Genomic DNA, 232,987 nt, shown 5'->3' on the forward strand with positions numbered 1-232,987 from the left:
AATATTCCCAACACCATTTATTAAATAGACGGTCTTTACTCCATTGTATGTTCTTACCGCCTTTGTCAAATATTAATTGATCATGTAGGCCTGGGTTTACTTCTGGGTTCTCTATTCTGTTCCATTGATCTACATGTCTGTTCTTGTGCCAGTACCATGCTGTTTTGATTACTATAGCCTTGTAGTATAGTTTGATATCAGGTAGAGTAATGCTTCCAACTTTGTTCTTCTTTCTCAGGATAGCTGAGGCTATTGGAGGTCTTTTGTGGTTCCATATGAATTTTTGGATTAATTGTTCTAGTGCCATTGGTATTTTGATAGGAATTGCATTGAATCTAAAGATTGCTTTGGATAGTATGGACATTTTAATTGTGTTAAGTCTTCCTATGTATGAACATAGTAAATGTTTTCATTTATTTGTATCTTCTTTAATTTCTCTCTTCAGTATCTTATAATTTTTTGAGTACAGGTTTTAGCTTCCTTAGTTAAATTTATTCCTAGGTACCTTTTAAAAATATACATTATTTTTAAAATATATATATTTATTTCAGAGAGAAAGGGAGAGGGAGAGATAGAAACATCAATGACGAGAATCATTAATTGGCTCCCTCCTGCATGCCCCCTACTGGGGATCGAGCCCACAACCTGGGCATGTGTCCTTGACCGGAATCAAACCTGGGACCCTTCAGTACACAGGCTGACAGTCTATCCACTGAGCCAAACCAGCTAGGGTAAGCATGTCAAACTCATGGCTCACGGGCCGCATGTGGCCCACATGAATATTTTTGCGGCCCAGCCAATATAACGGTATCTAAGAAACATTTTAATAAAAATTTTGTAACTTCATTTTTACAATATCCTGTTATACATAATTATTTATAACTCTCTACAACGAACTACAACGTTCGCTAATGACTGATTACTATAATCGTGTTGCATTCATTTCCCTTACGCACCTTACACGCAGGTGCACCATTTCTCTCCACTAATACTAGCAGCGAATATTTTAGCAGCAGATTGCCACCTCATTTGCCTTGGACTGACTTGTTTGGAGAGCAAGAAAAATAGGTTTATTTGCATTACGCTTATTAATTTGTGCAGTTATTTAGTGTCTGCGAAGTTAATGTTCAAGAAAAATATTAATTTTTATTAAAACGTTCTATTATTTTATGTTAACGATTACTGATTTATTTCAGCCCTTTGTATTCAGCATGTCTCTATCAAAATAAACCTACTTTTCTATGAAAATTGAAGCTTTTTTTTTTGCGGCCACATGAACTTACACCTTGTTTACTTGGTCCGTCTTAGCCTTTAAGTTTGACACGCTTGGGCTAGGGCCTAGCTACCATATTTTTTGATGCAATTGTAAATGGGATTGTTTTCTTAGTTTCTCTTTATGATATTTCATTATTGATGTATAAAATGCCACCAATTTCTGAATATTAATTTTGTGTCCTGCTACCTTACTGAATTCATTTATTAGTTCTAGTAGGTTTTTGGTGGATGATATTTAGTTTTCTTATTCTGTCTTTTTTTGATTTGTTATTAGGGTCATATCAGCTTCATAAAAGGAGTTGTTCTTTCACTTCTACTTTTTTGGAAAATCTTGTAAGTATTTGGTGTTAATGCTTTGTTGGTAGTATTCAATGGTAAAGACTTCCAGGCCTGGGCTTTTCTTAATGGTAGTATTTTTATTTCTGATTTGATCTTTTCATTTGCTATGGGTCTAGTCACATTGTCAATTTCTCCCTAAGTAAGTTTTGGTATTTTGTATTTTTCTAGGAATTTTCTCATTTATCCTAAATCATATAATTTGTTAGCATATAGTTGTTCATAGTATTGCCTTATAATCATTTTTATTTTTGTAAAATAGGAACTGATATCCTCTTGAATTCCTGATCTTAGTCATTTGAGTCTTCTCTCCATCCCCTTCCCTTATTCTATCTCTCTCTTTCTCTCATTATTGTAGCTAAAGGTTTCTTAATTGTGCTGATCAAAGACCAACTTTTGATTTCATTGATTATTCTCTATTTATTTTTACCCTTTATTTCATTCATTTCTACTTTGATTTTTATTTATTTCCTGTTAGTTTTCTCATTGTATGTTAGTGTCTTCAGGTGAAGTGTAGGTGATATATTTGAGATCTTTCTTCATCTTCAATATAGATGAATGCATATATAAAATTCCCTCTAAGTAGTGCTTATAAGGTTTGGGATGATGTATCATTTTCATTCAACTCAAAGTATTCATTATCTTCCCTTGTCATTTCTTCTTTGACCTACTGATAATTTAGGAATGTATTATTTAAGTTACACATGTTTATAAGTTATCTAAATTTCTTTCTCTTATTGATTTCTAATTTTATTTTATTGTAGTTAGAGAATATTTTATTGTTAGTTAGATAAGTTTTTATCTGTTTACATTTCTTAGGCTTGATTTGTAGCCTAGTGTGTGGTTTATCTTGGGGAATGTCCGATATGCTTTTGAGAAAAATATGCGCGCTGCTGCTGTTGGGTGGGCTTTCTTATGGACAGAGGGGTGTGTGTTAGGTCTAGTTGTTTTATACTATTTTTCAAATACCCTATATCCTTGTTTACTTATTACCTAGTGTTCTATCCATTATTGAAAGTAGGGTATTAAAATATCCAAATTGAACTATTGAATTTGTCTATCCCTCCATTTAATTCTTTTAATTTCTGCTTTATGTATTGATCCCCAGTGGGAGATATGCAGGATGTAGTCAATCAATGATTTTCTTTCATCATTGACATTTCTCACTCTCCCTCTCCCTTCCTCTCTCTGAAGTCAGTAAAGAATATATTAAAAAAAAGAATAGAATTCATATGTTCATGTCAGTAGATGCAGAAAAAACATTTGATAATATCATCTATATATAAAAAAGGCTAATATGCTAAGTGTCCCTCTGCCCGTCTGACTATCACTATAATATGCAGTGACCACCTGGGGGCAGATGCTCAACATAGGAGCTGCTGTGATGCGCACTGGCCATTTACAGAGAACGGCAGCATGGACCTGGCACCGACACTCGGCTTCCCCTGAGTGAGACACAGGCCCCGCCATCACCCCAGAGCGACGGCCCGCCGAATCGCAGCCTACGCTGCCATGGCACAAAATGCAGCCCACAGCCCAGCCCAGCCCGGGAACCGGAAACCATGGCTGTGGGCGCCAGGTAATGACACACGTAGCAACGCCTGGCTTCCTCTCCCTAAGTGACCAGCCTCCTTGCAGTTTCTTCAGCCCAGGAACACGACTTGCTTTATAGCCAGGTGAAAACATTTCACACTTTAACCAAATGTCTGTGAAGTGTTTTCCTGTGCCTCATCTCACTTGATCCTCACAGAAGTCCTGGAGTAGGTAGATAGGAGACTCGGTGGAATCTTATTTTCTTTTCATTAGCCAGAAAACAGAGATTTTGAAAGCTTAGAAACTGAAAAGAAGTAAGAAATGGTGGATCCTGAAAATGACTTCAGGTTTTCTCACTGCGCAGAATATAGTCAAACACTGCTGCAGTTAAATATTTTACCCTTTGTTCTTCCTGCGTGATCTACAATAATAATCTGCTTTGTGTTGATATTTACTCCTGTTTTGCTGACAATTACCTGAAAGAGAAGTTGGGATGCTTCACTGGGCTGGAAAAAGTTTAGCTACATCAGAAAGCAGGTCTAATTAAGCAGGTTTATTCTATATATATGAAAGTCTAAATCGACTCGCACATGTGCAATACATATAAAGCTCTTGCTGGCGCCAATTGCACGCATGTGTTTTGATTTGTCATTGTCAATTGTGAATTTGGTTCACATTTCTATTATAGAGAAAGGGTACATAGCAATATTAAAATATTTCTTCTAATTAATTTCCTTTCAATTTGCACGAATTCGTGCACTGGGACACTAGTTTATTATAAAAAGTCTAAGCAAAGTGGTAATAGAAAAAACATATCTCAACACAATAAGAGCCATATATGACAAACCCATAGCCAACATCATACTCAATTGGGGGAAAAGTGTTTTTCTTAAGATCAGGGACAAATATCAAAGTGCTAGAGGCCTGGTGCATGACATTCATGCCCTTGGGGGCAGAGTCCCTCAGCCCAGCCTGCACCCTCTCACAGTCTGGGACCCCTCAGGGGATGTCCGACTGCCAGCTTAGGCCCACTCCCCCTGCCTAAGCTGGCAGTTAGACATCCCCCAAGGGGTCCTTAACGCTGCCGTGGTGGCAGGAGAGGCTCCTGCCCCTGCCCCTGTGCTCACCAGCCATGAGCATCCTACATTGAGCATCTGCCCCCTGGTGGTCAGTGCGTGTCATAGTGACCTGTTGTTCTGCCATTCGGTCGATTTGAATATTAGGGTTTTATTATATAGGACTAGTGGTCCAGTGCACAAAAATTTGTGCACTGGTGGGGGGTGTCCCTCAGTCCGACCTGTGTCCTCTCACAGTCTGGGACCCCTCGGGAGATAACCACCTGCTAGCTTATGCCCGCTCCCCAGGTGGCAGATGGCAGGCCCGATCCCGTGGTGCCTGCCCCGCCTCCCCAGGTCACAGATGGCAGGCCTGGATTGGGGCTGGGTGGGCGGCAGATCGTGCTGTCCCACCCCACCTGCAGTATGCAAATTTAAAAGCCATCTTTGTTGGGTTAATTTGCATACTCTTCTGATTGGCTGATGGGCTTGGCAAAGGTACGGTCAATTAGCATCTCTGTCTTTTATTAGTGTAGATACTACAAGACCATAGTATTAAAACAACATGGTACTGGCATAAAAACAGACATATAGATCAATGGAACAGAATAGAGAGCCCAGAAATAAACCCACAGCCATGAGGTCAATTAAGATACAGCACAGATGTGGAACAGCATAGCCAGGAGGCAGCCCTGGGGCTAGACAGCTCTGCTCGGCCTGCTCTGCTCTGTCTATTGTGCTCTGGTCTGGCAAGACACCTTCTGAGAGGCCTTCTGTGTTTGAGCTTCAGCTGGGGAAATTCCATTTTCAGTCTTTGGTGGAAAGACTGCCAGAGGGGAGCTGACTTATACAGACAGAAGCCCCTGTCCCTGGTCTCTGATCCGTCCTCATGCAAATGAAGACTCCAAATCCTTGCAGTGTGGTCAGAATCCAGCTGCTCTGATTTGTCAGTGAAGATGCTGATGGGGATATAGTGCACAGTCCCGACCAGACAGGGAAAGCCTCAGTCTTCTTGGCTGACGTACAATTTCAGGATCTCCGTTACAAGGGCTGGCTCAGGCAGCAGGAATACAGTGCCGGCCAGCAGTTCAGGGCTGGAGGCAGAAAGCTTAGTGCAGGCTTCTCCCGAAGTACAGTTTGTGTAAGAGGCCTCTGTTTAGAACTGGCTGCTAGGCTCTGTTTATAATTTTAGCCCAGGAGCTAGTCTTGGCAGGTGTCTTTTTTCTCAGGGTGCTCTTCCTGAACCACTACCTTTTCTCACACCCGTGAAATCCTGGCCTATCTCCTCCCCTTGATCCTTCTTATCATTTTCCCTTCGTCTCCCAACCTCCTCTTCTCAGAACCCGCACAAGTGACGCTTTTTCCATGGAGCCGTCCTTGAATCCCTCAGACAGAATCGGGCGCACCTCTTCTGAGCTCCCACACGTTTGTTCTTGCCCATGTATGGGGGTTTGCCACTCTGTCTCCCTCTCTCCCAGCACATTCTGAAAGTCTGAGAACAGGGAGCAGACCTTACTTGGCCCTCCGTCTCCAGCATGATGCCAGGCACAGAGAAGCTGTGAATAGATCCTAGGTATGTTGCGTTACTGGAGAGCTTGCAGCTTGCTGAGAAGATATGGTTTTTGAGGTTGGCAAGGCAGATAGGCAGATGAGCCTAAGCTCAAGAGAGCAGTTCTAACTTCCCCAGCAACTGGTCGCATGATCCCTGACTCACAGAGTGGAACTTGTGGCTTGTCTACAGAAAGCCCTAACTGCAGCCACCGCTTTCGTAACTGCGGCAGGACTGGTGTGACTCTCCCGCAGGACAGCACGGCCCTGGTGCCCTGGGTGGCCAAGGGCGTGACTAGGGACAGGTCTATCTGATTAGTCATTTTCCTCTGGTTTTGTAGGACCACACCTTCTTTTGGTCAGTTTCTAACATTTATAGCCTTTTGCAGTTTCTCGTGCATAATTAAACACTGACTACCACTGACTATTAAAGAGAAAACATTCATCAGAGATTTAGAGAAAGAAAAACAAATCGATTGTCCAGAGGCCCCATCTCCCCACCCTGCCCTGCGATAGCCGGACCTCTCAGTTTTGGCTGACTCCCGCTCAGGGTGGATGTTACCAGCTCCTCCCAGCCCATTGCTTGTTTAGCTGCCATTTGCCCTGTTCCAGGAAGAATAAGAGGATACAGACTAAGTCTTAGGAAGCTCCTGTATATCCTAAAGTGTCCCGCTGGAAGGATAATGAGGACAGCTTAGGGCAGCTGCTTCAGCCTGTGGCCAGCCTGCGGTGGGGACCTTGTTCTCACCCGCTCCCTTTGTGTGCCCCGGGCGTCTCTGCTCCCAAGGCTGTAACATGAGAGTGGGGTGAGGCACCCGCACCACTTTCCCTAGGTGTATGCTCTCCTAAAGGCTGCACAGGTTACCCTCTGGGGCTCAGCGTAAGGCCTCTGTTTTACTTAGGAAGACAAGCTGATGGACGTCTTGATTAAGTCCAAGGATACATTTTAATCCATGGAGGACAGGATCCAGATAGACGTGTTATATTTGTTATTGGTGCTCTTTTTTCCAAAAGGGAGAACAATTCTCACTCAGGCCGACATTTTTCATCCCAAGATTATTAATCACAAGAGTGAACTCTATGAGCTCCGACTGAACAATTCACTCCCAGGGGTCTGAGCGTCATCATCTTCCTCAGGAAGGCCTGTCCTCGGCCCCATCTGTAAGGGTCCCCTGTCACCCCCTCTTCCTTCACCCGCATGAGCTTTCTTCAAGGCACTTACCACCATCCGGCATTAGCTTCTGTCTTTCCTCCTTCCTGGTTTATTGTCTGTGTCTCGCACTGCAGGTGGCGCATTGCGAGATTTTGCCAGTTTTGTTCACTTTCACATGTGTGATTCCTACAAGGATTTGTGTTAACACAGAGTTGGGGAGAGAGGGAACTAATAATTTCTAGGTACTCTGTGCTAAGAAATTTTACATATTCTACCTCATTTATTCTTACAACAGCCCCATGAAATATATATTGTTGCTAAATTTTACAGAGAAGAAAGCCCAATTTCAAATGTCTCCTACATGGAATTGTCTCTCCTCTCCTCTCCTCCCCTCCCCTCCCCTCCCCCTGCCCTCCCCTCCCCACCCCTCTCCTCTCTCCTCTCTCTCTCTCTCTCTCTCTCTCTCTCTCTCTCTCTCTCTCTCAAAATGTATGTGAGAACTGCAATCAATATTCAAGAAAGTGCCTCTAAGAGTTAAAAGATTTTAAGCAGGGAAAATGCCCTGGTATGCTGGAAGCCCAATACCAGAAAATGTTAATTACTTATGCACGTGGTGTTAGCTCACATTTACTGGGGGCCTCATGCTGCCAGGTGCTATAATGAGTGTCTTAATGGGCAGGTGCTAGTCTCACCCTCATTTTACAAAGGGGAAGACTGAGATAGAGAGGGACCGTGTAATCCACACAGCCAGCAAGTAGTGGAGTTGGAATTTGAACCTTGGCAATCTAACTACAGGGCCCCAAACTTTAACCAAAGATGTGGGGGAGCAGAGGGGTATGATTTGTAAAATGAATGAAAAAGAAACATCACACACACTCCCCACCCGCCGCCCCCCAAGGCTTAGATTTAGAGTGTAGGCCTCTTTGTTCCATGAGAATCATGATAACAGTATCAACTAACCGTTGCACAGCACTTTCACATCACAAAGCATCTCCTCTCTGTGACTTCACTGTGCTTCCCACAAAGACGCTGAGAGGCAGGCGAGGTGTGTGTTAGCTGCCACTGGCGGCTGACGGCTGGGAAGAGGAGCTTGGGAAGGGAAATGACTTGCTCAGTGAGTCTATTCCACGAGGCGGCCACGCTGGCTCTCATTCAGCTTCTTGCCGCTGCAGAAGGGCAGGCTGGTGGGGTTTGACACCAGGTGCCAGGTTCCTGGGTGGGAGGCAAGTCTGGAACAAAAGACCCTGCTTGGGAGGGGGAAGTGGAAGCCGGAGGTGGATTAGGAAGGGTGCACGCTTTCCGCATCCGGCTTTGTGGCCAAGCACTTTACATTTTTGGTCTTTGAGGGCTGGTGTGGCCAACCGTGCAGTACTGGGCTGGTGGCAGAGTTAAGAGCTGCTCCAGAGTGAGTAGGGAGCTGGGGGGGGGGGCGGGGGGGGGGGGGCGGGGAGCATAATTTAAGAGACTAATACTCCTGTTTTTTCTCTCAATAGTAGACTCCCAAGTGGTGGTAGCAAAGGGCCCGAGGATGAATTGATGGCGTATGGGCCACAAGGTTTCCTCACTAAGCCAGGTCCTTCTTGGAGGTTTTAGAAATGTCTGAGGCTTTCTGTCTTTGAGAAGGGGCTTACTCCGTCACCAACCACTTGGTGCTCAGCACTGGGATTTGCATTTAGTAGGTGCTTAATAAATGTTGAGTCAATGCGTTTGCTTCTCCTTTAAATCTTGAGTTTTGTAACCAGGCAAACCACTCTGTGCTTTGATTCTTTTGCACTTTGTCACATCCCATTTAACCTTGTCTGATAAGCCCTGATGTTTTACTTATGGGCTTGTGAGCTGACAACAGTACATGCTAAGTCACTGTGACAGTTTTGTGATTCAGTTTGTAGGTGGTCAATGCACCATCCAGGTATGAGCTGTCTGAATCCAGATTTTTTAATATGAAGGACACCTTTTCTCACTAAAAGGCCACAGAGGTCTTTGGAGAAGTGGTTAATTTCACGTCCGGGTCAGGGAATCTTCAAGATAAACCTGGAGCAGTTGTGGGGTCAGAATGAAAGAAAGCTATCTAGCCACTGGGATTGTATCAGAGATCCGTAGCCCAACTTCAAGACAGTCATTCAGGGTCATTTGGGCATAAAAAAGTAACTGAAAGGAATGATACAAAATAAAGGCAACTGGTTGCTAGGGCACCTAGTTATTATTCTGAAAACAAGTGATTAAGGAAAAATAATAAAGTGAGCTACACTAGTTTTTATAGTGATTTAAAATAAAACATAACTGCCTACATACACTACACCAGTCCAGAACTGTCTCTATCGCCTGCAACCAGCAGCAGGAATTTGGGTCCTAGGACGGAAGTAACTGTAAGGATCATTTAATTTCACCATCTTCACCAATTTCAATGTCTTCTATAAAATCTCCAATAAAAGTCTGCCTACACCATGCTCGAACACTTCTGGGAATTTGAAATTCAGGCAGCCCATTCCATCTCAGATACACTGTGAGTGTTTGAAAGCCCAATCTGGTTGGTGTTAAATGGTATCATGGTTTGGCCTTATATTTTATTTCACCAATTACTAATGAAATTGAGAAATTCCATGTGTTTAGTAGTAATCTTCATTTCCTTGTTGAAGATATATCTATTCAACTTTTTGCCCATTTTTTCAACTATATTTTTTTTTCTGTTGATCTCTTACCCCGCCCCCCCACCCCAACCCTCCACAGCCTTCCTGCTATAGTTTGACAATCTATTTAATGCTGCTCTGCCTCTGTATCTATTTTTGTTCATAAGTTTATAATGGTCTTTATTATCCATAAATGAGTGAGATCATGTGGTATTTTTCCTTCATTGACTGGCTTATTTCACTTAGCATAATGCTCTCCAGTTCCATCCATGCCGTTGCAAATGGTAAGAATTCCTTCTTTTTTACAGCAGCATAGTATTCCATCGTGTAGATGTACCACAGTTTTCTAATCCATCCATCCGTTGATGGGCACTTAGGTTGTTTCCAAATCTTAGCTATGGTGAATTGTGCTGCTATGAACATAGGGATACATATATCCTTTTTGATTGGTGTTTCTGGTTTCTTGGGATATATTCCTAGCAGTGGGATCAGTGGGTCAAATGGGAGTTCCATTTTTAACTTTTCTTTAAAATTAAATCTTTATTGTTCAGATTATTACAGTTGTTTCTCTTTTTTCCCCCCTTAACTCCCCTCCACCCGGTTCCCACCCCACTCTCCGCCCTCACCGCTCCCCTCCCCCCACTGTCCTCATCCATAGGTGCACGATTTTTGTCCAGTCTCTTCCCGAATCCCTCAAACTGACAAGTGAATTGTCAGTTCACTTCCTTTCTATGCCCCTGATTCTATTATAATCACCAGTTTATTCTGTTCATCAGATTATTTATTCACTTGATTCTTAGATTCACTTGTTGATAGATGCATATTTGTTGTTCATAATTTGTATCTTTACCTTTTTCTTCTTCTTCCTCTTCTTAAAGGATACCTTTCAGCATTTCATATAATACTGGTTTGGTGATGATGAACTCCTTTAGCTTTTCCTTATCTGTGAAGCTCTTTATCTGACCTTCAATTCTGAATGATAGCTTTGCTGGATAAAGTAATCTTGGTTGTAGGTTCTTGGTATTCATCACTTTGAATATTTCTTGCCACTCCCTTCTGGCCTGCAAAGTTTCTGTTGAGAAATCAGCTGACAGTCGTATGGGTACTCCCTTGTAGGTAACTGACTGTCTTCTCTTGCTGCTTTTAGGATTCTCTCTTTGTCTTTTGCTCTTGGCATTTTAATTATGATGTGTCTTGGTGTGGTCCTCTTTGGATTCCTTTTGTTTGGGGTTCTCTGCGCTTCCTGGACCTGTAAGTCTATTTCTTTCACCAGGTAGGGAAGTTTTCTGTCATTATTTCTTCAAATAGGTTTTCAATATCTTGCTCTCTCTCATCTTCTGGCACCCCTATAATTCTGATGTTGGTACGCTTGAAGCTGTCCCAGAGGCTCCTTACACTATATACATATTTTTGGATTCTTTTTTCATTTTGCTTTTCTGGTTGGGTGTTTTTTGCTTCTTCGTATTTCAAATCTTTGATTTGATTCTTGCAATCCTCTAGTCTGCTGTTGGAACTCTGCATAATATCCTTTATTTCAGTCAGTGTATGCTTAATTTCTAGTTGGTCCTTTTTCATAACCTCGAGGGTCTCACTAGATTTCTTGAGGGTGTCACTACATTTATTGGCGGTCTCACCAGACTTTTTGAGGGTCTTACTAAATTTATTGGCGGTTTCTAGAAAGTTCTTGAAAAACCTTAAAAGTGTGGTCTTGAACTCTGTATCCAGTCATTTGCTTTCCTCCATTTCTGTCATTTGTGACCTGTTTCTTTGTCTCCACATTTTTTATGCTTCCCTGTGTTGGTAGAGTGGCTTTGTGTGCTAGGTGTCCTATAGGGCCCAGTGGCTCAGCCTCCTCAATTACCTGAGGTGGACACTCTTGGTGCACCCCTTTGTGGGCTTTGTGCACAGTCTTGTTGTAGTTAAGCCTTGATTGTTGTAGGTATCACTGGGAGGAATTGACCTTCAGGCCAATTGGCTGTGAGAGTCAGCTGTGTCTACAGTGGGAGAACGTCTGTGCTGGAGACACCCTTCTGGGGCAAGACTTGCTTCAGTGGGGCTTTGGTGCTCACTGAGTCTGCCCTCTGAGTGTGTCCCTTATAGATCTGAGGAGTTGTAATTGGATGGTCCCACTCTGACCTCTGGGTACACTGGCTCTTGGATCTAAGGAGGTGCTAATTTAGCCTCTGCCTGAGGCTACCCAGCAGGAGCTATGAGGAGATCTGCAGGTTCCCCTTCCTTGTTTGGGGTTTGGAGGTGCCCAAATGAGGCCCAGCTGTGAAGCAATGCAAGCTGCTGTGGGGCCTTGGGCCTTCTCTTGGAAGTTCTGAGTCTGTCTGGCCCAGCTGCAGTTTGTTAGGTAATTTTCAGATTGCAAAGGGCCAGGGCATTCATATGCAAAAGCCTCTGCGCACAGCTTTGGTGGGGTGGGGTCTCAGGGGATCAACAGGGCAGAGCAAGCAGCTATGGCTGAGCCTCAGCCCTGCCCTAAGGGGCCCTGCATCTCAGTGTCCCGGTAATTGCCCTCGAGTTCCGAGTTCTGCCCTCTGCCAAACAGTCCAGTTTCTCCCCATATGAGTCTGGGTCCCCAGAGACTCACCCGGAACTGGAGTTCAGAGCAGTCGGGGGCTTGTGACTCACCCTCCCCCCCGCCCCTCCGATTCAAAAAGACAGCCTCGTCCTCAGTCGCCAGCCCCTGGTGCGTGCGCCTCCGTACCTCTGCACTTCCGCACATCCTCTGAGTCTCAGTGTGCTTTTCTCTTTCCTTCTAGTTGTAGAATTTCCACTCAGCCAGCCTTCCTGTCCGTTTTGTCTTTTAGTTGTATTTTTGAATTTGTTGTGGGAGGCAGCAATTTCCAGTGTTTACCTATGCCGCCATCTTGGTTTCTCCTCAATTATATTTTTTTAAATTTAATTCTAGGATTGTCTTAGTCCAGTGATGGCAAACCTTTTGAGCTTGGCATGTCAGCATTTTGAAAACCGTAACTTAACTCTGGTGCCATGTATCATATAGAAATTTTTTGATATTTGCAACCATAGTAAAACAAAGACTTACATTTTTGATATTTATTTTATATATTTAAATGCCACTTAACAAAGAAAAATCAACCAAAAAAATGAGTTCGCGTGTCACCTCTGACACGTGTCATAGGTTCGCCATCACTGTCTTAGTCTGTTGGCCCTGTTATAACAAAAATACCATAGACCAGTGGCTTATAAACCACAGGTGTTCATTTCTCACCGTTCTGGAGGCTGGGAAGTCCAAGATCATGGCACCACTTCCTGGTTCATAGATGGCCATCTTTTAGCTGTGTGTTTACAGGAGGGGGAGAGCACTAATCCCACCCATGAGCACCCCCATGACCCAATTATCTCCCAAGACTCTACCTCCAAATACCATCACATTGGGGATTTGGTTTCAACATATGAATTTTGAGGGGACATAGTCTATAGTTAAGCATCGTCAGTTATATTATACTAGAGGCCCAATGCACGAAATTCGTGCAAGGGGCTCAGTCCCTGCCGCTTCGGCTTCGTCTGGAAGGGCGTCCGGTCTAATTAGCATATTACGCTTTTATTATTATAGATGCTTTGTTGGCAATATGTACTATAAAAAGCTTCTTCCTGTTGAGGCTTTAAATTTTTACTTTCTATGTGGTATTTGTTTTTTTGAGAAGTATAATTTCCCAGTTTTAATGTAATCAGATCCATCAATCTCTTTCTCTGTGGTTTTTAGTCTTAACATGCCCTCTCCTGCCCAAAGACATAAATTTATTATCTTATAAAAGGTTATAATTTGATTATTTAAATTTTTAAAATTAGAATTCACTTTAGCATTTGGTGTGAGATAGGAATGCAGTTCATTTCTATCCATATTGGTGCCAATTGTCTCAGAACAAGATGTATGATAGTCTTCCTTTTCCACTGATATGTACATCATGCCAGATCTGTAATTACATAGTCTCTTCTTGCAAAAGAAAAATTCTTGGTGCCTCTTGATTAGGCAAATATTTTTTAGCTGTAATACCCATAAGAGAATAAAAGTTGTATATACTGTATTTCACCAAAATGAAAAACATCTGCTAATTAAAAAAATAATTACTAGTAATAGAATGAAAAGGCCAAGTTCCAGACTGGAAGAAAATATTTGCAAAATCGTATCTGAAAAGGACTTGTATTTAGAATATATACATTTATTAATGAGAAAACAAACAAAAAAATTTTAAAAACAGGCAAAATCTTGAGCAGACACTTCGCCAAACACAAAATATGGATGTAAAATAAGCACATGAAATAATACTCAATATCATAACTTAATAGGGAAATTCATTAAAACTACAGTGAGGTACCATTACAGAATGGGTTAAGTGTTGCCTATTAATTTTAAAACTTACTTGCAATCCTGTAAAAAAAATCACTTTTATTTGCTAATGTTATTGAGGGTTTGCATTCATATTAATTAGTGGGTTTTGTTTGTGGTGTGTGTGTGTGTGTGTGTGTGTGTGTGTGTGTGTGTGTGACATTTTTGTCATTTTTTCCTGGATGCTTGTCAGGCATTTCAAATTCTACATGTTAAAATTATACTCATGATCTTCATTGCAAAGTCAACTCTGTTTTCCTCCATCTCAATACAAGACACCAACACTTACACAGGTGCACAAATTCTACCTGTCTCATCCCACCCCACTACATTAAATCAATCACCAATGATGATTCTACTTTCTAAATAGTGCTCCAAATTGGCCATTTCTTGTAACCCTATGGGTCAAACTCCACTGTTTTAACATGACCACTCTGATTCTATTTAATCCCTTCCAATCCCTTCTCCAACTACAACCAGATTGATCTTCTAAACACAAAAATTTCATTATATAACCTCACCATCACCATCACCAATGCTGCCCAATTAAAATGTTTCAAAGTTTTCACCATTCATTTGTATAAAGTTCAAAATCACTGATTGATTTGTCTTTGCCTGCTAGTGTAATGTAATGCTTTAAATTATAAAGCATTTGCCAAGAATTATTACAATTGCAATTTGAATTACATTTAAATGTAAGTTCATATCTAAATGAATTCATGCTCATGGCCGTTTATGACACTTTAAAATTTATTTATATTTAGCCTGTTATGTATGCAATCATACATTGTGTAAAAGGGTACTTGGATGGCATTTTCAGTTTTTGAACAATGGAGACTGTTTTTATATTGCTTTATCTTTGGACAATAACTTGGCCATGTATTAAACTATGGAGTCAAATCTCTTCAACTTTAAGACTTTGTGGAGACTGCTCCACTATCTTCTCTAGCATCTGAAGTGTTTGGGGAAATACCTACCATCCACTTTGAACACAATGAATGTTTTTATCCTGTTCTTTTGGTTACTGAAAGTTTTCTTCAATAATATTTTTAATTTTGTTTTATTCCACTTCTTGGTTCTTTTCTTCAGGAACACCAATTATTTATATACTAGAGGCCGAGTACACAGATTCATGCACTGGTGGGGGCCCTCGGCCTGGCCTTAGGGATCAGGCCGAAACCAGCTCTCTGACATCCGGTCAGCTGGTCACTTAGGCTTTTATATATATAGGTTGGGTCTTTATTGTTTCTTCCCTGAGACGATCACTTTTCTACTAATTTAATTGCTCTGATAATCACCACATTCTCAAGATTGTTCTCCATGTCACTCACCCAATTTCCTATCATGCCAATTCTTCTCCTTACTGCTTCTTAATCAAGATCTGTATGATTTTTGTTTTTCTTTAAATAAAATTTCCTTATTTTTTCAGTTCCTTTTTTCTCTTCCAACATTGTTTATTTCTTCTTTGATGTCTTGACTATATTCTCTGATGTGTGATATCATAGAGTTCATTTCCTTTGATTTTTTTTTTTTTTGGTCAAAATTTTTCTTTTTGCCTAGAATGAGACTTCTTTCAAAATATATTAAATATGTCTTTTGTACACTATGCTCTTTTTTCCCTTATTATTCTAAGTGGAATGTTTGCATTAGTCTTACGCTGTTCTCCCTGGAAAATTTATTGATTTGAATTTGCGATTTTTACTTTACAGCAATTATTGTATTTAATTCTAATAATAGCAGTACTATTATTATTTCCATACAGAAAATTTTAAAAACATGGGAAAAACATAAAATTGGAATATTATGACATTTGGATTATAAGGAGTACCATCAGCAATGGAGATCTAACATTTTTCATCTTGATGTATGCAATGGACTGAAATGTATCCCCTTAAACTTCTGTGTTGAAGCCCTAACTCACTCACAATGTGGAGTGTATGGAGATAGGGTCTTCAGGAGCTAATTAAAGTTAAATATTATAATAACTATGTGCAATGAGAGTGGGTACTTGAAAGATTGGGGGGGGTCACTTTGTAATGTATATGATTGTCTAACCACTAACCTGTGCACTGAAAATTATATAAAATAATATTAGATGTCAACTGTAATTGAAAAATAAAATTTAGGAAAAGGTTAAGTAGGTTACAATAGTAGGACCCTAATCTGATATGACTGCGAGCTTATAGTCATTATTAAATCTCTTTCCCTTTCCTGCCTGGTGAGGACACAATGAGAAGGTGGCCATATACAAGCCAGGAAGAGAGTCCTCACTAGAGACAGAGAGAACTGGCACCTTGACCTTGGACTTCCCAGCCTCCTGAACTGTGAGAAAATAAGTTTCAGTTGTTAAACCACCAATCTGTGGCATTTTGTATGGCAGCCCGACCTGACTAATAAAATGTACTAATACACAGCAAATTTCACAAGGCAAAAATTACAAGAAACATAAACATAAATAAACAGATAAATTTAACTCATTTATTAGAAATTATATTGGAATTATTAAGTGTAATGTTTACAAAATTAAATAAGGATGGTGGTAGAGAAAAGACCTATTTATAACAGTCACAAAAAAGATAAAATAACTAGAAACGTACCTGGTAATATATGTGCAAGATTTATATGTAAAACAACCTTTATTCTTTTACTAAGAAATATAAAACAAGACACTAAACTGCAAGGCCAGCTCATCCTTAGAGAGGAGGATAAATGTTGTAAAGATGTCAAATGATCCTAAATTAATCCATAAGCCAATAAAATATCAATTTTATATTTTGGAATATATCAAGAGTGTTTTTGGAACTGTACAAGCTGATTTTAAAATGTGCCTGGGTTAAAGTTTAGGTAATAATAAAAACATTTTGGAAACTAGAGTAAAACATATTATTATGCTACAATAATTAAAAGTTTGATAATGAAGCAGAGATAAGCAGACATGAATTAAAAGTATAAATATAGACCCAAATAATGGCGGCAATTTGAAGTAAGATAAATACTGCCTATGTTCCCATACATAGGCTCTGTGATATAATTCAGCCTTTGGACGTAGCGAAAAGAAAGACACCTGGAGGAGGACAGAGGAATAAGTACCAGATGAGACAGCACGTTTATGAAATGCAAGGCTAGCAGGACTTCTCACTGACAGGAAAGGGGCAAAGCACCGGCCATTGCTGTGGAGCCCCATCTCCTGCTTCCCGGACTCCCGGGTCTCCGTCTTGCTGAGGAATATAACTGGCCTTCAATTTATATCTTAATTATAAATATAACGCATACACATGATAAAAAGTTCAAAGTATGGAAAGCAAACTGTTCTCACACTGGAAGGCTCCAGCCTTAGCCTCCACAACTGCTTCTTTTTTAAATATATATTTAAATATTTACTCACAGACCCATTGCGTTAAATGTATATTTATGAACTGTCCAGAGACAGTTTTGGTCTTCCTCAGACTCTTGAAAATTTTAAATGATCCGGGCAACCCTTGTGAAGATCAAGTTTTCAAATTCTTTTTTTTTTTTTTACTGTAATTTTATTTTATTTTTAATTTCTTTATTGATTAAGGTATTACATATGTGTCCTTATCCCCCCATTTCTCCCCCCCCCATACCCTCACCCCCCTGTTGTCTGTGTCCATTGCTTATATGCATGCATACAAGTCCTTTGGTTGATCTCTCCCCCTTACCCCCACCCTCCCCTACCTTCCCTCTGAGGTTTGATGGTCTGATCGATGCCTCTCTGTCTCTGGATCTGTTTTTCTTCACCGAAGGCGTCCTAGGTCACTTGTGCGCCCAGGCAGTATTCAGGTAGCAGCAGTCCGGGCCGCCAGCATCCATCTCTCCCTGCCAAGTCGGCTCCGCGGAGATACTCATTCGGTTTCCGCCGGGTTCTGCACCTGGACACGACGGGCAGGATCTAAACCTTAACTGGCACTCCACGTGGACTGATTTCACGCGTGACATGGGTGGACTTACACGAGGCCGTTCCCTTTCACAAAAACTCCTCGCTTATGTAAACACTCTCGGCATGCAGTCGATGGCCAGTAAACTCAAATGCACTCCCACCAATCTCCCCATTTCCCGGCGTGAGGCCTCCTGGGGTTCCGCGAGCAACGTGGCTGAGGTCAGGCCCAGGCGCGGCCGCCTGCGCATTCGGGGCCCGACCCCGCCGGCGACAGAGGCCAGGGGGCCGCACACGCCGACCCCCCGAGCCCACGCCACGCAGGAGCCGCAGGCGCAGCCTACCTCCCGAGCGCGGAGCCCAGAAAGCCCCACCGCGGCTTCAGCCTCCTCCGAGCCGCTGTGCGCACTGTTCCCGGGGCCATGTTCCCAGGGGTGCAGCGAGCGTGCATGGGAATGGACTGAGCGGACAACGCCAGGCAAGGAGAGAAATCTTTCAAGGAGTTGGCTGTAGAGAGCAAACTAAGAGGGAAGCAGAGAAAATAACTCGTTTGTTTTAATAAAAAAATTGATATCTTTTCGTTTTCTAGCAGGAAGGGGCTAGCTACCTGGTAGAAAAAAGACTTATCTTCCTGTGCCTTGTAAGTGGTTAGTATCCTAAGTTACAGTGGGACTGGAAGAATATTCAGGTAATTTGACTAAATGTGCTCACTTTTAAAAATGATGCTTGCACCTTCACAGACATTTTTCTGAGTCCCATCTGACTGTAGAGGGTGGCCTCAACTTCCCCACATTTTGAGGATGGTGTTTTCAAAGGAAGATACAAGCTGAACGCACATAAGACAGGCATGTCCCCATTACATCCCCTTTGCTGCCACCTGGTGACAGTTCTAAGGAACGTAAAGAAGTGTGAGAAGCCCAGGTCCAGAACAAGACTTGCATGAGAGTCCTTTGTCCATGCAGTGCCCTCCTCAAGCTGGGGTGCTTCCAGCTGAGCCAGAGAAACACCCCAGATATTTACTTCTCCAACAACATGAAATTACTTTGTCTCCCGAACATGGGGAATACATATAATGGCCATGTGCTTCTATTTAGAAGAGGTACTCCTACTACCTGTCAAAAAATTCATATAGGTGTTTATTTATTTACTTATTTATATTGGTTTTAGAGAGGAAGGGAAAGATTAATGTGAGAGAAATATCGATCTGTTGCCTCCCACACACAACCCTGATGGGGATCAAACCCGCAACCTGGGTATGTGCCCTGATCAGGAATAAAACCTGCCAGCTTTGGTGTATGGAACAACACTCCGATCAACTGAGCCACACTGGCCAGGGCCGTACAGGTTCTTAAATTTCCCTTAGGAACTTATTAGATGGTTCTGGGGGAAAATAGAACTCACCTTTAAATTTATGGAAAGTATTATTTTTGCCGACAATTTCAGATTTGGTTCAGTAGCTTCTCTGCCTCTCATGATCTAAGTCAAACAGTAAATTCTAAACAATGTCCCAGACTCTATGCTAAGCTCTCTACCTGCATTATTTCATACTAGAGGCCCGGTGCGTGAATTCGTGCATGGATGGGGTCCCTCGGGGTGGCCTGTGGGAATCAGGCTCCAGCTCGCACCCTCACAGCCCTGCAGCTCTGCCTGGCACCCTGCCTTGGCCTGGCACCGCCCCCTCACCTGTTCCACCATCCTGACTGCAGGGCAATAGGTCGGGTCTGGGCCCCCCCATACTCCCCCCCCCCCCGCCTGGCTCCCTCAGCGCCTGGGAGCCAGGCGGTGGCCCCACCCCCTGCAGCTGCCACTGGTCACCATCTGCCCAGCGATCAGGCCCCCACTCGCACCAGCCTTGGCCTGGAGCCGTCCACTAACTTGCTCCACCATCCCATCGCGGTCCCGCTCTCATCAGGGCCCATCGTGGCTACCAGCACCATGTCACCCGCCATGTTCCCCGCCACCCCCTGATGGTCAGTGCACATCATAGCAAGCAATCAAACTCCCAGTCGAACTCTTGAGGGGACAATTTGCATATTAGGCTTTTATTATATAGGATAACTCCCCCTACAACTCAATCACAAGTATCTTATCCAACTTAAGAACAAAATTCAAATTGACCAGTTGCTAAGTGACCAAGATGCAAACCCAAGTATGTTGCCCTAAGGCCCAAAGTCTTCATCATTAAATCCTGCCTATCCTTATCAAAGATTAGTATTATGTATGCATCTTAGACACCGTCTCACATAGCACACACTGCCCCCAGTAAATGGGTTATAGCAGTGGTCCTCCAAGGGGGTCCTGGACCAGCATATCACCATCACCTGAGAGCTGGTTAGAAATAGCAATTTGGCTACAGCCCAGACCTACTGGAAAGCAATTCTGGGAGTGGGCCCAGAAATCAGCGTTTTAACAAGCCTTCCAGGTGATTCTGATGCACCTGAAATTGAGAATCACCGGGTCTGTCACAGTACCCTTTGCTTTACTCATTTACATTCCAATTCCTCTTCTTGACTACCCACTTACACTTAGTTCCTTCAAGCTAAGGCTGTCTTGTCCATTTTATTTCTACTGCACTTATTAGACTGAATAAATTAATAAAGAATGTGGAAGCCAAAGGTTTTAAACATCTTACTCATTGGTGTAGGGCAGAAGAAGTTTCAACAGTATTAAAAAACAAACTTGGAGCTCCCCTTTCCCTAAATAAAAAATCCAGAGATTGTGTAAGGAGCCAGAGGAATAAAAGGATTCAGCTTGATAAACCTGAGTTATCGTGGAAATTCAGCAGAACACTGAGGGCAGCGTATTTTCATACAGGAGTGTAGTCAGAGGCAGTGCTTAGGGGTGGGCAAACTTTTTGACTCGAGGGCCACAATGGGTTCTTAAACTGGACCGGAGGGCCGGAACAAAAGCATGGATGGAGTGTTTGTGTGAACTAATACAAATTCAAAGTAAACATCATTACATAAAAGGGTACGGTCTTTTTTTTTTTGTTTGTTTTATTCATTTCAAACGGGTGGATCCGGCCCGCGGGCTGTACTTTGCCCACGACTTAGTCCATTTCTAATAGTGGGACATTTCCATCCACAAATCAATGTAAAGCAGTTGTCATTTCTTCTCTCCTTAGGGGCTCCTAAAAGGAGGAAAAGGTTGGTTACCACAGGCTACCAAATGTACTGGCCTATTTGCTCCCGGTTTTAGGGCTCTAAGAAGAAACGCAAACCACAAACTGAGAATATATCACACTCTGGAGTATCTGCTTTATTTTTACAGAGAACAGAGTTTATTCAGGATAAAAATGTAAACTATGAAATCTAACAATTTACAAAGGTCTTTCTGTTGCAGGACCCCGTGGTTGCTGTCAAAACTGCAAATCTCATTACATTTAAGAAAGTGGTGTTGGTCCAGCCAGAAGTTACTCCAGACACAGAACTGCTACACGCTAATGGTAGGTCCTCAACATGGCCCTGCTTCCAAGTGACTTGGCCGATTAACAGGACACCTGCTAAGCGAAGATCAAGTCTTTTGTGAAAGATGACTGCAATCACCGCATAGTCACACAACACTCTGGGATATCCCGTGGATGAAACTATTGCCAGCAAGGCCATCTTCTAAGACCCTACACTAAGTACAAGGCCAGGAGGAAGACAAAGTTCAAGTTTGAGGAAATAAAAAACAGGCAAAACAAGTGATTCTTCCAAAGCTGTGCTTTTAGATGTTGCTTCAATCCTTAAAATAATTTCCTGGGAGAAAAATAAACAAAAGGTGGTACTATGCAAAATATTCCTTTTTTATGAATAATTGTCATTAATAACACTAGAAACTGACATGATTATAAAAGATACCAAAAAAATCAGAATGTTAACATTTAATAGAATTAAAACCTGAGCTGAAGGCTGAACAGAATGTTGGACACAGCACTGTTCTGATGGTAGTTGAGATGTTTGCTAGACTGTAAATAATTAATTTCACTCAGAAAAGTTTAACTTAGATTTCAAAATCTACACACTGAACTACATTTGGATTAAGTAACTTTTGCTTTAGGTAATTTGCTATTATTTAAAGTTTTCCAAAGGAAAGGCAGGAAGGTGTGTACACTGTAGATTTTTATTAGCAAGTTGAGATTGTTTTGGTTAAATATGGTTTATTTATTCATGTAGGTCTAAAATGCTATCTCAGTTTGTCAGAGCACAAGAGAACATCAAAACTTCTGGAAAACAACTGACATAGTGTAACACCATCACAAAAAACTTGTGGCTTAATTCAGTTTTCATTTTGACTTTTAGAGTATCTTTTAATAAGAATTTGGTGAAAAACAGGAAAATTCTACTGATTTAACAGCTGTTCATAAGAAGGAAAGAAATAAAAGAAAGTTAATAGAAAGTGATGGGCCTTAAGAATCGGTGAAAAATCAATACATTTTAATATAGTGAGTCATACTTACAAACCGATGATTAATATACTACAAAACTTTACAAACATAAAACTTCATGTTACAGAAGTCCAAAACCAATGGAATTCACTTCTTTTCCTTTTTAATTATTCCTTCAACAGAAAGTCTTAAAACCAAAGTTAATGAAATTCCTACATTTTTATACATGTCATTAAAACATGATTGTTCTTGTCAAAATTACGCAGGGAACACTTTCAAATAAGGTCAAGAATTTTATATTCTCGAAAAAAATGTTTTTAGTTCTCTGTACTGCAGGTTACAGAAATGAGAACAGTGGGACCCAGGTAATTTCTTTCCACCCGCCCATGTCATTAAACCCCGTGTTTCAGTGTCTCCATGCTAGGGACGGACACACAGTCTTTAAGGGCTCTATTACAAAGTATCTCCAGTTCTGAGGCAGCTTTTCCTTTTCCTTTTGTTTTTCAGACAGGGCTGCAATAGTGCCCTTACTTAGCGGAGGCGAGCCACCGACTTCCTTTTTGTGCCAGTTTTCCAAGATACTACGTGAGTTTTTGCCCTAATGTTTTTGCCTGGAGTTTTGCGCGGCTTCTCTTTGTGCACCTTCGTGTGCTGCCTGAGGTGAGAGCTCTGGCTGAAGCATTTGCCACATTCACTGCACTGGTAGGGCTTCTCCCCCGTGTGGGTTCTCTGATGCTGAATAAGGTGGGAGCTCTGGCTGAAACATCGGCCGCACTGATCGCACTGATAGGGTTTTTCTCCGGTGTGAATTCTCTGGTGCTGAATGAGATTTGAGCTCTGTTTAAACCTTTCTCCACACTCATCACATCTATAGGGCTTTTCCCCAGTATGGATCCGTCGATGCTGTATGAGATTAGAACTCTGGAAGAAACTTTTCCCACAATCAGCACATTTATGGGATTTCTTTCCAGTATGGATCTTCTGGTGTTGAAAAAGGGTCGAGCTCTGACTGAAACTTTTTTCACACTCTGTACATTTATAGGGCTTCTCATCCAAGTTTCTCCTCCGTCTACTCAAGCTTGAGTCAAACCGAATAGTCATTCCCCGTTTCTGCCGCTGCCAGCCTCTCTTGCGCTGGTTCTCAGAGGTCTTTCCTTGGCTTGCGCTCCGAGAAATACCTCCCTTCACTTTTCCTAACCGCATTGTGAGAGCCAAATGTATTCTTAACAGAGTCCACTTGCTTCTTCTGAATTAATATTTCTCTTCTTAGAGCTACAGAGCTCAGAATTTTCTGGGTGTAGAAGAAAAAACAAAAATAAATTACAGATGATTTGTTAATTATTTAACTTGATACCTCTTTAGATCCATCAAAATTGCTTCCATTTTTTAAATTTAAAAAGTAATTCAATATATATGAAAACAAAAACAATTCTGGGGAAAAATACTTGCAAGGTAATTTTAGTAATTCCAGAGTTTAAACTTAGTATTAGCAAATAAGTATCATTATGTTTTAATATTTACTCCCATGTTAAATGTCTCACTGGTGGCTATCTACTTAAGGAGTCCAAATTAAAGAAAGAAATGACAAATCATGCTTTTATTAACTACACAATGCCTCAAAAATGTATACACACTTTAACAGCTAATAGCTCAATTTTGAAAATGAAATGTATTTTAATAAACACTGTCTTTATATTTATTCAAAGTACGTGTGTACATTTTTGGGGACACCTATATTTGTCCTATTCATTTAGCCATTCTACTTTCACAGCTATAGATAACAACTTTGCTCTAGCTTTTAGTGTAAACTGTTTTGAAAGTAGGAACTACTCTATAAGGAGTAGTAAGTTTCTGTGAGTTAATTTAACAAATGCTGGATGAGAAAAATGTCAAGAAAGAGATGCTTTTTTTTTCTAGATTTGAATGATCAAAGAGGACAATTCTTTGAAAACTTGAGGATTGTGTTTTGAAAGAGAAAGATTTTTAAAGAACTTTTACAGGATAGTGAAAGAAACGGTAGAAAAAAGGGTGCAGAGAAGAAAGTTTACATATAAAAATAGGATTGGAATTTAAAAAATACCCAAATGCCAAATAAACTCAAAATTTCAAATAAATCAATTTATTTACATATAAAGTTATGTAAACTCCAAGTAGGTAAAAATGTACAAGAAGCTAGGCTGCAAAAATATTAAAATTATTGGAACTATTTTCCACATCAGATGTCAGGAAGTAGACTTTGAAAAATTAAGCTGGGTCCTTGCAAACAGGCTTCTAAAGCAAATAATGAAAACACAAATGACATCAGTATTCCGCCGTCCCTTCATCTTATTGTATAACTGAGAGTTCAGGTTTGATAGCGCTGGGGAATTTATCTGGATATTTAATAATAATATCTGCTGTAAGTATGGTAAGTATCAGAGAGAGCAAACTGCATTCAAAACAAAATCACGGCGATATGGCTACTCATTCTTTAACTGTAGTAAATATAGTATAGAACATCCATTACAAGGAGACATTTGTTAGGTCCATGGTACTGGAGTTCAAAAAACAGCTATAATCGTAATTATACACTGGAAAAACACACCTTTACTTTTTAATACCATATTAGTGAGATCTGGCAGGAAACTCAGCCCACCTAATGCACCTCCGACACTGTAGGTGAGGAAATGATACTCCAGGTGCCTGCAGGCCAGACAGGGGCCGTGTATTCAGCTCTCATGGCAGCTCCAGGCGGCCGCCCCGCGGGGCAGGGGCAGGGGCAGGGCCCGGGCGGCACAGCACAACAGGTGTGCGTGCGGCCAGCTCTCGGCCTCAGGTGGGCATCGCTGCAGCGGGTGGCCGGGGAGCCTGAGGGCAGCGCCCGCAGCTCTGGGAACCGCTAACAGGACTGCGCCCGTTTTCATGCCTGGACCGGGAGGACACCGCAGCAGCCAGGCCACCAGCGCTTAGCCTCTGTGGTTCCCAACCTTCCTGATGCCGCGACCCTTTCATACAGTTCCTCATGTTGTGGTGACCCCCAACCATAACATTATTTTCGTTGCTACTTCGTAACTGTAATGTTGCTACAGTTATGAATCGTAATGTAAATATCTGATATGCAGGATGTATTTTCATGGTTACAAATTGAACATAATTAAAGCATAGTGATTAATCACAAAAACAATGTAATTATGTATGTTTTCCGGTGGTCTTAGGCGACCCCTGTGAAAAGGTCGTTCGGCCCCCAAAGGGGTCGCGACCCACAGGTTGAGAACCGCTGGGTCAGAGGCTGAGCGTCCATGGCGGTCGGGGCTCCTCAGAGCAGCGCGGTGCTGCCCGGACATCAGTCCCCAACAGGCGGGCGACCGAGGCACAGGAAGCAGCCCGGCCCCGGCCCCGCTGCAGGCCCCTTAGGGCCTCTCGCTCCCCGGGCCTCCGCCGGCCGCCGCCTGCCCAGGCCCTCTCACCCCCACCTCCCCCGCCCCCGGGCCTGCCGCCCGCTCCCCGCGCCCCCGGGCCCTCATGCCCCGCGCCCCGCGGGCCCCACGCAGCGCGCCTACCGGACCCGGCCGATCCCCCGCCGCCCCGCTCACTGCGCCTCTCGGACCCCCGCCGACCCCCTGGCTCCCCGGCTCGGCGCCCTCCAGACACCGGAAGTACAGGCGCCGCAGCGGCTCTAGGAACGCGGCGGAGCGACTCTATGGTCGCGGCCCCTCTCCCAGGGGCTCCCTCCTCCCGCTGCTCCCGCTGCTCCCGCTGCTCCCGCTGCTCCCGCTGCTCCCGCTGCTCCCGCTGCTCCCGCTGCTCCCGCTGCTCCCGCTGCTCCTTGTGGCGGAGGAGGAGCCCCGTGCCTTCCGTCAGGGCCGAGGGGCCGCCACCCAGACCCCCGCTCCAGACTTTTTTCTGCACATCTGCGGGGACTGTTTGCTCTATGTACATTAAAATGAGATAAAATTTATTTAAAAACCTGTTATTAGTAAGACAGTCATTAATTAAGACTAACTCCTCCCATGTCCCACATAAAGGTGACTTGCCTCTTTAGTTACCTGAAAACAGTTTGGCCACCCACAGAAGGCCCAGCTGTGTAGATCAGAGAAGTAGAGAATTAGATAAAGAAAAATGAATTTTGAAAAGGAGCGAGATGAAAGTCATGCAACAAAGGTGCGTAGGTAGCCAAGAATGGACAGAGTAGGAGGTAAGGATGGACAAAGGCAAGAAACAGAAAAGGATATGGGGTGGGGAGGAGGAAGATGAAAAGAAAAAGGAGAAAGAGAGGGAGAGGAAACAAGCAGGTTTTATGCCTTCTTATTAGTATAATTATAGTCAATCCTTACTGAACGCTTATCATGTGCCAGGCCCTGTTTGAAGCAGCTCAGTCCATATTCCTGTGATAGGATTGTTTCCAAGCATTTACACTGCCCTTTTTGTATTTTACATCCCTGCCTATTGCCGTGCGACTTTCACTGCCTCCTAGGGAACCACAGCCCATCCCACTAATGTTGACTTTAGGTGTGAATAGCATTGGCCAACTGCGTGTGAGTGAGAGGACATGAAGTGTATCATGTCCCAGAAGAAGCTTTAAAGCATTGTTTCTGCCTCCACTCTTCTTGCCTCTGCCTTGAGAATACTGTGTGCCAAGTGGGGGCTGCTCCTCCAGTAGGACCTGAGAGAAGACATGTGGAGCGGAGATACAGATGCCCACCTGCAGCCACCTACAGTCCCGTGTAACATGACAAATAAATGCTCTGTTTGTCATTGAGATTTTGGTGTTATTTGCTACTGTAAAAAAGTTGACTAAAAAACCTCCCATAACTTTAAGAGATAGGAACTGTTATTATCCTTATTTTACAAATGAGAAAATGGGCACAAGTAACTGGCTTTTTTTTTTTTTTGTAAAAAAAAATTATCTTTATTGTTGAAAGTATTAGAGATGTCCCCCTTTTCCCCCCATTGACCCACTCCACCCCACAGCAGCCACCCCCCTACCCCCGGCCTTCACCATACTACTAGAAGTGTCCATGGGTTATGCATATCTATCTATCTATCTATCTATCTATCTATCTATCTATCTATCTATCTATCTAAAGCCAGTGTCCCTGACAACCAAAATGACCAGAGACAGGAACACCATGGCCCCTTGCCCAGGCTGGCCCCACCCCCCAGGGAGCAGTTAGGGGTGCCCCTAGGCAATGTGATAGGGTGCGAGTTCGATGGGGGAAGGTCTTAAGGGTCTGCGGGGTTGAAGTGGTCGGCCCGGAATAGGTCTGGAGTGTGCTCAGTTTCACCAGTTGTTATCAGCCTATCCAGGTTTTCTGACTTTTTCCGATTCATTTTTGGAAGATTGTATTTTTCTAGAAACTGGCCCATTTCATCCACACTGTCCAGCTGTTTTTACACTGGGAACGGGTTGGCTCTGATCGCATCTCCTGGCTGATCGTGGCTGTGGGACTGAGGTGGGGCTGCTGCCCACCAGGACACCTGCTCAGGACAACCTGCTCCTGTTCTGCAGCTGCAGGGCACCTGTCCCGCCCCACGGGCACAGTGGGCATTGCCAGGTCCTCCACCTGGCCTGGCCTGTGCTTTGTGTCCCTGGGACCAAGGGACCAGATGTTCCCGGGTGAAAGGCCCGTTTTATTTTGACAGTGGGAAGGTCTTGAATCCATTTTCTGGTAAACATCCCAAGCAGGTAGCGTATGGTTGTCACCAGGGGAAAAACAAGCTGTTTTTCGATGCCTTTCTATTTGTTCTGGCCAAACCACCGTTTTTCCTGAGTCCACTGGCTATTTTGCAATCATGTTGATTTCATCCTGTTTATTATTTTCTCTGGTTCCTGAGCCCGGGCCCGGGAAGACAGTCCTGCTGTAGGAGAGGGCATGCTCTCCCGGAATCTTCAGTCAATCTTTGGATACACTTATTGCCTGAGACACTAGTTAGTGAAGGGGCATCTGAGAAATACGTGAGGCCTGTGGAGAGAGGAACATGGAGGAAACCACAGAGCCCACGGGGGAGGGTCTGAAACGGAGGTGTCACAGGGAGCTAATGAGCAGGTTTCAAACGGCCTCTGAAGAGTAGATGTAGGGCCGATAAAAAGGCTCGTGAAACCCGCAGGTGATCATGGAAGTGCCCCTTTCCCCTTTCCTGTGCTGGTGGCTTTTGTTAGCCATGATATGCAGAAGTTAGTTTTGATAATGTCTATTTTAAAAGTGACACTTATCTAGACCAGCACTAAATTAAATAACATTGTAAGAACTGCAAAAAACACCCTCAATCTCTTGTCGGTGGAATGGGGTTCTTTGACGGACTTGCAAGTGAAGCATTCTGGAAACCCAGTTTGGGGGGTTGTGATGTGCAAGATGTAGTGTGGCGCCAGATGCAAAATCAAAGGACTGCCCCTGGGATCCCAATGTCTCATCTCGGTCTGTCCTGCCATAAAAAAATCCAACCTTGCTCTTCAGGCCCAGAACTAGGGCCAATGTCCAGAGATTTTGTGGCATCCTGCTACTGTAGTGAGCGGCGGCTAGGGCCGCATGGTTACTATGGAGAGAGAACGCAGGAACCAACAGGCCAGCTCTGTTACCCAGCAAGAGAGAGAGCTTTGTTAAGCTTGGATTATACTGTCTCGGCCTTGGGGAAGGACCATGCGTCCTTTCAAACTAACCAGTCAACTTCCCAAACTTTGCTGGGCTTGTATGGGATCCTCCCCCTAACCAATCCATTTCCTAGGATTGTGTTCTGGGATTGTGTCCCTTATCCAATCCAATCCTTATCCCAAGCTAGACTGACAGGCCTCTAAGTGTCATCTTGGGTCCTACTGCGCATGCCTCACAGTAGAAGCCCCTCTCCAGCCTCATCCACCCTCACCTTGGCTTCTGCTGTGCGTGTGCCCAGCAGGGGAATTTCTCCTGCTGCTTTTACGCCTCCCTTGGTGATGACCAGTAACAACCGTTCTGCTTCCTTTGGGGATTAGAGGTCCCCGGGCGAGTGTGAAGCTGTGGCTGCCCAGTGGAGCAAGCAGGCTCAGTGTCCGATTCAGCTTCCCAGCATACTATGCTCAATAAGTCTGCTTCCCTGTGCTCCCTTCCTTCATTAATATCTAGCTATGGCCCTGGCCGGCTGGCTCAGTTGGTTAGAGCATTTGCACGTACACCAAAAAGGTTATGGGTTCGATTCCTGGTCAGAGCACTTATGGCGTGACCGATCGATGTTTCTCTCTCACATCCATGTTTCTCCCTGTCTCCCTTCTTCTCTTTAAAAATCAATAAAGCATATCCTCTGGTAAGGATTAAAAATATATCTATATATCTAGGTGCCTACATGAACAAACCCACAAACAGGTGAGTACTTACAGAGGGCTCCTGACCCTATGGCTCCCTGTGTGCCAGGCCTGGCCTGCCCCGGGCTGGCAGGTGTCTCTCGGGCTGGCATGCCACACACAGTCGTAACCACCCAGGCTCAGCCGTGGGCCTCCTCCCAGGGCCCTTCACTGGCTCTCTGCTCTCAGGGTGCCTCCCGATGAGGGAGCCCCGAACTGCGGTGGCTCTGTCCTTGTTCCTCCAGGGCGGAGCAGAGGCTGGTACAGGAAGTCACTCAGTTACTGCTGAGCACTGGCTGGCAGCTGTGCAACACCTGAGGTTGTAAATAGCGGCTGGGGAGTAAAATGACCTGTTGGATTTCTTCCCTACCCTCGCCTTGGCCTTGCCGCCGCCCACCTGAGCCCGTGCCTGGAAGATTCCTGATGCTGAGAATCTGTGATTCGGGATGACCCTATGTTCCCCAGCCAGGCCACCCACAGACCCCCACAGTGATGACCCCTCCTCCATGTCCGGCAGCCACCTCTGTCCTCAGGCCCCACACCCATCCCCAGGATATGCACAAAAATGAGGGAGTTATGTCTGTGCACGGGCAGCGATGGGGCTCAGCTCTGGCGCATCTGCCAAATTCAGCCACACACTCTCCAGGGTAAGAGTCTCAGAAATACAGCAGGGGGTCAGGTGACACACATAAGCGAAAGGAAGGCGTGGTCCTGCCTCCTCCAGCTCAGTGGAGCACACCTTTATTGAGCACCTAGGAAACCACGCTGCCAAGGGGCGCAGGCAGCAAACCGCGCAGCCTGGCTGCTCCCCAGCTCTGCTCCTGGGGGCGCTCCGAGGAGCCGCTGCTGAGGCGGAGGGCGAATCTCCCCGCCTGCATTTGGAGGCCTCGCTGGTTCTCCCCTTTAAGTCTGCCCCCCACCGGCAGTGGGAAAAGAATTTGGTCTTTAGCTTGCTGACACACACCACGACTGACATAAATTGTTGCATAGTTTTGCAGGAGACTTCTTATTCCTTCCAGAAATTCTCCATCAGCTGACCAACCCACATGGTTCAGTGTCTGGTCCCAATGAATTCAAAGCCCTTTCTCCGCAGGCTGACATTTCTCCTCATCGCACGCCTTTGCGGGAAGTACTTTGCATGGAGGCTGCAGCCCAGAGAGGGAAGTGTGGCGGGGCCTGGGCACTGCCTTCTCGAGCCGCTGACCACAGCCCCTGGACCCCGGACTCTCCCACAAGGTGTCGTACATCCAATACCATGTGGGCCACCTCCTCAGTGAGTTCCTTATAAGAATTCCTTCAGGTCTTGCGGAGGGAGTTTAGAGTTAGTGCTGCAGAGAGAAGAGGTGCTTGTGGTCTTATTCCTGTCCGGCCTCTGCCTCCGGCGCACTGGGCTGTGTGAGGCTCACGGAGCGACATCAGATGTTTGGAGGCCAGGAGCCTGGGACGCCACGGTGAAGTGATGCTGGGAGTAGGCACATTCCATCCCTGCAGGCAGCCCTGCCTTCCCGGCAGAGCTCCTGAGCGCAGCACAAGGTGGCTCACGTGGACGCAGAGGACGGGGCTGGGCCCTGAGGGGCTGAGCCAGCTCCCGGGGCACGGGTAGGCACTGCTCTCCTAAGCAGGAGGTGTGGCGTGAACAGGACTAGCCACGCCATCCAGTGGCAGGTGTCAGCGCCAGGGCTGTTCAATGCCCAGAGCAGCCTTTCACGCAGCTCCCACTGAACCAGCAGGAAACCCCACCAGCAAGTTCCTGCTACTCAGGCCAGCGTCTGGGTCCTGCGAGTGCTCACCTTGGAGATAAGAACCAGGGATGTGGGATTCGTGGTACTTAGGCAGGTAGACAGGTGCTGATTCCTCAGGTGGGGATGCCAGTCAGGGCCCGCTCACAGGCACTGGGTGTGCATTGGCTGCTGGTGGCTTCGGAAGAGGCGGGCTCTGGCTGGCTACTTGGCCTCCACCAGCTGCTCCAGGCGCTGCAGCATCGTCAGACGCAGGGCTTGGAACCTGGAGGGAGACACAGCCAAACAGACTCACTGACACTGCAAGGGACGGGGAGGGCGGGGAGGGGAGCAGAGCAGGGGAGCTGCAGATGCCTGGGCCAGGAGGGTTCCTGACTGGCTGATTAGTGCCACCGCCTGCCTTCTGCCAGGAGGGAAGAGCCAGGCGTACACCCTGTGAGACCATGGGCTGCCAGAGGCAGGCAAACAGGGCTGCACACACTGCCAGCCTCACAGCTACATGCTGCCATTTCCATTCCAAAGACTGTCCGGTATGGACAGGCGCGTGCTGGAGTGGACAGAGCACAGAGCCAGGATCGGAGCCCTGGGTTCAAGCCGGGGCTCTGCAGTCACCTGTGCTGCAAGCTTCCTCACCTTGGGCCTGTTTCCTCTCTGCACCCTGAAAAGACTGACCGGGTGGCCCCAGGGCCTTTTCAGGTCCTAAATCCTTCAGTGACCCTGCTGACTGCCCACATGGGGCTCAGCTGCACAGATGGAAGTGTGGGGGAGAGAGGCGGGGGCGGGGGTAGCTTCCCCAGGAGCTGCCAGGTGACACCTGCTCACCTTTCCACTAAACTGGTCCCTGCACCTGAGTTATAACAACCGCCCCTTTCGCAGCCTCAGACTCCCACTGGCATGAAAGCCCCGAGCAGGCTGACCGTGAGTAGAGCTGGATCAGCGGCAGAACTCCCAGCCCTGGTCCAGGGTCCAGCCATGCTCCTGCCTGATTCTGCTGCCTGGTTTTCAGCAGCTTGTGTCCCTCCCATCTGGTAAGGTGCTGGATGGGGGTGTGGGCTGCCTCCTGCTATTTTGGCAAGTTGCCACCCAACTTGGTATCAATGCCAAGCAGGGGCCCAGAGGGCCTGGCTGGAACGCCAGGGTTGGCAGGCTTCCCTGAGCCGTGCGAGGGCACTTGGCACGTCTGGAGGAGAGAGCTCTCCCAGCCTGGTCCTGCTGCTCTACCCTGCAGGCTGGCCTGATGGACAGGGCCCAGGACTGGCCCTTTAAGCACTGGCCCTGGATGCTCTACCCTGCAGGCTTGCCTGATGATTAGGACCCACGACTGGCCCTTTAAGTGCTGCTTACTTCATGGTCAGTTTGATTATTTCTCTTTGCTCCTCTTCTTTTAATTTTTCAATAAAACTGTCCAGCACCGGCATTTCAAACTTAATGTACTGAGCAACCTAGAAAATCCAAGAACATTTTATTGTGCTTTAAATTAGAAGCCAGAAACGTTTTCTTTCCCTCAGGTTTCCATAGGTCCAATTCAGCAACGTCTTACGCCCATGGAGGTGGCTGCCCTCCTCCCACCCCCAGCACTACTCTGTGTGCTCCAGGGCGGGCGGGGGACCCTTTCCTCAAAGGCAGCTACTCTCCCTGGGAGGAAAGACTAAGCCAAGTATTGGGAAAAGCATTAGACAGTGATCAGAGGCGCACGGGGTGCTGTCTGGGGTGCAGGTGGGGACACACTGTTTCATACAGTGGCGTGAAACTGTGCTGGCCTGTGGACTTAGATGCCTGTGGACTTAGCAGCCTGTCCACAGGACCAGCCAGGCCCTCGCTCAGAAACCCTGTGTGGACCTTTAGTGCAGTGACAACGGGACACTGCAGTGAAGGAAAAGGTTCTGCCTGCCGGGAAAGCACAGGCAGGGGCTTCCTGGAACCAACGTCTCCCTCTGAGGCAGCCCATGGCGCTGGTGGTGGCACAGAGGGGTGGGGGTGGGGCTGGAGCCATCATCACCCTCACATGGGGCCCTTCGGGACAGCCATGCGGTCCCTAGAGACCACGTCCGAGAGGGCTGCGGCCAAGGACACCTTTGGAGCCCTGAGAGCCCCCACGCTGTCCGCCAGCCCCCCCTCAGGAGCAGGCCTCCCAAGCCGCGGCCCCACTCACGTCATGGGGCACCTCCTCGCCCAGGTCGGCTTCCATCAGGAATATCCTGGCAATTTTCTCACTGGGCCCGTGCAGGACTCTGGAAATCAGCGGGTACTCACAGTCTTTTAATTTTGTCCGCTCTGAAAAGAAAGGTGGTTTACAAAATTCAGGGGGCATGAGGAGCGCCTTGTTCCCGGATGGACAACAGCCGTCAGGGGCCGCAGGGGCCCTCCTCCAGGCCTGGCTGAGATGATGGCCCTGAGTGTGTGTGACCATGTCATTCACAAAGACCCACTTGGGCAGGGACCGTCCAGGGAGGGGAGTGGGGAGGAAAGTGGACCCGGGAGGCTGGGCCCACAGTCGCCTTCCGGTGCTGGGCAGGGGCTGCCGAGAGGACGCAGGCTCGGCCACTGCACTGCTCAGGGCTGAGGGCTTCACCCCAGCTCACAGATCCCGGTGACCCTCCCCAGCCCTCCCAGTAAGTGAGCCAGGATGGAAGCTTCCCACGGGGGGAAGTGGGGGTTCTCAAAGGGACACGTGTACCCTGGTCGGGTTGGGAGAGGCTTCGGGGTGCAGGCACAGTGGGTCCCAAGGCCAGGAGGGCAGGTTGCCCTGTGCCTGCCACACAAGCCAGCACAGCCCCCGGAGAGAAACGTGGTGGGAGCCTGCCTTTTGTTTTTATGATCTGGGCAAAGGCCGGCACTCACCCCCCGACTCGTGAACAACGTAGAGTGCGAACTCACTGGGGCCGTTCTCCACCTGCAGCGGCAGAGACTGAAGTCAGACCCGGCTTCCAAGACCAGAGACAGGGGGACTCCTGGCAACAACCACACCCCCGGGGCCACACACATAGATCCCACACACCCGCCCCACCCGCCCCACCCGCCCCACCCATCTCTGCTTCCAACCCCAGAGCCCAGCTCAGCGGAGAAAACCTTGCTAGACCTTCTACCAGGGCCACAGACAACTCCCCCCGTCGCCAACCCCTGGCATAACAACCCCTGGAAGACCACCCGCTCGGGGACCAGGCGCTCGCGCCAGACTTACCCGGAACTTGCTGAGCAGCAGGCTGAGCACCTGCAGGGTGGTCATGGTGCTGTTGACCCTCACGTTGGTCACGGACCCATACGCAGGCGTAAACACGGAGGTCTGCACAGGGAGGGGGAGGTCAAGGCAGGGCCGGGGACCGGGCTGGCACGCTCAGGGCCTGGGCGCACTGTCAGCCACGGGCTGAGGAGCACGGAGCAGCAGGCGGACGGGGCTCTGGGAACACCGGCGCCCGATCTCACACAGACCCACGTACCAGCCGTGCCCATGCCTGGGCACACGCGGGAGGCTGGGACAGTTCACGTCTGACTGAGAAAGACGCCTGCAGAGCTACCAGGGCAGCCTCTGCTCCCCGGAACCAGTGGGCTGAGGTAACTCACAAGGGACGGGGGTCGGCCTCTCCCTCCCCGTTCTGTCCATCAGTGCACCAGGTGTTTGCTGATTCTAAGGCAGAGAGTCCTCGAGTCCACGCCGCTCCACTCCCCCAGGGGTGCCCCAGCTTCCCACTTTCCCCTTCCAGGCTCGGCCCTTTCCATTATTCCACATACCGGTGCCCGGAATAACCTTTCAAAAACGCTGCCTCACAAAGTGCTCTGAGCTAGCCCCATGCTTCACCCCCTTGGCACCAGGGCCTCCCGTGACCCCACTCCTGGGCACCCCACCCCCAGATTCAGAGGCGCACGTCCTGTCTGGCCCTCGCTCAGCTTTCCTCGGGAGGTAACTGGGACTTGCGGTGTCCCCAGCTGGTCCCAGTACCAGAGCCAGGCTCAGCCTGGACTTGCCTTCTCCACAGAGAAGATGTGGAATGACTCTGGGCTACAGAAGCAGCCTAGGCCTTTGGTCCCCAGGAGGCATGGGATACAGAGAGCAGCCCGGCCACTGCGAGGGGAAGAGACGTAAAGAACACCCGAGTCCTTAGAAGGCTTTGCTGCGTGCAGTGCCTTGGCAGCTAACCCATTCTTAATCTCTCCTTCAGCTCAGTCCGGGTCCGCTCACCCCTCCAGGAAGCGGCACCCTCAAGCCGTCCTGGGTCTTCCTGGGCGGAGCAAAGCTAGCCCGCTGCCCCTCAACCCTCGCTGCACCCTAGCGGGAGGGCGGGGGGCGCTGAGAGGTCCCGACAGCAGAGCAGGGTCCTGTTGGCTTGCCTTGCTGACGTCCTCACCCTGAAGGCCAGGCCACCCCCGGTGTGGCCTGAATGGCTCAGGGCAGGCCTCACCCGAGCTGCTGCTCTGACCCCGGGACCTCCCTCCCCTCCCACTGGTTCCTGGGCTGCTGCTCGAACTGGAAGCCCCTGCTCCATTCCCAGGGTGTGCCCGTCACAGGAGACTCCATCCAGGCCTCACCCAAGCCGCCACTCGTGCCCTTTGCAGTAACGGCCGGCTTCTCCTCTGGCCGTTCAGTGTGTTTGATGATGTCACTCCCTGAGCTTGCTACAATACACGCTGGGACAAAGGCTGCGTGCCGGGAACCAGGGGCAGCGCGCGTTCTCTGACGCAGCCGCATGTGCCCGGCACACCTCGGCCTCGCCAGCTCACTCGCCCTGCAAAGTGCCAGCAGGGTGCATGGTCCCCCGGACACTGAGCCCCGATGAACCTCAGGGAACACTGCCCAACGAAGACCTGCACAGACCAAAGCCAGATGCAGCGTGTGAGAGTGGGTGGACAGTGAGTCTGTGGTGAAGTACAGGCTTTGGGGTCAGGAACCGGGACGTTATTTTGACGGGACGCTGGGCTTGCCCTGACCCCGCTTCTCCACCTGCACGGCCACCTGCACACAGGGAGGTGGGGCGGGTACTGACGTGGCCATCCTGCCTGGCGTGTGGCGGGCCCAGGGGTTTTGCCTGTGCTTGGGGCTGGTTGTGGTCAGCGTCAGGGCCCTGGGCAGCGGCGAGGCCGGGGCGTCACCTTGTGGTTGTAAAAGTGCCCGTTGATGGAGAAGCGGTGTCGCCGGGTCCTCTGGGTGTCGCCGGGGGTGCGGCACCTGGGCCTCCTCTGGATCACACAGGCCGCGTCGCTCCTGGTGCGCATCAGCTGTGGGGTCTCCTCGTCCTCCTCCGGGGGCCCTGCAGCGGGAAGGGAGGCGGGGTCAGGCCCCGGCGGAGCACCGGTGACATGCTGTGACGCTGTCCCTGTGTGGAGGCGGGTCCCGGCAGGAAAGGTGACCCCCAGATAGGACCACCTGTGCGACCACATCACCGCGCCGCAGCCGTGGGCCTCGTCTCCGGGCACCCAGGGCAGGTCGTTGGCAGCTCAGCCCCTGCTCTGAACAGGCCCCTCACTGGGTATGGGGGGCACGGAGGCCAGGGGGGCAGTTATGGACCCCAAGTGTGAGGATGAGGCCCCGGCCTGCGCGGCCAGGAGGGCGCCAGGCCCTCTGCGAACTGTTCCCTCTTCCTATAACACTGCACGCGAGGGGGCCGGTCACTAAGGAACCACGTCACCCCTGCTCCCTTCCTGTTGCATGAGGCGTCGACGAGGACCCTGTGCTGCTCCTGAGGACAAGTGGGGCTCCTCGCTACTCCCCGGAGCTGCTCCCAGAGGCGGGGCCCCGGGCCAAGCCCCCTCCCACCAGGCTGAGCGCAGGCCCCGGCCGCTGGGCCGCTTACCTGAGCTGTCGCTGGCACGCTCAGGCCTGTGCTCGGAGGGCTGAGGGCCTGGCTGCTGGGCGGTGCCACCCTGCAGGAGCGGCTCCTTTCTGGAAAGACATGAGCACGATGCGGCAGAGTAGCCTAGAGGGCCAGCTGCCTGTGTGGACGGCACACAGGCCAGACGCCGGACAGGCCGAGGGGAGGCTGGGATTTCACACCAGAGTCAGCGTAAATATTGAAAGAAAGACACAGTATGGCCAAGTGTCTGCTGGGCAAAGAGGGGGTCTGCTCCGGGGACCCCGAGGCTCTGCTCTGCCACTGCAGGACACGGGGCCACCAGGCGGAGGCGGGCCGAGTCCTCTGCCCCGGGCCACGTGGGCTCCGGCATCCCTCAGGCCTGGGGAGAGCCGGGCAGGGCAACCTTCAGGGGGCCGACCCCTGGGCCTCTGGGCTGGGGAAGGAATAGGCGCGGTGGGAACTAGCCCCCTAACTGCGCACGTGAATGAGCTTCGTGCCAAGCCTGTGCTGCTTGGAATTGGCTACGCGTGACTGGGCACACCTGTGGGTGCGCCAGTGGGTCAGGGTGCTGAGGGTCCTCGCAGCAGCGACTTGATTTGAATATTTGAAGGGGGAAATGATGATATTAAATGTTGATAAATTTATAAACATAAATTCTGATATTAAAATAAAAGCAGAGCAGTAGCAGGTGAAATCTACAGCCCTCTCTTTGCAGACCAGGTGGCTCATGTGGATGTTTGAGAAACACAACTGGCGGGATGGACCCTGGGACAGTCTCAGGAGGGCAGCGCCTCGGCTGCCATCTAGAGAGACCCTCCTGGGGCGAGGCTGCCGCGGGCAGGGGAGGCTGTGGGCTGACGCTGTCATGAGGGGACAGGGCTGAGCCGGACTATTGTCCCCCTACAGGAGCGGGCTTTGCCCTGAGGCCCAGGACCCCCCACCAACACCCCAAACAGTAAGCTCAGGTTGACCAGGTGCCACGGGGGCCACCCAGCCACCCGAGCCCAGCACTCACAGGCGGCAGCTGGGCTGCCCGGCGTCCAGGCGGCTGATGAGAGGCGCCGGCTCCCGGTCGTCCTGCATCTGGAGGCGGATGGGCCGCCTCAGCCCCCAGGCGATGTTGAGGAGCCCCTCGACGACCAGAGCTCCTTCCTCCTGTGGGGCCTGCACAGTCAGCCTCTGCCCCGGCCCGGGCCTCGGAGTCACTGCCCGCCTCCCGCAGTCCCCCAGGACCCAGCCCTTCGGACATGGGACTCCCCGGACACTCAAACCCCCCGACACGCAACCTCCTCCTGGGGGACCTCCCTGGGGAAACCTGGGTGCAAGGCCAGGCCAGCCAGATGAGCCTGCTTGGCCCACACCTGGCAGGGGCACGGCGGGGGGCGTGGCTGGAACGGTGTCCCACGGGAACCCAGCCGCTGTCCACACAGCAGCCAGGAAACTCGGTCTGGGAGCCGCGGCCGCACCAACATCAGCGCAGTACAGGGCGCCCTCCACCCGCACAGCGCCGGGTGCAGCCCCATCACCACTGGAAAGTACTACATCTGGGAAGTAGTGAAACCAGGACCCTGGGCACTGCCTTGGTCCCAGGCCAGGGTGGGCACTGTCACCTTGGCGCAGGCTTAGGCAGCAGGCCTCCAGGGCAGGGCCTCCTGGGGTGGGGGAGGTGGGGCTGGGCAGGCTCCGGCTCCGGCCGCTCTGGCTCTAGGCTGGAGTGTCTGGGGCTCAGGGGCTGGTGTAACCCACAGTGGGGACGCTTCTAGGTGGTGGTAGCAGCCCTAGGGCAGCCTCTCCCGGCCTGGGTTGAGGTGACCGGCAGCGGTGCCCGCCCCGCCCCTGCCCTGCAGAGTAAACACTTCCAGCGCCTCCCACGGCACTAACACTTGCTCCTGGTGGGCGCTGGGCCAGGCCCGCCCCCGAGCTGTTTTCCTGAGAGCCTCCCTGACGGCTATTTTGGGCCTCGTGACAGTAGCTGACTAGTGGGAAGGTATAAAAGCCCCGGTGGGGCCTCTGGGTTTGCCAGTCAGTCGGGGAGGGTTCTGCTCTGGACAGTGGCACATCGGACAGAGGGTGGCACACTGTCCTTACCCTCATCCCGACCGTCTGTCACCGGACACAGGGCTCCGACCGCTGGGCCCGCATCCGCTGCCCCCAACTTCGTGGGGCTTCCCGAGCCCGGCACTGCTCCTGCGCATCCCTGCTATCCCCAGGGCCCCTCGGCCACAGGTAAGAGAGAGCCCTGCCCCCTGGTTTGAGATAAAACAAATGGCTCTGTGTGTCTTCCCGGGTGGGTAGTCCTCAGCCGGGGACCTGCCCAGCCTCAGGGAGGGTGAGAGACTGGGGAGCAGCCAGTGGCAGTGACTGGCTGTAGAGGGCTCTACACCACAAAGGGTTTCACAGGAGCTGCCACTCATGTGATTGTCACGCCACACGCCCCTGTGAAGCAGGTACCTCCAACCCCGTTTTATGGATGAGTAAGTAGAGGCTTGGAGAGGTGACACTGCCAAAGGTCCCCGAGTCAGGAAGGGGCAGAGTCTGGTTGTAAACCTAGTTCCCTCCGCCTGCAGTCCGAGGCTGGGTTCTCTTATTCGCATGGGCTTTAACGCTAGCAGAGAAGGGGGGCTCTGCAAACTCACACAGGCAGCCTCAGCAGGGGCAGGGGTGGGGGGGGGCTGGGGGCAGGAGGGGCATGGCAGACCCTCACCCCAGTTCTCTGTCACCCCACAGGTGGCTGCTTCCCAGCCGTCGGCAGCCATGAGGTCCCGGCTTCTGCTTTCTGTGGCCCGTCTGCCCACAATCCGGGAGAGCTGGGAGGAGGTGCTGCCTGGGGGGCCCAGGCAGGACCCCCTGGCTTCCCCGAGCCTGGATGACTACCGGAGGTCCATTTGTCAGCTGGCGCAGCCCACCTCAGCGCTGACCGAGGCTGCAGCCAGGGCCCGGCCCAGCAGACGCCCCTGGCAAGCCCGGGCTGGCGAGCAGAGCGGCTCCCCCGGGTCCCTCCAGGACTTCACCACTCACTTCAGCGGCCTGCAGCCCCCAAACACTGCTGGCCCCCGGGGCTGGCTCTCCGGGCAGTCCCAGGAAAAGCAGCCACGATGCAGGGACCTGCCAAGGAGGACGGCTCCCTCTGCGGACCCCTGGGGTCCTCACAGAGAGATGGAGAGCAGCAAGGCTGTGGGGTGCCCCAGAGGGGAGCTCTATGATGCCAGGGCACCGGGGCGCTGTCCGGTGGGACCGTCAAGGGACTGGCACCAGGGCTCCCGCGCTTCCCGGCAACCCATCCGGGCCGCAGCCTCCCCGCCAAGCTCGCGCCCCAGCAGCATTCTCAGGACTCTCTATTTGCACCTCCCGGTGATCCATGAACTCTGACCCCTCCCCAGTAAAGGCTTCTGTACAGAGCAAGCTGGCCGCGTCACCTCTCCACTTTGCCCGCCCCGCGGTGGGCACTGCCCCTGGCAGGCCTCGGAGGGAATGAGGCTCTGAGGGCTGCCTGCTCTGGGGCCCTACACATGTCATGGGGCACATGTTGAGCCCATACACGTAGCTGCTGCCTGTGTGGGAAACAGGTTGGGGGCGAGGAGAAGCGAGATCTCACCCCCCAGTGGTTCCTGAGCGAGGCCCTGGGCGCTCCCAAGTCAGCTCCTTGGCCCAGCTTCAGAGCCCAGGTTCCATGAGCCCCAAGGAAAAACGTGTCTCAGCAAGTAGCCCCACTGTTTCAGGGGCGCTGTCACGGCGGCATTGGGGGTACCTCAGTGGCTCCAGCTCACAAGTCCTGTTGTATTATCAGGAGAGCTTTCCCCAGACTGAGGGCCAGGACAGAACCTGCACCAGCTCAGCCTGGGATGCCAGGTAACTGCACCAGCTGATCCTGCCCCCACCCATCCCTACCCCTGCCTGCCTCCACCCAGGGGACCTCAACTGTGGGGGGTGAAGTGCAGGGTGTTGTCTGGCTACCCTGTTCTCAGACAAGTCCAGGGGGCAGGGCTCACTCCTCATATCCTCAGGCCCAGGTCAGCCTGGCCATTCCTGGGGCCCCAGAGACAGGCAAAACCCCGTTTCCTCGAGGCATCGGGCAAGCAAGGTGAGGTGAAGACTAGGGGAGAGGAAGGATTTCCCTCTCAGAGAGGCAGGTGAGGCAAAAGGATCAGGCCTGAGAAACGGCCACCTGCTCCCTGGGCTGGCAGCGCTGGCTGGCCGGGCAGGGGCGGGGGCAGAGAGGAGAGAAGGACGAGCCCTCAGCCTGCTTCACCTCCCCCACCTCCTCGCTCTGTGGACCATCACACGTTCTTTTCTTTCTTTCTTTAAAAACAATTTGTTGTTGTTGTTAATCCTCACCCGAGGATATTTTCCCACTGATTTTTAGGGAGCGTGGAAGAGAGAGGGAAGACAGAGAGAAGCATCGATGTGTGAGAAACACATTGATTGGTTGCCTCCTGCAGGAGCCCTGACCAGGGCCCAGGCCTGGGAGGAGCCTGCAACGAGGCCCGAGAGCGGCCTCGAACCCGGGACCCTTTGGTCCACAGGGCGAGGCTCTATCCACTGAGCTAAGCCAGCTGGGGCTCTTCCCTTTTTTAAAGCTCCTTTTAAATTGGTTTGGACTTTTAAATTTTTTTGTCTTCTTTTATGCGTTCTGTGGGGCGGCAGAATGTAAACCATACATTCAAAAGAGGAAGTTTCAGACCAGCAATTTCTCAGGTTCCCCATCTTTTCAGCGGGGTCACCAACGCCTGCCCTCACACCTGAGAGGAGGGGGGACTGGACAGCCGCTTGGAGATGGAGGCACAAGCACCGCATACACATGTCTGCATCGGTCACACCGTGCGGCTCCAGCTGGCGGGTCCTGACTGTCCGGCCAGAGCGCCGGTGGGAGGGGCGCGAGGGCTGCCCGGCCCAGGGGGTGCCCGGGGCGCACCCCCTTCGGGAAGCGGCAGGAACGCGGGTCAGAGGATGACCTGGCCAGTGCCCCCGGCTCAGGAGCCACGCTGCTGTGTGGGGGGTCAGGCAGCGGTGAGGGGACCCAGGGCTCTGGTCTCCTCTGCGAACACCTCTCAATGTGAAAGAAATTCATCGCACTTTCAAAGGTGCCAAAATAACAGCCAGAGGGAAGGGCTGGGCAGGCAGCGTCCACCCTCCTGCACAGACAGCCTCGGGGGAGGGAAGGACCTGGAGGGGGAGGGCCGGTAGAGCCTCACTCTCCTCCCACCCACCGTCGGAGCAGGGAGGACACACTGTCCCACCCAGGGCGGCGGCAGGAGGGAACTCGTCCCTGCGCTCACCTGCCGGGGCCAGGGGTCAGTCAGAGCCCCTCGGCCTTTCTCAGGCCCAGCAGGCGGCTGGGGGTGGAGGGTGGGGACTGGGCTCACTGCCTGGTCAGGCCACCAGGGGGAGCCTTGAGCCCACGAGAGCTGAGCACAAGGTTGGGTGGGAGGCCAGCTCCTGGAGGGGCCACACAGGCACCCACCGGGACACGGGGTCCCGCTGCCTCCGGCTCACACACTAATTAGTGAAGACTTTCCCCACGGGTGGTGCCCGTTTTCCTCTGGAGATGCCAGCGAATGCTCTGCTGCCTTAAAGGCAGACTGCTCCCAGCTGCTCCCGCTCTTCACTGTCGCACAAGCACAATGACCCCGAAGGCCAGGCTCCCCACACAGGAAGCTGGTGCGTTGGCCTTCTCAGTGGGCGTCCCGCACACCCAGCTCTCCAACACGTGCCCCATCCATGGCCCCCGGCCCCTGGCCACTGACACCTTCCTCTCTCCATGTTCTATGCACCCGGTGGGCCGGTGGAGGAGAAGGTGCCCCCAACAGTAGCGCTGGGGCCGCCAGGGCGCCAGGAGAGGCCGGGTGACAAAAGGGAGGGGTCTCTTCAGGGCCCCCATGGCCCCGGGAGGCACACCTGGTGCTGAGCCCTCGGCGGCCGGAGGGCAGCTCAGGTGGGTGTCCCTGCTCGATGCTGGCGAAGGTGTTGCTGTATTAACACCTGTGCTCAGGCCTCGAAGCCACACCAGCACCTTGCGCTCTGCAGGTAGCCTGCCTTGGAGGCTTACGCGTGGGAGCCTCCATCCCTTTGTCTGGAAAATGGTGGCTCCTTTGTTACAAAGCTCTGTGTTACAGAAAATAAAAAGAGGCAAAGTGCCTGGCACCTGGCTACCCGACCTCAGGGCCTACAGTGCCCACGGAGAGGCTGGCCTGAACCACGAGTAGCCTGAGCACCCCAAACTGCAGAGGCCCGGGCGCTGGGTGGCGGGGGGACGTGGCGTCCCGGGAACCAGCCACGCGTTCCAGTGTCGGAACCCCGGGCCTCCCACACCTGCAGCCTCACATTTGGTGGCTGTCACCTCCCACGGAGGCGCACCCCCTCGGGCTGGCACCCCTTGGTTTAGGCTGCAGAAGGTTCCTGAAAAGTACGCTCTGGCTCCAGGGAGATCAAGGCAGACCCTCACACGAGTTTTAGGGCTGGAACATGAAAACCCCCACTGCGGGATGTAAACTTCCCACCGCCGGGGCTGCCGCCACTGCGAGTCCCCCATGTCTCCATGTGGACGTGGTCACACATAAGCACGGGGCACGGGTTCCCAGCCCCCCAGCTCCCCAGCCCTGCTCCCCACACGGCTGTTCCTATGGTGGGGTTTGTCCTGGGGAATCCCACGTGCCAACACCAAGCGCCCAGACCAGTGGTCTCAGAATGGCCTTCCTCAGGACCCCCGGGGGCCCTGTCCACACACGGGGGATGCAGGGCTTCTCCCACAGCGGGCCTGGGGAGGACGGAGGTAAGAACTGCAGTTCTAACTAGTTCCCAGGTGAGGCTGCAGGTGTGGGAACCCCGGGACCTTAGCTTAATCCCTGAATGGCCCAGAGCTGAGGACCAGGGCTCAGCCAGAGACTGCGCTCCGGCCACCAGCACCAGAACCGAAGAGGCCCCGCTCCTCACTTACAGCGCAGGTCCACACTGCCCAGCACACGGGCTCAGCCCCACCCACCCCGGCCTGAGGCTACGCATCCAACCCCTGTGCCCAGGATCACACTGCCTGGCCCGGGGGCTGCAGAGCCAGGCAGGCATCGGGGCGCCCACTAGAGCAGCGGTGCTCAACCTATGGGTCACGACCCTTTGGGGATTGAACAACCCTTTCAGAGGGGTCGCCTAAGACCATCGGAAAACACATATATAATTACATACTGTTTTTGTGATTAATCACTATGCTTTAATTATGTTCAATTTGTAACAATGAAAATACATCCTGCATATCAGATATTTACATTATGATTCATAACAGTAGCAACATTACAGTTATGAAGTAGCAAGGAAAATAATTTTATGGTCGGGGGTTACCACAACATGAGGAACTGTATGAAAGGGTCGCGGCGTTAGGAAGGTTGAGAACCACTGCACTAGAGTAAGGACAAGACAGTGAAGCCAGACTTTGCAGGCCGTGGGATCAGAGCCCCTCGCAGTAAGGAGCTGGGGCAGGTGGCTGGTGGGACAGGTGCTAGAGGCCACTCTGCAGAGGGAGAGCGTGAGGGAAAGAGCCCTCGGCAGAGCGGGGTGGGGAACAAGGTGTCAGGGGTGGCCCAGGCCCCAAGTGTGTGCCATCATCGGCCATCACAGGCAGCCTGGCACTGCCTGACCGGTATCCAGGTGGCCCAGCAATTCGGTCTGGCAGGCGGGTTTTAGTTGGCCCTCCTTTGTGGCACTGACAGAGGACCCCCAACAGCCCACAGCTGCCCGGACACTGGGCTCACCCTCTGGTCTGGGACCTGCAGGAGGATGCGTGGCTGTTTGAACAGCTAAAGGGAATGAAGATGGACGAGCAGTGGCCGCCCCCTGGGGAAGGGGTCTGTAGGGGGATGGGGTGTGAACTGCCCGTCCTGTGCTCAGCAACAGAAGGGGACTCGGAGGCTGCTGGCTCTTACAGACACGGACCGGCCAGGAGTCCAGGAGTGACCCGGTCTCAACCGTGGAAACCCCCAATAAAACCTTACACAGTCAGTCTCCCCAGTGGCTTTACAAGGGAATTGAGTGAGACCGAGGTGGGGCCAGCGCCCCAGCCTGGGTCCCAGGTGAACAGGCTGAGGGTTCGGAGGGCGGGAGGGCCAGGCCTCTGCTTGATCTGCTCAGTGAGTGCCCCCGAGCCTGGGCCCTGCTGGCCATTCCCCGGAGTCCGCTGGTGCCACAGCCACTGTATGGCCTACAGACACGCTCTGCTGAGCTCACATGGGGCTTCGAGGTTTGGGAAATTCCACATGGGATCCCAGTGTCTAGCTTCCGTGGAAATACCAGGAAGGGTCTGAGCGGGCCAGTCCCCCCTCCTGCACAGCCCGTGGGCCTGACGGGTGGGCAGCAGCAGCTGCAGGTGGGACCGGTGCTCTCTGCCCTGCACGCCCTCCGCCAGCCCCGCCTTTCACTTTCCGACCTGCCGGGCCCAGGGAGCACCTTTCCCTTTAAGCCCTTCCCTCTGCTGATTCTGACTGACAATCTCCTTTCACGTCTCGATTGCCCTGTGCCAGAGCCCTGTGCTGAGCCCAGTTGTGCTGTGGGATGGCTGGTCTCAAAGATTTCAAACTCCCATGTCCTGCAATTCACCGGGACAAGAGGCCCACAGGAGGACTCCCGCCGGCTCTGAATTCTCACGGGGACAGTCTGACCCTCTGCACCCCCGACAGGGGCCTCAAGGAGAGATCCTGGCTGCTGTCACCTGGTGCCCCACTCAGAGGATGGGTGACCTTATAATCAGTGGTTCTCAGCCTTCTGGCCCTTTAAATACAGTTCTTCATGTTGTGACCCAACCATAAAATTATTTTCCTTGCTACTTCATAACTGTAATGTTGCTACTGTTATGAATCGTAATGTAAATATCTGATATGCAGGATGGTCTTAGGCGACCCCTGTGAAAGGATCATTCGGCCGCCAAAGGGGGTCGTGACCCACAGGTTGAGAACCGCTGTTATAATCCTTTATCCAAGTGGGGACACTTCCGAGAGTGAGGGACACCGGCTTAATCATTACCCTGGAAAATAGGTGTAAACTGGGGCTGTCTTCTGCAAATGGCGGATAAATGGTGACTCTGCATAAAGAGGAGAACCAGGCCTTACCTCTCGGTGTCTCAGCTGAAAGCTCTTGCCCTCATGGTAGCAGTTGTAGGTTTTCAGCAGGTTTAAGAGCTCCGACCTGAGAAGGAAAGGACATGTGCATCCTGAGTGGGCAGACCTCGGACAAGGTGTTTGTCCTCCTGGGCCTCAGTTTCCTCATCTGTAGAATGGGCATAACAGCACACATCTTTCCGGCCACGCATAATTGGTTAAGAGGCCAGACTGCTATTGGACACGCGCCCTTCAGTCTTCTTGAGGGTTTCACATACCAGCCCTCATGGCAGGCGTAGGGGTGGGACTTAGAGGGAAGTGAAAACTCACAGATGGACCCCATCACTGTATAGTGAGGGTGTTTGCACACGTTTACTACTGTGGACAAAAGTTCCTGACGGCCTCCCGATACTTTACTTCTGAGTCACTTCCTCAAGTAAATCGCTGGGGCTCAGACTATTGACATTTTGAAGACTCCAGCTTCCCCCCCCACATTACTTCCTACCAGGGCCCGGCATGGCTGCTGTGTAGGCACCAGGAGGGCGACCTGCCTCTTTCCCATCCTGACCTCCTGGAGGCATGACCGAGGGATGAAGGTGACAGCAGGTGAGTAAGACCCCGAAGGCCCAGGGAGGGCACTGGGCCCACATGTTTTCTCCCCAGAATAGAAGGGAAACCACACTGTGCTGGGCTGGCGTGGCAGAGAGAAGACAATGACAGCTGCCTGTGCCCGAGCTGGGCTCTGCAGGGCAGCACCCTCCAACAGATACAACATGCGAGTCACATTTAGGCGAGTCCAATCTGCAGTAGCCACAATACAAGAGAAGAATGAAACAGGTGAAATTAGTTGTAAACATACTGTGGACCAGTAGTTTTATTGCTAACTTTAGCCAGTGGCCAGATAGGTTTCTATGGAATGAGTACAAAAAACATTTTACATAAATGTTAAAGACACACTTTAAAACTAAATACTCATTGCATTTTGAAGTTATTTATTACATGTTCTTACAAGCTATTATCTTTTTAAAATGTGATATTTTGCAAAACACTGTGAATAACAGGAAACACGAGAATTCTCATGATCTGTTGGCAATGTGTTAATAACACCCTTTATTGAACCCAGTATATCTAAAATGTTATCATGTCAGCATGTAACCTATATAAAAATATTAATGAGACCTTGCTCATTATTTTATTTTGTAAGAAGTGTTTGCCACCTGGAGCATCTTTTACATTAACTTTGCCCCTCCAGCCACATGGCCGTGCCGGGCGGCCACAGGGCCGTGCTGGGCGGCCACACTTGCTGGCGGCTCCCTCCTGGACTGGCTGCCCTATATCTTCTTCAGGCGGCGCCAGCGGTGGCACTGCAACAACCTGAGCTGTGGGTGAGCAGCACCCACTCTGCAACATGGGGATGGCGGTAACTGACAGGGGAAGTGATTTACAGCTTCATGGCATCAACGAAGCAGCATTCAATGTTGCATGTTCACTGGGCTTATAAGTGTGTAAATGATAAACACAAAATTATCAGGATAGACACCCCCCCCACACACATATATGAAATTAATCATGTTATGGCGATTATGACTTTTCCCAAAATGATATCTAATATTGTTCTTATTATAAAATGTAAATAAGGAAATAATGGTATGGGTAGCAATGGGAGTGATACAAGGGAATGCTATCTGTTCTCAGGGTCTGTAGCAGGAGGGCCCAGGGCGCTGTCTCTACAAAAGCTAGCCCACCCCATGGACGGCAGGTAGGAGCTGCCCAAAGTAGACAATGTTTAGACTCAGAACTCAAAGAGCAAGATAAAATCACAACTATACTTTTCTTTAGTTCAGAAATAAATTTTAAAAAGTATCCTAAACATTTAAAGAGTATCCTAAAATAAAAATAAGCAAAGCTAAAAATCATCTATGATGTATATATATAAAAGGCTAATATAGAAAGTGACCCCTTGGGAGTTCAACCAAGAGACCGGGAGTTCGATCACTCGCTATGATGTGCACTGGCCACCAGGAGGCAGCATGGAATGAAGGAAGGCCCCCCGCCAGGAGCTGGAAGGCCCCGATTGGTCCTGATCACCGGCCAGGCCTAGGGACCCTACCTATGCACAAATTTCGTGCACCAGGCCTCTAGTTATGTCAATAAAATACACTTTCTTCGGTAAAAACTCAAAACCAATTTCGAGGGTTTTTTCCTTAACTGTTTAACACAACAATAAGAGTGTTAGTATTGCTCTAGTTATTTTTGTTTGTTTGTTTTTCAGCATTGCTCTAGCTTTTATTTTATTTTTTATTTTTTAATATATTTTATTGATTTTTTACAGAGAGGAAGGGAGAGGCATAGAGTTAGAATCATCGATGAGAGAGAAACACTGATCAGCTGCCTCCTGCACACCCTCTACTGGGAATGTGCCCGCAACCAAGGTACATGCCCTTGACTGGAATTGAACCTGGGACCCTTTAGTCCGCAGGCCGACGCTCTATCCACTGAGCCAAACTGGTCAGGGCTGTTCTAGCTTTTAAATAAATACCATTTCTGCAGAGTCACAGTGGGCACTCTGGGGCTTTCCTGCTTTTGTGGGCCAGAGGGGGCAGATGTCAAACCCACACCCTGAAGAGATCCTCCATCTCCAAAGACAACCAAGACCATGACAGGCCCCCATCACTGTCCCTGGGGCAGGCACACCTCCTATCTAGGAACCCTTCCACCCAAAGGCTGCCCATGGAGGAGACCTCAGGCATGCACCCCTCCCCGCACAGACAGACTTACTTCAGAATGGATTTGCTGTCACTGATGGGCACGTGAGAACTGGGTGCACAATCTTCCTTCATCTTCTCCTCCTGTCTGCAGACCCGGAAGCTACCTGCCAACAGGACCAGGAAAGGGCACACACACAGGTGAGCGGGAAGAGCTGGCCAGTGTGGCACCCAGTGCTGGTTGCCTGGCCTCACCTCCCACCTCCATCCTCCCAATCCTGCATCCCCAGTCCCCTCCTCCCTCCCACTCCCTGGCACAGGACTTCGAGCAGAAGGTCAGGCCCAGAGGACTTAAGGGGGTTCCACACCTACACGTGTCAGCCAAGCGCCCCCTAGTGGGCCAAGCTCAGAACTGCCGAGTCAGCAGTTGCCAGCTCTATCAGCCCGGCTCCCCAACCTCTCCACAATCCCTAGGAGTCAGGATCAACCTCCTAAATGTTTCAGGACAGGTGCTTCCTTCCCTCCCTGGGACACCCTGAATAATGCTTCTGTCCCGATTGATTACTCCTCCAAACTTCCGAAGTGGCCTGGGCCTGTCTCCTCCGTTCCCGCTGAGCCCAGGGCGGGACTGGGCTGCCCCTGGAGTCCGCGCCCCGGCCAGCTCACCGAGGGATGGGCTGACAGGGACCATGCTCACTACTTGCCACAGACTGCGGTGAGCATTTTCTATGAATTGCAGCTGTGTTGTCACCACGTTGCTGAGATGCTGCGGGAAGTTAACTCGCGCATATCATTCAGCCTATTGTAAAACCGGTTTCTTTAGATGTCATTTCACTTAAAGTCACAGAACCTATTGCCAGCCTTGTGAGGGCTTACTGTAATTCATTTACTCTTCACAACACTATGAGGTAAATGTTCCCATTTTGTGGGTGAGAAAACGGGTCAGAAGGCAAGCACTTTGCCCCAGATTCCCAGCGAAGAAACAGCAAGGCCACTGTGAACACGGCACTTAGCGCCCAGATTCTGTCCTTTAGCCCTTCCTGCGTTGATCTTGAGCAGTGACTCCACCCCAGAGGAAAGGGTGAAGAAGGGACTATATAAGCTGCTAAAACTGTTCACATTAGGCAGCTGAGGCACAGGAAAGACTCCATCCCCCTCCTACCTCGCCTGGGAACTGAAACTTCTTGAACTTTCCAGTCTTGCATCAGTGCCTGGATATACATCTGGGCCTCAGGGTGAGCCTCTAATTACCCCCTGAGGACTCGGATCCACCCACCTGAGAGCTGTTATCCAGACCCCTGGACGTGACCAGACCTCCCTGCACCCTGTTCCCGATCACCTGACATACCTCCGACCAGGTGACCCTCCTGGAGCGACCCTGGGGCAAGAACGCAGGGCTGATAATGGCCAAGAATGCACTTTTTCTACAAGAACTTTTAACTTTTCACTTTTCTTCCTTCTTTGAAACACTCCTGGGTTTTGCCTTGCTGTGTTTCCAGTTTGCAAACTCCAAGACCCTGGAATGAATCTATGCTTTTGTCTAGCACAGCCTCCAGACCCTGGGAGTGTGTCTGGCACCTCTGACCATCCTTTCTCATCTATATAGCGGGGTAACCCGCCCTCCAGGGGAAAGTGGGTTCACACAGGAAACTACCTATCTCTCTCCCCATTCAGCCCGGAGGGGTCTGTGGAGCTTCTCGCAGTCCTGGCCTCTGTGGGAGGGTCACCCCACTGGGGCATTCTCTGTTGAACTGGCATCTCCCACATGGTTCCCACTTCAACTCTCTCCATGCCACCCTGGGGCAGACTCTCCTATCAAGGGCCTCTGTGTGTTAAGCAGTGAGCCACACCTCAAAATACACTCCCACCCTTGACCCTGCCTCCTCCTCCCTTTTCTCACGTTGCAGCCAGGAGTCCAAGGGGTTAAGCTATCCTGGGAGGTGGCACAGACACCTCTGCTGTTCAGTTAATCCTGGGAGTGGAGTGCTCTGTCCCTTGGGCAAGACTGACCTTTCGCGCACTCCCTCCCTGCTCGCTGGACACCATCACAGCTCGCGGGGCCTCTGTGTTGGCAGGAGCGCTTGATTTGGGGGGCAGGGAAACATGGTAGGTATGGAGAAAGGGAAATATTTGAAGGAGGGAGGTGGGCCTCCCAGCGACCCCAGAATTGTCCTATAAATACCTCCTCTGCCTGTGCAGGGAGGCAAGTCTCCGCTGGGAGAGGTCCGGCTCCCGAGGGCAGCCCCCGCTGTAACCAGCACAGGCCCTGCCCCTGGGCACCGGGTGAGGGACCTCCTGCTGCACTCTAGGCCCATTTCCAAAGAGGGTTTCAGTTCCTCAGCCCCTCAGCTCTCCCGCGGAAAAAGTGACCGCCAGGCTCCGCCTCAGGGTCCTTCCTCAAATCCTGCCCACACAGAAGCTGGCACAGCTGAGCGGGTCAGGCTGGTGGCTGGCTCTCCCTCACACTGTCCTGTGGCTCACGGCACAGGGATGCCTTGCAGCCACATGACCGGAAGGGTGGTGTTCACCCAGAGCTAACAGGGCGGCTCTTCTCCCGCCTTCCTCTTTGTCCCCCCCCTGCCCGCCCCACCTCTCCCACTCTCCCGCTCCCTGCTGAGCTCCAGCCTCCGGAGCTGCCCACAGCCCCCTGAAGGGCTCGGTGCCCTTCCTCCGTTTGGGCTTTCGCGGTGCTGTCCTCTACTCAGAGCATGGCCTTCTCCCCATTCTGTACCCCGATGTTAGCTCCCCTGGGCCTGGGCCTGCTCCTACTCCAGGCTCCCGCTCTGCTCCCCTGCAGGAGCCCCCCTGCACGCCCCCCCCACCCCCCCGAGGAGGAGTGCACTGCCTCAGGGACTCTGTCGCGCTGCCTCACCACCTGTTTCCCCGCAGGGAGCACCAGCCTGGCGCATTGCAGGAGGTTCCAGAGGTGGTAAATGACCACAAGAAGCCACACGGGGACCCAAAGCCAACTGCCCCAGAGCCACGCATATGCAGCTGGAATGAAACCCGTGGAAGGCCGAGTCAGGGAGGGGACTCAGCAGACACTGGTCCCTGGGCCCACAGGGAGCTGGGACGCCTTCCTTCTCTAGAGGGGCAGCTCTTCTGGTGTTTCATGGGACGCCAGAAACCTGGATTTTTAAAAAAAATCCTCACCTGGGTATCTATTTATTGATTTTGGAGACAGAGAAAGGGATGGAAGGAGGGAGAGAAGGGGGGAGGGAGGGGGACAGAGAGAGAGACTGATATGAGAGAAACACCAACTGTTTGCCTCCTGTACATGCCCTGACCAGGGATGGAACCCACAACCTAGGTATGTGCCCTGACTGGGATTTAACGTCCCTGGTGTACGGGACGATGCTCCAGCCAACTGAGCCACCAGCCAGGGCAGAGACCCGGACTTTCATTGGCTGCATCTTCCTGTTTAAACACAGAGGCTGGGAAGACAGTGCCTGCCCTGCGGCCATGTGACGGCTCCTATTCTCAGCTGTGGGGCCCAGGTGACTAACTCTGCAGACAGAAGTGTGTGTGTCACTCCTAGGCCAGCTCATGTGACCACTGCAGCCTTGCAGCTCTCCTGTCCCAACTGGTGCATCTCCCTGAAGGGCAGCCTGGGTCTGTGAGAGCCTCTGTGGGCCAGAATCCTCTGCAGCCCACAGTGGACACGGGCTGGCAAAGAGAACCCACCTCTGCTGTGAGAGCCCTGGAATGCCAAGGATCTGTGGGTGCCGTGTGAGGCGGACCAGCCTGACTGTACCAGCCTGTGCAGTACCTATTCCCACGGGCGAGTGCACACCAAGGCAACAATAAAACAGCCAACAAAACACGCTGCCAGACAGGCCCTTGGTGGGGCCCCAGCCTGGGACTTCTGATTCAGGGTACAATGCTTTCCCTTTCCCGCAGCATGTGGGGAATACGCCCATTTTATGGGAATACTCTATGCAGTAGGAACACTTACAAGTGGGTTTCTCTGTAAGGCAAGCAGCGACCAGCTATTAGCAGGTGTTTTCTACTGAGCGCCGGGCTGGGAGCTGCTAAAGACCCAGGTGCCTGCAGCTGCATGTCCTTTTCTCTGAGCCTTTATTTTCCCATCTGTACAATGGAAACACTGACCTTTGATGGGTAGGGATGATCTCAATGAAGAACTCTGTCTAAATGGAACATGTAGACCAAATCAGGTGAAGGGGCTGCTGTTATTGACAGCGAGGTGGGTGGCGGGGAGCCCCGTCCAGGGGCATGCCTTGTGCAGGACGGCGGCTGGCCTGTCACTCGGGCACAGCCTAGAAACCAGAGTGACAGATGCAGCTGGGAAGGCCACCCCCAGCTCTGGAGTCTAGTCTTCTTTGTCAGGTCTTCCCACACTGGCCTTCAGGGGTGTTTCGCCCCCGAGAGCCTAATTCAAAGGATGTGACTAAGGTGCTGAGGGTCTCGGGGTGGAGGCGGGAGCATCAGCGGGGGAGCTGCGAGGGGAGGGAGTCCGAGGGAGGGAGAAGGAGGGCCCTGGATTGCAGTGGAGAAGTGAAGGGGAAAAGGGGCAAAGGGTACACCACTGAGCTTGGTGGGGCAGGATGAGGTGCCATCTCAGGTGAGGGCGGGAGGCGAGCGAGGCTGGGGAGGCAATGAAGGGCCAACGCCAGCAAAGGGGGCTCTTCCAACGCGCCCGGCTGGGCCTCCAGCCCTCGGGGCGGGCACCGTGCCCCACGGAGAAGCGACCTCTCCTCTGAGAGAGCTCCCATTTCCCTGTCCCCTGGCGCTCACCCGCTGTGTGGCCCCAAGCAAATCACATGGTCTCTCTGGTTCCACCTGTCCCAACCCTCCACCCCCAGCAGGCCACATCCCTGCTCCAAGTTCCAGCCCTGAGCTCTGGGGCCGCTCCCAAGTTCCACCTCGAATCCGCGCACTGTGCGTTTGTGTCGCTCACCAGGCTGCAGGGTGGGAGCTTTTCATTCACTGTAATGATCCCAGTGTGCTGAGTGGTACGTAGACCTCAGGGGTGTCCCAGAGATCCCTGAATGCGAGCTTCTGGGAGAGAGAGCGAACACGCACCCCAGCAAGAAAGCGAATGGGATTTTCCTCCCTCTGGACATGTTCTGGAAACTGCCCCTTGAACTCTCCCTCTCCTGGCGCAGTTGGCTGGCCCTAGAGCAGTGACGGCGAACCTTTTGAGCTCGGTGTTTCAGCATTTTGAAAAACCCTAACTTAACTCTGGTGCTGTGTCACATAGAGAAATTTTTTGATATTTGCAACCATAGTAAAACAAAGACTTATATTTTTGATATTTATTTTATATATTTAAATGCCATTTAACAAAGAAAAATCAACCAAAAAAATGAGTTCGCGTGTCACCTCTGACACACGTGTCATAGGTTCGTCATCACTGCCCTAGAGAGTCTCTAGAGTGTTGTTCAATCTTTTATATATAAAAAAAAGCACAATTGTATCTTTAAATAAAACCAAGGCAGAAACCCAGTATACAGATGGATCAAGCATGTCAAACTCGCAGGTGGCGGGCCGTATGCTTCCTCCGCCGGCCACCAGTTTGACATGCTTGAATGATTAAAGTGCCTTGGTTGAAGCAGGACTGGGGCCCTGCGCTGGGGCTGGCCTGCCTCTCCCTCTGGCACAGCCTGGAAGCTGCAGAGTGACAGATGCAGCTGGGAAGGCCAACCCCAGCTCTGGAGCCCAGCCTTCTTTGTCCCCGTCGGCTCCCCTCCCCCAGCCCCAGGGCATGGAGGCCTCTGGGCTGGCTTCCCGGTTAGAGGCTCCCATCCTCAACCAAAGGCCCAGCTTCAGCCAGGGTTCCCTGCCCCCAGGAGGGGCGGGAGTGTGCCACTCGGTCACCTGCTCTGGGCACAGGCAGGGAATTGTTTCAGCTTTCCACTTCAGGGGCTGCTGGCGGCAGCGGCACCGGCACCACAGCCCGCCCTGCTATTGTCCCCAGCCTCTGGTTTGGGACAAAGGGCACTGAAGCCTTTCCAACTGCTAGGCTTGGCCCATCTTTCCTCTTTGGGGGCCGTGAGCTCTGTGGCTCTTCAGGTCCCACTACAGCCCAGTGGCGGAGGAGCAAAAGAAGGCTAATGCAAGGGCAGTATCATAAAGCCAAACGAATGCACTTGGAGGCCTTTTCCTCCAGGCTGCGAGCTGCCTGCTCCTCGGTCTGACAATGCCCCCTCTCGTAAAATAACGGCACAAAAGCTGGTCACTGCGGTCCTTACCTGGCAAAACGGAAAATGTGTCAGAATCCACATTAAACTGTCTCGAGGACGTCTGGGCAATCTGAAAGCTTGGTAGCCTCTGTTCTAACATCGAAAACATTACGATTCTTATCTTCTTATTTAGGCCTGATTAAAATCAAATGTGCAACAGAAGTGACGGGGACAGGAAGGACAGAGCACGTGGGGCCCGGGCTGCTCTCACGAGGAGGGAAGGAGGCTCCAAGGCAGGGCAGGTGCGGGGACACTGCTGGGCATTCCCGGGAGCTGTGTCCGGGCCACAGCTTCCAGCTGCCAGGCAGGGCCAGCGGGAAGGCACGGAGAACAATGCCCTGAAAACGGGCCTCCCTGGCACCTGCTGGCCGGCAAGTGGCAGGAGCTAGGCCAGGAAGGTGCTGGCACCAGCTGCCTACAGAGGGCCTGGCTGGACGGAGGCTGCTCCTCAGAGACACAGTTTGGCCGAGAAAGCCAGCTGCTGGGAGGTGGACGGCAGGCAACGGCTCAGCAGCTGCAGATCCCACCCGCTTCCAAGCTGCTCTTCTCCCCCCTCCCCCCAGGGCTACCCCTCCCCCTCCCTGTGGCTCAGCCACAGACCTCCCTGCCCCAGTGCTGATGGCTAGGAAGGCCTGGGAGGACACTGCCCAGCAGGAGAGGTGGCCGCAGAGCCACCAGCACCTCCATCCCCACCTTCCCCGGGCTGACCTTTACTCTACACCCTCCCCACTGTGCAGTTCGGGGTCCCACTGACAGGTCTCCCTGAGCCCATTCTGGCCTGGCTTCCAAGGCATGGCAGGCTGGGCCACACAGCTGCCTACAGGCCTTCTGCTCTCCCTCCCATCTGCCCCCCTCCCTCCCCCCCCCCCCCCCCGGCCCCTGGGACCCTCCCCCAACCTGGGCTCTCCTCTCCTGTGAAGGGGGACAGGGGAACAGGAATCCTCTCAGCTGTGCTTTTTGGGCCAAAGAGATGCTCAGAAGGACCACTGAGGCCTGGAGCAGGAGTGCGGCCTCTTTGCGGGCTCAGTGCCCCCTGTGCCAGGCTGTACTGGGTGCTCTCCACAGCTGCCTGCGCCCGTGCCACCCACTATGCCAGGCCTGAGGGCCATTGCAGCTCCGGGCTGGCTCCCTGTAAGGCATGGCATGTTTTAAAACTTCTGGGTCACGGAACCCTTTGGAGTCTGGAGAGTTTAACACGCGATCCCCGGGAAGATGTGTGTGTGCGCATGTGAGTGTGCGCACGCGCCTGTGCACACACTGAATTTGCACACCACTGCAGGGGTTCAAGGAGCTCCTCAGATCCCGGTTAAGAACTTCTGCTGAAAAGTGTCGCAGCAAAAGACAGGAAGCAGGGGTGTCGTGGAGGAGTCTGGGTGGGAGTTTTGCTGGAGAATCAGCTAGTGGGTGACTTCAGCGTGTTGTGCCATCTCTTGGGCCTTGGGTTAGCTGGGACTGTCCCGGCAGCTGGTCTAGAGTGTCCTCAGGGCTCTTTCCACTTCGGGGGCCACAGGTCTCATGACACTCCACCCACCCGCAAGGTCAGGCAGGACAAAGAGAGGGGCTGTCCACCTCCCCCTCAGCAGTACATCCTGGGAAGGAGGTCAGACGGTTAGGAGACTGAGCAATCTGCAAGTTCCCCTTCAACAAGAGTGAGAACACTGCAGAGGCTTGGGGAAGTGCAGCCACTCCCTATTTGACTTTATTTTACTTTAAAGCAACTTCAAAGTATTTTCTTCAGAGCACCGTGCGCTGGGATAACCCCCAGCCTTCCCAAGGATCTGGGTTTCAAGCTCTGCTCCGTGACTGGAGCTGCGTGACCTTAGGCGAGTCCCTCCCCTCCTCAGCCTTAGGTTCCTCATTAGCTGAATCACTGGCTGTGAAGGTGAGTGAGGAGACATGTGAGCTGCGCCTCACATGAGCTCACATGTGATCAACAGAAGCTCCCGTTATAGGTCGTAAGGGCCAGGGCCTCTGGAGAGACCGCGAGGCTCTGGAGATGGGAATGTGGGACCGAGAGAGGATGGCGGTCCTCCCGGGAGGAGCGGCTGGGAGTGAGCGCACATGACCAAGTTTACTCTCAAAACCTGTCCTGGCCCCCAGAGGTACACTCAGAGGGCTTTCTGGTCGACCCCATAGCCAGGGTCTCCCCTGTGGGGCTTTGCCTGTACAGGATCTGAGCTGCGATGGTGCTGCTCCATTCATGTTCTTTGTTATGAGTCGTCTAACTGCCCTGACCCAGGAGGACCCTGGCCCTTCACGATTCTTGACCTCTAGGCTACCAGCTGGAGTCTCAGGGTGGAACTACAACCCCACCTCCCACCTTTCACACTGACACTGTAATCTGTGGCCTCCCCCTCATTTTCATTGTCAAGTCGAACCACCAGCACTACACACGGAGAGAACCACAACGAGAATGAATGAAAACAGACGTAAACACTGACAAAGTGCTGAAACACACCCATTACTACTCCCAGCAGGCAGTATTTTGGCCTCAGTTTAACATGTTCCCTTTTCTCTTCTCTCCCTTTCCCTTCTTTCCTTCCCCTTCCTCTTCCCTCTAGCCCCCTCCGTCCTCCCTCCTTCTCCCTAGTATCGGCCGTCCTGGTGCCAGCAGCGGCTCAGGAATGACACAGGGGAGTAGGAGGCAGGCAGACCTCCATGTACCTGTTAGTTCTACCAATTCATTTACCTTTCTTTCTTTCTTTGTCTTTTTTTTTAAACCAGGGCTCTGGCAGCACATCTTGATTGTGCTGTGCACAGTGAAACTATAAAGTAGTCAATGAGGGTCCATTCTGCAAGCACAAGTGCCTGGCTGTGTAGTCTAACCTGCTTGGATTCAAAGGAGAGAACTGCAGCTTTGTTTGCTGTGACCTGATTTAACTCTTTTGTGAAGCTCTCCTTACAGTGTTTTCAGGTCGCACTGGCCCTGCCTGGTATTCATGCCCAGCGGGACAGGTAAACTGGGCTGTGCAGAGTGAAAACACGGAGGCATCTCACAGGCGGAAGCACAGACCTGAGAGTCGGGAGCAGGGGGAGAGCAGAGTGAGCTCTGACATTAGTGGGCGAAACGAATGGGACCTGGCACAATAAAGTCTGGGTTCGAATCCTGACTCCACTACCGACTCATCTGGGTAAAACTGGATAATTCCACAAGTTTTGAACATCAGTTTTCTCATCTGGAAATGGGTTTAATGAAAGTACTGGGGCTGTAAGACGTAGAGGGCATACTATGCTAAACCCCTTACTTAGCACAGGTCAGGGAACAAGGCAAATCCTCTATCAATAGCGATTGTGGGACAAGCCCCTCCTTCTGCTATTATCTTGGCGATGGATGGGTTTCCATGTGTGAAACCAGAGGCTTGTGCCAGAGGCGCCTGGAGCCTCTCCCCCAACTCTAAGATCAATGCGTCTAGGAAACTGGCTAAGGAGAGCGCCAGCGCGGCAGGTGTAGCTGCGGTTGCGTCACCTGTCGTGCTCAGACTTTAGCCCCTACAGTGCCCTCCCCGTGGAGGATGCGCCTGGCGCAATGCCCACTCCCAACTCCGCTCGGGGCCACGGGCTCTGGAGGAGCCAGGCTGGCAGAGGGAGGGGACCCTGCTTGCGGCAGCCGCGGGCATCAGTGCCCAGGCGCCGGCGCTCACGGCTGGGGGCAGCCTCGGGGGCGGGGGGTGTCAGTGCGAGCCGGACGCCCCGAACTCTCTTGCCCACGTGTCACTCACCGTCCTCCCGCGGCGCAGACCGGAGATCGCTGGCAGAGCTGTGCCCTCGCCGGCACCGCGCCGCGTCCTGGGCGCCACTGCCCAGGCCTCCCGGGCTCGGTGCGTCCGGCCGCCTCTCCCCGCCCCTCGCCGCTCTGGCCAATGGTGAGGCCCGTCCGCCCCGCCCGCCCCGCCCCGCCCTGCGCGGGCCAATGGCACCAGCTCGTCCCGCCCGCCGCGCCCGGGCGCACTGGGAAGGGTCGGCTTTAGGCGGCACCCTAGGTGCAGCCGAGCAGGTTGGGGCGTCGGGCTGCGGGGTGTCCTCGGGCCACCACCAGGGCGCCCGGATGCTCACGGAGGAAGCAGCCTGCGAGTTATTGGCTGGGAGGGTCCAAATTCCTTGGGTTTCCAACCGAGGCCGCTGCGTGGGTGCCGCGGTCACTAGTGCGCTCCGGGGGGTGGGGGGGGGGAGGGGGAGGCGGGGGGAATGTAAGGCCCGAGCATTGTTAATTTTTGCTCCAGGGGCGCCCTTTGTACTGGGGTGGGTGTTTGAGGTGGCCTCTCAGGGCTCCACTGAGTTTAAGAAATCGGATCCGATGATAAAGAGGAAAAGATAAACTTCTCTCCCCCTCACCGCCACCGCCTGCTTCAGTATTAGTTGCCTGCGCGGAGGCAGAGGGGACAGAGACCACAGGCCTATTGGGGAACTCGGAACATCTCGGTCTTTCCGGGCCCTGTGAGTGGCCGGGCAGGGAAGGGTTAATGGAAACATTTGCGATTTCTGTTTTATCTCCCGATTCCCAATCCTGACTTCTGGATGGACCTCCTCTTTCCTATCCCCAGCATAAATCCCTTTAGTTTCATTCTGTCTGTGGCTCAATCTACAAAGATTAAGAGTCACATGGCCATTTTAGAATCTGGACCTTCTGGAAAATTTAGGCACCCACGTAGGCAAAAATCAGGTCAGTGAAGTCTCCGGGCCTGCACCCCACTTTGGAGGGGCTGCGCTAGTCATTGCTTGGACAGCTGGGTTTGGGATAAACAGACTGGGCTCTACCATCTACTTCCTGTACGCCATTGCCATGATGCAACGCCTCTGGGCCTCAGTTTCCCCACCTCAAAGACGAGGGGGTAAGGATGACCAGCCCGGGGTCCTTCAGCTCTACCTTTGTGTGAATTCATGGAGAATGGCTCAGCTCAGGGCATCCCTGTGGTTCCGGACCTCCTCTTGCATAGTCCAAAGATGTGGTCATCAAGGCTGAGGCCAATCATTGGGTGCTTCTAAAAGGACTTTTAAAACAGTGGGTAAATGCAACTCAGCTCTCCACCTGTGAGCATTTACCCCCACCCAGTAGGGTAATTAATCAGCACCAAGCTGACATACAATTCCCTGAGGCTTTCCAGCTCTTGAAAGTGAATCAGTCTTTCATGTAGTTGGTGCTGCCCCATGGCCAGGCCTAGTCTGGAGTGAGGAATGGATTTGAGGAAGCGACCCAATATGTCCTGCAAGCCTCGGGTGTCTGCACTGTGCCACGTGCCTTCCATCAGGGACACCAAGCAGTCTCCTCCACAGTCCTGGGGAGGGGGTGTATCTACCTGAGTTTTACATGGAACACAGTGCCCATCACCAGGGTCCTCATTCCTTCAAAAAGAGGATCACCTTTTCCTTCAATTTTCATGGAACTCCAGCTCATTTATGGTGCATGTTGTGGATACTGTTAGTTGCAAACGCAATATCTATTTCCTTCTTTGGGAAAAGGAAGAGAGGGAGGAAAGAAGAAAGGGAAAGGAAAGGAAAAGAAGAGATAAGAAAGGAGAGAGAGAGAGAGAGAGAGAGAGAGAGAGAGAGAGAGAGAGAAGAAGAAGAAGAAGGAGGAGGAGGAGGAGGAGGAGGAGGAGGAGGAGGAGAAGAAGAAGAAGAAGGAGGAGGAGGAGGAGGAGGAGAAGAAGAAGAAGAAGAAGAAGAGGAGGAGGAGGAAGAAGAGAAGAGGGGAGAAAGAGAGGAGAGAGAGAAGCTTGTTGGAGCAGCAACGTGTCGGCCCCTCCTGACAGATGATCACTCGTATTTTTCATGCTGTGCTCACAACTCAATAGTGAGTCATGAAATTAAGTTAGTATTACGCTGTGATAGAAAATGTGTTTCTCACTGTGGACCACAGTCAGAAACATTTGAAGGCCATTCTCTGTCGATCTCGACAATTGTTTTCAGGGCTTTCCCAGCTTCCTTTGAAACTAGAGGTGGCCATCTGACCCACTTCTGGGCAAAGAAATAGGGAAGAATGTGGGGGCTGAGGGGAGACTCCAGGGAGAGAATACAACTTCTGCTTTCCCGGGAGGAGGAACAGATGCTCCCTTCTCTTGCCTTCTGTCTCAGAGGTGGATACAGCGTGTAATGTCTGATGCACTGGCCGTCATTTCAGAGCACAGGCTGAAAGCACACAGATTTTAACACCATGGGCTGCTGCGCCACGTCTGTGTACCCTAGACGTTTTGCCACGGAGAAAAGCCCCTATTGTTTGAGCCAGAGGTTGATAAGTCTTCTCTACTTAGCTTGTTGCTGTGATTTGAAAGCTTCCATAGACAACGTGTAAACCAAAGTCATGGCTGTGGTGCCACATGTAACCCATGGACTGTTTGCTGGCTCTTTCCCTGGGTGATCTTTCTGCCTTTATTGCCTCTCTTCAAGGCCTTCCCTGGTCTCCTAACTAAATTGCCCCCCACTGGCCCACAGGCACTATTCCATGGTGTGCTGTATATTTCACTTCTTTACTCTGAGCTTCTTGAGGGAGGAAACTGTGTCTGTTCCTTGGATTTGGGATATAGATTCCGCCTGCAATGTCGTAGTGTTTAATCAATATTTGGTATATAATTGACTTTTTCCCTTTCTGCCAGATTCAGGTAAGAAAACAGACTCAGGGAGGCTCATTACCCCATCCAAGGGGACACAGGGGGTAACTCGGTGGAATCTGGGTTTGCACCCTAGAGGCCCTGTGCGGTTGTGTTTGTGGCACCAGGGAGAGAGGGAGAACAGCCACCCCCATTGGAGGAGCAGGCATTAGGGGCCTGAAGCCACATAGAGATTCCTGCATGACTCCTTGCCCTGGGGCATCGCCCAGTAAAGGAGGCCCCGGGGAGTCCATTAAGGGAACCAGGCGCTATCCAGTTCATCTAGGGCAGGCTCAATCTTACAGCATTCTCACATCAGAGAGTCTTTAGAAAAGTCATTATTTGGTGAACAGCCCAGACTGACTTGCAAGATCATAAAAAGCCAAATGGAAACACTTACGATTCAACATTTTTAGTCAAGAAAACCCACCAAGAGTGAATTTATATTTGATTTACAGGTGGGGGAACCTAAAGGAGCCTAATGGGCATAAAACACACTGACATCTTGTGTCAGGAAACAGGACGAGGTGTCCTGATGGCTTTCGCTCGAGGCTTGCCGGCACCAGGCGCTGCTCCAAGAGAGCCTGAGAAATTACCTTCTTCGCTGCGGCTTTGAGAGGCGAGCCCCGAAAATGCCGGGTATAATCATTTGGTGAGGTGCAATTTGGATCTCACTGCGCCTTCAAAAATTATGTATTTTAACATAAATAATATTATTTATGAGGGTCATTTCCAAGGCCATTTCTTTACACAGCAAAGGGGAGTTTGAGTTAAAATTACTGGTTACTTGCCTAAGGCCTTTAATGGGTAACTTTGTATGATTTTTTCCCTTCATCGTCTGACATCAGATTTAGAACAAATGACTTTTTAAAGCATTTTTTTAAAAAAAAGTCTGCATGATTCTAAATGAAATTCTTTAGAAAACAATGGAATGATTGAATTGGATTGCGATCTGTAAGATCCAGTTTAAACCAAACAGCGTTTCTTTGCTTTTAATGGGCTCCGTTGTAGGAAACTGACCACAGGAAGAGGCCACTTACAGAAGCTTCCTTGGTGGAATCCCTGAGTAGTGAGGTCACCCCACTGCGTGATCTTTGCATGTAGACATATTTGCCATCGGTTTTCAGATGCTTTCTCAAATAATCTGCATACCATCGATTCTTCTTTCCTATGTGAAATGGTTGGCATGAACTCCATTTGTTGGCATATAAATAATAACTTGTTAATATATGGAACTCTTTAACCCACACCAGAGGAGAGTCTATCTCCAAATGGGCATACATTCCAATGATGTATGCCACAGAGGTGCTTTTTTATTACACACACACACACACACACACACACACACGCACACGCGCACACACACACACACACACACACACGCCTGCTGTATGTATTATTTGTTCTTTATGATTGTGCTTTGGAAAAGCTTTTGTATCCTACCTTGTAGAACTAATACGTGCTTAGGCACAGGGTTTCCTAGAGGGGAGAGAACTTGCTTTAAAAGGTGACAGAGCGCCTGGTCAGTGTGGCTCAGTGGTTGAGCATCGACCCATGAACCAGGAGGTCACCGTTTGATTCCTGGTTGGGGCTCATGCCCAGACCTGTTTGGCTCATCCCCAGTAGGGGCCATGCAGAAGGCAGCTGGTTAATAGTTCCCTCTCTCCTTCTCCTTCCTCCTTCTGAAATCAATAAATACATTTTTAAAAAAAGTGATATTGCTAAAAATTGCTGCTGAAATTTCCTTTGGGGGAAAAAATAACTGTTTAGCTCAAGGGCTACCCCCCCCCCCCCACCCTTGTCATTGAGAAAGGGTGTGACTGTCCCGAGGTCTGCTCCGAAAGCCTGAGTGAGCATGCGGACGGCAATGACATCTACGGGCAGAGAGCAGAAACAGGCCTGGTTGGCTGATGAGTCCCAGGCCTTTCTCTTCACCCTCCCCTCTTATCTTCCTGGCGCTGGACATAGGTAATTTTTGGGAAGGTTTTATTCCAACACTACAAATCAAAACGCCAGGGGAAAGACATCTGCCACGTCCGCGGGCGTTCCTGCCTTCTCAGCCTCCCCCAGACCCGACCCCCACCCAGCCACGCTTCACGCATCCTTCCCCTTCTACTTGGCCGTGCTCCCGGAGGATGCGGACAACGGGGGCTGCTAGAAAGTCCATTATTAAAAATAATATGAAAATAATGATGGCGAGACAAGATTCCTGAACAAACTGCGTTTTCAATGTAACTATAATTTTAATAATAGAAAATGATGTTGTTTGTTATTTTGATTAATTTAACAAATAGCAGGACTGTTTACTGGGTACAGGGAGCTAAGCACGGAACAGTACAAGGGCAGGAGAATTGACAGGACGATGCTTCCCAAAGGAGAATGTAAGGATTTATCTGCACAAAGAGTCTGGTCTGGCCTGGGAGCCAGAATTTCTATGAATAGCAAGAGACGAAGATTCAAGGCTGAGAACTCATAAGCCATTAGGACCTTCCCTCAAGCCAGATGTTAAACACCCGAAAGAAGTGGAAACCTTCCAGATGGAAAATAGAGGAACTCTGAGAATGCAGAGCATTTGCAAGACAAGGGCCATTTGTCCAGCTTCTGGGCTGTGTATTTCAGAACAGGTCAGCCTCAGAGAATGTGGCTGCGGCTGTGTCCTGGAGGGAAGAGCAGTCCCTCCACCTCTTCTTCCACCGGCAGCTTCCGGAGGAAAGCAAGGCATGCCCAGCGGGAAAGGGCAAGCCGCCCAGACTTGACCTGTTAACCCTGTGACCTGTTGACCCTGTGTTTGAAACGATGTTTCAGCTGAGCCGACCTCACCTCTGAACCTGACATCAGAGCTGCCTCTATTCAGCCCCTGGTGCCACAGGGGCTGCCATCCCCAAGTTGCCTTCCAACCTTTGTAACTGAGGGCCTGTGTGTTTAAGGAAGGACAGTCTCATATAATTGCTAAACTTAAATTTTGTGTCCATTTAGGAAACAGTTTTCAAAGTGAAGCTGGGACAGAATTAGAATAACCAGTGTATTAGGGTTCTCCAGCTAAACAGAATCAATAGGCTATGATAGAGAGAGAGAGAGAGAGAGAGAGATTGAGATTTTAAGAAACTGGCTCATGTGACTGTGGGGGCTGACAGGTCTGGATTCCTTTGGACGACCCAGCAGTCTGAAGATTCAGGTAGCAGTGGATGTTGCAATCCTGTCTGGAACCTTCAAGCCAGTTTAGCTGGAAACAGGCAGGGTTCTCTGTAGAATATTGGGGCAGAATTGCTTCTTCTTTGGGAAATCTCAGTCTGCTCTTTTAAGGCCTCCCACTGATTAAAGGAGGCCCACCCACCACATTATGGAGGGAAAATTGCTTTGCTCAAAGCCTACTGAACGTGGGGATCTGGGTACAGACTTCTCATGGGTTCTTGTCTGACAAAGATGAAGAATAAATTCATGGACTAACAAATTTCTTTAATAAAAACATAGAAGTTTATTGGAAGCAGATACAAACTTCATCTGGGCAGAGGTGTCCCCAAAGGGGAAAAGCCTGCTTTCTCTCTCTCTTTCTCTCTCTCTCAAAAAAGTCCTCCTCATGTCCCCTTGTCTCCAGGTTATTTATGCTGCAGTTCTTTGTTTGAACCTGACCCTTTCATTAATTTAGGGCCCCCATCCTCTCCTCATTGGTTATTTGTTATATAGTATCAGTTTCAAAGGCCAGTGCCCTCTTCTTTCTCTCCCCTTATCTTGAAACATGCCTCTATTTTCTGTAAAAATGTCTCCGTTTCCCATCATTCTGTGACTTTTCTTTATCCTCTGTGAATGTGTGTCTTCCTCCCCCCTTATCCTGTGTCCTTTTTCTATCCTTTGCAACTACTCAGGCCAGAGATACCTCGTCCTTCACATAGGCGTTCCTCCCCCCTGGGCTCTCTTTATTCCCTAAACCTGACTATTTTGTCCTTAGAATTCCTTTCACTACTGATTTAAATGAGTAGTCACAGCTAAAAAATACCTGCCCGCAACCTCTGGACTGGTATTTGGTCAAACAGCTGGGCACCATGGCTTAGCCAAGGCACTCATAACATGAACCATCACAACCAGCGAGTTTGACCAACAGCTTGCCCGTGGCATGCCCCTCTCAGGAGAGACTCCATGGCAGGGAATGGCCTGGCACTAGGCATTCAGAGATTTCATGTTTGCAGGTACCTATATAATCTGTGGCAATTTCTGAGGAACTTCTGTTGTCTATCAGCCTATTGGGTCTAAATTGGGGGTTGGCCAGATAGTATATATTTTCATCTCTCTTGCTACCACTCAAGCAAAAGCAGCCATAGGCAATCTGGCTGACATTGCTGTGTTCCGATAAAACTTTATTTATGCAAACAGACAAAGGGCCTGATTTGGTCCATGGGTAAAGGGAGAATTTGGGGTGATATCAGACCTTTTCTCCCTGCCAAACCTGGCAAAGGGGGTGGCTAAGCTATACTCTGGGTGGGGATACTTCCATCCGTGGGGGATGAAAAGCCCAAAGGGAGCTTTGTTACCTCACACAGGAAAAACCTGGGGCTGGGTACGTCCAGGTTGGGTAAGTCAATGTCTCAAAGACATTTTCAAGGACTGGTGCTCTCCAGGTCTGCGCTCTGGCATCTTCAGCACGTTGGTTTAGGGCACCCAGGTACTTAAAAAGAGTTCCTGTATTTCTTCCACATTCAGTAGAAGAAGAGGAAGAGTGTGCCCCAGTCAGACTCATTTTAGTAGCAAGAAATCCCTTCCCAGAAGGCACTGGGCCATCTCCCCTCACTTCTTGGCCAGAACTAGGGTGTGGGTGCTGCAGAGGACGGACTCTCTGTGACTGGCTGGGAGAAGTGTTTGGCTGGCCGAGTGGAAGATGGTAGATCAGCCATGAAAACTCAGGCTGTGACAGCAAGCAAAGCTCAGTGTGCCCTGGGAAGAAGCCCCAGCAATGCCGCCCTAACTGCAGAGCCCTCGCAGCTGAGGTGGCTCATTCCAGGTGGCCCACACCGGGGATGTGAGCAGGTCTGCAGGCAGAGGAGGGCAGCAGGAGGGCGAGAGTTCAGGAGAGCAATGTCCCCTGTTGAGTGCCAGGTAGGAGGCTCTGGGCAACTGAGAACACCCGGGACAGAGGAAAGTTAGTGAGACCCTGAGCACGGAGAGCGGCCCAGCCACCAGACACATGGGAACTGCAAATGCCCAGAAGAAACGCAGAGCAGCTGCAGGGGCCTGAGGCCAGAAAGGCCCTCGCCCCCAGCTGCTGGGCCTGGGCTTTAGTCACGGAGCTGTTAACGCAAACATTCAAACCTGTAAAGAATTTCTGTGAGTTTATTTGAGCCAAACTGACAACAATTGCTGGGAAGCAGAATCCCAACGGATTGAGAAAATGCTCCAGAGAATGGCGGCTTTTTTCCATCTATTTTTATACGTTGCAGTAAAAGGAGGGGACATAATCCGTTGGTGATAGATGAGAGAGGCGGGAGAAAGCAAAGCGGGGAAACATCTGGGACTGGATAAAAAGTAAAATGATAGACACATAACAGTCAATAATTAATATGATAATAATAACAATAAAGGAATTTATGGTCTCCTGTCCTGGAGCCCAGGCAATTAGGTTGTGCCCCAAGGGGTCTGGAAAACGGGAAGTTATAAGTTACCCAGACATTTCAAGGATATGTTATCATAGATGCAAAAAGACAGATAGGCTCAGTTAAGGTAAAGGTTGATCTTGTCAGTGAAGATACCGGCCTAGGATGTAACTACTCACCATAACTGCTTTTAGTTAAAGTTTAATTGCAGACCATCCTTTGTGGTGACTTTAGGTCTCTGAGTTTGTAAGACTGCCATGCAGGCCTCCCCTGAGCTTGTCAGGTCAGCATGTGGCCCCTTTCGTCCACAGAGCTCTGGCTGGGCTCTCTGCTAACCTTCCAAGAGCTCCAGGGCCTGGAGCACAGCAAGTAGGAGCCGCAGGAGACCTGGGCCCGAGAATGAAACTTACCTGCATTGGCGCAGGGAAGACCCTGCTGAGGCTGGGATTTTTGTCCTGGGCTTGGAGGCTGGCCATGTGGGAGGGCCGGGCTCGATTCCCAGGCTCCACTGGGTCCAGCTCTGCTCAGGCCCATCAGCAACCCAGGGGGAACTCAAAGGCCCCGGGCCTCTGGCAGGAAGAGCGATCAGCACAGCACAGCACATGGATGGAGCGGGGAGGGGGGTGGGGGGCAGGAGAGCCTGGCAGCACTACCTGGGCTGGGTGTGTTGGGGCAGGTAGGGGTGCTTGGTGCTCAGGATAGAAACTGCCCCTGGGCATTTGAGCACAAGAGTGAAAAAGGAGGCAAACATATTCACAACCAAAGTGGGGGCTGGCCTTCCGCCTTGTTCCACCTAAGCTAGCTCTCCCCGTGCTCTTACCTCCTTTATCCCACCCCTGTCTTCCTCCCCTGAGAAAAATTAGAATCTCGGATGATTTAGTTGAAAGGAACCTCAGGGTCAATGGTCGACACCCTTCTCATTCAGAAGATGGGGTGAGAGAGGCCGGGAGGAAGTGATGTGGCCAAGGCCACGGGCTGGTGAGGTATGCGGCCCGTGTCAGACCTTGGACTGATGGCGTTAGGAACCCCAGGAGCCTGGGTTGAATACTGGCCCTCCTGCTCTTTAGCTGTGTGCAGTGTTCAAGTTACTAACTTCTCCATTCTACGGCTTCTCATCTATAAACGTGGTCATAACAGACCCCGACTCATAGGAACGCCGGAACCCGCACAGCACTGCATGCCGGCACGTTACAGTTTTAAGGTACCGCTTATTCCTGCCGCATGTCAGCCACGCTTAACTGTCCATCTATCCTGTGGGATCAGACAGCATGCCTGATTCACCCTCCAGCCAGCTCCTGGCATGCTCCTGGCCTCCCCGTAGGTGCTTAATGAATATTTGTTGAGTTAAATGGACCTTGTTCCTGGCAACCTGTTCGCTAAGTTTGCACTGGCGCTCCTCGTGTAAAAGAAAGGAAGGTGTTCTACTCTGGAAAGAGGAACCCAAGACTTGGGGCCTGTAAACATTTTACTGAGTTTCCTGGAAACTGACAACTGAAGCAAAATGAAGCTGGTGGCCCCCTCACCCGCTCTGGGCCACGTGCAGCTCAGGCAGAAGCAGCTGTGCAGGGACGAATGAATCAGCACAGGCGCTGCCCGTTCACTTACTTGCTATCCTCTCTTTGCAGGGAAATTTGATTTGAGACTCACAGGGGCTTTCCATACACATTAGGTGGCACGCAACCCATTGGCTGGGCTTTGCACCTGCCCCAGGATATTCCCAGGGTAGTTCTCCAGCTGTAATGCTCCCCGCTTTCCCAGATCACTGTCCCAAGAAACTGCAAATTTCCAGGATCTCATGCTATAAAAAAATTGTGCAGCTTATTTGTAACTCAGTATTGGGTTTTCCCTGGGTCTGCTCTGAAGTCTGGGCAAACGCTCTCTGTCTCTGAGCCTTCCAGCTGGCAAGTCCTGTAGAGGTGACCTCATTCCCTCAGGCGGCATTTGAGGAAGCTCAGCAGAGCCAGGGAGACCATGTTGTTGGGCTCTTGGGAGCTTCTCTCAGTGAAGTGTTTTCACCCGTCATAATGTGAAAGAGACTCAGGACATAATGTTACACTCGAATGAGACCCAGCCTCCCTGAATTCCACATTTCCCCTGTGCAAAGGTCTCGGCTTGTCAGTTCTTCCTTCTTCTCAGGACAATGGTAAGATAACCAGCCAGGCAGACTCTATGGAAGCAGCCCATCTCCAGTCAATGGGGACAGTCCCTCCTTGTCTCTCAAGACATGTCTTCCCCTTCCAGGTGGGCAACCAGCTGGCTGTTAACTGGCTGGCCAGCAGCTATTGGCTCCAGCTGAGCCCAGGACTCTAAGGGGAAAATGCAGCCTGGATGACTGACTAATTTAAAGAGAAAGCTAGACATTTTGTACAGGCAGAGGAGGGGGCTTTCCCATTTGACACACAAAATGCTAGTTTCCTTTGAGAGATCAATGGAGTGTGGGATGGGTAGAATCCTAGGAAAAGAGGCTCAAGTGTATTCCTGAGACAAACATGCTGTCAGCAAGGAAATGGCTCCAGGCTGAGCGAGGAGGAGCAGGTGGGACTTGGCAGAGAGATCTGCATCCCAGGACTGACCCAGGAGAAAGGAAAAGCTTCCAGAGCAGTTGTAGGCCCTCATGTCCAGGAAGGAGAGTTCAGGAACCAGGTAGACCAGGGGCTGGTGTTTACCGAGTCCCTGCCAGCTACCAGGTGCAGTCCTTTACTTAGATCATCATTTTTAACCCTCAGTCAATTCTTATTGTACTCCCTTTACAAATAGGGAAGTGGCAGGCCCAGGGATGCTACATATGAGCTCTGACCACCCAGCTGCTGAAGAACAGAACTATAGCGCAAGTCTTGGTCTTGTGCACTTGATGGCCAACATCATCCCTAAATGCATTCCATTTCTTCCTGTTCATGGCAGAAAAAAAAAAAAGTAGGAGTAAGACGTCCAGACTGGCAGGCCAAGGAGCTCGGGGCTGTTTCCAACAAAACAGCTATTTAAGAAAACATTTAAATACCAATTATTCTGGCAATTGTCCTAAGGGCATATAGCAAATGGAGACATATTCATTTAAGAAGATCTACTAAATCTTGTCTAAGAACAGGGAAGTTGTAGCATTTGAACTATCATCCATTCCCTTATTCCTCATCAGCTCCGTCTCTTGGAAATTACTTCCAGGCACTCTCCTCTGGGCAGATATGCCAATAACACAGGGGCTCTCTCTCCCTACAGCTGCAAGAGGGGCAAGATGCTAGTATTTCTCATCCCCTGAGGCCCTGTGTTGAGGAAATTCTATTCTGGGGGGCCTAACGAAGATGACCGAGACCCCCTCTTACTGCACCCTCACTCATACAGCAGAAGCTCTGGTCCACGTGCAGCCAGCTGAGAATGCTGGGGGCTTCATGCTGGCAGGGAGGACGGGCCAACTGAGGATAGCAAGGCTATCCCACACCCCAGTACCCACTAGTGGAGCAGATGTCTGTCCCCATCTCTGGCTCCTGTGCAGTGCTGCAAAGGTTCTGCCCGAGGGAAAAGCAGACAGTAAGGATAAAGAGCCCACAGTTTGGCCTGAGGGGGCTAATTTTATCTAGCACAGAATGTGGAGAATTCTATATACAGTAGGTCCTCGGGTTACATTGGAGATCCATTCCTACAGCGCGACATAACGCGATTTTCGCCGTAAGTTGGAACCCACCTACATAAGCACCTATGTCACTCACATGGAGCACATGCACAGCAGTAATGAAGTGAAACAGTAAAAAAAAATTTAAAAGAAAGATAACAATTCCTGACCTTTACTTGTGGTAAATACATATTAAAAAACATAAAGCACATAGGTACATACATTGAAATGACGGAACTTTTTTTTAATAAATAAATGGGAGATGGCGACGTAACCATGAAACGACGTACGTCGAGTCCGACGTAACTGAGGACTGTCCGTACCAGGAAGTTGCTGAAAACAATGGAAAGCTTGGGGGAGAGCAAGTAAAAGGGTGCTCATAACTCCCTGGTGCTGGGAACAACAAGCAAAGGGTAGAATAGCAGAAATTTTACCAGAGAACTGAGTAAAGTGACAGCCAGGAAGAGTCCTCCTGAGGTCATAGTCCACTCTGGGGATCAGGAAGGTTGTGTGCAAGTGCCAGGCTGCACCCCCAGGAGCAACAGGAGCAATCAGCACATGCGGGTCAGACTCGAAAACCTCCAGCCCACACACAGGTTCGTCAGCAAAGGGGAACGCCTAGCTGTCACAACGGGCTTACTCACACTCCGACCAAATACTGGGACAGGCAACTCTCAGAAATCCAGGCTCAAAATTAAATCACAGATTTCATGTGACTATGGCTGTGCCCTCTCTGGAGTTATTTTAGAGAAGAAATATCCAAGTTACTAGTTCCTGGCTGAAGGTGGAGGGAAATGTAAATTCTTGGAATCATGGTAGAAGTCTCCAAGTTCTCTCTCTCTCTCTCTCTCTCTCTCTCTCTCTCTCTCTCTCTCACGATGCAATGGTAAGGGGTAAATACATTAGCTTGTCAAAGGCCTTAATCACAATTTTGGACAAATAAGTGGCTATGCTGATGCTGGGGAAAAAACCTAGGTAACCAGGCTAAAATATTAAACACAAGTCTGAGCAAAGATACTGGAGGCTGAACACTGGGACAAATTGATTGACTTCAGAGACTTGGTCCAGCCAAGTCAGTAAACAAACACATGAATAAACAAACAACAAGAGACCCAGGCAGGGACGAGGGGAAAACTAGTATTTAGAGTAGCTATCATATATCATCTAAAATGTCCAGTTTGGAGATACACAGAAACAGAACTTGTGATAGACAGTGGAAAGAAGCAGGCAGTAGACACAGTGTTTGAGGTGGCCTAGAAATGAGACTTAGTTGACAAAAACTTCAAGGCAGCTTTTTTTCCCCTTTTTTCTTTTTTAGTTCAAAGAACTAAAGGAAACCATCTTTAAAGAATGAAAGGAAAAATATAATGATATTTTACCAAATAGAGAATAAGAATAAATATAATAAACAAAACAAAGCAAGATACATTATTTTTTAAAAAAAAGAACCAAATGGAAATTCTAGAGTTGTAAAGTACAATAAGCAAAATGAAAAATTAACTAGACTCAACAGGAGATTTAACATAGAGGATGAAAGAATAAGCAAACTTGAAGATTAATAAAGATTATGCAATCTGAAGAAAAGAGAAGAAAAAGGAATAAAGAAAAATGAACAGAACCTCATACTGTGGAGAACAGTTACGCACACCAGCATATGTGTAAAGAGACTACCAGAAGGGGAGGAGAGAGAAAAGGGGGAGGAAGAAATATTATAAGAAATAATGGCTAAGTCCTAATCAGTTTGGCTCAGTGGATAGAACGTCAGCCTGCGGACTGAAGGGTCCCAGGTTCGATTCCGGCATGTATCTTGGTTGCAGGCACATCCCCAGTAGGGGGTGTGCAGGAGGCAGCTGATCGATGGATATTTCTCTCTCATTGGTGCTTCTAACTCTCTATCCCTCTCCCTTTCTCTCTGTAAAAAATCAATAAAATATATATTTTTAAAATAAATAATGGCTAAGAAATTCACACATTTGATGAAAAACATCAATGTGCACATGCAAGAAAATCAATCAATTCCAAGTAAAATAATTCAAATAATTTGCATTCAGGCAGATCATAGCAAAAATGTTGAAAGATAAAAATGAAGAGAAAATCTTGAAAGCTATTAGAGAAAATGACATTCTGTACAAGAGAAGCTCAATAAAAATAACAGCTCACTTTCCATCAGAGACAATGGAGGCCAGAAGGTAGTGTGAGGACACACACACATACACACACACACACACACACACACACACATATTCTCACCCGAGGACATTTTTCCATTGCTCTTAGGTAGAGTAGAACGGGAGGAGGGGGAGAGAGGAAGAGAGAGAAATATTGATGTGAGACACATAATTTGGTTGCCTCCCACACATGCCCCTACTAGGCCAGGGATCAAGCCTGCAACTGAGGTACACGACCTTGAATGGGACTAGAATCCAACAGCCTTTGGCTGACACTGTAATCAATGATAAAAACTGACCAGAGCATGGTGAGGACATATTTAAAGTGTTGAAAGTTAACCCAAAATGTAAAAATATTTTTTTAAATATATTTTATTGATTTTTTTACAGAGAGGAAGGGAGAGAGATAGTTAGAAACATCGATGAGAGAGAAACATTGATCAGCTCCCTCTGCACACCTCCTACTGGGGATGTGCCTGCAACCCAGGTACATGCCCTTGACCGGAATCGAACCTGGGACCTTTCAGTCCGCAGGCCGACGCTCTATCCACTGAGCCAAACCGGTTTCAGCCAAAATGTAAAAATATTATACAGTTAACCAAAAACATTATGTCCAGCAAAACTATCTTTCTAAACTAAATGAAAAAAAGACACTCCCAGACAAACAAAATCTGAGAGAATTAATTACCAGAAGATCTGCCTAACAAGAAATACTAAAGGAAGTTCTTCAGGCACTGACAATAATAGCACAAGACAGGCAGTTGGAAACAAAGCTATTTTGAAGTAAAGACATGACACCAGATGGCAACTTGAACCTAAAGGAGAAAATGAAATGGCAGATAAGAAAGTTAATACAGCAAATGATAAATATATACTTGATATATTTTCTTCCCTCAGCTTCTTTAAAAGACATTAAGATTGTAAAAGTTATAATTACAATAGTGTATTATTGGGTTTATTGCGTTTATAGACCCATAACAATAATGCCACAAAAAAAGTGGGGCAGAATGGAGATATATAGAAGTAACCTTTCTCTGTTTCAACGGAATTAAAGTTAGTATAGAGGTAAACTAAATTTTGATATTTTAAAGTGCATATTGTAATCCCTAAGACAACCACTAAGAAAACCATTCTAAATGTAATTAAAAACTTGTTAAATGAATCAATAGTTTTAAAATTAATTTCAGAGAGGAAGGGAGAGGGAGAGAGAGAGAAACATCAATGATGAAAAAGAATCACTGATTGGCTGCCTCCTGCATGCCCCCTACTGTGGATCAAGCCCAGAACCCGGGCATGTGCCCTGACCAGGGATCTAAGCATGACCTCCTAGTTCATAGGCTGATGCTCAACCACTGAGCCACATGGGTCAGGAAAATAAATCAAATTTTTACACTAGAAAATATGTACTTAATATAAAAGAAGGCAGTAAAGAAGGAGCAGCAATCAGGGCTCAACTGCAACAAGACTGTGCACCCAGCCCACACAGGGGCGCACTTAGAGTGCCCAGCTCGGGTGACTGGGGAGGCTGAGCCACAGGGTCCTACCGAACGCCTACTGCACAAGGTCACTCTACCGATTCCAGGAGACATAGCAGCTCTACCTAATGCATAGAAACAAACACAGGGAAGCAGCCAAAATGCAGAGACAAAGAAACATGTCACAAATGAAAGAAATGGAAGCTACACACTAGCATCTGAAATTAAGTTTTAGAGAAAGCTATGTGAGGTGATAGGTAGGTTAATTAACTTGACTGTGGAAATCATTTCACAATGTATATGTATATCAAATCATCACATTGTACACTTAAATAGATATAACTTATTTGTCAATTATAACTCAACTAGAGGCCCAGTGCACAAATTCATGCACGGGTGGGGTCCGGCCGGCCCAGTTCCAATTGGGGTGGATTGGGGCTGGGCCTGTCAGGAGGAGGAGATGGTGGGAGGTTGGCTGGCTGGCCCCACCCCCTACTGGGGGAGGGGGATAATCAGGAGTGGGGCCAGTGGGGGGTGTAAAGGCTGCAGGGGGTTTGGCCGGCCATCCTGCCCTCGATTGGGGTGAGAGAGAACAATCAGGGGCGGGGCCGGCCAGGGGGAGGGGCTGCAGGAGGTTGGCTGGCGGGGGGTTCGCTGGCCACAGTGGGTGTCATAGCAACTGGTCATTCTGGTTGTCATGGCATTACAGTTGCTGATTTTTTATATATATAGCTAAAGCTGGAAAACAGAAAACCATTCCACTTACAAAACCATAAAAAAGAATAAACTACTTAGAAATAATTTTAACAAAAGAAGTGTAAGACTTGCACATAGGAAACTATAAAACATCATTGAAAGAAATTAAAGATCTATATAAAAGGAAGGGCACCCCGTAGTCATGGATTGGATTTAACATTGTCAAGATGCGAATACCCACAACGTGATCTAGAACAAGCATGTCAAACGCAAAGGCTGACACTGGCCAAATAAACAAGGTTTACATTTATGTGGCCGCAAAAACCACAAGCTTCGATTCTCATAGAAACGTAGGTCCACTTCAAAAAGTGTAGTATAAACTAGAACAAGAGCAACGATAAAATTAATGTTTTCCTTCATACCGTTATATCGGCTATGCCACAAAAATATTCACTGTAGGCTGCATGCAGCCAGTGGGCTGCGAGGCTGACATGCTTGCTCTAGAGAGTCCATTAAATTTCCATCGAAATCCAAGATTGCTTTTTTGCAGACAAGTGGATCCTAAAATTCATATGGAAGCGAGAGGGACCTTGGGTCAACAAATAGTCTTGAAAAAGAAGAACAAAGTGGGGGCTCACACATCCTGGCTTCAAAATGTAGTCATTACAAAACCACAGTAATCAGAACAGTATGGTAATGTGATAAGGACAGACATACGGATGAATGGAACAGGTTGCAAAGGGAAATTTATGACCTATAAGTTTTTACAAAGGTGCCAAGACAATGCGACGAATGGTGCTGGAACAATAGGATGCCGTGTAAGAGAATTAAGTTAGACTCTCACTGTGAGAACTAACATTTACTCTAAAACTCTTAGAAGGAAACATAGAAATAAATCTTAATGCCCTTTGGTTAGGCAATGGTTTCTTAGATTTGACCACAAAAGAAAAAGCAACAAAAGAAAAAAAAATAGATCAATTAGATTTTACCAAAATTAAATCCTTTGTGCTTCAAAGGACACTATCAAAAAAGCAAAAGGCGACCCACAGAATGGGTGAAAATATTTGCAGTTTATATATCTGGTAAGGGTCTGATATCCAAAATATATATATAAAAAAACTCTTATAAGTAAAAAAAAAAAAGACAAAAAATTCTTATTGAAAAATAGGCAAATCATTTAAATAGACATTTCTAAAGAAGATATACAAACAAATGGTCAATAATTACATGAAAAAATAAAAATGCCCAATACTATTAGTCACCACAGAAATACATATCAAAACCATAATAAATGGATGATTATAATAAAAAGACAATAACAAGTGTTGGCAAGGATATGGAAAGTCAGGACACTCATACAGTGTTGGCAGGAATGTAAAATGGTGCAGCCCCTTTGGAAAACAGTTTAACCAGAAGTTAAATATGGAGTTACCATTTAACCCTGCAGTTCCACCCCAACGTATATATCTAAGGGAAATGAAAATATATGCCCATGTAACATGAGTGTTTATAGCTGCATTATTCATTATAGGCACAAGTAGAAGCAACCCAAATGCCCCTCAACAGATGAATAGATAAGCACATGTAGTATATCCATGTAATGGAATATTATTCAGCCACAGAAAAAAATGAGATAAAGATACATGTTAAAACATGAATGAATCTTAAAAAACATTATGCTAAGCCCTAGCCAGTTTGGTTCAGTGGATAGAGCATTGGCCTGCGGACCAAAGGGTCTCAGGTTCCATTCTGGACAAGGGCACGTACCTTGGTTGCAGGCTCCTCCCAGCCCAAGCCCTGGTCAGGGCACGTGCAAGAGGCAACCAATCAATGTGTTTCTCTCACATTGATGTTTTTCTCTGTCTTTCCCTCTCTCTTCCACTCTGTCTAAAACAGCGGTTCTCAACCTGGGGGTCGAACGACTCTTTCACAGGGGTTGCCTAAGACCACCGGAAAACACATATATAATTACATACTGTTTTTGTGATTAATCATTATGCTTCCATTATGTTCAATTTGTAACAATGAAATTGGGGGTCACCACAACATGAGGAACTGTATTAAAGGGTCGTGGCATTAGGAAGGTTGAGAACCACTGCTCTAAAAGATCAATAGGAAAGTATTCTTGGGTGAGGATTAACAACAAAAACAAACAAACAAACAAAAAACACCTCAAAAACAAAAACAATAAAAAACCATTATGCTAAGTGAACAAAGCAAGCCACAAAAGGCCATATCTTATATGATTCCATTTATAGGGAATGTCCAGAATAGAAATCTATAAAGACATAAAGTTGATCAGTGATTGCTTAGGGGATGGCTGGGTTGGGGTGGGGTGGAGAGTGATTTAATGTGTTTTTTTTGGGGGGGTGGTGGTGAAAATGTTGTGAACTTAGATTGTGATGAACTTGATAATGAATATACCAAAAACCATTTGAATTGGTTAATTTTATGGGATGTGAATTATATTTCAATAAAAATATTTTAACAACTAAAATAAATCCCTAGGACTGATGGGAGAGAGTGGTAATACAGGGGCCCTCCAGGGCATGGCTCCCCGTGACTGGGTCTCTCTAAGCTGGAGGGTGCCCCCGCCAGGCTCAAGCACTAAACCTGGAGTAGAGAGAGGCTTTGGGTCTGCACTGGCCTTGCCCGGAGGAAATCTGGGCCGTGTCTCCTCAGTGCTTCCTCACTTTGGGGTTTCTCACTGAGAGGCCCCCACGGTAGCAGAGAAGTGCACTCAACACTGAATGGGGTAACTGGCCATCTGAAGAGCACTTTTCCCATCTTTTTTGCTTCAGTGATCACACTAATCCTGAGAGAAATTCTGTTAATTCCACTTAACGGGGGAAACTGAGGCCTGAGAGGTGAAAAGGGTTGGCCACGGCCAGTCGGCATGTTAGTGGAAGATTCAGTGAATCCCAGCTAGTGTTCTTTCTACTTCCAATCACTGCGGCACATCTACAAGATGTGTGGTCTGCCTTCTGTGGAGAAAGGGAGCCAGGCCACTCTCGGGTCAGCCCTGTTCGCTCTCAGCAGGGATGAGGGCCGCCACGGCCGCTGTGAGGGCCGCAGTGGGTAGATGTGGCTGTCTCGGCCTGAGACTCAAATGGAGACACCTGTGTCCACCTGCGCATGAGAAGGGGCCATTTCCGGCTTGGTCCAGTGACGGAGGTAAGGGCTCTGGTCTACTTAACGATCTCATCTCGGCCTTCTGTGCTTTTCCAGCAACAAGAGAGTTTGAAAACTTCGCTTTGCCAATCTCGGTAAGATCAGAGTCATTCGGGCCTCTGCGGACGTGGGTGAGTGCCCGCACATCCTGGGCCTTCAGAGCAGACTCTCCCTGAACTGGGAGGCACCGGGAAGCCCCTCGGCTCAGTCCCACGCCCATCACATCACCTGGGACTCCCGTGCCCCCACCGCTAAGAACAGCCGAAACAATGGTCGTGGGTGTAAGAAATGTTTATTCACATTCCCTTCCGGGTGTGCTTCTTGCACGTGACCTGGCCACCTACCCAGCTCTGCTGCCTGGACTTCGGGAATGGAGTGGGAGCACCGGGTCCGCAGAGGCCGCCTGCATCGCGCTGGGCTTATCACCACCCCTCTCACAGGGCAGGCGCAGGGCCCGGCTCCCCCTGATTTGGGCTCCCGTCTAGGCCACCTCCCCATTGGGAACTGGGCACAGTTCCCCTCCCCATACCCACATTCCATGTCATTCACTCTCCTCTGACTGACTCAAATCCTGAAGTCCCTCCTCTTGCAGTTAAGGAAACAGCTCCACTACTTCCACCATGGAGGGCTTGTGGAAATGTTTGTCTTTTTTCCCCACTTGGTTTTACACAAGAGGTGAGTTATTGCAGGAAGAGATCCGCTTATTTGGGACACTTGGTGCCAAACGGATCCTAGCTTTGGCTATTTCCATACATTTGCAAACTAACCTGTAAGCGGTGGAGGGGAGGGCGGGGCGGGGTGGGGAGGGGGAGGGGGGTGTGTGTGGTGGTTTGCAAAGCATACAAGAAAGAGCACATCTCTTCTCTGGACCGCAGAGCACGTGGTCCTCCGCAGACTTTGCGGAGCCGTGGCTGCTCACACAGACGAACTCGGGGGCCGTTACCTCTCTCTGGGTTGCTCGTTAATTGAGATGGTCCATGAAGAAGAGTGTGTCTGCTCTCCTTGCAACAATCCCATGGACCCAAGGACACTTTTTAGAAATGAAAGCCGTATTGCAAATCCTTAACTAAGGATTATCTGGTTAATGTCTTTGCTCCATCTGGGTTAACGGTCACTTCCATGGCTGTAGAGAGCTGGCCCCCCTACCCATACCCATGTTCCATGTCATTCACTCTCCTCTGACTGACTCAAATCCTGAAGTCCCTCCTCTTGGGGGGAGTACTGCTCCTGCCAGCCCTCCCCTCCCCTTTAAACCTGTCTCTACCCCCTGTTCTGCTGCCGGGCACCTCCGTGTGACAGAGCCAGGTCTCTGTGCTGTGCGCGTCTCAGGGCACAGCCTCTGGCCCTGTGTGCAGCGGGCGTGGCCTCCTGCAGCGGCTTTCACTGCGGAAGCTGTCGATGGCTTCTGGGATCTTTTTGTTCACACCGTCTACTTGGGGCCTTGGCAAGGTTGGTGTGGCGGCCATGCAGAGCCCTCAGCAGTGGCTTGGAGTGAGCACCACCACTGGCCGGCTGCTTCCCGGAGAGGCTCTGTGACGCCTGCGCCCAGTGCCAGCCCAGAGCACAGAGGACACAGGCCGCTGCTGGGCACTGCTCTCTGCCTCCAGGGCCTGCGGCCTGGCCTTCCCTCCCCATCCCCCAATCTCAGTTCAGGGTTGGGGCTCACGGTGCCTTTGACAACTGCCTGTGGACATGGCTAAGTTGCCAGCACATCCTTGGCCTTCAGCGCTGGGTGATGAGTCCGGGGGCTTGCTGAGTGCTGGGCGCTGTGTCCGGAGCAGCAGGAGCCTGGTGGCTTCTCCTGGGGCCGAGGCAGCCTGTAGGAAGCAGGAGTGATGGTCGCTTTGGGAAAAGCACAAGGATTTCCTCACTCCGTGTCCAGGAGGAAGGACCTATGCCAGCATGGCTTCGTTTGCACCCCATCATGTCACTCGATGGCCCAGGGGGCTCAGCGGAGGACGCCTGGTCACCCCTTGAAGAGCCGGCCTACGAAGACCGGGCTCCCCGAGGGCCACGCTGGGAGGGAGCTCCAGGCAGGGCCGTCAGTCTGCGCAGACCCTTGCCGAGCGTGTCCCCGGCTGGAGCCCGCAGCTCAGAAGAGGCTGCTGCCTGAGAGAGAAGACAGGAAGGATGGAGCCTGCGGGGGAGGGATGATGGGGGTGGTGTCCGAGCTGGCTTCCTCCGGCTCCGGCTCGCTGTCCTCGCTGTCCAGGCTGGCCGCGAGGGCGGGGATGATCCTGGCCGCACTGTCTTCAAAGCGCACCTGCTTCTTCGGCAGTGAGGCAGCTGGCTCCAGGGTCAGCTCGGCGGGGGCCTCCGGGCGCTGGGAGGCGCTGGGCGTCCTGGGCCCCTTCAGGATGCACCTCACGTGGGCGAGGAGGGAGCCGGGCCCCTGCCTGAGGGCTCCGTGGAAGGTGTAGGTTTGCTCGGTGTCCCCGGAGCCGGTGGTGCTCCTGGCGCTGCTGGAGGGGTCCGTGTACTGCTCCTGGGCGGCCAGCACCGCGGGCGCAGCCCTGCTCTTCTTCCGCTTGCTGAGCAGGAAGTAGGCCAGGCCAGTGAGGACCAGCATGGAGCCTGGAAGAGAGCTGGGCGGTCAGGGTGCTGGAAGTGTCCACGAGAGACGCCCGAGGCCGCCCAAGCCCACGGTTCCCAAAGGCCACGGCGCCCACCCGTGTGGCCACTCAGGCTGCTGTGCTCCAGCCCTCACACCTCGCTTCCCCTCACACCACAGCAGGCCCGGGGCGGCCTGATGCCGTGCTGGGCCCTGCCCCTGCCCGTGAGCTAGGGCACCCTGTGCCCGAGATCCCTTCCTGGTGACAGCCCCCCTGGTGCTGCCCGAGCAGCCTCCGCCGCACTCAGCCTCTCTCACTACGGCTTATTGGACTGGACCTGCGACCCCGCCAGTGGGTCTGGGTTCTTTGTTGATACCAAGCCCCACCTGCTGAACTGGACTTCCCATCCCAGAAACGGGAGCCCGCCTTCACTGTAGCCTCCCCAGCAAACAGAAGCAAGTGCAGACGCCTTGGGTAGGGCCGGCGTAGCATCGCCCCTTCCGGGCCCCGCCCAAGGCCTCCAGGCAGAGGACCCTCCGTCCCAGGCTGGGACCTGCTGCCCTGGGTTCCCCGCTGGGACCCCTGCCCTGTGCAGAGCTGGGCCCCTCTTGCTTTCGGGAGGCTGTGGCTTGCTTTAGCTCTGCAGGGCTGTGTCCTGCTCAGGCGTCCACGGAGGCCGTGGGGGTGGGGGTTGAGGGGGGCTCTGGGGCTACGACAGGGACTGCAGGAAGGAAAGGAGGCTCTGCCTTCAGTCTCGTCTCCCTGGGCGGTTTGCTTTCTGAATTTCAGGTGGGTCATGAGGAGGGTGTTAGCAGAAAAGCCATGAACAGAACCCGGGAGGTGGGAGGTGGGAGACTCCTGCCTTCGCAGCCAGGAGCCGCTGACCCAGGGCCTGAGGAGCAGGACGTGCTGCGGCTGTGAGGGTCTTCGGTCCCTTCCTGCTGTGCTCCCACCTCAGGCCGAGGGGGTGGCCCTGAGTCAGGGCGCTGGGAGACACGATGGGTCTGGGCAGAGAAATGACTGTCACCCTCCGAAAGCTTCGACAGAAAGGCCACATCCGTTGGGGTGCAGCCTCTGGACGCCTACACGAAGGAGGCATTTCCAGCACATTCCTGCCGCTGAATCAGCGCGGAGGGTCTGACAGGTCCTCATCCCCACGGCCTGAGCCAGAGAGGGCAGTGGGCTCAGGGCCCTGGGGCCACGTCGCCGCAGGCTGAGTGAGGAGGACCCAGCCCTCGAGCTCGGAGCCTCCCCGTGTGGGCTGCCTGCCTCCACTCCCCCTGGAGTCCTACCTGGGATGGTCACGTGCCAGACCAGGACGGGGTGCAGGAAGCAGGCCACGGACAGCAGCAGGTAGGCCAGGAACTTTTGGAAGCAGCCCAGCCAGCGGGCCTTCTCCCTCGCTCTGGCGGCCAGGGACCCTGGCTGACACCTGGGAGGAAGGAGTCGGGGATGAGCAGGGAGCAGGCAGTAACTCGGGAAAGCCCAGCAACTCACGAGGCTGTGGGAGGCTCTGCTGAGGCCATGCTCTCTGCAGACACCCCGTGGGAGTCCTCAGTGAGGGGCCTCGCTGTGCCCCTCCCCCCTCAGGGGTCCGCTGGGGGCACAGCAAAGCAGAGCGGGCGTGCAGTGTGGGGACACGGGCGGGCGGTTGTGCGGAGCGCGCCCTGCACGAGGGGCCTGGCTGCTTAGGGTCTTGCCTGGGCGTAGATGACCCGGGCCCAGAGGGGCTTCCTGACGGGCATGCAGAGTCCACACCCGCCTGATTCCTTCAGGGCTGCTGCCTCCAGGTTCAGAGGAGAAAAGCACCTGCTCTTGGGCCCAGCTCCCTCGCCCTCTAGCCTGACTTGGAGCAGGGATCTCACATCTCTTCCTGGCAGGCTGGCTCTGGGGAGCAGTGGGACCGCCGATGGTGTGTTGGCCCGGACATGGCCTCTTCCACACCCACTGCCATGGCTCTTTGGCTCCCCCTGGTGGTCATTCTTTTGTGCCCAGGTCCTAGTTGGGGTGGAGCCCGCCAGACTGGTAAAATGGCCCTGCAGGCCTAGGGCTTCTCCCTCACCTGCCCCCAGAAGTTGCAGGGACCCCGGGGCAGTGGGAGCTACTCACCGGAAGCAGATGGCCAGCAGCTGAGCCACGAAGTAGGCGCCTTCGCACACGGCGACAGTGGCTCCCGTGAACCTGCGTGGAGACAGGTGAGGGAGGCTGGGCCTCCTCCGGCTCGCCCTTCACCTTCCTGCGGCCGTCTTCTCGCCGCACCTTGGCCTCCTGCCCAGAAGCTTCTCAACCTCATCCTGTCACCCAGCCAGCGCCCCCCAGGTGGGTCTTGATGGCAGGGCCGGCACGAGGTTGGGCTGTGGTGGTGGAGGGGCTGGGGCCTGTGGCCCACAGATAGGTGAGGAGGGAGCTGCAGGCCAGCAGGAGGGGCCACCTCGACCCAGCACCCGTGGGCGACACTGGCAGACGTGCTCCCTACTGTCACCAGGACGGACACCCCCTGCCCGACCGAGAGGCTTAAAGCTGCACCCGTTCCCGAGCCTTTTCTCCCGCTTTGCTCATTACGCACAAGGTCGCCGGGACGGGCTGACTGTGTCCTGAAATCGTCTCAGCATCCGTCTCGTTCTCTCTGGCCTCACCCGGAGAGCCTGAGTTTGGGCCTTGCCCCCAGGCACCTGCACCTCTTTCTCCTTTTGGTCTCCCCGGCTGCCTGGCCCTCCTCCTCCACGTGGTCACACCAGCTGCCCAAGGGCTCCTTCTGACACCTGAATCTGATCATACTCTTCCCAGTCTAGGATTCTTCAAAGCCTCCTCATGCTCCAATTGTGGTCCGGAGACCCTCAATCAGAATTTCCTGGGAATATGTAAAGTCATCGACTCCTGGGCCAGGCATCACAATCTTCGGGAATGGGACCCACATTTCTTATTGGAGAGTCTCACTGGCCGATAGGATTGAATTTCCTTAGCACACCTTTTAAAGCCCATCCATATACTCTGACTACACAGGAAGCTGCTAGGTGCCCCAGGGCCTTTGCACAGGCTGGTAGCCTCTTCCATCCCTCCCTCCCCCTGTCTGGTAGCCTCTAATTCTTCCATGCAGCCCGGTCCACTCTGGGAAAGGCTTAGTGTTAAGTGTTCCATGGACTTCTAGGGAGACTGTGCACAGTGGCAGGGACACTCAGTAGGACCCGGGGGACCTTCGGAACAGGAGGTCACGCCCAGCCGGTGGGGTCCCAGCATGGGCAGGGTCTCAGGGCTGGATGCCAGGAAGGAACCTGGGACTCAGGTGAAGTGGGTGGAAAGGCACTCTGGGCACCTGACGGGACGAGCAAAGGCTCAGAGGTGAGGTGGGTGAGTTTGGGAAAGAAAACCGCTTGGGGTGTAAACCGAGTGACTAGAAATAAGGTGGAGGTGAGGGATGACACGCATGGCCCGGAGGCTGTGGCAGCCATGAAAGTCGCCAAAGGGACCTGTGTGTCCAGGCTGCTGACATGCGGCAGGGTGCACATGCACTGCGGGGTCGGAGCCTGGCGGGGAGATGGTGGACGTGACCCACCTCGCGCATTGGAGAGCTTGTCTGAGGCAGGGGGCTCCTTAGGATGCCGACATGGAAGGGAGAGTGGGGGCAGAAGAGGCGTCCTGCTGACTCCACAGGCATGCTGGGCTCCCCTCGGGAGGGGCTGCTGGGAGCTGGTGGTCAGAGCTGCAGGGGTGCCAGGCTTCCCTCCCCCTCGGGGACTCACTGCACAGTGCTCTCCCCCTGCCAGGGGCATTTGAAGGGACAACGGGCAGAGAAGAAAGGACAGAGGCTGCTCATGAGCTTGGTGATGTGGCTAAGCTGCTCATGCCCACTGAATTTCTCATCTGCAAAACCAGGACACTGGTCGCTCTCCAGGGCTGCCTGAGCTAAAGGACACCGTGTACAGAAAACCTTTAGCTGCTTGGCAGGAAGGTGGCGCAGTGTATAGTCCTCTGAGACCCCCCTCTCTCTAAAACAAGAGCTCGGTTAATGTTTGCTCCCTAAAAAATTCCTGAAGAGATGAATGGGTGGATAGGCGGCCATGGGAATAGACGGATGGATGAATATGGATGGATAGATGGGTGGGTGGATGTGTGTGTGGATGGATGGGTGGGAGGGTGGGTGGGTGGATGAGTGGGTGGGTGTGTGGATGAATGGATGGGTGGGTGGGTGGATGAGTGGATGGGTGGGTGGGTGGATGGGTGGGAGGGTGGGTGGGTGGATGGGTGGGTGGGTGTGTGGATGAATGGATGAGTGGGTGGGTGGATGAGTGGATGGGTGGATGGGTGGATGGGTGGATGGGTGGGTGGGTGGATGAGTGGATGAGTGGGTGGATGGGTTGATGGGTGGATGGGTGGGTGGGTGGATGAGTGGATGGGTGGGTGGATGGGTGGGTGGGTGGATGAGTGGATGGGTGGGTGGATGGGAGGGTAATTGGTTGGTTGATGGGATGGGTTGATTACAGCCCTTTCCAAAGCAGAGGATACTCTAAGGCGGCTCTAGCCCTTCCACCTCTGGGACAGGATGGACCAGCAGGAGAGGGCGGGCTGCTCCGTGTTTATCGGAGGAGAAAGCAGAACACGCCCTGGGGAGAGCACGTGCGTACTCACAGCAGGTAGAAGGCCAGGCTCTTGAAGTGCCCCTGGAGGAAGGTCTCGGTGCCCACGCCGATCAACACTGAGAGGGGAGAGGAGGGGACAGTGGCCCAGCTGCTCCCGCCACAGCCCTGCCCTGAGCAGGGCGCCGTGGCCAGGAGCCAGGCTGTCCCTGGACCAAGAGCCGGGGAGGCTCTTCCCATGCGGCACAGAGACAGGCAGCTGGGAAGATGGAGAGAGCAGGAACCTCCTGACCCGTCTTGGAAACCAGGGTGGCTTCAGGCAGAGCCCCAGAGGTGTGCAGTGCAGTCTCCCCAGAGCACAGATGCCACCCACCCAGGTGCCCCAGGGACAGCCACGACGCCAGGACTGCCGCTCTGCTGTCACCGTCCCACTTGTGTCCTGGCGCCAAGGGCCCTGGCCGCCCACAGGTCCGTTCCAGGGCTGCTGTGTCTGTGTGTCAGTGCGTGGCCCGGGGGGACCCGCCTGCTCTTGCTGTCCGGTGGCCCCATTTCCCTTGCTAGTTTGGCAGCTGCCTCACACTCACGGTTCGGCCCCAGGGCCGATCAAACCCTGACACAGATGCCCCTCAGCCCCATCTCCCTCTTGCCCTTTCCTGGCAGTTGGTACTCGGACACTTAACCTCCCTTTTCCCAGGGTGCACTTTGACATGGAGCCACCTTTGCAGACTTTCTGGCTCACCGTCATCTCCTTTGGAAACACCCTGCTCTAAGAGCTTCACTGCCCCAGCCACGGCTCCGACCCCAGCCACTCGCCGATGAAACAGGTCACAGGCAGCACTCAGAGGTCCCAGGCCTGCCCGGACTGCAGTGGGCCCGGGTCAGATCTCTTTCTGGACCTAATCGATCATACTCCTTGCACCTGCATGTCTCTCTGGGCTCAGGTGACGTACCCGGGTGTTTCCACTGTGGTGTTTGCCACCTTGTCCTCCCCGCTCTTCTGAAACTCAAAGAGGCAGCTTGGGTGGCCAACATGGGCTGAATGGCCCCCGGTCTGTGGCGCCCGGGCGGGCTGCTTCCCTGGGCCTGAGGCCTCCCCTCATCCCAGGTGGAGATGCTGTGCGAGCTCCCGCCCCTGGGTGACCCCAGCCCTTTGTCCGGGCAGAAGAGCTGCCCCCCGAAGTGGGGAGCCCCTTGCTTAGGCCTTAGGCTGCCAGAACCTCCACCCTCACTTCTGGGGGAGGTGGAAGTGCTGCAGGGAGACGGGAGGGGGTGCCTTGACCTAGGAAGGGAGGGGAGGCACCAGGCACCCAGGTTGTCTCGCTGAGGGAGCCCCGAGCTCGAGAGGTGGGGACAGTGTCTGTCCCCTGCAGGACCAGCCCGGGTGAGGAGCTGGGGATGCGTGTCAGCACCACCTACAGACTCACCGGTTTACACACGATGGTCACACATGTCCCGACTCCTCATAGCATCTCTGTGACACAGTGAGCTCTGCACGCCCCATTTTGCAGGGAGGAAAACGAGGCTGGTGTTGTGCTCACAGGACGTGAAGGAGCAAACATGAGGTTTCTGGCTGCAGGTGGTGAGCAGTTTCCTGGTTTCCACTGTGTACCAGTGTGTGTGTGTGGTGTGTGTGCGTGCATGCACATGTGCTGTATGTGATACGCATGGGTGTGTGTTGTGTGTGGTATGTGATATGTGTATTATATTTGTTATGCATGCATGTGGTGTATGTGGTATGTGAGTGTTAGACTATAGTATGTGTGTGTGCTGTATGTGATATGCATATGTGTTGGTATGTTTTGTATGTGGTGTGTATGTGCGGGTGTGGTGTGTATGGTATGTGTGTGTGTGTTAGAGTGTGGTGTGTGTGTGTAGTATGTGTATATATTAGTGTGTGGTGTGTGTGTGTGTGTGTGTTACAGGCAAATGTTCATTAATTTAATTTTCACTGTGTATCCTGCCCTGTTCTCAGCACTTAGCATTTATTAACTTATTTAATGATCACAACATTCCATGTGAAAGTAGCATGTCAACCTCATTTTCAGGAGAGGAAACTGAGGTAAAGGGAATGTAAGCAAAACAAATAAACCAGCCGGCCACGGTGGCTAGGTCAGATCCTGTAGTTCAGCCTCACATTTGCTAGTTAATAGCTGAGTCACTCATCCCTCTGGCCTCAGTTTCCTCATTGTTTCTCTTGTACATAATGATTATAAGGATTTAGTAGGCTAATTGATCCCAAGCACATCACAGTTGCTCAATGAAATAGCTTGTTATTTTTTGGGGGGTTTCTTTCTGATCATGGTCTTTGTAGATTCCCACGGGCTTGTGGCAAATGGCCAGCAGATGGCAGGAGAGGGCCTTGGGAACAGCCTGGTTCCCTAACTTGCACCATCAGGCCTGTGGAGAGCTGTTAATACCTATTGACTGAAACAAAGGGTCAGTGGTCAAAGGGGCATTGGAGAAGCACCAGAGGCAGAAGGGGTTTGCAATCTAAAAAATCAAAGTGACAACAGAAATAAGAGAGCCAGCTTAGACGCCCAGTTCTAGGTGATGTGACCTGGGTGGAGTGGGTACATGTGACTTTGGTGGAGTGAGTACACGTGACCTGGGTGGTGTGGGTACATGTGACCTTGGGGTGGTATGCATGACCTTGGTGGAGTGGGTAAATGTGACCTTGGAGTGGGTATACGTGACCTTGGTGGAGTGGGCACATGTGACCTTGGAGTGGGTACACATGACCTTGGTGGAGTGGGTAAATGTGACCTTGGAGTGGGTATACGTGACCTTGGTGGAGTGGGCACATGTGACCTTGGAGTGGGTACACGTGACCTGGGTGGAGTGGGTACATGTGACCTGGTGGAGTGGGTACATGTGACCTGGGTGGAGTGGGTACACGTGACCTGGATGGAATGGGTGTGTACTGACTGTCTGCGCTGAGTTCCCTCTGAAAGGGGAGAATAAGTTACACCTCAGAGCTGTTGCTGGGCTTGGGGAGATTGACAAAGCTGAGATGCAGGGCTCTGTGCGTGGTGGGGTCAGGGGACCGTGCAAACGAGCTCCTTCCTCCCCTTACTCGGCCTGGGCAGCTTTCCCAGCCTCCATCTAACCCTGTCCAGGGAGGTGGGGTCCCCACCCAGAAGCTCTGCAAGCCCAGGGCAGGGATGCCCTTTGGCTGGAGGAGGGGGACAGGGTGATGGAGTGAGGAATGTGGGTTCTACGGCCAGGCGATCCCTAAGGGGATCCAGTGGGATTCTCCTGGGAGCCAAAGGTCCTTCGACACTGGGGCCACGGGGTCACCTTCTTTCTGCTTGACCACCCCAGTTCTGGGCTCCCGAGCTCAGAGGCAGACCATGCACGGCCGAGACAACATAAAGTCCTTCCTTGGGTCCCTGCATCCGCCTCTCTGCCTGCGGCCTCGACCCAATCCCGTTTCTGCCCTGGAGCTGCTTGGCTGACTCCTTTGTCTCCTGGCAGCTCTTCCCAGGCTGTGCTTCTATCTCATCTTCTGGGTTTTCCTGTTGGGGTGAGTGAGGGTCCACCCAGCGGCGGGCTGGGTCAGGCATGTGCTCCTCTCTGGGGCATGCTTGGTCCCGGGGAGACACGTGGTATGCACAGACTGAAGAAGTACCGTGACCCAGACTGTAAGAGAGGCTCACCTAAGCGCTCAGAGAGGCAGAGAGAGGAGGGCCATTCCTGAAGGTGTTGAACCAAGAAGGACTGGCAGGCAGGCAGGCAGAAGGACCTGAGCCAGCGGAGGGGCAGGGCCCGGCAAGTGTAACAGCAAGTGATTTCCTCTGGAGCTGGGGCCTGGGACGGGCATGGGCAGTGCCTGTGGTCTGAGGCCAGACTGTGGCTCTTTAAATAGCAGGCTCCACGGGCTGGGCAGGGGGTGGGGGCACTCGGGTGCTGGGAGCAGCTGAGTGATGTGTTCAGATGGGCATCTCAGAAAGCTCCCTGCCCTCAGGCAGAGGGTAGGAGGCTTTGGCGATATTGGCTAAGACCGCCTGGCCGAGGAGAGGTGGTGGCGGAGGCACAGGACCTGCTCCGGGCGCTCCTGGCCTCCCCTCCCCCAGCACACCGCCAGCCTCCAGTTCCTTTGTGGGTCTGGCTTAAAGCAAAGTTCTGGTCATAGCTCCTGACGGTGTGCTTGGGTACCTCTGTTCGCCTGCCTGCAGGCAGGGCACCGGGAGAGGGGCATGCCCTGCTGTCGCATGATGGCCTTTTTCCGGGTAGAGGAAGCAGCGGTGTGAGATGGTCAAGGTGACCACAGGACACTGGGGTGGGAAGCTCTCTGGGCGAGCCAGCCCGGCTGCCCCACAGGGTGGTCCCGCCAGGTGCTGTAGACTGCAGCAGGCCCCGCACACGTCCTGCGACTGTGCACACATTCCTCAAGGTGGGGATTGTCAGCCCCACGTTATCATGAAAAAGTTCCAACCAGCGCCCGGGAGGTGAGCACCTTGGCCCAGTACCCGGCCGTGATGGGCAGAGGCCGACGGGATCAGGACTGCCTCGCAGGGTTTGGACGTCCCTGCTGGCAGAGGCCGGGGAAGGACTCGAGAGAGAGCGTGCAGGTGGGGAGGATGTTTCCTGGGGCCAAGCATGGGGGTGTCAAGTGAATGAGACCTTGTCACCACAGCTGGGCAGTGGGCCATTGCATCGCCCTGTCCAGCTATGCATGCATTTTTGCAATGTCTTCATCAGAGTCAGGAGCCTGCCCCTGCACTGCCTCAGCGACCAGCTGGTGCCCAAGCTGTGGGTCAGGGCCAGAGTGTGGGGCAGAGGTAGGAGGGTGCTGAGCTGCAGCGGGCAGGAGGGAGGTGCCTCAGGAAGGTGGATCCTGGCTCCTCCAATAAGTCACCCTCTCACCTGCTTCCTCTTCTGGAAAATGACGAGAATAAAACGTGCGCATTGGCTGTGAGAGTTTGGCCTAGTATGATGGATGTTCTGCAACTGTAGCGATGGCCAGAGTATTGTTAGGAGAGGAGGGTGTTCCCATTAGTGCTCTCGGGGGAAGAGGGCTTATTTCCACCCTTCCTTCCACCAATGCACACGCTGACTGGACTAGGAGCCCTTCTCTGGGCCCTGATGCTGCTCATGGACTTTCTGGTCTCAGCTTCCTTCTACAGCCCGGCGAGGATATAAGTGGCCCAGAGCCCCATTCGCTTGTAACACGCTCTGTGTGGGCCAGCGTGTGAGGCTGGGGCCTGTGTGTGGTGCTGCTTGCCCAGGCCCAGCCCCCTGGCTTGAGCATGTGCTGCTTTTGCCTCGGGGTGGACCTCTCGGCTGACGACGGCTTGTCTGTTCTGACTTGGTTGCTGGGTTGAGTTCTGATGCCTGTCTTGCATTGGCGCAGTGCCCTGGTGGCAACACAGGACACTTCACAGCGGTCACTAGAGGCCACACTAACTGGCTTTTCTTTTCTTTTTTCTTTTTGTTAATCCCTATTCGAGGATATTTTTTCCCATTCATTTTTAGAGAGAGTGGAAGGGATGTGAGAGAGACACACTGATTTGGTTGCCTCTCACACGTGCCCCAATCAGGGCTGGGGATTGAGCTTGCAAACCAGGCCCTGACCGGAATCCAGCCCAGGACCCTTCAGTCCATGAGCCAACGCTCTAACTGGCTTTTCATGCCAGGCAGTGGTCTGGGCCCCGGGCTGCCCGGGTAGCTGCACGAGAATGTCATCCTCACAGCTGCCGGGGCAGCCTCCTAACTCCCGCGTCTTAGCGACTGCGCCTCTTCCTCAGGGATGGCTGTCTCCTGCTGGTCTTCGGGCTGCGAGGACCCCTTAGGAGCAGGTGCACTGGGTTGATGTCGATGGCTGGAGAGGTCTTCGGGTCAGAAGAGGGCACAGCTGGTTGCAGAGGTGAAAGCTAGATTTCCACTACGGCTAAGGACGTGGAGGGAGGTATTAGAACTAGTTGCCAAGGAGCCGCTGAGACACAAGGTAGTGGTTGCAGGCTTCTTACTCAGGAGAAGTTCTGGCAGATTCTAACACGGCAGGGACTTTGACCTGGGTACTGAGAGCTGTTCAGCGGACACCTACGAGCCAGGTTTCAGAGGCACTGCGATTAAAGGCCAAGGTTTTACAGGAGAAAGTTTCCGATATTCAGTTAGAAGAGCTTTTAGAGTACAGCAGTGATTCCCAAAGTGGGCGCTACCGCCCCCTGGTGGGCGCTGCAGCGATCCGGGGGGCGGTGATGGCCACAGGTGCATTTGTTTTAACTTTGTTGTATTACCTTTCTATTCTGAGTTCAATGAATAGTTTCATAATTTCAAACTTCAGTGTTTCTAATTTACACCTTTCTTTACTATATTTTACGAAAAAGGTAGAAACATTAATACATATATCTTTCTGTTTAATTGCTATTAAAATTTTTAAAAAATTAATTTCCAGGGGGCGCTGAGTATTATTTTTTCTGGAAAGGGGGCGGTAGGCCAAATAAGTCGGGGAACCACTGGAGAACAGCGTGGCACTCAGTACGCACTCACTCTCACACGTCTGTGTAGGTAGAATTCCCCAGAGGCAAGGCTCCCCTCATTCTCTGCTGGAGCCTTCAAACATGAGCCGCAGATGGAAGCCGACCAGCCAAGAGGCTGATCTGACCCTGCGCAAAGCCCCTGTGCAGAGGGAGTGCTGTGGTGCCCCAACCTTCACCCCTCTGGGCATCCACAGCTGTTAAGTGACTGCCGTGAGGTCTGTTTCCCCGACCCTTGCATCTGGACTCAGCAACATGGCCTGCTTTGGGCACCATGCAAGAACAGGCGTGAAATGGGCTGTAAACTTGCATGTTCTCTCATGGAGCATGCCAAAGCCAGCCTGCTGGAGCAGCAGGGACACAGAGAGCAGAGTGGCCCATTCATCCCAGCCCTGGCCAGTCTAGACGAGTCAACAGCCCCAGCAAGGGAAGCACACCCAGCTGACATTAGCAGGGCTGCCCAGCCTGCTTGCCCAGATGTGTGAGTAATAAAAGCTTGTTGCTCTCTCCCACTGAGGGTCTGCGGATGTTACACAGCATTATTTTGGCAATAGCTAACTGGCACATCCCCCTTTAAAAACAGTTTTATTGAAGTATAATCTACACTAATAAAAGAGAAACATGGTAATTGGCGTATGACCGCTACCCTTCCCATTGGCTAATCAGGGCAATATGCAAATTAACTGTCAGCCAAGATGGCGGCCAGCAGCCAGGCAGCTTGAAACTAACATGAGGCTTGCTTGCTTCGGTGATGGAGGACTCCAATGTTTCCCGCAGTCTGCTGCAGGCCTCTGAGCCTGCAGTTTCAAACATTGTAACAAATATAGACGCCCAGAAACCAGCTTTCAGCAGGCTGGGATCTCAGAGCTGGAGTTGATACAGAGTTTTGAGAACCGAAACAAACCAGATACCTGCTTTCAGGAGCGGAGGCCTAAGAGCTGGAGCCTCAGAGCTAAAGCTGGCCCAGAATAAAAAAAAAAGAAAAAGAAAAAGAGGAGCAGTTGGGAGCTTCAGTCCCAGCCTGAAAACAGCCCTCAGCCCCTCACCCAGGCTGGCCAGGCACCCCAGTGGGGACCCCCACCCTGAAGGGTGTGTGACCAGCTGCAAACAGCCATCATCCCCTCATCCAGGCTGGCCAGGCACCCCAGTGGGGACCCCCACCCTGATCCAGGACACCCTTCAGGGCAAACCAGCCGGCCCCCACCCATGCACCAGGCCTCTATTCTATATAGTAAAAGGGTAATATGCCTCCCAGCACTGGGATCAGCAGAGCTGAGAGGCCTCCTGGCACCGGGATCAGTGTGACAGGGGGCAGCGCCCAAACCCCCTGATCGCCCTGCGGCTCTGTGTGTGACAGGGGGCAGGGCCACAACCTCCATATACGCCCTGCTCTGTTCGTGACAGGTGAAGATGCCCCAAACCCCTGATCGGCCCTGCTCTGTGGGTAATAGAGGGCGGCGCCCCAGCCCCTCCCCCGCCACGGGCCCTGCTCTGTGTGTGATGGGGTAGAGCCACAACCTCCCCATTGACTCTCCCTTGAGTGTGACAGGGGGCGGTGCCCCAACCCCCCAATCGGCCCTACCCCGAGCGTGACTGAGGGTGGCATCACAACCTCCCAATCCGCCCTGCTCTGTGCATGACAGGGGGCGGCGCCCGAACTCCCCAATCGGCCCTGCTCTGAGCCCAACCAGGGGCTGCACCTAGGGATTGGGCCTGCCCTCTGCCACCTGGGAGCAGGCCTAAGCCAGCAGGTCGTTATCTCCCAAAGGGTCCCAGACTGCGAGAGGGCACAGGCCGGGCTGAGGGGCCCCCTCCTCCCCCCTGAGTGCACAGGTGCACCGGGCCTCTAGTTGATATATAACAAGTGCACTTATTCAGTGTTCAGTTTGATAAGTATTGATGTGTATATACCCAGAAACCATCACTACAATCAAGATAATGGATATATCTCTCCTCATATCCTTGTAAACCTACCGTCCTTACCCACCCATCCACCCTCCACACCACTAATCTATGTTCTGTTACTAGAGATTAGTTTTCATTTTCTAAAAATTTATTTAAATGGTACTCTTTTCCATCTGTTTACTTTCATTCAGGGTGATTATTGAGATTCATCCATGTTGTAGCATGTGCTTTTTCTTTTTTTAAAAGAATATTTTAATTAATTTTTAGAGAGAGTGGAAGGGAGAGGGAGAGAATGAAACAGCGATTGGCTACCTCCTGCATGCCCACTACTGGGGATCAAGCCCACAACCCAGGAATGTGCCCCGACCAAAATCCAACCAGCAACCATTTGGTGCCTGAGACGATGCCCACCTGAGCCACACCTGCCGGGGCAGCATGTGCTCTTCTGTTGCTGAGTGGTATGGATAGAAGCCATCTGTTGCTGGGAACTTGGATTGTTTCTAGTTTTGGCTACTACAAAAAAGATGCTATGAGCACTCATGTAGAATATTTTCATGAACATATGCTTTCTTTTTCCTTGGGTAAGTACCTAGGAGTGGGTCATTTTTCAGAAACTGTCAAACCATTTCCCAAGTGAGTGTGCCATTTTACATCTCCATCACCCGTGTTTGAGCGTTCCACATTCTTGACAACACTTCAGCACGTGGCCTGGTGAGTCTTTTAGCCATTCCAAAGGCAGGCAGTACCTCATTGTGGTTTTGGTGTGCATTTCCCTAGTGACTAATGATATGGAACATTTTTTTCATGTGCCTTTTGCCATAGCATCTCTTTGTTAACTTGTGTTTTTTTTTCATTCTCTTAAAATTATATTTTGAAGAGTAGAGTGTTAAATTTCAATGTTGTGCAATTTATTAATCTGTTCTATGGATTGATTGAAATTTGGTATTGTGTCTAAGAAATCTCTGCCTAACCCATGACTTAAGTTTATCCTATTTTCTAGGAATTTCATAGTTTTAGGTTTTACATTTAGGTCCATAATACATTTTGAGTCTTTTTTTTTTTGTATATGGTACAAAATATAGATAAATTTTGTTTTTTTTTAAATTAATGAATATTCAATTGTTAGCGAGTAAAAAAGTTAAAAGTTATTCTTTCTACACTAAATTATCTTTGTAGTTAAGTCAAAATTCTGTTGTACATATATGGCTAGTTCTATTTCTGAATGCTATTGTGTTTCATTCATCAATTTGTCTTCTTTGTGTCAAAACTGCACTGTCTTGATTTCCGTAGCTTTATAAGTCTTAAAATCAGGTAGTGTTAAATTTTTCATTTTGCTCTTTGTGTACAAAGTTGCTTTGGTTATATTAGGACCTTTGCATTTCCAGGTGAATTTTAGAAACAGCTTGTCTACTGTTAGGAAACACACATGCACACACACAAAACAAACCTGCTAGGATTTTGGCTGGGATTGCAGTTACCAGGTGTACCAGTTAATAATGTGGATTTTGTAATCAAAGAAGACATGATAATTTTAAGAGAAACATCTAAAGTGCTTTATTCAAAGTAATGTCCATCGCTAGCTACACATTTCCCCATCTTTAGGTAATTTGTGGATACTGTCCCAATAGAACTTTTCTTGTTTTGAGGCAAACCATTCAGAGACCCAATTTTCCACTTCTTTGTATGTTTTGAAGTGCTGCTCAGAAAGTGCGTGTGCCATCGATCGGAACAAGTGGTAATCTGAAGGAGCAAGGTCTGGTGAATACAGCGGGTGGGTTAATATTTCCCAGACAAAATCTTTTAACGTGCCTTTAACTGGTTTTGAAGTGTGTGACAGTGTGTTATCATGAAGCAAATTTACTTTGCCGTGTCTTCTGGCCCATTCTGGTAATTTTACGATCAAAGCGTGGATCAAATTGATTATTTGTTGTTGGTAGCGATCATCATTAACGGTTTCACCTGGTTTTAGCTCATAATACACCACACCTTCCTGATTGCACCAAACGCAGAGTATTGTCTTCTTTCTGAAGCGATTTGGCCTTGCAGTTGATATTGATAGTTGACCTGGATCAACCCATGATTTTGTGCATTTAGGATTCTCAAAATAAATCCACTTTTCATCGCCAGTCACAATTCGATGCAAAAAAGACTTTCTTTCGTGCCAGTGAACCAACATTTTACTGACGATTTTTTGGTTTTCCATTTGTCTTTCATTCAGTTGATGTGGCACCCATTTTCCTTCCTTTAAAATCTTTCCCATTGCTTGAAAATGATCAGAAATTGTTTGCTGAGCAACGTTTAATCTTTCTGCAAGTTGTTTTTGAGTTTGACACACACCTTCATCCAATAATGCTTGTAATGGTTGGTCTTCAAACTTTTTCGGTCGACCTGGACATTGTCTTTCACATCGAAATCATCACTTTTAAAGCATTTAAACCAGCATTCACAAGTATCTTGAGATGGAGCATGTTCACCATAAGCTTTCTGAAATATATGATAACTTTCAGCAGCACTTTTCTTCAAAATAAAGTAATGAATTAAAACTTCCCGCAAATGCTCTTTTTTTTTTTTTTTGGCATGAAATTCGACATTTTTAAAGTGTAAAAATATCTATGATGTTAACACCTTCAGAAAATTTGATGTATGAAGTTTGGAAGCTTTCTGTCAATACAACAAAATAGCATACATGTCAAATTGCATATATATATATATATATATATATATATATATATATATATATATAATTCCATCTATTGAAAAAAATCTGCATTATTAACTGGTACACCTGGTAATCTATAGAACAATTTTAGGGAGGACTGGCATCTTCATGATACTGAGTCTTCCCACCCATGAACAAAATATATCTCTTATCTCTTATATACTTAGGTCTTTTAAAAATATTTTTTAGTTTCCAATGTATAAATTTTTGTCAGATTTATCCTATAGTATTTCATGGTTTGATGCTATCATTTTTACATGTTTTTATTTGATTTGCTAAAACTTGGTTAAGAATTTTTCCCTCTGTGTTGCTGGGGGATGTTAATCTGTGGCTTTCTTGCCACGTCTTCGTCTAGCATTGGAGTCATGCTGGTTTCATAACGTGAGTTGAGATGTATTCCCATCTTTCCAAGTTTCTGGAAGGGTGTGTAGAATAGTGACTATTTCTTCCTTGAATGCCGTAGAACTCGCCTGTGAGGCCACCTACGCTGATACACCAGGTTCTGGTGGTGACACTGTTCACACGGACTCTGCAGATCTGCAGGATTTACGATAGTATTGAGGATCTGGCCTCCCAGCACAAAGTGTCATCTCCCTTGTAAGAACCCATGGGGGAAAATTTCTTCTAGGTCTTGACTTCAGGTCAAGGTATTTGTCCAAAATATTTGATTTTTTTTCTATCTTGCATTTAAAGAGAACACATCTGATCATTCTTCCAAATGGCAGCATTCCTGGTGCCAGAAAACAATGGTGATGCCTCCAGGTGTTTTGTGCCCATGCCACACATGCCATGTTTCTTTATCTGACCTTTACCTGACCCATGGGAAGCTAGGAAGGCTCAGGGGGAAGCCTCAAGGGAGCTCCCGCTTCCCAGCATCAGCCTCTTATGTACGACTACATTTCTTTCCGATAATAACCCCTGTTCGGATGGTTGCATAGACTAAGGACAAGCTTAAAAGAACTGCCATTCTATGAAAGATAAAACAAGGCTACCCTCTTCCTTCTGGTTGGATCACTATGAGGGGATCTAGTGTATAGTGATGGAAACTTAACTTTGGATAGTGGGCACATAGTGCAATATACAGGTGATGTATCATAGAATTGTACACTTGAAAGCTAACCAATGTTGCCCCAATTAATTTAATATTAATAAAAAATAACCAAGCCCTGGCCGGTGTGGCTCAGTTGGTTAGGCATCCTCCCGTGCACCAAGAGGTTGCTGGTTTGACTCTCAGTTGGAGCACATATCAGATTGCAGGCTCCCTCCCCAGTGGGGGGCCTGCAGGAGGCAGCTGATTGATGTTGAGCTCTCACATCGATGTTTCTCTCTCTCTCTCTCTCTCTCTCTCTCTCTCTCTATATATATATATATATATATACATGTCTATCATCTATCTATCTATCTATCTATCTATCTATCTATCTATCTATCTATCATCTATCTATACAAATACACACTAGAGGCCCGAAATTCGTGCACAGATAGGGTCTCTAGGCCTGGCCAGTGATCAGAGCCAATCTGTGGGACAACTGGTGGGGTGATTGGGGTGCCCCTGCTGGCACCTGCCTTGGCAGGCCAGGTGCCGCTCACTTGATGGCCATGCCCCCTGCCACCGTCACTGGTTGCCTCTCTCTGCAGAGTGACCAGGGAGGCAATCAGGGGGCCACCACTTGCACCCACTGTGGCTGGCCTGGAGACTGTGGGCTGGGGGAAGCTTCTGCATTGAGCGACTGCCCCCTGGTGGTCAGTGTGCATCATAGTGACCAGTCGTTCTGCTGGTTGTTCCGCTGTTTGCATATTAGGCTTTTATTATATAGGAGATATATATATATATATATATATATATATATATATATATATATATATGAAATAACCAAGTTCTTGAGTGACTGATCTTAATAACCCAAGCTCAAAATGTGAAGGAAAATGTTACTCAGTGTAAGATCTCTCACAGTCTAGCCCCGTTCTCCCTCTCCAGCTTCAAGGGTCATATGTTGCCTGTTCTTTTCCCCTGATCTCCCTTTTTTCCCATACTGCAGGAAGAGCCCGCCACTCATGCTGCACAGCCCCTGTGTCCTGCAAATGCCTCTAAAACCAACCAGCACTGTTAACCAGCACTGCGTGAAAACTGTGTGCCAGGCCTTTCCCTGGCTTAGTCATTGTTACACTGAATGCTCACAACCCCAAAGGGTAGATGCACTTGTTATCCCCATTTCAGAGATGAGGAAACTGATTTTTTAAGTTGAATTTGTTGGGGTAACATTGGTTAATAACAGTTATACAGGCTTCATGTGTACAATTCTATAATACACCATCTGCATGTTGCATCATGTGTTCCAGTCTCCTTCCATCATCATTAAAGTGCTGGGTAACATGCCTGAAGGCACATACCTAGTCAGGGGTAGAGAAGGACATGCTTCATCCTCCCAAACCAGGGGCTGCAGTGCTTAGTGCCAGGGCATGTGTTTTCTAGCTTGTCTCCTTGGTCACCACATGCTTCTTGGGAGGGAGGTCGTGCCATTCTAATATGTGTGTCTACATGGCACACGGTGGGAATTCTGCAAATGTTTGCTGAATAAATGAATCTTAAGTGGAGTTCTCGGTTTCTTGTTCTAAATCTAAGACAAAGGGCACGAGTATAATGAAATAAAGAAAGAAATGCTTAAGCCAAATCGCATTATCTTTCAGGTGGAGCAGAGGTAGGGAAATTTCATTTACTTGTTGAAACAGTCAGATTGGAAAAGAACCAGCCAACATCCGCGTGGAGGATCTGAAAACAACGTGGCTAATAAACCCACCTGTGGGTGTGCTGGGTGCAGGAAGCTTCCTCCCGTGGCAGGAAGTGGTCGCGGAGATAACATTTCAGAAGGGTGGAAATTAGCATGGAGAGCCAGGGATGGTTGCCTCAGAAGCATTAGTTTGTTTCTGAAGGCTTTGAAAAGGGCTGAGGTCAAACTATGCATTTGCTGTGCCCTTTAAAAAATAATGAGAACATCTGGGTTTAAGTGCTGCTGTCGTCCTAGTCTACATTAATAAGTCACCATTTCAAATGGAGTGTGGCAGGAGGGCGCTGCTGAAACTCTGGCTCTGTCCTTGGTGTGGAGGAGAGGTTAATGGGTCAGACCCTAGAATAAAACAAACCCCTGAGCGATCCCAGGTTGGCCGTCACGGACGCAGGTGGGGCTTCATCAGGATGATGACTTTCTAGCACGTTGTGGTCGTGCAGCTCTGGGCCTGCTGTGACAGTTGTCTCTGGAAGCCTGTGCAGATTTGGGTGGGGTCCAGGAGAGGGCCTGAGAGTGCTCAAAGCACATAACCATCCAGCGAGCATGAGTGGTGTGTCAAACATCAGTGTCTTTATGTTTCGGAAGTGTTGGTCGTTCTTGACTATACGTCACTGTCACTGTCCACCCTCACCATGATCCACCTGCCTGACAGGGCTGACTGGGGGTGGGGACTAGGGTAGATGATGGGTGGCTTTAGTCAGGCCTCACTGGTACCCTCTGTGTGTTTTGCATCCTGCATCCTGGGATACCCAAGATATGGAAAGACTTAGGCCAGTGGTTCTCAACCTGTGGGTCGCGACCCCCTTGGGGGTCGAACGGCCATTTCACAGGGGTCGCCTAAGACCATCGGAAAACACATATATAATTACATATTGTTTACAGTAGCAAAATTACAGTTATGAAGTAGCAACGAAAATAATTTTATGGTTGGGGGGGGTCACTGTAACATGAGGAATTGTATTAAAGGGTCCCAGCATTAGGAAGGTTGAGAACCACTGACTTAGGTGGAGGGCACGCTGATCAAGAGTGGGGCCTCGGGAGTGGACCACCACCCATTCACATCTTGCCTCCCTGCTTTCTGGTTGTGAGGGCCAGAGCAAATGCTTTCTTGCACTAGGCCTCAGTTTCCCCTGCACAGAATGAGGATAAGGATGAGCATCACAGTCCTCCAAAGGGTAGTTATGAGGATAAAACGAGACACTACGTTTAAATCATGCAGCAGAGTCCGGCTCACAGTAAATGCCCACATAGTGATGTCCATTGCCAGCTCTGACTCCCAGAGCCGAGGCTGGAAGAGGAAAAACTGCCCTTGAGTCTTGGCAGCGAGGAGCCTCAGGCTCAAGCCCTTTGCTCTGAGGAGTGTTAGGCGGCCTCACCAAATACATTTTCTTGGCAGCTCCTCTTTTGGGGAGACTTTCCCCAGTGGTCAGGGCCTAGGGAAATTAGTCTCCCCTCTTTCCTCCACACTCCACTCAAGTCTAGGACCCTCAAGGTGCAACATCTACCCGGCACGGGGAGCTCTTCCCATCCCGTTTCTGGCAGGGCTGGGGCAGGGCTCAGGAGTGGTGAGGAAATTCATGGGAGTCACCCTCAGAGGTGGGGTGGGGCGGGGAAGGGTGGAGAAGGACTGCATGGCTCACAGGGAAACCAATCCCTCCTCCCCAGAGCAGGAATGGGGCCCAGCCCACGCCCTGGGCTGCGGTGCCCCCACCTCAGTTACAACCCCTCTCCCGGCCCCTCCTGACGGTTGGTCTGCAGTGAGAGCTGCACAAGGTAAGGCCCCTGGAGCTCTTCTCCCAGGCACACCTGGCGGGGCAGCTCTGGGGCCGCAGGCAGATGTGGGCACCCGCGCAGGGAGTGCAAGGGCTCCCAGTCTATGTGCAGGTCCGGTTGGTGTGCTTCTCTGGTGGCTGCTGAGGCCACATCTCCATAACAGGCACCGAGAGGTCACACGCGGACGCGCACGCACAAACACACACCGACACACTCCCCGCCTTCCCCTCCAGGGAGGTCACGCAAATGCGTGCAGCCAGCGAAGTGTGAGACTAGTGGGGAGGCGTGGGTTTGTGCTGACCTGGAAACCTTATGATTGATTCAAAGGAAGAGAATTTTCTGGTTTTCGAAACACGTCTGGCTGGGCACAGTCTGCCCATGGCCTGTCTCCTATTTGGTGGTATGGGACTGGCCATGGGGTGGGGCAGCGTGGCCTGGGGACCGCTGGGAGTGCTAACGAAGCTTCATCCACAGGGGCCTGGGTGGAGAGGGAGAGGTGAGCTCGCCAGCCCCTGGGCAGCTGTGCAGGCACGCGGTGGCCAAGCCGCTGGGCCGTGCCATCGGGGGAGACCCCGGGGCCTGTGCCTTCGGAGCCTCTGACAGTCACGGGTCCTGCCTGCAGAGGGAAGGAGGCCCAGGGGCCAGGCCAGGTGGTAGTGCTGCCTGGTCCCTGCAGGTGACTGACTGGGAGGCCTTGGGTCGCATGCTTTTCCCAGCTTCTGGGGAACCACACTCCTCCCCACAGTGGGGCCAGGGTCTCCCGAAGTTTCTGCAAACTGAGCGCCTCGGTCTCAAGCCTTATTTCCTCTCCAGCAGTGATGGCCCTGTACACGCGGCCTGGGCTTCTCAACGGGAATTTCCCCAAAAAGGAGGCCGGAGGGAATAGAGAATGTGCAAACCTAATACGCTGGAAACAGGCCAGGAGTTCCCCGATATTGCCAGGAAACGGGAGGTACGCCCAAGAGCACGAAGTCCTCTCCCTAGCTCCCCCGTCTCCTGCACTTTAGAAAGCCCCAATAAAACGACGGAAAAGCCTGGCCAGTAAAAGGCAATCTGTGGCCTACTTTTAGCCTGGATCCTTTTCAAAGCCAAGCGGAGGCCTGCCCTCAGCATTAGCAGCGCCCTCTGTGCAGAGGAAGGGATGCAGCCAGAGGAGCAGCGGTGGATGCGATGGCTGCAGACCCTGCCTCTGGCGGAGATAAAGTGGGTTTAAACATCTCTAGCTAATCCATCGGGGTAGATACAGGTCAAAACAGATTCTAGAAGGAGGTGGGCCGGGCTCTGGGCAGGTGTGGCGGGGACCGTCCCTGAGACATCTGCGAGTGGGAAGGGCTGTGCTTTCGCTTCAGGGAACCGGGGCTTAGAGGAGGCAGGGCGGAGTCCAGATCAAGCTGTAGAACAGACCTTGAACCCAGACATGGGAACCTATGTAGGGTTCCCTGCCCCTCCCTGGGTGGGCAGTTGGGGGTCTGGGCAGTCATTCCCAGAGTGCAGGGGACAGGTGGCCCTGACAGTGTCTGGAGCTGGTTCCCTGCCAGCTCATCTCCTTGGGTCTCAGCAGAGCCGGTCTAGACCTTCCTGGTGTCTGCAGGGTGGGCTTCCTACCCTGGAAGGCAGAGTCCTAGCCTTTTTGAAAGTCGAGGGACCAGGGCTCCAGGCCGGCTGTCCCTCTGACCTGCAACGTGACCTTGGATAGGGTCATGCCCCTATTTGAGCTCATCTTATGTCAGGAGTTGTGGGGTTAGGTCATCTCAAATGGCGGGTTCTGTGCTAACTCAGGGCCTCCATGCTGCAGACCCCACTGGCCAGTCCACCAGTGAGCGTGGCCCAGCACCTGGGAGTGACCTGGGTCCCCTGAGCGCTGAAGTGTGTCATGGCTTTTCCCAAGAGGCTTTATCCCCAGTCCAGCTATCTCTGATCAGTTCATGCATCGTTGATCCTTCAAAAACCTGGCCAGCAGGGCCGGTTACCTCCATTGCACAGACCAGAAAGCTCGGTCCCAGAGGGCCCCGATGGCTCTCCCAGGTCACCGGTGGCAGGTGGCAGGTGGCAGGTGGCAGGCCGAGGCTGGAAGCAGCACCGTTTGAGTCTGAGCTGGGGGACATTTCCCATCCACCGAGATCCATGCACAGGATTTGGTCCAGTGATGGAGAAGGACTCGCTGAGCTGTGGGCGTCTCCTCCTTGTCCCCAGGGACAGTGAGGCCCAGTGCTCAGAGCTCAGAACACTGCTGCTCACTTCCCCGACACAGATCCTGGCCCTGTGGGGGGCCTGGGCCTGGGCAGGGTTTGCCCTAGGGAAGTGAGAAGGCAGCACTCAGGGCCGTGGTCCCACTGGTTCTGCTCTGTCTGTCCTCCCGCAAGTGGAGCAACCTTAGGATTGGGTGGGTGAGGGAGAGGAGCCAGCCCAGGAACCACGTCCCCGCAGCCCTGCAGAGCATCAGGGAAGCCCGAGGTCTCCGTGACCAGCCCTCCAGCTCAGCTGGGAATCCTCTCTCCAGGACAGGGGCCTGTGGTGTGAATAAAGCCAGATGTGCTCTGCTAACTCTACAGCGAGGCATCAGACTCTTGTACCTTCACCTTCAGCCGCCGCGCCCTCGCAGCAGCCCCACAGGAGGTGGGGCCGACCCTCCACTCATTTCCAAGATGAGGAGGCTGAGGGCTCCCAAGGCCCGTTGGTTCCCAGTCCCCAGTGGCCCCCTGTACCCGCTGTGCCCCGCAGAGCACTGTTCCTGGGGGTCTTGGGGAAGAACGTGTGGTCAGATGCGTCTGTCCAACCCCAGCCAGCTGGCTTCCACCGTTGGGCCAGCCCATCTGCTCTGCCCAGCACGCAGAGGACTACAGCAGGGAGGTGGGGTCCTACCTGCAGCGGTGGTGATGCCCAGGAGCCGGCAGGTGTATTCCAGCCCCGTCCAGAACACCTGCAGCTTCATGGTGCCGGGGCAAGGGCAGCGGCCCAGCAGGGCGGGCAGCAGCGGCTCTGGCCCGAGATGCTCTCAGACGTCCCGTGTCCAGGGAGGCTGTGGCTGCCAGCTTGGGGCCCTCGTGCCCTGGGGCCCTGCTGTCCCAAACCAGTCCCAGCCACTGCAGCCTGGTCGAGGTGTGAATGGACTCACCTTCCTGCCGGCTGCCTGTGCCTTTGCCAGGCACTCGGCTTAATCATTACCTTGGAAAAATGTCCCCACTGCTTTCAGCGGCTGCCATGGCCCCAGTGGCAGCCTGAGATCAGGCCGATTAGGGCTGGGCTGGAGGCAGGCAGCCTGGAGCTGGCAATCAGCTGCTTCTGGCTGGGAGGAGGGAGCCAGCTAAGGAGCCAGCCTGGCCTCTTCTGTCCTGGGCAGCTCAGAGACAGGCCCACCTGGGCCTCAGGCCGTGGGGTCTGGGGAGTGGTGCCTGGAGGTGGCAGTGTGCAGGTGAGAGAGAGATGTGTCTCTAAATCAACAGCAGAAACACCCTGAGAGGAGTTCTCAGCTCCCACATTTTGGAATATCGGGGATTAGAAAGCTTTCGAGTCTGGGGCAGGTTTGGACTCTGGCCAGGAACACTAAGCTCAGACCCACGTCACATGGGACCTTCCTTTATTCCCGACGCGCTCTGGACATGTGATGTGGGAAATCACTATGATTCTTCGGGAGGGGAGTTGCTATGACAATAATTAACTGGTGACCTTGGAGAAACACAAAGGTATTTGTGAGCCTCAGAAACTTGCAGAAAATAAGTGAGAGTGTTTGACTGGATTGGTGGTTCTTAAAGTATGCCCAGAGGGCTGCGCCAAGAAGCCCGGCTTCTAAAATTTGGCCATTGTGGGCTTTCACTAATTCTTAATTTACTAAATTATGTAAGAGATTGAATGATGCCAAGTGTTAGCTTTTCTCCCAGGCTTTTTCTGAAATCTTTAACCCCTTAAAAAAAGTTTATATTGATTGTTTTAGAAAGGAAGGGAGGAGAGAGAGAGAGGAAAAAAAACCACACAAAACATTGATCGGATGCCTCCCACAAGCGCCCCAACTGGGGATTGAACCCATAACCTAGGTATATGCCCCGACGGGGAATCAAACCCACCACCCTTTGGTACATGGGATGATGCTCCAACCAACCCGCCAGGGCTCGTGTGACCTTTAAGACCAAGTTTCAAAATGTATGATTTGACATAACTATATATTTCTTGGGTTAGCTGAATGTGCTTAACAGCAGACACAGATCTCGACACCTGAACCCCCTCCCCCAAACATTGCTACCGGGTCCCTGTGGTACGCCCTGCACCGCAGAGGGCAGGAGGCCCTTTCTCGCTGGCTGCCCGAAGCATCCCTCCTTCATCCTCGGGAACAAAGCTGTTGTTTCTGACGCCTTTGGCCCTGGAGACAGGGAGCCCCTCTAGGCTTTGGGGGGCGGGTCTGGCCTCACCTTCCCAGTGGCTTTGGTTTAGGAATGAGACAATGACCTAGTTCTGTCAGAGTCTGGGAGCAGCATGTGCTGCTGGCTCCTGGGAAAGTGAAACTCAGTTTCAATCAGGCCCAACACAGGCTTTGTTCCTCCGTTTGGGTCCACCTGTGCTGGAGGGGACCTGGCTCCTGATGGGGGGGCCAGGGGCTGAGGCAAAGGCCTGAGCGGCGCCTGGAGCCTGCCTGGTGGGTGGCGAGAGACACTTAGCTGCTGGGCTTCCTGTTCTGTGTCGTTAAGCGGCCTTCCTCAGGCTTCATCCAGCGGGAAGCATCTCTCCTGACACAGTGGGTGGTGCCTGAGCCGAGTTCTCCCCACAGCCGTTTCCTCGCGAAGCTCTTTTCTGCACGCTGGGCCCGGGGGGAGGACTAGAGGCTGGGGGTTTGGGTGCTCTTCCAGCCTGAGGGTGCCCCTGCCTCACAAGGGCTGCCCCTAAGTGGAAGGAAGAGGGGGTGTGGGGCTGGTGGTGGAAGGAGAGGAGGGCGTATTGCAAAAGTAAAATCTCAGAGAGGGCCCGTCTTGAAGAAACTGCAGACTGACCGAGGTCGTGACCCCTCCTCCCCCAGTCAGCCCTCTGTGAGCTCTGCGCGGAGAGGAGGCACCTGGCTGGGCGGACGAGTTGCCTTGACCTCAGCATCGGAGGGAAGGTTGCCAGGAGCCAAGGGCCAGAAGCCCTGCAATGGAGGCTGATGGAGGAGGTGGTGACGCGCCCGCTACCCACGTCTGACCTGCAGCGGCTGCTGGGCCCGGGGAAGAAGAGAACCTCTCTAGCATTTCCTAGGCAGTGGTCGGCAAACCGCGGCTCCCGAGCCACATGGGGTTCTTTGGCCCCTTGAGTGTGGCTCTTCCACAAAATACTGGCTCTTCCACAAAATACCGACTTCGGCACATGGGCCACGAAGTTTCAATCGCACTTTACGTGCGCGCTCGCACATGGTATTTTGTGGAAGAGGCACACTCAAGGGGCCAAAGAGCCGCATGTGGCTCGAGAGCCACGGTTTGCAGACTATGGTCCTAGAGGAACCTGTGGACGCACAGGGAGCTGGTGAGGGGCTGAGGAGGGGTAGGACAGGGGAAGGAGAGAGAGCTGTGCGTGGCTGTGTGAAACCTTCACAGAGTGGAAAACACTTCGAGTGCCCAGAGAGTCTAAGATCACAGCAGCATGGGGAGCTCTGCACATGGGTGACGTGGGTGCTACACGGAGCAAGTGCATTGCAAGTCCCATTGTGTCCTCAGGAGCCCAAACTTGCACTAGCGAGCAGAAGTTATGGGGGAAACTTAGCTCTAAGCAGGGGAAGGTGTCCTCACAACCATTCCCCCTGGTAGGACGGGCTGTTTTGGGCAGCCATGACTCCCGGGAGGCCTATGAACATGGAGGGTGGGGGACTGTGGGCAGGGCTCCAGCACTGATCGGGTGGCTTGGACCTGGGTTCTAGATTCCAGATGGCTGTGATTCCTGAAAGAATCCAGGCAAGTTCTCTGGGAAGGGCCAGGGACAGCACCTGGGAGAGGAAGGCTGGGGCCGGGGCTTCCTCCCTGGCCTGGCTCCTCTTCTGTTCCCTGCCCATGGTCCCCGAGGTGCTGGGCCAGGGCAGAGAAGCGCTGTGGGGAGATGAGGGAGGGGCAGCCTCACTCTGCAGTTAACATGTGTGGCTTGAGACATTCCTTATCCCCCTCCAACCTAGTCTCCTCTTGTAAAATGGTATACAGGGTGTCTTCCTGGGTCTGAAGTCCTGTGTCAAAGGTGCCTGCCTAGGGCAGATGCCAGGAAATGGGAGCTGATGTTACTAGTGAACAAAGAAAACTGACTTCTCTGTGGCCAACCTAGGTAGCTTTAGTTGCCATAGGATCCACTCACCGAGCCAACAGCACACGAACTGGGGCACAGCCGGGCCTGACCTCATGGAGACCAGGGCTCCCCCAGAGCTATTTTCTGTGTGGCTTCATTTCACGGTACACCAACCAGAGTGTCTGAGTGCTGTAGGCACAGGAAGGCAGGTTCACTCAGTCAACCTATAGGAACCCAAGCCACTTGGTACTAAAATGCCCTGTTTCCAGGGCTGTGAGGACTAGTGATGATGTCAGTGACAGTCATAATAACCAGTGTTTGCTCAACATTGACTGCACTGCAGGTGCTGTGCAAAGTGCGATATCTACGCCCTGTTCCTCATAGTGCTCACATTTACAGAGGAGGGCGCAGAGTCTAACAACCAGAGGAGACTCACACAAAACAGGAATGAGGGGGTGTCGGGTCCAGCAGTCCCAGCCCCGCCACTCTGCTGCGCGCTCTAGTTTTCAGGTGTGTCCATCATAAAGCCGCCCAGTGACAGGAGACCGCCCCCGTGGCCCTGGCGCGTAGCATTTGGGGCGGGGTGGGGGCACTTTAGGTAGAACTGGGCGTTGCTTTCCTCACAGCTCTGGGATCGGAGGAGGCAGTGGTGATGTGGGGGAGCACTCCCCTGTCTTCTCCGGGTGGTGGCCCATGGAGTGCAGGCCAGGTCCGGCTGCCTCTCTCCCCTGGCCTGGCCTGGAGCTTCAGTGTGAAGCTGTGAATGGGTGCTTCACCGATACTCGCTGCCACGGGCCTGGCCACACATGGTGCACCATTGGTCGTAGCACCCAGATTCCAGATGCCAGGGTGGCTCTGGAGCTTGAGAAGTCAGGGAAAGCGGAAGTGTGGGTATGTATGTGCCAGTCTTCACCTGCTGGCGGTGAGGAAACTTGCACAAAATAGTAGGAAGCTCATGGGCGTCACTCAAAGCAAATACTGGGCCCTGGAAACCAATCCGTGGAGCCGCTCTAAGACTTTGAGCTCTTCAGCTCTCCCCGTCCCCTCACCCCTCGTCTCAGTGTCTGCGGAATAAAACGGAGACCTCAGGCCTGCGCCATGCAAACCCCATGTGCTCCTCTTACCTGCACCTGGTCCTTGCCTGTCCTTTCCTTCCGGTGGGGGCAGCGGGGTTGTCCTCACACGCGCTTTCTTGCCTGTCCCCTGGGACCTGGGACTGATGTCTTCCGACTGTCTCCTGCACCTCTCCCCTGTGCTCACCATAGCCCTGGGCGAAGCTTTCCTGCAGGACCCCGCTTCCCCTGCAAACCACACGTGGTCTCTCCTCCCTTCCCACCTCAGGCTTTTGAAAATGGTCTCGTTGTCCACTCCTCCCTTTATTTCTCTACTTTCTGTGCACTTGTCTATTTACTAACATGTGGTTCCCACCTGTGCCCACGCCAGCTGAGCACCACACCCAGCAGCCTAACCTCTGTGCTCACTCAGTCACTCCGCTCCATCTCTTGGGCTTGGGAGCACTTGAAACTGTTAACTGCTCCTTCCTCCTGAAACTCTCCCTGCGACATTGTCCTCTGTTAATCGTCCCGCAGGCATCAGGGCGTGTGCTCTCTACTATGTGCCCTTTCCCGAGTCCCCTTTCTTTGCTGTTTCCCTAGTGATGCTCTGTGCTTGGCAGCCTCCAGGTGTTCTGGTGATGCCTTCCTGGCATTCCCATACGCACAGCTTGGCCTGTATGGCTGCACGCAGCAGGAGTGGTAGTAGCCACCCCTATAGTAGCCTTGCCTTGGTCACTTTCATGCACAGACGCAGAACACGGGCCTTTTCCTCCGGGCTCGGGCTCCCTGTGTCTTCCAGCACCCAGGCTGCCCGGGTGGCCGAGAGGTGACCTTCATGCTTCAAACCAGGAAAATGGCCTCGGAACAGCTGTGCTCTGGGCAATGGGAGCCCCTTTGATGGCTGTGAGGCCTCCCCGTGAAAGTCACCGTTTTCTTGGCGGGGACTCTTTCTGGCCTCCAGGCTTACCCTGCCCTGCACACCCCAGTGCCTGTCCCAGCACACCCCAGTGCCTGGCCAGGTGTGCCCTCTTGTCTTCCTCATCCCCAGTGCACCCAGGCTGTTCTGCCTCTCTATCCTGGGCCAGAGTGGGAAGGTCGAGCGGTCCCTCTCAGGGTGGCCGAGGCCCGTGTGAGAAGGAGGTGAAAGATGACTCCAGGGTCAGCCGCAGCCGCCCTTGCAGCTGATGCGTCCACCCTTAGTGCTTCCCCTCCCACCCTCCCAGAGCTCCCGGGGCCACCTGCACCCTCACCTGTCTTCAGCATACTCCCCTGTCAGTGTCAGGCAAATCAGGGTGCCCCTGCTGAGGGGCACGTGCTGCTCCTAACAGCCCCGTCTCCACCCGTTTACTAGGTATCGGGGTTGCGGGCTTGGGCCCGGGAGCGACAGGCACACGTGTGGAGTCTGCCTGCCTCCCATAACCCCTTGGCTGTGACCTGGACAATGAGGTGAGAGGGGTTGGGGGTTACAAGCCCTCCCGGCTCTGACACCGGAGATGGTGAAACAAGGGGAAACTTGAACAGGGGGATGGCCTGCTCGCCAACGGCACAAACCTCTGTCCTCTAACCTCCACTGAGCCAAACACTGGATCCAGGGGCCTGGGCCCCACCAGCTCCTTCTGCTGTGAAACAGCTCAGAGGGACTCCTCTTTCTCACTCCTGGGGATCAGTTAAGCCTCCTTCTGCGCCTTCTCACTTGGCAGGTGACACCGGATCTACCAATCACACAGGCTTCACATCTCAGAGCCAACTCTTGCTCCTCGTTTCCTCTCAACTCCGCCCAGGCATCCTCAGCCCCACTGTTTCCACCTCCCTGGCCTGCTCTCCTCACCTGCCTCCTCCTTTCTATCCCCATGGCTGTGGCCACCCCAGGGCCTGCCTGCGTATGCTCTGACTTGTGCCATCGACTGCTAGCTGACTTCCTTGCCCTTTGCACCCCCTCCGACTAGTCCAGACGCCACACTACAGCAGAGGGGTGTTGAGACACAGAATGAGCCATGGCACTGCCCACAAGGTTAACGGTGCCTGCAGGGGACGGACACAACCCTTGCCAGGCCCCGGACAGGAGTGTGCTGGCTGGCAAGCCGTTAACAATCGCCGTGCAGGTACAGCACCCTTACTTGTAGCCTTTGCCATCTTTGAGGTGTAAATACCCCACCGTGGCTGATTTCGGGCTTCCACGATGGCACTGGGGGCAGAGCCGGGGAGGCACGCAGGAGCACACCGTGACGTGGGCGTCCCTCGTGCAGACCCAGTGGGCGCTAATGACATCAAGAGCAGAGTGAGAGCGAAGTGTAACAAATTCATGACGGCATGATGAGTTTTGAATATTGGACTTTACTATGTAATTTATTTACTTGGGTATAATTTAATTTTTAATGATGGCTTTGCCTAACAACCGGCTCTTAAAATACCTGAAGTTTAGCAATCAGCTCTTACTGGACAACATGAGTGGGCCCCGCACCAAACTGCCCGTCACCCCGGTGGTCTCCGTGTTGACTGAGGTTGTGACAAGGGACCTCGCCAGTGTGCACAGGGCTTCTCCCTGGGTTCTGAGGGGCAGGTTCTGCCTAGTAGGTCTCCTACTGTGGGTTCCTGCTGAGAACCTCGGTCTCCCCACTGTGGTCCTGCCTTGCAGTTGTCTAGCTCCTTCCCACTCCAATAACCCCTCCCCGTCGTGGCGTGATGGATGTGCAGCAGCCAGGGCAGCGCCTGCTGTGGCCCTTGCGGGCTCGCAGTCCAGGGAGCTCTCTCTGTGCGTTCAGAGTTGCCTGGCCACCAGCGCCCTCCGCACCCTCCTTACAGAGCACAAGGCAGGCACCGTGCTCTGGGTCTGCGTGCCGGAGTGGCTGGGACGCCCGTGGCCTGCTCTGTCTGACAGCCCTCTAGCTGCACAGCGTACACATCATCTGACGTCACTTGACTGCTTCCCAGGGTGCGTGCACACCAGGCTGCATGTGTTTTGCGAGTGTAGGAAGTGGAAGAGACAGGGAGCTTACGGAGCAGAAGGAAAGGGGTGAGGGGGAGGTCTGCCCTTCCTCCCGCCCCTCCTCCCGCCCATCCTCTTATAAAGCAGTTTCCAGGAGGATGGCTGTGCTGCTCACAGCATCAAAATGGGCCCCAGAGACCTCCAGGCCACCTAAGGAGCGGGTGGAGTTGATCCTAAAAATAGAAACCACTTCCTTATCTCACAAGAAGGAACATGTGCACGTGGGAAAGCTGCTCTCTGGTTTAGATCCAGATGGAAGGAAGTGTTACAGGCATATTCCCGAGTCTGAGAACCTGAGGGAGGGTCCACCCCGGAACCCCAGGACGGAAAAAGCTACCCATGGAATGGGACTACGAAGCAGCACACACTCACTATCCAGTCTTTAACCCCCATCCTTTCCACTTAGGGGAAACACAGCACAGCTAGCTTTGGAAAGCCCCTGGGATCCAGTGAAACGCCATTTGAAACCATTCTGTGGTTTTCCATTACGAGAAGTCCAAGGGCTGGGAGGATTTATGGCTGGCGTGGTGCAGGTCGCTGCGGAAGAATTTTTCTTTGTAATCAGTGTCCTGTCCTAAATATGCGGAGTTGAAGGGGAAGGAGCCCCTTCCTGGGAGGGAGAAAACCAAACAAACAATGCAGCCTTTCTTCCAGTCCGCTCACAGCAGTAACACTGGTGCAAGCTCCAATGTGAACTGCCTGGTCCTTGGGCCAAGATTCTGGGCCCTAGCCCATCCCCGCAAACCCCCAAAGACTCCCTGAATGCCCAGGCATCCTAAAGCCCTTTGCCGCCTGCCCGGACCTTCTCCTGGCCCTCTGCATCTTGTCTCTTTCTCTGCCTCCAAGCTTGAGCAACCTTCATTCTACGGGCCCTTCCCTGACAACTTGGACAAGCTTGTCACTCATTTTCTTTCTTTCTTTTTTTTTCTTTTTAAATCATGAATGGGTCTTGGATTTTGTCAAATGCTTTTTCTACATCCATTGATCTGATCATGTGATTTTTTGTTTTTATGCTGTTGATGTAATGGATAACATTAATTGATATTTTAAAATCCTCCCTCGAGGAGTGAGGATTTTTTTTTTTTTTCCAGAGAGTGGAAGGGAGGGAGAAGAGGGAGAGAGAAACATTGATGTCAGAGAGACACATCCACTGGTTGCCTCCCACACATACCCCAAGTGGGGATGGGGATCGAACCTGCAATCCAGGTATGCACCCTTGAATCAAACCCAGGATGCAGGCCAGCACTCCAACTACTGAGCCACGCTGGCTAGGGTAATCACTCATTTTCTATGCTGCCAGAAAAAACCTCATTTGTACCTCTAAGGTTGCTCTTACCTCTCTGCTACCATCATCATCATCATAGCTACTACCGTTTCTGAATACTTACAAGGGGCTAGGCATGGGGCTGAACAGTTTGAGTTATTTATGTGTCTCTGTCTTCTACTCTTGTTCTCTGAGCTTCATGTTTAATATGCCTTAGCCCCCTTGGTCTAGTGGCTAACACAATGCTGGAGTTATAGCAGGCATCCTATACATATTTGTTAAAAGAAATTGTAAGATGAATTTGTAACCAAGTCCTTTAAAAATCAGTCATTTCTACTTAATGAAATGGTTTTGTCATCTGCCTTTTGCAAGAAGGTCCTTCTCTCTTCTCAAGGTCCAAGTTCCTGTAATTAATGAATATAATTCATTTGCAGGACACAAGTTCAGCTCAACTTCTCTTCTCTCCCCACTGGGGCTGAGATGGGAGGACTCTGTGGCTGGAACCAGGAGCTATTTCTTGGCAGCGCAGTCACGCTGATGATGTTCCTGCTGCTGTGAAGCGCGGCCCCTCTCTGGGTCTCCCTCATGTGGCTGAGGGGCTAAACCTGGACAATCAGAAGGCAATGTTTGCACCATGTAAGTGAATGTCACGGAGTGTCCTTAATAGGCTCAAAGTGCAGAACTCCAACTTCAACACCAGATTTATAAGCAGTTGCTTCTGTGCATCCTCATAACCTTGGTGGGTGGTATGACCTCTTACTTCTTAACTAGAATCAATCCTTGATCACTCCTTTTTAAGCCCTAAGTAACAGTCTTAAAAAAAATCTAGTTTACTCTACACTAGTAGCTTTCATTATTTCCTGGAGGTGGATTGGTTTCCACAGTGATGCTGGGCCAGGTGCAGGTAATTCAATCTGACCTAACTCAGGGATGTGTCTGGGAGTCTATCTTGGGTCTCAAACAGGAGTTGTGTCCCCCACCCCCTTCCATCTCCTCCCTGTGCTTCAATGCAGAAGAAAGTTGAGAAAGCAGGAATGGATGAGGTGGATGAAGTGAAGGAACTCATGTGGCTCTTCCCCCCATATAGATCTTTTCACAAAACACACATGTGATTATTCCCATCAACATGGAGAGAAAGAGAGAGAGAGAAAGAGAGAGAAAGAGAGAGAGAGAGAGAGAGAGAGAGAGAGAGAGAGAGAGAGGAGAGAGAGAGATTACCCCAGTTCTCTGCTCCCCCTAGAACACAGTTACTAAGCAAGTGGTCTGCATTTGCTGTCTCTTTGGTATGTGACATGATGAGAATGCTATCCCACCCCTACCACTGTTGGGTTGTAGAAACTCCATAATTATATGGTTAATACAGTCAATGCATGTTGACTAACTGGGCACTGTGGCATCCATGGTTGGGTTTTCTGAGTTGTCTATAGCCAACCTTGGTATTTATCAACTTAGTACACTTTAGAATTTATAGAGCACCTCTGGTCTTCTCGCCCTGCTAGGCATGGAGGAGCAGAGATGAATGACACCTTGCTGTGTCTTGGGAGTTTCTGGTTGGAACCTCAGAACTGGGGGAGGCAGGCAAAGACTGTGACTCAGGAAATTCACTTTATAGAATCCTCGGCAGGATTCAGGGAGAGCTAAGTTTAAACCTGTGTTCACATAGACATCAAAACTCATCCTTAGCAAGTCCCCAGGAACTAATTCAACTCAGCAATTCAGGGTTGGCCTGTAGGATGAGATGGGATTTGTGCTTTCAGCTCAGGGGCCCCTTTTCCTAACCAGAGACCTCCATGCAGTTCCTAGGCCCATGGTCCTTCCTAAGAGGGCTTTAAAAAATGGTTTAAATTGAGGTACAACCAATATACAGTAACAGGAAAGATTTGAAGCTTTCAGTTTGGAGAATTTTGATAATTATATATGCTGCGTAACCTCCACTGGAAACAAAATATAGATCATTTTCAGTCTCTGAGAGAAGTTCCTCATGCCCCTCTCCAATCATTCACCTAACAACCATGTTCTTACTTTTGTCTCTTTAGATTATTCTAGATTTAATATAAATAAAACCACAAAGTATGTACCCTGTTGTGTCTTGCTTCTTAACATTTTACGATTTATCCCTGTGGATTTTTATATCAGTATGTCAACTGATGGTAATTGGTGTCAATTGGACACCAACAGGAATCCCCAATATGGGGTGGGGTGAAGAAGCAAACTTTATTCAGTGCAAACAGCTCAACTGTGATACAGCATGGCTGTTAGGAGGCCCTGGGGCCAGGTCCCTGTCCAGCTAGACAGCCCTGCTCTGCTCATTGGTGGTCTGGGCCTGTCTGCTCTGCCCTGCACTGGTCTGCTGTGCTCTGGTCTGGCCTGCTCTGCTCCAGGGAGATATCTTTAGTGTTTCAGCTCCAGCCCTCCAGCCAGGGAAATGCAATCTGCTGTCTTCAGTGGAAAGGAAAGTTTACTCCCTGAGTCAGAGGGGAACTGACTTATAGACAGAGTTCTTCACCCCTTGTCTCTGATTGGTTTATTTTCTTGTAAATGAGGATTCCAAATCCTTGCAGTTTGATTGGTCCAAAAGGTACTGTACTGATTGGTCACAATGAAGCTGCTCTGATTGGTTGGTGAAGAAGTTGAGGGGATGTAGCTGTAACAGGCAGTTAGAGAGAGAGGAGCAGAGCAAGGACGATGGGCCAGGTACAGAAGGTCACCAGGGCAGAAAGCCCTGGGCGCCTACCAAGGGGCAAAACTGGGGAAATAAGGGCCTCACCCCAGGGTAACCTCTCCTCCCCTAGCATGCTGCTGGTCATGTGGTTTGGACCCCATGTTGATGCTCAGGCAGTTTAGACCCCCTGACCTTTTCCTCCCTAAAGATAACATGGAGGCCTCAGTTGTATTTCAGCTCCAGGCCCAGAAAAGCTGAAAAATGAGACAAGTGATGCAGTGGCTGCCTCATGATCAGCTCCATTGACTAAGACCCCCTGCCCTGGTGCAGACCAATCAGTGGAGACCACGACCCTGGAAGGACACACCTGAGAAGTTGATGAATATTCTATTGCGATCTTCCTCTGAGAGCTCCCCTAAGATTCCCAACCTGCAAGAGAGAGATAAACACCTTCAAAGCACAGGACCCAGTGTGAGCTCTCTTTCTGGGGAGCACAGCCTTGCTGTTCCTTCCCCCACAGGCATGCGTCTCCTAAACTCTAAGGGACCCCAGAGATTTGCAACCAGGGGTGCACTGGGCAGCAGCAGCTTGTCCCAGGCTAACCCCCTGAACCTCCAAGGCACTCTCGCCTCTGATTTCCCAGTGAACCACAGCAGCCCAGCCTAGGCTCTCCTGTTGCTTCTTCTATGCCCTTCCTTGTTTCACTGCCCTGACTGTGCATTTGCTGCGGCCAATAAATTCTTGCTTTCTTTGCTGCCCTTTGTCTCTTAACTGAACTCTTTCCTTCAAGAAGACAAGAACGAAGGTCTTGTCATCTCACCAGTAACATAGCTGCATAGCTCTGACTGAGTGAGGAAAAGCCCAGTCCTATGTTTGAGACAGGATTCCAGGAACTGCCTTATAAGGGAGCAGTGTAGGCATCTCTGTCAAGTGCTGTTTGCATGAGAGCCCCCAGTGTAGAAACAGCTGCTAGGCTCTGCTTTTTAAAAAATATTTATGTATGTATGTATGTATGTATGTATGTATGTATGTATTTAAAATCCTCACTGAGGATATGCTTATTTTATTTTTTAAATTGTGGACAGTATTACAGATGTCCCCATTTGCCCCAGAAGCCCTTCTAAGTCGGTATCTTGTTTCTCAGGGACCACATTAGTTCATTCCTTTTTATTCCATCACAATTTCTTTACCTATTCAATTGCTGTTTCCAGGTCTTTTTTTGGAGAAAAAGGAAAAAAGAAAAAGCTGCTCTGAACACTCAGGTACAATTCTCTTTTGTAGACGTAGGTTTTTATTTCTTGTGGTAAATACCTAGGAGTGGAATTGTTGGGTCATAGGTTAGGTGAGTGTTTAATTCATAGAAACTAACAAACAATTCTTTTTAGTGTGTTTGCCAATCAACACTCCCATCAGCTGTGAGCGAGAGCTCTGACTGGTTCTGATTTTTAGCAACACTAGTGGGTAGGAAATAGAATCCAATGTGTGTGGAAAGTTTTGAACTCACACTTGTTTGCCACTTTCACACTCTCCTGGATGCACGCAGCCTACCTGCTAGGTAGGTGGGGGAGGTCTTGGGATGTTTATGGACCAGGAACCCAATGCTCAAGGAGCGTGAGTGCCTCACTCAGCCAGTCACGTGATGTATGGCGGTGCCAGCATTTCAGCCTGGCTCTGGCTGTGGTATAATAAGAAATAGATACTTGGTCTTTGTCCCTGGTTACTGGCAGAGTGTTCCTAAAACCTGTGGAATTTCCTGAGTGATGGGAGTGCCTTTTATTACTCATAAGGAGTCCCTTTACCAGGCATGGGGAATGTCCGGCCAAAGGCCTGAGAAATCATTTGGTTTGGCTCTGCCAAGGCTTTAGAGGTGAGTTAATTAAATGTTTGACCTATATTTTTAAGTTGGTAATTTTGTATGGCCTGGGAATGATGTTATAAATATCCAAAAAGCCCTTGGCAGAAAAAAGGTTCTCCACCCCTGATTGAGACCATACCTGGGGTAGTTCTTGGTAGGTCCCTAGATAGCTTCAGGATGGAGAGCTGGTTGCTGGAGGAGCCAACACAGGATTAGAAGATTAGGACTTTCAGCCACACCCCTTTGACCTCCTGAACTTGAGATTGACTTCAATCACCAATGACCAGGATTTAATGCCATGTCTACCTTAAAAACAACAACAACTTGTGTAAACACTCTGAAACAACAAGGCTATCAGAACTTCCGGTTGGTGAACATGGCCAGGTGCAGGAAGGTGGCGCCGGAAGAGGGCGTGGGAGCTCTGCACATCCCACCCTATCCCTTGCCTTATGCTCTTCTTCCATCTGGCTATTCATTTGTAGTCTTAATACTAAAACCATACTTCTTAGTAGAGCTGCTTTCCAGAGTTCTATGAATCTCCTTAGCACATTATCAAACCTGAGGGGAATTATGGGTTCCCTAAATTTTTGGTCAGATGGACAGCAGTGGAGGTTGTTTGGGGGCTCTATTTGCAGCAGATATCTGAATTGGGACAGAGCCCTCAACCTCTTGGGTCTGCTTTAGCTCCAGGTAGTTATATCAGAAATGAATTGTGCTGTTGGACCCCTAGTTGGTGTTGAAGAATTAAAAAACTTGAGATGGAACTAGGTATGTGACGCCAGTAAAAATTACAGATGCTGGTTCTTAGCTACCCTCTCCCACTTCCCCTCTGTTTTCTGAGGGCACATAATTCTCACTTGTCCTTTAAGTGGCAGGACCTGCCAGTGTTAGGACTGAAGAATGACCAGAAAGCCTTCCTCTGAGCCGTGGGAAATGTGCTGATGCCTGTCTTAAAACGGCAGGCTAATTTGTTTGTTTCCCTTGCCTTAGGAGACATATAAAAAATATTGCTAAGAGCGATGTCAAAGAGTTTCCTGCCTGTGTTTTCTTCTAGTTTTATGGCATCAGGTCTTACATTAAAATCTTAGATCCATTTTGAGTTTATTTTTTGTATATGGTGCAAGAAAGTGGGTCTAGTTTTATTTTTTTGCATGTATCTGTCCAGTTTACCCAACACCATTTGTTGAAGAAACTGTTTTTACCCCTTGTATATTCTTGCCTTCTTTGTCATAGATTAATTGAACAGATAAGCATTGCTTTATTTCTGCGCTCTCTATTACATTGATCTATGTGTCTGCATTTATGCTAGTAACCATTAGTTGATTACTACAGCCTTGTAGTATAGTTCGACATTAGTAATATGATACTTCAAACTGTTTTTCTTAAGATTGCTGTGGCTATTTGGAGTCTTTTGTGGTTCCATATAGATTTTAGGATTATTTGTTCTAGTTCTGTGAAAAATTCCATTGGTATTTTAATAGGGATTACATTAAATCTGTAGATTGTTTTGGATAGTGTGGACATGATGAAAAAGATTCAGGGAGTAAGAAGTACAAATTGACAGTTATAAAAATAATCACAGGGACATACAGTACAGCATGGGGCATATAGTCAGTAATATTGCAATAACTCTGTGTGATGTCTGGCGGGTACTAGACTTATTGGGGCGATCACTTCATAAGTTGTATAAATGTCTAATCATGATATGTTGTACATCTGAAACTGATATAATATTCTATGTCAACTGTAATTGAAAAATACATTTGAAAAACAGGAAAACAAAAGACTCCCCACCCCACCAGCCTCATGACGTGAGTGTCCGTCTCCAGGGATTTGCCAGACACTATTTATCAAACTTCTCGAGACAGACTCTTACCAAGACCGGATTCTAGAATGTGGCACAAAGCAAGGGGGGAAGCAGACAACCAAACTGTCCCTGTGAGCCGAGGGCGAGGACACGGAGAAGTCTTGCAAGAAGACCTCAAGGTAGATGGGAATGCTACCGATGAGCAAAACTAAATGGCCCTGAAGTGATAATGTCAGAATGTTTTATCAGTTTTTTTTTCTATTTTATGCATCTTAATGTACTAACAACAGGGAGGAGGGACATTTATACATTTCTCTTCATTATTATTTATACATAATAAAATATTCATTAATATTTTTGGAACTGCTGTTTTCCCAGAGTGTCCAGAACTTCCTCTCTCGGACTGAGCCTGGAGTCCATTGCAGTTTCGATTGTGAAGCCGACTCTATTGTGGGGGCATCTGGGCAATGACCCAAACGGCTGAGGTGACCCTTCCCATGATCTGCACACAAAAGCAGCTGCACTGAGACTACACCAGGTACATGAGCATCGACTGAGAATCATGTACTTCCAGTTCCATAGACTTTGCAAGAAGCGGCTTTCCACCTCATCTGTTTTCACCACTTGCTGGCAGATGAGAAGTTGAGCCCTGGGTTGGGAAAGTGCGTGTGTAAGTCCTGCTGGGGGCTGAGAGCAGCGGGAGGAGAACTCCATCTATTTGGGCTTTCGCTGCTGTGCGGGACGCAGGTTGTGGGGCCTTAGGGAAATAAAAGCTACAATTTATTGGGCATCTACCACATGTCAGTGTTTTCTCAATGTTTTATGTGCATCCCAGCCCTAAGGACAAAATGACACTGAGCCTGGGAAAGGCAAGTCAATTCCCCAAAGTCCCAGGTTTCGCAAGTGGGCTTTGGCCATGTGGACGGGGCGGACGGTACAGCGGCTCCGTGTAGTGAACACCGCCCTCTGACAGATAGTCTCACTTTCCTGGTTGTCCCGAGGATGCCTTGATTTGGGTCTTCCCAGCCTCAGTATCTCAGACCCCATTGGCAGCTCTTAGCTGTTAATGCTCCTGAGGCTGGTCCCTGCTCACCCCAGGACCACGTCCCCATTGTCCTAGTGGAGGACGCTCAGGCTGGGTCCTGAATTACATTCGTCCATTTTCTCGGGTTCCCCTATGGTTCTGAAAATGAGACACCACAACAGAACACTACAGTTCTCGGGGTGACAACATTCAATCATGCCTTTTATTCACTGCGAGTGTCTGCAGCTTTACCTTGGTCTAGTCCATGATTCTGTTTTCCAGCGGCTGAAGGAAGAGGTGCCATCTGTTCTGCTGCTTGCTCTGTGACTTCCACAGAGCCTCCTTGCCATGCATGGGCCTGGGAAGTCTCCGAGTCTCAGAAGAACATTTCCGGCCTCTATGAACCCTTGTGGCTGCCCTGAACCTTTCTGTTCACAGTTCCATCCAGGGACCAGCACAAACTTGCCTTTAACAGCTTGGATTTAAATCTGAAAATCTGGAGAGCAAAATAGTGGACCCACAGGGGCTTGGGAGCAAGAGCAAATATTTGGCGAGGCTTTCGCATTTGGTTAAGAGGATGAAGTAGTCTCTGTAGGTGGCTCAAAGTAGGCCACACCCAATAAAATGCCTCTGTGTCAGGGCCCCTGCCTTCCTCCTCTTCACCTCTGCAGCCTGGATCCTGATCTAAAGTGGCCCCACCTCACCCACCGCCTGCCTTGCCTGCAGTATCAACCTGTTTGCCCACGAGCAGCAATAAGCCCTCTCACACTCTTGATTCCCCCTGATGCAGGAATGAGGAAGCCGTTCCCTCCCCATTGTGCGGATGGGCACACTGACGCTTAGAAATAGTGAGTGGCTTGCCTTTGAGGACACAGGATGGTGGGGAGCCTGCCTGAGGCCAGGTCTTCAGACTTCCCATGAGGGTTTCTGCCTCTGCCCTGAAGTTCCCCACTGGGGACTTGCTCTCCAGAAGACAGGCAGGAGCATCTCCTTACCATCCTTTGGGGATAATCTGTTTTTGGGGTGATTTCCAGAAGCCGCTGCCTCCTGATGACCTCCCCTGGGTGTTCCACAGGCATATCAGTCCTTCTGTGCCCATGACCAGTCACGTCATCTCGCTCTCCCACACCTGCCCCCTTGGCGAGGGCCCCATCTTCTGTACAGCACCCCCCGGAGGCCTGTGGTGAGCTCATCTGCCACATTTGACCCTAGTGTCTGCTTTCTCATTACCTCACTAATCTATCCCCTTTTCTGCACACTCACTGCTCCTGCCTTGGCTTAGGAACTAGTCATTTCTCACCGTGACAACTGGAATAGTCTCAGACAGGGTTCCCCTGATGTGGCCAGCGTCCCCTCTCTCTGTTTACCTGGGTGCCTTGTTCTCTTTAGCTCCTGCAGTTCGTTGGTTGGAAGCAACAGGGGCCTAATCTGGTAACGTAAACAGGAGAGGATGCCTTGGAGGGAGGTGAATTGGCCCATGCGATTGACGGGGGTGGGGTGGGGGGTGGGGTGGGGGGGGGCTGAAGAACAAGGACCGGAGTAGGCAGATGTCTAGGGTCTCACCAAGAGAACAAACTCACCTCTACTACCTACTTTTTGTAAATCAAATTTCCATTACAGTTGCTAGATGTGTGATAGTGTCTAGCTGCAAGGGAGCAGGGTTGAGGGGAAGAATTTGGGAGTAAGGGAATTAGGTGATGGGTAGTGTCTGGGAGTAAGACGAAATCAAAGCTTGGAAGGCCATGCAAACAGTCATCAAAGGAAGAAATAAGGCAAGGAGAGAGAGGAAGGGAGAAAGGGAGAGAAGAGGCAAAAAAAGAAGAGAGGAGAATAAATGCAGAAAGAAGGAAAGGAGGAAGGAGGGAGAAAGAGGAGATTTGAGATCTGAGGTAGTGGCAGTGGCTAGAATCTAGGAAGTCCAGACAGGAGTTAGCCAGAAGGTCTGGGGCAGAGGGTGGGAGGTGGCTCCTGGGGAAATTCTTGAGATGTACTAGTGGCCTCCGGAGCTTTGGGTGAAAGCTTTGTGGCCAGTGTGAGCAGAGAGTGATTCTCTACGAACACACCCAGAGGTGCTCTGAGCATCAGGAGAGCAATGAGCCACAGGCCTGTCCTCAGTGTCTGTAAGTGGCAGGGGCCTGAGACAGGCTAGGAAATTGGAGACAACCAGGAATGGGAGGGGATGCAAACAGCTAAGGCTGGTGGGTGCCAGGTTGTTCCAGGTCCCCTGCAAGGTGGATGTCACAGTGCCCCCTCCTGATGGGGACATTCAGACTCAGAGGGATCGAGAGGCTTTATCAATATCACAGCTAGAAAGTGACCCAGCTGGAAACAGGCAGCTCTGGGGTCTGAACACAGGTCTGTCTGCTTCCAAAGCACCTGTGTTTTGCCCTGGCCGGTGGCTCAGTGGTTGGGCATCATCTTGTGCCCTGAAAGGTTGATGTTTCGATTCCTGATCAAGGTACGTACATGCCCAGATGGTGAGTTCGATCCCCAGTAGGGGGCGCGCAGGAGGCAGCCGATGTATGTTCGGCTCTCACATTGATGTTTCTCTCTCTCCTTTTTTCCTCTCTCTCTAATACTCAATAAAAAATTTAAAAAACCAAACCAAATAAAAACAAAGCACATGTGTTTTGTCCATACTACATATGTGGACTCAATATGGATTCCAGATTTGAGGCTCTGGGGGGGTTGGGAGGGGGCTGGTGAGGGGCTGAGGGCTTGGAGCTTCTTGGGTAAGGAGGCCTTTGTGGTGGGCAGAGGTGCCGCTGCCTCAAGGCAACTTTTCCACCTGGGCCAGGTGCACCCAGACCCCGCCTGGGACAGCTCATCACTCAGCTGGGTGGAGAGCACAGGGCCCTTCCCCACCCCACACTGGCCTTTCAATGTCACCCGCTCCCTCCCAGGCTGCCAGCACACTCCCTGCTGACTGCTCCAGGGCCTTGGGAATAGGTCCTGTGACCTGGCTGTTTTCTCAACCTGGTCACAAGGGGCTGTTTTGTTTTCCATCACTGCTATCAACCCAAACCTTGCCACGCAGCATCGGATTTTGGCCTTCAAACACCCTTGTTTGATTTAATTTACCCCCAAATTTAATTTTCCCCCATTTGTCATACCTTTCAATATACCACCTGGCGATCCTGTCACCATTCTGAAAGACAAAGGGTTCTGTGGCTTGGAATTCTTTGCAGTCTCCTAGTGAGTGGATCGAATACAAATGAGCCATTCGGTCAACTGAAAATGCCGCGTTCAGGGGGTCTGTTTTCATCAGTATATTTCCTAGACCTTGGCCAGCCCCGCAAATAAACATTTGAAAATGATGCAGCTACTTCGTTTGCTGGGGTCAGATCGAGTTCCGCCTTCGCTGTGGGATGCTGAACGCTCTGATTTGCCTGTTGCTCTGATTACTGAGAGGACCGCTGGCTTCTTCCTGTTGGAAGGAGCATGGGAAATGCCAGCTTCCCACGTGCCCTTGGATATGGACATGACACTGGACCTGGCGGCCCAGGGCATTGTCACTCCAGCGGCAGTGAAGGAACTTCCCCGTGGTCTCTGCTCCATTCGGGAGCGCAGTAGCTCTGAGGACCAGCATGAGAGCAGTGAGCCTCCTGCTCGCTCGCTGGGGGAGGGGAGGGCAGCCTGGAGCGGAGGCCTTCCCACTTGGGAGATACTGTGCGCTGTGGTGGGCAGAGCTGTGACCCAGCTTTCGGACCCTGTGCCACGCTGGTGGGGTGGGGGACTTTCGAGGAGCAAAAGGACACAGCACCCTCAGCAGGTGGGGGGCTGAGGGCCGACCCCTGATCCAGGAGGGCTGTTTGCTCCACTGGCCCAAACTGTGACAGCGTCTCCACAGATGCAGGAGCTGTTGGTGTTTCATGCTCCTCCACGTTTACCTGGGCCCACCCAGTGTGCGGTGTAGTCCTGCCCAGCGCATTCTCTCGCTCTCGTTTCACAATCCCGTACTTGAAGGGAGTGACAAGAACTGGTGATGAATCCTGGGAGTTTGTCAGGCACCACCCTGACGGGGAGGAGAGGCCACCTTTCACAGAGGTGCGGTCTTCGGTTTCATTTCCAGGCCAGGGCTCTGGCCCAGCACCCACTGATGCCATCTCCCCTCCTGGCCCCTCGGCAGGGACCTCAGTGTTTGGTCCTCCACATTCTAAGGGCCCGCAGCCCACGGCTAGAGCTCCTGGTTTCCACCCCCTTTCACACCCCAGATCTCCCCGCTCCCCTTCCTGCAACCGAATTGCCTTTGCAAACACTGGCCTCTGGGGCTGTGCTCTCTCCGGGCACATGGAGGAACCAAAGGGTGTTATTCTACAGCGCTGGTCCCCCCGCCCCCAGCCCACCACCTCGCTGTGACCATGCCGCTATGAACAGGATGGCATTGTTTGCATGCAACAGCCTGGAAGCACAGGGGAAGCCCACCGTCTTCTCAGTGCCAGCCTCTTCATTAATCAGCAGGTATGGCCATCCTGGATGCTCGAGAGCAGGGTTCATGAGACAGAGCCACTCCAGCAAGGCAGGGCTGGTCTAGTTAGCGGCAATATATGGGTGTGTATTCACCTGTGCGTAAGGTTAACGTGCGCTTATGTCTGTGTGGGGCCCTGTCGCCCACAGAGGTGACTGTGGTGCAGGCTTGGGTGTCTGTGTCATCCTCGTCTCCCTTAGGCAGGTGACCCGTGCTTTCCCGTCAGTGAAACGTCCCCCAGCTGCCTGCATCTGCTCTCACTGGACACGGGATCCTTAGAGTTACCCTGCGTAGGAAGTGGCTGCTCTGCTCAGTATTGAACTCTGAGAGGGACACGGTCTCCACTGTGCTTACTGACTAGGTGACCATGTTGGAGATGATACAGTGTATAGAAATGCCACGGACTGTTTATATTGCTATTACTGTGCCTACATGTATGCACATAGGAGCCCTCGCTTTTACCCTAAAGCGCACTGATCATCAGGCGTTGCCTGGGCTGCTTGGTTAAGGTCAAGTCTCAGGGCTGTGATGAATCAATAGAAACGCAGTTCCAACTCCAGAAGCGTTTCTGATTGCACCGCCTTTAGGTCTTGGGGGGCCAGCATGCGGGGAACACAACGCACAGCGGAGGCCCCACAGGATTGCTTCACTGCCTTCGGCCTCGGTGGCCTTCTCCTCACCCCTCCCACAGGCCGCAGTCCCTCTTCTGGTCTTTCCCCCAAAGCACCGCCGGCCCCTTTCAGGACCACTCCCTGCCCCTCGCGCTGTCCGTGGCCCCTGGCTGTACAGCACAGGCCACTCAGGAGCCTGCTTCCCCTCGCACTTCCTAGGTGAGCAGGGACAGGTTATGAGTAGTGTATGCCCTGTTTTTATCTTTGTGATGTACGCTAGGAAACCATTCAAGTTGGACCTGAAGCTTTCTTAGGACTGCACGTCCTGTCGTATTGCACAGCGTGGGAGTTGCCCTTTCATAACCACCCCCAAAAGGCCCCCCCTCTACTCCCCCGGTGGGATATAAAGGAACAGGAATTTCAGCCTCGTTTACTGAGGAGGAAACGAAGGTTCAGAGGGGTGATCTGACTTGACCCGTCACAGAGCCCTCAAAGGGCTTGGTCCGAAACCCAGGCCTTCTGGCTCCACGGGGAAGACTGTGCCCACTAGCCGTCCGGAAGCAGGGACCGAGCCTTTGGGTGGGACAGCGGGAAGCACAGCTCACAGGGAATACACGGAGTTTTGTTTTGCTGCACAAGCTGGCGGTGTCTCCAGCAGGAACACCCACTAAGGGATGATGAGGGTGGGCTGAGAGTGTGGGGAGGGGCGGAGCTGCCTTTGGGACTCAGACTGGGTGACCCCATTTCACCTGTGCTCCCTGAGCTCCACCCAGAGGACACTGCTGTCCAGCCACCCAGGTGGGGCCTCACTGGGGCTTCTGGTCCCTCAGCCCCCAAAGCTGCTTTTCTTCTTCTTTTTTTTTAAAATATATTTTATTGATTTTTTTATAGAGAGGAAGAGAGAGGGATAGAGAGTTAGAAACATTGATCAGCTGCCTCCAGCACACCTCCTACTGGGGATGTGCCCCCAATCAAGGTACATGCCCTTGACCGGAATCGAACCTGGGACCTTTCAGTCCGCAGGCCGATGCTCTATCCACTGAGCCAAACCAGTTAGGGCCAAAGCTGCTTTTCTTGATGGAATGCAGACCATTTCCTGCCCGGGTCCTGCACGGCTTGGCAGGGTTACAGGTGACATTCAGTTCCAGATTAATCCCTGTTGGAACAGCCCTGCTGAGGGCGCAGAGCCTACTATCTATCTATCTATCTATCTATCTATCTATCTATCTATCTATCTATCTATCATCTATCTATCTATCATCTATCTATCTATCTATCTATCTATCTATCTATCTATCTATCTATCTATCATCTATCTATCTATCATCTATCTATCTATCATCTATCTATCTATCTATCTATCTATCTATCTATCTATCTATCATCTATCTAAAACCCTGGAACAGCTTTAAGGACATGGTTTTGGATTTCTGCACATAAGATACATGAGCAAGATTCATTTCATTGTTATAATGGATATCCTTAATAATGACGATAAAATGGCGGCATCTTACATTTAAGGTTTACTTAGCCTTTTAGGCTTTATCCCAGGAATCTGGGCTGGAATTTAGGGCTTCAGTGTGAGAGGGAGGACGTGACTCACCTGCTCTCTAACTTCTCGCTATGAAATTCCCGCTGAGGCTGAGGGTCCTCATCTTGGACTCCCCGCGCCCAGGAGCTCCCCACCTCACAGAGCAGCCGTTCCCTCTGGCAGCGCAATCTGAATGTCTGTCCTGAGCGGAAGCAAGACGCACAAAACCTGTGAAAGAGTTACAGGTCGGGAGGGACTCCAGCCCGCTCTCTCATTCTATGGCTATGAAAGCAGCTCCAGCTTTGATCAGTTCTACAAACTGTGCGATCCAAGACCTTGCCCAGCCCAGGCGTCCCAACTCCAAGTGCCTCCCACTGTGCCTGAGCCCTGTCCAGGCTGACGAGTAGTGACATGCCTCTAGCGCTTTGAAATATTAATTCAATAAATTTAAATGGATTACATTATTAATTGATACATTTATTAAAGGTGATTACAACTTGTTGATGTAATATCATAGGGGGCTGGGGGCTGAGTGGGCATTTTTCAAGGGGTTAAAAGAAAGTCCTTCTTATTAAAAACTTAAATGTTGGAAAAAATTTCAAATGATTATACAGAGAATGCAGATCAGAAATGAATTCCGTGATGATTGTTCATGATGGTTCAGTGTCCTCACTTGGAGCCAAGTAGCCATCCCAGTAAGCAGCAGGGGTTCTCCCACTGCGGTCCCTGGACCAGCCCCGTCAGCATCACCGGCAGTTGTTCCAAAGGCAGCCCTGCTCTGCTGACTCCGCAGCTCAGGGATGGGCCCTGCGCCTGTGTTTCCCCGGGGTCCTCCCGTCCATGCTCAGTGTGAGATGTCCCGCTGTACAGAATATTGTCTTCCGCGTCCATGTGACATGTATGGGTAATTTTGTCTGTCCGCCTGGCTAGCCATGGTGCCCTGTTTATGGCCAGTCTAGATGTTGCTGTGAAGGCAGTTTGTTTTGGATGTAAGTAAGGAGACTTTGGGTAAAGCGGATTACCCTGCATGTGCATAGCCCTCCTCCAGTCAGCTCAAGGGCTTAGAGCAGAGACTGATCTCCCCTGGGGAGAAAGGAAGTCTGCCTCCAGACTGTCCTGGAGGTCAAGACCAAGACATCAGCTCCTGCCCGGAGTGGAGTGCCAGTCTGCCAGCCTGCCCTGCACACTTCAGACTTGCCTGCTCCCACAGCTATGGGAAGCAATTCCTTTTTTTTTTTTTTTAATTAAATCTTTATTGTTCAGATTATTACATTTGTTCCTTTTTTTCCCCCCCATAACTCCCCTCCTCCCAGTTCCCGCCCTACCCTCCGCCCTCACTCCCCACCCACTGTCCTCATCCATAGGTGCACGATTTTTGTCCAGTCTCTTCCCACATCTCCCACACCCCTTTCCCCCCCAAGAATAGTCAGTCCATTCCCTTTCTATGTCCCTGATTCTATTATAATCAACAGTTTATTCTGTTCATCAGATTATTTATTCACTTGATTTTTAGATTCACTTGTTGATAGATGCATATTTGTTGTTCATAATTTGTATCTTTACCTTTTTCTTCCTCTTCCTCTTCTTAAAGGATACCTTTCAGCATTTCATATAATCCTGGTTTGGTGGTGATGAACTCCTTTAGCTTTTCCTTATCTGTGAAGCTCTTTATCTGACCTTCAATTCTGAATGATAGCTTTGCTGGATAAAGTAATCTTGGTTGTAGGTTCTTGGTATTCATCACTTTGAATATTTCTTGCCACTCCCTTCTGGCCTGCAAAGTTTCTGTTGAGAAATCAGCTGACAGTCGTATGGGTATTCCCTTGTAGGTAACTGAGTTTCTTTCTCTTGCTGTTTTTAAGATTCTCTCTTTATCTTTTGCTCTTGGCATTTTAATTATGATGTGTCTTGGTGTGGTCCTCTTTGGATTCCTTTTGTTTGGGGTTCTCCGCGCTTCTTGGACCTGTAAGTCCATTTCTTTCACCAGGTGGGGGAAGTTTTCTGTCATTATTTCTTCAAATAGGTTTTCAATATCTTGCTCTCTCTCATCTTCTGGCACCCCTATAATTCTGATGTTGGTACGCTTGAAGCTGTCCCAGAGGCTCCTTACACTATCCTCGCATTTTTGGATTCTTTTTTCATTTTGCTTTTCCGGTTGGATGTTTTTTGCTTCCTCGCATTTCAAATCATTGACTTGATTCTTGCGCACCTCTGGTCTGCTGTCGGGCGTCTGTATAATATTCGTTATTTCAGTCCGTGTGTGCTTAATTTCTAGTTGGTTCCCCAATATAAGATCGAGGGTCTTATTAGTTTTCGTGTAGATCTCATTAAGTTTATCGGCAGCTTCTAAACAGTTCTTGAGAGACCTTAAAAGTGTGGTTCTGAACTCTATTTCTTCCATTGACAATTTTGTCCTGTTTCTTTGTCTCCGCATTTTGTTATGCTTCCTTGGTGCACCCCCTAGTGGTCTTTGTTCGCAGTCTTATAGATAAATCTTGATTGCTGTAGCTAATTCCAGGGAGGGTTTGACCTTCAGGCCAAGTGGCTATGAGATTCAGCTGTGTCAGCGGTGAGAGAACTTCTGTCCTCTAGGGAGGTGCTAATCTAGCCTTTGCCTGAGGCTATCCGGCAAATGCCTCTGTGCAGGGCTTGGGCAGGGCGGGTCGCACAGGATCAACAGCGTGGGCCGGAGAGAGCAGTTATGGCGGCTCTCAGTCCTGTCCCCAGGGGCTCTGCCTCTCTGAGTCCCAGCACCCGCTGCAAAGCTCGGAGAGAAAGCTGCCCTCGCTCTGACCGAAGCCAGACAGTCCCGCTTCTCCCGCCTGAGTCTGGGTCCCTAAAGACTCGCCCGGATCTGGAGCTCAGAGTCTGCGACTCCCTCCCGATTGAAAACAACAACCGCGCCCTCTGCCGCCAGCCCGCTCCGCGCACTCCACACCTCAGAATTTGACTTCAGCACTGCGCCTCCTCTGAGTGTCCGTATGCGTTTCTCTTTCCTCCTAGTTGTAGGACTTCCACTCAGCCAGCGTTCCTGTGGTTCTGGGTGATGTCCCTTCCGTTTTTTGGTTTCACTTTTGAAGTAGTTGTTCAAAGCAGCAAACTCCGGCGTTAACCTATGCCGCCATCTTGGTTCTCCCGGGAAGCAATTCCTTAATCTCTCTCTCTCTCTCTCTCTCTCTCTCTCTCTCTCTCTCTCTCCCTCTCTCTTTCTCTCTCGCCTACTGCCTCTGTTTCTCGGGACAACACTAATACAAACAGCGTTAGAATCCTACCTCTTTACTCTTTCTCACTTAGCCCACACTTAGCTGCACAACTTTAGTGCAAGACAGCTACTTTCATTAGGCAGGAGTTAATACAGGACTAAAGTATTAACTAGGAGCTTAACATTTTGTAGTTTTACCTGATTTACTGCCTCTATGTGTAAGTCTTTTTATAGACATGCACTTTCATTTCTCTGGAGTAAAATACCTAGAAATAGAACGGCTGGGTTATATGATAGGTATATGTTTAACTTTTTAAGAAACTGCCACCATGTTTTCAATGTGATTGCATCATTTTACATTCCCTCTGGCAGTGTAAGAGTGTCCGTGTTTCCACACCCTCTCCCACATCCAGAATGAGTAGGCTTTTCTATTTCCGTGATTCGAATAGGTGCATAGTGGTGTTCCATTACGGCTTCAATTTGCATTCCCATAATGACTAATGGTGTCGAACATGTTTTATGTGCTTATTCATCACCTGTATATTGTCTATGGTGATGTGTCTTACAAATCTTTTGCCCACTTAAAAAATTGGCTTGTTGCTTTCTCATTATTAAGTTTTGAGATTTCTTTATCGATTCTGTATACAAGCCCTTATTAGGTAGATAATTTGAAAATATTTCCTCCCACTCTGAGGCTTGCCTTTTCATTCTCATTGTTCTGTTCTTTGAAAAAGAGAAGCTTTAATTTTGATGAAGTCTAATTTATCATTTTGCTCTTTGGGCGAGTCATGCTTTTGGTATCACAGCTAAGAAATTTTCGCCTAACCCAAAGGCCACAAATGGTTTCTCCTGTGCTTTCTTCTAGAAGTTTCTTAGTCTTATTTTGAGTTAACTCTGGCAGCTGGTGCAGAGTATGAGTTAGAATTTCTTGTTATTCATAAGAATACCAAGTGGTTTCAGCATCATTTGTGAATAGACTGTTTTTCTGACATTGACTTGCCTTTCTTTGCACCTTTGTCAAATTTCGGTTTTTCATTGTAGGTTTATTTTTGGATGCTTCATTCTCTTCCATTTGTCTATTTATATATTTTTGCCCAAATACTACATTATTTTGATTACTGTAGTTTTATAATAATTCTTGAAATCATATAGTGTTAATTCTTTAAATTTGTTCTTCTTTTTCAAATTTTTATTTAGATAGATCTGAATCTTAGAAGCAGTGTCTCAGTTTTGACAAAAAAAGAAAATCCTGCCTTTTGATTTCCATTGGGATTGAGGTTATACTGAATTTAGAGAAGAATTTGTAGAGAATTGACATCTTAGTGGTATTACATTCTGACTCATGCATGTAATATATTTCTCTACTTTTTGAGGTCTTTTATAACTTTTCTCAGCAACATTTTATGGTTTTTATTATATACTAGAGGCCCGGTGCAGGAAGATTCCTGCAAGAATTGGGCTTCCTGAGACCGGAGTGAAGCAGAGAAGGGGGCGAAGCCCACCGAGGCAGGCTTCGCTCTCTTCTCCGCTGCCTCGCTCCCTCCCTTCGCCGCTTCACCCTCGCTCCCTCCCTTCTCTGCTGCCTCAGCTCTCTCCCTGATCCACCGCTTTGCTCCCTCACTGGGTCATAGATGCCCGGATCCCACAGACAGCGTCTCTCGCTGCTCACCCCACCTGCAGTATGCAAATTTAATGACCATCTTTGTTGGCTTAATTTGTATACTCTTCTGATTGGCTTATGGTCGTAGCAAAGGTACAATTAACATCTTTGTCTTTTATTAGTGTAGATAGGTCTTGAACATATATTGTCAGGTTAACACCTAAGTATTTCATATTTTTGATGCTAGTGTAAATGGCATTGTGTTTAAATTTCTGATTGTTAATTGCTAGAATATATGAAACAATCTAATTTTATATGTTGATTCTCTATCCTGAAACTTTTCAAAACTTGTTTATTAATTCTAGCTTGTTTATATGTTTATTTATTTATTTTGTGGAGTGCACTGGATTTTTTACATAGATTAGCAGGTCATTTATAAATAAAGATAGCTTTACTTTTTTCCTGCCAATCTCACTGTCTTTAATTTCTTTCTCTTGCCTTGTGTTTGCCAGAACCTCCAGAAAAATGTTGAGTAGACGTTGTAAGAATGGACATCCTTGTTTTGATCTTGATCTTGGGCAGTGGCTGTCAACCTTGGCTGCACATTAGAATCACCTGGGAATCTTTTTAAAATCCTGATTTCTGAGCCTCATCCTCTGGAAATTCTGTTTCTTTGTTATGGGGTGAGGCCACAACATTAGTAACAAAGAAACAGAATTTCCGGAGGATGAGGCCCAGAAATCAGGATTTTAAAAGATTCCCAGGTGATTCTAATGTGCAGCCAAGGTTGACAACCACTGTCTTAGGGGGAAAACATTCAGTCTTTCACTGTTAGTTGCAATGTAAATAGTAGATTTTTTTAAAAAGGCTTTTTATCAGGTTGAGAATATTCCTTCTATTTCTAGTTTTCTGAGAGTTTTTATTAGGAATGAAAAATATTTTTACTATTTTACTATGTCCATTGGGATACCTATATGGTTTTTCTTTTTTAATTTACAAGTAAGGTGAATTACGGTGAATGACTTTCCAATCATCAGCCAATCTTGCATCCCTGGGATATACCTCATTGGCCATGTTGTATAATCTTTTCATATTGTTGGATTTGATTTGCTAAAATTTTGTTCGGCTTTTGTTCACAGGAATATTGGTCTGTAATTTTCTTTACTTATAATATCTTTGTCTGGCTTTGGTATTCAGGTAATACTGACCTCCTAAAATGGGTTAGAAGGATTCCTTTCTCTATAATTTTCTGAAACAATTTGAATTGATATTTGTTTCTCCTTAAATGTTAGTAATAAAGTTATCTGGATCTGGAGTTCTCCCTGGGGGAAGATTTCAAAGTAAAACTTAAATTAAAAAATAGATCCAGGCTCTTTCAGGTTATCTGCTTACACTTGAGTGAGCCTCAATCATGTCTTTCAAGGAATAAGCCCCCTTTGTCTAACTTGTTGAATATATTGCCCTCAAGTTGTTGTGATATACACTTATTTTATTTTTTTAACATTTGTAGCATCTATAATTATCTCATAATGGTATTTATTAGTTATCATTCCTGATATTAGTAATTTGAGTCTTTCTTTTTTTGGTGATCAATCTGATCAGGGGTTTATCAATTTTATTGATCTTAAAAATATCTTCAGCTTTTAAATTTATTGATTTTTCTTTCTTGTTTTCCTGTTTTCTACTCATTGACTTATGCCCTGATCTTTATTATTTCACTAGAGGCCCAGTGCACGAATTTGTACATAGGTGGGGTCCCTCAGGGTGGCCTGCAGAGATTGGGCTGAAACCCACAGTCCAATGCCGCCTGCAGCTCCTACCTGCCACTCCGCTCATCCTGGTCCCACTGCTCCTGCTGCAGGCTCTTGCCCAATTAGCCCCATTTGGGAGAGGCTGGTGCCGCCGCAGCAGCACTCGCCAGCCTTGAGCCCTGCATCTGGCGCCTTCCTGAGGGCTCTCCAACATCCCCTGAGGGGTCCTGGATTTTGAGAGGGTGCAGGCCAGGCAGAGGGACTGGCAAGGGACCACAGGAAGGCTCCAGGGCATGTCCGGCTCATCTCGCTCAGTTCCGATTGGCTGGACCCCAGCAGCAAGCTAACCTACCTGTGGAAACATCTGCCCCCTGGTGGGCAGTGCACAGCATAGCAAGCGGTTGTGTGGCCTTAGCATATCATTAGCATATTATACTTTGATTGGTTGAACAGTCGACAGGTCACCAGACAACTGGACACTTAGCATATTAGGCTTTTATTATACAGGATTACAGGATTTCTTCTGCTTACTTTGGTTTTAATTTGTCCTTCTTCTTCCTTTTTTTTTTTTTTTTTAAATATATTTTATTGATTTTCCACAGAGAGGAAGGGAGAGAGATAGAGAGTTAGGAACATCGATGAGAGAGAAACATCGACCAGCTGCCTCCTGCACACCCCCTACTGGGGATGTGCCCGCAACGCAGGTACATGCCCTTGACCGGAATCCAACCTGGGACCCTTCAGTCCGCAGGCCGACGTTCTATCCACTGAGCCAAACCGGTTTTGGCTGTCCTTCTTTTAAGGTGAAAGCTGAGATCATAGACTTGAGCTTTTTCTTCCTTTCTAACCTAGTTTAATCTATAAATTTCCATTCAAGCATTGCTTTATCCACACCACACCTATTTGGATGTGTCACTGTTTTGTTTTCACTGCCAGCCGTTCTCCCTGCCTTTGCGTGTGCGTCATGTTTTATTGGCTGGCACGCACTGTTACTTTTTTCTTGCTCTGTGCTGGACACTTTCGTGTTCCTGTGTCTATCCAGCTTTGTTTAGGACGCAGTTAAATTACTTAGGAACAGTTTGATTCTTTCAGCTTGTGCCTTTAAACTGTCTTAGGTGGATGGGGTTGAGTTTACTCTAGAGGTAATTGTTCCTCACCCTGAAGCAAGACGCTGCCTAAGGCCTTGTGCTTTGTGAGCGTCAGGTCTGGCTGGGGGAGGAGACAGGGTTACGGCTCTGTGGAAGCTGGGCATTGTTTCTGGGCTCCGGTAGTCCCCGCACGTGTGGGCTGGCCCCCGCTGCTGCATGCCCGGTGGCTTTCTGGAGCAGCCTCTGTGCAGCTCCCTCTCCCTCCAGGTACTCTGTGCTCCCCGGTTTCTGTGGCCTCTCTCCTTTGTCTCCTCTGCTCCTGGACTCTGTCAGCGGTGCCAGGGTCCCCTCGCTCTGCTGCGGCCTGGAGACTCCGGCAGCGACCTGGGAAATTACAGGGACCATTTGTTTCCTGATGATGCTCAGAGACTACTGCCTTTTGAGTCTTGAAAAACTGTTACTTCAGGTATTCTGTCAGCTCCCTGGTTCTTTCAGGTGGGAGGCTGACACAGTGCCTGCCACTCTATCTTGGCCATTCAAGCCTCCTAATCCTACAGGCCAGGATTATTATCACTCCCACTTTACACATAGGGCAACTTCTGCAGGGCTATCTTCTATCTTAAATAACTTCCCAAGATCACCCACAGGAAAGTGGCAGTGTCTGAGGGGACCCCAGCTCCAGGGTGTGCTCCCCATTCCTCACCCCTTCCCGCCCCCGCCCCCCCCCCCCCTCTCGCCCGCCAGCACGGGAGGAGGAGGGCTGCAGTGTCTGCTAGACAGCAGCAGTGGTCCAGGTCCAGTTTGTCTGGATAAACCTGGTGCCCCCACCCCACCCCCTCGTGGCTTCTTTCACTTGGTTCTTGTTCTTGGCTCCTGTCCTGCCACAGCCACGGGGGCCACTCAAGCTTTGCTGCCCACAGCTTGCTCCTTGGATGGTGGGCTAAACAGAGCCCCCGAAGCACTCTGAGGGCAGCAGATCACAGCCCCCGGGCAAGGGGAGGGTGGGGGAGGGAGAGGGGCGCTCTGTCAGGCCAACCACATGACACAGCGCGTGGGAAAGCTGATTTCCTTCGCTCTCCAGTGTGGCTCACACAAAGCTGTACAGGGCTCAAACCATGCTTGCAGGCTCCCACACACGAACACCTGACACCTCCCCAGGCGGGCTCAGTGGGCCAGCTGCTCGCTCCCCACTCCACACCCGCAGCGATGACAAGGCGGAACCATTACTCTGCGTATTTAAAAAAGTATCTGCTTTCTTAGACATTGATGAAAAAATATAAAAATAGTTACATGCCCTAAACTCATTCCTCAAGGAGGCTGTTCAAGGCACTGGTATCAATTGGTTACTCTTGTTGAAAATTCTGGAACTAAATCGGCCATTCCCGGAGCACAGAATGGTCACACCCTCTCTGACACCTTAGCAGCATCCCTGCTCCAGGAGCAAGTGCAGGCCCGGGGGACAAGGGGAGATCACCAGCTGCAGCAGACGCCGGCTCATACCTGTGTGTTCACATCTCCTCGGTCCGGCCTCCTGCAGGCTCGCCTTGTGTCCTTGGAGCCCACTCAGTTCAGAGTCGGTTCCAATGAGCATTTTAAATCAAACTTAACGAACGATAGCTGCCTATATTCATGATCGCAAAGGCTTTTCCACACTTTCAGTTCTTTGCTCACCCACATAAATATACTTATAGGCGATGTGCTGGCACTATGGTGCATTAAACAAACAATCGCTGTGACCATGGAGCTTGACATCAACAAGGAGGGTCAACGCACCGGGTGCGGGGGCATGAGGCCCTGGGTCAAGGAAGTCTTCCTGAGGAGTGAGCGCTAAGCCTGCAGGTGGGAGGGCAGGGCCTGCCAGGAGCAGGGCGGAGCCTAGTGAGCGCGGACATTTGCAGGGAGGGCATCTGTAAGGGGTGTATTTGCAGGTGGGTCATTGGTAGGGGGGCATCTGCAGGGGTTGTATTTGCAGGGGGGCATCTGCAGGAGGTGTATTTGCAGGGGGGCATCTGCGGGGGGTGTATTTGCAGGGGGGCATCTGCAGGGGTGGCATCTGCAGGGGTGTATTTGCAGGGTGGCATCTGCTGGGGGTGTATTTGCAGGGGGGTATCTACAGGGGTGGCATCTGCAGGGGGTGTATTTACAGGGGGCATCTGCGGGAGGTGCATTTGCAGGGGGGCATCTGCAGGGGGTGTATTTGCAGGGGGGCATCTGCAGGGGTGGCATCTGCAGGGGGTGTATTTGCAGGGGGGCATCTGCAGGGGGTGTATTTGCAGGGGGGCATCTGCAGGGGGTGTATTTACAGGGGGCATCTGCGGGAGGTGCATTTGCAGGGGGGCATCTGTAGGGGGTGTATTTGCAGGGGGGCATCTGCAGGGGTGGCATCTGCAGGGGGTGTATTTGCAGGGGGGCATCTGCAGGGGGTGTATTTGCAGGGGGGCATCTGCAGGGGGTGTATTTGCAGGGGAGCATCTGCAGGGGTGGCATCTGCTGGGGGTGTATTTGCAGGGGGCATCTGCAGGGGTGGCGTCTGCAGGGGGTGTATTTGCAAGGGGGCATCTGCAGGGGTGGCGTCTGCTGGGGGTGTATTTGCAGGGGGCATCTGCAGGGGTGGCGTCTGCAGGGGGTGTATTTGCAAGGGGGCATCTGCAGGGGTGGCGTCTGCTGGGGGTGTATTTGCAGGGGGCATCTGCAGGGGTGGCATCTGCTGGGGGTGTATTTGCAGGGGGGCATCTGCTGGGGGTGTATTTGCAGGGGTGGCATCTGCTGGGGGTGTATTTGCAGGGGGGCATCTGCAGGGGGTGTATTTGCAAGGGGGCATCTGCAGGGGGTGTATTTGCAGGGGGCATCTGCGGGGGGTGTATTTGCAGGGGGGTATCTGCAGGGGAGCATCTGCAGGGGGGTATCTGCAGGGGTGTATTTTCAGGGGAGGGGCACCTGCAGGGGGTGCGCAGGACTGAGCGGGGGCAGCCTCCTGAGCTGGCAGCGCCCAGGACCCTGTGAGTGTAGCTGAGGGGCTCAGCGCAGGTTTTCATCGGGAAGAGACTGCATTCGGTATTTTAGCAGAGAGAGACTGAATACAGGGGCCTGGGGGCTTTCCATCTATGGGGGAGGAGCCTGGAGGAGGGGAGGTCAGGGAGACTCCCTCAGGACGTCCAGCACAGAAATCAAAGGGAAGTCATCACTAGTGACTTCACGACCTAGAGGACCAAAGCAGGTGCTCTCAGGAGGACCCTGGGGACCTGAAGGCTGCTCGTCCACCGATGGCACCTGCTTGCACCATTCGGAGGGTGATTCTCAGGAGAAGCCCTGGGCGGCCAGCGAGAGCCCCGCCAGCCACTGCACTGCAGGGCAGAGAAACACGCAATTTCTCTCTTCACGCTCCACCCCAGGGCTGGTGCCCACAGCTGAGTCTAACCTGGACCCAGGCGGGGCAGCGGCTCTGTGGCTCCAGGCACAATCCTGAAGACAGTGTAGAAGAACAAGGAGAAGTGATGACAACAGATAATCTAGAAAAATGGAGTTTGGAGACGGAACTTGGTTTGCGCCCTGCCTCTATCAGTTGCTGGCTGCATGTCTGCCTCCAGGCCGCAGTTTCCTCCTCTGCTTAATGTCATAAAACAGTAGATAAGGTAACACGACGAACAGCGTTAGTATGCAGGTGTCAGTGATCTGTGGTATTATTATTATTGCTAGTGATGTTTTTGATATTATATCTTGAAAGTGACTAAAGGGGTTTCAAAACAGAATAGGAAGATGTCATCTTTTTAAAAAGTTGCAGTAGCTTGAAAGTGTTAAAGTGGACTCATGTGCAGAGCTAACTGGTCTGTGGCCAAGACCACCAGGGTGAGGCTCAGGGAGCTCCCACATCCTTATCCAGTTACGATGCATGTGGGGTGGGGTGGGGGGACGATTGACCCCGCTTAGAGCCATTGAGATTTGCCTTCCTCCAGGGGCCGCTGTGGCTGAAACTCTGTGGAGTTCAAATAGCAGAGTTTGCTTTGTCTCTGAACTGGGCCTCCTTTCTTTATCTGGGGGTGGTGGGAAGCCACAGGAGCCTCTGACCAGGGTTGCACTCCTACTCTGGGGGGTGGTAGCAATGAATTCTGAGAGGATCTTTCTCATGGAACAGCTCGTGAGCAAGGCTGGGAATGAGACCGACCCCTGAGCAGGGTGTGTGTGGAGTTGGGGCTGAGACAGATACGCCAGGTCCATGTGCAAGGTTCACAGGCCCAACAGGAAACTTGCACTTGGAAAACTGAAAAAAAGAAATCGGCGCACAGAGGCCCAATGACATGGAAACTGAAGGCCAAGAAAATGAAAGGGTCCAGACTCCATCTGCTGTGTGGCTGCCGCGGGCTCCCCGGTCCTGGGGGCTGGGCCTGCGGGGGGAAGGCGTGGGGTTGCTCCTCACTGTGTGAACGGCTGTTCTAAACGCTGTTCTGTTTTAACCATTTAGTCCCTACATCACCGCTAGGAAGCAGGTGCTATTATTATGGTCTCCAGCACAAATGAAGAAACTGAGGCTCAGAGGGTGTGGCACCTGCCTCAGGTCACACAGCTGCTGAGTCGGATGGCTGCATCCTCGGCGGCCTGGCTCTGGCTGATGTGTCGGGGACCACGCTCCCCTGCAGATACGTCTGTGCACGTTCTCATCCGCAGGCTCTCTCGCTCACCTGGACGGCAGCTGGGAGATGCTGGCGCTCTTCAGAGGCCCCGCTGCAGTCTGTGGGCCTTCAGACCACTCATTATCATAAAAGATAATCAACCTGGAGAGGAGGGGGGTGGGGTGTTCTGAAGGTGGCTACGATCGGGGCTGGAAGTACCCTGAGTACTGTGTGTGTGTGTGTGTATGTGTGTGTACATATGTGTGTGTGTATGTGTGTGTATGTATGTGTGTGCATGCGTGTGCATGAGGTAAAGGCATGAAGCTAAAAATGCGAACACATCGAGTACCTTCTGACAAAATGAATTCCTTCTGCTCACTCATTTGTTCTTTATTACGTTCATGGAGGCAGTGCTGCCCCTGAGGGATTAGAAATGAAGCCTCTGTGTTTTCCGACTTGACAGCATTTAGTAACCCGGACACTACCGTTCACATCTGCAGCCCAGACAGACACAGACACACACATGCACACTCACACTCACATGCACATACACAGAGACACACACGCATGCACATGCACACACATATACTCACACTCACTGATACAGACACATGCACATGCACATGTGCACGCACACACTCACAGATTTCACATCACAGACTTTCAAACTTGCCAAGGATCTGCAAGAGCTTTGCTCTGAAGGGGCTCAAATGTGCTTTCCTGAGTTGCCCATGTGTTAGGCCTGGCTCCTCGCTCCAAGACCCTGTTCCTCATCCGAAAAGTACTTATTCTCAGGATGTTCTGGAGGTCAAGTGAAGGAGCCAGGAGAACATTGATTAGGCTTGGCCTGTCCTGGACAGGCCACAGGTGTCGGCTCACTTCACCCTCTTCAGGTCCCCACCCCAGCGCCCAAGGGCAGCATAAGCCGCTGATGAAGGGCAAACGCCCTAGCAAGGCAGGGTATTGTTCTCACGGAGATGACAGACTCCGCAAGGATTTGCAGGGACTCAGTGTGACCACCTGGCTGTTTCATTTGGCGTCCCTTTTCCTGGTCCGCTGGCCATCTCTGTGCGGGCTGGGCTTGTCTGCTCAGCAGTGAGATGGTGAAAGCCATCAGGAGAATGTCAGCTCCCTTTCTTCTCGCCTCTCCATCCCAGACTCCAGTCCTGGCGGTAGTGTCCTGACCCTGCAGAACTCCCACAGATGGATTGGGCCCCCCTGTCCAATCACACGGGGGCTGCCAGGAGGTGGGGAGGGCTTGCCATCCTTTTGCTCTTTCAGTGTCTCCTGCCCCGGGCTCCCAAATTCTAGCACTCCTAATTTTCCTTTTCCAAGGATAGCCCAGTCCAGTGCATGTACAGGCATCCTTTTCCCCATTTCGGAGTGGTTCACACCTTCTGCTGTCTTTTACCAGCAGCACTTCTGTCCCAAGGAAAGACCTATTTGGCCTGAATTTATAGCGTTATTCCAGAATGTTGCCAAGGGCATCCGAGAAGATGAACAAAGGGACCCAGGGCAGCCACAGGGAAGAGAGCTCAGAGAGAAGTTGCCAGGCCAGTCAGACTCCCTACCCCTCCTGTTGCTAGAAGTCTGACCAATCCCCGGCCCTGGGACTTGAGTTTCTGGGACATGACGGAGGCCCCTGACCCCTTCCGGGACTGTGGACAGACAGTTTTCCTTGGACTGTCCACGTGGTAGGGACTGGGCAACTTGAGCTGAACACGGCACAGTCTGATCACTGACTGTCTTACAGGCGAACACACTGGGACCTAACCTTGGCGACTTCCACTCTGCTGTGGAGAGGGTAGAATGGCAGCACGAATGGATAGGGAGATGAAGATCACTGCTGTCCGGTCCCACCAATTTCAGCGGCTGGGGATTTCCATTGCACCCACTGCCCCCTGGGGTCCACCTCAGTCCCAGCGGGCTTCTGAGGGTTGGAAAAGTCTGGACGAGAATCTGTGAAGCCTCCACGTGTTGGCAGAAACCATCTGTGCCTGCACTGGTGTGTGTGGCCTGCCCACAGCTGACGGGACAGGCCTCATCAACCGGAGCGGAAACAGCAGTCACCTGGCCTTTCAGCAAAGTGCCCGCAGGCCACTCGGAGATGACCGTTCAGCCAGCGGCTGCTGGTGCTGGATGGGATTCCTTTAATGCTGACCCTTCCTCAGGCCCCACGTTCCTTATTTCTCCAAGTCCCGGTCTGATGCCTACCCATGGCCCCAGGCCAGGCCCACCTCGTTTCTCTCTAATCTGCTGCTATGGAAAGAAGTTACCCCTGTTTCTGGGGGTGGTGGTGGTGGTGGGGCTTTAGAATCCCAAGTCGTCTCACAACTTGGCTATTACAAAGCAAATGCTTTGGCTTTTCTCACTGTTGTCTAATATGTGAGTTTTGAGACCTAGTTTGAGAGTTCAAGACAACTGAATGTTGAATATTTTATTCTGTGTTCTCTGCTGCCTCACTCCTGATTCTCTCCCAGCGAGAGGCCTGCAGGAAGGGTGGCACAAAACAAACACTCGGAAATGACATTTCTCTCTGCCATCTCGTAGGCCGAAGGTGTCCCGTCTGTTAGCTGGGCGAGCAGACACCTGTGGAAGGAGGGTTGCCTCCTTCCCCGCAGACAGTGCCGGGAGCCAGTGCAGTTGCCACGACCCCACAGCTCATCTGACTTTCCCATTGTTTCCAGGGATGTTTATAAACCAGCTTAGACCAGGAAGAGCTTTTTTTTTTTTTTTTACTAGAGGCCCAGTGCACGGATTTGTGCACCGGTGGGGTCCCTCAGCCTGGCCTGCACCCTCTCGAAATCCAGAACCCCTTGGGGGATGTCGAACTGCCGGTTTCAGCCTGGTCCCTGCAGGCCAGGCCGAGGGACCCCACCAGTGCATGAATCTGAGCACCAGGCCTTTTGTATGCATATAAGATCTTTGGCTAATCTCTCCCCACCCTCCTCTCTCTCCCCTTCCCTCTGAGATTCATTGGTCTGTTCCATGTTTCCATGCCTATGTGTTGAGCTTCTGCCCCCTGGTGGTCATCATAGCTACTGGTCAAACAATCAAATAGTCAAATGGTTGAACAGTTGCTTAGGCATATATATATATAATTTTTAAAATTCTTTATGGTTTAAAGTATTACATATGTCTCCTCCCTCCCCCCAATAACCTGTCCCCAGCTGTTCCCACCCCCCAGCACATGTTCTCACTCCCCTACTCTCTGTGTCCATGGGTTATGCTTATATGCATGCATACAAGTCCACAGATAACTTTAAAAAAACTATCTGTAAGCTCGACTTCAGTGTTAATAATGTCCCCAGAAGGCAGTGTGGTGAAGTGAGGATTGCACTGCCGGCCCCTGTCCTGCCTCAGCTCCTGTACTCCGCTCTGCAGCCATGTGGATTGTCCGCCCTCTTTCCGACTCAGCATCTTTCTGTGCAAAGCAGTGATAGGTGCTGGGTTCACAGCGCTGTTTTAAGAATCCAGCCATTGACGCCGAACCGGTTTGGCTCAGTGGATAGAGTGTCGGCCTGCGGACTGAGGGGTCCCAGGTTCGATTCCGGTCAAGGGCATGTGCCTTGGTTGTGGGCGCATCCCCAGTCGGGGGTGTGCAGGAGGCAGCTGGTCGATCTCTCTCATCAATGTTTCTAACTCTCTATCCCTCTCCCTTCTTCTCTGTAAAAAATCAATAAAATATATATATATTTTAAAAAAGAATCCAGCCATTGTGGACGAAATCCTCTGTAAATTGAACCATGCTGGCCCATGTGCCCTTTTTACTCAAGATTTCTGCAGCCAACTCTCCTAACCACAGCGGGAGCATCCCCACCTGGGGTCCACGGGTGCCCTGAGCCAGAGTCTGGCCCTGCACTGTGCTGAGCTGAGTTCAGAACGCAGCCTAATTAGCTGAACAATTTGCAGTCCTTGGCAAAGAAACCCATGGAGGAGTCAGAGCGTGACTCATCCTCTGCTTCCTGCTAAAGGAGAATGTTTTGAGAGTCATTCTCCCACTGTAGCCCGGAGGCACATGATCCAGACACTGGCTTCTCTTCCTTCCCCGCATTCCTCAAGACCTTTCTTCTTATCCCCTCTTGCCCCCCGCGCACTGAAGGGCCAAGTCAGAGTGAAGGATCAAGTGTCGGCCAGAATAAAGACTTCTGTGTCCATGCAGCCCAGTGGCCGGCCTGGCTGGACCTGGGGTCTTCCTTACACACATGGAAACATCAGAATCAAAAGGCCCCCGGCAGAGCATCTGTGTAAGGGGCCCTGTTTGTAAATGGATGAACCGTGCCCGAGGAAGGAAGGGGTGGGAGGAGAATGGACATTTCTGGGTAACCTCCTGGATGTGAGGCCTGCATGAGGCTCACGTAATCTCCCCAGCCATCCCAGAGAAGGGAAGCATCATCCATTTTACAGACGAGGAAATGGATCGCAGAGAGAATAAATGGTTGCCCAAGACCACATGATTGGCGTCAAGATGAGCTAAGATCTGCTCACTCACGGATTTATTCTTTGGGCAAATATTGAGCAACGACCAGGTAAGCAGCAGAGGTGATCATTGCTTGGCTTCGGAGACTGTCTGGGCCTCCTGTCAGTGAGGAGAAAGTTGGGTTCCCTCCCAGGAATACAGCTCTTACCTCCCACAAGGGAAGTGCTCAGGGAAGCTATTGTTGCCTCTCTGCCCTCCTCCACTCACTTCATGCTCGGTTCCTCTGGTTCTGACCTTGAACCCAGCTCCTCAATCCAGAGCTAGTGCTGGCATTGCCCCCATAGCCTCAGACAATTTGACAACAGGTTGTGTAGTTTTGGCCATAGAACTGCCATCCCCTGGGGCCACAGAAGAACTGTGGCTGCCTGGTAATGCCTATAGTTGGTGCAGGCTCAGGAAGGAGGCCTCTCGCAGACGCCAAGCACTTACAGGTAGGAGCATCCCTGACATCTCCAGGACATCTGTGTTGCTGGCAGTCTTCTTGGTCTGAGCAACTTCCTTGCCTGTCTTTCCCAGGGGATCTGTGACCCTTGTAACTTAGTTGTCTCAGGGCAGAAAGACATGCCGGTCCAAGGTTTCTCAGGAGGCCCCTGGCCTGTGCAGGTCATTACAATGACTGGAATGAGCAGAGCTTTGGCTAATTCCACACGTCTGAACTGGAGCATGGACTCATCCGAGAGCTTTGCCCTAAACATAGGGGACTTTTCATGAGTGAGTCACACATGTCTTATAAACCTACACTGGATATCTTTAAACAAAGACTCAAAACAGTTGGAGGGGACTCAAGAGGGATCTAGTCCAGCTTCTGGTGGTACTTCCAGCACCAGACTAACGGGGCAGCTCACCTCTTCCCAGAGATACCGTTGCTTTCTGTGATCATGGACTCATTTGGTCACTCATCTGTTCACTTACTATTACTGGTTGAGCCTGAATAAAGTTACAAGCTGGAAATAAAGAGCAAAATAAGACATGGCCCTGGCCTTGGGAACTTTGTTTTCTGATGGGAGACAGACAAGAGGGAAGTGAAGAAGGTAATAGAAGGCTGACACGTGTTACTAGACCATGGAAGGCCTTGTGGGCCACGGCACAGGGATTTGGGTCTTCAACTCAAAAGCAATGGGGCATTTGTGAAGGGATTTTAGAGGGTGAATGATACAATCAGGTTTGTAATTTTTAAAGGAATGAATTGGAGAAGGTTGAAAAGAGAGGCCTGGAGAATATTTCAGTGGTCCAGGCAGCCAGGCTGGCAGCTGGGATTAAGGTTGTGAAGGTGGCGATGGAAGAAGTGGACAGATTTGAGGGATGTCTAGGTTAAACATACAAACCTGCCCCTGCCAGAGGACCTGTTCAACCAACTGCTGATAACCAACTAAACAAAGTCAGTGCTGGTCCAAGGGCCACCTATTCCAGCCTCCTCAGTGAACATCACATAGACTTGCATAACTGAGGGTGAGGGGACTTAGGTGAAGCACACAGTTAATGAGATGTAGAGTCCGGTGCAAGCTTGTGGGAGCCACACTGGGCCTCACCAAACCAGCCATGGTCCAGGCACCGCCTCAGGGGTCACAGGGCTTGCTCCAGGGTGAGGACCCCAGTCTCTAGGACCATTGAAGACCTGGGCCTCTAATTATGAAGGGTCTAGGGAGGTGAGAAAGAGTAGAGGAAAGGGACAGGGCATGGCTGGGGGTTCTCCATTCAGGCTCTTTCCCACTGTCACTGTGCCTATAACACAAGTGTTAGCCAAGCAGGGTGGAGACTCTGAGAACAACAGTCATTTGATGCCTCTGGGGGCAGGGCTGATAATGAGATGCAGGAATGAGCTCAGGGGGCTGTTTGCAGTCCATCCTGCCCCCTTTCTGGCAGGGAGAGCAGACTTAAAGGTCAGGAGGCTCCTTCCCCCAGAGCTTGTCTTCACAGCTGCTCAGATGTTGGACCCTCTCATGTGAGGCTCTCCTGAAAGCCCCTCCCTCTCTGCTCTTCCTCCTGCTTCTGCCCACTGCAGCTTCAATGCCTCCATTGTGGCAGCAGCTGCACCACGGGGGCCTGCTTCACTTTCTCCCCTCTTCCTCTGTTTCTGTGGCCTGGGGAGAAGCTTGGCCTGTGCACAGAGATCTGGGCTGCCTCTTCCTGTCCTGCCTTTTTTGAGAGAATGCCGTGAGTGAGACAGGGAATTACTCCTCCAGTAGGTGGACACTGGGGCCACCAGGATCTACCTTCTCCCCCTCTGGAGAGGCTTCTTGCCTGTGCAGATTTGGTTTTTTTGAAGGATCCACATTGGAAGAAGAGTCCCTGAAGAAGAGTGCTGTGCTTTTGATTACAGCCTTTGGGATCAAAGATAGAGATGGGGAGGGGGGAGGAGAGGAGGAGAGAGAGAGAGAGAGAGAGAGAGAGAGAGAGAGAGAGAGAGAGAGAGAGAAACTTTTTTTTTTTTTAAATTCTCCAGGTGGGCTACACCAATCCTGACAAAATATAACTGTGGAGTCATCTGGTTTGAATGGATAAGCCATTCATTTTGGACTTAAATAAATCCTCTATTCTCTGACCTTGATTTTCTTATCTTCTAACAGAGTCTTACATGGCTGAGACCTCTGTGGGTTGAGGATTCTAGAAGATCTGGGAATGAGTTCCGGAATGAATGACAGGGCCCACACAGGGTATATTCAGTGGAGGCCTCTCCACCCTGCACTCCCTGCCTTTTGCTATAATACCATTAAGAGTAAGCTCATGTGATAGGTGACACAGCAGGATTAAAAAGCTAAAGAATGACAGTTTTATGAAGAACTGGGCACTTGAGCTGGATGAGGGTTTCCTCAAGCGCTGGCAGCCCTATGAGCCCACCCAGCTGGCCACCGAGACAGGCTGAACCGGTGCCTGGCTCACCTTGCTGGGAAGAGGGTCTGCTCTTTGTTCCCGCTCTGAGATGGCTGGGAACTCTTTGAGGCAGTGGGCATGTACAGGAGGGTTGGGGCCTCACTGGGGAGTCCAGAGCCCCAGGCCTCAGTATTCACCAGAGCAAGGCTGTGTTCCCCCAAGCCTTCTCCCGTTGTGCATGGGGATGAGTTCTCGCAGAGGCATAAAGCGGGGGCTTGAGTTGGCCAAATCCAGCTCTTATACACCTCCCACCCCCACGCAGCTGCCCCTCACCACTTGGTGACTGAGTGCTTCCTTGTGAGCAGACAGCTCTCTGGGAAGGCACCACCATGATGAGACATTAGATATGCTAGCCCCCTGGTTCATCGGGACGATGCTCCAACTAACTGAGCCACCTGGCCAGGGTGGTATCACTTCTCAAAGCAGATCCTACTATAAGCCATTCCCTTCTCCTTGTTTGTTAATTGACTATGTTTTTTTTTCTTTTTTTTCCAGGCATAGGACCTCAGACCTAAATGTGCATGAGGGATGCTGGGCTCCTTCAAAGCTCAAGGACTGACTTTAGGCCAGCCGTGGGCAAACTACGGCCCGCGGGCCGGATCCGGCCGTTTGAAATGAATAAAACTAAAAAAAAAAAAAAGACTGTACCCTTTTATGTAATGATGTTTACTTTGAATTTATATTAGTTCACACAAACACTCCATCCATGCTTTTGTTCTAGCCCTCCGGTCCAGTTTAAGAACCCATTGTGGCCCTCAAGTCAAAAAGTTTGCCCACCCCTGCTCTAGGCTAATAATCATGGTAAGTCCATTTTCGTGGCTCATGATTGATTGGTTTACTAATGAGTGGGAATGAAACGCTGGCCATTGGGATATGAAGAAGTTGATTCAGAGTATTCTCCGAAGGGTGAGAACTCCCATTTCTGCTTGTGTCTGCAGGTGATGCCTAGGACTATGGGAGCCGTTTTGTGACCACGAGGCAACAATATTAAGGACTAAGGTTATAGGCTGGGAAGGTAGATATACCCTGAATTGCTCATGACACCTTTGAATGAATCTTGCAGCTGCTATACTTCAGACTACTTGGTATGTAAAGTAATAAGTGCTCACATTATTTAAAGCATTGTGGTTGGGTTTTGTGTTCTGTGCTACTGAAAACACCCACACAGATAGTCTCTTTTCAGGTGTGTACCGGGTACTCTTGGTGCTCAACCTAGAACTCCTCAGATTTCTCTTATTGCTTCTCTTGCACTCACCTGCACCCTCATTGTAATGTGACTGCAGCACTGAGGGCTCTTCCTCGGAGACTCTGGGACAACCGGAGCTGCTTTCACACTGGAGAGCAGACATCTCCCTGAGATTTTGTGTCCCAGTTTTTGTGGTAGGTGGCACTATTGCTATGAAATCCTACCCTGACTCCTCGGCTTCCCTGGAGCTCATCCTGGCTAACTCACATGTCTGTGGAATCCTCCTCTCAGGGTCTGCTTCCGAGGAGCCCGACAAGGAGCAGCTCATCCTGGGAGAATCAGCCTCCCCATGCTGGCCAGCACAGCACAGCAGGTCTGGTTCAGGACCACACACACAGAGTTGTTGAGGCCCCAACTTTGGGCCTTACTTCCGCATCACCCACTGGCCCTGTCTCTCCTCTCCACCTCTACAAAGCTCATCCCTCTGTGAGTTCTGGCCCCATTTCCCTGCCTCTGTGAGTAGCATGAACTCAGCCCTCATCACACTGCATGTGCCTTTAGCTTTCCTTTGGGGGACCTGCTCAGGTAGGACTGTAGCTCCTTAAGGACAGGACTCTACCCAAACCTCTTGGTACTCTAGGGTCCCCAAGGGTGCCCTGGGCTCAAAGTCATTATTCAGCATATTTTTGTTGACTGATGAGCTAATGCCAGGACTCCCAGTCAACAAGATGCTAATTAAAGTACATGCATAAACAAATAAACAAGTAAGCAAGCAAACAAACAAAACCAAGAGCTGTCATGTCACCTGGTCTGGAGGTCTTCCATTTGGCTCGTAGTGGTCCCACCTCTTTGCTTTGTGATATTCCTTCGCCCTTGACCTCACCCCATTTCTCAAAGCCAGTGAATCCCATCTGCACCCACCAAGGAACACTGCACTTTTTTCTCCTGATGACAAGCTCTTTGGAAGATGGATGTTCTTTCTTTGTGGGGAACTGGCTACTACCTCATCCTGGGTAACCCCTGGATCTGGGCTCCAATACATAGGCCTTGCCCCCTGAATCCCCTGCCTCATAGCAGGCCCTTGGCATGTCCAGACAGCCATTCCAGGGCTGGAGACAGCGTCCCCCACCCCCTCTGTGTGGAGCTATCTCCCAGTGTGCGGAGACCTGGTGGAGGCACCACCACTGTCTCTCCAGTCCCTGCTGGGTGCAAACAGAGACAGGTGGCATGCAAGGAGGTGCTATTCCCAGGAGCCTTGAGGCAGGGAATCAGGCCAGGTCGGAGTATGACATTGAAAAGGAAAATGGGGGTGGGGTGGGCTTGCAACCTAGTTCAGTATCTGGTTAAAACTGTAGTCTTACTTCCCCACTCTGACTGACTTGGGCGGAGCTGCAGAGCCTAACCCCAGGGCCCCACCAAGATTGACTTGGGCGGAGCTTCGGGGACCCTCAGCGGCTGCCACAGGAGGAGATATATAGGTCAGAGCCTCCCCCACGAGTTCAGTTCAGGCTTTGGATCCGGAATTCCCCTGGACCAGCATATCTGCGAAATAAAGGTTAAACTTTCCTCCCTCAGAGCTGGCTGGTCATTCTCCCGTGCGTTCTGCCACAACATCTGTACAAGAAGGCGCAGCTTGCTCAGGTGGGGTCACTTGGTGCGACTAGACACACTTCCTCTTTCCCTGTCCTGCTCCCCTGGGAGCGCTCAGCCTGACAGGAAGACCGTGTGTCCTCTCTGTGGGGCAGAGGACATGGCTTTAGCTGGAGAGGCCAAAAGCCAAGCCAGAGCGGCAGCTGAATCCCATCTCGGAGCAACCTTGGCCAGCATTGCCCTGTGGGGTCCTCAGTTTCCAAATAAAATAATGAGAAAGTTGAAGAAGACACTTCCTGGTCTAATTATCGTTGGACATGTAATAAAAATCTCAAACTTTAATAGCTTAAATCAACAACAACATTTAATTTGCTCATGAATCTGAAATTTGGGTCCAACTCAGTGAGTTCAGCTCATCTGGGCTCCTCTCAGCACCACCTGAGGCAACTCAGCAGCCCGGGCTGTAATCCTTAGAGGTCTCCCTGGCTCACACTCATGTGGTTTTTCCTTGTGGCTGCCTGGCTTCCTCAGACGGTGTTGGTGCCGAGTGCCAGCATCCTGACTGGGGGAGGAGGAGAGTGAGAGGGAGAAAGACAGAGGTGGAGACAGAGGTAGAGGCAGAAATAGTCAGGTGGAACGTGTTATGATCTTGCAAGTTACAATATACTCTGGTGAATTCTATTGCAGTGGTTCTCAACCTTGGCTGCACATTAGAATCACCTGGGAATCTTTTTAAAATCCTGATTTCTGGGTCTCATTCTCTGGAAATTCTGTTTCTTTGTTATGGGGTGGGGCCACAACATTAGTAACAAAGAAACAGAATTTCCGGAGGATGAGGCCCAGAAATCAGGATTTTAAAAAGATTCCCAGGTGATTCTAATGTGTAGCCAAGGTTGAGAACCACTGTGTTAGAGGAACAGGTCGCTAAGAGGGGCTCCTATTCAAGGGGAAGAACAGACTCCACGTGACAGGAGGAGTGTTGAAGAGTTTGGGGATTTGTAGACATGCTTTGATGCCACCACACTTCCTTAGCCCTGTCCACGAAAGTTGACGAAGACACGTCCATGTCTAATTACCTTTGGACATGTAATAAACATCGGTAATCACTGTGAGCACAGGCTGCCCCGTGGCCGCACTCTGACAGTCCTGCGTCCTAAACTTCCTTCTCCCTCCCGACGGAATCTGCACACCGGACTGAACAGCAAGCCAGAGCCATCTAGAGAAGCCAGCATAGCTTAGCGTCTCTTTTGGTAACATGAGCATGAAACTAGTTCAGTACATAAAGATCTGGTTTGAGGGATATCTAAAAGGCCCGTTTCCAGAAATCTCCAGTTGTCAAAGTGCTGGCTAGCCCACTTCTAGTTTTTCTCTGAAGATTTCCCAGAATGACTGTAGCCCAAATGTAAGTTACCTCCCAGTACTCCCCCCCCCCCCCCCCCCCCCCCCCCCCCGCTCAGCCAGAGTCACCCTTGGCTGAGGCTCTGGGGCTGGACATCTCCACATTGTTCACGTGTCTCTCTTTTTTCTTTTTATCAACTTCTCCATCAAGAAGGATTTCATTGCTTTCCAATGGTCCGAGCCTCTCAGGTTCCCCCTCCTGAGAAAAGGTATTTCTAACAATGGGTTTTCAGTCAACCATTACGCAGTCGTGATGGATGCCATCTGGGGGTGGGATCTGTGTCCAGGGGGTGGTGGCCACCAGCCATGCCTGGAAGGGGGTCAGTTGAAAGGCCTCATTCAGCCTAAGCTGCTTCGGTGATAAGAGCCACATTTCCTGGTTTATATTTTTCATTGGCTTTCCTGGTTCCATGGCCTCTAGATGGCAGTAGCAGAGAACTGGAGGGTGGAGGGCGGGTAGAAGTGAGAGTGGGATGTTGTTAGACCAAAAAGGAAAACAGCGGGGTCGCCTGTGACTCCTCTTCCTGCCGAGCTCATGTCTGTTGCTGAGAAGACCCTGTTCTCTTCCCCTGACAGTGGGCATTTCCATTCCCCGAGGTGGGAGAGCTCTGGTGCCCTTTCCAGCCATTTGGGCACATGACCCTGAACTCCCACCCCGCCATGCACGATGCCTGAAAGAGGCTGCTGTAACCCAGGGCCAGTGTCCGCAGCCCTTTGTGAGTTGCAATGCAGCAAACACGGCACACAATGCTGAGGAGAGCCTGGAGACCCGCCTGCACAGACCACGGTGAACAAGTTGTGCAAAGGATTAGCCATTAGGGGACCTGGATTCGAATTTCAGCTCTTCCCCCATCTAGATGTGTGACAAGTTATAGGTCACTTTCCTTTTTGGCTTCAATTTCCCCATCTGCACAAGGACAATTTTGGACAAAGTTATTGCTAAGCCTCCTTCAGTTTGAATGTTCTATCATCCCCCTGTGATGAAAGGTTATGAATGGTCAATTAATAGCAAAGTAAATGAGACAGACACTCTTTTGGTTGTGGTTCTGGGGTAGTGCCTGAAGAGGAGACAGAGGGTCAGAGTGGCCCCACAAACATGTTGTAAGGTATCAAGGCTGTGAGCCTGGGTCCAGAGGCAAATCTGCAAGTGCCCCTCTACTGAGCTTCTATTTCAGCCCCCACCTCCACATGGCTCACTTTACTTGATCCCCATTATGTTTCCTTTTTAATTGCTTATTTCCTCTTTAAGACTCAGTTTACCCATCAGCCATTAGCGTTTCCATGAGGATAGTATTTCACTGCATTCTAGATTGATGTCACATGCCCTTCTCTTACTTCTTTGGAACTCTGCTTATCAATGTAGAGAGTTAGCCTTCACACACACACAATGGGGATAGTGCTTGATTTGTATCAAATCAGTGAGAATCAGCTTAGCCCCACTTCTGCTAGGGCTGGCAGGAAAGTTCATCATCTCCACAACTGGGGTTTGTTCTGCTCACTCCCCAATTCTAAGCAGGCTTGTGTGTCGCACTTCCCACAGGCATCTCGGAGGACGCCTATTCATCACCTACACTGGCTGCCTTTGAGTCATTCCTTTGTCCAAGTCTACATGGCTCTTACTGGCCTCCTTGTGGACAGAATGCTAGGTTTCCACTCTAGGCTTGGGTGTGGGGCTCTTTGCTGAGGCTGAAAACCCTGAGGCTAGTCCGCCTGAGTCCACCACTCACACACACAGTCCCCTCCGAGGTCCTCGCGCCTCCCTGGGGTGCTCTATGTGGGTTAGCACAGGCGCCTGCTGCTTACACCACCCCTCCTGATGTACCCTATCTAGTTGGGGAATCTGTTTCTCCTTGTTGCCCTTGCTGCATCCCTTCTCTCCTCTGCTCACCTTCTCCCCTCCTCCTCGGAGAGGACCCACGCACTACTCTCAATGAGCCGCAAATCCATCTGATGAAACCATTTACCATATACATTGAAGATATGTGCTTTCCTCATTAGCAACAAGATCCAGGAGGCAGGAGCTGTGTCATATTTATCTTTATAATTTCAGCAGCTGGGACAGTGCCAGACACATGTGAGAACTTGAGACATTTTAATTAAATTAAGTTGAATTGAATATCCCAGTTGTCCAGGGTTGTCCAAGGTGAGACTGAATAGCATTATTCCCTCTTTTGGAGGGTGGGTCTGGTTAAGTGAATGCAGAAAAATCAACAAGAATTTCTGTTTCCTGGCATTCCGGAAACATGAGCTTGCATCTTTGAGAACTGGCAAAACTCACAGTCAGGTGAATGATAACATCTTGAGTTGTCAGTAGCTGGAAGGTAAGGGAATCAGGTTTCAGCCTTGAAGAAAAGGAGGCCTGGGCAGCCTGAAAAGTTTGGGTCATAGCCAAATGGGAACTATAACACAAAATTAGATGCAGAGCAAAAACCCAGTCTTAGAGGTTGCACATGAGGATTCAGTAGTGGTTAGAGCAAGGCCGTGGTGGGCGAGGTACCCGGCAGGGAACGCGCCCTGGTGCCTGCTATGCCGCCGTCTCACCGAGTCAGGACACAGTAGACTCAGCCTGGTATACTAGTACTTGTCAGGTACGGCAATTATGGAGCTTCCTGCCCTAGGAAGGTAGGTTACAGAACTTTGAAGTTAACAGAAGCAGCTGAAAAGTACTTGGTTGGGGACAGAGGCTTCCACAGAGCACAGAGGAATGGTATCGGCCTGAGGCTTCAAGCATTACTTTCATCAGCGGCTGGTCCTCCTAGGAGTTCTGGCTTTGTGGCTGCCTGAGATTGACAGAATATATGGACTACAAAATGTACCCCAAGTAGATGTGATGGAGCCCACTGAGTCACTGCACAGATTGGTGTGGAATTTCTGCCAAGAGCAACAGTGACCCTTCAGCCAAGTTCATGTTTTTTTACTCTTTCCTTTAAGCAGTTAGTGCACAAGGTCAGCCGTTTCTGAAGGCTGCTCCTGGCTCACAGTAGTACATCTTGTCATTGGAGAGGGTGGTGGAGGGGCCATGTCCTGTTTGCCGCAGCATGTGGGCACGCATGCAGTTTGTGAAAACCTGAATCAAGGTGTTTAGACACAAGTAAAAGCCAAGGGGGCTATTACTGAGTTTAGGTTTGGAAACTGAACGGTTGAGAAGCTGTTTCTTTCCCACTTTCTTCTTCACAATAATATTGTGGTAGATCGAGGTTTTCAGCAAACATTTCCAAATACTCTTGTTTCCAATGAAGTTTTAATGGAGTTTAATTACATTACATTAGTGACCCATAGTGAAATGTATAGCCTCTTTGCTTCAGGCCTTACACTGGCATAGAACTTTTGAGATTGCAAATTAGGAAACCTTGGCAAAGGAAGGGGGGGTGGATGGAATGTGCAGTTTATTGAGTCGGACAGTGATCGCTCCACTTTGATTCCATCTTCAAGATAAGTAGCTTCTTTGACTAGAACTAGAAGTCTCTATTTGGCCAGACTCTGAGGGGTTCATGAAAGACAATTTGTAGTGGAAAGAATTAACAAAGTATTTATTTATTGACTCATTTTTTCCGTTTCCGTTTGCATCCAGGGTTAAATTTATCTTTAAAAAATTAAGTTTGAGATAATTATAGAATCACATGAAGTTGTAAGGAGTAATATACAGTGTGTGCTTTATCGAGTTTTCCCCAATGGATAAAAGAATTGTACATCCGTACATGGAAAGATAGTAAAATAACAAACCAGGGCATCAGCATTGATACAGGTAAGACAGAGCATTTCCATCACCATGAGGATCCCTCATGTTGCTCTTTTATAGTCACAGTCATCCCCTGCCCCACTCCCCACTCCCCTGCCCCACCCAGAAAACACTATTCTGTTCTCATGTCTATAATGTTCTCATTTAAAAATGTCATGTAGATGGAATCATAACGTAGGTACTCTTTCAGAATTGGCATTTTCCACTCAGAATAATGCTCTAGAGATCAATCCGAGTTGTTGCATGTGTCTATAGTTTATTTCATTTCATTGCCGAATAGTATTACATGGCATGGATATCCCTACCTTATGTAACCATTTACCTGCTAAAGGATATATGTGTGTTTCCAGTTTTTTTTTTTAATTAAATCTTTATTGTTCAGATTATTACATTTGTTCCTTTTTTTTCCCCCCCATAACTCCCCTCCTCCCAGTTCCCGCCCCACCCTCCGCCCTCACTCCCCACCCACTGTCCTCATCCATAGGTGCACGATTTTTGTCCAGTCTCTTCCCACATCTCCCACACCCCTTTCCCCCCCAGGAATAGTCAGTCCATTCCCTTTCTATGCCCCTGATTCTATTATAATCAACAGTTCATTCTGATCATCAGATTATTTATTCACTTGATTCTTAGATTCACTTGTTGATAGATGCATATTTGTTGTTCATAATTTGTATCTTTACCTTTTTCTTCCTCTTCCTCTTCTTAAAGGATACCTTTCAGCATTTCATATAATCCTGGTTTGGTGGTGATGAACTCCTTTAGCTTTTCCTTATCTGTGAAGCTCTTTATCTGACCTTCCGTTCTGAATGATAGCTTTGCTGGATAAAGTAATCTTGGTTGTAGGTTCTTGGTATTCATCACTTTGAATATTTCTTGCCACTCCCTTCTGGCCTGCAAAGTTTCTGTTGAGAAATCAGCTGACAGTCGTATGGGTATTCCCTTGTAGGTAACTGCGTTTCTTTCTCTTGCTGCTTTTAAGATTCTCTCTTTATCTTTTGCTCTTGGCATTTTAATTATGATGTGTCTTGGTGTGGTCCTCTTTGGATTCCTTTTGTTTGGGGTTCTCCGCGCTTCTTGGACCTGTAAGTCCATTTCTTTCACCAGGTGGGGGAAGTTTTCTGTCATTATTTCTTCAAATAGGTTTTCAATATCTTGCTCTCTCTCATCTTCTGGCACCCCTATAATTCTGATGTTGGTACGCTTGAAGCTGTCCCAGAGGCTCCTTACACTATCCTCGCATTTTTGGATTCTTTTTTCATTTTGCTTTTCCGGTTGGATGTTCTTTGCTTCCTCGCATTTCCAATCATTGACTTGATTCTTGCGCTCCTCTGGTCTGCTGTCGGGTGTCTGTATAATATTCGTTATTTCAGTCCATGTGTGCTTAATTTCTAGTTGGTTCCCCAATATAAGATCGAGGGTCTTATTAGTTTTCGTGTAGAGCTCATTAAGTTTATCGGCAGCTTCTAAACAGTTCTTGAGAGACCTTAAAAGTGTGGTTCTGAACTCTATTTCTTCCATTGACAATTTTGTCCTGTTTCTTTGTCTCCGCATTTTGTTATCTGTTTCCAGTTTTTAACTGTTTATGATAAAGCTGTTATAAGCATTTATGAACGAAGTTTTATGTGAATGTAAGTTCTTGCTGCTCTAAGTTTCAGCCCTTCATTAATTCAGCTCCAGGTTTCGTGCCAATTATTACCAGGTCATATGGTAGCTGCATGTTTAGTTTTTTAAAGATATTGTCAAATTATCCTCAGGACTAGCTGTGCCATTTCACATTCCTACCAGCAATGTATGAGTGATCCAATTTTTATGTATTCATCTTAGTATGTGATGTCACTTTTTAAAAATTGTAGCCGTTCTGATAGGTGTGTAGTGATAACTCATTGTGTACTTTGTATTATTATCCTCTGAACAAAAGTTTAGCATTTTTATTGATTAAATTCCTTATGCTATACTGTACATCCCCGTGACTATTTTTTAACCATCACTTTGTACTTTTTAATCCCTTCCCCGTTTCACCTTTCTCCCAAACCCTGACCCATCTGACAACCATCAAAATGTTCTCTGTATTTGCAAGTTTGTTTCTGTTTTGTTTGTTCATTTATTTTGTTTTTTAGATTTCACATATAAGTGAAGTCATATGGGATTTATCTTTCTCTATCTGACTTATTTCACTCAGCACAATATCCTCCAGATCCATCCATGTTGTCACATATGGTAAGATTTTATTCTTTTTGTGGCTGAGTCATATTTCATTGCATATGTATATGTAATATATATGTACCACTTTTTAAAAAATCCACTCATCTATTGATGAACACAGGTTGCTTCCATATATTGGCTATTGTAAATAATGCTGCAACGAACACACAGATGCGTAGGTCTTTTTGAGTTAGTGTTTTGGGTTTCTTAAGATAAATACCTAAAAGTAGAATTGCTGGATTCTTCTTGTCTCTTACTGCAGCCTTTGTTTTAAAGTCTATTTTGTCTGGTATTAGTATTGCTACCCCAACTTTGTTTTTTGTTTCCATTTGCATGAAATATATTTTTCCATCCCTTTACTTTGTGTGTCTTTCCATCTGAAGTGGGTCTCTTGTAGGCAGCATATATGTGTCTTCTTATCCATTTAGCCATCCTATCTCTTTTGGATAAAGCATTTAATCCATTTATATTTCAAGTAATTATTGATAAATAAATAGTTATTGTCATTTTATTACTCATATTTTATCTTATTGTTTTATTTTTATTAAAAAAGTCCCATTAACATTTCTTTTTTAATACTGGGTTGGTTATGATGAACTTCTTTAGCTTTTTTTTTTTTAATCTTTACCAACATAGCTTCTTCTGTATATCCTTAGTTACAGGACATCTGTTCAGCTGAACTTCAGGCAGTTATCAATGATGGTTGTTGTTTTGCAATTTAGTTATCATTTTTTCTTTAAGAAATTCACTAGCCAATAAGATTTTCTAAAAAAAAAAATTACTAACAAGAAATGTGTGTGGCATAAATAAAAGGCAAGCACAGCATTGACCTACTCTACCCTCTTTTAAAAAAATAATGTTTTTATTGATTTTTAGAGAAAGAGGAAGGGAGAGGGATAGAGAGGTAGAAACATCAATGAGAGAGAAACATCATTGATCAGCTGCTTCCTGTTGATCTCCCTATGGGGATCAAGCCCATAACCTTGGGCATGTGCCCTGACCAGAAGTCCAACCGGCGATCTCTTGGTTCATGGGTCAATGCTCAACCACTGAGCAACACTGGCCGGGCCACTCTGCCCTCTTGACCAGAAGACCCTATTGACAGTTTTATGTTCATCCCTTTTTTGAAGCTAGAATTCACATTTGCATATGGGGTCAAAGAGAGAGTTCACTTTATTTTTTTCTTCATATTGAATTGCAAGTTGTACAGTTTGTTTATTTATCAGAATGCATTTTCTCCCAAAGTTTTCATATATTTTTTTTATAATACACTATAAATTATATATGAGTGCAATTTATTTCTAGTCTTCTTCTGCTTCATTGGTTAATTAACAACTTATCCATCAATAATGTTTCAAAATATATTTTGGAAGCTTGAATAACAAGTCTCTCTTCATAACTGTTCTACCTCAAAATATTATTGTTTGTACTTATGCTTTCTTTCTAGAAGAGCTTTAGAATCAGCTTGCCAAGTTTCATAAAGTAGCTTGTGAAAACCTTGATGAGTGTGTTGCATCTACTAATTGATTTGGTAGAATTGGTGATTTTATACCATGAAGGGTTCTCATCCAGAAACATGTTTTGCATTCCATTGATCCAGTCTATCGCATCCTTAACAATGTCTGATTGTTTATTTCCATGAGCAATATACATTTCTTGTTAGGAATTTTTAGAAATCTGTTGGCCTTGTGAATTTATAAAAGAACTTTTCCTATAATCATTTTTAAAGGTATTTATTTCTTTATGATATTATTATTACTCACCCGCTTCACTGAGTTCTATTATAGTTTTAATATTTAGTTATTTTTATTGGTATTCTAGGTCTATGAGCCTTTCAATATGCAAATATAAAGTTTTCTCTCATTTTAAGAGAAATTGAAGCTTTATTTTTTGTGACTCATAGCATTACTGAAAACTGTGTGCAATGCCATGTGCTAGCAGTGGTCATAGGCTGTCTCATTCCTGATTTTGTTCTATCTTCTAACATCTAGAAAGTGAACCAATAGTCAAGAATCTTGATTCTATTTCTATTTTAGTTTTGTTATCTCTTGCCTGTTTTTAACCTATTTATAAAATGAGAGACTTGAATTCATTGAGATCTTATTTTCCTTCCAGTTCACATATTCTTTTAATATGAGATTTAATGGATGGGCACGAAAACAAATATTAGCTTTTGAAAATGAAAATGAAAATAAAATGAAGTCTCAATGATTTATGATAAGATGGAGTCTAATTGATAACTACCATTCCTAATAATATTTGAGAAGTCAAGGAAACCTTCCAATTGGAGATGCTAAATCCCAAAGAGAGGTCTTTACCCTTCTCGAAGGCTCATATACCAGAGAAACTACATGATTGAAACAAGAGTTTTCTAAAATTCAGTTGTTCCAAATCAGCCAATCATGGTGAATAATTCATTGCTACAAACATCCATACCCAATCTATCTTCTTTGATTTTTTCCTTGTCAAATCTCTTATAATGATGGAGAAAGTGGGAAGAGAAACTGAAGAGAATCTGATAGTTGTGTTAACAAAACATGGGATGGTGTGAGGCTCAGTGCTAGTTTAACTTCAGTCCATGCGTCTGAAAGTCAGCCATAATTCTTCAGACAAATTGACCAAGGCTCCTAAGGGGTGTCAGAGAAAATGGAGTAGATCAGAGAGTTATGGGGCCTCCATCCACTCAGGAGAAAGCTACGGGACTTTGTGGAAGACAGTGATGGATTCAAGCCATATGAAAAAGCATACATCAGATATCTCAACCTCATCCCTATCTTTGGAAGATGTATGTAATTTATGAAGTGTTTAAATTAGACAAATGGTCCAATCAATTTAGAATAAGGAACAGGAAACACATTTTTAAAAATTTGCATTAAACTGAACTTAACCAGAGCAGAAATGCTTATGATTTTCTGATAGAGCATGGGTCTCCATCCAAGTGCTTCCCATTACAGGACTGCACTTTTCCACAAAGCCAATTCATTATGGAGCATGCTGTCTCCATAAACACCAGGAATATGCTAAGCTGCTCAAGTTAAGTGGTAATTTATATCATTGTTTATAGGAAGAAAGAGCAAGAGTGAGCAGGAGAGTGAGGGTGAGAGCAAAAGAATAAAAAAGAAACCTGAAGGAAGAACATTTTAGTGGAGACGAAAAAGGGATTATAACAAACTGTGGACAATGACATCTGTTTGGAGGAGTTGGGATGTCGAGAGCTAAGTTCAGTTTCCTTTTAAATTTCTTACACCTGGTAATTGGCCAGAGCAAATGCTCTGGAAACCAAAGGTGTTTAGTGATTTTTCCTGGAAACCAGGTAAAGTCACTAAAAATCAATATGCCAAGGGCTGGTTCATTGACAATAAAGTGACCAAGTTCCAAATCACAGAATGACATTTCCCCTGAAAAGCATTTATTGAGGCTTTTATGCCAAGATTTAGTTACTGTGCATCTGCGTAAACCACTGATATATGAATGGATGGGCTTTCTTTAATGCAGTTCACTGTGGAGCTATTTGTCCACTGTCTCTGCTTCTGTTGGCAAAGTAGTTGCAATAGCCTACCTCACCATGTTTAAAATAGTCATATGGCGGACATTGTGAATTGGCTTTGGTAAATGACTTTCGATGAATTGGCCTAGAGCCCTTCTATGGGCTGCTCAGAGCCCCCCTACATCAGGGCTATCAGGCTTTGCCATATTCCGACACGCTATTTACCACCCACCTTAGCCTAGTGGAGAGATAGTGGGGAGGTGGCAGAACAACATCCCAAATGGCACTGGTCACCCCAATCACCCTCCAGTGGGCATTGATTACGGCTGGCTTCAGACCTGGGAAGCAGCATCCCAAATATAAATGCAAATGCAAAGGCCACACATCCTACTTTCTACACAAAGTTCACATTTCTTAGCAGGCATGTGAGGCCCTGCATAGCCTGGCCTCAGTCTCCTTTCCTATCTCACTATTGTGGTCCTCAGACTTCATTGTTCCTGGAGCAGACCATGCTCTCTGTGTCTGAAACGCCCTCGTCTTTCTTCACTGTCGCCAGGGCCTGTTTGCCTGTATAGAGCAGTTTAAGTGCCATGTCTACATGTTTCCTTCCCAAACACCTCCAGGAAGACGTTTCCTGTTCCATTCTCTGTAGTTTCATGACTCCTCAGAGACTCTTCTATTACAAGGCCAGCACCACCGTGCAGTAACCTCCCCATGGGATGTGAGGTCCACGAAGGAAGAGGCTGTGTCTGATTTTCCCTGTGTCTTTGTGGCACAGCACTGACCCTGTGCTGAGGAACTGCTCTGTGTGGGGGGTTGATAATCAGTGGACAGAAAGCCAAGCAGGAATGGGCCTGAGCAAATAGAAATCCAGGCCAAGGGAGGTGCCTGGGAATACTGAACTTTCATGTGCTGAACAGGGGAAGCTGAGGAAGAATGGAAGGAGATGCAGGGTCTCCATGAGGCTTGGGTCTTTTCCTACCCTGTAAATCCAAAGTAGGGAATGGATTTTTGAAGGCCCAGAGTCCTTTGTCAGTACCACTCAATCCCTTATACTCCAGGACCAGCTAACAAGGTGGTAAACCTCCCAGTGAATTCCAGCAAGTTATCGAATTTATTTCTAGCTGGCAGATTATTTAGTGATAAATAGCACAAGTTCCATGCCAGCACTGCTAATCAAACTTTCTGCAATGATAGAAATGCTCAATAGTCAATCTTTCCAACATGGCAACCTTCTGCCACACTGAGCTCTTTAAATTACTTAGTGCAACCGAGACATTCAATTTCTCATTTAAAAAAATGACTACTGTGTTGGGCAGTGCAGTGAAACACAAACCATATGGATTCAAAATCATATAGCTCTGCCAAATGTACACTGGCTTTTTGCCTTTATTTCCTCATTTATTAAATAAAGATAATAGTATACTCCTTATTTTTTTTGCAAAGATTAAGTCAGTTATTAATGTGTTAGTTATCTATTGCTACATAACAAATCACCCCAAATTTAGTGGCTTAAAAATATAATACTTCAGAATGAAGAAGAATGGCAGGATGAGAGATCTGCTGGGTCCCCCACCTACGCCCCTTGGAAGTTTCACCAATATGAACAGCAATAATTCAACAATGGGTTCCCTGCTAAACACACAAATACACCTGAGAGACCCGAGCTTGAAACCACTGAGGTGGGCAAGTGGGAGCAAACTGGGGAGGCCAGAAGGGAGAAACGCTAAGCCACGCCATGGATGCAACCCCACAGCTGGGAGTGCATGGTGGGGATCAGGCTGGAGAGGGGAGGCATTAGGCTGTGGCTGGAACTCCCTTCAGCCGGGAGGAGCACAGCAGTTTGGTGGGCATTCCTGCAGCAGTGGGTGCTACGAGCTGGGGCTGAGCCCAGTGATCTGGATGGGGACACAGCACAGAAGTGTGGCCACAGTTGTCTGGCAGTTGGCATTCCAGACAGAGAAACAAAGCCACAAAACCTGGTCACCCCTTAACCTGCTAGAGCTCGCCTCCCTTTGCCCTTGGTGTGGGGCTGTGGAGCACATTATCTGCAAACCCAGGAGCTGGTACTACAGCATCACATTTTCCCTTCACAAAGGGTGGGCTCTGTGACTGCTCCCAGGAGAGGGGTGTAGGGGGGACTCTGCAGAGGTCCAAGGTTGCCATGACCAGGAAGGCAAAGCAACTTAGAAAGTGGCCAGGTTACCCCAGCCCACCCCACCCTCATGCATCACAGTTACACTGATGGCAGCATCTGGCCGTGCAGGGACAGCACTGGGATTTTACACAGGTGGAGCCCCATCGCCCACTGCATTCCCCTGGGACTGGGGTGACCAGATCACAGGGGAGGTATCCACTTCCCATTTTCCAGCACCCCGTGGAAATCTGAAAAGCCAGAGAAGTCCAAGACAGCAAAAAAAATGTTTGATTCAGGGCCACCTATTGGAAAATAATAGAGACTTCTTTGTATCAATCTACTAGAGAAGTGCCACTCATACATAGATGCCTAGACAGAGAAGGACGGCAGCAAATACCATGAATAAGCAATGTAACAAGGCAGCTCAGAAAGAAAATGAAAAATCTTTAGAAAACAAAGTTAATGACATATGCGATTTAAATGACAGAGAATTCAGATTGCAGTTTTGAAAAAAGTCAATGAGATGCAAGAAAATAGAGACAGGCAATTTACTGAGCTCAGAAAACAAATCAACAAACAAAGTGAGTACTTTCCCAAAGAGATTATGTAACCGAAGACAATAGAATAATGAGTCCTCTCTGAGCCAGAGGTCCACCTAACTCATGCATCACACAGAGTGCTTTCCGGATGGTACACCCAGTCCCGGACTCAGGCAGCACAGTGCTGGGTGCACCCAGTCCCAAGGGTGCTACACTCACTACCTGGGGAGCAGCTCCCTCAGCATTGCCTAGCTCTCCCCAGTAAGCGCTCTCTCTAAATGAGCCGCACTCAGGCAGTTCTTGTGCTGGGACAGTGGGGAGAGCAGTGTGTGTGTGGAGACAGAATAGATCTCACCTTCGTGAGAATATGCTATGAGGTTCTCAGACTGTGCCCCTCAGCAGGGTGGCCAGAGAGGAGGAGGCAGGTCCTGAAACTCCTTAACTTCTGCATGCCCGAATCCCCCTCCCCCCGGCACAGTCAGTGACAGCACCCACCAGCTGAGCCACTAACACACCCCTCCTGCCTGCCCCTCTGGAGGAAGCAGGTGCTGAGTTCAAGGAGGACATCTGGCCTCCCTCCCTGACAGCAGAAGGGAGGACAGAGACAGAGTGGACCAGGACCAGGCATGTGCCTCCAGGAGACCAGGTCCTTGGGGGAAAGAGCAAACTGGCCAAATTTTGCTCATTAGGAGGGAAAATTCTATTAAAATAACCTAAGTTTTACTTTTATATGAATTACTAGAGGCCCAGTGCACGAATTCGTGCATGGGTGGAGTCCCTCTGCTTGACTGTTGATCAGGGCCGATGGGGGCAGGAGGCGCTGCTGGCCAGGAGAAAGACCGCAGGAGGTTGGCTGGCCACAGGAGGTTGGCTATGGGAGTGCACTGACCACCAAGGGGCAGCTCCTGTGTTGAGCATCTGCCCCCTGGTGGTCAGTGTGCATTATAGCAACCGGTTGACTGGTTGTTTGGTTGTTCGGTTGTTCAGTTGCTTAGGCTTTTATATATATAGATTTTTAAAAAGGGTAAAAATCCCATCCTCCCAAAGGCAGCAAAAACATAAAGATAAATGTTGACTATTTTAACTGCTGTGTAGCAAGTTTAAAACTATATAAATGATAGAATGTCAGATGCAAAAAGAATAATAAAGGCTGTCACATGCACCCTTTCATTTGATACCTGGAGCCTGAGTGGGAGAGAAAGCCTGACTCAGGTGATGCCACTCAGGTGAACCACACAGATGAACCACACAGGTGATGCTTTCATTAAACTTTGTATTATTTTTATGGATTCCTTCCTAAGCTTTTTCTTCTTCTTCTTCTTCTTTTTTTTTTGTGCCAATATACTGAAATAAAATATTTACTCAATATTTTCATTTATTTTCAGTATTCATTAAGAAAATGCATTTAAGGTATTTCATCAGATAGCTTCTTTGGCCTTATATTAAAGGTTTTGACATAATACTGCTCTCAATTACATTAATTTTTAAATAGTTTTAGTTTTATCTTGGGTTTCATTCTTTCTTTTTAAAAATCCTCATCCAAGGATATTTTTTGTTGATTTTTAGAGAGAGGAAGGGAAAGAAAGAGAGAAACATCAGTGTGAGAGAGAAACTGAGCCACCCAGCCAGGGCTTGGATTTCTTTTTTAATACAACCATTATTTTGAAGTTGTTTTATATTTAAAAATGTTAACTTTATTTTGTGAAGAGACATAATCTTTTTATTCTTAGTATCTGGATTTATTCTTCAGATGATCTTGCTACAATTTTTACTCTTTCAAATTCACTAAGATGGATTTCCAGCATTTTTGGTAGAAACAGAATCTCCATGTCTTCATCTACCACATGTTATATCTTGAGTTATACAATCAAGATCATTAACTTTATTATCTAAATCCTTGGTCTCTTGTGTTCTTATTCTCTTCATTTCTTAAGTAAGTTTGTTAAAGTTCCACTCTGCTTTTGACAGTCAGAGCGAGGCAGATAGTTGCACATCTTTTCTGGGTCCCCATCAGCTGCAAATAGAGCCAGTGTGCACCCCAAATAGCAAAGTCATAGCTTCATTCTGCAGGCCTCCTCTATGCCGGGGGCGGGGGGAGGGGGGTGGGGGAACGGAACTTCGTTTCCCTTCTCCCTGAGTAGGAGAAAACTTGGTTCTGCAGACTGGGATGACCAAGCTACCTAATCAGCCCAAGACCAGGGTTGAGGAACAAAAGAGTAGAGTGTCAGTGCGGCCTCGCCCAGGCAGTGCTGTGCAAGTTCCCCCAGCGACCGAGCACCGGCAGGCCCAGCAACCGCAGGAGAAAGGAGAACATGTCCTTCCTGTTTAATTTTTAATGTGTGGCACTCGCCTGTGGTCCCTGGGATCCATTAGAAGTCACCTTCTCTCATCCACTGGTTGGAAAATTTCCTTTTCAAGAGAGACCTGGGTGGCGGGGTGTAGGGCGCAGGGACGGGGGAGAGGAGAGGGAAATGAGCCAGGGACCGGAGCAACTGTCTGAGCTCCCCAGATGTAGGAGCAAGCAGGCATGCAGGCTCTGCAGCCACTTGCAAACCCTTGTCTATCTTAGTTTTAATCTTGTGTGTGTGTGCGGGTGCCTGGGACATTTTGTATTAAGTAAATAATATATTTGATTTGGCTCAATTTGAGATTCTTTGTCTTTCAAAAGGGAATTTTAACCCTGGAACAGACATTGTAATCAGTGATATGCTGATCTTATTTATGCAACCTAATTTTATGACTTATGTTTATTAGACTGTACAGTGGGGCCTTGACTTACGAGTGTCCCGACTAATGAGTTTTTTGAGATACGGGCCGTCTCTCGGCTTATTTTTTGCTTTGAGTTGCGAGTTAAAATTAGGGTTACAAGCCAGCTTCAGATACCCCATCGCTAGTTGGCGCAGCGAACGTCACAGTGAACGCCACAACATCAGCCCAGCATCACGTGTCTCACTCGTTCACTTTAAGATTTGACATACGAGTAATTTGAGTTATGAGCTCCGTCATGGAACGAATTAAACTCCTAAATCAAGGCCCCACTGTATCCAGAAAGAAGCAGTAGAGTTCAGGAGTTAAGGGTGTGGGCTCCGGGTTCAAATTCCAGCTCTTAAAGCTTCGAGCAGAGCCACCACAGGCAGGCTGCCAGTTCTTCCTGCACCTGAGGTTTCTCTTCCTCAAGAGTCATAGCTCAAGAATTCTGAAGAACCGTGAATATATATAAAATATTTCCAATAGTCCTTGGCACAAAGTCAGCCCTCCAGTTATTGTTCTCTTTTCTCAAGTTTTGCAACATTTCATAAATTTTGGCTATTTTTTTTCCTCTCACAATGGTTTGATTTGAAAGTTCTACCTTTTATCAAGGCTGCCCCTTTTAATGAACATATATCTGTTTTATATTAAGTATATTGTGAACTTTCCTGTTAATTTAAGACTAATGAATCCCAAGGCACTGGGATTTATGGTGTAAAGATGCTTTGAACACTATTGAAAACAACAAAACCTAAAAGGGAAAGGAGAGAAAATGAGCAACTTGAGTGAAACAGCAAATCGCCACTTCAACAGACACGGGATAAAACAGCTGCAAATACCTTGCCTTTGGGCCAACAGGAAGGAGACACAGCCCGCACACGCGGGGTCTGGCCCAGGCCGGGCCAGGCGGTGCACAAAACCTCCCCGAGGCGGCCTTGAAGGAGCTCAGACCAGCCACAGTCTGCTCCGTGGATGGTTTCACTACGGAACCACCTGGCCACAGCGGGCCGGGCGCATCTGCCGGACACTTGGTAATCTGGGGAATTCTACATGAGGATTCATTTGCTGCTGATGGTTTTCCTAGTAAAATGCTAGTGCTCCACCTTACTGACTTCCTTATGTGATGAAAGAAAACCCAACACATTGCCCTTTTCCTGACAGGTCACTGGGGCAGAAACAGTCTCAGCTGAGATGTTTGTCAGGCATGGAGGTGCCGCGCCCTTTGCTTTTGCAGGAAGTGGTTCCCTGGCGCCGCCTTGCTGGAGGAGTTTCTTCCTGCAGACTGTGGCTTCCAGCGCAAAGAAGATGCCACTGTCTGCCCCTGCAGTGGTTGATGCCCTGGGTGCCGGGAAATGATCAGGATGGAAAAGGGCTGGCATTTCTCGCAGGAGCAATAAAAGCAGAGCCTTTGTGAGTGCCCAGTCCATCTCCTACCGCCCTTCCCTCTGGAGCTGCCGGCCGCAGTGAGGCCTGATGTGCGTGGAGGGGGGGAAGGCAGCCTGAGCCGCCAAGGCCCCTCCCCCAGGCTCACAGTCCTGCTGGCCCATTGGTCTTCCAAGCGCCCACACAGCCAGGGCTGCCCCTCACCTCCAGCGTCCCTCCCACCCACCCCATCCTCTCTGGAGCAGCCTGACTTCCCATCACCGCCTCTCCGCGTTCCAGTGCTTTGGGGGTCCCCTCTGTTCCATTTCATGGGAACAGGCGAGGCCTTGTCTGGTGAGCTGTGCAGGCTGAGGCTGGGCGTCTTGCACGTGTTTGTGTCCCCCCCCTCGCCCCCGTCCCAGGCAGTGCCCCTGGACCCACTCTTCTTTAGAAGGGCCTTCCAGTGCCCCCGGAGGCCCAGGGGTCGGGGTTAACTTTGTGCTACTGCAGAGACAAAGTCAAAGGTGATTAACAGAATATTTCCCCACAGAATTTAACTGGGTTTCAGAGAGAAAATGTGCTGGAGTTTGGGGGTCTTGCTCAGTGGGTGCCAACACCATCACATGTCGCTGAAAGGGCCGGCTTGGCCTGCATACTGGACAAGTGGAGTGGGCATCAGGGAAGGCAGCGTTGCCGGCTTCTGTGCCGCCTGCTTAGTCTGGAGCGTCATATTTTAACTGTTGCATCACAGAAAGAACCTTGAAAGTGAATATTGGGGAGCGATTAACATCTTGAGGGATCTAGAAACCATGCTATGTGGGGAGGAGTAAAAGAACTGTCCAATCCCAAATAGCTGCCTAATTGACAGGAAGGAAGACCGGGGTGGGGGAGGTGGCTGTCTCCAGATGTTTAAAGAACTACAATGTGGTAGAGAAAACAAACCGATTCTGTGTAGTCACCCTAGGGTAGAACTTTGATCTGTAGGTGGAAGTTGCCAGAGGCAGATTTCATTTCATTCTGTTTAACAGCTCAGGGAGCTGCATGAGAAAGAAGTCAGCATGTCACCTGAATGCCCGAGCCAAGGCTGGCTCCCTTCTCAGCAGCCGGGGTGAGACTGTCCGGGCCTCTAGCCTCTGAGCACGAGTGGTTCTACCTTCGTAGGAGCAGGAGCTGATGGTGTCTGTCCTGTGGCTCCCGAGACCTGGGGAAGAGGCAGGCCATGCTGTGCTCTCTGAGGGCGGCCTCAGCAGAGCCTGCAGGGATGTTTGTTTAGCTTGAAGTCTGGAGCTGATGGACCAGGCCTGGAGTGTCACCTGCAGCCCCTCCTGCACTGCTAACATCTGAAGGGAAGGCTCCAGGCCCTGTCTCAGTCCCATCTGCGCCCCGAGGACCAGGCGAGGGGGACTCACCTTGGCCGGAGGATGAAAGGCAGGGGCTGGAGCTCTGGGTCGGGGCGAGCTGCAGACATGCTGTGTGGGGCCTTCTCTCGGCTGGGGTTCTTCCCCATTTGTGAAACCCATTCCCACGAATGCTTTAAGCTCCGTCCTCAGCTGCCTCTATAGGAAGTGGCTCCGGTGTTTATTCACAGTCGTTTCCCTGCTCTCGTCAGGTGGAAGGACACTTGGACCCGTGGGCTGGAGTTGGCACTTGTCCACCTTTATGGATGGGAAACTCAGCAATAAACTGGAGGCTAGTTGGATGGCACTGACCTTCACACCATGATGTCAGAAGTACCTACGGCCTTTCTCTGCGAACCCTGGGAGTGAGAATCCTGCCCCTGCCTCAACACAGGTTTCACTGTTGACAGGAAAGGGGAAAGCCAGAGAGGGAACCTGGTGTTGAATTTGCTAAGAAAGTCAAGTTCCTAAGGAATCCTGCAGTTATGCTCATTCTTCCCAGTTCACCTACACTTTAATTTGCTTACATTAAAATATGTTTTAATACGATTTTATACTTAAACAGGGCACAAAAGTAGCACAAAGAATTTTTGTATACCTTTTGCTCACACTTCCCAGATGTTAGTGTAACACAAGTGCAATGATCAAAACCAGGAAATGAACTTAATGAGACCTTTGCCTCATCCATAGGCCTCATGCAGACTTTACCAATTATCCCACACATGTCCTTCTTCTGGCCCAGGTTCCAAACCGCATTCGCATGTTGACTTTTGTTGTCCTCTTCCTTAGTCTTTTTAACCTGGACTAGTCTTGCCTACACGTTTGGTGAATTCAGTTCTAGAGACAGAGAGTGTGTGCATCAAGAAGCACCGAGTGCCTGTGTGCCCTGTGCCGTGCTCTGCTCGGACTGAGGGATGCCACACCGGAAGGCAGAGAGCATCTCTGCCAACTGAGCTCTCTCGACCTGGCATTGAACACAGACAAGAAAAGTAGCCGTTCCCATGCAGGATGGCAATTCCTGTTCAGAGGAGATGAAGGGCACACATTTGGGAGGGCGGACACCTACACTCAGTGGGGAAGAGGAGGCTCATTGGGAATTGGAGGTGAGGCCCTGCGATGAGCAGGAGGTATGCAGGCTGGGAGGAGGACGTCGCTGGCATGAGACTGTACCGCCAGAGGCAAGGGCATTGGTGAAAGCCCCGTGGCACAGGAGGCTTTCACCTGTTCTGATCACGGAATTACACGCCTTCCAGAGTCCGGACAGGAGATGTGAAGTGGGAGAGGTGTGCATGGGCCTGCAGAGGGGGCAGTGGGCAGATGGTGCAAAGCCTTGGAAGTCATCTTGAGGGCTTATTGTTGACCTTAGAGCGACGGAGAAACGTGGAAAGATTTTTTGAGCAGGAGAGTGACGATCAGATTTGTGTTTTAAAAAGACGACGAGAGATGATGTTGGCCGGAACCAAGGTGACTAGCGGATACGGAGAGTCAGGAAGAAACCCGAGATCTGGGGAAGAAGGACTGGCAGCCTGTGGAGACGGGCTGGGTGCAGAGGCTGAGGGGGAGGCAGTGGTGAAAGATGAAGCCAGGCTTCTGGCCTTGGCACCAAGTGGAAGCTGGGCCCTTCCCTGAGGTCGACGACACAATGGCAGGAGCAGTGTTGAGGATGTTTTCATGCTCAAGTGTTTGGGTAACTTGTGTCAAGGTGGCGTGTGAAGCTGAGGTTCTCTTGACTCTCAGGCCAGCGTTGTTGACTTTATGGGATGTCTCTTAACTCTTCTCAGCCCGGCAAGCCGCTGGGTGTGAACACGCAGGCAGGCACTCCTGAAGCAGACTGTGTGGCCTGGTCCCCCTGGCCGGGAGCTCACAGCCAAGCTCGATGCCCCTTCCGCCGCCCCCCCCCCCCCAGTGTTGGGCAGACAGGGTAATGAAGGTGGTACAAGGAGGCTGGACCGATGGGATCCCACGGAGCTGGGGGCAGGCTGGCACCTCAGATGCGGGGCGCTGTCCCCACACTGCAGGTGGTTTGCTGAGAGCAGACGGAGCAGGAGGCCAGGCCAGAACAGGGTTCAGGAAAATGCAGAGACTGGAGGTGGGCACCTTGTCCTTCAACCTGTGAAAGAAGGGCTGGGAGGGACAAGGGAATGGCCAGCAGGGAGCTCCTTCTCCGGGAAGCCTCCAGGGTTTCCACTGTGCCATTCACTGCTGAGGAAGGCGGAGCTCTGAGAGATACCGTGACCTGCTGAGGTCACATACAGAGTAGTAGAGCCAGGACTTGACAAAAAGCTGACTCTAAAGCTCTCTCCCATGTGCTATGCCTTCTGATATCAGGTGGACACTCAGGTCCATTTTGAGAAACTGTCAAAACTGTCCAGGTGTGGGCGTTGGGGGGGGGGGGGATACCTGGGTGAAAGGAACAAAGAGAAAGTTTACAGTTGCCATTCAGAGTAGTCATTGGCACCATGCGAAGCCCTGGCCAGCCTCAGGCAAAGACCTTCCCTAAGAGGGGGAAGAGCTGGAGGAGGCCTAATCCTGGGCATTCAGCTGAGGGTGTCGCAGGGGGAGAGGCCACACAGCACAGGACTGGGAAAGGCTGCAGCAAGCAGACGCCAGCCAGGCAGTCATGAGTCAGGCCGGCCCATCTGGTGTGAGGTTCAGCCCCGATGCCCCTTCCTCATCCCCGATTCAGGGTCTTGTTCTTGCTCTCCTTGCTCTCCTGCAAGGCTAGCCTCGGGTAAAAGCTGGTCTAGGAATGGCGAGGCTCCAGCTCAGCCCCAGCTCCTGGGAGTTTTGTTGATGTTTATGGAGGCTGTCTCTTTCCTTCTGACCCGCCTTCACCCCAGTTTGCAGATCTGCTCTTCTGACTGGCTGAGCTGGAAGCACTTAAGAGGAGTAGGTCTCAGCTGGACTCTTCCTTTCCTTCAGCACCGGAAAGCCAGAAGCCCGCTCCCACCCAACAGCCATAGCCCGCTCAGCAGCTGGAGGGGAAGCCCAGGCAGCTTGTGGCAATTTGGCTCAACTATACCCTGCAGGCGGGGCACTAAGAAGAGGGCAGAGAGAAGAGACGTGGGATTGAGGACTGAGATGCTCCAGTTTCTCACCTGCCAGGACTGTGACTGAGGAGTGGGCTGCTGGCAGGCAGCATTAATTGACATCCAAGCTCATGTCTTCTCATCATGGTGCCCCCTGTCCACTGCCTACAGGCCGGCACCCAGCCAGCACTCACAGGCTGGCTGATGGTGAGCCTAGGAAGGGGCCTTATTCTGGGTGGGTGCAGGGTTTCTCCTGCTGTCAGGGCATCTGAGGGATCCGGCTCCCAGGAGCTTTGGGGAGATGTAGAAAGAGCAGAGACAAGAAGAAGCAACTGCCAATGTGCTTATGGACCCACTCAGGCCACCACAGAAGCTGGGCAGTGCCTCTGAGAAACAAGACAGGGCCTCCCCGTGGACCTGGAGGGAGGAAGTAAGCCGTCTGAACATTTTTTGTGTGTGCTAAGATTTGCTTTATATCTTGGGAAAGCAACCTCGAGCTTCCTCAATCCCTTCTATCATGTATCCTTGGCAGCTCTGGGAAATATTTTCCCTATTAAGCAAACCAACAGCTGCTGATTTTGGCCAGTTTGCCTGGTTCAGTTCTTGGGAGGAAAGAAGATGCTCAGCTGTCCTCAAAAGCTACCAGTGGAAGTCAAAATAAAAACACAGACCAGATAGGCATGGAGGATAGAAACCTCGATGGTGCTAGCGTTCCCATCCTTAACAGAAAGCTACGAACATTCCGCTGTGGATGAGCTCTCTTTCTGCCCTGGCCCACCTTCCGGTGCTCACCTCCACCCCGTGAGGCTGTGTGATGCCCCCAGAGCTCCTCCTACCTGACCTTTCAGGATAGAAAACATGCACAGAGTGGCAGCTTTCTGAGGGAACAGCAAGCAAGGCACTGGGTAACTTCCTGGATCAAAATACTAGTACTTCACCCATCATCACATTACCAATTTTATAACAAATGACTCATTCCTGAGGGTGTCAATTTCTCAACTACAGGTTCTCTGCTGAACCAACTAATAATAGCCGTTAATATTTATATTATTGTTTGCTGTGTCCGGTACTAGTGTACAGATTTGCAAGGTCACACTAAATCCTCACCCTATTCTTGTGCTGTACCTACTTTACCAATTAGAAAGTTGAGGCTGAGATAAGTCAAATAATACACTCAGTCAGAGAGTTAGTAATTGGTATCGCTGGTTGGTTCACCACCCCAACATATTTAAATACAGTACCAGGATGGACTGCCTCCCTGGGAAGGCTGATGCCATTCATTCAATACATATAAATATACGTAGAAGGGTAACTCTGTGTAGCAAACCTAACCCGGCAGGATATGTGCGCATCTATTCTGCAGTCAGGACAAAAATGCAAAAATGGCCACATACCCAGAATCTCCAAACATTGGATTGAAATGATAAATTACATGAAGAAGATACTGCCTCAGGAGACGAAGTTCAGAGTGCCAGGACATTCTGTAGAATAAGTATAATTAATGTTAATATGTGATATAGTATTATAGAGATGGTTGAGAGAATTTTATCTATAAAACAAAACCTTAAACATGAAGATAAAATAAGATCAACAAAATAGAAAAGTGGGTTAAAGAGCAGAATTAAAACAGCTGAAAATTAAATTTGTAACCTGGAAGTTGGCAACAAAGAATTCTTTCAAAATCAAGGCCCAAAAGACAAAGAAATAGAAAGTATTAAAGGAGCACCGTGAGACAGAGTGGGTTTTTTAAAAGAGTTCCAAAATTTGCCTAATTTAACTTTCAAAAGGAAACAAACAAAAGAGACTTGAAGGGAGGAAATAAACAGCAGAAGATAACATTTCCATAAAAGAAGACATGGACCCTCAAATTGAGGCAGCCACTGGTGCTAGAGGGGGCCCGGAGAAGCCCTGTATGCACACCGCGGTGACAGTTCAGGACATCAGTGATGCAGAGAGTGTCCTAGAGGCCACAAAGCAAAACGAACGAGAATGTAGCTTCTCTATAAAGAAATGAGCTTCGTGTTGGAATCTTATTTCTCAAAAGCGAGAGATGATTTCTGAAAGCAATACAGCAATATCTTCAAAATTGTTGAAATGTGATTTTGAACTAAAATCTATTCCAAGAAAAAATTAAATAGAAGCTAAAAATAGTTTGTTTGAAAGCCCCTTAAGGATTCAGAAAGATTACCAATCAGAAACCCAATAAAAAATTTCTGGAGAATCTATTCCAGCAAAATAAAACAAAACTCTTGATAATTACATTGAGGAAGACTTGGGATATGGAGAGTAGTGCTTAGCCAAAGGAATAAGTAGTTATTAATTCTAAATAAATATTATTTTTAGGCTATTTAATGACAACAAAGACTTGAATCTATAATCTTAACAGATTTCAGAATAGTTCAGATCATGGAACAAAGGATGTTAAAAACTATGTTTAAGAACTTTAAAAGCACTTTTTTTCTAGCTTTTTAACCTGGGGAATCACTACTGAACAACTTTGTGAGTTAGTACAAGTGCAAGAGAAAAATCAATACTCATTCTAAAATCACAGAAATAAACTTTTATTCACTTTGTTTTTAAAAATAATATATATTTTTATTGATTTCAGAGAGAAAGGAAGAGGGAGAGAGAGACAGAAACATCAATGATGAGAGCGAATCATTAATTGGCTACCTCCTGTAAACTTCCAGGTTACAAATTACACCCCCCTAACCCCCTACTAGGGACCAAGCCTGCAACCCCGGCATGTGCCCTGACCAGGAATTGATCCGTGACCTCCTGGTTCATAGGTTGATGCTTAACCACTTAGCCACATTGTCCAGGCTCACTTTGCTTGTTTTATACTGACTTCTTTAAACCAGTCTAATGGATTACATTTATTTGTTTTAATTTAAAATGACTTTATTCATTTATATGGACACTAATACCGAAGAATAATAATATTTTTTTTCAATCTGTTGGGCTTAGCTATCAATTTCACATCTCTTTTCCATCCCATGTATTGAAAGGCAGGAAAAGCCAATTTAAGGACATTAGTAACTAATTTCACACATTTGCTGAAGCTTGGATAACGGTGGGTTGTAGATGAGAAGTAAGTGTGGGTGGTGGGGAGGTGACATTCGGGGTCTCCAGAGCAGGATTGGACATGGAAGGTATGTTCCCCTGATTTAAGCTAGCAACGTGCTCTCTGTGGTCCTTAGAGGAACTGATCCCAATCCCCCACCTGGAAAAGGGTGGCATCTTTAACAATTTCTTCACCGCATGGCTTTTGGGGCTCTCTCAGTTGCCGCTCGGTTTTTCAAGGTTCAGCTGCTTTCAGGCCTTCTTTGGGTTCCTGACTTTTTCATGTTTTGGGGTCTCCAGATATTACAGTGCTTCGTGGTGTGCTCTGTGGGGCAGGGTAGGTGCCAAGTCTTGGTTCTTGTCACTGCTTGCTTTCTGCTCTGCAGCTTTCTTAGCCTCATATTTTCTTTGAACTTTAAGGGTTGCCTTTGTGATGGCCTATTGTGATTTCTCAGACAGCTTGATATTGGTAACTGGGATATTTCTCACAACCAAGAGTCTATGAACTATTGTGAATGCAGGCTCCTCATTGGGTACTTCACTTAGAACTGCTTGGTAAGTCATTGTTTTTGCTGGAAATAGTCCATCCAAAAATGGTTGCTGACATAGGGCTGGCGTAATGCCAAAGCTTGTACTGATTATTAACATGCAACCTGGAAGCATGCATGGAAGTTAAAATGTGCTCCCCATCTGGGCACCAAGGAAAGTATATATGATCAGGACAACTGGTTTAGAAATAAGTTCATATTTTTTAACAGCCCATAACTGCACTTGTATGTCAGAGTTCTAAATCCAGCTAGCATGAATGTGTAGCATTAAAGTCAGCTAGCATGAATGTGTAGCATGAAAGCCAGCTAGCATGAATGTGAGGACTAAATAAACTGTGTTTAGAGCACCGGTTCCAAAGTCAAACACAGGATCGCATTTCAAGCTGAAACTGTTGCATTGGCAGGCAGAAAATCATAAATAGCATGAAACTCAGGAGGACAAGAATTCTGAACTACATCATGAATAGGGCTATGTTTTGGTAATTGAATGGATTACAGCACTTTCTCCATTTGTTGCAAGCTAATGCCTCATTTATTCCCTGTAGTAGGAAGTTCCTGTCTTGCCGAAACTCTTCCAGCTATTACCACGCAGCAGTAGCTTTTCATACCCTTATCAACCTCAGAAGAATGTTGCTTCCCAAAGCTACACCAGGGCCCTGAAGTTGGGGTGCAGATAACACAGAGCAAATGAAGGTGCGCCCTTACTGCCCAGTGCAGAGAGATCACATTTTTCCCAAGTGAAAACACACCATAATCCATTTTTTTGGAAATGCAAAGTACTTGCATTTTATTAAAAACTAGTGACCTGTTGCGCGAAATTGTGCGAAATCCAGAACCAATCTCCCCCCCCCCCCGCCGTCCTCTCCTCACCCCCATGCCATGGGACTGCCCCGAGTCCCAGAGTCCTGCCCTGCATGGCCAGCATGCCACGGGATGGCCCTGAGTTTTGGAGTGCTGCCCCAATGCCCCGCCTCCGGGAAGTGCCCCCACTGCCCTGTCCCTGCTGTGCACGCCACTATCTTGTGACAGTGTTACAGCATGAAGGTCAATTTGCATATCACCTCTTTATTATATAGGATGGTCTTTAAAGAAGTGACCTTCATAACTAATATTTCAGGTACAAATAGTTTCATTACCTGACCAGGATGGATACCAATTTTGCACTTTTTCTGGAGGAAATTCTTACCCACATCCCAGAGTTCACATCACAGAGCTGCAGGTTGTGGCTCCCTGGGCACAAGCCTGGGGAACATAGGCTTCTCTAGAGCCAGAATATGTGTTTTTTGTTTTTTCTTTTTTTGTGATAAGTCAAGTCAACCTGCCTTAGAAGGTCGATTGAGAGTAGTAATTCTTTATTAGTGACATTGGTAATATTTATTGTTTTTTTCCCTTGTCTCAGCAAACAAGGTTCCACCCTTACTAAAAATATAGATTCTTCAATTTTGTCTAGATTCCCTTGGAAACACTGTGCTTTGTGTAAAATATGATGGTTCATTCACTATAGATGGTCCATCTGATCCTCAGATGGGTTCATACACTGACTGTGGGATCTTGGAAACACCACCAGCTCTGAATTGTCTTCTGGAAAACAGTTACTTCCCCCCAAGCCCCTTTGTGCTATAAATCACTCTACTGCTGCCAGGCCTCTTATCTAACTCAGAGGAGTCAGTGTGGGGGTCCTTTTCTCACTGCTGGAAACTCAGAGAAAATACATCATCTGTCAAGGAGCACAGACTTTGCGCCTCCGATTTCTCTTTGGCCATCTTTCTAAGCCCAGGATGAATATCTGAGCAGCAGGCCTGGGCGCCCATCCGCTGTCCTGTCACTGCTCTGATGACAGATGGCTGGGGAGTAGGAGGGAGGAAGTACACTGTGTAGACAGTGAGCAGCTCTCATTCTGTGCAGAGCTCACATCACTTTTCAACTCAACCCAGGAGGATGCCTGTCACCGTGACTTACATTTCAGCTCCTTCAGGGCAGGGACTGATATCCCTCCTTTCCCACCTCCCACCCTGAGTCCTCCCCTTGCATTCTAATCTCAGAAATGGCCACTACCATCCGTTATTTGTTCAATTCAAAGATTTGAGAATTTAACTCAATTATTTTCTTTCACTGCCTTTTCACAAAGAATCCAAAGAAGATCCAAATAAACCTCATATGCCTCCACTTGTCTCCACTTTAACTGCCACCCTCTGCGTAAAAGAACCACCTTCCCTCCCCTTCTGCACAATAGCCTCCCTACCTACTTTCTCCTCCTCCTCCTCCTCCTCCTCCTCCTCCTCCTCCTCCTCCTCCTCCTTCTCCTCCTCCTCCTCCTCCTCCTCCTCCTTCTTCTTCTTCTTCTTCTTCTTCTTCTTCTTCTTCTTCTTCTTCTTCTTCTTCTTCTTCTTCTTCTTCTTCTTCTTCTTCTTCTTCTTCATGTATTTATTGATTTCAGAAAGAGAAAGGAAGGAGAGAGATAAACATCTATATATATAAAAGCCGAAGCGACTGGCCAACCAACCAACCAGTGACCAGCCAACTGGCCGATAGCTATGATGCTCAATGATCAGTAGGGGGCAGATGCTCAATGCAGGAGCTGCCGAGCAACAGCAACTTTGCAGAGTGCCCTCTCACACTCTGGGACCTCTCGGGAGATGTGGGACTGCTGGTTTTGGTCTGATCTCCACAGGCCCTCCAGCAGGTGAGGCTGAGGTACCTCACCTGCTGGAGGGACCCTGCTCACTCTGCAGACACCCTTTGAGCCCTGGTGCTGCCCCAGGTGTGGTCAGCTGGAGAGGGACCATGGGAGGTTGGCTCCAGGGCATGCCTGGCCAGTCTCACCCAGTCCCACCCCGCTGGCCACCTTCTAATTAATTTCATATCAATGTGCACGAATCCATGCACTGGGCCTCTAGTCAATGATAAGAGAGAATCATGGATCAGCTGCCTCCTGCACACCACCTACTGGTGATGGAGCCCACAACCTTGGCATGTGCCCTGACTGGGAATCGAACCTGTGACCTCCTGGTTCATGGGTTGATGTTCACCCACTGAGCTACGCCAGCCGGGCCCTACTCCCCTCTTTCAATCATTTGTGCACAACAGAAGAACGACCTCACAAAGATGAATCTAATCCCACCTCTCGGCTGTTCAAAGCACTAGAATGCTGCCCATCATACTTACAGTTGGCCAGACACCTGTCACTCCCTGCTTTCCATCTTCAAGGCAAGCACCATTCCCTTGCTCAGTGCTCCCCCAGCCTCCCTTAAGTGCCATGAACACACGGTGGCCTTTCCCAACTCCGAGCTTCTCACATACAGTTGAAATGCCGGTTCTTTCTGTGACTTCCTCCTTAACCTTCAGATGGCAGTGGAACACCCTTTCCTGAGTAGCTTCTCCTAGGTCATGTCTTCTTACGCTGTTACTTCCCTCTTGGTCATTATCTGGCTTATCCTGTATTCATTTTCCTCTGTCTGTCTTCCCAGCAGAATTTAGGCTCTGTGAGGGAAGGGAGCTTGCTGGTCTCACTAACCCCTGATTCCCGGCCTGAATGTAGCACAGAGCTTGGCACATAGTAGGTACTCAATCTACGTTTGTTAAGTGAATTAACTTTTGTCACTTCTTTAACCCTCAGTGCCCAATGTGATCAGTAAATAGAATTGAATGAAAATGAAATAGATGATGAATGAATCAATAAGTGGGTATTTCAATTGTTAATCCTGCTGCAAATGCTCTCCAAGGATGGTATAGCAGCACCTGAGCATGAGACCGCTTCCCTGTCTCTTCTTGGTCCTGTTCATGTGACAGCATTGATCAATTTCAGAACAAGAATGAATCATGTGGAGATGGAAGACACCAGGACTGTGGAGCCTTGAAATATCTCCCAGCTTGGCTGTTTCACTGGGAAAGAAGAGCCTGTGGATGGGGCCCTGAACAAGACAGAAAAGTTCTGATTTCCCTTGTCTATGGTTTAGATAGAAATAAAAGTGAACCCCTGACCTGGTCCCCCCTCTGACTAGGTTGTGTACCCATGTGAAGATGCAAAAGGGGAGGCCATGCCAGGAGGGGAACTCTGAATTGGTGGGTCTAAGGCAGCCAGAGTCTGGGCCCGGGCCATCTCATAGCTTGTCAAGTAGCCAACCAGAAAGGCACAAGTGGCAATGGAAAAGGTTGGAAGATGAAGCAAGGGGACTTCCACAGCAGCCACCACGACCTGCCTCCATATTTGCCCGTTGTCTTTCCTTACAAGGAGCTACGGTCTCTAACCCTCACCATCCTCACTCCCCTTTGGAGAATGCTCCTGAGACTGACTACAAGGTGTGAGTTGTCCATCCAGATCAGATCCCCACCCCTCAGGTCTCAAAGAAGAGCCTGGATGCGAAACACAGGATGCTCTACTGACTTCCTAGAGTCCCCTCACCCCACTGCTAAGCCTGCCCAAGGAGGGGGCTGACTGGGGACACCAGGAAGGGCGGCCATTCTCGATCCTGGCTCCAGGCGCTGTGTCCAGTTAGTGAGGAAGTTTCCTCCCAGGAACCCTCCCTCATGTGCCGTCCTCCCAGGTGTCTGATGCTCTTCATACATTCTAGCTTTTAGCTCCTTTGATGTAATTCATTGCCGGTGCAAACTTGGCACACTCCATGTCTCCAGCCTAAGAACTCATTTGTTTAAAATTTGGAACCATCTGAAAATGTGTGTGTGCATGAAAGTCAGATGGGAAAATTCATTTTCCCTGGCTATTTATAACCATCCCCAGGTGCTAAAAGCACAACAACCATGACTCTCATCCTCTCACCCATCCAAAAAAGTGCCGAGTGCAGCACTGTCTTATTTTATGCACTTCCTTGCTCTTAAGTGCTCACTGTTTGGATTTCTGATCTGATAATTTTATTTAAAAATTTGTTCTTTTGGAACTTCACACATGCCTGAGCTTTTTCTTCTGGCCAAAGGGCTTCACCTCTGCAGCTGCCTCTCCTGCTCTGTGGAGCTGGACCAGCATGGCACCTGCCCCCAGTGGTGGTGCAGGCTCTGGGCAGGCCACTCAAGGCCAGTTCTCTGGAAGACCTAACTCCACAGAAGAAAAGTCCCGTGGGCCACACAGAGCCCTGCTCCGTCAGGCATCTGGCTGTCCCTTTCACGTCACCCCTGTCCCTTGTCCTGGCCCCAGAAGGTGCTCTGTATGTGCTTGTTGAATGAAAGCTCCCGCTGATGACCCCTGCACTTTCTGTTACCCAAGTTCTTAAGATTCTCTGCTTACAGCACGATCTTTGATGGTCTGGGTCTTTGAACAAGCCTCTCTGGCTTTCCATCATGCTGAAAGAATGCACACTTTCCAGTTTTACAGTGGTAAGCTGGGCCCATGTATTTATCTTTGAAATTAAGAAATTGAATAAAGTCTACAAAAGGGTTGCAAGACTGAACATGGTGGTGTAAATAGTCCTGAGACATGAGGTTTTGGATGATAGGAGGCTTATGGCATTGGAACCAGCAATGTCTAGGATTCAGCCCTCGGAGAGAAGGGACTGGCTTCCCCAGAGAGAGCCTAAAACACCCAGCGTAGAGCATGGGGCTGGGAGCGATGGGCTGTGCAGAAGGTAGGCTTGGAGGGAAGGACCGTGGGACCCCCATGGAGCTTCTCATTGCTCATGCTGAGTGTGGAGGGGAAGGAAGATGTGACTGCAGGCTCTGAGGCGAGTGGGTGGAGCACCAGGAGCCTGGCTGATCCAGTCTGCACCCTGATCAGAAAACTCCAACCTGACAACTGGGCCTTGCAGGCAACTCTCCTGACAGTTGAGGCAGGACACGCTAAGCCAATATCTATACAGAAGGGACGATGATCCAAATTAGCAAGTAAAAAGTGAGTCAAAGAATTATATGTATATACATATGATACACACACACATACTGGGAGAATAATGACCATCACACTAATACAGGGTCCAGGCTTTTAAATAGACATTCTCTTACAGGTGCTGTCCTATTTCTCATCCCATGTGACGGTGCAGTTCCTGGCTACTGAGGGGCGGCTGATACTGATGCCCTGGTGGTCCATACCTGGAACCCAGCCACCAGCCCCACCAGCATGTTCCATACCCCCATTTACCTTCCAGGTGGCTCCATTTCTGCTCTGCAGCTAATCTGCTTGCTAGGTTGACTGTGGTCTCCTGAAAGGATCAATAGATTCCTTATGGGATATTTGCATTCCATTGACCCTGGTTTGATGTGAAAACCTTTGATTGACAACCAACTTTTAAGTAATGTATTGAAAGGCCTTACAGGCTTTCCTACTTCTTAGGGACCTACAGAAAGACACTTGGACTTTCTTTAAAGGTTAAAAGGAACAGGATATCAGCTCTCGAATGTTGGCCTCTTTTGCTGCTGCATAACCCAGGGGTGGGTGGGAAGGCAGTTGTGCCTCTTGGTTCTGGGCCACAGGGGGATCCTAGGCTCTAAGTCTTTCTATCAGTGTCCATCCCAGCTTCCTCTAATGAGAAAATTGTTAGGTTTTTCTCTGTTATCTTTTACACATTTTCATATAGATAGAATATTTTGTGGTTGCTTTAATTCATTTTAGTCGACCCTTTAAAAGTATACAAATATTCAAAGCCAAATGTCCTTGAATATGGTTTTAGTTATAGAACCTAGATATTGATATGAAAGAGTCTCCTATTGAATAATAAATAAAATTTTCTGTATGTAATTTTCTCTTTGACTTGTGTTGGGAAAATAAGAAGGTAGGAAAATCCCTGGGCAAGTGGAATGGGGAAACTGAGACAAGAAAATTAAACAAGTTCAAACAGTTTGGTCAACGTATAGTCAGCTTATGAGTCACAAGACCTCCTCTTTCCCAACCAAGACACTTAAGAGAAAGTGGTTTTTACCTCCCCTCCCTAACCAGAGAAGACACAGCTTAAGTCACCCTGGTCAGGGAAAATAGAGAACAGAGACCCAGCTAATGCCATTTGTGCCAACTAAACCCAAGGACAGATGAAGTCAGGGGACAAATAACAAACAGCCAGACCTAAGATAAAAGTAAAGCAATAAAACTGACCAAAGAACAATCCAAAACTCCCCCATACATTCATCCTGATGCATCAGCATATTAAAAATGCACCTGGAAAGCTGATGAATATTCTACTGAAACCCTCCCCTAAGACTCGCCTACAGAAAAAAAAATAAAAGGCTAAAAAGCCCTCAGGACAAAGACTCAATGTGCTTGCTCTGGAGCACACCCACACCCCTTCTTGGGCATGAACTTTTTATTTCTAAGGATCCCCACAAGACTTGCAACCAGGGGAGCAGCGGGCAGTGGCAGTTTGACCCGGATCTACCCTCTGAACCTGTCCCCAGAGCCCCGGTTTCTCCGACTTCCCAGTGAGCTAAGAACAGCCACCCCCCAGCTCAGTTCTGTCCTGTGACGCTTCAGGGAGCCAAAGCAGAGCACCGCCTAGCTCTCCCTGTTGTTTCTTCCACCCTAAGTCCTTCCTTTGTTTCACTGTCTCCAGCTGTAATGAACGTACTCTCAACCCCATCTGGACTCGTATTGCCAAATCTTTCCCACACAAAGTCAAGGACCCATACACTACAGGCCAACCTGAGGCACACCTGCGCCTGGACGGTCCCTGTCCAGCAACAAATTCAGGGGATAGACAGTTTTTAAATTTTCAAATGGATATTTTAGTCATCTTTTGGGTGTATTTGATTTTGTTGAACAACTATAGGCCTGGTGCACGGATTTGTGCACCGGTGGGGTCCATCGGCCTGGCCTGCGGGGATCAGGTTGAAACCAGCTGTCTGACAAGAGGGGTCCCGGATTGCAAGAGGGTGCAGGCCAGGCTGAAGGACCCCACCAATGCATGATCAGGGCCGGGGAAGGACTGTGGGAGGGCTCCAGGGCATGTCTGGCCAGTCTAGTCTCTCCCAGTCCAGAGTGGCTGGATCCCAGCACCAAGCTAACCTACTGGTCAGAGTGTCTGCCCCCTGGTGGTCAGTAGGCATCATAGCTACTGGTCGAATGGTTGAACAGTAAGAGGGACAATTAGCATATAGGCTTTTATATATATATAGACTAGAGGCCCAGTGCACGAAATTCATGCACAGGTAGGGTCCCTAGGCATGGCCGGTGATCATGGCATATCTGTGGGGCTACTGGCAGGGCAATCAGGGCCCCCACTTGCACCCGCCTTGGCCTGGCACCACCCGCTCGCTGGCCTCACCCACCACTGCCACTGCCGATCATTATCTGATCAGGGCCTCTGCTCTTACCTGCCTTGGCCTGCACTGCCAGGTCACCTGCTCCACCATCCTGCTGCAGTCCTGCTCTTGCTGGGGCCCATCAGGGCCAGCAGCGCCTCTACTGCTGCCAGCTGCCAGAGGCCTGCCATGTTCCGCACTGCCCCCTGGTGGTCAGTGCACATCTAACTCTCAGTTGGTCGAACTCTCACCAGTGGGGGCAATTTGCATATTAGTCTTTTATTATGTAGGATGATTATAAACACAACTCTGCAGCTACTACTTCTGGAAATTAATTGAGCTTTTTTGTGTGATCAATTACATGGTTTACTTTTATAAATATTTCATGAAGACAAAAAGACATTCTTTATAGGGCTTATATAACAGACAACTTTCTATATATTCATAAAATCAAGTTCCCTGATTATATTATAAAATCTTCTATAACTGAACTGAAGGAAGTATATAAAAATCTTCTGCTATGATTCAGCTACTATTTAAAGGTTTTAAAAGTATTTCCATGAAGTTTTATTTATTTACTTGACTCCTGAATTGTTAGGTATAAAAAGGTTAATGACTACTATATATTTTTATGGTTTATGTCTTTTGTTATTGGCGCTATTAATATTAATTGTCTCAATTAAAATTGTTGCCCTCAAATACTACTTTATCTGATTTTCATATTGACTAATCCTATTTCTTTTGTGCTATAGTCTATTATTAATTTTTTGCTCATCCCCAATTTTTAACCCAATTTTGTTATTGTGTTATTTATTTTACTTTTTATTTTGAAATATTGATAAATTCACTGTAAGTTTCAAAGATACCACAGTGAAGTTCTCTGTAGCCTTCATTGAGTTTCCCATATAGTTACATCTTACCTGATCAAGATCAGGAAATGGACATCAGTAAATTCGTGTGTGTGTGCCCTTGCGAGTGTGTGTGTGTGTGTGTGTGTCTGTGTGTGTGTAGTGCTGTGTCATTTTGTCCTGGGTTCATATTCATGTCATCACCAGATCATTCGGGTACAGAACTGGTTCATCTTCACAAACATAACCGTTATGCTGAGTGAACTTTTATAATTATCAACTCTCCTCTGGGCCTCACCATCCCTAACTGCTGGCAACCACCAATCTGTTCTCCATTTCTAGAATGTTGTTATTTCAAGACTGTTATATATAGGACCATATAGTATATGACTTTTTTGGATTGGCGTTTTTTCACAATGCCCTTATCTGAGTTGTGAGTGTGTTAATAGTTTTTTTTTTTTCTGAATAGTATCCCATGGTATGGATGCTCCACAGCTTGTTTAACAATTCGCCATTTGAAGGACATTTGAGTTGTTTACAGCTTTTGGCTATTTCAATTAAAGCTGCTATTAATAATCACACAGGTTTTTGTGTGGACACCGTTTTTATTTCATTGGAAAGAATGCCTGGGAGTGCAATTGGTAGGTTATGTGGTAAGAGCCTGTTTATATATTTTTAGAAAACCTGCTAAACTATTTTCCAGAGTGGCTTTGCCAGTTTACATTTGCACTGGCAATGTGTGAGACAGTTTCTCTACATCCTTGCTACCAGTTGGTACTGTTATTATTTTTTATTTTAGCTGTCCTCTTAGATGGGCAGTATGTTTATTTACATTTCCCTAGTGGCTAGTGATACTGAATATCGTTTTTGTTGTTGTTAATCCTAACCTGAGGATATTTTTCTATTGATTTTTAGAGAGAATGGGAGGAACGGAGAGACACAGAGAAAGAAACATTGATGTGCCAGACATACATCAATTGGTTGCCCCTTCGCACATGCCCCAACCGGGGATGGAGCCCAGGACTCTCCAGTCCGCAGGCCCACACTCTTCCCACTGAGTCAAACTGACCGGGGCCTAGATATCTGTTAATGTGCGTTGTTTGCCCACCATCTATGTTCTTTTCTGAAATATTTTGTCATGTCTTTCCTTCTTTTCTAACTGGAATGTTTGTTTTTATTATTGTTGAGTTTTGTGAGTTCTTATACATTCTAGATATGAAGCCTGTGTCAGAGGTGTGGTTTGCAAAAATTTTCTTCAAGTTTGTGGCCTTATCTTTTCACCCTTATAACAGGTTCTTTCACAGAGCAAAAGTGTTTAATTTTGATGAAATCCAACTTAGTGATTTAAAAAAAAATGGGTCATGCTTTTGGCGTCATGTCTAAGAACTCTTCACATAGCTCTAGGAACTGATTTTCTTTAATGTACTTCCTAAAAGTTTTACATTTAAATCTATAATGTATTTTGAGTTAATTTTGTGGAAGGTGTGAGGTTTAAGTTGAGGTTACCTTTTTGTGCCATGGGTGCCCAATTGTTCCACAGCATTTGTTGCAAAGACTATCTTTCCTCCATTGAAATGCTTTCAATTTGTAAACACTGTGTTGTCTATATTTTATGAGCCTATTTTTTTTAAAGCTTTTTATCCTGTTCCATTGGTCTATGTGTCTATCCTTCTGAAAACACAACATAGTCTAGAGTGATAAAGCTAGACCATATGTAAAGTAATTTCTCCCACTTAATTCTTCTTTTTCAAAACTGCTTGTTATTCTAGTTCCTTTGCATTTTGCATTAACTTTTAAATGTTTGTTTATATCTACAAATATTCTTACTGGAATTTTGATAGAAATTTAATTAACCTTGTTTATCAATTTGAGGAGAATTGACATCTTTACTAAGTTGAGTATCCCAATCCTAAACATAGTATGTATTTTTATTTATTTAGATCATCTCCCCCCCATTAGTGTTTTGTAGTTTTCAGCATGCAAGTCCTGTACATAAATTGTTAGATTTCCACCTAACTATTTTATTTTGGGGGAAACTATTGTAAATTGTATTGTATTTGTAATTTTGATTTCTATGTGTTCATTACTAGTATATAGAAATATGATTGCCTTTTTTATGTTGACCTTTTACCCTGTGACCTTGCTGAACTAACTTTCTTATTCTAGAATTATGTTTTGTTTTGTTTTGTTTGACCCATGAATTATTTAGAAGTGTGCTATTTTCCAAGTGTTTGGAAATTTTCCTATTATCTTTCTTAAATTCTAGTTTGACTCCATTTGAGTCAAAGAATAATTTCTGCATAATTTAAATGTTTTTTTTAACTTGTTTGATTTTTGGCTCAGGCTGTGGTCCTATTCTCTATGTTCTGCAAATTCTTGAGAAGAATGTGTATTCTGTTGTTTTGGAGTGGTGTTCTACTAGTATATATGTTAATTAGGATTTGTTGGTTATGCTGTTGAGTTCTACATTCTGATGATTTTCTATCCATTGTTCCATTAGTTGTTGAGAGAGGGGTGTGGAAACCTGCAACTATAATGGTAGCGGCATCTATTTCTCCTCTGACTGATAGCAAGCTTTGCTTCATACATTTTGCAGCTCTGCTGTTTGGCATGCACTTTAGGATTGTTATGTATTCTTGGTAGATTGACCATTTTATCATGATGTAATGTATCTCTCTCTCCCTGCTAATTTTTGCCCTGAAGTCTGATTTGTTAGATATTAATGCAACCACTCCTTATTTCTTTTCATTCATATATACAAAGCACATCTTTTCCAACATTTGTTTTCAACGTTTCTATATCATTGTATCTGACGTGAGTTGTTTTGTAGATGGTGCATATTTAGATAATATTTTTGGTTTAATCTACACTGCAAATTTCTTTTTTAATACATTTAGCTTATTTACATTTACAATAATTATTCAGGTTAGGTCTTAAATCTGCCATTTTATTTTTTGTTTTCGGATTGTTCTACTTTCTGTATTTCTGTTTTCTTTTTATGTACTTCTTATGGTGACTTGACATTTTTTAGAATTCCATTTTGACTTAGCTGCAGGATTTTTCAGTGTATTTTCGTATCTGTAGCAGTTTAGTGATTGCTTAGGATTATATTGTGCTACTTCCTTCTGACTCTGTGGTTTCTGATGGGAGATCTGCTCTCATTTGAATTGCTCCCCTGTATGGGGAAAACTTACTCTCTCTCTCTGGCTGCTTTTAAGACTTGATCTCTCACCTTTAGAAAATTGCCTATGATGTACCTTGATAAAAATTTCTTTGGTTTTATTCTGTTTGGGGTTTGCTCAGCTTCTTGATTTTGTAAGTTTATATATTTTTTCTTCCTTGGGAAGTTTTCTGCCATTATTTTTTAATACTTTTTCAGTCCCACCCCTTTTCTCCTCTCCTCCTGGAACTCTATTAACCTAAGAATTAGATCTTTAGTTAGAGTCCACATGTTCCTGAGTCTCTCTTCATATTTTTTACTGTGTATTTTATTTCTGTAATTAAGATTCAACTGCATTTTTTTTTCTGTGGTGTTTGGCTGGAGTAAAGCCGTTGTTGTCAAAGTTTTTCTGTCTTGTGAGGCTGCCCAATTCCTCTCCTTTGGCTAGAGAAAAGGAGCTTATTTACATTTACAATAATTATTCAAGTTAGATCTTAAATCTGCCATTTTATTTTTTGTTTTCTGTACCTTGAGATACAGATAATATTTTTCTTAGGGTATTTCTTTCTGTACCTGTTCCGGGACTCTAGCACCCAGTCTTGAATATGTGAAGCCAAGAGAAAACTCGAAGAACTCACTTTGGGTTTTGAGTCCCTAACCTGTCTGTGTCTTGTGCTCTACTTTTCATTGTTCTCACCTTTGTTTTTTAATGTCTAGCTTTTAGCTGTATTCAGTAGGTGGAACAGGAATATGTATATTTACTCTATGGTTGTGGAAGTAAAGTGCGCCATCATTTATTTTTAATATGTTTTTTCTAACAATTTGATGGTCTTTTTTAAAATCCTCTCCTGGGGATATTTTCCCACTGATTTTTTAAAGAAAGAGTGGAAGGGAGGGAAGGAAAGAGAGAGAAAGAAAGAGAAAGAAACATCAACGTGAGAGAGACACATAGATTTGTTGCCTCCCACTCACATCCTGACTGGCCTGGGATCAAACCTGCAACCGAGATACGTGCCCTTGGACCAGAATTGAACCCATGACCCATCAGCAAACACTCTAACCACTGAGAAAAACTGGCCAGGGCATTTACTGGTAATTTTTAATTTTACCCCATCTGAATGTCTTTACATTTGGATAAGGAAATTCAGTCAATTCGCATTGATTTCTAATAACAATACGGAACAATTACTTTCTTTCATTTTGTTTACTAATGTGTTTTACTTTGTAATGATATTTTTCCTTAGTTAATCAGGTAAGCCGTCTCAGTCTCTCATCCAACAGGGCCCAGATGTTCTATTGTGCATCTCTATCGCATGCAGAGTGGCTTCTTAGTTTAGTGTTCACAGCTAATAGGTGCAGAATGGTTTTGATCCTCTGTGATTATTTTAAGATCTTGGGGCAGTTTTCACCTGGAAACACATAAATTGTGGCTTCTGAATCAGTTCTTTAGAGCAAGTCCACATGGTTATGCTTCTCTTGAACACCAGAAAGCTAATCTGTAAAGGCAAGAAGCAAAGGAGGTGGAACCACATTGAGTCCAGGAATATCTGAATATAGTTATCTGCTCTGGGCATGATGATAACCCTTATAAGTTAAGGCAACGACAACACTAAACCTCACACCATCATCATCTGATTCTGCTGCGTATTAAATGAGCCCACTAGTCACAGAAGCACAGGAGCTTGGAAAGCCCCTTTGGGTTAGGAACATTATGTCAAAGAATGTCCTCTGTCCTCAAGCTGGTTCTTCTTAAAAGGTGACACGAGGGCATGACCTAGAATATCAAATGTCTGTCTTTGGGGGCAGGCTTTCCTAATCCGTCACAATGGTTTGGTGAATGGAGATGGAGTGGTTGGGCCTGGAGCCACCTGGGCTCACAGGACATTGGGCTAATTGTTTCCACCTGGTACTTGACTGCCACTCCTGTTGTCATTGGGTGACCCCTTGTATTTAGGCCACATTTGGTGAAGAAAAGCAGAGTTGTGGCAATTTTTATTTTATTTTTCCGAAGCAGTGCCACTTCCTGAAAGGCTATGTTTTACAAGTCCAAGCATTCACTCAAGTTAGGTCCGGGTGAGGGAGGTTGAACAGAGCTGTGCGTTCACCCCACTTGACTCTGAACACTTGCTTAGCCTTTCTCTGCCTCAATGTTCCCCTTGAGGATTCGTTGTCAGCAATTCCAGAGGAACGAAGAAATTACATGGAATTGTATCCCGGGATCAACAAGGGATTTATGAATCTGTCCTGCTAGTCCCAGGCAGCGATCACTTTCATGCTGTGTGCTCACACACAGGGACCTATGTGTCTTAAATGCAGTGAGCCTGCTGACTCTTCATGGAGTCCAAGTAGACATATCTCACTTATACATATAAAATTCAGTTCCTAAAACTTTTTAAAATTTTAATGGTATCAGCTCTCTTACTTCGCGGTAGGGAAATCTCGGACACAAAGCATGGCTAGGACTGGCCCAGGGTCTCCTGGTCCTGCCCAAAGCACTTTTCTCCACCCCCAGGAGATCACTGGCCTTTTGGCTACCCAGCTCATGGAGCTGTGACAGGGTCACTCACCTGGAGGCGTGAGAGCAAGGCAGTTTCACACCAAGACAAATGCCGTTTCCCCTCTCCACTCCTTCCCCTTTGAGCTGCTCACACTGTGCTTTTCCATGACCAGAGCTTTAGGGTTCTCACTCATTGATTCTGAACATCTTTGGTAAAAATTTCCCACTTATTCTCGTCCCTCCCGTCCCTCTATCTAGATCAGTGATGGCGAACCTTTTGATCTCAGCGTGTCAGCATTTTGAAAAACCCTAACTTAACTCTGGTGCTGTGTCACATATAGAAATTTTTTGATATTTGCAACCATAGTAAAACAAAGATTTATATTTTTGATATTTATTTTATATATTTAAATGCCATTTAACAAAGAAAAATCAACCAAAAAATGAGTTCGCCTGTCACCTCTGACACGCGTGTCATAGGTTCGCCATCACTGATGTAGGTGATGAGAAGATTCTGGCCCTCCCCACTTTGTAGAAGCTCTGGTCCCCTCCACCTCCCTCCTGCAGTCCTGGGAGACACAGGGTGCAGTTCATGCATTTCTGGACTATTGTGTAGTATCTGCCCGCTTGTCGGGAGCCCGCACCTCTCCCCTGAAGCCTGTGGTCAGCCCCGTCACGTTGCCCAGCTGGAATCTCCACTGCTCATGCCTTGTGCTCACGCCACCTCATCCCATCCAGTCGGGGGACCAGTCCCGAATCACTCTGCACCTGTTTCCACAGTTTCTTCCCTCAGATGAGTTCCACCAGGAGGCTCCATGGTCCTCCACGCAGACTGTCGCCAGCGGTCCTCTGCCCTCCCCGAGACGTGCCAAGGCGGAGCCGCGCATGGACACAGTACAGCTCGTGACCTTTCATCCCACAAATGGAAATGATGGGAAATTAACCAACCCTTAAGTTGATAGAAATATAAAAGGGAAAATAACAAGTCCTTCCAAAAACTACAATGTTATAGGTACATACACCTTTAATTTCAATATCTCAGTAAGTAAACATTTTTCATAGTGTTTATTCAAGCTGTAGTTCCATAATATATTCCTAGAACAAGCCTTCCTGGGCAAGTCATTATATCTGCTACTTGGATACTTGGGGGGCACGTGAGTGTGCTTGGAGCTCAGTAAGCCAGCAGTATCCTGACTCGGTCCAGCTTGTCTCTGAGGTAAGGAATGCTTTATCACTGAATACCTTGAGAACACAATTTGGAAACCCTCTTTTATATATTCATGACAGCCCTGGAGAAAACACTTAGGTTTTGAGATGTGGTTTCCTCTTTCAGGAGCCGCGTATACACGACAGTGTGGAAAATAGCCCACATCTTCCAGCTCCAAACCTGGCTCTTGTGCCAAAATCATATTATCAGTCTATTATGAACACTGCCTGCTCCCCTAATGTGCATATTCCCATCAGTGACAACTCGAGCAGTGACTCTGGAAGGCTGAAGGACCAGAACACTTTGAAAGGCCATCAGTCCTGGTCTGAGGACTGGCATAGATATACATACATCTTTAGTTGCTTCATAGCCACTTTATTATTATGACTTGTTATGTTATTGTATGTAGGATACCTATTAATTATACTTTTTTAAAAAAAATATATTTTATTGATTTTTACAGAGAGGAAGGGAGAGAGATAGAGAGTTAGAAACATCGATGAGAGAGAAACATCGATCAGCTGCCTCCTGCACATCTCCTACTGGGGATGTGCCCGCAACCCAGGTACATGCCCTTGACAGGAATCGAACCTGGAACCTTTCAGTCCGCAGGCCGACGCTCTATCCACTGAGCCAAATCGGTTTCGGCTAATTATACTTTTTATCAATAACTTATTTTTTGCTCTGAGAGTGATGGTGCTTATTGAAGAGAAGTTAGGGAAAAGCTGAAAAAGAATAAAGAAAGAACTTATTTCAACATAGAAATAACTCTGTTATTAACACGTGGTGTTAAGTGTTTACACACATGTACACACACATGCATGAATGCACGCCCTCAGGTAATGCACTGTCTACATGTATTGTCGTGACTTCCCTGTTTTGCTCACCATCGTATGATGTGAAGATGTCCATACCATTCAGCATCCTTTGAGAGCATACATTTAATGCTGCACGATGCTCTCTTGTCTGAACATGCGGCCTTCACTTAGCATTTGTGGCAGGGCCACGGCACAGGTTCTTCCCAGTGCGTCCTCTCCCCGAGCACGTGGGAAAGCTGTGTCTCCAGGTCTCCTCTGCAGTTTGCTGGGGACCTGTAGGCTGAGCTGTGGGTGTGGGCAGCTGTGGGTGTGAGAGAGGAGGCCACCTCTGTGCCCGGCCCTGCACTTTCCTTTCCCCATGTCAGTGATGGCAGCTGGAAGAAGTCGGGCTCTGAGAGCCAGGGCTTGGGAGTCAGACAGCTGCCTGGAGGTCCCCAGCCTACTTCAGGCTTTGAGTGAGAAATAAACCTTTGTGGTGTTAAGCCACTGAAATTTCAACACTTACTTGTTACTGCTGCGTAGCTTAGCATTTACCACTAGTACATACATGACCACGTTTGTTGCATAACTGAGTTTGTTTTAAATTTCTTAAAGATAAAGGTTCAATGAACATATTAAACATATGTCTTTATTTATACTTCTGACTACTATCCTTGATTATTTTCTGATTTTTGAAAAATGTGTACCAATATGCCCCTCCCCCAAAGTATTGTATGAGTATAACCATTAAAACTTGGCCTTATCAAAATTATTATTTTTTAAAAGTTTGTTAATTTTGTAGATTGCCAAGAGCATCTCATTGCTTCAATTTGCTTCTTTACTGATTTCTAGTAAGTTTGGAAATGTTCTTTCCTAAGGCTGTTCTGGGAAGGAAGGTGGGTGCTACCGAGTGGCGGAAAGTGCTGCTCAGGCCTCTGTCACCTCTCAGGCATCTTGTCTCTTGAGTTGGGAGGTCTTCAGTTGAATCTTCCCCCAAACAGAGGTGCCTTTGAATCTATCTTTCACTTAATTGTCTGGATGAGTGTTGCTGTGTCTAGACTCTAGATCAGGGGTGGGCAAACTTTTTGACTCGAGGGCCACAATGGGTTCTTAAACTGGACCGGAGGGCCGGAACAAAAGCATGGATGGAGTGTTTGTGTGAACTAATATAAATTCAAAGTAAACATCATTACATAAAATGGTACGGTCTTTTTTTTTTTTTTTTTAGTTTTATTCATTTCAAACAGGCCGTAGTTTGCCCACGGCTGCTCTCGATGGAAATGAAGATGCCAATGTTTCCCATTTCATCTTTAAAATATATTTTTATTTATTTCAGAGAGGAAGGGAGAGGGAGAGAGAGAGATAGAAACATCAATGATGGGAGAGAATCATTGATCAGCTGCCTCTTGCACGCCCACCACTGGGGATCAAGCCGGCAACCTGGGCATGTGCCCTGACCAGGAATCAAACCATGAACCCCTGGTTCATAGGTTGATGCTCAACCCCTGAGCCACACCAGCAGGGCCCCATTTCATCTTTAAAGAATGAGAAATTCTCCTGGTTTTCCAGGGAGAAGCCTTTAGCAATTCAGGAAAGGCTTAGTGGGCGGCCACTGAAATTCAAGGGACTCATGGATGACCGGGTGAGGCGGACGGATGCACACCTGTCTACAACAGACCCCTCAATGTGCTGCGAAAGAGACAATCAAGGGCTCGTGGGAGCACAGAGATAGGTGGCTGCTTCTGCCTGAGGGCGGGAGCATCCAATGAGGATCTGGAAGGTGATGTTCAAGGTGTCACCTGAGCTGTATCTCTGGTTCAGGTCCAGGCTGGGCCTGGTCTTCAACGACAGTTCCCATAGCAGCCTCCCTGGTGGAGTATGCGAGCCAGGATTTCCTGTGCTGAAAGGTGATCAACTCAGACAAATTGTAAATCTGCAGCACGTATATTTTTATAGAAAGGAACAAATCTCTGTGGAGCTGGCCAGATAGTTGTCTCTGCGTTTCCTTACTTGTTCTGAACTGTGAAAGAATGCCCTTGGCGAGGACCTGGTTTAATCACCTTTGATTAACACAGAAGTGTTTGAAGGCAAAGGTGCATTCTGTAAGCTGTGGCAGGGCCCCAAGGCATGAACCCCCAGTATGTGACATGTCCAGAGCAGGACCCAGGGATCAAGCCCATAGAGACAGTGCCTTGTGCAGGGAGTTACTTTACGGCCTGACTCATTCCTCAAAGATGTTTATCATAATCATCATCGTCATTATTATTATTGTTTTCATTCTTGAAAGACTGCAGACCCTGCAAAGCTAGAAACTTCTGGGTCCAAGGAATGTCTCAGCTTGCTTTTATTTAGTATGAAAAGGAGGCTTTCAGAAAAGATTTAGAAAACCAGAGAAAGTTTTGGGAATGGTCCCAGAAATGATTAAGATGCTGGAAAGATTTAGCCTAGGAGCAAAGCTAGGTGTCCCAGCTCATGGAGATGAGATGCCAGAGAGGTGACAGAGACCCTGACCGGCACTTTCTGCCACTCGGTAGCACCCACCTTCCTTCCCAGAGAGGCCTTAGGAAAGAATGTTTTCAAACTTATTAGAAATCAATAAAGAAGCAAATTGAAGCAATGATATGTTCTTTGCAATCTACAAAATTAAAGTTTTTAAACAAAGCAAAAGGGTTTGGAGGACTTCACTGGGACAATGAGGAGTCACTTTCTGCCCTCAAGAAAACCCTGTTAAAGCACAAATGGTGCCCTGGCCCAGGGGTTGTATTTAGAGCTACATGGCTTGGTTGGGATGTATGCAGACAGGATGTCAGTCGAGTCCTGCAGGTCTCTAACCTGTCCTTTGACCTCGCTTAAGTGTTGGCCACTTTAGAGAAAATGTGTGAACTGGTACCTGACTTCCGGGTGGGGCTCTGAGGGGCACAGGAGGGATGAGAATGAAATGTCAAGTGCTTGTGATATTTTGCTTTCAGGAGCCCTAATTTGGAGCATAAGCCTCTGGTTGCAAAGTGCTGCAACCTTTTGCCTCAAGGATTCAGAATCTGGAGAAAGGGCTGCGCACAAATGGATATACTAGACAAAAAATATAAATTTAGAAGCATGGGGGAACCAGGCGGAGACCTGCTCTCCAGTGGAGTGGCTTTCTCAATGTCGGGACCCATAGTTTTTATTTACTAGAATACACATTTTCCCTTTAGCAAACCAAACAGACATATCAATGGTAAGGTTTGGTAAACAATAAAGGATTATCAGGTTAGGGGATTGCCTTTAGCCATTCAGCCAGCAGCAGGTAATATTATGCAGATTCTCAGCCCTTGCTAAATATCAAAGTCCATCAGCCTTCTGATGGACTTCTCACATGTATATGTTAACTACTTGTTGGTCTTTGCTTCCAGCAGCAAAGGAATTGAGGAAACACCAAATGAGGTGGGCTCATGGGCCTGGAGGTGGCTGAGAGTGTCTGGGGGGCATTCTCTTACCTTTCCTAGTTCTGTGTTTACCCATGAGCTTCTGGCTCTTCTCCCATCCAGAGAATGGGGATCCCCTCGGAACATGCAGCCACTGCTGAAAGCTCTCCCTTGGTGTGGGTTTCTGGGAGCTCCACGGCCCTGCTGCTCCTCACATGGGTTAATTTGCTGGTCACTCAGGATTGTTCTGGAGAGCTGACTGGACTGGCAGCCTTGAGCTTCATGAATAGAGAGCTTCCCTTTAAAACAGCATATTCAAGGTGAGGGGTGGAGGAAATATTGAGAGAGGAGTCCACGGACCTCCTGAGAACCTGGACATGTCTGTGTCCTCAGAGTGGACGGTCCCTCAGGGACGCCTGGTCACAAAGCAGAGCCATGGGGGAAGGAGGCCCCGCCAGGTGCTGTCTCCCTGGTGTGGGCCTGCAGTGCAGGTTTCTCCACAGCCTCTGACTTCCACATAGACAGCACTTCTCAGTCACACTTGTCTTCCTAGATTCTGGAAATCAAAGCCACCCGGATTGAGGCAAGTCATGTCCACTCTCAGACACACAGTTCCGCTGCATCTCCAGGCTGTTCTGAGTCTGCTGGCAAGTCCAGCCAGCCAGTGTCCACACTGCAGCCCAGACGGCAGGGCCACACGCTCTTTGGGGTTAGGAACTATGACAATAAAGGCCCATAGACCTCCATGGATGCTGCAAGTAGAGGGGGTACCAAGTCCCCTTGGCCAGGGAGAAGAGAAAATCACTGGTTACAAGAGCTGCAGTGTCCATGAAGCAAAGCCAAGCCCTCTGCTTGGGGAAGGCCCGGCCATGCTGGCCCCACTCTGGGGAGACTCCAGGGAAATAGCTGCCACACACCTGATGAGCCACACGGCACCTCTCTTGGAGGCAGTTTCCTGTAAGACCCCACTGTGTGCACCGATGCCCATCCCTATGCTCAGGTCACTAAACCAGTACTTCTCAGGGCCTTGTGCAGGGCACGACATACAATGAGGTGGGGGCTTTCAGCTGGGTTAGCTCAATCCGGGAATAATCTTTTGGGGTATCTGGAGATATGGATGGATGAGTCTCTCTAAATTCTCCATAGGAGGTGACCAAAAATGGGGACAAGGACATGGGTGAAAGGTTTAGGCTGCATCCGTGGTTTTCAACTTGAGGTTCCTGTACCAGCAACATCAGGATCACTGGGAAATTGTTCGAATGCAAATTCTCAGTCCCACTCAGACCCACTGAGTCAGAACCACTGCAGGCAGGCCCCGCACTCTGTCACGGAGGAAGGATTAATTAAAAGGAAACCTCCTGAGTTGGTAGAGGGAGCACAGCAGAGTTGCAAGAACAGTGAACCTAGAGCTCTGCCTGCAGGCTCCTCCCAGCTCTGATGGTGACTTGTGGTGTAACCGTGTGTCAGTTGGGCTCAGTTGGCTCATATGAAAAATGGGCCTATTCACCCCTGCGTTCCTATTCCATCATGTTGTTATGAGAAGTGAGGAGAGCTTTTGGAGACAATAAAATGTTATATAAATATTATTTAAAATCAAAATGACAAGACCTAACCAGTTTGGCTCAGTGGATAGAGCGTCGGCCTGAGGACTGAATGTGTCCCAGGTTCGATTCCAGTCACGGGCATGTACCTTGGTTGCAGGCACATCCCCAGTTGGGGGTGTGCAGGAGGCAGCTGATTGATGTTTCTCTCTCATCGATGTTTCTAACTCTCTATCCCTCTCCCTTCCTCTCTGTAAAAAATCAATAAAATATATTTTAAAAAGTCCAAATGACAAAAATAAAGCCGCACTTCTTTTAAAAGAAAAGTGTACTAGTAGACAATGTTTATCAAAAGAATGAGTGGATGAAGTGAACCATAGGCCAATAAAGGTAAGAGAAGCTGGATTCCACTTGATAGCATGGAAGGCTTCCTTCCCTGGTACAGGTAGGTGATGGTTGTGAGTGACAGTTATGTCTGGTGAGGCAGCAAGCAAAGCCGGTGATGTGGTGAGGGTGTTCCCTAAGGAAATGGGTGGGTGGTACTGCCATCCACAGAGAGAGAGATGAACGGTCTTGGCAGGAAGGGGCGGGGTGTTGTTTTTGATCTTGGAAATGTCGACTTGAGAGGCCCTGGGTCACTAGGAGCAGGCATCAAGGAGATGGGGGGACATCCAGCCCTGGAGCTCAGAGAAGAGCCCTGGCTGGAGGGACACATCTGAGCATCATCTGATTGCAGGTGGCAAGTGACACTGTGGGGCTGGATGACATCAACCATGTCAAGAGAAGAGAAAACACAAGGCAATGCCCCTTGAGCAGTGCCAGCTCTGATTGTGGGCAGAGGCGACGGGGACTGTACACAAGGAGAAAGAGAGAACAGAGAGGGAGGCAGAGGCCTGGTGTTGATGTCACTGTCTCCAAGGAGCCAGCCAGCCCAAGAAGGCCTGCATGGCTCCCTGTGCCTGAGAGATGAGAAAGGACATTTGCTCAGATGTCAGAGAGCTGCTCCGTGGTTCTACAGGATATGACCCCGAAGGAGAGCGGATTCCAAAACTCTGGAAAGTTCAGACATGGTTCAACATTAAAAGGAATTGTCTTGTCTGTGGGAAGCCAGAACAGCCAGGCTTGATATTTAAAATGCCTTCTAGAAAGATGGAAGGCAAAGCCATAGTTATAATACATGCACGATGACAATAGCAGATACCTATGCTCAGTATATACACAAATACCAGGTCCTGACATGGATAATTTTATTTAATCCTTATAAATCACCCTTTGAGATAAGACATTGTCTTCATGTAAAACAAAGATTGGACCAGAGGGCTGGAAATTGCTTAGGGTCTCACAAACACAATGCAGTGCAGACATGGCTGGGAGGCAAGCTTGTCTGATTCCTAAACCTGTGCTATTACATAGCATGTGATGCTGGAGGGTCCAGCCATAGGCAGGAGACCATACCTGGGAGCTCCTGCCTCTGATGCCAGGATGAAATAGTGAGAGCTTTCCCTAAGCAACAAGTGTCACCATAAAATACACAAAGGGTGGTCCAGGTCAGCATGTGTGTTTGCGCAGGCATCTATGTGACATGGGTGTATATTTGTGTATCTGTGTGTGTCTCTCTGTGTGTTTGTGTGTGTGTCTTGGGGGTGTCAGGTAGGAAGTAAGAATTAAGTCCTGCACCAGAAAACTGCAATAAGCCCAGATGACAAGGGAAATAAGTGAACGGGTGGCTGGCTGAGAAGTATGGGGTCAGAAGCAGGAGCCTGGGATGCAAGGCTGAGGCCACAGGCAAAGTAGAGCTCCAGAGCCTCCTCCCATGAGAGGCCGCCATGAGGGGAGGACTCCTCAGATGGCGTGGGCGATACAAAGCCTCCGATAATCTGAGGCGTTGACCATGTGAAGGATGTAAACAGTCCTTTGTATCTTTTTAAGTGACATTTCACATAAGAATTTCAAGGAAAGTATAGGCCTGTTGCTGGAGGTTAAGAGGGCAATTTTAATGGACAAGAGACAGAAAGCAGAACTCCTCGCTTCCTGTACTATCAAGAGACCCTGAACTGGAAACGGCTGGATGAATATGAAGTTGAAGCTCAAGCTGGTGGAGCTTTGTGGAAGGGCTCGGTGATGTCCCGTGTGAACATTTCTCCCTGGGGCCAGAAGCACTTGGGGAGTTTGGAGTCCACTGAGCCCCCCTCTCCCTGCACCCTGGGCAAGGAGGAGGGCAGGAGTGTTGCCGGAGCCAGAGCAAGCACCATGCTCTTTGCTGTCCCCAACCAAAGCACCAGCTAAGCTATGCTCCACATTGAATCCCCCTGGCACTGCAAGCACGGAGGCTTCTTCAAAGTATGAGATAACAGTGATTACTGCAAAGCACTGGCTTTTCTCTAAACAGCTCTTTCACTGTGAAAAGAACCAGGTGCCCAAGGCTGTTTTTTACCTTACATTATTAAGCAGTTCTAGAAGCTTCCTAGTTTGACTAGTTTGTATTTTCTTGATGTATAACAAACCCGATCAACCTTACCTGTATTTTCTCCCTTCAGCCTCATAGGTTCTTATCAACTCGCTGGGAAGGCAGTTCTCCCATTGGGCTCACCTTACAATAGACTGGTGGATGCCACCTGTCCTGTAGACACCCCCCCCCCCCACCTCGGGCTTCCTTAGTGCTGGAGGTTCCCTCGTCCATTCACTGATTCAACCACAGGTATTCACGGGGTAGAGCCACTGGGCTGTGGTAATTCACCAAGTATTTCATGCTTGAAAACCCTAAAGTGAGGGTGCAATCATTTTTTAATGGAGGAACCTCAGTCTCAGCTTTGCCTTTACTAACTTCTTGCCTAGGGTATCACTCAACTTCTCTGGGTAAATTGATGGGGAAAGGTTGTTCCACAGCTACTGTAAGAATAATAAGTAAGACTTAAGAGAATTCAGGGTTTTGGTTATAAAATAAGTCATGAGGATGTGATGTACAGCATGGAGACTATATCAATGATACTGTATTGTATATTTGAAAGTTGCTGAGAATAGATCTTAAAAGTTCTCATCACAAGAAAACGAATTGTAACTATGTTTGGGGGTAGATGTTAATTGGACATTTGCAGTGATCATTTCATAATATACATACTAGAGGCCCGGTGCTTGAAATTCGTACAATGGGAGGGGGGATACCTCAGCCTGGCCTGGGCTCTCTTGAAGTCTGGGACCCCTCAGGGGATGTCTGCCTGCTGGCTTAGGCGGGATCGGGTCTAAGCCGGCAGTAGGACATCCCTCTCACAATACAGGACCCCTTGCTCCTTACCACCCACCTGCTGGCTCCTTACCACTCAGCTCACTGCTCCTTAGTGCTGTTGCAGAGGTGGGAGAGGCTCCCGCCACCACCACTGCACTTGCTAGTCGTGAGCCCAGCTTCTGGCTGAGCGGCGCTCCCCCTATGGGAGCTCACTGACCACCAGGGGGCAGCTCCTGCATTGAGCATCTGCCTCCTGGTGGTCAGTGTGCACCGTAGCGACCGGTCGTTCTGCCATAATGGTCACTTAGGCTTTCATTATATAGACTAGAGCCCTTGTGCATGAAATTTGTACACTGGAGGGGGGTTGTCCCTCAGCCCAGCCTGCACCCTCTAGCAATCTGGGACTCCATTGGGCCTAAACTGGCAGTTGGACATCCCTCTTGCAATCCGGGACCAATGGCTCTTAACTGCTTGCCTGCCTGCTTGATCGCCCCAACCACTCTGCCTGCCTGCCTGATCACCCCAACCCCTCTGCCTGCCTGCCTGATAGCCCCTAACCACTTGCCTGCCTGCCTGATAGCCCCTAACCACTCTGCCTGTCTTCCTGATGGCCCTAACTGCTCGCCTGCCTACCTGATCACCCTAACCACTCACCTGCCTGCCTGATCACCCCTAACTGCTTGTCTGACTGCCCGATTGTCCCTAACCACCTCTGCCTGCCTGCCTGATTGCCCCTAACCACTAGCCTGCCTGCCTGATCATCCCTAACTGCTCGCCTGTCTGTCTGATCACCTCTGCCTGTCCTTAACTACCTCTGCCTTGGCCCCTGCACTCAGGACCCAGGCTTCCCTCCCTCTGGCCAGTTGCAGGCAACTGGGACCTGGGTTTCCTTCCTTCTGGCCGGCTGCAGGCACCTGTGACCTGGCTGGCTTCGCCTGGGCTGGCTGCAGGAACCTGGGACCCAGGTCAGCTTCACCCAAGCCGGCCACAGGCACCCAGGACCCCAGGTGGCTTCACCTGGGTTGGCCGCAGGCACTCGCCCGGGTCCCAGCTTTGTCACAAAGGACATCCAGAATGATGTCCAGTCTATCCGGTCTTATTAGCGTATTACCCTTTTATTAGTATAGATATGCAATCCTATGTTGTACAGCTAAAACTAATGTAATGTTATATGTCAATTATACCTCAATTAATACAAGAGGAGAGAATTCATGGGGAATTTACAAAGACAACCTCTGTACAAATTGAGATGTTTAAGCTACTATTGTATTGTGTGTTTTTTTCAGAATAAAAATAATATGTTGGGAGGGAGACATGCCTATTAGGAGCCCCAGAAAGTGAAGGTGGGAGACTCTCAAGTTCTTTTCAGGAGCCAAGTTGAAGCCATATGTTGAGTCTCAAGGTAGCACAGACTAATGAAGACATAACATGCCTTTGCTTTCTGCTGGACTGAAATCAAGATGACTATCCTCTGATGGTTAGAACAGAAAAAGAAATGCCATTTGCTTGTGGAAACAAACTTGTAAAAGAAAACATGGGAGGGGGTACCTGAGATGAACAGGTTATTGAGGTTGGCCTTCAGTTGTTTCCCACCTATTCCATAGCAACTTCCAGTTGAGAGAATGGGACCCAGCATCCGAAAAGCCACATTTACAAACTTTGCAGTTCTCCTAAAGGGACAGCTCCCTCCATGGCCATTCTTTCTAATGCACCCTGAAAGCAATTGAGACTGGTTTCACAAGGACTGTTACAAATTTCATCCATCACGGAGAGTTAGAGGCAGGCATTTTATTTCACCCAATTTATAGGTTGTGAAAGAATCCTTCAGATTTGGGTGCTTTCCACATCTTTTAGGTAAGTTGAACATATCCTTTGGTTCTAAGGGAAACAGCTTGTAAAATGTTTGGGAGCTGTTGGGACATCAAACAACTCCTAGACTCGTGCATTTTAATGGTATACTTATAAAAGAATCAATAAAAGAAGCAGACACATATGGTTTAAATTCCTCTGAATAATACGAGGTATTTTTGTAAGCATTCCTTTTTTTTTCCTGAGGGTCCGAACACATCTTTGAGTGCTTATCTTAAAAATACTCAAAATAACCCTTAGACATACTGGCACAGTAAAGGAGACAGCTGTACCATAACATTGCCTTCTCCTCGGGCCTGGGGGCCTGGATCCTAGCAAACTCGGGGTTCATCAAGAAATGTGTGGTGGGGTAGAAAGGGACAAGAATGTTTTCAGAGTTGTGACTAATTAGGGTGCAGAGGCAGCTAGTCTAGGAGTTCAAGGCTCAAAAGCTTGCAAACTCCAAGCAGGTAACACTAAGGTTTGAATTGTATCCTGAGAATTAGAAATGGAAGGTTGGGTATAGTGAGCGACTTGAAAATTGTAGTGCTCTTGCTTGCTCAAGGCCATTCAAATTCAATTATAACAAGTGCTGGTCAAACAAAATGGGCTTGTGGGCAGTACCTGCCAACAGCTTCACCCCCTGCTTGGGCCTGAATTCCTTGGCTGTGAATTAGAATAAGAGAGGAAGAGCGATTTCCCAAAAGTCAAATGGGTAGAAAGTAGTTGTACCTACTGTAAGTCCTGGGCCCCTTGCATTGTGCTATGTCTGAGAGGCTGGCAGGAGGCTGTACAGTACAATTGAGAGCAGACCTGGGCCAAGTTCACATGACCTTGGGCCAATGACATCACCTGTGCTAGTGTGAGAGTCCCCAACTGTGAGACGGGGCACTAATGACTACTTCACTGACTTGCAAGGAGGGAATATTAAGACAACTGTTAATTATTATAAAAATGATTTTTTCCTTTCTTAGATATTAATTTAACAAATTGAGTGTCTGTTGTGTGGTCTGCACTGGAGATATGGTGGTAAGCCAATGCAGACATGGTTTTTCCTTCTTGCAACTTTGAGTCCAGTGGGAGAGACTGGCATCTCTGAAATGACCACGGAAGCAGCCACAGCAGTGCATAGAGCCAGAGAGAGTGAGCCTGTGTGTGGAAGGTTCAGGCTCTGGATTCTTGGAGGACTGAGGAGCAAGGAAGGTTGACTGAAGATACCCTGGAAGTCAGTGGGAACATGATGTGATGGGAGCTCCACAGGAGTCTGATCTCATGACTTGCCCCAGGAGCAACTGCAGGATGCTTTGGGCTGCCCTGTCTCTGTTCTCAGCTTCTCCATCCCATGCTTCTGTCTACCTTCCACTGTTCTGGTGATTTGGTCACATCTTCGCTCCACAGGACTCCTGGGGACTCATCTCAGATCCCTCCTCTCTGGCTCGTCTGTGAGCACTCATCTGATTTCATATGTTTCTGTCTGGCTCCACAGTCCAGGTCTCTGCCTTGTCTGTCCCAGCCCTTGTCACTGAGACCACATCCCAAGCATCACTTCTGATTCTGTCTCCTCCCTTCTCCTCACCAGGAAATAATGCCCAGAACCTAGATATTCATTTGGGCAAGATCCTTATTTGCATGCACCAGAAACTGACCCTGGACGATCATATCAAGAAAAGGGGTTTGTTGCAAGGCTTTTGGACAATTCAGAGAACCTCTCAGAAGGCCATGGAACAGTGTTTAGAGGGAAGCTAAGCCATAGGCACAATGACTGCCAAAATCACACCCAGCAGTGGTCTGGTGGGACCCCTGAGGCCACACGTGCTCCACCTGGAGGCCCGCCTGCCCTGCAGCCTCAGCAGCACTGGCCATGCTCACAGGGACTGAACTCCACCGCTGCTGCCCCAGCAACAAAGCCATATCGGCACTGAGGCAAGCCTGGAGAAGGAGGGCTTGCTTGCCATGCCCACGGAAAGTGAGTATCAGAGGTTTCTGCTTTCACAATAGGAATCAGATGCTATAAGACAGAGACCAACACAGAGAAGAGACAAGTTAGGTGCTCTTTCGGGCCAGCTTCTGAATTGGTCCTAGAATAGGCAGGACTTAGAGATTGACTAGATGATGAAGAGTGAGCAAGAGAGGAGAAGAGACTTTTGACTTGGATGATGCTGGTAGAACTAACTAGATGAGACATATGGAAGAGGACAGTCATGAACAAAATAGGTTTGAGATACTGTGGGATATTAAATGGATTATTGAATTTACACCATTCTTGGCACATAGTAGTTGCTTAATATATACTTGCCAAATAAATATATTGACCTGAAGGTCATTTGGAAGAAGGGGACTGTAGCTAGTGAATAACCGTGGATTTATGCACGAGAGAGACAAGAGAGGTTTCCTCCATGCCATCCCCACCAGCATGAATGGGCCCCTACAGGCAGACTTCTCAGCTGAGTTAGTGCTACCAGAGAGTGTGCAAGGAATCATGTGCAAAGACTTCATCACTGTGTTATCCTGGTAGCAAAATATCTGCAAACAAGTTAAACATTCAACAATAAGAGAACTTTTCCATGAATAATAGCAGTCACATCAGTTTAACAAACTATTATGTATCAGTTACAATACATATTCAAGTATTTTATATAACATACATATGTGTGTGCCTCTATATCTCTACTCTTTTCTTTTTTTAAATCCTCACCTGAAGATATTTTTTCCATTGCTTTTTAAAGAGAGTGGATGGGAGGGAGGGAAGGAAAGAGATGGGGGAGGGGTGGAATATCAATATGAGAGAGACACATGGATTGGTTGACTCCTGCATGAGGGCTAACCAGGGCCGGGTATTGAACCTTCAACCCAAGTACGTGCCCTTGACAGGGAATCAAACCCTCCACCCTTTGGTATTCAGGCTGACACTCTAATCACTGAGCAACACTGGCCAGGGCCACGTACACTTATTTTTAATCATCTACATCTGGAATAGAGAACAGAAAATACACAAAATGTTATCTCTATTTTGGCACTCTGGTGGTGATTTTTATTTTTGAATTTCTTACTTATTTTCTGAATTTTTAATAATGAGTTTGTGCAAATAAAAATAGCTTTTTTTCAATTATAAATGTAATAAATATTCTGACATATCAAACAATTGAAACACTAAAAATAAGTTGAATCACCTGCAATTTTAGTACACATTTAGTGGTTTTTTTTTCTTTCCAGCCTGCCTTCATTGTACTTATACATATGGATAAGACCTACTTATACATATGAGTGAGATCTCCTTATACATATGAATAGTTGTACTTATACATATGAATGAATGTACTTATACATATGAATGAGATGTATTTATAAAGGCATATCCACACATACACCTATAATGGAAGTTTAGTATTTACAATATCAAATTGTTTTTGTTTAACTCATTACAATATTAGAGACATAATTCTCTTTGAATAAAAAAATCTAATTCATCATTTTAATGAGTTAGTATCGTATCCTATGAAAACATAATGCATTATTCACATGTATTTGTCTAAGCTTCTAGCTTCCTAGAAGTGGAGTAATACATTAAGTGGATGGAGATTTGCCCTGGCCAGTGTGGTTCAGTTGTTTGGAGCATCATCCCTTACACCAATAGGTTGTGGATTCGATTTCTGGTCAGGGCACATAACCAGGTGGTGGGTTCAATCCACAGTCATGGTGTATATGGGAGGCAACTGATCAATGTTTCTCTCTTCCCTCTCCCTTCCTCTCATTTTAAAATCAATAAAAACATATTCTAGGGTGAGAATTAACAAAAGAAATGGAAATTTTAAGGCTAATTGTGGATATTTCAGGTTATTGTTCAGAAGATTGTATCAATTTATACTTCTGCTATCAAGGCTTACAACTATCTCAATATACTTTCATTTAAAGTTTTGTTCATTTCACTTGTGAAAGTGTTGTTTCTTTGGTCTTGGCTCTCAGAGGAATCTTTTAGTCCAAAGCTCAGAATGAAGGAACAATGGAGACTCTTTTGAAAAGGAAAAAAATGTTATTAATTCAAATGGTGAGCATTTCAAATCCTCATATAGGAGACAGTTCATTTCCACATGTCAGGAACAGAAAGTGGAGGATGGAAATGTCATGGCTTCAGAGTCTATAAGAAACAGATTTTGTGGGTGTCCAGTTCCCGTGGAAAGTCATGCTTTATCTCTCCTCTTGTTATTTGTGACATCTTTTGCCAGCTGGAAATGAGCTACAAATATTCAATTAGGATGTTTTTTGGCACTATTTTTTGTTATGCATGCTCCAAGGATTGATATCGGACTATACTCTTATTCTATAAAACATCTTTTAAAAATATTTATATCTACATGCATGTTAATTTTGCGATCACAACTGGACATGTCTGTGTTTTCACTTTTATAGAATGTATTGAGACAGTCAAACTTACGGCATGGGAAAGGGATACACAGGTAAAGCATGTGCAACTGGAATGTATGTGTATGTGCATGGATATGTTGGGGTGGAGGCACAGGGAAGGATAAGGCCAAGAAAGAAATCTGGGATGCTCACCAACCCCTCTGGAACCGCCTCCCATGATGAGGACCTAGATGTGCAGTGTAGTCGCAGCCCTGGGGAGCTGATTGAGGCTGACAGCATCCCCGTGGGTGCAGGCAGACAAGTGGCATTTTTCTGCAGTTAGAGCTGGGGAGAATCAGTGGCCTGCACCCAAAGGCCCTCAGCCAGAGGTGGAAGGGACCCTGATTACCCCATCTGCTGGTTTTCAGCCCAAGTTCTCTCCCTTCCAAGCTTCTGCCTTGCCCTCCAATGGTCACACTTACTCTTTCTCTTGTGCCTCATACCTGAGCCACTAATGGAATTTAGCAGGGATGAGCCGGGAAAGGTGGGTCTGGCCCCATTCCTTCTGTCACCTGCTTTATTCTGCCTCCTATTGAGGTGCTGCCCTGTGCCCGTGCCCCCAGGAAGCAAGGCTCTCCTCTGAGTCATTACTCCCCTCACCTCCCCTCTGAGGAGACCGGAGCTCAAGGCCACTCTCTCGGGCAAACAGGCTCTTTCCGATGCTGAGCTCCCCTGTCTACCCTCAGGTTCTGAGTTTCCTTGCCTCCTTTGCTTCCCTCTGCTCACCACTGTGGCAGATGAATGAGATCTGGGCATGGGAAGATGACACGGAAACACCAGCCTCAGACAGGCTTGCAGACGGAGCATAATCTGTGTTTTAAAGACAGTTTTGGTGGAAGATGTCAATCACAGAACCTCCCCTCCCATGGTCCAGCTTGGTTAAGTAGTATCTTTTCTGTCTCTTTCAATCTTGCCCAGCTTCCTGGCTCTCAGCTCTGCAGCCCGCTGGGTACTGCAAATAAAACATGGCTCTACCCAGCAGCAGGGGTTGGCATGTTCTCACTGGGCCCCGACTTCCACCCAGAGACCTCATCCCTGGCACAGTGACTCCTCACGTCAGCCCCAAGTCCTTCTTCCCCCCGGGAGTATGTTGTAGCAGAAAACAGTGTGAGCTCACTTTGTTGTTTGCAGTGGGCGTGTCAAAGTACCCTCATCCCAGGGCGCCTCGGAGAGAGTTGTTACTTCAGATCTCTCAGAGCCCTGGATTCTGGAACAAATTGTTCTAAAAACCCATCAGTCTCCCCATCCTCCACCTCCCGCTCCTTTTCCTCTGCCTCAGGATGGCTCGAGGATTTCCTGGCCTTGCTGGCCCTCGCGGTGCACACCATGAGCAGGACCTTATGCCGGCGGCTTCCTTCTGCAGTTACCCAAAGTGCCCAGCATTCTCCTCAGGGCACCCCCTCTTCCTCCCTTCTTGCCCACTTTCCACCCAGAGTGGCACACCTGGGAGGCACTGAGCAGATCCCTCTGCAGACAGGTGGATCTGGGCGCTGTGCTGCCAGAGGAACACAGTGCATGAACCCACACTCAGAGATCATCTTTACTTCAGGTGTAAACCAAACAAGGCCCCACCACGGTTATTTGTTTAAGTATAGTTATCTCCCTTTCCATTCTCATCATAAACTCCCCATGTTGCCACACTGGGTAATGCGGCGGGCAGAATGACACCCCAAAGATGTCCACGGCCCAAGCCTTGGAACCTGTTAATACATGATCTTCATGGCAGAAACTTGCTGGTGTGATTGAGGTTGGTGAGATGGGGAGATTACCTGGATCTGCTAGGCAGGCCTGAGTTCATCACAGGCCCTAAAGTGGGTGAAGTTCCTGGCTGTGGGCAGAGAAAGAGATGTGATGATGGGAGCAGGGACAGAGGCACGGGGTCAAAGGTGAACCATTACAAACCTTGAACTCAGGAAACTGGATCAGAGCAAGAGGATAGCTCTCTCCCCAGAGCCTCCAGAGGAGCGCAGCCTCTGGCATCTCGATTTCAGCCCAGTGGGGCCCATGTCAGACTTCGAACGCCCAGAGCGGTGAAGTGTGTGGTAATGTGTTATGGCGGCCACAGAAATGCAATACAGGCAGATGGAGCCAGGTGCCATCCGTTCGGGCTGGTCTCACACATGCTCTGTCACCAAGACTGCTGTAAAAGCTGTCCATCTGTTTGCTGCAGAGTTGCATTTATTCTAACTCACTTCCTTTTCAGATTCAGCACGGCCTGCAGTTGTCTTTTAGTTTGCCTTTAACCCCAGGCAGGTCAATGGCTTTTCCAAGTGGCCCACCTCCAATAAATAAAAAGCGACCCCTTCCTCCTTTTCTCCTTTGATTAGGCTGCTGCAATGTGATATGGGATGTATGAAAATTGCTTCCTTATCGTACCCTCTCCAGGAGTTAAAAGCTCCTTTTATTTTGAAGGAACAAAGCAAGATAGGAAGTTAATTCCAGAATTATATATCCCGCGTGTTACCCAGCATTGCTCAAGGGGTGCCTTAGATCACATTGACAAAACTCTGCCTGCACCCTCCCGCACAGGTTTCTCCTTGCACCTTTGTTTTTGTTGCTCTGATGGCTGACTGCGCTTTTAGAAACACACCCAGAGCCTCTCCAAGTGAATTTCAGATGCACTACCTCACTTGGATTAGGCACACCATTCGACATACACCTTCCCCATCAGAAAATCCGGCTGTTTCCTCAGGCACTGTTTGTAACAGGTGGGCAGGAAAATAGAGCTTTCACATGTATGGATTCCCTGCGTGGCCTCCCAGAAGGGAAAGCTGGGCTAAATGGAAAGAAGTCAGCCCTCCAGGGGACCTGGGCCTTGAGAAGGTCTCTCGTTACTAGAAGGCCTTTGTGCTTTCTCATGGGCTTTTATGCTTATTTCCCACTCATTTCAGCGGCCACAGCTTTCTGTTTACAAAGCCGTGTCTCTTCCATTCTGCAAGTTTCTTAATGTCTCTTAAATAAGGCATTTAAAATAGCAGCAGAGTGCTGACACATAACATGCGCTCAATAAATGTTAGATATTATTGTAATTATTGCTAGGAGGCTATTATTATAATTAGCTTAATTGGAGAACTTTTAGAAAACACAGATTAGGTACAGAATGTTCTTATCAAATTTATGTGGAGGAAATCCAAGTTCTCTTTTGAATTCAGTTTCATTACAGGAGATGGATTCACATCAGGAAAATTTTCCCCAAACTTTTCAGTTGAAAATAGATTTTAAAGGCAAGTGTTAAAATTTTACACTTCATATCCACCATGACCTATATTTACTTACACTACATTTTAGAACTCATTGTAGACAATAGTTCATTTAACTATATGACCTCTTCTTTTTTATATGAATTGTTCCCAGAGAGAAATATAGCTGCCAAAGGAGAAATTTGACCTCCTTTCATTTCACAATCCGATAAAAATTGTCTTCAACCACCCTTGAACCATTAGAACTACTTATTAACATCTTTGAGGACTTCACTGATGTATATACCACATTGACACCTTTAATTCCTTAAATATGCCCATTTTCTTTAAAATTTATTTTGTCTTCTTTAATACTGCATATAAATTTATTGTTCATCCTCTTGTTTATTCATATATCCTTTGAATTTATTTTTATCACTATTTTTATATTAAAATAATTTTAGACATATAGTAAAGTTGCAAAAATAGTACAGGGTTTCTTTATATTCTTTACCCAGCTTCCTCTATGTTAGCACCCTCTATAACCATAGACCATGTATCAAAACTAAGAAATTTACTCTAGTATCCTATATAATAAAGAGCTAATATGCTAATTAGACTGAACAGCAGAATGTCTGGGCGACCTTCCAGACGAAGCTGGGGCTGCACGGGGCTGTGAGGGCTGAGCCTCTTGCACGAATTTTGTGCACCGGGCCTCTAGTAATGTGGAATACTATTAACTAACATACAGAACTTACTGGATTCCATCAGCTTTTCCAATCATGTCTCTTTCTAAAGCTTTTTTTTTTTTTTTATTGCTGACAGTATACAGATGTGTTGTTTACTCTCTCAGGATCCTGTGCTGCATTCTCTCACTGGGAATTGCCGTTACCCCTTAGGAAGGCAGACCATGGCTGACACTCTGCCTTCTGGAGGTGAAGAGCCTGGCTGCTTTGCCTGCATTAGAGACAACTCTGAAGGGCCGTGTCAGTGCCGGAGCACCACAGGCATCTCTAAGGCCTCATTGGCAACTGCACTGAGGCCCAGCTTCTCCCTCCCACTTCCCTGCTTTCTCCATTCCCATTACAGGTGTGTCTCCTGACAGCCATCCCAGTAAAGACTGTGCATGCAGACTGCATCACAGAATGTTTCCTGGGAATCCTACAGAATATTGTTGGTCCCGTGAGTGACACTAGGAATGAGAGTCCACGGTGGGATTTGGAGGCCACATCACTCACTGGCTGGCTGGCAAGGATGACTCCATCACTGGTGGGAGGTAGGTGTTGACAGTCCTGGGCAGGTGGTATTGGAGCAATTATTAAAGCCTCCACCTGCAGCGAGAGGAATGGAATGCCAGTAAAGGTAATGCACCAGCCAGTGCAACATTCCCGGTGCTTAGGAAGTATAATAGAAATGATAACTATTGCTCCTAAAAAGATGTATGGCTGCTACTGAGCCAAAGTAACTCATTTAGTAAAGAGAATATGGGAGGATGTCACCAAAATGGCAACAAAGGAGACTCCAGCCTCCTCTTCACACAGAGATCAACAATTACACAAAAACAGCTCCAAAAACAAAAACGACTGGGAGAGCTCTGGCGTCCACCTAAGAAATTTTAGCAACAGAGTGGAACACAAAGTCTGAAAATAATTACCCCGAAGAAAATGAAGACAGCTTCATTCTGCCGATATCATCTCACCCCTCGAGGCTGGCATTGTTCAGTGCCAAGGGAGAGCTTCCCGGCGGGGAAGCATCACTCTCACCAGGAGAGGAAGATCAGGTGTGCACCGCCTCCCCAGCCTTCCCCGCACCCCCAAAGGTCCTGCTGCAGTTCGCCCTGCCCCCCAGACTGGCGAAGCTGAAATGGACAGAGACTAGGGATAGAAAAGGGAAGAAAAGCAGGGATACCAGTGTTAGCCGCACAGAGAGAGTGATTGAGGTTCACAGTAACCAGCTCGGTATAAAAATCCAGCATACTTACCCAGTTTTTGACCCATGGGTATTGTGGTTTCTGATGCCAGCTGCTTGAGCACCTCCCCCACATCTACCAAAGCCCAGGGACTTCACTGGAACTCCCCAAGTGCAAGCCAGCAGTATAGACCTCCTCCCATCACTGTGTTTAGCCCTTGGAGTTTAGCTCTCAGCTGTGCACTGCACACTGCCAGTCTCATGCCCCTCAGTGGCCGCCGTTGCTATGAACATGCCTGGGGGGCAGTTTGCAGCCATGGGAGGGCATGCTGACAGCCAGAGCCCTGGAGCTTCCAATGAGCTTTCAATGGCTCCAATTCTTTTTACCTGCTCTGGCCCTTACCACTATGTACGTATCTGCAACTGGTCCCCATACTTATTTAAGCTCCTGCAGTTGGCCCCACAGCTAAGTGTGACCATCAGCTCCAGCCACCACTAATACATGCCCTGGTTCTTAGCTGCTGGACCTGCAGGCACTGCTGAGAATCCCAACAGTACTTTGAGCCACTGTGGACTGCTTCCACAGTGCTCACCCAGGTCCACACTATTAATGTTGTGGACCCAGCAGACTCAACCTAAGAGATACACATCACCATTGACCTGGTATCATCACAGCCCCTGCATTCAGTGCCCTGCATCACTAAATCCATGGTCACAGAACATTGCACACTCCCACCTGCAACTGAAGGCTTTCTTATACTAAAGTCAGTCCATAAGGTTTGGAAGGCGAGATTGCTTCTTCAAATGTGCAGATATTATAAGTATACAAAGTTATAAGAATTAGGGAGAATTGGGGAAACATGAGCCCACCAAAGTAATACAACAAACTGCCAGTAACTGCCCCCCCAAATGGAGATCAAGAAATTACATGACAAAGTATTCAAAATAATTGTTCTAAAGATGCTCCGAGAACTACAAGAAAACACAGATAAATAACATAATGATATTAGGAATAAAATACAAGAACAAAGTAAGAAGTTTGATAAGAAGTTAGAAAATGCAAAAGAAAATGAAACATAATTTTTGGAGCAAAGAATACAATGAATTAATTGAAGAATTTAATAATAGAGTTTCAATTACAGACTTGACTAAACAGAAGAAAGAATCAGGGATCTAGAAGACAGGTCAATTTAAGTGAAGCAAGGAAAAAAATTGAGAAGGACCTAAAAATAAAAATAAAAGAAATGAAGAAAGCCTATGGGATTTATGGGACACCATTAAGAGAAACAAACTGTATACCACTGCAGCCCCAGCAGAAGAAGAGAGGGAGAAAGGGATAGAAAATCTAATTGAATAATTATGGCTGAGAACTTCTGAAAGCTGGAGAGAGATATAGACATCCAAATTTGTAAAGTTAATAGGTCACCAGAATTTCAATTCAAAGTGATTTTCTCTATATACATTATACTAAAATTGTATAAATCAAAGACAAAGATAGAATATTAAAAGCAGCAAGAGAAAAAAAAATATCTCATGCAAGGAAACTACTATAAGGCTACCAGCAGATTTCTCATCATGACCTTGCAGGCCAGAAGAGAATGGGATACCAAGTGCTAAAAAAAGAAACTGCCAGCCAAGAAAACTTTACCCAACAAAGTTATCCTTCAAAAATAAAGGTGAGATAAAGACATTCCATTATAAACAAAAGCTAAAAAAATTCATCACCCTTAAACCTTAAAAGATGCTAATTAGTAACATAAAGATATGTAAAATATAGAACAAAAAAAGCAAAAGTAAGTACACAGTCAGATTCAGAATAGTCTAATACTATAATGTGATGTGTTAACTACTTAATCCTATTACACAGTTTAAAGGACAAAGATATTAAAAATGTGCTGTAACTATAACAATATAAAAATATTTAAATAGTGACATCAACAAAATAAAATGCCATGGAGCTAGTGAAAGGGTAGAATTTTTATGTACAATCAGTCAATTGTTATCAGTTTAAAATAGATGGTCAGTATATGAGATGTTTCATGTAGGTCTGATGATAATCACAAGTCAATATCTAGAGTAGATTTATGGAAGATAAAGAGAATGGAATCAAAGTATACCACTAAAAAATGATCAATTCACAAAGAATGGCTGCAAGAAAGAAACAGAAAATTACAAAACAGTCAGAAAACAATTACTAATGCAGCATTAGTAAATACTTACTACCAATTTATTTAAATGTAAATAGATTGTATCCTATATAATAAAAGCCTAATATGCTAAGTGTCCAGTTTTCCGGTTGTCTGTTCAACCAATCAAAGCGTAATATGCTAATGCTATGCTAAGGCCACTCAACTGCTCGCTCTGATGTGCACTGACCACCAGGGGGCAGACAGTCCACCAGTTGATCAGTCACTATGATGTGCACTGACCACCAGGGGGCAGATGCTCCGACCGGTAGTTTAGCTTGCTGCTGGGGTCCAGCTGATCTGGACTGAGCAAGACAGGCCAGACATGCCCTGGAGCCCTCCTGCAGTTTCTCCCCAGCTGGCCAATCTCCCACATCCCTCCCTGGCCCCAATTGTGCACCTGTGGGGTCCCTCGGCCTGGCCTGTGCCCTCTCGCAATCTGGGACCCCTTGGGGGATGTCAGAGAGCCAGTTTTGGCCTGATCCCACAGGTCAGGCCCAGGCACCCCACTGGCGCATGAATTCATGCACCGGGCCTCTAGTTTTCTAATAAAAAGACACAGTGGTTGGATGGATAAAATAAACAAGATCCAACTATATGCTAGCTATAAGAGGCTTAATTCAGCTTTAAGGATGCTGATACGCTCAAAGTGAAGGACTGGAAAAATATTTTGTGCGAGTGAAAACCAAACAAGAGCAGGGTTTGCAATACCCATATCAGACACAATAGACTTTAAGCCAAAATTGGAGACAAAGGTTACTATCTTATCTAATAATAGAGAAACATGGTAATTAACCGTAACTTCGCTACCCTTCCCATTGGCTAATCAGCGAGATATGCAAATTAACTGCCAACCAAGATGGTGGCTGGCAGCCAGGCAGCTGAAGCGAACAGGAGGCTTCCTTGCTCCTGTGATAGAGGAAGCCAAGGTTCCCCGCTTGCCGCTGCCGGCCTCTGAGCTTGCACTCTAAGCAACTATGCTGCAATTAGAGAAGGTAAATAAACCCCAGAAACCTGCTTTCAGCCGTCAGAGCTGGAGCGAGCAGGACCGCAACAGTGTTACAATTATAGAACCCAAACAAATCCAGGTACCTGCTTTCAGCAGCCGAGGTCTCAGAGCTGGAGCCGAGCCTCAGGGCTAAAGCTGGCTCTCAGCTCCAGTGACAGCCATAGAAGGTAAATGAATCCCAGAATAAAAAAAAAAAGAAAAAAAAGAGAGGTTGGGAGCTTCAGTCACCCACCAGCCTGAAAACGGCCCTCAGCCCCTCACCCAGACTGGCCAGGCACTCCAGTGGGGATGCCCACCCTGAAGGGGGTGTGACCAGCTGCGCACAGCCATCATCCCCTCATCCAGGCTGGCCAGGCACCCCAGTGGGGATGCCAACCCTGAAGGGGGTGTGACCAGCTGTGAACAGCCATCATCCCTTCATCCAGGCTGGCCAGGCACCCAAGCAGGATCCCCACCCTGATCTGGGACACCCTTCAGGGCAAACCAGTGGGCCCCCACCCATGCACCAGGCCTCTATCCTATATAGTAAAAGGGTAATATGAAAACTGACCCTAACAGCAGAAAGACTAGGAATGACTGGTCACTATGACACACACTGACCACCAGGGGGCAGACTCTCAATGCAGGAGCTGCCCTCTGGTGGTCAGGTTGCTCTCACATGGGAGGAGCTCTGCTCAGCCACAAGCCAGGCTCATGGCTGCCAGTACAGCGGTGGTGATGGGAGCCTCTCCTGCCTCTTCAGCAGCGCTAAGGATGTCTGACTGAAGTTTAGGCTTGCTCCCTGCTGGCAAGTGGACATCCCCCACGGGCTGCCAGGCTGCCAGAGGGATGTCTGATTGCCATCTTAGGCCCAATCCCCCCAGGGAGCGGGCCTAAGCCAGCAGGTGGTCATCCCCTGAGGGGTCCCAGACTGTGAGAGGGCACAGGCCGGGCTGAGGGACCCCCCCCCTCCCCCCCGAGTGCACAAATTTTTGTGCACTGGGCCTCTAGTATAATAATAACAGGTCAGTTCACCAGGAAGCTATAGCAATCTATCTATATAAAAGCCTAAGTGACCAAAACAACTGAACGGATGACTGAACAGGCTGTGTGGGGCGACCAGGCCAACAGGGGGTTAGTGAGGGCTGACCAAATGACTGAGCAGCAGGCTGCATGGGGCAACCAGGCTGGCAGTGGAGGGCAGTCAGGGGTGACCAGGACAGCAGGGAAGGGCAGTTGGGGGCAATCGGGCTGGCAGGGGAGTGGATAGGAGGTGATTAGGCTGGCATGCAGAGTGGTTAGGGGCAATCAGGCAGGCAGACAGGTGAACAGTTAGGAGTCAGTGGTCTCTGATTGCAAGAAGGATGTCTGACTGCCGGTTTAGGCCCGATCCCCTGTGGGCCTAAACCGGCAGTCAGACATCCCCCAAGAGGTCTCAGATTGGAGAGGGTACAGGCTTGGCTGAGGGACACCCCTTCTCCAGTGCACAAATTTTGTGCGCTGGGCCTCTAGTTGACTATAATCCCTATGCTGTATTTTAGATCCCTGTGTCTATTTTGTAACTACCAATTTGTACTTTTTATTCTCTTCATCTTTTTTTCATTCAGTCTCTCAAACCTTCTTCCCTCTGGCAATCATCAGTTTGTTTTCAGTATTAATGTGTCTGTTTCAATTTTGTTTGCTTATTTTGTTCTTTAGATTCCACATATAAGTGAAGTCATATGGTATTTATCTATCTCTTACTGATTTATTTCACTTTCCATAATACCCTCTAGGTCTCTCCATGCTGTTGCAAATGGCAAGATTACATTCCTTTTTATGGCCAAGTAATATTCCATCGTATATATGCACCACAACTTTTTATCCACTCATCTACTTATGGGCATTTGGGTTACCATATTTTAGCTATCCTATATAATAAAAGGGTAATATGCAAATTGTCCCCTAGACCAGGAGTTCAACTGGAGTTCAACCAGGGGGTGGGGCCGGCACACCAACTGCCTGTGGCCCTCCCCACAGCGGGCCTGGCCTGATTGGCCCCAATCAGGGCAGGCCAGCAGGACCCCACCCATGCACAGATTTATGCACCAGGCCTCTAGTTTGAAATAATGCTGCAATGATCATAGGGGTGCATTTGTTCTTTTAAATTAATCTTTTGGGTTTCTTTGGATATACACCCAGAAATGGAATCACTGGGTCATAAGGCAGTTTCATTTTTAATTTTTTGAGGACTCTCATACTGTTTTCCGTAGTGGCTGCACCAATCTGCATTCCCATCATCTGTGCAGAGGGTTCCCTTTCTCCATATCATTCCAACATTTGTTTCTTGAGTAATTGATGTCTTTTGACAGATGTGAGGTGATACTCATTGTGGCTTTAATTTGCATCTCTCTATGATAGGTGATCTTGAACACCTTTTTATAGGTGTTCATTTGCAATGTCTACTGGCTATTGTATGTTCTTTTCTGGAGAAGTTATATTCAGGTACTCTGCCCATTTTTCAATTAGATTTTTTTGTGTATGTTCATTTGTATGAGTTCTTTATATATTTTGGATATTAACCCCTTTCCTGATGTATCATTGGAAAATATGTTCTTCTATTCAGTAGGTTGTCTTTTCATTTTGTTGATGGTTTTCTTTGCTGTGCAAAAATTTTTAAGTTTGGTGTAGTCCCATTTGTTTACTTATTTTTTTGTTTCTCTTGTCTGAGGAGATATATAAGAAAAAAATTACTAAGAAAAATGTCAGAGTTCTTACTTCCCATCTTTTATTCCAGGAGTTTTATGGTTTTAACCTTACATTTAATTCTCTAACCCATTTTGAATTTATTCTTGTATATAGTATAAGAAGATGGTCTAGTTTTATTTTTTTTTTATCTGTTCAGTTTTCCTGAGATCATTTATCAAATAGACTTTTACCCTCTTCTATGTTCTTGCCTCCTTTATCATACACTAATTAAATATATAGGCATGGGTTTAGTTCTGGGCTCTCATTCTGTTCCATAGCTGTATGTATTTTTTTTAAAAAAAATATGTTTTTATTGATTTTACAGAGAAAGGGAGAGAGATAGAAAAATAGTAACATCGATGAGAAAGAAACATCATTGGCTGCCTCCTGCACACCCCCTACTGGAAATTGAGCCCGCATCCCCAGCATGTGCCCTAACCAGGAATCAACCTGGTGGCCTTTTGGTTCATGGGTCAATACTCAACCACTGAGCCACATCGGCCAGGTGTCTATGTGTCTGTCTTTATGCCAGTAGGATGCTGTTTTTATTACTGTAGTATACATAATTTGATATCCAGTAGCATGATACCACCAATTTTGTTCTTTCTCAAGATTGCTATAATTATTTGAGATCTTTGTGGTTCCATATAATTTTTTAAATTATTTGTTCTACTTATATGAAAACAAATATTGGTATTTTGACAGGAAATGTTTTGAACTTATAGATTGCTTTGGATAGTATGGAACTTGTAATGATGTTAATTCACCTTATCCCTAAGCACAGTATATACTTCCATTCATTTGTATCTTCTTCAGTTTATTTCTTCAGTTTCTTGTAACTTTAGTAATATAGGTATTTTGCCTCTTTGATTAAATTTATTCCTAGGATTTTTTTTATGTACTTGTAAATGGGATTGTTATCTTAGTTTCTTTTTCTGATAATTCATCATTGGTGTATAAAATGCAACCAATTTCTGAATGTTTATTTTGTATCCTGCTATTTAACTGAATTCTTTTATCACTTCTAGTAGATTTTTAGTAGAATCTTAGGGTTCTCTATATACAGTATCATGTCATCTACACTAATAAAAGAGAAAAATGGTAAATGGCATACGACGCTACCCTTTTCATTGGCTAATCAGGGCTATATGCAAATTAACTGCCAACTAAGATTGGCAGTTAACTGCCAACTAAGATTGGCAGTTAACTGCCAACAAGATGGCGGTTAATTTGCATATGTAGGCACAATGCAGGGAGGCGAAAGGGAAAGCAGGAAGAAGCCCCCTGCCACTGACAGTGATTGGAAACCCAGGGGGGAGCTAAGAGCCGGGGGCAGGGCAAAGGCGGCCCTGGGGCTGCCTTTGCCCTGCCCCCCAGCCATGATCGGAGAATCAGGTGCCTTTTCCGCCCTGGCCAGTGATAGCAGGAATTAGGGGTGGAGCCAGCGATGGGAGCTGGGCACGGTCGAAGCTGGCAGTCCCGGGAGCTAGGGGTCCCTTGCCTGGGCCTAAAGCAGAGCCCGTGATCGCGGGGCCGCTGCAGCTGCGGGTCCCGGCTGCCCGGGCCGGACGCCTAGGCCTGAGGCGTTAGGCCTGGGCAGGGGCGGAGCCTGCAACCACGGGGAGCTGGGGGTCCCCTGCCCAGGCCTGACACCTCTGCCGGAGGCCTCAGGTCTGGTCAAGGGGCTGATCCAGTGATTGGTGATCGGAGGGTGATGAGGGTCAATTCCTCTGGCCGAGGCATCAGGCCTGGGTGGGGGGCGGAGCCGGGGATTGGGGGGATATGATGGTCCCCTTGCCCAGGCCTGAAGCCTGGGTCAGAGGCGTCAGGCTTTGGCGGGGGGTGGAGCAAGCGATCAGAGGGAGATGGGGGTCCCCTGCCCAGGCATGATTCCTGGGCCAGAGGCCTCAGGCCTGGGCGGGGGTCAGAGCCAGTGATCGGGGGTAGATGGGGGTCCCCTGTCCAAGCCTGACACCTCTGGTGGAGGCGTCAGGCCTGGGCAAGGGGCCGATCAGGTGATCGGAGGGTGATGGGGGTGTACGCCTCTGGCCGAGGCATCAGGCCTGGGCTGGGGGCAGAACCAGTGTTGGGGGTAAATGAGGGTCCCCTGTCAGAGGCGTCAGGCCTGGGCAAGGGGCTGATCCTGCAATTGGAGGGTGATGGGGGTCAACGCCTGAGGGCTCCCAGTATGTGAGAGGGGACAGGCTGGGCTGAGGGACATTCCCCCGCCCCCCCCACACACACTCAGTGCACGAATTTCGTGCACCGGGCCCCTAGTCTGTAAATAATGACAGTTTTATATTTCCTTTCAACTTGGATGATTTTTATCATTTTATAATTTTCTGGTTACTGTGGCTAAGACTCTCAGTACTATGTTGAATCAGAGTAGTGAACGTTAACATCACTGTCTTGTTACTGTTCTTAAGGGAAATACTTTTATCGGTTTCTTGATGAGTATGACGTTAGCTGTGGCTTTGTCATACGTGGCCTTTATTATGTTATGTCCCCTCTAGTCCCTTTCTGTTGAGAGGTTTTTTTAAAAAATCATAAATGGGTTTTGGATTTTGTCAAGACCTTTTTCTGCATCTTTTGATGAACATATAATTTTTATTCTTCATTATACTTATGTGATGTATCACATTAATTGTTTAGCAGAAATTGTACTAACATTGCATTCCTGGAATAAATCCCACTTGACCATGGAGTATGATCTTTTTAATGTGTTACTGGATCTGGTTCACTAGTATATTGAGGTTTTTTGCATCTATATTCATCAGATATATTAGCGTATAAATTTTTTTCTTAGTAGTGTCTTTATCTGATTTTGGAATTAGAATAATGCTGGCCTTGTAAAATGATCTTGGGAGTCTTTCTTCCTCTTGAATTTTTTTGGAATAGTTTTTTTTTAAAAAGATATATTTTATTGATTTTTTTTTTTTTTTTTTTACAGAAAGGAAGGGAGAGGGATAGAGAGTTAGAAACATCGATCAGCTGCCTCCCGCACGCACCCGGCTGGAGATGTGCCCGCAACTAAGGTATATGCCCTTGACCGGAATTGAACCCAGGACCCTCCAGTCCGCAGGCTGACGCTCTATCCGCTGAGCCAAACCAGTTAGGGCTTTTTGGAATAGTTTTAAAAAATAGATGTTAGTTCCTTGAATGTTTGTTAAAATTCATCTGTGAATTCATTGGGTCCAGGACTTTGGTTTCCTAGGAGCTTTTTAACTACTGCTTTGATTATTTAATTGTAATTGTTCTGTTTAGATTATATTTCTCCTCCTCCTCCTCATCCTCCTCTTCCTCCTTTTTTTATTTTTGTCAATCCTCAACGAGGATACTTTTCCATTGATTTTTAGAGAGAGTGGAAGGGAGTGGGATAGACAAAGAGAGGGATAAAAAAATTGATGTGAGAGAGACACATCAATTGGTTGCCTCCTGCAAGTGCCCTGACCAGGGCTGAGGATTGAGCCTACAACTGAGGTACTTGCCCTAAACTGGAATCAAATCCAGAACCCCTCAGTCCGTGGGCCGACTCTCTAGCCACTGAGCCAAACCCACTAGGGCCAGATTTTGTTTCTTCTTGATTCAGTTTTGGAAGACTGTGTTTCTAGGAATTTATCTATTTCACCCAGGTTGTCCAACTTGTTGGCATAAACATGCTTGTAATATTTTTCTACTCTTTTATATTTCTATGCTTTCAGTTGTTACTTCTCCTCTTTCATTTTTGATTTTTATTTGGGTTTCTCTCTTTATTCTTGATGCATCTGGTTAAAGAATTGTTAAACATGTGTATCCTTTCAAAGAACCAGCTCTTGGTTTTGTTGATCTTTGTATTGTTTTCTTAGACTCTATTTTATTTCCTCTTTGCTCTATATTATTTCTTAATTTCTGCTCACTTTAGTTGTTGCTTTTGTCACTATTTTTCTAATTCCTTTAGGTGTAAAGTTAGACTGTTTGAGAGTTTTCTTGTTTCTTGAGGTAACCCTGTATGGCTATAAATATCCTTAGAACTGCTTTCACTGTGCCACGAATTTTGGATTGTTGTCTCTTTATTTGTCTCAAGGTATCTTTTGATTTCTTCCTTGATTTAATTGTTAACCCATTCATTGTTCAGTATCATATTACTTAGCCTCCTTGTGTTTGTGTGTTTTCAGTGTTTTGTTTTTTTAAAAAATTTATTTCTAGTTCATACCATTGTGGTTGGAGAACATGTTTGATATGATTTCATCTTCATAAATTTATTTGAGACTTGTTTTGTGGACTAACATGTGGTCTATTCTAGAAAATACTTTATGTTCACTTGAAAAGAATGTATGTTCTGCTGCTTTGGGGTAAAAGATCTGAAAGTATCAATTAAATCCATCTGGTCTAGTGTGTCAGTGAAAGCAGCTGCTTTTTGTTGATTTTCTGTCTGGAAGATCTATCTATTGATGTCAATGGGATGTTAAAATTCCTGCTATGACTCTATTACTGTTTATCTTTCCCTTACGTCCATCAGGATGTGCTTTACATATTAGGTGCTCCTATGTTGGGCACATGCATATTTATAAGGTTTACATTTTCTTGTTGAACTGATCCCTCTTTCATTATATAATGTTTTTATTTCCTCTTATAGCCTTTGTTTTAAAGTCTATTTTGTCTGATATTCTAGTAAGTATTGCTACCCAGCATTTATTTTTGTTTCCATTTGCACAAAACATCTTTTTCCATCTTATATTTTCAGTGTGCATGTGTCTTTTGTCATGGGTCTTTTTTAGACAGCATATATGTTGCTTTTGTCTTCTTATCCATTCAGCTATCCTATACCTTTTGATTGTACAACTTAATCCACTTACATTTAAAGTGATTATGGACAGGTAGGTATTTATTGCCATTTTATTCATTAAAACTGTGTTCCTTTTTTAGAAAGCTTTAACATGTCTTATAGCACTGGCTTGGTGGTAATAAAGTCTCTTAGGTCTTTATTGTATGAAAATCTCTTATTTGGGATTACCTGCTGTAATTGGAACTTGATTGTTGCTATCCCATTTGTGGTGGGATCTCCCCTCCAACTTGCTGCGAGTGAGGTTTAACCCCAATGTCATCGTGCCAGCTAGTATACAGCTATTTGTGGGGCTGGCTGGATTTTGCTCTGATTTTGTTGAATCTGGCCCCTTATTGTGTCTATCCTGGGCCTCCTGGGAGCTTCTCTAGTGCAGGTGAATGTGAGTCGCTGACCCTTTCTGGCCCTGAGCAACCTGATTGAGGTTTGAGAGGTTGAAGCCTCTACTAGTCCAAAGGTTGGGGACTCCTTATCCCAGAGGCTGGGTCCACCTTGAGTTTCAGGCCTTGATTGTCCCTATTCTGAGCTGTACTCCCTTCCCCTCCAGAGCTGGTCTTGCAGGTGTCAGCTGAAGGCACTTGGAATTCTGCTGGGGTGAGACGCTTTCTAACAGGGTGGGACAACTGCTTCTGCCTGGAGGCTGTTATTCTCATCTCTTAATGGGCCTAAGAAACTCCACACTGTGGGGCAAGGGGTTTTCCCATAGGGTGGGTCAGCTGTTGTGGGTCAGCTGTCCCCCACCCCCTCCCCGCCACCCCCTCGGCAAAAACCACCTGGAGAGCAAAGGTCTGCCTGAGGAAGATGGCCTGCACAGTGTGAGGGGATGACTCAGCACAGGAAACTGGGGTGTCTGCATTCTGAGCTCTAACCTCAGAGCTCCCAACCCTGGCGTTTGCTTACACAGCTCCAGTCCACTCTTCCCTCCCTCTGATGGAGCCCAAAGTGAGTGGCTGGCTGCACATGAAATTTTGTGCATTGGCCCTTTAAGAGGGTGTCTGCATTTCCAGCTGTCTCTCTCTGGCAGACAGCGACCCCTCTGCTTTTCACAGCCATGTTATGTGGGCACCTTTCTCAGCTTTAGTGCTCTCTGCTGGAGGTCCCAGCTTGGAGGTCAGACCCTTTCAGGTCAAAAGTAGAGGACCCTCCGTGGGCCCTCCAGCAGGGCTGCCATACTCAGGCTCTGAGCTAGAGACCACTCAAAAACATTTTTAAAAGGTTAAAAATGTAATAGCCATTACTTTACAAAATTAAAAATAAGTGCTAAGTGAATATTAATAACATTTAATAGATATAAGACCAGTATCCTAAATATATGAAAACCTCCTTTATTCAATAAATGATAAACACAAATACTAAAAGAAGTACAAATTGGCAGTAATTTGTATTGACTTATAGTCAGTTTATCATCTGAAAAAGTCCTTTTGAAGCAGCAATGATATCTTTTTAAACCACAAGCATGGTGAACTTTTCAGTTTGATAAAATTGCTGATAGAGTGATGGGTTTATTGGGACAGTACATTTAGCTGCTTGCTGCTTTCAAAGCCAGCTTTACAGTAGCTCTAATAATTAAAAATGAACATATACTTTGACTTAGAAATTCACTTCTTGATAACTCTCCTAGAAAATTAGCCACACAGGCTGGTGAAGGGGGAATGCATAGGGATCTTAATTATATTATCATTTGTAATAGCAAACATCAAATCAAATCAAAATGGTAACAATATAAACCCCATCAGTCTAGAAATGGAAGGTGCCTTAAAGGACATGGAAGATACACTTGCAGTGGCATTAAAAAATATGAAAGACACATTATTTGGTGACAAAAGAGTTACAACACAATATGTTCAGTGTGATCAGTTTATGTAGCACACATCGCATAAACACAGAGCCATTTCTATATATTTCTATAGGTCAATGCTGTCCAACAGAACTTATAATAATGATGGAAATGTCATATGATTTTTGTCGTTAATATGATAGCCACTAGCTGCATATGGCTTGGAGCACGTGAAGTGTGGCAATTGTGACTAAGGAGCTACATTTCAAATTCTATTTAATTTTAAATTATTTAAATTTAAAAGCTGTATGTGATTAGTGGTTCCTGCATTGGACAACACAACTGAAAATTCACATACATGCATGACAAATTACTGATGGAGGATTGCATTACAGTGTTAAAATGCAGCACATGAGCGTATTCCTATATTATGTGTGTTATTGGAAATGTAATGTTTACAAAGTAAAATACAAGAAATAACTTTTCAAAGGATGTACAAAATTTGTTGATTAAAAAACAATTACCGGTTGAGTCATATTTCCTTAGTAATGGTCTGCCCCTGGAAACATTGGAGTGTGCCCACCTGGCAAGCCTACCTGGAGAAAGGCATGGACAAGGATGCTGCTGCCCTCCGAACTGGGGTCCCATTCTGGTGGGCAGTGCAGGAGGGAAGAAGCCTCTGAAAGCTTAGGCCGAACTGGAAAGATCTCTGTCGGCACCAAATGAAAGAGTGCAGATAGGGCCGAAAGCAGCAGGGTAAGAAGTGTTACACAGGGTCAGGGACCCCAAATTACTGGGCGTTCCTGTGGGGGCCACTGTGGAGGGCTGGAGGAACAGAGGCACATGGGGTGCCAATGGTATCTTCTTGCTTGAAATTCCATGGACATTCCAGCTTGAGGATGGGCCGTGCTGGCAGAAGCACTCAGAATCACAATGAACCCTTCATAATTGCACTTACTTAAACGAGTGACATCCATTTAGTGCATCCTCTCATCGAGGGACCCGGGCCCTTCTTGATGAATTGTTGATGTGCACAGTGGAGCTGGGTCAGCAAAGAATTAGGGCAGGAGAGCAGTCCCCCTTCAGAGCTCTATTGTTGTGCCCGGAAGACTCAGTGGGAGGAATCAGGCGGTTTGATTTAATGATGGAGAAATGCCTCACTGCTTCCTCATTACTCAAAGTAAGAGAAGGATCGCTGATGGCTGTGTTACACAGACCAAGCATCCAGCTCTAAGTAGGAACAGACTGTGTTTGCTTATTCATTTGCAGCTTCCCAGAGATCATAAAAAGATCAGATTAGTGAGCCCCAAATCGTAGGTAACAACATCCTGAATTCATCATCTTTCCCAAGAACAGAATCTGGTCTCAGGTAATAAAACTCAAAGCTGAACAATCTTCATTAGAATATTCCCTACAAGGCGCTAAAGCGATTTCACTGCACTGCTGCTATACATGTGAGTAGATAACAAAAAATTGTAATAAAATAATTTGATTAGGAGTGATTACAGGCTGCATGTGGTGATAGCGCCACCAGCTTTTCAGTTCAGCTCAGTGACTTCTCCCTGCATACTCACTCCGCATGGCTCCCCGCACTATGCCTGGGAGTGCGGGAAACAGGCGAGGCCGCAGTGAAGAAACCCTGGTGCAAAGAGCAGCAGGAGCCAGGGAGTGGCCTGAAGCAAGATATAGCCCAAATGGGGAGGTGCCCAAACCAGGGCAAGTCAGGCAGGTAGTGTGAGGGGGAGGGAGAGGCATGGCCATGTGGAGCAAGATGGGGACACTGCCCCAGGAGCACCTGGCAGTGAGGAGGCTCACGCACAGCAAGGTGGGGTGGTGAGCAGCAGAGCATACCCAGGGACAAGCAAACAGGATCCCGCCCACCTGGTGGGATCTGGCATCCAGTGACAGCCCAAATCGCTCACACTGTGTGCTAGTGCGTCAGTGCCAGAAACTAAGTGGATTAGACGGTAAAAATGTAGTGTTTCAGTTGTGGAGGCTAGAACTCTGAAACAAAGTGCTGTCAGAGTGGGTCCTTCTGAGGGCTGTGAGGGGGAGAGTTTTAGGTTGGCCTCCTTGGCTAAAAGATGGCCATTTTCATGTCCACGTGGCAGTCTCCCTATATGGCTTTCCATGTCCAAATTTCCGCTTATATGGACACCAGTCATATCTGAGTAGACCCACCCTGATCACCTCATTTTGATTTGGTTACTTCTGTAAAGACACCATCCCCACACACAGCCACATACTGATGTATGAGGTTAGAATTATAGCATATCTTTTTGGGGACAACACAATTCAACCCATAACACCGTGGGCAGTTTATTCTCACAGTGCTCCTATCATTTTTCTTTCTCTGTTTAACTTATAATCAACTTGGAAAACCTCACTTCTGGCATAATTTCTTCCAGAAGGTATTTCCAAACTTCCAGGCTGCACTCATTTCTCCACCCCAGTTCCCTCTATTTCACACGCACCGTCTCCTGGGGAGGCTGGTTTATGTGCCCCACAGTCACTGTGCCACATGGGATGTAATTCTGTGTCCCCAGGGTGCAGGGAGGCATGGGGTGCGGAATAAAGTGGACAGAAAACGTTGTCTGGAGCCAGCCATGACAACATGGCTACATGGGTCTCCTTCCTGTGGGGTGGTTTTCTGGGACATATTGACTCCCAAGAAGAGCTCCCAAGTGCCTGGGAATCATGTGCTAAAGACTGAATGTTGTGATCCTCCACCCAAATTCATATGTTGAAGCCTAATCTCCAGAGAGACCGTTATAAGCCTGCCTTGAGCCACGGGTTTGGCCTATAAGTGCATTTTTAACATTTCTCCCCAAATTGGGACAGGCCAGTTGTGCTCAGGCAGCTGCAGCGAGGACCCCAGACTCTGCCTTTGAGCTGCTGTAACTCAATACCGAAGTAAGAAAATCACATGTGAACCAAGCCTCTGGGAATTTTTGAATCTTGACTACACAAGCCCGTGAGAACCCCACACAGCATTTCACATCAGTTCCCTGTACTAATGAGGTCCATATGGACTCAAATTGTCTTGACCTTTGCTCATCTGCTGGTTTCCAAGTGGCGTTCTTGAAAAACATGGGGCCGAGCCTTTGCATAAAATGTGCCCAGGAGCTCAGATGGCTCAACAGAAATACAAAGGCACTTAGGACTCCACCATTCTCCAAACAACCGGCTTCCTAACTCGCATGCGCAGATGCTGAGTTTGTTCCCGGTGATCCTGGGAAGCTGCAGTCCAGGCCCAACCCTTCGTTGAGGACACCGTTGGTGCCATGGAGAGAAAGAGAGCGCTCACCAGGAAGGAGATTGCCTTTATGTGCCATGAACACCTTCCTACGGGTGGTCATGTTGTGTGAGAAATGAGACCGATGGGCACCATATTCCTTCAACATGTGTTTATTGAGTACGTTCATGTTTTGGAAAGTATTTGAGAAAAATGGAATGAGGTAAAGCTCCTGTCCCTGTGAAGCCTTTATTCTAGTGGAACAAACACACGTCTACATTTGTATGTACACCTAAACTACAGATGTCTATACATTTTCTCTGCTGTATGTGCATGTGTGTGTATGTGTGTGCGTGTGAACTTCACACATAGCACTCAATCTTATAAAGTACAATAAAATAGAATTAGGGACTTGTGCATGAATCCGACTCATTTGCTTCTTCTTTCTCCCATCTTTCCCACTTTCCCCATCTTATTAGCTGAATATTTTATGAATCTATTTTTAAACATTTTAGTGAAGGATAATAAACATACAGAAAATGACTCATAGATGTACATCTGGATGGATTTTTATGGACTGCACACACTCAGATAGAGACGCTGAAATGACAGTACCCCAGGCCCTTCCACTCTCTTCCTTAAATACCTCCCTCGGGTATCTGACAATTTCGTTAATTGGCCAGTTCTTGATATAATTGGAATCATACAGCATGTGCTCTATACTGTCTGGTTTCTTTGGCTAATGTAGCATATTTGTGAGATTCATCTCTCTCATGTGTAGTTGTGCTCATTCATTCTCATTGCTTAGGGTATCTGTTGTGGGAAAATACCACCGTTTCTTAATTTATTCTATCACTAAAGGACATTTGGGCACTTTCCAGTTCTGGGGTGTTATAAATAGTGCTGCTGTGAGTGCTTTAGGATATAAAATTTGGTGAACATATGCATGCATTTTTGTTGAACATTTGTCCAAAAGTGCAATTGCTCAGTCATAGGTGCATATTAAGATGGAGTAGAGTTTTTAAATGTTGATTTATTTTAAAATAATATTTATTTTTATGATAATAAAAGTAAGTACATATTTATTGTTGGGAATTTGGAAAACAGGGCAAAGTAAAACCAACTAAAACTACATATTTTTCTTATTTTTATAAACAGAATTGGACTCATGCTATATATACTAGTATGTCTGTTTTCAGTTTACATTGTAGCATCTTAAATATTTTAAAATGTTTTTTTCAAAAGCAACATTTAAATAACATTTGGGATTGTAAAAATAAATTCAATGATTTAAAATATTTGAAATATTTAGTGTGAGCAGTGCTTCGATGAGCATTATTACATACATTTTATGTATGCTGCTGGTTATTTCCCCAGAATGCATTTTTGAGAAACAGAATTTCTGAATCAATGGACTTACTACATTTAAAGTTGTTTCTTTATATTGCCCATTTCTCTCAAAAAATTAAAAACAGAGCTCATTCACAGTCTTACTAGTATTTGGTTTATTTCACTGACAAGATCAGGATATAGTATTTTAGTAATTAGCATTTACATGGAAGCTCTTAAGATTTAATATTCACGTGCTCATTGGTCATTCGAATCTTAGATGACTGATAATTGAACCGGCGATTAGAAGTGTGACCCTCCCCGATTGTGCTGTATGAAAACAGTAGAAGTGTCCTAAGGGACGGCCTCCCCCCAGTGACGTCATCGTACAGGTGGGGACGTGGAGGTCTGGGGGCGGTGAGAGTCTTGCTGAAGACCCTAACCATGGATGGTGTCAGAGAATCAGAACAGGTTGGCTCTCCTCGTGACCTCACTGACTCTTGGAGGACAAGCATTCCCTTTCAATGAGTTTCTCTTCTGTTATGTGCACATGGAAGCAGGTATCATGTCTCTCATTTTCTCTGCGGGAGCGCGCTGGCCGCTGGAGGCCCCTGAGCACCAGCCCCTGGGAGCACCTGCTGAGCGCCTGGCTCGTCCCTCCTGAGAGCCCAGAACAGAAGACCCTGCCTGGGGTCTGTCTTCTCAGATCACTGGGCAAGCCCCATGGCAAACACCTTGGTCCCTGGGCCCCTCATCGAGGTCTCCCCTGCCCTCTGGTGCGGGAGCTGGTTTCCTCTGCGACTCCTCCTGCGGTGGGCCCATGTGCACGGGGCGCCTAAGCGAGCTCCTGGAGCCGGTCCAGCGCCTGTGAGAAAGCTGAGTGTGACCGGTGCCAAAGGGGCCCGCGCGCAGGCTGGACGGGGTCCAGAGATGGAGAGATGTCTGAGTTCCTCCGAGCACATCCTCCCAGTGAACATTTCCCAAAGCAAGATTGGCCCCCGAGGATGACATTTCATTAGCGCTCAGCTTCTTGGCAATGCTCTTTGTAAAACTACAAGGAAGTTTACTTCAAGACCCCAAATCTGGAGTACATCTCTCATCATAAAACCAGGCTTGCAGAACATTTCAGAGTGGCATGAGAAACCGAGGGCTGGGTTTTGGTGATCCTAGCGAGCCGCATCTCATGGCTGGCTGCTCAGGAAGGCAGATGGACGCAGCGTGGCCTCAGGGTGTGAATTAGAGACTGTCAGGTAATTCAAGAAGGAATCTGGCAGGAATTTCTGAACTGTAATACCTGCATGATTTCTAAATAAACTAGCATTAAACAGTTCGTATATTAACCGTCTTCAGAGTGCAAAAATAAACATGTAAAGTTTTCATTTTGTGGAAATTTGCAAACATTCCAACGTTAGAATGCATAATATACGGCTAGCATTCATTTTTTATGTCCAGCTTTAAGCAACTTAAAAGTGTAGATACGCCAGAGAACACTGGCTAATGTCTAGATTAAAACAATCTGTAAGTCACTAATTGTTTTTCCATTTATAATTCAGGTAAAACACAAGGTTTCTTTTCTTAATGGTAAGTTTATTGGTTTTAGATTCTGTATCTACTAATAAAGTAATTTCAAAGCTACTTTAGTAATTGTTGAAATTTCATATGTTGTATTTAATCAAGAGAACAAAGTTAAACCAATACTTCCAAATGGACAAATAACATTAATCAAAGGAAAAGTTTGATTTAAACCAACTGCCACTGGAATTGAGCGGTGAAGAAGAAATGCTCTCATGTGTTCGCGGTTCCTCCCTGCAGTGGAAATAGCCCAGGCTTTGTTTGTAGACATTTCCAAGGGAGATGCAGCAGAGAATAAATCACAGCCCGAGGACCTCTTCCTTCCAGCTGTTTGCATAGTCCCTACTGATCACCACTGTGGTTCATGCTGACTTATCCACACAGCACCCCTGGTCCCTGGGACAGTTCCCTGGGTTCCCAGAGCTTCTCCACAGGAACTTGGGAGAGAATCCCGGCTGAACACATTGTGCCTTGTCCTCTCCACACAACTTACTGACAGGTGCCTGCTAACAGGAGCAGCCTGACTATTAGACTCGTGCAAATGGCAGTGATGGGGTCCCTGACTCAGTCAATAGATCTGAATATGTTTTGGAATGAGGAGCAACCAGCAATTAGATGGAAAGTTGTGTAGCTGCTGCTGCTCAAACTCCATGTAGCAAACATAGATAGCCACGCTCCGTTCAGCATTCAGAGCTGACTGAGATTGTTGAAAGTATTACATATGCCCCCTTTTCCCCCATTGGCCTCTCCCACCCCACCAACACCCGCACCCCAGGCCTTCACCACAATGCAATTTTTAAAAGGTGTACAGCATGATGATTTGATACCCACACATTGTGAAATGACTACCACTATCAGCTTAATTAGAACATCTATCGACTCAGTTACCATTTTTGTGGTGAGAACACTTAAGATGTACACTTATGATATTGGTTTATAATTGTACACTTAAGATGTACTCTTTTAACAAATTTTAACTATGCAGTACATTAGATCCCCAGCAATTATTCAGCATAGAACTGAGAGTTTGTACTCTTTGCTTAGCACCTCCCCATTTCTACCTTCCCACAAGCCCCTGAAAACTGCCATTGTACTCACTGGTTCTATGAGTTCTTCCCTTGTAGTGTCCTGGTCTGGTTTTGTATCAGGATAATGTTGGCCTTATACAATATGTTTGGAAGAGTTCCTCATCAGTAAAGGAAGGATTTAGTGAAGCTCCAGGGAACAGTAGGGATCTGCAGACTGTAGAATGAGCATGAGGACAGAATATTCCTTTTCTACTGGCCATGGGGCCAAGGACACTCACTGAAATTTGTGAGCCTCAGTGCTATTGTCAGTACAATTGGCACTGTACCATCTGCCTTACCTTGACACGAGGGACTAACGGAGATCGTGAGTGAAGACACTCTCTATGAAATAGATTAATAAAACAGAGTAGAGAACATACTCAAATAGGCCCAACTGATTTCTGACAAGGTGAAGAGGCAATTCAATGGAGGAGGAATAGCCTTTTCAATAAATAAATAAATAAATAAATAAATAAATAAATAAATAAATAGTATGGGAGCAATTGAGGATCTACAGGCCAAAAATAATAATAATAACTTGGCCTAAATCTCATAACTTGTACAAAAATTAGCTGAAATTAAATCACAGACAGATATATAAAATGTTTTAATAACAGTTTATTAGTAATGGCCCCAAATTGGAAGCAATCTAAGTGTCTTTCATGGGTGAATGGATATAGACCTAGGTAAAGAATTCTTAGACTTAGCAACATAAGCATAATCCATAAAGGGAAAGTTTGGTAAATTAGATTTTAGCAAAACTAAGATCTTTTGCTCTGTGACTCTAAGAGGATGGAAGGATAAACTGAAAACTGGGAGAAAGTACTTGCAAACCATAATCAGAAAATGCGAGGAAGCTGCCTTGTGGGGTTGGGGGTGGAGTGGGGAAAGAATTGCATATTTAGTGACATCCTATCTAATAAAAGAGAAACATGGTAATTAGCCATACATCCACTACCCTTCCCATTGGCTAATCAGGGCGATATGCAAATTAACTGCCAGCCAAGATGGCGGCCGGCAGCCAGGCAGCTTGAAGCGAACATGAGGCTTGCTTGCTTCAGTGACAGTGGACTCCAACGTTCCCCACCTGCCGCTGCCGGCCTCTGAGCTTGCAGTTTGAAACATTGTTACAAATAGAGAAGCTAAACAAAACCCCAGAAACCTGCTTTCAGCCAGCCGGGATCTCAGAGCTGGAGTTGATACAGTGTTTCGATTATAGAAACCAAGCAAACCACATACTTGCTTTTAGCAGCAGAGGCCTAAGAGCTGGAGCCAAGCCTCAGAGCTAAAGCTAGCCCAGAATAAAAAAAGAGAAAAGAAAAAAAGGAGCGGTTGGGAGCTTCAGTCACCCACCAGCCTGAAAACAGCCCTCAGCCCCTAACCCAAACTGGCCAGGCACCCCAGTGGGGACCCCCACCATGAAGGGTGTGTGACCAGCTGCAAACAGCCCTCATCCCCTCACCCAGGCTGGCCAGGCACCCCAGTGGGGACCCTCACCCTGATCCAGGACACCCTTCAGGGCAAACCAGCTGTTCCCCACCCATGCACCAGGCCTCTATCCTATATAGTAAAAGGGTAATATGCCTCCCAGAACTGGGATCAGCATGACAGGGGGCAGCACCCAAACCCCCTGATCGGCTCTGCTCTGTGTGTTACAGGGTGCGGCGCCCCAACCCCCCTCCCTCCTCACGGGCCCTGCTCTGTGTGTGATGGGGTAGAGCCATAACCTCCCCATTGGCCCTGCCCTGAGTGTGAGAGTGGCAGCGCCCCAAGCCCCTGATCGGCCCTGCTCTGTGTGTGACAGGGTACGGAGCCCCAACCCCCCTGATGGGCCCTGCTCTGTGTGTGACAGGGGCTGGTGCCGCAACCTCCCCATAGACCCTGCCTTGAGTGTGACAGGGGGCGGTGCCCCAACCCCCCAATTGGCCCTACCCTGAGCGTGACTGAGGGTGGCATCGCAAGCTCCTGATCTGCCCTGCTCTGTGCATGAAAGGGGGCAGTGCCCCAACTCCCCAATCAGCCCTGCTCTTAGCCCGACCAGGGGCTGCACCTAGGGATTGGGCCTGCCCTCTGCCACCCGGGAGCAGGCCTAAGCAGGCAGGTCATTATCTCCCGAGGGGTCCCAGACTGTGAGAGGGCACAGGCCGGGCTGAGGGACAACCCCGCCCCCCCCCCCCCCGAGTGCACAAACTTTTGTGCACTGGGCCTCTAGTTGATATTATAATTGAGGATTTATGTAAACATGAAGCTATGTTGAAAGCAATTATTCTTCTCACAAAAGAAACAAGAAAGACAATTAGAAACTACAAGAAAAACAGAAAGCTCTGAAAACTATGGCCCAAATGAAACAGTCAATGAACTGTATTTTAGGCAATTGATGCAGAATAAGGAAACCAAATGTATTTTATCTCAATGCTGTGGGAACTTGCTGCCAGGGATTATGTAATGAGATCATGCAAAGATAATTCTCGCAGGCCACTTTAAGTACAGCATAAGTCCTTTGTCAATAAGCCTGAAGTTTGGGAAGGTTAATGGGAGCAGCGGCCAGCAGGGGTGTGTCA

At 48.7% G+C, this 232,987-nt stretch overlaps 4 protein-coding genes, 1 long non-coding RNA gene and 1 pseudogene across 12 annotated transcripts; 2 read left to right on the top strand and 4 right to left on the bottom strand.

Annotated features, from left to right (window-relative positions):
• Positions 1 to 21,016: 21,016 nt before the first annotated feature.
• On the bottom strand, positions 21,017 to 31,367 carry ZNF22 (zinc finger protein 22). 3 transcript variants are annotated; one of them, XM_059662146.1, is made up of 2 exons: positions 31,230 to 31,367; positions 21,017 to 23,439 (listed from the first exon to the last, which is right to left on the bottom strand). In XM_059662146.1, exon 2 carries the CDS (start codon positions 23,349 to 23,351, stop codon positions 22,680 to 22,682), a length of 672 nt encoding a protein of 223 aa, XP_059518129.1. In that variant the 5' UTR covers positions 23,352 to 23,439; positions 31,230 to 31,367; the 3' UTR covers positions 21,017 to 22,679. The 3 variants fall into 3 exon arrangements, with proteins under 3 accessions (XP_059518129.1, XP_059518130.1, XP_059518128.1); XM_059662147.1 differs by lacking the exon at positions 31,230 to 31,367 and adding an exon at positions 25,721 to 25,750; XM_059662145.1 differs by lacking the exon at positions 31,230 to 31,367 and adding an exon at positions 24,784 to 25,498.
• Positions 30,149 to 225,007, bottom strand: RASSF4 (Ras association domain family member 4). 3 transcript variants are annotated; one of them, XM_059662144.1, is made up of 12 exons: positions 225,003 to 225,007; positions 58,669 to 58,745; positions 48,820 to 48,913; positions 46,054 to 46,129; positions 37,980 to 38,119; positions 36,965 to 37,053; positions 36,264 to 36,421; positions 34,360 to 34,461; positions 34,020 to 34,071; positions 33,331 to 33,452; positions 32,523 to 32,620; positions 30,149 to 31,443 (listed from the first exon to the last, which is right to left on the bottom strand). In XM_059662144.1, exons 3-12 carry the CDS (start codon positions 48,879 to 48,881, stop codon positions 31,383 to 31,385), a joined length of 960 nt encoding a protein of 319 aa, XP_059518127.1. In that variant the 5' UTR covers positions 48,882 to 48,913; positions 58,669 to 58,745; positions 225,003 to 225,007; the 3' UTR covers positions 30,149 to 31,382. The 3 variants fall into 3 exon arrangements, with proteins under 3 accessions (XP_059518127.1, XP_059518124.1, XP_059518125.1); XM_059662141.1 differs by having other exon boundaries at positions 36,264 to 36,487; XM_059662142.1 differs by lacking the exon at positions 32,523 to 32,620 and having other exon boundaries at positions 36,264 to 36,487.
• DEPP1 (DEPP autophagy regulator 1) lies at positions 38,855 to 41,674 on the top strand. Its single transcript, XM_059662148.1, has 2 exons — positions 38,855 to 39,190; positions 39,692 to 41,674. The coding sequence occupies exon 2, from the start codon at positions 39,719 to 39,721 to the stop codon at positions 40,331 to 40,333; it is 615 nt and encodes a 204-aa protein (XP_059518131.1). The 5' UTR covers positions 38,855 to 39,190; positions 39,692 to 39,718; the 3' UTR covers positions 40,334 to 41,674.
• On the bottom strand, positions 79,049 to 104,312 carry TMEM72 (transmembrane protein 72). Of its 4 annotated transcripts, none has more exons than XM_059662137.1 (5): positions 103,880 to 104,312; positions 85,408 to 85,474; positions 82,891 to 82,962; positions 82,074 to 82,213; positions 79,049 to 80,803 (listed from the first exon to the last, which is right to left on the bottom strand). In XM_059662137.1, exons 1-5 carry the CDS (start codon positions 103,947 to 103,949, stop codon positions 80,322 to 80,324), a joined length of 831 nt encoding a protein of 276 aa, XP_059518120.1. In that variant the 5' UTR covers positions 103,950 to 104,312; the 3' UTR covers positions 79,049 to 80,321. The 4 variants fall into 4 exon arrangements, with proteins under 4 accessions (XP_059518120.1, XP_059518121.1, XP_059518123.1 ...); XM_059662138.1 differs by having other exon boundaries at positions 82,891 to 83,159; positions 103,880 to 103,915; XM_059662140.1 differs by lacking the exons at positions 85,408 to 85,474; positions 103,880 to 104,312 and adding an exon at positions 83,498 to 83,549 and having other exon boundaries at positions 82,891 to 82,965.
• Positions 100,931 to 119,652, top strand: LOC132214740 (uncharacterized). The gene is made up of 3 exons (XR_009448340.1): positions 100,931 to 101,017; positions 112,985 to 113,186; positions 119,253 to 119,652. It is a non-coding gene; the product is annotated as an uncharacterized LOC132214740 (long non-coding RNA).
• LOC132214634 (eukaryotic translation initiation factor 2A-like) lies at positions 174,268 to 176,298 on the bottom strand (annotated as a pseudogene).
• Positions 225,008 to 232,987: the final 7,980 nt, after the last annotated feature.

This window comes from Myotis daubentonii, chromosome 13, assembly GCF_963259705.1.
Source record: "Myotis daubentonii chromosome 13, mMyoDau2.1, whole genome shotgun sequence".
NCBI lineage: Eukaryota > Metazoa > Chordata > Mammalia > Chiroptera > Vespertilionidae > Myotis > Myotis daubentonii.

Excerpts from the sequence above, each read along its gene's own strand:
- RASSF4 (XM_059662141.1), bottom strand. The coding sequence starts at position 48,881 with ATGAAGGAAGATTGTGCACCCAGTTCTCACGTGCCCATCAGTGACAGC. Across the intron at positions 37,054-37,979 it reads GGGCAGCCCAGCTGCCGCCT|AAAGGAGCCGCTCCTGCAGG; the intron begins GTGAGTGCTGGG and ends ATGTCTTTCCAG. Across the intron at positions 32,621-33,330 it reads GCGAGGAGGTGCCCCATGAC|GTTGCTCAGTACATTAAGTT; the intron begins GTGAGTGGGGCC and ends TGGATTTTCTAG.
- DEPP1 (XM_059662148.1), top strand. The coding sequence starts at position 39,719 with ATGAGGTCCCGGCTTCTGCTTTCTGTGGCCCGTCTGCCCACAATCCGG.
- ZNF22 (XM_059662146.1), bottom strand. The coding sequence starts at position 23,351 with ATGCGGTTAGGAAAAGTGAAGGGAGGTATTTCTCGGAGCGCAAGCCAA.
- TMEM72 (XM_059662137.1), bottom strand. The coding sequence starts at position 103,949 with ATGAAGCTGCAGGTGTTCTGGACGGGGCTGGAATACACCTGCCGGCTC. Across the intron at positions 82,214-82,890 it reads CTGCTGGCCATCTGCTTCCG|GTGTCAGCCAGGGTCCCTGG; the intron begins GTGAGTAGCTCC and ends CCTTCCTCCCAG. Across the intron at positions 80,804-82,073 it reads CTGGCACGTGACCATCCCAG|GCTCCATGCTGGTCCTCACT; the intron begins GTAGGACTCCAG and ends GCTCTCTTCCAG.